The 241,490-nt window shown below is 48.2% G+C and overlaps 13 protein-coding genes across 16 annotated transcripts; 11 read left to right on the top strand and 2 right to left on the bottom strand.

Moving 5' to 3' along the window:
* Nucleotides 1-6,236: 6,236 nt before the first annotated feature.
* On the bottom strand, nt 6,237-20,774 carry LOC104693512 (histidine--tRNA ligase, cytoplasmic). The gene is made up of 13 exons (XM_039559453.1): nt 20,666-20,774; nt 19,879-19,968; nt 18,109-18,228; nt 17,832-17,927; nt 16,966-17,091; nt 14,858-14,965; nt 13,063-13,161; nt 10,790-10,883; nt 10,525-10,652; nt 10,198-10,440; nt 8,946-9,062; nt 7,439-7,585; nt 6,237-6,741 (listed from the first exon to the last, which is right to left on the bottom strand). The coding sequence occupies exons 1-13, from the start codon at nt 20,762-20,764 to the stop codon at nt 6,682-6,684; spliced, it is 1,527 nt and encodes a 508-aa protein (XP_039415387.1). The 5' UTR covers nt 20,765-20,774; the 3' UTR covers nt 6,237-6,681.
* A 93-nt stretch (nt 20,775-20,867) lies between these two features.
* Nucleotides 20,868-26,595, bottom strand: LOC104693553 (histidine--tRNA ligase, cytoplasmic-like). Of its 2 annotated transcripts, XM_039559454.1 has the most exons (12): nt 26,383-26,595; nt 26,174-26,293; nt 25,755-25,850; nt 24,842-24,967; nt 24,580-24,687; nt 24,041-24,139; nt 23,635-23,728; nt 23,370-23,497; nt 23,043-23,285; nt 22,236-22,352; nt 21,779-21,925; nt 20,868-21,558 (listed from the first exon to the last, which is right to left on the bottom strand). In XM_039559454.1, the coding sequence occupies exons 1-12, from the start codon at nt 26,578-26,580 to the stop codon at nt 21,502-21,504; spliced, it is 1,533 nt and encodes a 510-aa protein (XP_039415388.1). In that variant the 5' UTR covers nt 26,581-26,595; the 3' UTR covers nt 20,868-21,501. The 2 variants fall into 2 exon arrangements, with proteins under 2 accessions (XP_039415388.1, XP_039415389.1); XM_039559455.1 differs by lacking the exon at nt 22,236-22,352.
* A 19-nt stretch (nt 26,596-26,614) lies between these two features.
* On the top strand, nt 26,615-37,351 carry ZMAT2 (zinc finger matrin-type 2). The gene is made up of 6 exons (XM_039559456.1): nt 26,615-26,717; nt 30,495-30,588; nt 31,049-31,172; nt 32,206-32,279; nt 34,268-34,413; nt 35,899-37,351. The coding sequence occupies exons 1-6, from the start codon at nt 26,700-26,702 to the stop codon at nt 36,040-36,042; spliced, it is 600 nt and encodes a 199-aa protein (XP_039415390.1). The 5' UTR covers nt 26,615-26,699; the 3' UTR covers nt 36,043-37,351.
* Nucleotides 37,352-46,002: 8,651 nt separating this feature from the next.
* On the top strand, nt 46,003-52,137 carry LOC104693551 (protocadherin-10-like). Its single transcript, XM_019289949.3, has 4 exons — nt 46,003-49,086; nt 50,237-50,295; nt 50,400-50,488; nt 50,707-52,137. The coding sequence occupies exons 1-4, from the start codon at nt 46,600-46,602 to the stop codon at nt 50,952-50,954; spliced, it is 2,883 nt and encodes a 960-aa protein (XP_019145494.3). The 5' UTR covers nt 46,003-46,599; the 3' UTR covers nt 50,955-52,137.
* A 16,630-nt stretch (nt 52,138-68,767) lies between these two features.
* Nucleotides 68,768-75,967, top strand: LOC120410763 (protocadherin alpha-6-like). The gene is given in 2 exon segments (XM_039559912.1): nt 68,768-71,246; nt 71,248-75,967. Coding segments are annotated over 2 exon segments (2,574 nt in total). The 5' UTR covers nt 68,768-69,450; the 3' UTR covers nt 72,026-75,967.
* Nucleotides 75,968-76,435: 468 nt separating this feature from the next.
* LOC120410761 (protocadherin alpha-13-like) lies at nt 76,436-81,076 on the top strand. Its single transcript, XM_039559910.1, has one exon. The coding sequence runs from the start codon at nt 76,537-76,539 to the stop codon at nt 79,393-79,395; it is 2,859 nt and encodes a 952-aa protein (XP_039415844.1). The 5' UTR covers nt 76,436-76,536; the 3' UTR covers nt 79,396-81,076.
* A 5,133-nt stretch (nt 81,077-86,209) lies between these two features.
* LOC120410762 (protocadherin alpha-6-like) lies at nt 86,210-89,497 on the top strand. The gene is given in 2 exon segments (XM_039559911.1): nt 86,210-87,798; nt 87,800-89,497. Coding segments are annotated over 2 exon segments (2,595 nt in total). The 5' UTR covers nt 86,210-86,265; the 3' UTR covers nt 88,862-89,497.
* Nucleotides 89,498-93,005: 3,508 nt separating this feature from the next.
* Nucleotides 93,006-95,945, top strand: LOC120410755 (protocadherin alpha-2-like). The gene is given in 5 exon segments (XM_039559858.1): nt 93,006-95,067; nt 95,070-95,368; nt 95,370-95,484; nt 95,487-95,700; nt 95,702-95,945. Coding segments are annotated over 5 exon segments (2,598 nt in total). The 5' UTR covers nt 93,006-93,341.
* Nucleotides 95,946-100,359: 4,414 nt separating this feature from the next.
* LOC104693510 (protocadherin alpha-C2) lies at nt 100,360-192,656 on the top strand. Of its 3 annotated transcripts, none has more exons than XM_039559909.1 (4): nt 100,360-102,880; nt 152,942-153,000; nt 155,151-155,239; nt 188,922-192,656. In XM_039559909.1, the coding sequence occupies exons 1-4, from the start codon at nt 100,427-100,429 to the stop codon at nt 189,230-189,232; spliced, it is 2,913 nt and encodes a 970-aa protein (XP_039415843.1). In that variant the 5' UTR covers nt 100,360-100,426; the 3' UTR covers nt 189,233-192,656. The 3 variants fall into 3 exon arrangements, with proteins under 3 accessions (XP_039415843.1, XP_019145506.2, XP_039415842.1); XM_019289961.3 differs by lacking the exon at nt 100,360-102,880 and adding an exon at nt 115,948-118,540; XM_039559908.1 differs by lacking the exon at nt 100,360-102,880 and adding an exon at nt 142,158-144,674.
* Nucleotides 102,887-111,343, top strand: LOC120410720 (protocadherin alpha-6-like). The gene is given in 3 exon segments (XM_039559517.1): nt 102,887-106,459; nt 106,461-108,752; nt 111,092-111,343. Coding segments are annotated over 3 exon segments (2,721 nt in total). The 5' UTR covers nt 102,887-106,282.
* Nucleotides 192,657-230,169: 37,513 nt separating the features above from the next.
* Nucleotides 230,170-235,345, top strand: LOC120410758 (protocadherin beta-16-like). Its single transcript, XM_039559894.1, is given in 4 exon segments — nt 230,170-232,581; nt 232,584-232,743; nt 232,745-232,976; nt 234,392-235,345. Coding segments are annotated over 4 exon segments (2,553 nt in total). The 5' UTR covers nt 230,170-230,540; the 3' UTR covers nt 234,512-235,345.
* A 766-nt stretch (nt 235,346-236,111) lies between these two features.
* LOC120410759 (protocadherin beta-16-like) lies at nt 236,112-238,867 on the top strand. Its single transcript, XM_039559895.1, has one exon. The coding sequence runs from the start codon at nt 236,113-236,115 to the stop codon at nt 238,582-238,584; it is 2,472 nt and encodes an 823-aa protein (XP_039415829.1). The 5' UTR covers nt 236,112; the 3' UTR covers nt 238,585-238,867.
* Nucleotides 238,868-239,284: 417 nt separating this feature from the next.
* LOC120410754 (protocadherin beta-15-like) lies at nt 239,285-241,488 on the top strand (the record flags this gene model as incomplete). Its single annotated transcript, XM_039559857.1, is given in 2 exon segments — nt 239,285-239,603; nt 239,606-241,488. Coding segments are annotated over 2 exon segments (1,932 nt in total), but the record flags the coding sequence as incomplete, so codon positions are not given.
* Between the last annotated feature and the right edge of the window lie 2 nt (nt 241,489-241,490).

Raw genomic sequence — 241,490 nt, 5'->3', positions numbered from 1 at the left:
CTGTGTTCAGATGTGTCTGAGGGGTCACAGGTCTCACCTTGACTTCTGCTTTCCCCAGACTTCCACCTTTTCCAGTTTGCAGGAGTGAGCTCACCCCTGCCAGGAACAAGCCTATTATGGTGACTAGCAGTGCTCTGGTATCCTCTGCTGCACGTCTCTCCTTGTCCTTAACACACATTTCACTTTCAAAAACCACACTCAGCTGATCAGATGGGAGGCAACAACCCCAACACAAACTCTTCCCACTCCTCTTCTGGCTCATCCAAGCCCACCAAGGTGAAGGTAACTCTCTCCTGGCAATGTCTTGAAGCTTGAGGGTGATGATGGCCCATGTGATGCAAGACTTACAGCAAGGGAGGAGAATCTGGGGATGGCGCAGAGCAGAACTTATGAACTGTATGAAATGTCATATGGGATGTTTCAGGGAACAGGCATGAGAAGGGGAAAGGGAGGGACTAGGGGAGGAAGAAAAGAGAGAAAATATTTTGGTGATGTGTAGGCAGTGGTAGATATGCCTGCCTGCCTCAGCAGCATGTTTCAGCACTGCAGTCTGTCCTAGACCCTCACTAAATCATATTTCTTCTGTGCAGTGGTGCTGTTCAGAGCTTCCTGGGAAAGAGTGGTGAAGTTTTGGGTGGTTCATGAGAGGAAAAGGATAAGAAAAGTATAACGATAAGGATAAGGAAAGCCTATACCCATTATACTTCTCAGGGAAAGGTATGAGACATCTTGTAATTCTACAGCTTCCATAATTTTCTGGTGTTGGGCCTGAAGAGTGAGAGATCTGGGTTTGGTTTGGTTTGATTTGTGCTTGAAGCAGAAGTACGGTGGCAAGTGTCATTTTTGGTGCTGGGTTAGAAACCAAAACTCTCTTCTTCTGGCCTGAATAATGAAATCCTGGAGAAGTGGAAAAGGATTTCTCCTTGTAGAGATTGAATTTTATCTTCCTAGTACAATCACCAGCTAGATCTCTTCACAATATAAGGGGGATCTCTCAGCCCCTCTGATACTTCCCTCAAAAAGAGAAAAAACAACTCACAGGGCTTCCTTGGAGCAGTCTGGGTTCTCAGATCTGTCAACTGCAGATCAAAAGACACCTAAAGAGGCTCATTACATGTCATGAAAGCACTCCATAGCTGAAATCAGATTCAGATCTCAGCAGGTCCAGCTCAGTTTTACCTAAGACAACAAAATAGATAACTTGACTCCTAACCAGATCTTTTGTATAGGCCATATTTCCAGGGAATAAACATACAAGGTTTCTCTCTGCACTGCTCCTGAGACAAAAGACAGAATCTCCTTCAAAGAAAATATCCATGTTCCATCAGGCAATTTTTTCTGGTGTGTGTCTTCATTCACTCTGGAGAAAGAGGTTTCTGGTTGTGACAGATCAATAATTTTCAGGTTATGAAAACCCTTCATAAAAGAAATCAAGTGAAATCTTAGGCAGCAATTCTGCTTTTCCACCACCTTCCTCCCAGCTACTGGAAAACCAAGATCATGCTATGCAGCCCAGATTCAGTTATCTGTAGTTATCAAATATCCCTGTCCCAACACCCCACCTGGCAGAAAAAAAACACAGCTTAAGCTGTTTCTGTGCTTCCACCATCACTTATTTCCACCTCAGTTGTGCAAGTCAAGCAGAGAGGAAAGGAAGAGGCCACAAGATGAACTCAGACAGGTCCAAATCAACCCCCTAAACCTATGGAATCAAGACTTTGAAATGCAGAAGAAATCCCAGAGCATCACATTTGATGCAGTAACTCATTTGAAACTGTAATTCCAATGAGCCTTTTTTTTCCCTCTCTTTAACTGCCTGGTTTCTGTAAACAGCACTGATTTGCAGAGCTGCTGTGAGCTATTGGCACTATGGATTGAATTGGTACATACAGTTCCATCCCATATCCCAGAGAGTTCTCTGGAGCACTGCCTCTTGCATAAGATTTTTTAAGAAATGCTGTTAATATCCTCTGATCATTTCACACCTCTCTTATAATACTGAGTGCAGAAGTATCCATCGTTTCAGTTTCTCAAGCTGCTTCACACACACTCAGATAACACATTTAAATTTTGCTGTCACCCACTACTAATTCATCTCAGAAAGCCTGGAATCCTGGGGGTGGGGATTGACAGTGAGGAAATCAATTCCCTGCCAGTCTGAAGCACACACACCCTGGAACACAAATAATTAGTATGAGGAACCAGTACTTCTCACAGGAACTTAAAATCAGCAGCTAAAATGTTGAGTGTTAGTAAGAGTAAATGCTGCTCTTGGCTTCATCTAATTTCCTGGAGACAGTTCTGATTCTTCCCAGAACCAGCACCTCAGGCCACCAAACAGCTTCAGCTACTTTGTTAGTGGAGGAATTAATCAGAACTTTGCAACTCTTTAACCACTGGATCACCAGTGCAAAGTGGCTGTTTTCCTCTGCTAATTCACAGGATTCCTACTAGTGACATGAAATTATATCCAGAGGTTCTAAGCATATTTTTACTGCTTTAAACTAAAATCTAAATGACCTCCATTGCAGCAGTACTGGTCCCTTTTTAATTAGTTCCACTGCCTAATAGTGATGACGAGTAAAGACTTGAGGTACATGCTAAAAAGTATAACAAGGAAACATATAAACCTTAAGCTATATAAATATATGGGGGGAAACATTGCACCAGCATCGAATTTCAACTACAGAAATACAGTCTGTCTTCATTTAAACCAGGTAAGAATTAGTGTCTGGTGTTATTACTTAACCTTTTATTAAAGGCATTATTTAATTTTATTTTTCTAGGTTAAAGGCTATGCAATACACTTATATTCAGCAGTTTATGAAGAGGAAGCTCCACTGGCCTTATTGTGAAGGTAGAACATGAATTATCACCTACGCTTTCTCATGTTTAAGTATTTGCAAACAGTTAATCAGCCCACTGAGACAATGTCTGAAATTACTGTGTGGTTTCACATTTGTGTTGCACTAGGTTTGTTCTTTTTTTCTTTGGTTACTACACGAGCCATCAAACAACAACGAAAAATCTGGGTTTGTTTTCATTTTAATGATGAAAGTAGATTCTCCATTTACTAAAAAGGCTTAATTCACATTTACTATCTGTGCTCCCAGTTTTAACCCTGTTGGAAGCTTTCATTTCAACAGCCTAAGGCTGACATGCACAACCTTTAGGAAAAGCATAACTGCAAACAGGAATGAATGTCTACAAATATAATTAAACATTCTAAATGAAAAAGATCAGCAAAGGTGGTTTTCAATGCTCTTCTTCGCCCTTTTCATGATGCAATCATTAAGGTTGAAAAAGACCTCTGAAATCACCGAGTCCAACCTGTGACCAATCACCACCTCGCCAGCCAAACTAGAGCACTGAGTGCTAGGTCCCGTTGTTTTGTGCACAGTTCCAGAGATGGTGATTTCACCCCTGCCCTGGGCAGCCTGTTCCAGTGCTTTTTCACCCTTTCCGTGAAAACAAAACTTCCTGATGTCCAACCTGAACCTTCACTGGTGCAGCTTGAGACCATTTCCTCTTATCCTGTTCCCTGGGAGAAGAGCCTGATTTCCACTCTCCTGTCAGGGAGTTGAAGACAGCGAGAAGGTCCCCCCCTGAGTCTCCTTTTCTCCAATTGGAGCCCCCCCAGCTCCCTCAGCTGCTCCTCATAGGACTGACACACAGACCCTTCCCCAGCTCCGGTGCCTTCTCTGGACATGCAACAGCCCCTCAATGTCTTTCTTGCCGTCAGGGGCTCAGAACTGGATGCAGCACTCGAGGTGTGGCCTCACCAGTACCCAGGACAGAGGGAAGTCACTGGCCTGGTCCTGCTGGCCACACTCTTGCAGGTACAGGCCAGGAGGCCAAGGGCACACGCTGGCTCATGTTCAGACACTGTGAACCAGCATTCCCAGGGCCTTTTCCAACAGGGCAGCTTTCCAGCCGCTCTGCCCCAAGCTTGTGGCGCTCCCTTGCACTGCCTTGCCTTGCCTTTCAACCACTCCCTTGCATTACCTTGATTATGCCTCCCTTGCCTTCCCCTCCCTACCCCTCCCTTGTCTTACCAAGCTTGTGCCTTGTCCACCATTCCCTTGCCTACCCCGTCCTTGCCTTCTCCTCCCATGCCTCGATTTGCCTTCCTTTGCCTTGCTGTACCATTCCCGCCCTTGCCTACCTGTTCCATGCCTTGTTTTTCCGACCCCTTCCAGGCCTTGCCCGGAGGTACCCGAACCCACGGGAGCGCTCCTGGACTCGCCCCTCGCTCGCCCGCCCTCCCGAGCACCTGCGGCCCCCACGGCCGCTGCCCCACGGACTCCGGGCCCCGCCAATCGCGGCCCGAGGCAGCGCCCGGCCCCGCCAATCGCGGCCCGCCTTTCTTCGCCTCGCCCAATCACAGCCGCCCTTTCAATCAGGCCGCAGTCCCGCCAATCGCGGCCCGCCTTTCTTCGCCTCGTCCAATCACAGCCGCCCTTTCAATCAGGCCGCGGTCCCGCCAAGCTCGGCCCGCCCGGCCTCGGCCCGGCCCCTCAGCCCGGCTCCGCCCCCCGCTCGCCTGAGGCGCCGCTCCAGGAGACGGCGGAGCCGCAGCCTCGCTGTGGCAGCCCCCGGCAGGTGCTTTTGGGGCCCGGGAAGGGCCGGTGGGGTCTCCCCGTTCGGGTCCCGGCCCGGAGTTGTCCCGGGGGAAGGAGGGAACGGCGGGGAGAGGGCGCGATCGGCCCCCGGCGTGGCGGCGGCGGCGGGAGCGGGACCTGAAGGGACAGCGGGGCGGGGGGAAATGAGCGGGGAGGGAACAGGCGGGCTGGGATTGGCTGGGCCGGGCATGCCCTCGGCCTGTGATTGGCTGGGCCGGGCCGCGCTGCACGGACAGGAGGCTATAAATAGGGTGCGCAGGGGGCGGCGGTGCCAATGCGGCGGCAGGGATGGGAGTGGCGGCGGCAGCGGCGGTGGCAGCGCCGTGCGGAGAGCGCCGGTGAGCCCAGGCGGGACCCCCGCGCCTGCCTGGGCCGGGCCCTGCCCCTTGGCAGCCGTGCCGGCCTGGCCCTGTCGGTGCCTGTCGGGGAAGCGGCTCCGTCCCGCCCGCTGCGCCCCGCGGAAGTCGGTCAGCGGCGGTGCCCGAGGCTGCTGCGCGGCTCGAGTGCGCGGCGGGGGCACGGGCCGCTGCCCCGGGGGATGGGGGTCCCGCGAGTAGGGCCGGAGGGATGCGGCCTCGCAGGGATCTAAAGTAATTTTAAAAATAAAGGCAATAAAGCTGTTTTAGTCTATTACTATTATTTTATTCTACTTTTATTTTCTCTTATTAGTTTATTCTTTATTCTATTATGCTATTTTGGTATTCCAATCATTTTTTCATTACATTAATGGGTTATTGTGCTATTGAACTACTGCATTTTTATTCTATTCTTATTCTGTTATTAGATACATAGTTTATTAAATAAAGGTTGTAGAGTTGGGGCTGAACCACCGATTGTGGGGCCAGAGGGGACATAAAAGCCCTAGGGCTGGAGTAGGTGCCCTGGGACTGGAGGCGAACCCAAACCACTGTGGAGCTGAAATGGAACACTGGGGCTCTGGAGCTGAAATGAATCCCGTGGGCAAAGGGATGGAGCTGCAGCTTGGGGACTGCAGGAGCTGCCTGGGGGGCTCCATCCCCCCGCAGTGGGACCAAGCACACTGGGGGATGGCAGGGCAAGGGAGGAGCTGGCAAGGTAGGAGAAGGGAGGCCTTGCCTACCCCTTCCTTGCCTTACTTTTCTTTCCCTTGCCTTGTTCTGCTTCTGCCTCCTTGTTCTACCCTTGCCGAGCTCTTTCTTACCTTGTTCTCCCTACCATGCCCTTGTCTTGTCTTCCCTTTTTATGCACAGAAAAGATGCATTGTTTCTTTATTCTTTATCCCTGTCTAACTCTTGTTTAGAGAGCCACAGGTTTAAAAACTGACCTGGTTTGGGCACATCAGGCAAAATGTGTGGCTCAGCAGGGAAGAGACCTGGGGGGCACCCCAAGCCACCCACAGGAGATTGGGGGACCTGTAATACCTGTGATTGGGACGCCGCTCATGGAGCTCCACCGGGCTGTGGGGGCTCAGCTCCACACCTGTCACAGGGGCTGGCAGTGCCAGGAGTAGCCAGAGGGAGCAGGAAACATCAGAGCTGCAGAAACATCTACAATGACCTTTAAAAAACAGCTCTGGCTTAATGAGGCAGGTGAGCAAATCCCTGCCCTGAGCAGCAAGCAGAGACAGGAGGCACAGCAGGGGACAGACAGATTTATTATGTTTCTGGGAGCAGCGCCATTACATTTTGCTGGGGATAAGGTCACTCCCCTGCAGCCAGAGCAGAGAGATGGGCTAGGACGGTTATTCAAAGTGATGGGAACAAGAAGCTGCAGCCAAACCCCCAGGATCTGCTGCCAGCATGGGGCTCCATGGGTCGCTGCGGCAGACATGCGGCCGGCATCTGCCAGAGCCACTTCCACAACATCTTCCCAGCAGCCTTCTCAAGGGCCAGGGCACGGCGCAGGAGTCAGTGCAGCCTCTTGGCTCCCACCAGGGAAGGAAGGGCATAAGACAAGAATAAATACAGCTTTCAAAGTCACCCCGACACCCCACCCACTGCTGCACAGCCTGGTGAAGGTGTTTACGGAAGGAAATCCATCAGCCAGAATCCAGCAAAGGAGTAGCTGCGTCCGAAGGCGTTTAACACTGACTCGTTCGTATCCTGATCTCCTCCACCAGGCTCTCCCTGCGAACATTGATCTACACAGGGGGAGCAAAAAGTTGCTTCAGTACAACTCCAACAGCTTGACATGCCCCCACAGCCGTGGCCCTGTGTCTCAGGAGGTCACACCAAGGTGGCACCAGTCCCTCTACAGGGATCAAGTGGGCTGCAGCAGCCACAGAGCTGAACCTGAAAGAGCAGGTACCCACCAGCAACCCCAGTAAGCCCTCTCCTGCACAATGGTTGTGAGAATGATTCTCTTCCCACTCTTTCCTATTGGTTCCAAAGCCACTGATCTAGGTGATCTACGCAGTGATCTAGCCAGTGACCTCTGCACTGATTCCAGTGCTGCCTGTTTTGGGAATGTGTCCTGAGATAATAGGCACAAAGCAGCCCTGCAGTTCAGGGCTAACCAAGTTCTGTTCAGTCTCACTCATTGCAAGAGCACACCTCCAGGACCTTCACCGACGGTCCCATATCATGGACTGAAAGCATGAGCAGCCATGCAGGCCACTGAATCACCCCTCCATGCTGCAGGCTCCTGAACTGAGGAGTGCAAGGAGGCTACATAATAGGAAACTCTCCAGAGCTTGAGACAACAGCATTTCATTACTCCAGGAAGCTGCATGGAGCAAGGAACTGCAATATTGTGTGTTACAGGAGTTGCTGGAAAGACCACTGGGTCTGGAGGGTCACATAGCCACCCACACCATGGCAAGCTGCCACAGGCCATACCTCCTCCCTGGTTGCCACGATGCGCAGCTTGACAACTCCATCTTTGAGCTCCTGTTCACCCACGATGGCAACAAGAGGGATGCCTGTGTCCTCACAGTACTGCAGCTGATTCAGCAGCTTGGGGTTCTTCTTGTACAGCATCTCTGCCTGGGAGAAAGCCAAAGCACAACACCATCATCAAACTGGGATGTTTCACTGGACCCCTTCAACCAGGCATTGCTGGGCCAGTCTGGTGAGCGTGAGGTTGTGTGGTGGGGAGAGGATGGACTCATGGAGAAGGCTGGGCACCAGGTCCAACAAGGCCAAGTGCTGGGTCCAGCACATGGGCCACAAAGCCCCATGAAACACTCCATGCTGGGGGCAGACAGCCTGAAAAGTGCCTCATGGAACAGGACCTGGGGGTGGTGGTTGACAGTGGCTGAACACAAGATCAGGTGTATGCAGGTGGACAAGAAGGCACCTGGCTTGTACCAGCATCAGTGTGTCCATCAGGACCAGGGCAGTGACAGTCCCTCTGTGCTGGGCACTGGTGAGGCCACACCTCAAATCCCATGTTCAGTTCTGGGCCCCTGAGGGCAAGAAAGACACTGAGGTGCTGGAGCATGTCCAGAGAAGGGAACAGAGCTGGGGAAAGGTCTGGAGCACAAGTCTGATGAGGAGCGGCTGAGTGAATTGGGAGGACTCAGCCTGGAGAAAAGGAGGCTCAGAGAGAACCTTCTCACTCTCCCTAACTCCTTGACAGGAGGGTGGAGCCAGGTGGGGGTCAGGCTCTTCACCCAAGTAACAAGTGACAGGAGAAGAGGAAATGGCCTCAAGTTGAGCCAGGGAAGATTCAGGTTGGATATTAGGGAAAACTTCTTCCTCAAAATGCCAGTCAGGCATTGGCACAGGCTGCCCAAGGTGGCAGCAGAGTCACCATCCCCAGAGGCATGTAACAGACACATGGATGTGGCACTTGGGGACATGGCTTAGTGGTGGCCTTGGCAGCGCTGGGTGAATGGTTGGACTCAATGGCGTCAAGGGCTCTTTCCAACCTAAATGGGAAGGATCATGCCAATGAGTAATAACACAACACAGCTCAAAGGTGCTGACAAGACACTGCTTATCCTGGGAATCACCAGGCCATTAACCCTAGTCCATGTCACCTGGGGTGTCCCTACATGGCCAGGAGCCTAGCAGAGCACCCAGGCACTCCCCTCCCCTCACTGAGGCAGTCTGTCCGCAGCAGGCAGGGACCAGGGCCCTGCTGCCTGCTTTGGGAATCTGTCCTGAGGTAAGGCACAGAGCAGCCCTTGCAGTTATAGGGCTAACCAAGTCCTGCTGCCCAGCCCTTCGTGGAGAGCCCGTAATTTGGGACACTGGGAAGAGGAATGCTCCATTCAGGAAGGCAGTCTGCTCCCCCCCACCTGCTCCCTGTAACTCCTTCCCAAAGCAAAGCCAGATGTGGTCCATTCCCAGACAGAGAGTGAACCAGGCAGCTCTCAACTTTGCCATCACCCAGTCATACCTTGATTCCACCATCCCACAGTTCAGAGATGAGCTTCAGTCGCTCTTCAAGGAGCTTCTTTTGGGCAGAGGCCACCAGCACCTGTGTCTCTGTTGTCCTGATCTTTTCCTCAGAGGCCTAGAGAGGGGACAAGACTCAAAAGATGCCACAGACGTACTGATACACCTGAGATTCTATGGGCAGGATGGGTGACCACCCAACTCCATCAATCTAGCAGTGAAGAGGACTGGGCTCAGAAGGATCAACAGCATAAATTCAGAGTCAGGGAGGTCCCACAGATCCCATCCTAGAGCAGAATCTCATTTTCTGCTGTTGTTCCATGATGTGTGCTTAACACAACCTCCCCTCTGTTTCTGCACACCCAAGGGCCTCCTAAATACCTGCTCCAAGCAGCTCAGGAGCAACACACCCAGGAGAAGGCAGACACGGGCAGCTGTCTGCTCTACAGCTGAGCTCCTAACTATGGGTTAAACAGCAGCAAGCTGAATGCTCCACCAGCCCCTGTGGCAGATGCTGGATACTCCATGTGGCATTTTCCTGCTGCCTTGCTGAAGGGAGAAGTCTTTAAAAGGTCACCTGCAAAGGAATGAACCTGGCCAGGACTGGAGGTGGTGAGGGAGGAATTCAGTTTCTATTTAGAAATCCCAGCTGTGTCTGGCTGCCAAGAGAGAACCAACACCAGACTTCTGGGGGAGGAGAACATGTGGCCACATTTTGGGAGCTTACAAAGACCTATTTAACACCCATTGATTGGGATGGAGAACAGTACAACTCTGAGGAGGGGGAAGAGGAAAAAGCTATCTGGGAAACACCCCTAGAAGGCACTGCACTTCCTGCCCTGGAACATATGATCCCTGTCTGGTCTCTGTAGTGCCATAGGTGGGACAAATAGATGTGTGAGGCTGCTGCCTCCCTTGCAGAACAATGCTGCCTTGCCAACGAGGACATGGGCTCACATGGATGCCTAACGCAGTGGGGAACACTAAGGTACCTGCCCCAGGTACCTGCTACTGCTGAGGATTAAAGTGCCCCCTCCAGCTGCAGCTGCAGAAGCCGTGTCTGAGGGCTGTGGAAAGAAGGGTCTTGTCTTCAGTGGGAGCCCCAGATATCTTCTGCCAGGCCAGAGAGAACTGGAGCTTATATCCTGGCTGGCTTCTCCAAATGCTGGGGCAAGGACCACTCGCTTCAGCAGCTGCTGGAGTGGGGGATTAACCATTAATTTGGTGCTTAGCTGAGCACCAAAGGCACCTACCTCGAGTCTCTGTTCCAGGATGGAGAAGATCCGCTCGATCCCAATGCTGACCCCCACACAGGGCACCTTCCGGCCCTTGGGATCAAACATCCCCACCAGCCCGTCATAGCGGCCGCCTCCGGCCACGCTCCCAACGCTGACCGCCTCCTCCACGTGCTCGTTCTCCTGATGCAGCAGCACAGCCTCAAAGATCACCCCCGTGTAATAGTCCAGGCCCCGTGCCAGGCTCAGGTCGAAGGAGATCTGCAGGGCACAAGGGAGGCCCCGTCACTGGGTGCTCGAGGACCCACGAGGGCAGCACCCCCTCCTGCCCCCACACCTCCTCACCTTCTCTGTGATGCCAAACAAGGTCAGGTACTCAAAGAGCAGCTTCATGTCCCCCAGCCCCTCCTTGGCCAGCTTGTTCTGGGACAGCTTTGGGTCCTGGAGAAGACGCTCAACCAGGTCCAGCCCACCTGGGGGGCCCAGCCATGCCTCAGGAGCGTCAGGGCAGCAGCACCCGCCGGGGCAGCCCCGGCCAGCCGGGCGTGTGCCCTGCACCTTCCATCCCCAGCCCAGAACAAGGCCAAGGGCACGAGCCCGTGGTGCTCACCATGGAGCTGGACATACTCCCCAATGCGATCCGCAGCCTCGGGAGAGAGCCCCTTCTCTCCCACCATCTCGCTCCTCACTTCTTCCCATGGCACCTGAGAGGGGAGAGAAGGGCATCAGCCACTGCACAAGGGACACGGGCTCTCCTCTGCACGGCAGAATCCCGTCATCATGGTTAGAAGGTGCATGGAGAAGTAGCAGCTCTCAGAGCACAGTCACGTGTGCATAACTCCATTTCTGGTACAGTCTGTTTGTAACCCAACCCTATAAAAATACTTTTTGTTTGATTTGTGGCCAGAATCGAGTATCAGCACTGTATAACCACCAAATCTGAGCCATCTTGCTGCTGGGGTTTCCCTGGTTAGGTACTTAATCATAAACACCATTCAGGAAAGTGTTGCTGGTCATGGAATCACCTGGAAAGGTGTGAGGTGTTGCTTGGGTAATGGAAAAAACCCAGTGTAAGCAAAATATGCTGCCATGTTCCCAATGACCAAGGGGTCAAAGAGAACCTGAGTCTTGATTACATCCAGCTCCACTGAGATAAATCACAAGGAAATGATCCTATCAGAAAGAAGCCCAGTGCTGCCTTCCCATTGCTTTTCCATGCATACTCAGCCCCAAACCCCAAACTTCAGTCATGCCTCTGCAATGGATCTCTGCTAGCAGGGCTGTGAGTGAGACTTCCTCCAGTTGACTTCATTTGACAATCTGATGAGGCCCCCACAGGAAAACAGAGCTCACCTTTCAACAAAGAACCATGACCACATGAGACACAAGCTGCTGTGTTTAGCAGGGTTTAACATGAAGGTTAGGAGCACTCTTTGAAGCACAAAGCACATCGTGTCCTCCACATGAATCTGAACACACAGAAATTGAGCTCCAAATTCTACTTCAGATCCCAAACCAAGAAATCTGAAGCTTTAGAATGCACTTCATGTTAAGGTTCCTTTTCCTTAGCTACTAAAGGAGGGCTGTACACACACTGAAGAGTCTGATCTCCAGCATCTTTATCTGACTAGGGCCTATAGCCAAGATAATCAGCTGCAAATAAAAAGTTGTCCCTGGACAACTGGCACCTTTCCCTCCTCCCTAAAGGCTACAAAATGGCCTGAATCCCTTGGAGACCTTCACAACAGCCAGTGCTCTTCCAAAGCAGGCAGCCTGTTGAGCCCAAAACCTGAGATTTCCTGCCTCATGTCTTAAAGGGGCAGCTGCACACTGAAGGGACTGTTCTGTGTCACAGCAAACCTGGCTACGCCACACAAACGGCAATGGCTACACACAGCATGACTGATACAAGCACCTGTGCTACCAGCACAAGTCAGCAGAGCGTGGATGAAGTGAGCAGGGATCTCTTACTCATCACTTCCAATCCTCTTCTCTATTTTCAGGGAAAATATAGACACCTCCTCCAATCCACCTCACTTCTTATTGCTGTGTCCATCTCCTGAGGGTCCCACACACAGCCAGAGGCATGTGCTGTCCAGTCGTACCTGGATCATGCTGGAACTGCCTGGCCAGCAACATGCACAGGCTGCAGGCTCTGCGTCCTCAGCAGGGATGCTGAACATCACATCAACCAAAAGAGAACAGCAGCACCCTGCAGGACAGCATTTATCAACAGGGTCCTGGACAACACGACTGTGTCAGCCTGCTCACTTGTGGATTTCCATTTTGCTCTGCCCTGTCCCCTGCAAACTGCCTTACAGACTAGTACACACTGTCACTTGTGACTGCACTGCTCTACTCCTCTGCTCTCACAGAGACTTCATGCTTATGTCACACTTGCCTGGTACCTGAAGTCTGAAATTTTAATAAAGGTTTGACTGGATGATCTCTCAAGATCCCTTCCAATCTGGGCTGTTCTATAATTCCAGGACACAACTGTAATTCCTCACACCACCTGACTAAACCTGATGCATTCAAAAAGGCTTGTCAATGCCCTAGCCTAGTTTGGTGCACGTTTTCATGAGCCTGGTTCATAAGCAGCAGCACCTTGAGCAGGTGAAGGTTTGGGATGTTCAACCTCCCATGTGAAGAGCAGTTTTCCCCTCCCACCTTTCCTTTCATCAGGACCTTATGGGATACTGGAGAAAAAAAACAGAGGATCCACTTTTCCTCCATGAATGCTGTGCCCTGCATGAATCCCCTCCAGGGAAAGGTGGGAACAACTCGATGCTTATCAGCGTTTTCCAGCCAATTCTCACAGACCATGGTTCATTCACTGAGACTCCAGCAGCAGCAGTTGCAGCCTGGGGCTCCAGCCCATACCTTATCCAGTTTGTCCACGCTGGAGCAGATGGTTCGGAATTTGCTGTCCGGGACCCCACAAACTGCAAACATCCCATCAAGGATGCGCCGGTCGTTGACCTGGGGGAAAGAGAGCAGCACATCAGGAATTATGAACTCAACCAGATGCTTCAGCAGTGTCCTGCTTTGTCCCCCTGTAGTTTTAAGCAGGGAAGAGAATATAGGAGGTGTCTGCCAAGGGGTTTTTTTGCTATTTGCAATTTCTCTTTCCCGTTCTTGGGGAGCTGAGCTTCCCAGAGCAGATCAAACAGCACAGCTGACATCTACCAAGCCTGGGCAGAGCCATCACATTTCCTTCTAGAGCCACAGACACCTCCACTCAACAGAGAAAAAAAACCATCAGGGCCTATGAGTCCTTTCATGTGGACATGTGAAAACAGCTCAGGAACAGACCACAGCCAAGGACATGAATTCAGAGTACTACCCTACACTCTCAGCATAAGAGCAAAGGGACATCTGATCATGTTAAATCCTCGGTGAGGATTTTTTTTGTTATGATAGTATAGTGAATTCTGTAGCTTAATTATGCTCTGTAAGAGCACATAATTGAGGCCAAAGGCTCAGCTGGATTCGACATTTCCACGGGTAGTGAGGACATCTACAATTAGTCAGAAACAAAGAAACTGCACAGGAATTTGGAATCCTCCAGCATCCACGTGAACCAGAATGTGCTTTGTAGGAGACAAGAATAACCACAGGCAGGTTACTCTGTTGCTCCCCACTGCAGGAGTGTGTTCATCCTCAAAGGCACCACTTTCACCACTGCCCAAACACCCAGTTCCTCCATCTCACCCCAGACAGGTTCAAGGGGAAGTACCTGGCTGCTGCCCCATGGGGCTGCAACAGGAACACAACATCCAGCCTGCAGTGCTCACCTCCCTGCAGTGCCCAGCAATGGCCCAGCTCCGGGTCCCTCATAGATCCCAGCGCCCTCCCATGCATCCAGCACTCCTACCCACTGCTCTCCTGCTCCTGTGCACCCTTCCCATCCTGCCTCACCTACACATCGAGCACCATTTGCTGCTGCTCCAAGGGAACAGAGGTGTCTGGAAGCAAACAGCAAGCTCAGCCTACAGTAGGGCATAGCTCTTGCTCTAGAAAATGCTTCAGCTCCAAAAAGGACTGGGTGGAAAGGCAGGACTCTGCAGGCAACACCACATACACTGAGCAGATGCCCCTGCTAAGGAGACATCAGGAGCTGGGATAAGGCCAGGAATCCTGGACCAAAGCCTGTTTTACTGCAGGCAGTGAATATGACAATCACCTGCTTACACAGGCATTAGGAAGAAATTCTTTATTATAGGGGTGCTGAGGCCCTGGCACAGGTTGTCCAGAGAAGCTGTGACTGCCCCACTCCTGCAAGTGTTCAAGGCCAGGCTGGACAGGGCTTGGCACAACCTGGGAGAGTGGAAGGTGTCCCTGCCCATGGCAGGGTAATGGAACCGGATTATACTTAAGGTCCCTTCCAACCCAGACCATTCTATTATTCTAGCTGGCTGCTGGAATTTTGCAAGGGACTGTGTCTAGTTCTGGAGAGAACACTGTTAGCTGCAGCCTCAGGAAAACTCCTGTCATTCCCAACTCAAAGCAAGTCCAGGTGGAGGTCCAATCTTTAGCACAAGAGGAAGCACATTTGCAGAGAGGAGGGATGAACTTCTGGGTCAGGCCTCAGAGTGGGCACAGGTACTCCTGTGTAGAACCACAGGACAATGACCACTGCTTCCCACCCTGGCACAGAGACCCCCCCCAATCTCACCTTGATGATGAAGTCCCCGAGCTGCAGGTCACTCAGGATCTCGTGCACGATCTTCAGGCACTCAGCATCGGGAATCATCGGGTCAAACTGCCCGGCAATGTCAAAGTCCTGGGAGCAGAGGAAAAGGCAGTGAGCAATTCAGCACCACAGCATGGCTGCAGCAAAATAGCTTCAACTGCTGGTAACAGCAGTTTGTATACAAAAACCAACAGAACTGGGATGTGAGGGAGCACTGTCCCTTACAGACTGGATGCAGAAGGGACAGGATGTGGATTAGGACCTCTACCACGGAAGGCAGCAGTGCTCTCACGTCCACTGCATTTCAAAGAGTTTGTACACTGTGAGCTGCTCCCCTGACCCAGCACTTGCTGTGTGACACTCTGAAACAGAGATCCTCGATAAACAACAAAAAGGAGGAGCAGCAGTAAATAAACAGAACAAAGGAACCAGAAAGGGGAGGAAAAAACTACTTCCCATCTGCTATGACCTAAATGCCAAATGTTTCACCTTGATTCTTAGGATGCTTTTTTTAATACACATGCCGATCAAGTTAATGATTAGGGAAGGCAGGAGAAGCAAAACCAAAGTTTCAACTGCTAAGACAGAAAAAGGAATCAGGAAGCCTAAGTAGTCCCCACCAGAGATTACCAGATGAACTAGCACAGAGAAGAACCAAAGCCCAACATCAAGATGCTTTATTAGGCTGGTAGCCCATGACTGGAAACAACATCACTGTTCAGAGAGAAATAAAACACAGAAGCAACAAGAGAGCCCTTCCTCAACTCCTGTTTAGGAATCCCCAGATGCAAAGTCTTCTGTGAGATTTTGGGACAAGAATAATTTTCGTTATGTGGATATATTCGAACAAGGCTTCACCAAGCTCTCAAAAGAAACTGGGGCATTGGAGGAAGGAAGAGGTGGGATCACATAGGTAATTCCTGATCAGCTGAGTGCAAAAAGGGCTGATGCAATCCCTGGGAAAGTTGGGTGAGGAAGTACAGGAAGTGTACAGGAAATCAGTAAAGTGCTGATATCGCTGTAAATGGCACAGATGAAATCTCACTGAAAAAAAAACAAGGGCTGGTGAATAATATTGAAGAAAAGCTGAAGGAAAAGGTGCAAGGCTGAGAAAAGAATGAAAACATCCCCAAGGAAAGAAGATAAACAAAGGTAACAGAGCTTGATTTACATGGTCTAAGGAGGGGAAGATTTCTCTAAACATTTCCCAAATGTTTACCTGGGAAAGGAGAAGAATACATATCAAGAGATGACAGCTACTGTTTAAAGAGCTGAACTCTTTAAATGAGAGGAAGGAAACCATCAGGTACAAGTAAGTTTAGCCTGGATATTAGAAGACCATTTCCAGCTATCCTAGGAGTGCTATCTTGGAGTAGCAGATCAGACAGGAGGCAATGACCCCAAGTCATCTGAAAATGGGAATCACCAAGCCAAATCTGGAAGGTGTTCCCAGGGGTTGTATAATGAAGTAGGAATATTCTCAAACAAAAGAAATTGTTTGCAATATGAGTCCCTGGGGACTGTGTCAGTAGAGCAGAGCAAAGCTGTTCCTTGGGGCTACCATGAGAGAGCCACAAAGGAAATTACTTTGTTACTTGTTCTGTAACTTGGCCTCTGGGTTTTCCCTTCCATTGAAGTTAAAATTGACTAAACAGGAAACAGAAGTAGTATCCTACTGCCTTGCCTGGTTTGTATGTCTTGCTAACACACCTAGAGCTGAACTGTAGCCAGATTTGGGATCAGAAGGAAATTCTTCCCAGCCACCCATCTGGCAAGCACTGTGGGGACGGAGCAAGGAGCTGCCCTCCCAGACAGTGCAAAGGAGGTGATACCTGGGGGCTCAATGACAAAGTTCCACACCACGCCAGCACCGTGTCACAGCTGTCATGCCCACCCTCCCACTCTCCAGTTGTTTTTCACACTCATAAGGACACACTAAGGAGAAGATTAGTGGATCCTTCAGAGCTTTCTGAAGCCACAGGGAAGCGTAACCCAGCGTTCCATCCTGTATTCTGACAGTGCTATGACTCCACAGGTGCTGCCCAGCCCACAGCCTGTCCCAGCAGTTCCTTGCCCACAGCCAAACTCACACACTGGTAGAACTCGCGGTAGCGGCCCCTGGTCATGGCTGGGTTGTCCCTCCTGTACACCTTGGCAATGTGATAGCGCTTGATGTTGGTGATCTTGTTCATCGCCAGATAGCGAGCAAAGGGCACCTGAGACAGAGAGTTAAGGATGGGAACAAGAAGGGATCACCCCCCCCCCCATTATCAGTCACAGGCAGTGCTGGATCCTCACTGTCTCCCCACCCAGCACCCATGGGGCAAAGGACTGCTAAGAGACAGCTGGACTTATCACAGCTCCCCAAGGTCTCCACACGTGCTGCCTTTAAGTGTCCTCTCAGGCTTCTTCCAGCAGCAGCTCAGGCTGGATCTCAGTCTCACATGGGCTGTGTACTGCAGCAGCCTGGCCTGGGAACCCTGCTTGGGAGAAACCCCATTCAGTACAAATCTTCTTTACTTCCACACATGGGGCATGAAGCTGTGTCCAGGGAGGGTCAGGCTGGATATCAGGAAAAGGTTCTTCCCCCAGAGGGTTTTTGGGCACTGGCACAGGCTCCCCAAGGAAGTAGTCATGGCACCAAGCCTGACAGAGCTCAAGGAGCATTTGGAAAATGCTCTCAGGCACATGGCTGGAGTGTCCTGTGCAGGGTCAGGAGTTGGACTCGATGATCCTTGGGGGCACTTCCAACTCAGGATATTCCATGATTCTAAGCATTCCTTCACCAAACAGAAGCAATGCACAGTAAATAACTGAGCAAGGGTTCTGCACCCACTGAACCACACTGCCTGCTCATGCTCTCCCTCTCAGTTTGGGGTCCTCCCTCCCCCTGAGGATGGCACTGCCCCAAAAGGAGGACAGACAAGGCCCCTCAGCACCAGCTGTGGCAGGATACTGTCAGGTCATAGCGCAGGGACAGCAGCTCTCCTCCCTGATCTTTTAGATCATAGATGAGCTTCGAGTCTTCACCGTATTTCCCTGTCAGGGTCTCCTACAACAAAACAACACACGAACAAACAGCATCTTCAGTGACAGGGGATCAGCCCTAGAGCACACAGAAAACAAGGAGAGAAAGGGAGAATGCCTAGGAATGGAAGAAGGAAACTCAACCCTCAACACTTTCAACTGCAGGATCCTCAGCAGCTCAGCCAACCTGCTGTGTCCTCACCCACCTTCAGCTCGAACACGGGCGTGTCGATGACTTCGGCTCCGTGGCGCTTGAAGCACGAGATGATGGCGTTGAAGGCCCTCTCACGGATGGCCATTTGCTTGGGGCCGTAGTCCCGCGTGCCCTGGAGGGAGGGAAGGAAAGGAGCAAAGGACACTTTGGGTTAGAGGCATGCCGTGAGAAAGATGCCAGAAGCAATATGAAGAAGCTGCCATACTGCTAACAAAGGCAGAGAGACCAGGTCCAGACACCAGATATTGGTAAAAAGCAGCACTAAAAACATTGGGAAACATCAGGACACAGCTGAGACAGAGTCTGCCATGGCCTGCAGAGCAAAACCTAAATCAGGAGTTTCACAGTACAGGAAACAAAGGAGCTAAAACAGATCCAGCAGTCAGAGTTCAGTGCTTTCGAGCCTGACAGTGCAGCCAGGACCTGTCCACGGCTCTGATTCAGACCTACTGGCCAGACCCCTGCCCAATGAGCCACCCCAAAGGTGGAAACAGAGAACAGATGCTCTGAAACTGTAGAACAGCCAGCAGCTCTGCAATTTCCAAACATAGAGAAAAATCATCTTTCAAAATGCAACACCAGTGAAACATCTGTCTACGATTCACAGGGGCATGCTCCCTTCCCATTTCTTTGGTGTTAAGGATCACTGAATTATTCCAATGACCACCTTAATGCTCTCAGTAAGATATAAATCATTGTCAATTAGCTAGACCTCCAACTTCCGCTTTCTAAGGCCTGGCAGTTCGGCAGGAGGAGGCACCCTCACCCACAGGTCACTCAGGTGGCCTTCAGCTGCCACTGACAAGCCTGAGATGGGCTGGAAACTCAATTGTGTTTCTCTGGCACTCAACAGGGCTGCAAAATCCCCTTCTCCACACTTTTAAGCAGTGAAATACCCTTCCACTTTCCAGCTGTCACACCACAATTACATTTAACAAAACAAATCATAAAGGAAATGGACAAAGCTGACAGTTTGGAGACATTTAAATATTGGGAATAAATTCTTCCCTGTGAGGTTGCCCAGAGAAGCTTTGGCTGCCCCATCCCTGGAAGTGTCCAAGGCCAGGCTGCACAGGGCTTGGAGCAACCTGGGATAGTGGAAGGTGTCCCTGCCCATGGCAGAGGTGGAACGAGATGAGCTTTAAGGTCATTCCAACCCAAACCATTCCATGTTTCTACGATTTCCAATGTCAGCGGCATTGGAAATCAGCCTGGTTTGTTTGTGAGCATATTTGTAACTGTCTCCACAGCACAGAAGCAGCTGTTCTCTGATTAGCTGAAACATTCAGGTTACAAAGTATTTCAGCAGAAACTGCATTATGGACACTATTCTTAGGGGCCTGGAGACTGAAAAACTACTTGTGAAGGAAGGGTCCTTCCACAAGAGGACACAGAAATTCCAGCAGCTGGCCAGACCTGCTCAGTAAATGGGATTACTCTGCCCCTCAGACTAAGGGCAGATATGAGACCTCTCACACTGGGCAGCTACAGTAAAGCTTGATTAAAAGGGAATTTCCTGACCACGCCAGCAGTAGCTGGAAAATCACAGAAGCACCCAGAAGTCTCTAAGGTAGTGGGTATCAGGCTTGAATGCTGTCAGGGGATGTTTTCACCCTTCTCCCCCTTGCTGCTAAAAGCGAAAGGGAAACAGAAATGTGAACAAAGACAGGTGTGGCCATGCTGGACTTCTGCCCACAGATGTGGGGGGTTGCTGGGTGCACATGCATGCAGAGGGGCACGGGACTGTGCTGTGGGGAGTTACCTTCGGGGTCTTGAGCACAAACTTGTGTTTCCCCTCATCTTCCCCCAGCTGTGCCTTCATCTCCAGCAGCTTCGCCACTTCCTTTGCAATCTGGGGATGGAACAAGGAGGGAGCTGGGAATAAGACCACCCACAGCCTTCCACAGTACCTTCAGCCTCAGCATTCCCAGTGCACCCGGACTCCACAACCTCAATTCACCCACTATTCCCAGTTTCTCAGCAACCAGAGGGACATTCCCTGCTCCTCTCCAGTACTTCCCACTTCTGATACCAGCACCCCTATCTCGGCAACGCAAACACTCCCACCATTTCCTGACTCCCACGACCCCATCACCATCCACAGATAGCTCCCCATTCCTATACCCAGCACCACCAGCTCCTGCTACATGCACCTCAGCACTAGCGGCTTCCAGCATCCTCCTCCCAATCCTAACACTCCCAAGCATCCTTCCCTTCAATCTAACACCAGTATCGCCAGTTCCCACTACGAGTCCCCGCTGCACCCTCAGCCCCCCCACTTCCCAGCTCTGCACTCCCATCCTTCCCGACACCCCTCTTCCCAGTGCCGCCAGCCCTAGCCCAGTAACCTCTACACCAGTACTCCCAGATCTCCACAGCACGCAACCCCACCGCCCAGCAGCCCTCTCCCAGCCCAGCACCGGTGTCCCCAGTACCCCCAAGCCCCTCTTCCCCCATCCCAACACCGCCGGCGCCCCAGTTCTCATTCCCCGCCCCTCCCAGTCACACTGCTGCCCCCCCAGCACCCCATTCCCAGGAATACTCCACACCTCGTCAGGATCGGCCTTGTCCTGCTTGAGCCGCCGCACGGTGTCCGCCTGGGCCCGCACCGCCGCCTCCTCCGCCATGGCGGGTCCGCGCCCGCGCATGCGCAGCTCCCGCGCCGCCGCCGCGCCCACACGCCGCCGCGGGACGAGGGCCGCGCATGCGCAGCGCCGCCACCGCGGGGAAATAGAAGTCGGAGGGTGCGGGTTGGGTTTATTGTTGTTTTGTTGTATTTTTTTTTTTTTTAATATAAAAATACAATTTCTCCACGCGCGCCCCTGCCTGCGCAGCTGCTCCAGCCGCTCGCTGTGCCCTCGGTGATGGGACAGGTGCTTCCTCCAGGGCAGTCCCGCAGCTCCGCGCCCGCCCGGCTGCGGATTGGGACCAGTCCCCGCAACCCAAATAGGGGCGGGGGTGGCCTTCCACTGCCCCTCTGGCCACATGTCCTGAGCTTGCAGGTGCCCAACACACCACGGATTCGCCCTCCCAAATCTGGAGTTCTGCCTGATGCTGCTTGAGCTGCACCACATCCATCTGTGCCTGTGCCACCACCACCTGCAGGGATGGAAGTGGCTGTACAGGTACAGGGACTGCAGTACTAGGAACACACAAACTTGACCCGTCCTTCAGAGAAGCTAACCAGAAGGTTAACCTGGTGACTGCACCGTCCATAGCTTTTAAAACCCTCTTACTCCTCTGTTCTCACTGCCTTAGCTGAGGCAATGGGCCTTAGGCTACTGGATGTTACCCAGACCACAGCGGGCAGCGAATGGCTAAGGGTGCTGGAGGAGGGTTCCAGTTGTACAGCAGTTCAGCCAAGCAGCTCCGGCCAGAGAAGTCCTCAGGGCTCCAGCCTTCTCCGGATCTCATCAATAAGCTTTTCTCTGGGGATATCAACCTACAAAGCAAACAGAGAGGGGGAGGTAGCAGCATTAGAGAAGAGCACAGTTTAAGGACTAAGTGAAGATACTAATGCAGTTTGTGACTGGTTTTCTGGAGTCACCCAACAGATCTGTACTATGGCCTCCCAAAGGAATGCTGAGGGAAAGCCCAGAGCACTTCAGTGATCTCCAGAGTTTGGAAGTACTTTAAAACCTGATGTAAAAAGGCATTCTCACCTGCTCTCTTGTTGCAACATCTCGCAGCTTGACGACTCCGTCTGCCAGCTCCTGCTCTCCCACAATGGCAGCAAGGGGGATCCCTGTGTCCTCACAATATTGCAGCTGCTTCAGCAATTTAGGATCCTTCTTGTACAGCATCTCTGCCTAGGAGGGAGTGGGAAGGGTGAATCACTACCCCAACTTCATTCTGACAAATACTGCAGTAAAGCACCAATGCCAAACCCTGCAGCAATCAGTTGCCTTTACTGCTCTGGGCTGTTCTTCTCTGCCTGCCTAGATCTGAAGGTTGGACTTGATCTTGGAGGTCTTTTTCAACCCAAATGACTCTGTGGTCTCAGACAGGCCGAGATCTTGGAGACATACAACTAATGGAGTTGGTCTTGCTGTACTACAGCTCCCTTCAGGCTCTCCCTCCCTCACCTGTGACACTGCCACGCCCAAGTCCTTCCTTTACCTTGATCCCTGCATCCCACAGCTCTGAGATGAGCTTCAGTCTGGCAGGAAGCAAGTGTTTCTGTGGTGTAGCCACCAGCACTTGTGTCTCAGTTGTTCGAAGTTTCTCCCCAGAAGCCTGGAGGGACAGACATGGGGTGCTCATGGGAGTGACTCTGTGATAAACTGCAGCTTGCAACACCTCACCTCATCTATCTCCAGACCCTAACTCAGTCAGTGACAACCTGGGCACCACTAATGAGCCCCCCAGAGATTCTGCATTGTGTCACACTACTTAATTGTGTGCTGCTGTTCCTAGGGGACCCTAGCCACCCTCCTGGATGGGACCAGGACAGCTTTCCAATGTCTCCTTTGATTCTTCGGGTATAAACACATAACCTCAGTTTCACTTGCTAGGAATCACAAGCTTGGAACCAAACACAGAATGATGAATCTCCACAGAAGCTTTCCTGGGGTTTATTAGAGTGAGTTCACAGCTGTTACCAAATTCATTGCCTCAGAATCCCCAGGACAGAAAACTTCAGAGGCAAGACACAAGAACAAAGTGACTGGGGAACAAGCTCAGAGCCAGGACTGCCTCTAACATTTCCTTGACATCTCCTAGGAATGCTGCCCTCAGCTCCCCACACCTGCATCCTGATGGGCTGCAGAAAAGGATTCTGTCTTATGTGCATGGACATTTAGGCACGGGAGGAGCCACCCTCTCCCCCAAAATTATTTCCCCTTCAGCACTGTGGAGCTGGAGACTTCTAATAAACAGTATTTTGCTTCCTAGAGCCTTCCCCAATGCACTGCCTGCATCACCTACCTCAAGTCTCTGTTCCAGGATAGAGAAGATCCGCTCGATCCCAATGCTGACCCCCACACAGGGCACCTTCCGGCCCTTGGGATCAAACATCCCCACCAGCCCGTCATAGCGGCCGCCTCCGGCCACGCTCCCAACGCTGACCGCCTCCTCCACGTGCTCGTTCTCCTGATGCAGCAGCACAGCCTCAAAGATCACCCCCGTGTAATAGTCCAGGCCCCGTGCCAGGCTCAGGTCGAAGGAGATCTGCAGGGCACAAGGGAGGCCCCGTCACTGGGTGCTCGAGGACCCACGAGGGCAGCACCCCCTCCTGCCCCCACACCTCCTCACCTTCTCTGTGATGCCAAACAAGGTCAGGTACTCAAAGAGCAGCTTCATGTCCCCCAGCCCCTCCTTGGCCAGCTTGTTCTGGGACAGCTTTGGGTCCTGGAGAAGATGCTCAACCAGGTCCAGCCCACCTGTGGGGACCAGCCATGCCTCAGGAGCGTCAGGGCAGCAGCACCCGCCGGGGCAGCCCCGGCCAGCCGGGCGTGTGCCCTGCACCTTCCATCCCCAGCCCAGAACAAGGCCAAGGGCACGAGCCCGTGGTGCTCACCATGGAGCTGGACATACTCCCCAATGCGATCCGCAGCCTCGGGAGAGAGCCCCTTCTCTCCCACCATCTCGCTCCTCACTTCTTCCCATGGCACCTGGGAGGGGAGAGAAGGGCATCCATCGCTGCAGGACGTTCTCCCCACCCACTGCCTCCATCACCCCACATGTGCACAACTTGTGTGGAACAACAGTCAGCAATCTCACTAATCATGCCTCTGTCTCTCACAGGAATTTTTAACAGATCACCAGGCTTTATTCTTAACCAGGCCCAAGAACTCCTCAAATCCTTTACACAACACCATCTTAGCTCCTGTGAAACTCTTTGCAACAGGAACAGCCACAACACTGCCCAGCCTAAGACACCCACCCCAAGACAAGAAGTGTCTTCCCACGAGCCCAGTGCTGACCTTGTCCAGCTTGTCCACGGTGGAGCAGGCAGGTATGAACTTGCTCTCTGGAACACCACAGACAGCAAACACACCATTCAAAATCCGACGGTCGTTGACCTGGGGGAGGGAGAGGCACGCTTACCTTGCAGGCACCCCCTGATGTCATTCCTTTTGTCCCAGTGTGAGGGAAGCTGCAGCTGTTGGCATTTCCTCGTGCCTTTTCCCCAGCACCCAAATTCCATGGGAAGAGAAGGTGTGCAGATATGAAAACCATCCTGTGACTCTATGGATCTAGTCAGCTGCTGGAATTTTGCAGGGGACTCTCATTAGTCCTGGAGAGAACTCTGCTGACTGCAGCCTCAGGAAAACTCCTGGTATTCCCAGCTCAAGACATGTCCAAGCTGAGGCCCAGCCTTTGCATATACACCATGAGGAGGCAGAGAGGTAGGATGAACTTCTGGGTCAGGCCTTAGAGTGGGCACAGGTACTCCTGTGTAGAACCACAGGACAATGACCACTGCTTCCCACCCTGGCACAGAGACCCCCCCCAATCTCACCTTGATGATGAAGTCCCCGAGCTGCAGGTCACTCAGGATCTCGTGCACGATCTTCAGGCACTCAGCATCGGGAATCATCGGGTCAAACTGCCCGGCAATGTCAAAGTCCTGGGAACAGAAGAAGTGATGGGAGCTCCTGGCAGAGCTGAGGGGCTTTGGCCAGGCACACCCTGCTGCTCTGCAGCAGCTGGAGGCACTCCAGCCGGGAAAACCCTGCAGGCTTTGTGGCCTTGGTGGCAGCACTGGCCACCACAACACTCACGCACTGGTAGAACTCGCGGTAGCGGCCCCGGGTTGTGGCTGGGTTGTCCCTCCTGTACACCTTGGCGACGTGGTAGCGCTTCATGTTGGTGACCTTGTTCATCGCCAGATAGCGAGCAAAGGGCACCTGCGCCCGAGGAGTTAAGGATGGGAACGTGGGACTGTAGAACCTGAGCCTCAAAGCCTCCCATCTCCCCTTCCCTTTGCCAGCCGCTTCCCAATTTTTTTTCACAATCATGGTGACATTCTTGGGGTGTCCTGTGCAGGGTCATGAGTTAGACTTTGGTGATTCTTGTGGAACCCTTCCAACTCGTAATATTCTCTAACTCTACGGCCTCTGGGGAGATCCTTCCCCTGGCTGAGGATGAGTACAGTGAACCACCGGAGCTCCTTCAACACTGGGACAGCTCCATTTCCTCCTTCAGACCCACAGTATGACAACATCACACGCACAAGGACCCTCTCTCATAGTTCCACCCTCTCACAGTGTGATCAGGGGGACTTCAACGTGTGGCACAGCCATATGGACATTGAAGGAAAGAGATGTGCAGGTTGAGAAGGCCTGGGATAGACACCTGCAGCAAATACCTTTCCAGGTGGCTCTGGCAAGGTGGGACGGCCACAGCAGCGGTGGGGACTGTAACTGGGAGGAGATAAAACCAGTACAGTGGAGCATACTGGTGCATGTCCACAGCATGAAGGGACTTTGCTGTGGGTCCTGGCCTGGCTGGGGGATGGTGTGGTCAGGACAATGGCAGCCAGACCAGATGGGATGGCCAAGGGGGCTGCCATCGCTCCAATGGACCCTGCAGGCAGGCCAGGGCAAGAGGGATCCCTCAAGGCAGACGTGACCACTCCTTTGGTCTGCTACCATCCCCTCAGGGTGCCACCATCCCCTTGGGAGCACAGGATACGGTGAGGTCATAGCGCAGGGCCAGCAGCTCCCCTCCCTGGTCCTGCAGCTCGTAGATGAGCTTCGTGTCCTCCCCATACTTCCCCATCAGCGTCTCCTGGGGAGGGGCAAAGGGGCTGGTGACCCCGGGGGGCTCTGGGGTGAAGGGTCCCCTGAGACCCACGAACCGGGCATTACACACATCCCCCCTCCAGCCCCCTCGGACCTGAGTCCACCTCCCCGTGCCCCCTAAAAGGAGAACCAAGAGTGAATGTCCACCTGGCCATGCCCCACACAGGGAGAGCCCCCAAACCTGCCCTGAGGGCCCGGGGGAAGGGGATGCCCCCCAGTCCCATAGGAGGGAGCAGAGAGGGACCCACAGCCCCTGGGGCGGGTCCCCATCCCACACCAAGGGGGAAGAGAGTTCCCGCCGCGCCTCACCCGCAGCTCGAGCACGGGGGTGTCGATGGCGGCCGCCCCGTGCCGCTTGAAGCACGACACCACGGCGCTCAGGAGCCGGTCACGGAGCGCCGTCTGCGCCGGTGGGTGGTCGCGGGTGCCCTGCCCGGGACAGAGAGCGGCCGTCAGCGGCGAGGGAGCGGGGGAACACGCGGTACAGCACCGGCGCCGCCCCCGCTTCCCGCCCTTACCTTGGGCGTCTTCAGCACCCGCACCCGCTCGCCGCCCGCCGCCGCCGCCCGCACCTGCCGGAATAGGGGTCCGCGGTCACCGGCCGGCGGCCAGGACCGGGCGAAGCTGCCCCGGCTCCCAGCGAGGCACAGCGGCCCGGGGCGGGGCCCCGCCGGTAGCCGGCGGGCGGCGGCGGCGATGGGCCCGAGCCGCAGCATGGCCGGCACCGGGACACCGGGAGCGCGCGCACGTGACGGCGGCGGGGCACGTGACCGGGCGGGCGTCCGCGCTTTACGGCGCCGCGCGACAGTTCCCGGTGCTGTGCCCTGAGCTCGCCATGGCGTCGGGCAGCGGGGTAGGTGCTGCTGCCGGGGCTGTCCTCCGGGTCGGGGCTGCCCACGGAGTGTGGGCTGCCGGCCGCTCGGCCGCCCCCGCTGCTCCTCCCGGGCTTGGCAGGGCCGGGGGCAGGGCCGCGCCGCGCTCGGAGCCGCTGCCAGGCCGCGGGATGAGGGATGTGGCGGGGCCGGGGGTGCCGCGGTGGGCAAGTGTGTGTGGGGTGGGAGGGGGCTCATCCCTGCTCTTTACACCTCTGTGAGTGGGCGGTGGGAGGTTTGGGTTCCCCTGAGAGGCCCCGATACCTTCAGGGCTGGAAGTGGGGTGGTCCCACGGCGATCCCGCCCACCAGCGAAGTCGTGGAGTCGCCATCCCTGGAGGTGTTCGAGACACGGCGGAACGTGGCACTCAGCGCCCTGGTCTAGTTGGCACGGTGGTGTTGGGTCATAGGTTGGACTCGATGATCTCAGAGGACTTTTTCAAATCGCAGCGGTTCTCTGATCCTCCCATCCTAGGGCCAGACCTCCGCCTGTCCCAGCCAGGGGGCATGAGGAGACTGAGCTGCCTCAGCCCCCGGGGTGGAGATGCCCACCCACCTCCAGCCCCCTGGGAGAGACCCCACCAATCCCCAGGGGCTGGGCGATGGCTCATGGAGGTGGCTCCTTCCCTTCCCTCCCCAGGGAAAGGGTTGTCTTTTTCCTGTCCTGGTGGAGAAACCTCTCTCTGCAACTCCCTGACAGGAAGGTGCAGCTAGGTGGGGGTCGGGCTCTGCTCCCAGGCAACCAGTGACAGGATGAGAGGAAACAGCCTCAAAAGTTGCACTAGGGGAGGTTTAGGTTGGAAATCAGGAGGAGTTTTTTCCCAGAAAGCGTTGTCCAGCATTGGAAGGGGCTGTCCAGGGAGGTGCTGGAGTCACTATCCCTGGAGGTGTTTAAGGAATGACTGGGTGTGCCACTCAGTGCTCTGGGCTGAGTCACAAGGTGGGGATCTGTCGCAGCTTGGACTTGATGTTCTTGGAGGTCTTTTTCAACCTCAGTGATTCTGTGAATGCTAAAATGGGATGGGTAAGGTAGACGCTGCCTGACTGGAGAGCCAGGCTGTTTGAACACCTCCAGTGACATCCCAAAGCTGTCAGCAGCACGGGGACTGTGTTTTTGAGGGGTTTTGGCCCATCTTTCCTTCCTTGAGCCCATTTACTGAGAAGTGAGGCACTGGCACTGCCCAGAGAAGCTGTGGCTGCCCCATCCCTGGAAACGTTCAAGGCCAGGTTGAATGGGGCTTGGAGCAAACTGGGATAGTGAAAGGTGTCCCTACCCTTGACAGGGGGGTGGGACTGGATGATCTTCAAGGTTCCTTCTAATCCAAACCATTCCAGGATTCATTCCATGAAGTGAGCAGTGCTGGGGGAGGTCAGGAGCAGGATGTCTGCCCGTGAAGGAGGTGGAGCCTGTGGTTTATTGCCAGCTGAGAATTCCTGTTGGATTGAGCCCAGCTGGAGACTCCTGTATCATTTAATAGGCTTTGCTGCTGATACTGGGCAGATCATTGGTGTCCCTCTCCAGAGAGAACAGGAGGCTTGTCACCCAAAACCAGCTCTGAAATAAAGATTTTGGGGCTTGCAGCCCCACTGCTTCCACCAGAGCAATTCAGAAACATCCCTTCAAATATTGTCCAACCAAGATTTTGTCACGCAGTTTAGTTTAATTTCTTTCCCCACGCCTGGATGAGGCAGATTGGTAAAAGAGCTGCAAAAGACTCTTTTCCTTTTATTACAACAGGAGAGAGAAGCAGCTAATAAACCTCCCCCTCTGCAGGCTCCCACCAGCTACGATTTGTGATAATGCCTGGCATGCAGGAGAGTCTGGAAAATACCCCCAAACGTTAATTTACACTCAGTGATATTTTCTTTTCTTTTGCTCAGGGTGGTTAATAAAACCTGTTACGACATCCTTAAAGTGCTTAAGAAGCTCTGGGAATAAATGAGAATTTTTCTACGCCTCCCCAAGGCATTTTCATCCCTATCAGTAGTTGTTCGTTCCATTTGAAGGATTGCCAGAGGAGAGAACTTTAAATGGCTGTGCTGCTGCTGTAGCTCCAAATGGGATTTGTGTCCTTTGGATTGTGATTGGATTCTCGATTTGGCTGAACGGAGAAGGCGGTGGGGTGTGGGGGGGGTCCTTCTCTCCCGGAGGTGTTTTTAAATACATCTTGTCCTTTCTTTAATGTGAAACTGAGAGGCTCTCCCTGCCGTGCTGAGGGAAATGCAGCTCTATCCAAAGGGGAGTTATCTGCTCAGGAAATTCAGGAAGTGGCTGAGTGGAACCGTGACTGATCCCGAGTGCAGGGGCCTGAGCTGCAGATGGGGCAAACGCTGGGAAGAGCTTGAACTGGTTTGGTCAGAGTGGATGTGAGTGGAATAGGACTTCTTGCCCAATCACTTCTGCCCTCTGCATTGGGGACTGGGTGAAAAGCCACCCAAAAAAGTAGTCTTTGTATTCTTCAATGCCAGCTTCACCTGAATTCAGCCTATCTTCATGCACATGCTGTGTCCAGCTCCAGGGCCCCAGCACAGGAAAGACATGGACCTATTGGAGTGAGCCCAGAGGAGGCCATGGATATGCTCCAAGGGCTGCTATGGAGACTGGGGGTGTTCAGCCTGGGGAAGACTGAACACCAGTCTCTGTCCAGGGAGACCTTGGAGCCCCTTCTAGTGCCTAAAGGGGCTCCAAGCGAGCTGGAAAAGGACTTTGAACAAGGGCATGGAATGACAGGACAAGGGGGAATGGCTTCCCAGTGCCAGAGGGCAGGGCTGGATGGGATATTGGGAAGGAATTGTTCCCTGGGAGGGTGGGCAGGCCCTGGCACAGGGTGCCCAGAGCAGCTGGGGCTGCCCCATCCCTGGAAGTGTTCAAGGCCAGGTTGGATGGGGCTTGGAGCAGCCTGGGATAGTGGAAGGTGTCCCTGCCCATGGCAGGGGGTGTGGAACAAGATGATCTTTAAGGTCCCTTCAACCCAAATCATTCCAGGATTCTATTAAAGTTCCTGTCCCTGCCAGATAGTTCTGTGGAGCTCCCAAAGGGCCAGCATGCCTTGGAGGTGTTTCTGCCCTTCCCTGTGTGAAGCTGCAGGAGCAGGACAGCAAAACCTGTGGATTTTGTACAGGTGCTTCCCTGGTACCTCCAAGCCCTGCCTTGACAGACAGGGTTTCAGAGCTTGTTCTGGTTTGCTTGTACATGTGCTCGCTTGGAAATCCCACACTGGTGCCTGTGATTTCATGGCAAACTCGGCACTTTGATGCCTGTAACACACTGCTGAGAGCAGACAGGCACAGCCTTCCCTGCTCCTGCAGTGTAATCAAACTCTATAGCTCAGGCTGTGTTTTACAGCTTCTTTGTCTGACATTGCAACTTGGGTTCTTTTGACTTCTGGAAGGAGGTGTAATCCTACTGCTGTGTTTGTCGGGGGATGCTTCCCAGGCCTTAGATCAAGCTGTTTCAATCCCATTCGAGTCTGCTTTTCAAGGCAAAAGCCTGGATGATCATCTCAGGAGTTGTTAAGATTAACTCATTTCTTCTTTCAGTGCTCTGAAATTATTCTAGTAGTAGCTAGAGGCATGCTGAGAGTGATTATCTTAAACCACATCCATAATTCCTAGATGGAAGACAGAGAACGTGGGGATATAATATAATTCTCCTAATTTACTGCACTGACCTCACAGGCCAAGTGATTCCACCTCTTTACCCCTTCAGAGGTGATCAGACTGTATAACAAATGTTAATGAACTTTGTTTCTCTCCCAGACCAAGAACCTGGACTTCCGCCGGAAGTGGGACAAGGATGAGTATGAGAAACTTGCAGAGAAGCGGCTCACGGAGGAGAGAGAAAAGAAAGATGGTGAGTAGTGTGCTGGCTGTGCTGAATTGGCAGTGAGGCTCCCAAACCCCTGGAGTTTGGGAGGGAGAGAGCCATGAGAAGTCAAGTCCCGAAGGGAAAGAGCTGGCTTGCTCCTATCCTTACTCCTGTGTTTGCCACTGAGTATAATTTTTTGACAAAAGAAATTAGTGAGAATTTTTCCAGGGGCTGACTCTTCTTTGGGGAAGGAGGGGAACAATCAGCTGCTGGAAACAAGATCTCAGAATATGACTCAGGTCAGAGCTGGAGATACCTCAGAGATGTACCTGGTTCTAATAGGAACCAGGAAACAGTGAGCAGGAAATTATATCCTTTACTGATTTAAAAACAAAGGTGCATTTTCTGCATGAATTAGGCAGTCCCAATTACCCAGCAGGCCCCTCTTCACCAAGGGGAACATGAAATCCAGCATGTCAAGCTTGACCTTTTGTTTGTGTTTTAGGCAAACCCGCTCAGCCCGTCAAAAGGGAACTTCTGCGGCACCGAGACTACAAAGTGGACCTGGAATCCAAGCTGGGGAAAACCATTGTCATCACCAAAACTACCCCTCAGTCAGAGATGGGAGGGTAGGCTGTGGTCTTGTTGAAGTCTCAGAGTCATGCTGGTTAGACTGGGAAGCTATGACACAGCAGGGACCCCTCAAAGGGCACCAGGAGCTGGTGTCCTTTTCTATTTGGAGCCTGGGATGGTGGGGCTGCATTTTTCTACACCTAAATTGTGTCTCCTGGGGTAACATATGGAAGACACCCAGCAGGCTGAGCCCCTTTGGACATTATTCCTTGGTGTCAGTGTCGCCCACCTGTAGGACCAACAGAGGCAGATCTCTGCTGCCTGCTTGGGTTTCTTTAGCCAGGCCTGCTTGCACTGAGACCAGGACTGCTGCTAATTTGGATTTCTGTGCACCAGGAATGGGAAAAACATCCAGACAACTGTTCTTAGGAATGGTGTTGGGCCACTGTTTGTGTGGATCGTGTTCCACCACAGTCTGAAAGGGTTCTGAGCTCACCCTAAGCCATCAAGAGCGTGAAAAGAATGTGTTGAGTTTGTGTTACCTCAGGAATGAGTCTGTTAGTGTCTCCCTGGGCAGTAGTGCCAGGGAGATGTGCAGCCGTGGACAGCATCCAAGGATGGCAGTTCAGGCCCTGGCTGGACTTTTGCAGCAGCTCTTAAGATGGGCAGAAAGCACTACTGTGCTCATCAGGGACTTGCTCTGTGAGGTGATAGGGATGGTAGCGCTTACCTTGCAGCCAGGTGAGAGGCTGTGGCATGGAAACCTGGGCTAGTGGCCAACCCTGCCTTGGGGGAGGGCAGGCTGTGTCACAAAGTCCATCCCACCCAGTGGGGTGTGACTGGAAGGGGAAGATGCTGTGGCTGGTGTCTTGCAGAGCAGCTCAGAATTTGATTTCTATCATATCAGAGGGGCATCAGCTTAAGGGTTGGTACCTCCATGGCAGCCCTGTCCATCGGGGTGTGTCCTCACTGGGGCCCTCTTGTCTTGGAGAAGTGTCCAGGTGACATTCAGATTGTCTCAGGCAGCTGTTCTGTGGGTTGAGCTTTGTCTCATACTTTGGGGTTCATTTTTCCTGTCTCTCCTGACAGGTATTACTGTAATGTATGTGACTGCGTGGTGAAAGATTCCATTAACTTCTTGGATCACATCAATGGCAAAAAACGTAAGGACCATTTCTTTGCCTCATTGGAGGGTTGGTTGAGTTGGAGGGACTGTTCCTTTTGTCACCCATGTCTGAGGGCGGAACACTTATCCATGGATCAGGGAGCTTAGGGGATCAGGATGCAGAAGCTCGTTATGAGAGCTGTGGAGGTGCTGCCCTGATCTCCTGACACCTTCCAGAGTGCTGGACCACTTTTGTGGAATAAGCCCAGCAGAAACACTGGTTGGTGTACTCTGGTTGGTGGACATATTTTCCCCACCCATCATGTGATGTTTTCTCATGCTGTGAGAAACCCAGGGTCAGCAAATCCTGGAATAGTTTGGGTTGGAAGGAACCCTCAGAGGTCATCTAGTCCACCCCACAAATCATGATGTCTCCTCTGTAAATCTGGAGAGAGGCTTTTTACAGCACTGAAACTGTAAAGAAGTACTTAGATAAGTAAAAGGTCTGGGACTGGCCCATTTTTGCGTCAGAAACTTCTCTTTCTAGATATTGAGTATAAAGCTCAGAACTGGCTGGTGCCTGAGCTCCAGAGTATGGATCAGGCCTTGTGAGGATGGAGGCAGAGGATGAGTGAAGGCAGGAGTGGGGCAGTTTGACCCTGGAGCTGTGTCCAGCAGTGTGGTGGTGGTGGTGTCCTGTACCTCACTCTTCTTCTTGTCTCCACTTTGTGATGATGCAGTTAAGTCAAGATAAGGACAAGGGGAAAGAACTCCCAGTTTATCAGTCCATTCCCGTAATGTGTTTAACCTGGAAAAGAGGGCTATACCCTCGTTGACCTGACTGTGGGTATTGCTTCTTGACATGTTCAGAGAGTGGGGAATGTACAGAAAGTAAAGGAGCAGCAGGACAAACTGACACACTTTGCTCCTGCTCATGAAGGTGTTTTTGGCTCCTTGTAGAAGTCAGAAAATGACCCCTTTACAAGTAGGCAGGGATGAGTGTGCTCCAGACTTGCACATGGGGCTGTTTGAGAATAGGAGGTTCAGAAGAAACCTGAGGACTGGTTTTCTGTAGCTCAGAAAAGAAAACACGGTGTTGTAATAATGTGTGCTTTTATGTGAACGGGGGGAAGGTGCTTACGTGCCTTGTTTGACATGCCTTGTTGGGAGATTAGCAAGAAGTTCATTTGAGAGAATCTGGAATCAAAAATCCTGGCATGGCTGTGTGGATGGGCATGAGATGCAGGGTTGAGCTGGGGTTGGAAAGTGGCTGATTGCACAGTACCTTAGTATGAGTGTGTCTGGGAACTTTTAAACCAGCCCATAAATCTGGCTCAAACCTGCTTGTTCTTGGCAGCCCTTTTACTAATTTCTGGTGTGTAGTTTAATCTTCCAAGTGTTGCTGCATCCCTCGGACAAACCTGTGCACGGCTGCTGGAGTGAACAGGCTGTTTGGATCCACTCAGGAATGTGGGTTGGAGACATTTCTGGGGGTGGCTCCATCAGCACAGGCTTACCCACAAGTGAAAAACTGTGAATCTGCTCTAAAGAGCTACTGAATCAGAGGCCTGACTTTGTATTCTCTGCTTTAGCTAGGAATGTCCTGTGTAATCAGGATCTCTGAGTGCCACTCATGTCTTGTTTAGCATCACCCACAGCTGAGAGATGCCAGCCTGTCAGTTTTATTCTGGCTCCTTTTTCAACACTCCAACCCTTTTTTATTCCACTGGTCCAAGATTTCCTGAAACATCAGAGCACCAACATGACAGGGAGCATCCAAATAAGGAACCTTTAAAGAATAGTCTGTGTTCTTGTTACAAGCAGTCTTTGGATTGTTGTGGCCCTCTTGTATGGGTTATCGTATGCCCCTAAAGCCCACCTCTCCCACCTAAGAAATCCTTAGTCTGGCCCTGGAAGCTGCTTTGAGGGGATGGATGACAGGCAGGAAGATGGTGCTGTGGTGTTTAAATCGGGATCAGGGATGGAGGCTTTGTGCAGAACACTGAAGTGTTGCTGAGCACTGCTGATTCCACTGCTGTTCTCCAGACCAGAGGAATCTGGGCATGTCCATGCGGGTGGAGCGTTCCACGCTGGACCAGGTGAAGAAACGCTTTGAGGTGAACAAGAAGAAGATGGAGGAGAAGCAGAAGGACTATGACTTTGAGGAGAGGATGAAGGAACTCCGTGAGGAGGTGAGTCTGGGCAACAACTGAGGAAGCAAAGCTCCCCAGAAACATGTTTTGGGGCCAAATCAACCCTGCTTCCTAGTCTTGTTCCTCAGAAGTGTTGTTCTTGGTAGCGTGGGCTTCTCATCTGCTCCTATGAGTGGGGTTTGTTTCTTTGCTTTTGAAAAGTTTGTATTGCTGTCCCTGGAAACGCTTTTCCCCTCTTTCTGTGCGAGGATAACTTTTGATGGTTCAGATTTCCACTGAGAACAGCATAAGCCCATTTTTTGTCTCCCACTGGTTGTGTTGGAACTTGTGTGGTCTGGTAGCAGGTCTGCATCTTCATCCATTATCTTCCACAGTTCTTAGGATTGCTGGAATCCCCCTCCACATGGCACTTGCTTCTGTGTGGCCTCCCCAAGTGTAGAAGGGCTTTGTGAGTGGTATGGTGTGGTGGGAGATGTGTGAGGAGATAATAAAAGCAGATTTCTCTCAAAACTGGGGCTTAGGTGTTAATAAACACAAAAATCAAGTTTAATTGAAGACCCAACAAAGGTCTGGCAGCTGAGAAGCTTCTATGGCTGCTTCTCCTCTATCAGCAGCGACATAACCCAAGGTTATAAATCACTGCCTGTTGGAGTCTCCCTGCCCAAGCCCTGAGCTTTGCTTCACCACAGGGGAGCTCTTCAGGGTACTCACAGAGCAGCCCCATGCTCTGCTCTCAGGCAGGATGTGGTGCTGCTGAGCCCCATCCATTTAAGGGATAGGAGGGAGGTGCCCCAGTAGCAAAGGGAGTGCTGTGGGTTGAAAAGCTGCTGCCAGTCAATGGATGGCAAGAAGGAAATCAGCAGCAACTCCTGGTGTAGCTTTCTCCAGGGCACAGCTGTGTGTCAGGGGCTGTGGTACAGCAGATGGTGATGAGAAGGGTGGGAGCAGTTGCTAAGTTGGGAGCTGAAGCCATCCTTCGGTGTCACCCGGTACAAACCTGGCTCCATTCCAGGGCTCATGATCCTCATAGAGCAAAACACTTTGATTAGAGCAGCGCAAACTCTTTGATGCCAAAACCCCCCTCAAAGCTGCTCAGAGCTTCGGCTTCTGTTCCAGTGAGCAGCTGTCACTCAGCCAGGCTGGGAGCCAACAGGCATCACAGTCACTGGCATGAAGCGTTGGACAAGGGAATGGCCTCCTGCTTTTAAACCAGCTCCTTCTTGCCTCAGCCTTAATTCCAGGCAAAACTTGTGATGTTTGCTCAGAAAAGAGTTTCATAATGCTTCCTTTTGTCAATTTGTATATGTGGCTCTGCTCTTGGCCTGGGACATGGGGTGGTCTGGATTCACTGGTAAACTTCCTCCTTGAAGACTGCAGGCCAGGATTTCTGCTGTTCGTTTATTTCCTCAGGCACAACTTGGCAGCTGTGGGCAGGATTTGTGTTAACTGTGCAGTACCTGGTGTCTCAAAACTCCTTCAGCTCAGGAGGTGCAAATTGTTTTGCTGTTGTGTCCCTTGCTGCAGGAGGAGAAGGCCAAAGCCTACAAGAAGGAGAAGCAGAGAGAGAAGAAGAGGCGGGCGGAGGAAGATCTGACCTTTGAAGAGGATGATGAAATGGCAGCTGTGATGGGTTTCTCTGGTTTTGGCTCAACCAAAAAGAACCACTGAGCAGCTCCGGACTCTCCTCTTTCCTAAACAGCTTGTTTTTACCCAGGGAACTCTGGATAACACTTCAAAGACTTGATTGAGGACTTGTATGTAAATCTCCCAGTAGAAGTTGGCTGGAAGAGTTGAAAAGCAATTCCATGCTCTACCTGTGCTGCAGATCAAGCTCTGCCTCTCATTAGCTTCCCTTCTCCTTCTGTGTCCTAGATCTGGCTGCTCAGCTGCTCTGTGGCCGTGTGTGTGCAGGGAAGTGCTCTGTTGGGTACATTTTTTTTGTCAATAAAGTGCAGCCATTCTGCACAGTTGGCCTGGTTCAGGACTAATCTAGTTGTCAACCAGGCCCTACTTGTCACCCAGGCTGTGTTTGAGATGCTGGAGGGAGTCAGTTGCTTTTAGGCTCATAATGGAAGGAAATGCGCCACAGTAAGCAGTGTGAGAGGTGCATCTTTATGGCTTGTGCTGAGCAGAGCTGGTGGCTGCATGGAGTCTGGATTGCTGAAACTTTCCTGTGTGTTTTATCTGCAAGGGAGACTTCCCTCATTTTCTTTGTGTTTGATCCCATAATTTCAGTATGTTTAAGGTAGGGGAGAAATTCCTCCCCATGACTGGTCTAGGATACAGCCAATGAAAGAAAGTTGTGTACAATTTGCCAGAAATAAATGGAACGTTTTAATTGGCCCTTTGGTGGGAATTTGATGCCTTCTTTATTTTGAGAACTTCTATTTCCCACTGAGAAGAGCTGCTGGTGTCTCCCAGCAACACAAAGCTGGGATAGCCTTCTGGGGACCCCAATGGTGGCAGAGGCAAGCTGTGTGCCCTCCTCTCCTGGCTCAGCTCCCAGCTGCCCTAGGCAGGCCACTGCCATCATTCTTAGCTTTTTAAAGTAATTCTGGAGATGGGTGTAAGAATATGGATGGGGAAGGGAGTTCAGGGCTGGGACCTTGCTTCCCATCAGGCAGTCCAAGACAGGCTGGGCTGTGTTCCAGATTTTACCAGTCTTAGTATATTAAGGGCCATTTTTTTCCTGTCTACTGGCTGTCAGTGTCTTTTCACCTCTGCCTCCCCCTAAATCCACTTCATTTCTGCTTTTATTTACCTCAGTCAAACCTTGTGTGACTCATTTCCATCTGCAGTTAGGATTTATATTTTGCATGGCTGGGTTTTCGTAGCTCTGTCTCGCTCTCCTCTCTCTTTTTATGTATATTGATGAAATCCTTGTGCTTGCCCTTCTCCGTGCTCGTATGAAATTTCCAGCCTGGGGAAGGCTGCAGTATTTAGCCTGCTCTTTCTAATACATCTAGAACAAATCCTGTAATGTTGTGCTGCTGTTTTAATTCCTTAATCTTAGCCTGCTGACAGCTTCATTGCCTCAGGTCTTTCCGCTTCAATTCAGATTATAATCCCCGTTGAAGATGCTATTGAAATGATATATAGCCAGTCAGATACAGCTGTCCTTGGAGGTTTGACCCTTTTAACTTGGCAATCCTTTGACTTCGGCTCTCTGAACACACGGGCTGGGAGGGCAACTTTCATTCCAGCCACGTTCCTAGCGCTGTTCAGGCTGCAGCACGTGGCTCTGGCTGAATGGGAGAGCGGAGACGCTCGCGCCTTTGTGCCCTCCGGGGTGCGAAAGGGATGCTGCCGTGGTTTCATACACATTAAAAGTTTAGGATGTTTCAGAGAAGATTTAACAGCAGCCATTTTATTCCAGCCACCAGCTTTGCAGACACCCAGCCCCTCAACGCAGCCATTCAGTTGGCACTGCTGAGAAGGGGGCAGAGGCTGCCCCACAGCCCCCATCTTTTCCAGCTTGTGACCTTGGAGCCAGTGACTGCTGTCTTGGTTTTCCCACGGTGTATCCTGATGTTCTTGTCCATCCTGGCACACCCAAGCGGTGAGGTGTGAAATGGGCAGCCTCACAAAAACCTTCCTGGGGTGGTGGTGAGGTTTGCACGGCCTCCTGCCACTTGGCCCTGCCCATCCCTGCCTGCTGTTCCTGGTCCCTGCAAGAAAGGGAGGAAATCCCTCCACAGTGCAGTGCTTTCATTAATGAGATTCCTCTTTGGTGTAAAGCCTGTCCCCAAGCCCATCCCGAGGCCACCTGCACCCTGGGGGCCAAAGCCCCAGCTCCAGCTCCCTGTGCTGGGGCTGCTCGCGCCAGGGGAGCGCAGCTCTTTGTCTCGGCAGCTTGCTGGGAGCAGTGGTGTGTGCGGCAGCAGATACAAGCTCCTGCTGGATTCCCAGCAGCGGGAGCTGCCTCTAGCCAAGGATGAAAAGCTGGTTTCATGGGAGGAAATAATATTTAGAGAAGAGACAGATAACATTCCCTGTACCAGCCATGTTAACTCTTTGCTCCCACGGCTGCTTAGCGAGGTGTTAACCCCTGGCTCTCAGCCCTCAGTGCTGGAGCAGTGGTTCTCCATGACTCTTTGTTAGCACTCACCATCTCCATGTTGAATTTAAGGTGCTGGATGTGCCCGTATGGGTCAGGACTTGGGGTTTTACTTGGAGGTGGAGAACACCCAGTTCTGCAGCTTTCCTCCTCACCAGTGAACAGGGCCAGGGTGCTCTGCCCCTACTGGTTCTCATTAGCTCTTCCACAAATTAGAACTGGGATCTGGTGGAGTAAGGAGAGACATTTTGCATGGTTTGCTCATCCAGGCTGGGATGTCCTGCCTGCTCTCAACCTGAAAGTGCTTTGAGGTGCCTGGAGCCACCTTGGTGCTTGTTCGCAGTGCCTGGGCAGAGGTGCAAGTTGCTCGTGACCTGTGGCTTGGAGGACCTGGAGGAAGGCTGGGGACTGTGCTCAGCTTGAACTGGCCTCCCTTGCCTCCATCCCACTAAATATTGATGGCAGTGTTTGGGTGTCACAGCAGACCCCAGAAAAAACACAAATCTCTCTTGCCACCTCCACTTCCTCTTTCCCAGACCTCTTCCCTGGCCTCATCCTGGGATGAAGGGCTGAGGCCTCATGGAGGGGCTGAGCACGAATACCCCGCTGCTCTTCTTTCTTCCCTTCCTGGGCACCCTGGGAGGCTTCTGGGCACTTCCTCAACCCTGCCCTCTCTTGCTGATCCACCTTGCCCTCACTCTCCTCGCATCCTGCGTGGGACTAGATGAGCAGCAGCAGCAGCATTCCCACCATCCCAGTAAAATGACTGGGACCAGGGACCTGAAGTGATTCTGGAGAAGGCGTCCCAGCCTGGCTCTGTGTGTTACCCTGTCTGGGCTAGCTGAATCATTCCCTGTGACTTTATTAGCAGAAAGACCTGTCTTTCCAGTGATTTACACCAGTTTTACATCCTGAAAGATTTAAACGCTTGGCAGGAGCTCCAGTCCTCCCACTGCTCAGGCCACAAGCTACTGCTGCCCCAGTTAGGCAGGCATTCCTGCCATTTCCCAACGTTAAAGCTAAACAACATCCATAGGCAATATCCCTGGAAACCCTCCCTCCTGCCTGGATTTGATCTGGTGCAGTGGCGCTGGGAGTCTGTGCCACCAACCCCTGCTCTGTTGAAGCTCCTGGGTCTCCCACACTCCCATCAGTCAACCTGCTGTGGCACCATCCCACACAACTCCAGAGCCAGTATTCCTGCACCCTCCCAGCTCTATGGACACTGAGAGCCACCTGGATCAGTCAATGCTTGGCCCAATCTGTATCCTGTCCTGCTTTCCTCATGTGGGGGGAACAAGGGCCCGCAGGGGAGAATCTGATCTGTGCAAGGGCAAAGGTTCAGCCCCTGGTGTTGCTGCAAAAGGGAATAGGAATCATAGGATCCTGGAATAGTTTGGGTTGGAAGGGACCTTGGAGATCAGCCAGTTCCACCCCCTGCCATGGGCAGGGACCCCTTCCACTAGACCAGATTGCTCCAAGCCCCATCCAACCTGGCCTTGAACCCTTCCAGGGATGGAGCAGCCACAGCTCCTCTGGGCATTGGTTCAGGAAGGGGTGGGAGGCAGAGATAGGGTGAGGTGAAGATTTGTAGAGGGGAAAATCCCTGGGCTGAGAGGTATTTGCTTCCCATCTGGAGCTTGGATGGGAAACTTGGATGCCTGTTTCAGCAAAAAGGATCGAGCTAGGAGCCACAGACACACACAGTGAAGTGGTGCTTGGCCTGGAGACCTCAGCAGGTTGGGCCATACTCCACACACTCAATTTCTGGGGCTGAGCCAGCTCAGGCCACAGATGGGACCAAGAGGGAACAAACAGGGCTCTTGAGTGTTCCAAACTGGGAGGAAGGAGACAACCCCAGTGCCTCCCCCATCCCTGTCAGGTCTGTTGCTGCATCCAGGTTGGAGGGTTGCTGGATGGATGGTTTCTGCTGGGCTCGGTGTGGAGCTCCTGAGCACAAGGGAGGCTTTACTTTGTTGTAAGTGAAGTACAAAACCATCACCAGCCAGAGAACAAACAGCTCCAGGCTGGAGAGGGAGCAGGGAGAGGGAGATGGGGAGGAGCAGGAGGAGCATGGGGACGGGGCATCCACAGGAGGTTTTTCAGGGACTTGTGATCTCAGAGCAAATTTCTGCTGTTGGCTGCGCACCAGTGGCACCATTTCACCAACTCATGCGTGCCTCCCCATCGCCAGCTCCGCAGTGCTGAGCGCCTCGGGGGGGTCAGGGCCGCTCTGCGGAGGGCTGCGGGAATATGGTCCCTGCTCGGAGAGCGTGTGATCTGCCAGGCAGCCCGGGAGCCCCGGGGACACTGCCATGCCTTTGTTCCTCCTTCTCTTTCTTTTCCACCTTCAGATTTTTTTCCCCTCTGCTTCCAGCTGCATATGCAGCACTCCCCCCCCCCTTTCCACCCACAGTTCCTGTCTTGATTTTCCTTCCCCTGTGCAAATATGTGTTCCTTAGGCTCCTTCTCCTCCCTGCCCAGCTCCCCCCATCAGTGTTGCCTTCCCAAAGTTCTTTTTTTTCCCTTCTCCCTCTTTTCCCACAGGCCTGCTTCATTCCTTCTCCTTCCTGCTTCTCTCCCCTTCCCTCCAGCCTCTCGGGCTCCCGTTCACTCACTCTGTCTCCCCTTCTCTGACAGTTTGGGGGAAATCTGTCTGTGTCAACACACAAATTCCATTATTTATTGGCTGAGTGGAGCAGGGTCCTACACTCGTCTGTAATTGTCTCCAGATCAAAGCGGCTGCTGATGGCAGCTTTGCCTTCTCGCAGCAGAACACCACCCCCAGCTTCCAGCTCCCCATCCTCCCGGGGGAGTCGGGTGCGTGTGCGTTGACACCCTCGATGACTGATCTCTCAGACAGAGAGGAAAGAAGTAGGGCTGGTGGGGGAGAAAAGGGAGACCTGGAGGATCTGCAAAGCTCCCAGGAGAAGATGGGGATGGTGGGGTGTGTCTCAGGGGGACAGAGTCCCTGGCATGGACCAGGGGAGAGTGGGAAGGTAGAGGTGGTCCCTATCCTGGGAATAGAGACAGAGAAATGAAGTGAAAGAAGGGACAGGGAAGCAGGAAACATCCCCATATCTGCCCAGGACTGGAAGAATTAGGATTTTAGAAATGGGGATAAAGGAGGACATGCCTTTTCCTGCAATTCCCTTCTGAAACCACCAACCTATCCCAGGGATGTGGGACTTCAATGTGAACTGCAGGCACACAGTTTTTGTTTGAGTGTTGCAAGATGCCTGAGGGGAGAGGAATCATCCACTCCAACTTCTGCCCCTTGGCCTCCTCACTGGGGTCCCAGCTTCAACATGAGTAGAAGAGCTGCAGTGGTTTCTTTGCTGAGGGAGGTGAGATCAATCAGAACCCCTCTTCCCAGGCCCAGTCTTCCCATTTTATCATGATACACTGGGGAGCTTGGGAGTCTTTTGTTCCACGTGGATCTGCAGACACCAAAAGACACAGACCCCATTGAAAATCCTGACAGCTTGATCCCCTCTCACTGCCCAATACACGAAGCTGTCAGGCTCAGGCCATGGCTCTGCATTCCTTCTAACTGTCCAAAGCATTTCCTCCTGGTAACACCTCCCTGGCCCTACCATCATTTCTCCTCTGGTTTCTTTCTGCACAGAGTTCAGGCAGTTTCACTTACACTTCTCCCTGTGAGGTATTGCTCCAAGCCTTAAATCAGTTTTTTAACCTTTCAGAACTTCAAGCACAGGTGTTGTGCGTAATATTCCAACACCAGTCACACTGATGCCTGACAGAGGAGAGGTGTCACCTCCTCTCTCACAAAGCTTCTGCTCTTCCCCCATGCAGTCATCACACTGTTGCCCACCTTTCTTTCCTGCTCACTGATCCCCATTCCTTAGTCCTTCCCAGCAGAAAGGAAACATTCCCTCAGGACATTTTAGGTAAACCTTCTAAGAGGATGCCCACAACAAAATGAGTAGTCCCAGCTCTCAGGATAATGGGGACACATCCCTTCGCTTTTGCTTTGGGTCCCGAGTGTCTTACTTCAAGTTGAACAAGACACCAGCCATGAGAACAGCTCCTTTGGCAGCTTGGGTTTGCAAGAAATTCCCCCCCTCCAGAGCAGGAGGGGTGACCTGGCTTCCTGAGCTGCCATTGAAGTCTGTGTCCTACAAGGAGTCAGAACTGCCTCCCCCAGAGGCTGAGCAGGACTGGGCCCCATGTCCTGAAAATGCTCAAAAGGAGGTGACAGCTACAGAGGTCTGCTCAGAGCTGAGCCTGTGTTCAGCTTCCACCTATCCCAGAAGGGACTGGGGGAGTTGTCCCCATGTGTGGCTGGCCAAGAAAGTCAAGGGCCTTCCACCAGTAGTGAGCCTTGAATTGGTCACCTCAGCTACATCTTCTCACCTACAAACCCCCTGGAACACATACCTGGTACAAAATTTCTTCCTGCACCGCTGCAGAGGAAGAGGAGGGTGCTAAGCAACTCCAGCACCTTGCAGAGCAAAGCCCATGGACAAGGACTTCCAGTAGGAATAGAGTCCCGGCATCCTTCGTTGCTCCATCCACCCCTGGGCATGGTGCCTGTGAAGAGAAGTGGCTCCTGACAAATCTGGGACCTGTGCTCTGGAAGGCTGGGCTCTCTGGGCAGCTCTTTCCCTTGCCTTGGTGACCTGCTCACCTCTGCTCAGTGACTGGGACTTTCCGGGTTCACAAGGGTTTCGTTCTCTTGGGACATCTGGAGGATCCTGGGGTATCCCTACTCAGAACTAGATTGTGCAGCTCAGAAGGATCTGCAGGATGACAATCCCCTCCCCAGTCTGGTCCCTGTGACAGTGTTTTACCACCCTCATGGTAAAGATTTTTCCTTAATAAGAATTTCCTTTCTACAGCTCATGCCCTTACTTTCTCATCCTGTCCCTGAAAGGAGATGGGCATGTGTCATATCTTGCATCCCAGCACACAAGGGCAGGCAGAGTGCCCACCAGCCCTGATAAACATGCCAAAATGGCCACCATCCCCTTCAGGGCATGGGTTTTCCTCCCAAGGGAAGGCAGGGAACCAAAGCTTTGGAGCGGAAGAAGCACTGGTGAGGGCATCCTGCTGCAGAGAGCGTTGTGGCTTCACAGACCAAAGCCCCAGCACCTGACCCTACAGAAGCAACCCCAGAGTGACTTCCCAGCTGCAGGGCCAGGGCTGCTCTCATTCCCACCAGGAGACCCCCCGCCTTCCACTGCGGTTGCCCTCTTGGGCACCACAAACTATAACTGCTCCCGCTTGGAGCGAGAAGGGAGCAGCGAAGCCACATGCACGGCTGGGCAGACGGGCGCCCTGGGGAGCTGGGGGAAGGGCTGTGTGTGGTCTGGCAGGGACAGCGTTTCTTGCAGCCCCTTCTGCTGCCCCAGCACGCAGCAGGCAGGAAAATGGAGTGACAGTGGTGGCTGGGCAAGGTTTAGTGCCCACAGGCAGCTGAGTGATGGTCCCCCCCCAGTCCTTTGCTCTCTGCATGACTTTTCCAAGGCAGTTCAACCTGCGGCATCTCCTCCTACATCCCACCCTGATCTCTCCGTCTGGCCTTGCCAAGGCACATCAGTGCTGACCTGCGGCAACTGGCCACCCGCCCGCCTGTGCCAAGACATCTCAGACAGACATACCCCCTTCTAGCTTCCAGCATTTTCCAAAAACAAGCTCCCAGCCGCATCCTGATTCCCTACCCAGAGAGAACAGGGCTGGCAGCTGAACACTCCTCTGCACCACAAGAGGGGCCTTAAAATCTACAGGATACAAAGCAGGGTGTTAGCGGTGCACTGTGCCCACTCCATCCCCCCCATCCTGCTGCTCACCCTCCTCTGCTCTGTTCCCCCAAAAAAGGCTCTTCTTTGGATTCCTCATCCCTCTGCAGCACCCCCAGCCTGTGCCATTTCCTTCAGGAAAGGGATCCTTGGAACAAGTCTGTGCTCCCTCTCAAGGCCAACCCCTCCTCCCCGCTGCGTTTGACCTTGGTCCCCTGGAATCATGGGGTCTGGGAGGGAAGCAGGAAGAGACTGCAAGGTCTGGGGAGATGAGGAAAAGGAACAGAATGGGGCTATCCTATGACCTCCGTTAGGGGAGGGAAGCAAGAGGGGACATGACAGGGTTCCCCCGGCCCCCCCCAAGGAAGCAGCGAGGAAGATGTTTGGGGGTGGGGGGTGCATTACCAAGCAGAGCTGAAGAAGGGCGGGAAGGACCGGGCAGGGAGTCGGGGAGTCTCGGATCTTGCCGGTGCACCTGGGGGAGAAGGAGGTGATGGTGAATATTTTACTCTAAATCAAACAATAGGACCAGAGCCGCTCCAATGATTTTGCAAGAATGCATTTGGTCGGAGACGGGGGAAGGACTGGAGGGAATGAAATAAGACCCCCGAAAATTTCTGTGTCCCGTTTCACCCCCACCCTCAATCCCCCTCTGGCCTGAGCAGCACTCGAGGCGGCTCCCGGAGGAGCGCTATCCACTCCATCCCACCTCCGGGGTCTCAGCCCCGGGAGGGCTGGGCGGCGATGGAAAGAGGGGCGGGGGGCGTGCGGGGGGGCGCAAATCGGGGATTGGGGGGGGATTAGAAAGAAACAGATCGGGGCGGGGGTGACAACGACGCCGCCAGGGGTGGTCTTGGCGTGGGAGATGGCGCGGGGGACAGGCTGGCAGTGACCGGCGCTGCCGATGCAGGCTGGGCTTCACTTACCGGGAGCCGTCCCGATTTCACCCGTGAGCAGCACGAGCCCACGCGTGCCCCAGGCGCTCCGATCCTTCCACCTGCCCGCCCCTGCCAGCCCTCCTTCCCGAACCGAGACCCCACGAGCGCGGCACGTCCCGCGTGGGTCTCGCTGCGCTCCCAGGGACAAAATCCTTTTCCCAGCCCGACAAACCCCTCCAGCTCCGCCGCCTCCTGCCTCCTCCGGTCTCCCGGTCGCCCCTGGATCCTGCTTCCCACTCGGCTCCCCGTAGGGAGCAAGGTGGGGGGAGCGGTTGGGGCCGGCGGTTCCCTTCCCAACGGGGACCGGCAAGCAGAGACAAAGGCGGTGAAATATCAGTGCCCGGCTAAAGCCGCTCCGAGCCCCTTCGAGCCTTTAACTAGATCGTTAGGGGATTATCCGCACCCTGAGCAGCCGCGGGGCGGGGGCAGCGGCCGCCCCGTCCCGTTACCGAGCGCCCCGGGGACGGCGACGGTGGGAGACGACGCACGGAGCTGGCCGGGCGCGGCGGCGGCTGGAGACGGGTCTGCGGGGAGAACGGATCGGCCAGCGGAGGGACCGTGAGCGGTACCGGGGTGGGGAGGGGACGGGGGGGCGCAGGGGACGCCGTCTGTCGCGCTTTGGGGCCCGGCGGGGGACCCGCGGCTCGCTCTGCTCCCGCCTCCCCCTCGCCTTCCGCGGGGGGCGGAAAGTTTGTGCCCGCGGTGGGGGCACCGCTGGGGGTGTGGGGAGGCAGATCCTGGGGTATCTGGGCAGGATCGTGCCCCGAGAGCCCGAGGGGGCTGACACTGGGGTGCACGGTGGGGGAGCGGGATTTGGGACGCGGGGGTGTGGGCAAGCGGGGTGTCGGGGGTGGAAGCAGGCAGGGAAAGGGAAAGAGGGGGGGGTCTCTGTGCCTCCGCGCTGATGGGCTCAGCTTTATCCAGGGCTGTAATCCCCCTGCTCCTGTAATTAAAAACTCCGCATTACAAGGAAAACGGTGTGCAGGGAAATGTAATCAAGTCTGGAGGGGCTTAACCATCTGGTAAAGGTTAGGACCGGCACGGCGGGGGACGCGGCCGGGGGATTTGGCAGCAGCCGCGATCTGGGCTCCTCTTAATCTACCGCGGGGACGAACGCAGCATCTGCGGGGTAATACCGGTGCCCCGGGCAGCGATCGGTCTCGCTGGAGCTCCCACCGCCGTTAACGGGATCTCCCCGAAGGTGGTCCCCTCCCCAGGTGCGTCCGGCTCCGGTAAACAAATTCTGCTGCGGCCCCGGGACCCGGATTGCAGCCCCTTGCGGAGGCCAGCAAAGAAAGGGTTAAGTGACTGCCGGTGACCGCGGTTCGGCCCCCCAGCTCTGGGCAAGGCCCTCCTCCGCCGCCCCCCGGGAGCCCGAAACTCTTTGAAAGTGCAAGAGGCAAGCGAAGGCGAGGGAGGAGGCGGCGGCGCGGGTGCGACTCCTCGTCCCCGGGATTGCTGCGGGGCCATGGGGGCCGGAGCAGGCTCCGGGCGGGGGCAGCTCTTCCTCCGCTCCCTCCTCTTCCTCCTGTTGGCCGGGCCCCCGGCACGCCACCCGGCACGGGGGCAGCTGCGCTACGCCGTGCCAGAGGAGCTGGAGCACGGAGCCTTCGTGGCCAACCTGGGTGAGGACCTGGGACTGGATGTGTCCACCCTGTCAGCGCGGAGGTTCCGGATCGTGTCACGGGCCGGGGCCAGGCAGCACCTGGAGGTGAACCTGGAGAACGGGATCCTCTTTGTGAACGAGCGGATTGACCGGGAGGAGGTGTGCGAGGCCGGGGGGACCTGCCTGCTTCACCTGCAGCTCCTCGTCGAGAGCCCACTGGAGCTCTACCGCGTCGAGGTGGAGGTGCTGGACATCAACGACCATGCACCCACCTTCCCTTGGCAAGAATATGTGCTGGAGGTGGCTGAGTCTGCCGTGCTTGGTGCCCGCTTCCCGCTGGAGAGTGCCCAGGATCCTGACGTGGGTACCAACTCTGTGCACACCTACCGCCTCAGCCCCAATGGTTTCTTTTCACTTGAGGTGCAGACGCGCAGTGATGCCAGCAAGTTTGCAGAGCTGGTGCTGGAGCGTGCCCTCGACCGTGAGCAGCAACGTGTGCACCGGGTGCTGCTCACTGCTCTTGACGGCGGTGTCCCCGAACGCTCAGGCACAGCGCACATCCTCGTCACGGTGCTGGACGCGAACGACAACGTGCCTGCCTTTGACCAGCCCTCCTACGGTGTGAGCCTTCCTGAGGATGCTCCTGCTGGCACTCTGGTCATCCAGCTCAATGCCACTGACCTGGATGAGGGCCCCAATGGGGAGATTGAATACTCCTTCAGTGGGCACGCACCACCACGTGTCCGGGAGCTCTTCCACATAGAGCCCCGGAGTGGGCAGGTGCTGCTGAAGGGCCGCCTGGACTATGAGCGGGCCAGCCTCCACGAGCTCTATGTGCAAGCCAAGGACCGTGGACCCTCAGCTGTGGCTGTGCACTGCAGGGTGCTTGTGCACCTCCTCGATGTCAATGACAATGCGCCAGAGGTGACCCTCACCTCTGTGTCCACACCTGTGCTGGAGGATGCACCCCCAGGCACCGTCATTGCTGTCATCAGTGTTCTGGACCGGGACTCTGGGGACAACGGGCGTGTGAGCTGTGAGGTTGGCCCCAATGTACCATTTGAGCTCCGCTCCTCCTTCCGGAACTACTACACACTGGTCACCACGCAAGCGCTGGACCGGGAGGTTGTGCCTGAGTACAACGTAAGCATCACAGCACGAGACATGGGCTCGCCTGCCCTGCTGACCCGCAGCACCCTCACCGTCCCAGTATCTGATGTGAACGACAACGCTCCGCGCTTCCTCCAGCCCTCCTACAGTGTCTATGTGATGGAGAACAACGCACCAGGTGCCTCCATCTGCTCTGTCAGTGCATTGGACCCTGACTGCCAACAAAATGCCTACCTGTCCTACTCCATTGCAGATGGGCACATCCATGGCATGCCTGTGGGCACCTACGTGTCCATCAACTCAGACAGCGGGCACATGTATGCCCTGCGCTCCCTTGACTATGAGCAGATCCGCAGCTTCCAGATCCAGGTGCAAGCACAGGATGCGGGGTTTCCCCCTCTCAGTGCCAACGTCACCGTCCACATCTTTGTGTTGGACCAGAATGACAACGCTCCGGTTATCGTTTCTCCCATGCCACGCAATGGCTCTGTTGCCACTGAACTCGTGCCACGCTCAGCCAGGCCTGGCTACCTCGTGGGCACGGTGTCGGCAGTGGATGCAGATGCAGGGCTGAACTCTCGCCTCTCCTACCAGCTCCTCCAGGCTACTGACTTCACCCTCTTCAGCGTGGCGCCTGACACGGGTGAGCTGCGCACCCTCCGCTCCTTTCTGGAGCAGGATGCCAGCCAGCAGCAGCTGGTGGTGCAGGTGCGGGATGGTGGACAGCCAGCCCTCTCTGCCACCGTGTCCCTCCTGCTTTCGGTGGTGGAGACCATGCCCCAGACTCTCTCCGACTTCAGCGAGTTCAGCCTCCCTCCAGAGGCGTCCTCATCTTCCCCACTCACCCTCTATCTCCTTGTCTCCCTGGGCTCCATCTCCTTCACTTTCCTTCTTGCCATCCTCATTCTCACAGCCATTCGCTGCCGTGGAGAGCGGCGTTCCCGCCAAGGGGACAGCTGCTCACCACCTCGCTGCCACTGCTGTCCTGGGTCCAGACCCTCCTCTGACGGCCTGAAGACTTCCAACCTGACGGCACAGCCCCCTGCAGGGACCACGGCTGCCACCTGCCTTGATGTGCCTGCGGGCGGCCCCCCAGGCTACTGCTACAAGGTCTGCCTTGGTCCTGAGTCTGCTCAGAGTGACTTCATGTTCCTCAAACCCTGCAGCCCCCCCCGGAACAACGAGAAGGATCCCGGGAAGCGGTCCTGGCCAGACCAGCATCTCCAGGTCTCCAAAGAGGTAACATAATGCCCAGCAGTGCTTACCAGTGCTCCGCGAGTGCCCCCAGCCCCCTCCCTCAGCCTCTGCCACGAGGGAAAGCAGGCACGGCTTCTCCCAGAGAATAACCGGAGCCTTTGATCAGTGCGGGAATTAGGAGCAGTCAGGCAGAGGGATCTCCACTGAGCTTCCCGACGGGTCTAATTACCGGGGGAGCGTCAGGCTCGGCTGAGGCGAGAGGAAATCCCTTCTCACCGTCTTTTGTACCCATTAGAGGCAACAGAGATGCTCCAGTGCCCTAGGGGAGGTGGGATAGTGGGGGTGGCTTCTCCTTAGCCTGGGTAGGCAATTCACACTGGGGCAGTCTGAGCATTACTGCTGCTTTGCTTCCCCTGTGCGGGCGGGGGCCGCGGTGTCCTGGGCCTGGCTGCTGCTCTGCACAGGCTGTGCCAGCAGGCAGGGAGTGGGGTCTTCAGGGCGGGATTTTGATGTCAACATTTGTTAGGTATTGAAATGAGGAATGTCTAATTTTCCCGAAGAAAGACTCTCCAAAACACGATTACAAGGATGGAGAGTGATGAGGCGTCTAATCCACTTACGTTTGACTTTTAATAAACCAGCCCTTCCGAGGAGATCCCAAGACTCTCTGCCAAGAGAGTCTCTCCACGTGTCTCCTTGCACCCCTGGACTCTCTTCCCTAATGCTTAATTAGATTTTCCTGTAGTTTTTGCAGCCCTCCTGGGACACTGAGCATGCAGCCAATTTCTGCATCTCTCACCATTTGGTACCTCAGACCTGGGCTAAGTAAACATCACATATGCAAAAAAGGCTTTCGAAAATTAACAGGAATAGGAAAACCACCTGTCTCTCCCCAGAATGCCAGACTTAAAACTCCCAGAGGCAGAGGACAAGCCCCAAACCACCCCAGTATCTCAGGAGGGTGAGGAAGGTCCAGAAGGGAGCAAGCTGACTCAATGTTGTCTCAGGCTCCCCAAGAGGGGAATGTGCTGCTTGCTTCTCCACAAAGGGCACAGGGAAAGTGGAGATGTGGTCCTGCATCCCTGCCTGCTGAAGCCTAGTGCTGGCAGGGGTGGGCTGTTTGGCAAAGGGTCCCAGGGCTGATTGACAGAGAGTCCCAATAACCAGCCTTGCTCTTCTCTGTGTTTTCCAGGCCAAGCAACCCAACACAGACTGGCTGCCTCCAAGCACACAGCGACCTGCCCTGAAAAGGTACCAAATCCAGCACTGGGGAAACAGAGGAAGCAGGTGGAAGGGGGATATGGGAATGGGGAGGTTATCTCCAACACAGCTTTGAACCGGTCTCTTCTCTTTAGCTCCCAGAGCCTGGAAGATGTGGGGGAAATCCGTAAAGCCCTTCAGAAGGAGCACGAGAGGCTGTGCACGCTGGTGACCCCTGTCTCTGGTTAGTATTGGGACACTGGGGCTGGGAAGACCAGACCCTCTGGTCACTTGTTGGAGGTGCAGTGGGGGGGGGGGTCACATCCCTGTTCCTAGCAGTGGTGAAGTTCTGTGGGTGGAAGGGGTGTCCAGGCACCAGAACGGAGGTTGGTGACACAGGACTTGCATCCTGGGGTGTGGATATGACCTGAGCCAATCTTACTGAGCTCATTTTTCCTCCAGAGTTTCAGAAAGCTTCATCAGGCCCCAACAGCATCTGGACACCCCAGTACAGCCCCTTGTACCCAGCCCTGGATTATCAGCACAACGTTTACATCCCCGGCACCCCCGCTCTGCTTTCCAGCAAGGATGGGCCCCTCTTCCCAGGCCGGGAGAACAAAAACAGCTTCTCCACCTTTGGCAAGAGGAAGAAGATGACAACTTACTGTGACATGCATGACAGTGTGGTTATCAACAACGACCTGAAATAGCCTGGATGGCTCTATCCTTGGAATCTCCTGCATTATTTCAGCTGCCAGGTCCACCCGCAGCACATGCCTCCATGTATGGACTGCTCAAGACTTTATGGGATGCTGGGAGAGTGGCTCAACAGAGCAAGGGGGAAGGATTTAAGGAGCAAGAGACTGAAAATTACAGGGATAGGGGGGTGGTGGCAGGGGGAATTTCTCCCATCTCATCTTGCAGAGCTGTGTTGGCAGCAGGTGCTGTTTGAGGTCCATATGACCAGATTTAAGCAAATCTGCCTTGAGTTTACCCATTCCCATGTCCCCTTAGGGACCATTCCTCTCTGTAAACATTGTCACTTCTTTGTCTTGTCTGGCTGTGTGAATGTACTGAGCTGCATGCCTGTATCTCTGTCCCAGTAGGCACGGAAAGTGTATGCAGACCCAGCCTGGTTCAGCCAAGCTTGACCTTACACACTGGGACAGTGACCATTGCTCTGTCCCTGAGATCCAGTGGGATGTGTTGCATGTCTAGAGCAGCAATTGGCATCTGTTTTCTCTGGGAAGTGAGTGCAAAACCCAGCCTTCATGAGTGCTTCTCTTCAGACCCTGACCCAACACTTGCAAGGCTGGACATAGCCAGGGTGCAGGACAGAGACAGCCTTTGTTCCAGGAGCAGCGTGTGCACACATGGATCGGATGGCCAGAAGAGCTGCTAGCTTAAGTACCTGAGAGATGCACAAGGTGAGGCCCTGCTGGGTAGCTCTCTAGCCCAAGGCAACATCATGTGAATGAAAAACAGTTTCCCAACCATTGGAGTGACCCCAGCACAGGTGACAGTCTCTTCCCTCCTGCCCCTGCCCTCCCTCGGATCTCTGTTTTCCCCAAGTCCTGAATGCCTGGAGGACCCCCTGCACTGGGCACCCCACCTGCATAGGACAAACATCTCCAAGTCTGCCCTGTTTCTCTTTGAGAACTTTTAGCTGGCAGTCAGGAGCTCTCAAGGGCAGGACTCCAGCCCCAGAACAGTCTCTCCCCTGCCTTGCACACCCTGCACCTGTCCACCAGTCTGTCTGCCACCATTGCCAATTGCTCCGGTCACGGGACAGTTCATTTTGAATCCATCTGTGCAGAACATGACAGCTCTTTCTAAACTGAGTTTGTTTCACTATGTCTGATTTGTACCAATAAATTGTATTTTAATAGCTCACCCTGGCTCCTGGCTGTCCCTGAGTTGCACACGACAGCAGGGATTGCTGCACAGCTCTCCCAACTCCAGGAAATACATCTGTCCTTCTGGCCTTCGGAGTTCTGGAGCAGAGAGCTCCTTTTATGCCGAGAGCTCATTTTATTCACTTCACCTGGATTCCGGGGGCTCAAGGTCCCCTTCCCTCCTCCCCTGGACTCAGGAGCACTTTGGGCTCATGGCCAGAAGGAGCTGGAGATGTCACACAGCTCCTTTCTCCGTGCTCCAGCTCGGGCAGGGGGGAATTTGCACCATGGTGTGAGCATGCACAAGCTGCTGGGGAGAGGGGCTGGATGTGGCACAAACGGCATAACAGCTTGTGGCTGTTATGGTACTTTCTCTGGTTAATTTACCCTTTCCCCTGGATACTAGGGACCAGCAGCTTGCCTCAGGAGCCACAGAAACAGCCTGGGTGTGAGCCACATGTAGGGACCAGCTCCCTGGGAATAGTCAAGCCTGTATCTGTTGGTGGGATATCTCTTGGCTTGATGAGGGAAGTGTTTCCCCTTCAGATGAAGTCCTGAAGTGGCCAGGCCGTGGTTGTCCTTCTCATACCGTGTACTCACTTGGTGACTGGCTTGGGGAGGCTGCAATGCGGCTTTTGGGATTAACCCAGAAAAGTCCTTGTCTACAAGTGGGCAGTGTGCTCTTCAGTGGAAGCAGGGGGTAGGGAGCACTCAAAGGGGCCTCGTGGGAGTCAGGGGCCCGGGAGGACGGTGCTTTGGACATGAAAGGGACCTGGCTGCTTCTGGTGACTTCAGTCCCAGCTCATATCTGCGTGACTGCGGGTAGATGAAATATTCCCTGTCCCAATTAGATGGTAGGATGAAGGATTTTATGCTGCCAAGTGCATTTTTCAAGGGTCTCTAGAGAGCGTTAAGGGTAAGAAAGAACCCCAAACAGCTACTGCCTGAGACCTCTGTACAGCATTAGCCCGTTCCAGTGCTTCAAAAGAACAAGGGAATTATGTAAAGTGATACAATAAGATTAATAACAGCCTCAAGAAGTAATAAAAGCATCAAATGGACCTGACTCCCTGTAGGGTACAAGCATCTCCCCCTCCTGGATTAACTCTGGCAGTATCTTCCCTGCATTTTTAGGTGCTGGTCAGGCACTGGGAGAGGACTGGAGCCCCTCTGCAGGAGGGCCGAGCTGCTCACTGTGTTCCAGCTCACACAGCAAAAGCACCCAGCACATCCTGTGCTTCATGGCATCCAAGATCTAAATAAACACATGTAAGTGGTGTTTTGTATCAGATTTTCCCCAAAGGGAAATTGATCTCAAAGTTGACCCCTAAAACCACAGGCTTTTGAAAGTGACATTTTGCACCTCTGCCTTTGGAAAACCATGGGGTCGAGCAATCAAGGGGACAGATTTGCCATCTCCCTGTCACTCTCCAGTGTATTTTCTTGGCATTTTTAAGTTCCTGCTACCAAGGCTCACTGGTGCCCACTGAATTGCCTTCATCTCCTCTCCATTACTCCTGACCATCAGCCCATGGGATGATAGATATGCACACACCTCTGTACTCCTTGCTGACCCCCACGTTTATATGGGTCAGGCGTCTTCCAAAAGGGATTTGAGCAACACAGCACCCAGCCCAGGCCCCAACACCCCACATTCCCTGAGTATCCACTTCTGCTTAGTTGAAGGAAAAGCTACACTGACAAGAGCTCAGTTTCAATCTTTCATTTCAATCACCATATTGATAAAAAGGACAATAAAAAGGGACTTGCTTTAGGGGAGAGAGGACTTGCATAAATGTAATTCAAGCACACTACTATCCCTCTTCAAAGGGCATGTCTGGTCAGAATCGTCCATCTAATAGATGAGATCTCCTTTGAAGATCTCCCACAGGGACAGGGTCTCATTAAAAATGCAAGGTCTTTGCCCTACAACTAGTTATTTTTACAACTCTCCCTGTGCTTACACTCCTGCACAGCTGATGAGCATTAGCTGGTTTCTGTAGCCTGGTAATGCACTGGGCATGAGAGCTCCTTTGGAGATCTGCTCAGCAGAACACTCTCTAGATGCCCCTCTCACATGTTCCAGCTCTCTCAGAGATCCAGAGGCAAATTTGGCTTTCAGGGACATGCCAGCCAGCTTGAGATTTGCTTCTAGGACAGTGGGAAAGCTGCCATGTGGTGCAGTTGGCTGCAAAAATGCTTCAGGCCATGCGAGGCAGGCACACAGCGCTTCTGGGCACCAGCACAAACAGGGGGTTTGTGCTCTTGCTGAATAGACTGTTCGGATGGAAACATTACTTGTATCTCTGTAATGACTTGAAAATGTATCCCAGAGAGACAAAATGAATCCAGAGGTAGAGAGAAAAGAGGCCAGAGGGAAAGACCCAGAAGGGCTGATGCTCAGTTCTACTCCCACCTGCCACGCACAGAACAAAAAGCAGCCAGCAAATTCCCCAGAAAGCCTCAGCATGGACACAGCACTCTGCATGCAGCTGGGTCAGGCTGGGTAGAGCCATGGATACAGGTGGGTCTCAGCTCCCAGAGGGCGTGGTATTGGCAGGACAGAGCTAAAATCCATGGACCAGTGGGAGCCTCTGCATGGACCTTGGATCCAGCCCAGTCTGTGGCACTCAGTGGTTAATTAGATCCTCCAAAGATGCTAGAAATTTCTCTTTTCTCTTTTCTCTTCTCTTCTCTTCTCTTCTCTTCTCTTCTCTTCTCTTCTCTTCTCTTCATAATGCTGGAACACACCTTAATTTATTTAAGACTGGGTCAAGATCCATTCAGATTTCTTTTCGAATTGCATCAGTGTCTTAAATGTCTCCCTGAACCCCACCACACAGAACAGCCTGCTGTTCCTAGCTGGATCACTTCCTCCAGTTTCCTTTTTGATCTCAGCAGATGTTTTGTAGAAATAAATATCCTTTAGCTTCTGTCATAATAACTTAACCTCTGCCACACTCAAAAACGTCTGCATGATTGTCACGTGCTGATTTCTCTGCTCCTTTGCACCTTTTCCTTTTTCACTGCTCTGAAAACATCAGTTGCCAACTCCTCCACAGAGATCAGATGCAGGAACAGGCCAGGACTGAGGGAAGCTTTTGCTTCCCAGTTAGCCTATAATGTGTTTTCAGTTTAAGCAGTGGAAATGTCACTGGCTCTGTTTTGCAGCATTCACTCAAGTGGAATTAATGCTTCTTGTTAGTGATAATATGACTTAATCAGCTTAATTACTTTGAGACATAAGTAGACACCTTTGTGTATTGAATAACTTATGACACACTGGACCAAAAAGCACGAATGAAGGCTTTGAAAATAAATTAAATATGACCCCTAGTGCAGTCTGCACTTTGACTAATGATTCGTCTCCCATGAAATTCAATGACTTACAAATCTTACATTTGAATAAATGATACATTTTTGCATGTTTTAAACAATAGCAGTGATTTTTATTTCAGCATTCAGAATTCAGAGTGCTTCTCCAGCGCCAGGAAGCAAGGCAAACAAGTTCATGTTAAACGGATTGAAAAATAAAACATTTGTGCAGTCAACTATCAGGAATACATTCAGAGGATCTGCAGGCATTTCTGATGAGATATTTATTTTAATTCATTGCTAAGAATATCTGCAACAACAGGTGAAAAAAATGCATCAGAAGAAATTAAGAGAGAGCGAAGATTCCCAGAAGGATCACTAAAGTCTTCACATCCAATCCATCCATTTCAATAATGTCTACAAGAGAAAATATCATTAAATAGCTCCGGAATTGTCTTATCATACATTTTGCCCGCATAGAAAATAAATCATACAAAGGAAATAGAAGCAGGAAAAGCGATCATCAATCAAGAAAATGATTATGAGCATTGGTAGGATTTCTGATAGGCCAGGATGCAGAGACTCTGTGATAGCAGGCTACATGGGAAATAGAAAAATTGGGGTTAAACTGTTGCATGAACCCAGAGAAAAGATGAGCTGTCTGAATTTGTTCTGTTCTGCTGCAGTGAGTCACCCAATTTCTGTACCCAAATCTTCCTCTAAAAAGCACTGGAGTTCAGCACGGTGCAGACAATAACGCAGATCCCTACACAGGGACTTTTTCAGCCCAAGTATATCTGAAATTCAGAGGTTAGCTTCAGCTGTAGCATCACAGGGGAGCCTGACTGGTTTGATGAATCTACTTTTAAGTCCATGTCCATATTTCTTGGTATTTTAGCTAACAGGAATTTTTTTTCACACTGCCAAGGGTGATGGCTGAGGGCTCTAGGATTAATTTATCACTGCTCTTGCTCTGCAGTTGTTCAGTCTCTATTGACTAAATCTCCAAAACTCCCCCAGAGTACAGATGGAACATGTCCACACAGGGATCTAAATATAAGGAGTTTAATCTAGGGTTGAATTCCACCTGTAGGATTCCATCTTGTCCCCACTTCCCTTCTTGATCTTCTTTTAATATCATTTAGAGGAGACATGCCCAGCACCTCTGTGACACTGGCATTTTACCAGAGATCAGAAGAAAAGATTTGCCATTTGCTTTGAGTATCCCCTAACAGACCAAACTTCAGGAATGTGATCCTGAAATTATTTCCCCAAACCAAAATTTATTTTTTCCTCTTTCCAGGAAATGCAATGTTATAATCCATTTGCTTACCCAAACCACCTCTTCCTCTTAATCTCTCCCTGCAAAATAGTCTGACAGCTGCCCCAGAATGTAAGGAGATCATCGAAAGGATGATCGTCTGGGGCTGAATCCTCTTCCTATGTTCCCCAAGAGTCCTCTTGGCTCGTTGTGCCACATGGCATGGGCCATTTAACTCCCTCAATGCCCGTCAGATGTCATACACCTTGTTGGTCATGTTCCTTTGATATCTGAACAGACTCCTGCAGGCTCCTCCTGTCACTGCAGGGTCCACCCTCCGGCCTTTTTCTGCCTCTCTTTGGGTCCAAATGTTATATTTTCTGTAGTTTCGAGTGCGTTTCAATCAAATCTGACCCTGCTTTCAGCAGAAGCCTGACCCAGTCACGTCCGGGCATCCCTATTTTGCTCCGCTTTTTCTGTGTATCCATAAAGATCCATGAAGATTCGGCTGCAAACTGCCAGATCCCTGGTGAAATGGTGCCCCCTCCATGTTCCCCACATGATGCACAGCTGGGACGGGACCATCCTGTCTGCTGTGCTTGTGCCTCCTGTGCCCTGCTGTGCCCAGCGTCGTGGTGTACAAAAACCAGGGTGGAACTACACAGCAAATCACAGCTGACAAGCAAGACACTCCAATCTGGCAAGGGAGAAGCTAGCAGTTTGCTCCTGCTCCTTCTCCCTTAGAGATGGGCAGGGACAAATTGCAGACTTTTTTTTTTAATGCTATCTCTTCTTTAAAATGGGAAAAAATGAATTAAAAACTTGGATGTGAGCTGCAGGGATGAATCACAGCACAGAGCCTGGCAACACAGTGGGGACCCTCGTGTCACCCCCAAGCCTTCCCGCCTTTTGCTGAAGGTATTAGGAAGGAAGCCACTGGGAGCCACTTCTGAAGGGCTTGATTCTGTTGGCAGGGAGAATTCTTTTCATAAAGGGGCCTCTATATGCAAATGGGAAATGGAGATGGAGTGGGAAATAAGCCCAGCAAAAAACCATGGAAGTTTTTCCTGCCTGCAAGTGGAATTCAATCGAAAAAGGGGGGAGGGAGAAGAAAGGAAATTGAAACAGCCTCCTCTCTGCACAGATTGCATTGCTGGAGAAGCTCTGGGTGTTGCAAGGCATAATAGTTGCCTGCTCAGAGGTTCCTTCCCGGGGGACTTTCCCTGGGATAGTTTCATACATTTATCCCTGACTCCTGGCATCTGCATAACATGCTCACAGAGAGAGTTATTAGTTTAATTTTCTTGTGAATTACAAGGGGACAGAGAGAATTAGAAAAGACTTTTTTTTTTTTTTATTATTATCATTACTTTTTGTTTTCCAGTTGAGAGATTGTAAATGAGGCTATTCATCCTGCTAACATCAGTAGGGACCCAAACCCAAGTCTTTCTGGGGTAATTGGTTTCTGATGAGCAATCACTTGTAAAACCAATAGCAAAGGCAAGAACTGAAATATAAATTCTCTCTTTACATGCTGAGCTTTTCATTAGGATTGTGTGTCTGGTTTCTTTCTTTCTTTCAGTAGAAAAGCCATGAAGTGGTAAACAAGGCAGTGGACTAAGGCTGACAAGAAGTTTGTATTAGCAAAAAATTGGGAAAACAGCATTGTCTGATATTCTCCAGAACAAATAAAGCAGCTCCAGATTCCCTCAAGCTGCAGCTTTCTGTGAGCCCTCCGGGACTGAAGCCCTGCACAGAGAGAAGAGACAGCAGATCTTCCTGTGGGGCGGACCTGAGTGTGCTTTTGACCAAAAGAGACCAAAATGTTGAAGAAAGAAAAAAAAAATTAGAGGCCAGGGACAATTTTCCATGCTGCAAAGTCTGACCAGGGTGGCTGATGGAAATTTGCAGCCCTTGATATCCTGCAGTTTGCAAAATATAGGGGACTGTGATGCCTGGATTTGTTGCAAGGGCTGATACTGTGAGTTGGGCTCCAGGGGTTTTTTTTCCTCCCAGTTACTAGTGAGGAATCTGCTAGTCTGCACTAGCTTTTGTTTCCCTGATGAACCTCAGGGTGCTTAAGGCTTGATTTATTTACTTATTTTGGTGGCAAATTAAGCATCAGTCTGGATGCAGGTCTCAGTGCTTTCTAGGCTGGGGCTGTGGTGCTGTCATTCATTGGCTTAACTGGATTGCTTGCTGCTTTATGGGTTTTTTTCCAGTAAAACCTTTTGGCACACATACAGCTGGTTGTTGCCTTGAAGATGAGCAGAGAGCAGCAGGCTTGACAAAGGCAGGGAACGTTATTAAGTTCGGGTACACAGAAAGGCCCCTGAAACAAGAATGATATGGACACATCTCTCTCAAAACAAACCAAGCAAAACCTTTCAAATAAATCCACTTTTTTCAGCTTTCAAATGCTGAAAGCTGATCCCAAGGAAGCAAACAATAAAATCACTGATTGGATTCAGTCCTGAGGAACCTGCTCTGAGCAGAGGAAGGGGACACATGACACACTAAGTATTATCCAGAAATCTCTTCCAAACACAGCTATTCTGGGATTCAATGATGACAGTTTTTTGCTTTCATTAACCCAAAAGAGCCAAACACACTGCTGTGGCCACAGCAAGAAATAAGGCAATTTGGACACTTCCATATTTGCATCACATTTGCATACAACACAGAGCCCAGGGCAATATTCCACATAGCTATCAAGCAAACTTTTTTGTTGTTTCTCTCAGTTAGAGCCAGGCTTCCCAGGAATCTCCCAAAGCCTGGATGTGCCCTGCACTAATCATGCCTCCCATTAGTTGCACACCCATCAGGCTCTGCTGGCTGACCCAACTTTTTGGCCTCCCACCTCAAATATAGGGCAACCTTGTAATTTTGGTACCGCTGGAGCAGAAGCAATTGTCTCAGTGACAATGTCAGGATCCTTCACCTGAGCTTAAACACTGGAAGTTTTGGAAATAGAAAGGGAGGAGAGGAGAGGAAGAGGAGAGGAGAGGAGAGGAGAGGAGAGGAGAGGAGAGGAGAGGAGAGGAGAGGAGAGGAGAGGAGAGGAGAGGAGAGGAGAGGAGAGGAGAGGAGAGGAGAGGAGGAGGAGAGGAGAGGAGAGGAGAGGAGAGGAGAGGAGAGGAGAGGAGAGGAGAGGAGAGGAGAGGAGAGGAGAGGAGAGGAGAGGAGAGGAGAGGAGAGGAGAGGAGAGGAGAGGAGAGGAGAGGAGAGGAGAGGAGAGGAGAGGAGAGGAGAGGAGAGGAGAGGAGAGGAGAGGAGAGGAGAGGAGAGGAGAGGAGAGGAGAGGAGAGGAGAGGAGAGGAGAGGAGAGGAGAGGAGAGGAGAGGAGAGGAGAGGAGAGGAGAGGAGAGGAGAGGAGAGGAGGAGGAGAGGAGAGGAGAGGAGAGGAGAGGAGAGGAGAGGAGAGGAGAGGAGAGGAGAGGAGAGGAGAGGAGAGGAGAGGAGAGTTTTACCTAAGACTGTAGTGTAACTTAAGACATGTGGAAGAGGGCCCACTGGTCATAGCAATTTTCCAAACTGCACAAGCCTCTGCAATCACTTATAATTCATCTGTTTCTGTCTACAATATAGACAGAGGTTTGTACCACATTTGTACCTTAGAGAAAACTTCAATGTCTTTCTGTCAAACTGTACAAGGACAACCCTCAGAGCCTGGCCTGCATCACTACCAGTGCCAGTTTAGAAATCTGTACAGGCAGAAACACTCTGCAGATAATGAACATTTTTTCCTGCTTGGAATAACTGCTGCATGAGCCCTAGTTCCCCACCTCTTTCTCTCTTCCCCTAACATTTCCACGTGCCCTTTCTCTGGTGACAGCTGAAGTTCCCAGCTGAGTTCTCTCCTGCAAGTTCATCCAGCTGATCTTTCAGAGGATGGTTCCATTTGGTCTTTATGGATGTTTCTTCCCTCCAAGTGATGAATAGTACAGCTGAGCCTTTCATTCACAAGGCAATTGTGATGGGAACAAAGGAAAAAATTGTAGGAAGTGAATCCTTCCAATTTTTGTTTGGTTTGTTACAAGGTTCTACTTTGCACCACTGTTATTTTGGTGGTGCTTGTATTTCCCTTTTCTCGAGTTCATTAATGAGGAGGTCAGGACTAGAAATAAGCAAAACAACATCACATCACTTCATTACATCATTCCCTTAAAATGCTTGTGTGACTTAAGAAGATTTACTTCCTGTGGTGACAATTTGCCAGTGGCACAAAGTGGTGAGTGACTGAAGAACGTTAAGCAATCCAGAAAACGATTTGTTGCTGTTGCAGGTTTTGCTCATTCTCTGCTTTTATTTTGTGACCTAGGAAAACTCATTGAAGATTTAAGTATTTGGAAGGCCTGTGAAAGTAAAAGGAGATGGCTTTCAGGACCTGCACAGCTGGTGTTCAGCAGAGTGAAAGAAAAGGACTATGGGTAGGTATTTGTCTGATTTAACCAACCCTAAGAATTTCTGCCATTGGATAATATTTGTAGTTGTTATTATAGAAACAAGGAAGAAGGATGGACAAAACATTAAAAACTGGATTTAAAAGCTTCCATCTGACAAGGAAATCTGTACCAGTGTTGGAATTTCCCTGCACTTCCTTTCTGGTGGACATTTCAGGGAACCTGAGGTATTAGGGGAACCTACAGATAAGAAATGAAATTGCTATGGGTTCAGGGTGCATGGTATTATATGGATTCTGCCTGAAACTGCAAAGAGCTCAGTCTCTGACAGCCCACAACCCCCCTTTGCATCATCTTCTCTGGCCATCTTAACACAACCTCCTCAGCTTTTATACCCTGATTTCCCTTTCCACAGCATCATTTCATGCCACTCTTCCCTCTTGCTGTTGAGCAAAGAGGAAGGAACTATTTTTCCTGCAACCGCATCATTCTCTGACTTTATTTACAGAGGCTGAAATGAAGAAAACACCCCCCTGCACTAAATCTGTTTGGCGTGGTGAAGGCAAGGAAGTGGAATTATATTGCAAATGTCAAGGGCTATGAAAAATGTAACAGACTTTAATATTCTTCTGCTGTTATTGCTGAGAGCGTCTCTCACCTGCATTCACAGAAAGTGAAGTGCCTTTTACCACTGAGCAGAAATGATTGCCTATTTTTATTTTAAAGCTACACTGTGGCATGCATCCTAATAATAAATGCATTTTCCCTCCAAACACTCTCTTTAGCAATTAACCTTCAGCTTCAAGGCTTAATTTTAGTCTTGAGCCCTTAGGGTTAACCCCTACCTCAGCCTCCAATAAACTCCAGCCCCAAATATCCTGTTACCTATGTCTTAAAAGCGGTTCCTACATTCCTAATTATAACCATAGTCCCCATCTTCTGTGATACCTGATGGTAACTGGTGCTGAGCCAGGCATTTGGATGCTGCTTTGAAGATGTAAAACATTAACAATGCCTCTCTCCATAGCTCACTTTCCCGTGGGGTTGTGTTTCAAGGTAAGTGGTTTGCATAAGATCCCTCAGAGACCTGCATTTAGTTTATTCAGTAGGATAAACAACCTGCTGCTTTTGTGCTTCTCCCTACAGAGCAAAGAAAAGCCCATTTTATACATTAAAATTGAACATAACATTGCTGAAAGGTCTGTGATGGCTTTTTCTGGAGCTCAGAGCATTTTATCTTGTTCCGGACGGGGTCTCACAGGGCTTATGCCCTGTACGTCTTCTCATACATCCCCCTCCTCTCTTAAGAACCTGTGTTCGTGAGGGAGAAGAGGTTACTGGCCCTCGGCTCTGCCTGTCTCACTGACCCCAAAGGCTGGGGGAGTTCGTGTCGAGGGTTTTTTCATGATATTGTTTTAATTTCACCTGGATACAGCAATCTCCACAGCTCCGGGAGGGGGAAGCTGCCTCTTCGCGGCCCAATTAGCATAACCCTTGGAAGTAAAGGGCATAAGTCCCTGATGTTTTACCAGGAATCACGACATGTCGCTCCCTGCCAGACACTGGCGAATCGGGCTGCTAACAGGAGCCTCTGCAGCAGCACCGGGGGGCCCCGTCCGTGCAGTGCCGGGGGAAAGTGGGGCGGCCCCGGCAGCACACAAGGGCGGCTCTCCGGGGCACGGGGCTGGGAGGCCCGAACCAAGGCTGGCATCAGGCCACGTTTCGTTATCAGACGTTTATACGCTGAATTAGGATGGGGGCACACACACAAGAATTTCACCCTTTCCCTCCTTGTCGGGTCGGTGCTGGTAAGGCACAAAGAGGAACGGTGGAAGATAAATGAACAGTTTCCCCCCGCCGGGATTTGAGCAATCAGGAAATATAATCTGAGCTGGAAAGTGCCCCAGCATCTGTTGGGTTATTAATAAATTGTATGCAATCTGTCCGGGATGAAGCTCGGGACGGAGGGGAACCATCTGCTCCCGAGCGGCAGCTCTAATGGTGTCTGGAGAATGAACTTAGCAAATGAAAAGCAATGGGATCGGCCAGCCAGGCTCCCGGCTTTTCCATAGTGGGACAACGTGGAGGTTCCCCCACCCCCGGGGCAGGACCCGCATGGATCCGCAAAGAACAGGGATTCAGGCCAGCGTGGGCATCATCTCTCCAAGCCTCGTAGGCTCGGCCAGCTCCCTGGGAACTCCCGCTCTTTATCGAGATCCTTTCCAAAGGGTCCTGCTCCACAGAAACCCCCGCTCCCAGGGGCTGCCTTGTGTCCCCACCCCTGGGCGAGGACGCCGATCTCGCCCGCTTTTCCTCTGGGTCAGTGCTAATTGCCGCACATAAATACCGTTCTCCACGTTTTATCCTCCACCTGTAACGGTGCCCCATGTGCTTTCTCGGAGGATTTTCAGCTCAGCTCCTCCCCGGGCTGAGCAGCGAAGGAGCGGGCACAGCAGACCACCTTCAGCCCACGGCCGGGGCTCGGTGCCGCCTGTCCCCCGGGAAAACGGGGACTCCCTGGGCTACCGCGAATGTCTGGATGTCACTTATGTTAACTGAGCAAGGCTGGGAGCGTGGAGTGGTTATCGCATGAGCTCTCATCGCGGAATAAGCAGCCAAAATGTTTCTAGCTGAAGGGCATCTCCGCCTGCCCGCAGTCTGTGTGGGCAGACATGCCTTCCCTAAGAGGGAGAATCCAGCAGCGGCCAGACGGCGGGCACCACGTCCCTAAAACTCTTAACACGTGAGAAAATCCTGGCTCCCACAAACCCCACATAGAGAAATTCCAGCCGAAATAAAGGGCACATGAGGACGACACCTCGACCGACAGGAGAGAGAGACAGCGAGGGAAGAGCCGCTGCCAGCGGGATCAGCCCGCGGGGGACGAGCGAGAGCCCGGACCCGCTCGGGGTGACAGCACCATCTCCTGCCGGTGAACGAGCACCGGAGCTGCCGCCGCCGCGATTCGAGCGAAGGCTGCCGGGAGCTTCCGGAGCAGGGAGGCGGAGGGAAGCGGAGGGAAGCGGAGGGAAGCGGAGGGAAGCGGGCTCCGCCCGCGCCTCGGAGCGCCCCGGGACCGAGAGGCTCCGTGCGCGCCCGGGACGGACGCGCTGCCTGGGGAGTGGCTTGGCAGTGGCTGCTATTGTTTTATTATTATTAAATCTTATTTTCTTTTGTTTTATATATTTTATTTACGCGCTTTGCGACTGGTGCCGCTCTTATCTTCCTGCGGATTGCGGCATGGATACCCGGCCGAGCCGGGAGCCGGGCCGCTGCGGGGAGAATGAAGGAGCTGACAAGGCGCTGGGTCCCCCGGGAGAGCGGGACAGCTCAGGGCCGATCGCGGGTCCGGCCACCGGCCGAGCAGCAGCAGCGCCTGGGGGCGCGGCGACGAGCATCGCCGGCAGCTTCCTGAAGAAGATCGGGACTTCAGCTGTGCCAGCGATCCGAAGACAGAGGTGGAAGGGGACGGATTTGTTGTGCGTCCCCCGCTCTCTGAGCCTGCCGCCTTCTATTCGGTGGTTGCTGGGGGTGATGCGCAGAAGCGAAGACTAAACGCCGCGGCGGTGTGTGCTCCAGCCGCTGTGCCACCAGGTCATCTCCTTCCTCGCCCCCCACCCGCATTGTCCAGGGAGGAGTGCCTCGCTGAAAGACCGATCGGACCCGTGTGAGCAGTTCTTCTCCCGGTGCTTAGGGTACTCTTGAACGATATAGGAGGCTGTTTTTAAAGCTTTCGGCCTCAGAAGGCTTTGAAACCAGACCCGGCTTTTCTGTGCCGTGCTCTAGCCGCTGAACTGCGCTGAAGAGGTGGGAAGGACACAAAGACAAATGCGACGATGCGAGTTCGGAACTCGTTTGCCCTTCTGGAGGGGACGAGCTTTTCTTTCCGGATCCTCGTCGGCGGAGACAGTGTCCCTGAGCCGGCTGATGTGGAGCTGCTGTGCGGTACTTTCCATTTTGGGATGGTAGCGCTGCCAAGTGTCCTGTATGACGGGAGCGATTCTGTCGGAGCTGCTGTTTTTCTTTCCCCTGCCAATTCTCAGTTTCTTGTCTCCAAGTGTAAATGAAGTCATGATCTAACTTCAGCGGGGGTCTAAACAGAGCATTCCGAACACCCCTCGAAAAGTCTGTGTGTCTCTCTGCTGTCTGAAGAAGAACAGCAGATGAACCTTTTGACTTGTGTTTGCCCCTGGGCTGCACTTGCTTTTCTAAGAGTCCAGCGATCAGTCCGTGAGCTCTGATGGATGAACTGAACTTGCGATGTCGAAACACGCGGTTATCATTTTTCAGGACTTTAACCAGCCTTTCATCTATTCCTGCCTAATGAAGGAGGCTCAAAGTAACGCTCAGGCACTTGATGGGCTTTCACAACCTTAAGATGAGTAGTTTATACTGATTTTTTCTACAGATCCTCGCTGTGGATCACCACTCCTCACGTCTCGCTGCTTGGTCAGAAGCACTGGGAATGCTCTGAGACTGACCAAAGTTGAAATAGCTAAACCAAGCCTTCCACCAACTCGTGAGCTTTTTGCAGGATCATTTCAGCTTTTTTTAATGACCTTTGTGGGTTCTCGTTATAGGTGCAGGTGATATAAAAGGCACTTAGTTGTGCATCTGTGGTAGTAACGCTACACTACAATGCCTAAGGATTTGCCAATGTCACCCACTACCCCACTGCTACTCAGGTAGTAGCTGGATTTCATCAGTGTGAGAATCTCGCATGGGCTGGATTCGAGTAAGCAAGAAACAGCTCTTCCTGTAGGTGATCTTGGAGTCTTTGACTCTGTCTTTGCATATAGGAGCATTTTTATTTCTAGTTAAGCTCAGATGTCCGGCATTGTGGGACCATTTACTGAAGCTGCTACTTGCTGGATATGAAAACAATATAGACAGGTGTTCAGACCACAATAAAAAGGACACCGTGTCCTATGTCCTCGACGTCAGTGCTTGTCATCTCATTAACAGCTGTTTTACTGATTTAAAACATCCTACTACATTTTGATACAGCAATCTTAACTCAGTACGGCTCTTAAGATACTTGTAGATCGAATTTGTTGACATCGGCATTACATTTTCATCTCCATGAATACGGCATGAAATATTCCTCCAGAGAAGACCTACTTATTCCAAGTAAGTGAATTAATTTAGCAAGCAGGTAAGTAGGGGGGAAAACCCCAATCAACCAAAACAAACTCACCATGAAAATAAAAACAAAACCAGCTGAACAAACAACAAAACCAAACCAAAACATAACCAAACAAACAAACAAAAAAAACCCCCAAACAAACACCAAACCAACAAACCAAAAAAACCCAAGCCAAAGGCTAAAATCTGTCTGGCTTAAATCTCTCGTCTGGGACTCACATGGAGGAAATGTGACTGATTTGTTGATAGAGGATCATCCCCAGCATCTCTTCCTGTCCACAAGTCAAGACAGTTATTTCCTTCTGCTACAGAAATTTTTAAAAAGTGCCAGAAGACTCCAGGAAACTCAAGAGGTCGTGAACATGTCTCCAGATCAACCTGACAAAAATCGAGCTGTTCAGGATCTTTCTCGCCAGTCCTCTGTTATCAAAAAGATCAATTCTGTTGTCTGCACCTGGAAAAAGTTAACAAATGCTGTTCTACTTGGTAGGATGGATTTGCCTGTGTCTGTTTACCTGTGGTCTATGGTAATGAGTGTGAATCTGCAAACCTAATCCCTGGAAGAGATAGACAAAACCCGTGTGGATGGTAGGAATGAGAAAAGGATGTGCTAATGGGTTTAATAAACCCGAGTCCTCGGCAGCAGCAGTGCCTGCCAGAGGCTCCTTTTGCTGTTTACCGTGGGCTGCTCCACTCGAGAGAAGCACTGGAGGGGAAGACCACTCTTTATCTTCAAAGCCTAGTTCCACCAGGATTTGGAATGTGAAACATAAAACTCTCTGAATGTCTTCCTCTGGGAGAAAACCCTGTCACTGGTTGCGATATGAAAATGCAGGTAAGTTACAGAGATGCAGTAGGAAGAGTTCATCTTTGCATTGATGGCATAGGCCAGACAAAAATGGCATCAGGGATGGATCTGGAATCAAGACATCATTAATGTCCACAGAAAGCCTGATTGCCTTCAGTGGCAGGTTTCCATATGAACCGGAGGCACCACGGAGATCAGTAAAGCAGGAACACAAAAAGGTCAGTAGCACAATCGTATTTAATGATGTTTTGACCGTGGTTTGTGTACAGAAGCTACAGATGTAACGGCAGAAGTCATCCTTAGGCCTCCTGAGGGAAGAAGTGCTGTGGCTGCAGTGCCGCTGCCTGCGGGGCCCGGGGACAGGTGGTGAATGTGAACGAAGGCAGACGAGAGCTCTGCGGGCATGTGGAGGATTTTGCCCTGAAGCTTCAAATAGTGGTAGAAAATCCTCCCACAGCCACGCAACCGGCTTTGCCCGGGGTGGAGATGGGGAGATTGTGACATCTTTTTTTTTTTTTTTTTCCCATTAATGAGGCATCTTGTTGTGGTGGGGGAGTACCTGCATAGTGTGGCAGTGATCCTTCTCTCTGAGTGGCACGGAGTAGGGGTTGGGGATTTGTCACAGGGAGGCTGAATTTGAGTGGGGAAGAGTCTTCCCTGAGGAAAGGAGATGCTGTGTAGCACATGGGCTGTGTCACTGGTGACGAGCTGTAGAATGTTTGCCTAGTTGGAGACCTCTGCCCCTGCATACAGAGGTTCTTGCTGTATCCTGGCAGAGCTTGTCTGCCAGAAAGGAGAACCAAGAGCTTGTCATTCATCATGCGGGTGGAAAAGGAGGCTGGAAGAACTATATCGAGCTTTATAAATAGCATACAGGAGCTGTGGTGGTCCCGTGCTTTTTTCAGCATTCTTGGAGGATTGGTGTGCTGGGCTGGGATGAGTTTGAATCTCCGAAGGAAAGATTCAAACAATCCCCTGGTTTGTCTGGTGTAATTGAAGCCTTTTTGGTCAGATGTCAAAATAGCCAGGGCTTGGGCTACTTTTATCAGAGTGAGGTGTATTCTTTTCATTGAGATAACGGATTCAAGAATGTGTCCGTCTTCCAAATGGGGAGGGAAGTGATGGAGAAGGGACAGGCTGTCTGTCTTGCATAAACTGCAGAAAAGCAGGAAGTTTGTTCCTCACCTGGAGAGATGAAAGTCGGCAGGAAAGGAGGGGAGCTCTTGCCAAAAGAGTCCTCACTCCATGTCGAGAGTGATGTGATCATATGTAAAATTAGTTGGTTAAAAAGATAAAGGAGAGCCAAAAAGAGAAGAAGAGAAGGAATCGAGGGAAAGGAAGACTATGAGAAGGAAGGAAGGAATAATGCAGGAAAAAAAAAAAAAGGAGAAGAGAAGAAGAATGAAGCAATAAATGGGAAGAGAGAGAGAAAGGAAGAAACCATGAACTACTTTAGTGACATGTCATTGTCGGTATCACTGTACACAGAAAGAAAGGAATGTGAGAAAGGAAGAAATAAAGGAAGCAAAAAAGATTACAAAGACAAGAAAATAGGAAGAAACATAGATTAGATGACAAGAGTGCACAAAATATACAGCAGAAGAATACAGGAATAAAGGAGAAAGCCAAGAAGGAAGATATATCCGTAAATTAGCAAAGAAGAAAGGACGGGGAGAAGAAGACGAGATTTCCAAAACGCACCGAAATTACCTCTAGATGCGGAACGGAGTTGGTCTCTGAAAACGTCCTCCTTGTTGATAGCACCGCATGCGGCGCTGATGTCACGTAATTAGCGCTGATCGCTCCTGTTTTGATGATCTCCACCGCGGCGCCGGAGGCAACTAACGATAAACCAGCGGGGTAAGGAAGAGAGAAGGATCGAAAGAGAAGGGAAGGGAGAGTAAACGAGAGGGCATGGCACGGCGAGGACGGAAACGAGAACAAAGAGAAGAAAGAAGAAAGGGAAGTAGAACAGAAAGAAAAAAAAGAAGAAAAGATAACTGATAAAATAGAGAAGGCTAAAGCAGGAAGAGAAAGGAAGAAAGAAGAAGAAGAAGGAAAGACAAAAGAGACAAAGGGAGAAAGAAATTGGACTACGGTAGGAAAACACGGCAGAGGAGATGGCCATGAGGGAGCGGAGGCGCGGGCGCTGTGGCGGAGCGTGTGAGGCGGCGGAGCAGCGCACGGTGTCGCTGCAGGCTCAGGAACGGCGTCTCGGCGGCTCCGCCCCGGTGCGGCGGAGAGCCCGGCTGTGAGCGCGGGGGGGCGGCGCGGGCCGGGCAGCAGAGCCGGTGCGTCCGGGCGGCGGCGGGGAGCCGTGCGGGGCCCGTGCCGGGGCCGGCAGCCAGAGCGGCACAGGCGGCGGCGGCGGCGGCGGCGATGGGGGAGCGTTGTTGTGCGGTGGTGCGGGTGCTGGTGCTGCAGGCGGCCTGGGCGCTGTCGGGCGGGCAGGTGCGGTACTCGGTGCCGGAGGAAGCCAAGGCCGGCACGGTGGTGGGCCGTCTGGCGCAGGACCTGGGCCTGGAGGCGGGCGAGGCGGAGGCGCGGCGGCTGCGGCTGGTGGCGCAGGGCCGGCGGGCGAGCGTGGAGGTGAGCGGGGCGAGCGGCGCGCTGCTGGTGAGCTCGCGGCTCGACCGGGAGGAGCTGTGCGGCAAGAGCGCGCCGTGCGCGCTGCGGCTGGAGGTGCTGGTGGAGCGGCCGCTGCGCGTCTTCCGTGTGCAGCTGGAGGTCACCGACATCAACGACAATGCCCCCATCTTCCCCGCCGCCCGGAGAAACCTCAGCATCGCGGAATGGACCACTCTGCCGGGGTCTCGTTTCCCGCTGGAGGGCGCGTCGGATGCGGATATCGGAGCGAACGCGCAGCTCTCCTATACACTCAGCCCCAGCGAGCACTTCTCTCTGGATTTACAAAAATCGAGTGAGCGAAATATTGAACCCGAACTTGTTTTAACGAAATCTCTGGACCGCGAGACGATTCCCGTTCACCGGTTGGTGCTGACGGCGAGTGACGGGGGCCGACCGTCTCTGACAGGAACAATGGAGCTGGTGATCTCGGTGCTGGATGTGAACGACAACGCGCCCCAGTTCAACCAGTCGGTGTATAAAGTGCAGCTACCGGAGAGCGCTGAGGTGGGGACGCTGGTGACGCGTGTGAACGCAACGGATGCGGACGAGGGTATTAACAGTGAGGTGACCTATACCGTGACGAACTTCATTCCCCCGAGTGGAAGAGATGTGATTTCCGTCAATCCGAATACAGGGGAAATTCACCTCACAGCAGCCCTGGACTTTGAAGAAGTCAGTATATTTAATTTCCGTATTGAAGCGAGGGATAAAGGGACACCCCCGCTGTCGGGCCACTGCAAGTTAGTACTGGAGGTTCTGGACGTGAACGACAACGCGCCGGAGGTGTGGGTGACGTCGCTGTCGGTGCCGGTGCCGGAGGACGCGTCGGTGGGGACGGTGGTGGCCCTGCTGAGCGTGTCGGACCGGGACTCGGGGGCGAACGGTCGCGTGCGGTGCTGGGTGTGGCCGGCGTCGCCGTTCGGTCTGGAGGCGACGTTCGCGGGCTCGTACTCGCTGGTGCTGCGCGAGGCGCTGGACCGGGAGCGGGTGTCGGAGTACGAGGTGGAGGTGCGTGCGGAGGACGGCGGGGCGCCGGCGCTGCGCGGCAGGCGCGGGCTGCGGGTGGCGGTGTCGGACGTGAACGACAACGCGCCGGCGTTCGCGCAGGCCGTGTACACGGTGCTGGCGCGGGAGAACAACGCGGCGGGCGCGGAGCTGGCGCGGCTGTGGGCGCGGGACCCGGACGAGGCGGGCAACGGGCGCGTGAGCTACTCGGTGTGGGAGGGCGGCGTGGGCGGCGGGTGGCGTCCGGCGTCGAGCTACGTGTCGGTGGACGCGGAGAGCGGGCGTCTGTGGGCGCTGCAGCCCTTGGACTACGAGGAGCTGCAGGTGCTGCAGTTCGAGGTGCGTGCGGTGGACGCGGGCGAGCCGCCGCTGTGCGGCAACGCCACGGTGCAGCTGTTCGTGCTGGACGAGAACGACAACGCGCCGGCGCTGCTGCCGCCTGCGGGCTCGGCGCCGGAGGCGGGCGGCGTGGCGGGCGAGGCGGCGGCGGCGGCGGCGGCGGGCTCGGTGTCGGTGTCGGGCACGCTGTGGGCGTGGGCGGCGTGGGGGGGCGCCGGCGGGGCAGGTGGTGGCGAAGATCCGCGCCGTGGACGCCGACTCGGGCTACAACGCGTGGCTGCGCTACGAGCTGTGGGAGCCGCGGGGCAAGGGCCCGTTCCGCGTGGGGCTCTACAGCGGCGAGGTGAGCACGGCGCGGGCGCTGGAGGAGGCGGACGGCCCTCGCCAGCGGCTGCTGATCGTGGTGCGCGACCACGGCGAGCCGGCGCGCTCGGCCACGGCCACGCTCAGCGTGTCGCTGGTGGAGGCCGCCGAGGCGGCGCTGGCCGCGGCCGCGGGATCGTCGTCGTCGTCGTCGCGGTCGGCGGCGGGCGCGGAGATGGGCGCTGGTGCGGCGAGTGCGGCGACGAACGTGTGGCTGGTGGTGGCCATCTGCGCGGTGTCGAGCCTGTTCCTGCTGGCCGTGGTGCTGTACGGGGCGTCGCGCTGGGCGCCGCGGGCGGCCGTGCTGTCGGGGCCCGGGCCCACGACGCTCGTGTGCGCCAGCGAAGTGGGCAGCTGGTCGTACTCGCAGGCCCACAGCCGGAGCCTGTGCGTGGCGGACGGCGCGGGCAAAAGCGACCTCATGGTTTTCAGCCCCAACTTCCCTCCGCCGCCGCCCGGCCCCGCGGCCAAGGACACGCAGCCGGAGCCCTCCGCTCTCCTGGACACGGTCAGTGCCCCTCCCTTGCTCGTTTCTCACCCGTATCCAACCCTTCTGTTCCGTCAGGTGTGCAGGCTCTGCGGGAATCGAGGCTCAGCTCCCACGGCCCGAGAGCGATGAGTGCTTGACGGGTGCTTAAGGATATCAGTGGCACCTTTTGCATCTGCCCTTAGGGGGAATATAGAATTATTGCGGCACCCCGGAGCCGTTATGGTCCGCAGCTGCAGTTTGCTGCTCTAGATTTGAATTGTTCTGTCCTAGAGTGGAATCACTGCCGATTGCGATGAGAGGTGCCCCAAGGGGTCAGCTTTCGAAACAGTCTTGCCTTCTGGTGTGTAGCATTTCCACCCAAGCTTGCTCAAGGATCGAAAAAATGTAGGTTGTGATGTTTGCAGTCCCCCAGGCACTGTGTATTGCCTTATTGCCTTATTGACTGCTGACCGTGCTGGTTTTAGTCTGCTTTCTTATGAAAAATTCTTATCCTTCTCTAATTCTGCTCACGAGAAGATCTGATACAAGGTGACAACTGTATTTCATGGACAAAAGTTTACTATATTCTTTCTACCAGACTCATTAAGAAAGTGGAGAAGGTGTGGCTAACATTTACATATTTCCGTGATCTTTTTCCACATTATCATGTTGCTTTAACTGGTAGCATAAAATGTAGGGCCAGAGGAGTATGGCCCAAGGAAGGTGTGACAAGCAAGACTTTTTTTTCCTTTTCCTGCTGCCCCTATGCCTGAGATTGTGGATTTGTGTTCCTGGCCTTAGAAATAGCATGAAATACACGGGCCCGTTTTGATGTTTTTTCAAAATTTACATCAATGGCAACATCGTTTCAAAAGCTCTGGAAATCTCTTCTGTAATGAAGAAACAAAGTAGCAACGCCAAAAATGAAAGAACCACCATTCCCAGCCAAGTCTCAAATAACACTCTCCTACATGGTCCCTGTCATGTGTTACACTGGTGCTCTCACCAACAATTCGGTCTTTTTCTCAGAACATGACATCAATGGCATCACCATGTAGAGTTGTCCCAATATCACCTTTAGAAAGAGTTTTGCTCCCAGGTCTGCCACACTTCCATCTGACATAGCTGAAGCATTACAAGACATGAAATGTCAGCAGCAGAGGTTCTGCTGTAAACTGCGTTGATGATGCCGTCTCTGAGTGTTTTATGGTGCTGTCGTTGCTGAGAAGGATAAGCAAAAGCCGTGTTGAGCCTTGGGATAGGAAAGGAAGCTGTGGTCTGTGACACTGAGTAGGGCCTGGCCATTTCCTCATCTGGAGGGTGATCTTGAGAAGTGGGAAAACATGTTTTTGGGGAAACCGCAAATCCATGGGAAGGCCATGGGTCATGACATAAGAAAAGAACATGAGATCATATATTTACCTTGAGGACACATCTCAGAGTGGTGAGTGGAGGATGCCTAGAGGACAGTGTGAGGCAGGATGGGAACAGAATGCTCTTGCCAAGGATCATTTCCTAGGCCCTAAGGGTTTGGAGTGGATGCCTTCCTGATCATGAGACAGCGTGTGATACTGAAATGCTCACAGATGTTCCTTTGAGGTTCTCAGCATCTTTCATCAGAGACGGGCCCTTGTGGTGGTTCCTGCCTGACAGAGACCATGCCTTGGTAAGAGCTGGTGAGATGGAGAGTGCTGAATGTTGTTTTATGAATTGCTTGTTTCAGAAATGGTGTTGTGGAAGGGGAACACTTCAAGCTGCTGTCCTTGTGTAGTGGTGGGCATTTATAGTCGTTTTCACAGCCACTGGTGTCACCATGATGGTTCCTTGCCCCTCCTCAGGTGGGATTTATAAGGACACGTGATGAGGTGGCTGTAATCTTTATGTGCTCAACCTCCCCTATTTGTGCACTGGACAGGTGGCCGCACTGGAGGTGGTGTGTCCTGATGTCGCACATGGCTCATTCTGATATTTGCAGGCACAAACCTGCACTTCAGCCCAGCTCTGCTTTCATGTGGTACAAATTCTCCCACTGAACTGACCATGTGAGTGCTTTTGTGCTTTGTTTTTTGCTGTGGTTCTCTTGATGATACAAAGATGTGTGGACTGGGATCACATCTGCCACAATTCTAACCACAGAATCTTCATGAAGTCTAAATGCAGCTTTGTGGTGTTCCCGCCTGAGATTGCTGAAAAGGAGCAAAGCATTGGTGGTGAACAGGCAGCTGGGAAGAGCCTGCCAGATGCTGTGTGGCTTTTCAGCCCTCAGTATGTTCTCTACACCAATCACGAGGGAAGGTGAGGATGTACAAAGAATTGAATCACATGCAGAGCAGAGTTTACAGCTGGGTCATGTTGCTGGGTTCTAGCAGTGTTTGATATTTTGTCAGTGATCCTGCATGTGGCACTAAATAGGGCCTGGAGTCATGTGGTGGGGAGGGGGAGTTTAAGTGGGGGAGTGTGTTGCCTAAGGAAAACGTGGATACTGGGTAGAACACAATCTATGTCATTGGGGAGGAGTTATGGAGATCTCGTTTCACACGGAATGGGATAAAGGGTATCAGTAGAAAACCTTGAGAAAAGGCCCATGTGCAAAAGGCTGCTCTCCTGGGATCCTGTCAGGACCTCCAGTAGTTCTGCATATTCTTGTGCTCTGTTGTTCCCTATGACATTGCTGCTTGTGGCATTACCTGCCTTTTATTGCTTGTATTTTGTGGGGGATGTTGTCGGTCAAACGGAAGGTTTTTCAAATTTGTATCATTCTGCCTGCCTTCTTGAAACATTTCCTCGGTTATTTCTCGGGTCTTGGTCTTGCTAGGGACAGGAAGTTGCTGGTAACATCAAGGGACACCGTCCCTTAAAACCAATACTTCTGGTGCTGGAGTTTCTTTTTCTGAAAAAGCAACCAGTGATGCTACAGGTAAGTCACTTGTACATGAAGAGGCTGTGTGTGAGAGACAGGTGTACTTTGGTTCCTGTTCAGCCGTGGTATCTTCATGTTGGATCAACTGAATGTTGCCTGGATTGAAATGCCCGTGGGTTTGGAGCACCACTGCCTGCTCTCATTCCTTTCCTGTTGCTTCCTGGCACAGGGTGAGCACGTGGAAGCAAGGACAGATGGAGAAGTGACATTAATGCCTTTCTTGGCGTAGGTGTTGTAGGGCATGCAGTAGATGTTCTCAGTGGCAAGGCCGTGGTGTTACACTTGTGGCTTTGGGCTGGATTTGCAGGTGGAACAAGAGTCAGGAAGAAGAACTCTGCATAGAAGTGTATGACAGCTGCTCGGTAGCTGTGGTCTCACAGTGCTTTTTCAGCAGTATTGGAGGATCGTCGTGCTGGGCTGTGTTGGGTTTGAGTTCCCGAATGAGAGGCTTATCAGTGTTGTTTGGAGTATTTGGAGCCTTTTTTATTAGATGCATCAGCAGCTGTTTCTCTGGCTTTTGTGTCAGAGAGTGGTGGAACCTGTGCTGATGTAGCAGAGATGTTCTTTGCCATCTGACTGCCTTGCTGTGCTATTGCAGGTGCTTGGGAGGACTGGAGGCTGAAGAGTGTGGCCTTTATTCAAAGGGAAGGGAATTTGCAGGTGCATGGGTGGGAGGTAAGAAAGGTTGTTTCCTATCAACAGGGATAGGAGGTGGTAGGGAAAAGAAATGCAAAATCTTTCCAAAGGGTATGTCCATGCTTCATGGTGGGGTGCTATAGGTATTTTTAAAATGATTGTTCAAGGAAAAAATGAACAGAGGTTACAAGCATGGAAGCAGAAGAGAGGGGAGGCAATGACAAGGCACAGAGTACAAGGAAGGAAAACAAAGAGAAAGGAAGAGAGAGAGGAAGAAGAGAAAGGAAGAAGGAAGTAGGAAGGAGATTTAAAAAATTTAATATGGACTTGAAGGAACCAGTGTCAAAAAGAAGAATGAGAGCTTTTCCCAAAGGACATTTACATTGTTCATCATGAGCACGTGGGAAATATTTTAGTCAAGGAAAAAAAGGAGAATAGAGAGGGTGGAATCAGAAGAGGAGGTGGTAAAATAGGACAGGGATAAATAGGAAAGGAAAGACAGGAAAACAGAACAAGGAAGGAGAAGGGAAAGGAGACAACAGAAGGGGAAAAAAGGAATAGCAAAAGGAAATAAGAAGAAATTAAAAAGCAAGCAAGGAGCTTATGCAAGTAAAAATAAAGCCAGAAGGAAAGTAAGAGAGAAAAGAACAGGATAGAAAAATAGAAGCGATGATACAGGAGATGGCCAGAACACACCTACCTTGTCTGCAGACCCTGAGCGGAGTTGGTACCTAACAAGGCTCCATCGTGGCTATAGCACCAGGTTCCGGCGCTAATGACTCCGACTTTGATGATCGGTGCCGCAGCGCCGGTGGCAACGGACGAGCTTTCAGAGGGGCTAAAGAATAATGGAGGATAGGAAGAAAAGAAACAGGAAATAAAGAATAGGGAACGGGAGGGCAATGACGAAATAGAAGGAGAAGGAAAAGGAGAAGAAGTAAAGAGAAGAGTAGAAAGCGGGGGGGGGGGAAGGAGGCAAGAGAAAAGAAACGAAACGAGACTACAAAGAAAGAATTGAAAGAAGAAAGCAAAATAAAATGAGAAAAACGAAGTAAAACCAAGATGTAAACGAGTGTTTGCAAGGAAACAGCAAGAGCTATGAAAAATGAAAGAGAAAAAGGAAGAGGAGCATGGCAGGAGCAGGCGGCAGAGGAGACGCCCATTGCCGGTTGGAGGCGCGGGCGCTGTGGCGGAGCGTGTGAGGCGGCGGAGCAGCGCACGGTGTCGCTGCAGGCTCAGGAACGGCGTCTCGGCGGCTCCGCCCCGGTGCGGCGGAGAGCCCGGCTGTGAGCGCGGGGGGGCGGCGCGGGCCGGGCAGCAGAGCCGGTGCGTCCGGGCGGCGGCGGGGAGCCGTGCGGGGCCCGTGCCGGGGCCGGCAGCCAGAGCGGCACAGGCGGCGGCGGCGGCGGCGGCGATGGGGGAGCGTTGTTGTGCGGTGGTGCGGGTGCTGGTGCTGCAGGCGGCCTGGGCGCTGTCGGGCGGGCAGGTGCGGTACTCGGTGCCGGAGGAAGCCAAGGCCGGCACGGTGGTGGGCCGTCTGGCGCAGGACCTGGGCCTGGAGGCGGGCGAGGCGGAGGCGCGGCGGCTGCGGCTGGTGGCGCAGGGCCGGCGGGCGAGCGTGGAGGTGAGCGGGGCGAGCGGCGCGCTGCTGGTGAGCTCGCGGCTCGACCGGGAGGAGCTGTGCGGCAAGAGCGCGCCGTGCGCGCTGCGGCTGGAGGTGCTGGTGGAGCGGCCGCTGCGCGTCTTCCATGTGCAGCTGGAGGTCACCGACATCAACGACAATGCCCCCATCTTCCCCGCCGCCCGGAAAAACCTCAGCATCGCGGAATTCACCACTCCGCCGGGGTCTCGTTTCCCGCTGGAGGGCGCGTCGGATGCGGATATCGGAGCGAACGCGCAGCTCTCCTATACACTCAGTCCCAGCGAGCATTTTAGAATAGAGGAAGAAAACAGTAACTCTCGCAGTAAATCCTTATTTCTAGTACTCACGAAATCTCTGGACCGCGAGACGATTCCTGTTCACCGGTTGTTGCTGACGGCGAGTGACGGGGGCCGGCCGTCTCTGACGGGCACCATGGAGCTGGTGATCTCGGTGCTGGATGCGAACGATAACGCGCCCCAGTTCAACCAGTCGGTGTTCAATGTATATTTGCCCGAGGACGCTACACAAGGCACGCTTGTGGCGCGGATGAATGCCACGGATGCGGACGAAGGAACTAACAGGGAAGTGAGATATGAAATCGATACTATTGTTCCTCCCTCTGCCTCAGATGTATTCACCATCGATGCAAATACTGGGGAGATCAGACTGACGGGCGCCCTGGACTTTGAGGCAGTTAATTTATATGACCTAAATGTTAAGGCGACAGATAAGGGGACACCCCCGCTGTCGGGTCACTGCAAGGTGCTGGTGGAGGTGCTGGACGTGAACGACAACGCGCCGGAGGTGTGGGTGACGTCGCTGTCGGTGCCGGTGCCGGAGGACGCGTCGGTGGGGACGGTGGTGGCCCTGCTGAGCGTGTCGGACCGGGACTCGGGGGCGAACGGTCGCGTGCGGTGCTGGGTGTGGCCGGCGTCGCCGTTCGGTCTGGAGGCGACGTTCGCGGGCTCGTACTCGCTGGTGCTGCGCGAGGCGCTGGACCGGGAGCGGGTGTCGGAGTACGAGGTGGAGGTGCGTGCGGAGGACGGCGGGGCGCCGGCGCTGCGCGGCAGGCGCGGGCTGCGGGTGGCGGTGTCGGACGTGAACGACAACGCGCCGGCGTTCGCGCAGGCCGTGTACACGGTGCTGGCGCGGGAGAACAACGCGGCGGGCGCGGAGCTGGCGCGGCTGTGGGCGCGGGACCCGGACGAGGCGGGCAACGGGCGCGTGAGCTACTCGGTGTGGGAGGGCGGCGTGGGCGGCGGGTGGCGTCCGGCGTCGAGCTATGTGTCGGTGGACGCGGAGAGCGGGCGTCTGTGGGCGCTGCAGCCCTTGGACTACGAGGAGCTGCAGGTGCTGCAGTTCGAGGTGCGTGCGGTGGACGCGGGCGAGCCGCCGCTGTGCGGCAACGCCACGGTGCAGCTGTTCGTGCTGGACGAGAACGACAACGCGCCGGCGCTGCTGCCGCCTGCGGGCTCGGCGCCGGAGGCGGGCGGCGTGGCGGGCGAGGCGGCGGCGGCGGCGGGCTCGGGCGCGGTGTCGGTGTCGGGCACGCTGTGGGCGTGGGCGGCGTGGGGGGCGCCGGCGGGGCAGGTGGTGGCGAAGATCCGCGCCGTGGACGCCGACTCGGGCTACAACGCGTGGCTGCGCTACGAGCTGTGGGAGCCGCGGGGCAAGGGCCCGTTCCGCGTGGGGCTCTACAGCGGCGAGGTGAGCACGGCGCGGGCGCTGGAGGAGGCGGACGGCCCTCGCCAGCGGCTGCTGATCGTGGTGCGCGACCACGGCGAGCCGGCGCGCTCGGCCACGGCCACGCTCAGCGTGTCGCTGGTGGAGGCCGCCGAGGCGGCGCTGGCCGCGGCCGCGGGATCGTCGTCGTCGTCGTCGCGGTCGGCGGCGGGCGCGGAGATGGGCGCTGGTGCGGCGAGTGCGGCGACGAACGTGTGGCTGGTGGTGGCCATCTGCGCGGTGTCGAGCCTGTTCCTGCTGGCCGTGGTGCTGTACGGGGCGTCGCGCTGGGCGCCGCGGGCGGCCGTGCTGTCGGGGCCCGGGCCCACGACGCTCGTGTGCGCCAGCGAAGTGGGCAGCTGGTCGTACTCGCAGCGCCACAGCCGGAGCCTGTGCGTGGCGGACGGCGCGGGCAAGAGCGACCTCATGGTTTTCAGCCCCAACTTCCCTCCGCCGCCGCCCGGCCCCGCGGCCAAGGACACGCAGCCGGAGCCCTCCGCTCTCCTGGACACGGTCAGTGGCAGCGCCTTGCTCGCCTCTATTCTTTCTCTTCCCCCTCTGCCAAGTCTCTCCCGCCCCCTGGGTTGTAGCTGGGTTTAGCTGGTTGTAGCTGGGCTCCGCCCCCACGGCCTGAGGGCCGTGTAATCTTGGCTGAGTCTTAAAAATCTGAACGGCACATTTGTATCTGCCGCCGCGTCCTTGACGGAGCCCCTCAGTTTTTACTGAGTTGGGGAAATGTCTTCATCCCGCTGCTGTTATCGGACCGTAGCTTAGGTTTGCTGCCCCGAATGCGACTTGTTCTCTACTATGTTTGCTCTCCCGTAGAAAGAAATCACTATTTATGGTGATAATAGGTTTTCCGAGATGTCAGCTCTGCAGACCACGCTTTTGCTTGCTGTTGTGTAGCATATTAACCTGAGCTTGCTGAAGGAGGTGAAGACACGCAGGCTGTAGTGGAGACAGTCCCCCAGGCACTATGCAGCACTTAACTGCCTTTGCTGATTGCTGACCGTGCTGGTATCAGCATTGTCGAAAAGTGGGTGCTCTTCCTCTCCTCTGAAAGTGACATGATGAAAGGTGACAATTGAGGCTTCAAGGTTTTCTCTCTCCATGGTGTAGTTTTTTTCCCTGTTGATTCTTCCAGCAGACTGAATATGATACTTGGGAAGGCTTTATTGGACTTTTCCCAATGTTCTTTTCCTAGCATGTTGCTTCTCTAGATAGTAGTATAAACCGTTCATGCAGAGGCTGTTGATTCAAAGTTAGTGTAAGAAAGGAATTTTTTCCCCACATCCCCGTGCCCCACAAATTACTCTGTTTTCTTCCATTCATGGCTGGAAATTGACACTGGCGTGTTATGATGTTCTTTCAATATTTGTATCAGCATTGACATAGTCATGAATTACCCAGAAACAATCTCTTAAATACCACATAAATACATCTGTATAGATGTTTTCCCTTACTGTGCTGTGATCGCCAGTATTTGGATTATTGTCTCAGAGCATGAAATCATTGCCTATTGTCATTAGAGATATCCTGACACCACATCTACAAATAGATGTCTAATATTTCAGGTGAGTAACAGAACTGCCAGGTGTGTAAGATTTCCATCCAGTGTAGCTGAAGCATTAGAAAACATGAAAGGTCAATGTCAGGGAGTCTGCTGAATACAGTGTATGGGTTTTTTGGTGTTCTCATTGATGAAAACAGTTGTAGACTTGCATTCGTGGCCAGAGAATTGCCGTGACGTACACTGGCTTGTTATGAGATTTTTGGCATATTTGTATGAGGAGCCATACACTGGCTTGTTATGAGATTTTTGGCATATTTGTATGAGGAGCCATACACTGGCTTGTTATGAGATTTTTGGCATATTTGTATGAGGAGCCATACACTGGCTTGTTATGAGATTTTTGGCATATTTGTATGAGGAGCCATACACTGGCTTGTTATGATATTTTTGGCATATTTGTATGAGGAGCCATACACTGGCTTGTTATGATATTTTTGGCATATTTGTATGAGGAGCCATGTCTTTCAAAAGCCCTGGAAAGTTACCAATAAAGAATAAACTCAACCAAGCAAGCAAGCATCAAAATCCCTGATAACAAAACCTGAAACATGGATTCTCCTACAGAAACAATATAATCCTTTACACTGGGGTGCTTTTCAATGATTGAGTTCTTCTATCATGACGTGAAATCAATGCCATTGCCATTTGGAGTTATTCTGACATCACCTTTAGAAAGAGTAGAGTGCTGGACATGGTCTGTATGATACCATCTGTATTTTTTTTATGGTGCTCTCATTGCTGGCAATGGTCTGCAAAAGCTGCAGTGAGCCCTGTGGAGGTAAAGGAGACAGTGACATGTTGCAGAGGTGAATGTGGCTGTGGCACTGCAGGCCCTGGCCATTTCTGATACTAAGGCTGACCTTGAGAAGTGAGATTTGTCTGATGGAATTGGAGGTCCTTGGGAATACCACGGACCATGTCATGAGACAGTCCTCTAGGTACTATTTACTGTGCTGTTACTGTTGCTGCCTGCTGATCATGCTGTTAATGTTTCTTATGAAGAACTCTGTCCTCCTCTTTAACTCTCCTCCATGAGAGATGTCACGCAAGATGACAGTTGTGACTTCACTGTTCTCTCTCCTCGTGGTGTAATTGGTTGGCTCACCACAGTCATTATGAAATCAGGGAAGTCCTTGAACACTTTTCCTATGTTCTTTCTCCAAGTATGTTTTTACTCACCAGTAGCAAGTATGTAGGCAGAGGACCATGACCTGAAGTATATGTTTTGTTTATCTTGTCTTGCCTTTCTGAAGTGGATTGCAGGTGGATTGTCCAGTGAGATGGCATGACCATACACTGTCCTGTTTTCATGTTATGTTAATATTTGCATCAACAGCCACAACCTTAAAGAACCCCTGGAAATCCTCTTTTCCAAAGAAAAAACCCTACAACCCCCAAAATTCAACCCATACCCAACACCACATTTTCCTGTGCTGTAGGTATCATTGTTGGCACTGATGAATTTTTCAGCATTTGGGTTGGTATTTCACAGCATGCAGTCAGTGGCCATTGCCTTTAGAGTTGTCCTGACATCACCTCTATAAATAGTATTCTCCAAAGTGGGTAATGTTTCCATCTGAGATCGGGGAACCCAGAGAAGATTGTGAGGTGAACATGGCAGTGGCACTGAGTAGGCCCTGATCATGTCACAATATGAAGTGGGACCTTCCAGTCTGTGGGAACTGGAAATCCTTGGGAAGACCATGGGCCATGTCATAAGAAGACAAGAATATGAGATGACGTTCCTGTCTTGAGAACACGTCCCAGAGTGGGAATGGAGGATGCCTAAAGAAAATTACGAGGCAGGATGGGCACAGTTTTCCTTCCTAAGATCCATTCCTGGGATCCTAAGGGTATGGAGTTGAAGGCCTTCTGGGTATTGAGTTAATTCCATGGTAGTTTAATGCCCATCATGTCCTTTGAGGTTATGAATATTTTCCACCAAAGACAGTCCCTGGTGCTGCTGCCTGCCTGAGGTAGACAAGGCATCAGTAAAACGGGTGTGGTGTGCAGGCTGCTGACTATTTCCCAAAGAACTTTTTGATTCCTATTTTGGACAACATTTTCTAGGAAGATAGCACTTCAACGTCCTATCCCTGTATAGTGGTGGGCATCTATAGTATCTTCCACAGCCATTGATCTTTCCATGATGGTTCCTTGGTCCTCCTCAGGCTAATTATTTAAGGGCACATGATACTGTGGATGTCATTTTTGTGCATTCAACTTCCCATACCTGTGCACTTGAAAATCTACCCTTGGTAGAAGTTACATGTCCTGTTGTCACAGGTGGCTCGTTCTGATGTCTGTGATGTACACACAAAACCCTGCAGAGCACCCCAGCTCTGGTTCTCTGTGGCACAAGTTCTCCCATCCAGTTGATAATATGAGGTGCGCTTGTGCTTTGGCATTTGCTCTCATTCTCTCGAACTTCAAAATCCATGTGGACTGGGGTGAGAACTGTCATGCCTTTATGTCACAAAGCTCTTAAGAACTCAGTTTTTATGTCCAGTGGTGTTTCCACCAGAGATTGCTGAAAAGGCATAAACCATGAAGTGTATGGAGACAAGAAGAATCTGCCAGGCAGTGAGGGGCTTCATATCCTTCCATATGTTCTTTGTGCCAATTGTAAGGGAAGGTGAGGATGTGCAAAGACCTAGGACACTCTTATAGAAGGTTTTGTGGTATTGTGGAAGAGATTCTGCAAGTGGCACAAGGTATGGCCTGGGCATGTGTAATGATGAGGGTGACCTTGAGCAGGGAAGGGCCTTGCCTGAGGGAGATGATTTGTAGAACACAAGGCTGTGTCTTTGGTGAAGGACTGGGGAGTGTGTGCTTAGGTGGAGTTGCCATTTCTCAGGGTGTGAGACAGAGGATTCTAATAGAAAATGCCAAGAAGAGGCTCCACAGACATTGCAAATACCTGGGATTTCTCCAGCTCTCCAAAAGTTCTGCATATCCTTCTGCCCCGTTGTTTCCTTCATGTGTTTCAATACAGTGGAATTGGATTATTTGGCTTTCTTCTCTCTTCTTACCAAACCCTCGCAGTCTTTTCTGTCTCTCATGTTAGCAATGTGTTGGTAACATCAGATAATATGAGATACTGAGTTTTAGCACCTGTCTGGTTGCCAACATTCCAGTAATTTTCCATCAGCGTGTAGGATGACTTTTCCATGCCCCTGAGCTGAGGTTGATGTTGAGACAATGTCCTTCCTTAGCTTTATGGTGTCCCCCCTGCTTCCCCCATGACAGAAGTGCATATGGGAGCACTGTGCTTTGTCCAGTGATTTCAAGGCTTTTCTAGAATGTGCATGATTGTTTTCTGTCCATTGTTCCCAGTAGTCTCTGTTAGTGTTAGAAACAGTTTCCCTTCTCTGAAAATATTTCTTTCCTGAAGAAGCAAGCAGTGGTGCTGCTTGCTAAAGTAAGTAAAGTAAAGTTGCTTCTTGCTAAAGAAGAGGAGTCTGAGAGACAGCTGTACCTTTATTCCTATTTAGTTGTGGTATCTTCATCTTGGACCGACCGAATGTGTCTGGATTGGGAGCTGGAACTCGACACTCCTTGTGGCTTCCTTCCAGCTTGAAGTATGCTGTAATTCCTAGATTGGACCAACAAAGCATCACAGTCTGCTCACATTTCTTTCTTGCTTATTCCAGCACGGTTTGAGCAGTTGGCAGCAAGCACAGATGGAGGTTGGCCTCTGATGTCTTTCTCAAAATAGATGTTTTGGGAGTGGAGAGCATGTTCTCAGGGGAAATGCCATGGGTTTAAGTTCGCATGTATTTCTGGGTGGATCATGCTATTGAGTGAGAGGTATTCCTTGTGGACCAATGCCCCTGAGCATGGAAGTTCTTGCTGTGTTGTTCTGGCAGAAGTTATCTGCCTGAAAGGAGAAGCAAGAGCTTGTCGTTTATCAAGCAGGTGGAATACGAGGCAGGAAGAACAGCACTGCATTGAAATACATGAAGAATTCATAGGAACGGTGGTTGCACTGTGCTTTTTCAGTGTTCATGGCAGATTGATGTGCTGGGCTGTGACGCATCTGAGTTCCCAAGTGAGAGACTTTGATGGATTGTTTGGGCTTATTGGAGCATGTTTGCACTGATGTCAAAGTTCTTAGGGATTGGTCTTCCTATTCCAAGGGAGGTGTATTCTTTTCTGGTGTAGTACAGCTGTTCTTTGCCATATTATTGCCTTCCTGTGTTATTTGCTGGTCCAGGAGGGGACTGGAGTCTGAGGAGTGTGGCTTTCTTCCTGATGGGGAGGGAAGGGGAGAGGAGGTGCAGGGACAGTCTATTTACTTCACTTTTTCTGGAGGAAATCAGGACAGTTGTTCCTTATCAGGAGGCATGTAAGGCCCCCAGGAGCACTCTTATCAAAGGGCAGGTCTCTGATAAACGAAGAGGGTGATGTAGACATTTAGAAATCATTTTGTTTAGAAAACATTTTGGTAAAGGGGAAAAAAAGTATGGACGCTGAAGAGAAGAGGAATCAAGGAGGGTGGTGTGAGGCATGAAAGAAAAAGGAAGAGAAAGAAAAGAAAGGTAAGTAAAGGAGGAGAGAAAGGAAGAGAAAGGAGAAGAAGGAATCCCTGCAAGTGAAAAATCAAGCAAGGAAGAATGAGGGAAAAAAGGAAAGAAGGAATGACGGAGGAGATTATAAGCATGCACCAACCTTTTCTCTACATGCTCTCTGGAGTCAAAGACCTCTGTATCCTTGGTATTGAGGAACCCTGTGCAAGCCTCAATGACAAGGGATGAGGAATAGGAATAAGAGGTTTTGTGTAAGGGTGTGTCTGCACTTCATGGTAAGAATGATGTAGTCTTGTAGAAAATACGGTATTAAGAGAGATAGAGAATAGGCAAGGAGGGAAGAAGAGGCAGTGAGGGAAAGACAAGGAAAAGAGAAGAAAAAGGGGAAAGAAAATAAAACAATGAAAGAATGAAAAAGCAATGGAGAGAAAAAGAAAAAAGGAAAGATGGAACATTAAGGGAGTTTGTTAGCATACAGCAATCTCTGTACACAGAAACGTGGGAGGGGGTAGGAAAGAGAGAGAGGAAGAAAAAAAAAGAAGAAATCCATAAAGGAAGGAAGGTGACAAAGGGGAGAAATGAAGAGGGGGTATGTCAAGGAGATTACCAGGATACACTGACGTTGTCTCCTAATGCTGAGTGAAGTTGGTCTCTGGTGGCCTCTCCACTGTCCACTGTCCCATGCGAAGGAGATGATGCCCGGTAATTACAGCTCATGGCTCCAACATTGATTGCCTCGATCACGGCATCGGAGGTCACCGGCAACTTGGCAGCAGAGTTATAAAAGAGACGGATGGAAATAAAACGGAAAGGACAGTAAAAATTGACAGGGCAGGAAGAAAATAGAGAAAGAAGAGAAGAAGGAAGTAAAACAAGAAAGAACAAAGATATGGAGAGGACAAAAACAGTGTAAAAAGAAAGAAAAAGGTAAAAAAGAGAAATTAAAAGAAACGATTAAAATTACAGAACTGAAAGACAAAAGAAAGATAAAAGAAGACATGAAAAAAGTGGAATAAAGAAGAAAATGAATGTGAGGAAGCACGTTGCAATAATAAGGAGAGAGATACACAGAGAGAGAGAGGAAGAGAGAGGAGCAAGAGACGGCAGAGGAGATGGCCATGAGGGAGCGGAGGCGCGGGCGCTGTGGCGGAGCGTGTGAGGCGGCGGAGCAGCGCACGGTGTCGCTGCAGGCTCAGGAACGGCGTCTCGGCGGCTCCGCCCCGGTGCGGCGGAGAGCCCGGCTGTGAGCGCGGGGGGGCGGCGCGGGCTGGGCAGCAGAGCCGGTGCGTCCGGGCGGCGGCGGGGAGCCGTGCGGGGCCCGTGCCGGGGCCGGCAGCCAGAGCGGCACAGGCGGCGGCGGCGGCGGCGATGGGGGAGCGTTGTTGTGCGGTGGTGCGGGTGCTGGTGCTGCAGGCGGCCTGGGCGCTGTCGGGCGGGCAGGTGCGGTACTCGGTGCCGGAGGAAGCCAAGGCCGGCACGGTGGTGGGCCGTCTGGCGCAGGACCTGGGCCTGGAGGCGGGCGAGGCGGAGGCGCGGCGGCTGCGGCTGGTGGCGCAGGGCCGGCGGGCGAGCGTGGAGGTGAGCGGGGCGAGCGGCGCGCTGCTGGTGAGCTCGCGGCTCGACCGGGAGGAGCTGTGCGGCAAGAGCGCGCCGTGCGCGCTGCGGCTGGAGGTGCTGGTGGAGCGGCCGCTGCGCGTCTTCCATGTGCAGCTGGAGGTCACCGACATCAACGACAATGCCCCCATCTTCCCCGCCGCCCGCAAAAACCTCAGCATCGCGGAATGGACCACTCTGCCGGGGTCTCGTTTTCCGCTGGAGGGCGCGTCGGATGCGGATATCGGAGCGAACGCGCAGCTCTCCTATACACTCAGTCCCAGCGAGCACTTCTCTCTGGATTTACAGAAAACCGAGGAGGACGGTGAGTCCTTATTCCTGGTGCTCAGGAAATCTCTGGACCGCGAGACGATTCCCGTTCACCGGTTGTTGCTGACGGCGAGTGACGGGGGCCGACCGTCTCTGACGGGCACCATGGAGCTGGTGATCTCGGTGCTGGACACTAACGACAATGCTCCTCAGTTCAACCAGTCAGTGTATAAAGTGCAGCTGCCGGAAAATGCAGAACTCGGCACTTTGGTGATCAGACTAAATGCCACAGATTTGGATGAAGGATCGAACAGTAATATCTCCTATTCGCTCCAGATCCTGTCCCCGCAGGACGGAAGAGACGTTTTCAGAATTGACAGAAAAAGCGGAGAGATCCGGCTTAGGGATGACTTAGACTTTGAGGATGTTGGTCTCTACCGCATGCAAGTGGACGCGGTAGATAAGGGGACACCCCCGCTCTCAGGCCACTGCAAGGTGGTGCTGGAGGTGCTGGACGTGAACGACAACGCGCCGGAGGTGTGGGTGACGTCGCTGTCGGTGCCGGTGCCGGAGGACGCGTCGGTGGGGACGGTGGTGGCCCTGCTGAGCGTGTCGGACCGGGACTCGGGGGCGAACGGTCGCGTGCGGTGCTGGGTGTGGCCGGCGTCGCCGTTCGGTCTGGAGGCGACGTTCGCGGGCTCGTACTCGCTGGTGCTGCGCGAGGCGCTGGACCGGGAGCGGGTGTCGGAGTACGAGGTGGAGGTGCGTGCGGAGGACGGCGGGGCGCCGGCGCTGCGCGGCAGGCGCGGGCTGCGGGTGGCGGTGTCGGACGTGAACGACAACGCGCCGGCGTTCGCGCAGGCCGTGTACACGGTGCTGGCGCGGGAGAACAACGCGGCGGGCGCGGAGCTGGCGCGGCTGTGGGCGCGGGACCCGGACGAGGCGGGCAACGGGCGCGTGAGCTACTCGGTGTGGGAGGGCGGCGTGGGCGGCGGGTGGCGTCCGGCGTCGAGCTACGTGTCGGTGGACGCGGAGAGCGGGGCGTCTGTGGGCGCTGCAGCCCTTGGACTACGAGGAGCTGCAGGTGCTGCAGTTCGAGGTGCGTGCGGTGGACGCGGGCGAGCCGCCGCTGTGCGGCAACGCCACGGTGCAGCTGTTCGTGCTGGACGAGAACGACAACGCGCCGGCGCTGCTGCCGCCTGCGGGCTCGGCGCCGGAGGCGGGCGGCGTGGCGGGCGAGGCGGCGGCGGCGGCGGGCTCGGTGTCGGTGTCGGGCACGCTGTGGGCGTGGGCGGCGTGGGGGGCGCCGGCGGGGCAGGTGGTGGCAAAGATCCGCGCCGTGGACGCCGACTCGGGCTACAACGCGTGGCTGCGCTACGAGCTGTGGGAGCCGCGGGGCAAGGGCCCGTTCCGCGTGGGGCTCTACAGCGGCGAGGTGAGCACGGCGCGGGCGCTGGAGGAGGCGGACGGCCCTCGCCAGCGGCTGCTGATCGTGGTGCGCGACCACGGCGAGCCGGCGCGCTCGGCCACGGCCACGCTCAGCGTGTCGCTGGTGGAGGCCGCCGAGGCGGCGCTGGCCGCGGCCGCGGGATCGTCGTCGTCGTCGTCGCGGTCGGCGGCGGGCGCGGAGATGGGCGCTGGTGCGGCGAGTGCGGCGACGAACGTGTGGCTGGTGGTGGCCATCTGCGCGGTGTCGAGCCTGTTCCTGCTGGCCGTGGTGCTGTACGGGGCGTCGCGCTGGGCGCCGCGGGCGGCCGTGCTGTCGGGGCCCGGGCCCACGACGCTCGTGTGCGCCAGCGAAGTGGGCAGCTGGTCGTACTCGCAGCGCCACAGCCGGAGCCTGTGCGTGGCGGACGGCGCGGGCAAGAGCGACCTCATGGTTTTCAGCCCCAACTTCCCTCCGCCGCCGCCCGGCCCCGCGGCCAAGGACACGCAGCCGGAGCCCTCCGCTCTCCTGGACACGGTCAGTGGCCCTCCCTTGCTCTCCTTTGCCCGTTCACTGACGCCTCTTCCCCTCTCTGCCCCTTCTCTCCCGCCCCCCTTACAGCTGCTGTTTGGAGCCGGGCTCCGTCCCCGCGGCCACGGGTCGATCGATGCATGACGAGTTCTTAAGGATGTGAATCGTACCTCTGCCTCTGCCGCCGGAGCCACTCGGCTCTTGCTCATGTACTGAGGTGGTGAAGGTGGTAGAATGGAAATAAATCAATTAGGGCACTCCGCGGCAGCTATTATCCGTAGGTGTGGTTTTCTGTTGTAGGTGTGGTTTTCTGTTGTAGGTGTGAATTTTCCCTTAGAGTGAAATCATTGTGCATTGCGATTAGAGGTGCCCTGAGGTGTCAGCTTTGCAGAACATGCACATGCTCTCTGATGGGTAGCATTTTCACTGGACCTTATTTCATGAGTGCAAAGACATGCCGGCTGTGGTGTTCACAGTTGCCAGGCCTTTTCTGGACAGTCTTGTGTTTAGATTTTTCCCAACAAAAATTGACTTCCTCCTCTTTGATTCTGCTCTCTAACAATGTTACACAAGGTTGGGACTTCAGCGTTTTGCAGTCCATGGAAGGATAAGCTGCCACATTTGGTTCTAACGCTAGAGACATTATGAAACGGGAAGATGTGATGTGCCTTTCCTATGATCTATTCCCAAGAATCTCTGCTTAGAATTATTATGTGTTCCAAGTGAGGAGTTTTCTCCAAGGGTAAGTGTTAGAAAGTGGAATTTTCTTTTCCTTGCTCCGCTGTTCCCTGGTTGTGAATGCGCTTTCCTGGCCGGAAAAGTAGTATGAAACAGGGTGTAGTCTTTTGATGTTGTATCAAAATTTATATCGGCAGCAGTATCACTTCAAAACACCGGTAGAAATAATCTTTTATAAAAAGAAAGTAAACAAACAATCCAGCAAATAACCCCTACCAACAAAACCCTAACCAATTTCTCCTACACACTCAATATAATCCATTATGGTGGTGTGCTTGTCAGCGTTTTGGTTCTTATCTCAGTGCTTGTAATGAGGTGGTGAGTGCAATGTTTGTCCACTCGACTTCCTCTGCTTGTGCAGTTGAAGCTGGTAGAGATGGTGTGTCCTGTTGTCACGCATGGCTTGTACTGATATGTGCAGGTACAGGGCGAGCCCTGCAGAGCGTCCCAGCTCAAGATTTCTGCAGTACAAACTCTCTGTGTTGAACTTGTTTGAGCGCTTGTGCTATGATATTTGGTGTGGTTATCTTGAAGAACAAAATCCATGTATGCTGATTCCAATCCTGTTCTGATCACAGAATCTCTAAGAGCTCTAATATGCAGCTCTGTGCTATTTCCATGTGAGATTGCTAAGATGAAGCAAAGTGTTCATGGTGAGGTTCATGCAGGTGGGAAGAGCCTGCTGAAGGCTGTGTAGTTTGAAGAATTTTGTATGTCCTTTGTGGTGATCATGAGGGAAGGTGAAGAGGTGCCAAGGCCTAGATCCTGTGCAAAGTGGGATTTACAGATGGGACATATTGCTGGAGTTGAGAAATGTTTGATATTTTGGCAGTGATTCTTCGAATGGAACAAGTAGGGCCTGGACCTGTATGATGGGGAGGGGGAATTTGAGTGGGGAAGAGCGTTGCCTCAGGGGAATGGAGGCGCAGGGTAGAACATAGTCTGTGTCATTGTGGACGAAATGGAGAATGTTTGCTTAGCTTGTAAAAGTCTCGTTACCCATGGCACAGGATAGAGGATGCCAGTGGAAAACATTGAGGAAAAGCCCAGCACACAGGGCTGCTCTTCTGGGGATCTTCTCAGGACTCCAGCAGTTCTGCATATCCTCGTGCTCTGTTCTCTGTGGTGTTTACTGCCTGTAAAGTTACCTGCAATACATGCCTTTAATTGCTTGTCTTTGTTGTGGAATGTCGTTGTGATGCCATGAAGATTTTTGCCTTTTCTTTTATACCCCTGTTATACCTTTTTACAACTTCTGTATTCCTAGTGCTTTTCTCCTACATTCTTGGACTTGTTTGTCAAGCTAAGAGACTCAACATTTTAGAAGCTTCGTAGCTGGGGATCAGTGTGCCTCAGAGCCCAAGGTCCTCTCCAGAACATATTCTGTAAACCAAGATAGAGCCATCCAGGGGAAGGTTCCTTGGGGAGGGGGGCTCACTTGAGCCTCTCATTGGGGAATCTTTGATAGATCTGCTAATTAGTAACACCTATAATGTTATACCCAATGTTGGGGGAGGGACAGAGATAGACTCGGCGGGGTGCATCTCGATGCATATGACCTGGACGTGTACACCTAAGGATCCTTAAAATAAATACCAAGGTAAAATCCCTTTTCCCCTTCTAACCGTGTATGACTCTTGATTTTAAGACCAGGAAAAGGCATCAGTTGGACAAACAAAAGCTTTTTGAAATTTGTGTAATTGTGTCAGCTTTCTCAGAACGTTGCCCGAATAATTTCTCTGATCTTGGTGTTGCTAGGGAGGGGAAGAAACTGTGTCCATATTCAAGATATTATCAGACCTGGCATTTCAGTACAGTGGGATGGGTTCCTCTGTTTTCTTCTCTTGTCTGAGAGAGAACACTCACCCTTTTTTCTTCTCTCACATTGGTATAGTGTTGGCAACAGTGGATGAGATGCAGATGGTGAAATATTGGCAGCTGCCAGGTGGCAGGTGTTTAGACAGTAATCCATTGGACTTGGGAAAATTTTTCCACTCTCTCGAGCTGAGGCTGCTGTTGAGAGACTATCACTAACTTTCAGGTGTCCTTCCTGCTTCACCTGTGACAGAAGTGCAAAAGGAAGTACTACTCACTTTCCCTGTTTTTCAAAGCTCTTGATGAATGTGAGTATTTTTTTTCTGTCCAGCATGCGACAAAAACTGCTCATACCATTAGGGGACCATGTCCCTTAAAACCCATTCTCCTGTTCTGCAAATGTTTCTTTTTCTGAAGATGACACCAGTGATGCTACAGGTAAGTTGCCTGTACCTGAAGAGGCTGTGTGTGAGAGACAGGTGTACTTTGGTGCCTGTTCAGCCGTGGTTATCTTCATGTTGGATCGACTGAATGTTGCCTGGATTGAAATGTCTGTAGGTTTGGAGCACCACTGCCTGCTCTCATTCCTTTCCTGTTGCTTCCTGGCACAGGGTGAGCACGTGGAAGCAAGGACAGATGGAGAAATTACCTTAATGGCTTTCTTGGATTAGATGTGTTTGGCATGCAGCAGATGTTCTCAGTGGCAAGGCCGTGATGTTCCCCTGGTGGCTTTTTGATGGCTGGGGAGACAGAACATGAGTCATGAAAAATAACCCTTGGTTATACTGGAAGAATATACCATCAAGGTATATGAGAAATGCTCGGGTGCTGTGGTTGCCTAGAGTTTTTGCAGCATTCTTGGAGGATTGGTGTGTGCTGGGCTGTGATGGCTTTGAATTCCCGAATGAGAAACTCACTTGGGTTGTTTGCAATCTTCGGTGTACTTTTTAATTAGATATCTCGGTAGCTGGGGTTTGAGATTCTGTTCCAGATGGTAGAACCATGACAGAGAAAAAGAAAAAAAAATGGAGGAATCAAGGCAAACAAGAGGAATAGAGCCTTTCGAAAAGGCATTTACATCCTTCATTGCAAGCATGCTGTAGACATTTGGAAAGTATTTTGATACAGGTAGAAAATACGAATAGAGAGACCAGGATGGGAATGGAAAGGACATGAAGAAAATAGGGCAGGAAAGAGAAGATAAAGTGAAGGAGAACAAGGAAAGATAAAAGGAAGAAAAAAAAGAAAAGGGAAGAGGTAAAGTGTATAAAGAGTATAGCATAAGGAAACGTAGAACAAATTAGGAAGAAAAGAAGGATTCCACACAAGTCCGAAGAAAGAAATAAAGAACAGTAGAGATTATAAAAGACCTGACCAGCATGCACCGAGTTTGTCTCTAGACACTGAACGGAGCTGGTCCCCAAAAGCCTCCTCCTTTGGTGAGAGCAGCGCGTTCCTGAGCGGAAGCCCCGTAATTATCGCTGATGACTCCGAATTTTATGGTCTCAGAAGGAGCACAGGAGACGACTGGAGAGCTGCCAGCAGGGGTAAAGAAGAGAGAAGGATGGAAGAAGAAGGCAAAGGTAAGAATGAAAACGGAAGGGGAGGAAAGAAGACAGAGAAGAAAGAAGGAAAGAGGCAGAAAAGAGGAGGGGAAATAAAAATTATTCAATAGAGAAAATTGAAGGGAAAAAATATGGAAAGAAATGCAGACGAGAAAGAGGAAGGAAGAAAGAAATGTTTACAAGGAAACAGTAGGCGACAAAGAAAAAGAAGTAAAAGAAAAAGGAAGTACCGTAAGACGAAAAAGCCGAGGAGATGGCCATGAGGGAGCGGAGGCGCGGGCGCTGTGGCGGAGCGTGTGAGGCGGCGGAGCAGCGCACGGTGTCGCTGCAGGCTCAGGAACGGCGTCTCGGCGGCTCCGCCCCGGTGCGGCGGAGAGCCCGGCTGTGAGCGCGGGGGGGCGGCGCGGGCCGGGCAGCAGAGCCGGTGCGTCCGGGCGGCGGCGGGGAGCCGTGCGGGGCCCGTGCCGGGGCCGGCAGCCAGAGCGGCACAGGCGGCGGCGGCGGCGATGGGGGAGCGTTGTTGTGCGGTGGTGCGGGTGCTGGTGCTGCAGGCGGCCTGGGCGCTGTCGGGCGGGCAGGTGCGGTACTCGGTGCCGGAGGAAGCCAAGGCCGGCACGGTGGTGGGCCGTCTGGCGCAGGACCTGGGCCTGGAGGCGGGCGAGGCGGAGGCGCGGCGGCTGCGGCTGGTGGCGCAGGGCCGGCGGGCGAGCGTGGAGGTGAGCGGGGCGAGCGGCGCGCTGCTGGTGAGCTCGCGGCTCGACCGGGAGGAGCTGTGCGGCAAGAGCGCGCCGTGCGCGCTGCGGCTGGAGGTGCTGGTGGAGCGGCCGCTGCGCGTCTTCCATGTGCAGCTGGAGGTCACCGACATCAACGACAATGCCCCCATCTTCCCCGCCGCCCGGAAAAACCTCAGCATCGCGGAGTCATCTCTGCCGGGGTCTCGTTTCCCGCTGGAGGGCGCGTCGGATGCGGATATCGGAGCGAACGCGCAGCTCTCCTATACACTCAGCCCCAGCGAGCACTTCTCTCTGGATTTGCAGCGGAGTGAGGAATACCGAGAATCCCTGTTTCTGGTACTCACCAAACCTCTAGATCGCGAGACGATTCCCGTTCACCGGTTGGTGCTGACGGCGAGTGACGGGGGCCGACCGTCTCTGACGGGCACCATGGAGCTGGTGATCTCGGTGCTGGATGCAAACGACAACGCGCCCCAGTTCAACCAGTCAGTGTATAAAGTGCAGCTGCCAGAGAACACGGACGAAGGGACGCTTGTGGCGCGGGTGAACGCCACGGATCCAGATTTGGGAAGCAATGGTGAATTGATGTTTAGTGCAAGCAATATTTTTCCTGAACAGGGATTAAAAGCTTTTCTTTTAAATGCGAAGACGGGCGAGATCCGTCTCACGGGACCCCTGGACTATGAAGACATCCGTTCATATGAGATACAAATAGAAGCGATAGATAAGGGTACGCCCCCGCTGTCGGGTCACTGCAAGGTGCTGGTGGAGGTGCTGGATGTGAACGACAACGCGCCGGAGGTGTGGGTGACGTCGCTGTCGGTGCCGGTGCCGGAGGACGCGTCGGTGGGGACGGTGGTGGCCCTGCTGAGCGTGTCGGACCGGGTCTCGGGGGCGAACGGTCGCGTGCGGTGCTGGGTGTGGCCGGCGTCGCCGTTCGGTCTGGAGGCGACGTTCGCGGGCTCGTACTCGCTGGTGCTGCGCGAGGCGCTGGACCGGGAGCGGGTGTCGGAGTACGAGGTGGAGGTGCGTGCGGAGGACGGCGGGGCGCCGGCGCTGCGCGGCAGGCGCGGGCTGCGGGTGGCGGTGTCGGACGTGAACGACAACGCGCCGGCGTTCGCGCAGGCCGTGTACACGGTGCTGGCGCGGGAGAACAACGCGGCGGGCGCGGAGCTGGCGCGGCTGTGGGCGCGGGACCCGGACGAGGCGGGCAACGGGCGCGTGAGCTACTCGGTGTGGGAGGGCGGCGTGGGCGGCGGGTGGCGTCCGGCGTCGAGCTACGTGTCGGTGGACGCGGAGAGCGGGCGTCTGTGGGCGCTGCAGCCCTTGGACTACGAGGAGCTGCAGGTGCTGCAGTTCGAGGTGCGTGCGGTGGACGCGGGCGAGCCGCCGCTGTGCGGCAACGCCACGGTGCAGCTGTTCGTGCTGGACGAGAACGACAACGCGCCGGCGCTGCTGCCGCCTGCGGGCTCGGCGCCGGAGGCGGGCGGCGTGGCGGCGAGGCGGCGGCGGCGGCGGCGGCGGCGGGCTCGGTGTCGGTGTCGGGCACGCTGTGGGCGTGGGCGGCGTGGGGGGCGCCGGCGGGGCAGGTGGTGGCGAAGATCCGCGCCGTGGACGCCGACTCGGGCTACAACGCGTGGCTGCGCTACGAGCTGTGGGAGCCGCGGGGCAAGGGCCCGTTCCGCGTGGGGCTCTACAGCGGCGAGGTGAGCACGGCGCGGGCGCTGGAGGAGGCGGACGGCCCTCGCCAGCGGCTGCTGATCGTGGTGCGCGACCACGGCGAGCCGGCGCGCTCGGCCCACGGCCACGCTCAGCGTGTCGCTGGTGGAGGCCGCCGAGGCGGCGCTGGCCGCGGCCGCGGGATCGTCGTCGTCGTCGCGGTCGGCGGCGGGCGCGGAGATGGGCGCTGGTGGCGGCGAGTGGCGGCGACGAACGTGTGGCTGGTGGTGGCCATCTGCGCGGTGTCGAGCCTGTTCCTGCTGGCCGTGGTGCTGTACGGGGCGTCGCGCTGGGCGCCGCGGGCGGCCGTGCTGTCGGGGCCCGGGCCCACGACGCTCGTGTGCGCCAGCGAAGTGGGCAGCTGGTCGTACTCGCAGCGCCACAGCCGGAGCCTGTGCGTGGCGGACGGCGGCGGGCAAGAGCGACCTCATGGTTTTCAGCCCCAACTTCCCTCCGCCGCCGCCCGGCCCCGCGGCCAAGGACACGCAGCCGGAGCCCTCCGCTCTCCTGGACACGGTCCAGTGGCGTTCCCTTGCTCTCCTTTGCCCGTTCACTGACGCCTCTTCCCCTCTCTGCCCCTTCTCTCCCGCCCCCCTTACAGCTGCCTGTTTGGAGCCGGGCTCCGCCCCCGCGGCCACGGGTCGATCCGATGCATGACGAGTTCTTAAGGATGTGAATCGTACCTCTGCCTCTGCCGCCGGAGCCACTCGGCTCTTGCTCGTGTACTGAGGTGGTGAAGGTGGTAGAATGGAAATAAATCAATTAGGGCACTCCGCGGCAGCTTATTATCCGTAGGTGTGGTTTTCTGTTGTAGGTGTGGTTTCTGTTGTAGTGTGAATTTTCCCTTAGAGTGAAATCAATTGTGCATTGCGATTAGAGGTGCCCTGAGGTGTCAGCTTTGCAGAACATGCACATGCTCTCTGATGGGTAGCATTTTCCACTGGACCTTATTTCATGAGTGCAAAGACATGCCGGCTGTGGTGTTCCACAGTTGCCAGGCCTTTTCTGGACAGTCTTGTGTTTAGATTTTCCCAACAAAAATTGACTTCCTCCTCTTTGATTCTGCTCTCTAACAATGTTACACAAGGTTGGGACTTCAGCGTTTTGCAGTCCATGGAAGGATAAGCTGCCACATTTGGTTCTAACGCTAGAGACATTATGAAACGGGAAGATGTGATGTGCCTTTCCCATGATCTATTCCCAAGAATCTCTGCTTAGAATTATTATGTGTTCCAAGTGAGGAGTTTTCTCCAAGGGTAAGTGTTAGAAAGTGGAATTTTCTTTTCCTTGCTCCGCTGTTCCCTGGGTTGTGAATGCGCTTTCCTGGCCGGAAAAGTAGTATGAAACAGGGTGTAGTCTTTTGATGTTGTATCAAAATTTATATCGGCAGCAGTATCACTTCAAACACCGTGGAAATAATCTTTTATAAAAAGAAAGTAAACAAACAATCCAGCAAATAACCCCTACCAACAAAACCCTAACCAATTTCTCCTACACACTCAATATAATCCATTATGGTGTTGTGCTTGTCAGCGTTTTGGTTCTTATCTCAGTGCTTGTAATGAGGTGGTGAGTGCAACGTTTGTCCACTCGACTTCCTCTGCTTGTGCAGTTGAAGCTGGTAGAGATGGTGTGTCCTGTTGTCACACATGGCTTGTACTGATATGTGCAGGTACAGGGCGAGCCCTGCAGAGCGTCCCAGCTCAAGATTTCTGCAGTACAAACTCTCTGTGTTGAACTTGTTTGAGCGCTTGTGCTATGATATTTGGTGTGGTTATCTTGAAGAACAAAATCCATGTATGCTGATTCCAATCCTGTTCTGATCACAGAATCTCTAAGAGCTCTAATATGCAGCTCTGTGCTATTTCCATGTGAGATTGCTAAAATGAAGCAAAGTGTTCATGGTGAGGTTCATGCAGGTGGGAAGAGCCTGCTGAAGGCTGTGTAGTTTGAAGAATTTTGTATGTCCTTTGTGGTGATCATGAGGGAAGGTGAAGAGGTGCCAAGGCCTAGATCCTGTGCAAAGTGGGATTTACAGATGGGACATATTGCTGGAGTTGAGAAATGTTTGATATTTTGGCAGTGATTCTTCGAATGGCAACAAGTAGGGCCTGGACCTGTATGATGGGGAGGGGGAATTTGAGTGGGGAAGAGCGTTGCCTCAGGGGAATGGAGGCGCAGGGTAGAACATAGTCTGTGTCATTGTGGATGAAATGGAGAATGTTTGCTTAGCTGTAAAAGTCTCGTTTACCCATGGCACAGGATAGAGGATGCCAGTGGAAAACATTGAGGAAAAGCCCAGCACACAGGGCTGCTCTTCTGGGATCTTCTCAGGACTCCAGCAGTTTTGCATATCCTCGTGCTCTGTTCTCTGTGGTGTTACTGCCTGTAAAGTTACCTGCAATACATGCCTTTAATTGCTTGTCTTTGTTGTGGAATGTCGTTGTGATGCCATGAAGATTTTTGCCTTTTCTTTTATACCCCTGTTATACCTTTTTACAGCTTCTGTATTCCTAGTGCTTTTCTCCTACATTCTTGGACTTGTTTGTCAAGCTAAGAGACTCAACATTTTAGAAGCTTCGTAGCCGGGGATCAGTGTGTCCCAGAGCCCAAGGTCCTCTCCAGAACATATTCTGTAAACCAAGATAGAGCCATCCAGGGGAAGGTTCCTTGGGGAGGGGGGCTCACTTGAGCCTCTCATTGGGGAATCTTTGATAGATCTGCTAATTAGTAACACCTATAATGTTATACCCAATGTTGGGGGGGGGACAGAGATAGACTCGGCGGGGTGCATCTCAATGCATATGACCTGGACGTGTACACCTAAGGATCCTTAAAATAAATACCAAGGTAAAATCCCTTTTCCCCTTCTAACCGTGTATGACTCTTGATTTTAAGACCAGGAAAAGGCATCAGTTGGACAAACAAAAGCTTTTTGAAATTTGTGTAATTGTGTCAGCTTTCTCAGAACGCTGCCCGAATAATTTCTCTGATCTTGGTGTTGCTAGGGAGGGGAAGAAACTGTGTCCATATTCGAGATATTATCAGACCTGGCATTTCAGTACAGTGGGATGGGTTCCTCTGTTTTCTTCTCTTGTCTGAGAGAGAACACTCACCCTTTTTTCTTCTCTCACATTGGTATAGTGTTGGCAACAGTGGATGAGATGCAGATGGTGAAATATTGGCAGCTGCCAGGTGGCAGGTGTTTAGACAGTAATCCATTGGACTTGGGAAAATTTTTCCACTCTCTCGAGCTGAGGCTGCTGTTGAGAGACTATCACTAACTTTCAGGTGTCCTTCCTGCTTCACCTGTGACAGAAGTGCAAAAGGAAGTACTACTCACTTTCCCTGTTTTTCAAAGCTCTTGATGAATGTGAGTATTTTTTTTCTGTCCAGCATGCGACAAAACTGCTCATACCATTAGGGGACCATGTCCCTTAAAACCCATTCTCCTGTTCTGCAAATGTTTCTTTTTCTGAAGATGACACCAGTGATGCTACAGGTAAGTTGCCTGTACCTGAAGAGGCTGTGTGTGAGAGACAGGTGTACTTTGGTGCCTGTTCAGCCGTGGTATCTTCATGTTGGATCGACTGAATGTTGCCTGGATTGAAATGTCTGTAGGTTTGGAGCACCACTGCCTGCTCTCATTCCTTTCTTGTTGCTTCCTGGCACAGGGTGAGCACATGGAAGCAAGGACAGATGGAGAAATTACCTTAATGGCTTTCTTGGATTAGATGTGTTTGGCATGCAGCAGATGTTCTCAGTGGCAAGGCCGTGATGTTCCCCTGGTGGCTTTTTGATGGCTGGGGAGACAGAACATGAGTCATGAAAAATAACCCTTGGTTATACTGGAAGAATATACCATCAAGGTATATGAGAAATGCTCGGGTGCTGTGGTTGCCTAGAGTTTTTGCAGCATTCTTGGAGGATTGGTGTGCTGGGCTGTGATGGCTTTGAATTCCCGAATGAGAAACTCACTTGGGTTGTTTGCAATCTTCGGTGTACTTTTTAATTAGATATCTCGGTAGCTGGGGTTTGAGATTCTGTTCCAGATGGTAGAACCATGACAGAGAAAAAGAAAAAAAAAATGGAGGAATCAAGGCAAACAAGAGGAATAGAGCCTTTCGAAAAGGCATTTACATCCTTCATTGCAAGCATGCTGTAGACATTTGGAAAGTATTTTGATACAGGTAGAAAATACGAATAGAGAGACCAGGATGGGAATGGAAAAGGACATGAAGAAAATAGGGCAGGAAAGAGAAGATAAAGTGAAGGAGAACAAGGAAAGATAAAAGGAAGAAAAAAAAGAAAAGGGAAGAGGTAAAGTGTATAAAGAGTATAGCATAAGGAAACGTAGAACAAATTAGGAAGAAAAGAAGGATTCCACGCAAGTCCAAAGAAAGAAATAAAGAACAGTAGAGATTATAAAAGACCTGACCAGCATGCACCGAGTTTGTCTCTAGACACTGAACGGAGCTGGTCCCCAAAAGCCTCCCCCTTTGGTGAGAGCAGCGCGTTCCTGAGCGGAAGCCCCGTAATTATCGCTGATGACTCCGAATTTTATGGTCTCAGAAGGAGCACCGGAGGCGACTGGAGAGCTGCCAGCAGGGGTAAAGAAGAGAGAAGGATGGAAGAAGAAGGCAAAGGTAAGAATGAAAACGGAAGGGGAGGAAAGAAGACAGAGAAGAAAGAAGGAAAGAGGCAGAAAAGAGGAGGGGAAATAAAAATTATTCAATAGAGAAAATTGAAGGGAAAAATATGGAAAGAAATGCAGACGAGAAAGAGGAAGGAAGAAAGAAATGTTTACAAGGAAACAGTAGGCGACAAAGAAAAAGAAGTAAAAGAAAAAGGAAGTACCGTAAGACGAAAAAGCCGAGGAGATGGCCATGAGGGAGCGGAGGCGCGGGCGCTGTGGCGGAGCGTGTGAGGCGGCGGAGCAGCGCACGGTGTCGCTGCAGGCTCAGGAACGGCGTCTCGGCGGCTCCGCCCCGTGCGGCGGAGAGCCCGGCTGTGAGCGCGGGGGGGCGGCGCGGGCCGGGCAGCAGAGCCGGTGCGTCCGGGCGGCGGCGGGGAGCCGTGCGGGGCCCGTGCCGGGGCCGGCAGCCAGAGCGGCACAGGCGGCGGCGGCGGCGGCGGCGATGGGGGAGCGTTGTTGTGCGGTGGTGCGGGTGCTGGTGCTGCAGGCGGCCTGGGCGCTGTCGGGCGGGCAGGTGCGGTACTCGGTGCCGGAGGAAGCCAAGGCCGGCACGGTGGTGGGCCGTCTGGCGCAGGACCTGGGCCTGGAGGCGGGCGAGGCGGAGGCGCGGCGGCTGCGGCTGGTGGCGCAGGGCCGGCGGGCGAGCGTGGAGGTGAGCGGGGCGAGCGGCGCGCTGCTGGTGAGCTCGCGGCTCGACCGGGAGGAGCTGTGCGGCAAGAGCGCGCCGTGCGCGCTGCGGCTGGAGGTGCTGGTGGAGCGGCCGCTGCGCGTCTTCCATGTGCAGCTGGAGGTCACCGACATCAACGACAATGCCCCCATCTTCCCCGCCGCCCGGAAAAACCTCAGCATCGCGGAGTCATCTCTGCCGGGGTCTCGTTTCCCGCTGGAGGGCGCGTCGGATGCGGATATCGGAGCGAACGCGCAGCTCTCCTATACACTCAGCCCCAGCGAGCACTTCTCCCTGGATTTACAAAAATCGAATGAGCAAAATGTTGAACCTGAACTCGTTTTAACGAAATCTTTGGACCGCGAGACGATTCCCGTTCACCGGTTGGTGCTGACGGCGAGTGACGGGGGCCGGCCGTCTCTGACGGGCACCATGGAGCTGGTGATCTCAGTTTTTGACGCCAACGACAATGCGCCCCAGTTCAACCAGTCAGTGTATAAAGTGAAGCTACCGGAGAGTGCTGAGGTGGGGACGCTGGTGACGCGGGTGAACGCCACAGACTGGGACGAAGGAAGTAATAGCGAAGTGACCTATACTGTGACTAACTTCCTTCCCCCAAGTGGACGGGATGTGATTTCCGTCAATCCGAATACAGGGGAGATTCACCTCACAGCAGCCCTGGACTTCGAAGAAGTCAGTATATTTGATTTTCGTATTGAAGCAAGAGATAAAGGGACACCTCCACTATCCGGTCACTGCAGCGTGGAACTGGAGGTGCTGGACGTGAACGACAACGCGCCGGAGGTGTGGGTGACGTCGCTGTCGGTGCCGGTGCCGGAGGACGCGTCGGTGGGGACGGTGGTGGCCCTGCTGAGCGTGTCGGACCGGGACTCGGGGGCGAACGGTCGCGTGCGGTGCTGGGTGTGGCCGGCGTCGCCGTTCGGTCTGGAGGCGACGTTCGCGGGCTCGTACTCGCTGGTGCTGCGCGAGGCGCTGGACCGGGAGCGGGTGTCGGAGTACGAGGTGGAGGTGCGTGCGGAGGACGGCGGGGCGCCGGCGCTGCGCGGCAGGCGCGGGCTGCGGGTGGCGGTGTCGGACGTGAACGACAACGCGCCGGCGTTCGCGCAGGCCGTGTACACGGTGCTGGCGCGGGAGAACAACGCGGCGGGCGCGGAGCTGGCGCGGCTGTGGGCGCGGGACCCGGACGAGGCGGGCAACGGGCGCGTGAGCTACTCGGTGTGGGAGGGCGGCGTGGGCGGCGGGTGGCGTCCGGCGTCGAGCTACGTGTCGGTGGACGCGGAGAGCGGGCGTCTGTGGGCGCTGCAGCCCTTGGACTACGAGGAGCTGCAGGTGCTGCAGTTCGAGGTGCGTGCGGTGGACGCGGGCGAGCCGCCGCTGTGCGGCAACGCCACGGTGCAGCTGTTCGTGCTGGACGAGAACGACAACGCGCCGGCGCTGCTGCCGCCTGCGGGCTCGGCGCCGGAGGCGGGCGGCGTGGCGGGCGAGGCGGCGGCGGCGGCGGCGGCGGGCTCGGTGTCGGTGTCGGGCACGCTGTGGGCGTGGGCGGCGTGGGGGGCGCCGGCGGGGCAGGTGGTGGCGAAGATCCGCGCCGTGGACGCCGACTCGGGCTACAACGCGTGGCTGCGCTACGAGCTGTGGGAGCCGCGGGGCAAGGGCCCGTTCCGCGTGGGGCTCTACAGCGGCGAGGTGAGCACGGCGCGGGCGCTGGAGGAGGCGGACGGCCCTCGCCAGCGGCTGCTGATCGTGGTGCGCGACCACGGCGAGCCGGCGCGCTCGGCCACGGCCACGCTCAGCGTGTCGCTGGTGGAGGCCGCCGAGGCGGCGCTGGCCGCGGCCGCGGGATCGTCGTCGTCGCGGTCGGCGGCGGGCGCGGAGATGGGCGCTGGTGCGGCGAGTGCGGCGACGAACGTGTGGCTGGTGGTGGCCATCTGCGCGGTGTCGAGCCTGTTCCTGCTGGCCGTGGTGCTGTACGGGGCGTCGCGCTGGGCGCCGCGGGCGGCCGTGCTGTCGGGGCCCGGGCCCACGACGCTCGTGTGCGCCAGCGAAGTGGGCAGCTGGTCGTACTCGCAGCGCCACAGCCGGAGCCTGTGCGTGGCGGACGGCGCGGGCAAGAGCGACCTCATGGTTTTCAGCCCCAACTTCCCTCCGCCGCCGCCCGGCCCCGCGGCCAAGGACACGCAGCCGGAGCCCTCCGCTCTCCTGGACACGGTCAGTGGCTCTTCCTTTCTCGCTCTGCCCCTTCTCATCCTTCCCTGGGCAGTTGCTGTTTAAAACCGGGCTCCGCCCTCGCGGTGCGGGGGCGGTCCGTGTTTCGTGCTCCTTTACCCTTTGACTGCTGGTTGCATTATTCCTCGTTTTCATGGTCTTTAATGGTCACCGCTGACGATTTTTTATGTCAGTGTTATCTTCTCTCCTTACTGTATTAAGGACGGGAGCTCTACAAAATACTTGAATCTTGGTGCACTCTGTATTTCTGGAAAGTTGAATGGAATATTTTTGTCTTGCAGCATATCGCGAGTCATTCCTTTTTGCTTGCCACTGAGAATGGAGTTTATATATATGTCACTTTGTTCTCTATTACGTAATTTTAGAACCTTCAGTGGCTGTTTCAGACTCCGTCACATTCTGTCTTAAAGCCTCATCTCTTTTCTTGTCTACTCAGCCTTGTAGTCCCCTGCATTGAAAATATTTTGCCATTTTCCTGACTAGGTCTTCAGAGTCATCAATTCTTTCTGCAGTTCTTTTCAGCAGACCTGTATTTTATAACTCTACTCCATAGGGTGATATCTCCTGTAATCTTTGGTACATCACTGTCCATGACTTTCTGGATCCCCTCATGAGTTATTAAATGGAACAATTCCTGATAAAGGTCTCTGCCTGTCTGCAGTGTTTACCTTACCTTGCTGGTGTCATTAGGTCTGGTTTTCCTGTCATCTGTGTAGTTAATCACAACTCTGAGTGCCTCTTCCAGTCTACTTTCATTTTGAAGGGAGTATCTTCACTTGCCTACATTTCCCTGTCGTACAGGTGGGGCAGTTCTAATGAATTTCTTGCTTTTGACTGCTGTAAGTTGCTGTTTTCCTGTCTTTTCTTACTCAGAAGTCTGACCTCCTTTTTGATTCACCTCTGAAACAGAAATCATGTAACGTTCTTGCCTCTTCACCTTGCATGGCATATATTAGTTTGTGAGGTACTACAGAATTACTAAAGACATGAAAAAGACAGATGCATTTCATGTTTCCCCCTTCTAAGTATGATTTAAATGCACTTTCTAATGTAAGGTACTTAATTGCAGAAGAACACGAACCAAAGTAGATGTCAAAATGTGCAGCCATAGTGCTAGACCAAGAAAGACATATTGGTAGAGGACTTGGTTTTCATGGATTAATGTATTTGTAGAAGCACCTCAGTTTGGTTTCTGACTTGGGTAGTTCCATGTACCCAGCAGTTGTAGGCGTTGTATTTCTAGGATGTTGTGGGGTTTTAACATTAATTTATTTGTGTTTACTTAATTTAATTTTATTATTCCCTTCCCTGAGAATACTTTAAAAAATAAACTGATTTTTTTTTGTTTCAATTTGTGCTTTCCTTATGATGATCATGTGAATATGAACATGGATGACGCTTGAAAGTCCCGATTTCCACACAGAGTGATTTAGCTTGTCTTTGTCAGGAGATGTGTTGGCAATCGTGAGTGAAAGCTATGCTCCCAAATAATGCAAATAATTCAGGATCTGTGCCTCTTGCCATCACTGTGGTTCACTGCCTTGTAGTCTCTTAAGGTCAATTTTACTTCGAGAGAATGCTGTGAAGCTTCAGGCTTCATTTGTTTCTGCCTTCGTAGAAATGGACACAGAAATACTGGCAATACAGCTGGGATTTGAGAGGATGGAAAAAACCCTGTTTGCTTTCTCAGTCCTGCTTCCCTGAAATTTTGAAGAATGATCCTTGAACATGGGCCTGACAACGGATACCTAGAAATAAATCAAGATAGCTGTTAGAATAGCAACAGGTGTAGTTAAAAATTATCTACTGAGGCACCTACATGGACTTTTTTAGCATTTGGTATGTTCCATTATTTTACCTCGGGGTGCATAATTAATTCTTCCTATGGTAGAGCCAGCAACTCACTACTGTGTGAAATCATCCGATTTGTGCTACTGCCTGGCCTACATGGCAGGGTAGCAGAAAATGCTGTAGCTGTGCAGAGAAGAGGCTCTGATGTATTTATGTCAGTAGATGAGGTGGGAGCCTGGGAACATGTTACAAAATGAACTGTGGCTTGCCAGAACAGTGGTGCAAACCTCTTGTCTTGTCTTCAGTTGTGTCATGGCTGGATGACTGTGCTGTGTCCTGCAGCAGCTCATCTCCATCGGTAATGGACACATTGTTTTGCCATACTGTGAGTGCCTACCTGCCTAAAAATGATAACCAAGACCTCGATCTTCATTGTGCAGCTACACGTGGGGGATAAAACTTATGAGAAATACTTTACTGATACGTAAAGATGAGAGAGTTCAGGTTCCCTGAGCTATTTCACCCTTGTGAGTTGATTTCTGCTCTGTTAATTTCTGGTTATGTTTAGAATATCGAGTTAGGGAGTCGCTGATGGAGTTAAAACTCTTTGGAATTGGTATGTGCTGATGCTTTACTCGGTTGGAACTATACTTCAGAAGGCAAAACAGTCCTGCTATGGACAGACACAGGTACTCTTTGTAATGTGATGGGTTTACTGTATTATTTACTCTACAAAATCCAAGGAGAGTGTGTGGGATTGCTCAGCTACATCCCTGTCACGAAGCCATGAAAAGGTAAGCAATTTCTGTTAGTTTCTAGCATTCCTGGACTAGACCCAAATATATTACATGTGAATCTGTGTCTTCCGAAGACCTGAGTACTTTCTGCAGATGGAAGATCGAGGATATAGTCTTCTTCTGTAGAGGAAAGAGCTGAAATATCTTCAAGAAGAAAACATAAATGAGGGAATTGAGTTATGGCTCCTCAGGAATACGGGAAGATAAAGTCCGGAGATGAGAAGTGGGGTAGGCTTTATGCAGTGAAGATACTCCTAGGTATGATTCCTGGATTAATACAGGCGTTCAATTATTATGTACATTTTGGCAAGTGTACTTCTCAATTAAAGTACCTTAAGGAAGGAGAAAATGAAGAGGAGAGGAGAAGGAGAAGAGGAGGAGAAGGGGAGGAGACAAAAGAACCAACTATTACCGCTGCGGAGGAAGGCAATGTTCGGAAGGGAAATCGCGGAGCGCGTTGGCCGAGCGGGCGGAGCCACGGCAAGTCCATCCCCGCACGGAGCCGCTGCGGCGGCGGGAGGAGGGCTGCGAGCGGCCGCTCACGGAAGGACCGCGGCCGGACACCAGATGCCGCTGTTGGCCCGCGAAGGCGCCGTGAGACACGGGAGTGCGGCAGCTCCTCCCCGACTCGCGGTCACGGTGCCGTCAGCGGGAGGAAGGATGCGGTGGACCGGCCCGGGCGGGGCGCCGAGAAAGCGGAGCGGCGTCCCGCTCCTGCCACGGAACCCTTAAGGCGACAGTCCGGGCGGCGGCGGGGAGCCGGGCAGGGACCTGTGCGGGGCCAGAGGCGATAGCGATGGGGGAGCGTTGTTGTGCGGTGGTGCGGGTGCTGGTGCTGCAGGCGGCCTGGGCGCTGTCGGGCGGGCAGGTGCGGTACTCGGTGCCGGAGGAAGCCAAGGCCGGCACGGTGGTGGGCCGTCTGGCGCAGGACCTGGGCCTGGAGGCGGGCGAGGCGGAGGCGCGGCGGCTGCGGCTTGGTGGCGCAGGGCCGGCGGGCGAGCGTGGAGGTGAGCGGGGCGAGCGGCGCGCTGCTGGTGAGCTCGCGGCTCGACCGGGAGGAGCTGTGCGGCAAGAGCGCGCCGTGCGCGCTGCGGCTGGAGGTGCTGGTGGAGCGGCCGCTGCGCGTCTTCCATGTGCAGCTGGAGGTCACCGACATCAACGACAATGCCCCCGTCTTCCGTGTGAACGAGGAAGCCCTTAACATCGCGGAGTCATCTCTGCCGGGGTCTCGTTTCCCGCTGGAGGGCGCGTCGGATGCGGATATCGGAGCGAACGCGCAGCTCTCCTATACACTCAGCCCCAGCGAGTATTTCAGTCTCGACCATCAGGGGAATAATGACAAGAGCGCATCTTTAGGTCTTATTTTAACGAAAGCTTTGGACCGCGAGACGATTCCCGTTCACCGGTTGGTGCTGACGGCGAGTGACGGGGGCCGGCCATCTCTGACGGGCACGATGGAGCTGGTGATCTCGGTGCTGGATGCAAACGACAATGCGCCCCAGTTCAACCAGTCAGTGTATAAAGTTAAAATCTTAGAGGGTTCAGAGCTCGGGACTCTGTTAGTCACGCTTAGTGCCACAGATCCTGACGAAGGGATCAATAGCGATATTATATATTTATTTAGTAGACATGTCAGTACAAAAGTTAAAGAAATGTTCACTATCGATGAAAACAAAGGAGAAATCAGTCTTCAAGGCAAGTTAGACTATGAAGAAATAGATAGTTACGAGATCCCTGTAGAAGCAAGAGACAAAGGCTCCCCCCCGCTGTCGGGTCACTGCAAGGTGCTGGTGGAGGTGCTGGACGTGAACGACAACGCGCCGGAGGTGTGGGTGACGTCGCTGTCGGTGCCGGTGCCGGAGGACGCGTCGGTGGGGACGGTGGTGGCCCTGCTGAGCGTGTCGGACCGGGACTCGGGGGCGAACGGTCGCGTGCGGTGCTGGGTGTGGCCGGCGTCGCCGTTCGGTCTGGAGGCGACGTTCGCGGGCTCGTACTCGCTGGTGCTGCGCGAGGCGCTGGACCGGGAGCGGGTGTCGGAGTACGAGGTGGAGGTGCGTGCGGAGGACGGCGGGGCGCCGGCGCTGCGCGGCAGGCGCGGGCTGCGGGTGGCGGTGTCGGACGTGAACGACAACGCGCCGGCGTTCGCGCAGGCCGTGTACACGGTGCTGGCGCGGGAGAACAACGCGGCGGGCGCGGAGCTGGCGCGGCTGTGGGCGCGGGACCCGGACGAGGCGGGCAACGGGCGCGTGAGCTACTCGGTGTGGGAGGGCGGCGTGGGCGGCGGGTGGCGTCCGGCGTCGAGCTACGTGTCGGTGGACGCGGAGAGCGGGCGTCTGTGGGCGCTGCAGCCCTTGGACTACGAGGAGCTGCAGGTGCTGGCAGTTCGAGGTGCGTGCGGTGGACGCGGGCGAGCCGCCGCTGTGCGGCAACGCCACGGTGCAGCTGTTCGTGCTGGACGAGAACGACAACGCGCCGGCGCTGCTGCCGCCTGCGGGCTCGGCGCCGGAGGCGGGCGGCGTGGCGGGCGAGGCGGCGGCGGCGGCGGCGGCGGGCTCGGTGTCGGTGTCGGGCACGCTGTGGGCGTGGGCGGCGTGGGGGCGCCGGCGGGGCAGGTGGTGGCGAAGATCCGCGCCGTGGACGCCGACTCGGGCTACAACGCGTGGCTGCGCTACGAGCTGTGGGAGCCGCGGGGCAAGGGCCCGTTCCGCGTGGGGCTCTACAGCGGCGAGGTGAGCACGGCGCGGGCGCTGGAGGAGGCGGACGGCCCTCGCCAGCGGCTGCTGATCGTGGTGCGCGACCACGGCGAGCCGGCGCGCTCGGCCACGGCCACGCTCAGCGTGTCGCTGGTGGAGGCCGCCGAGGCGGCGCTGGCCGCGGCCGCGGGATCGTCGTCGTCGCGGTCGGCGGCGGGCGCGGAGATGGGCGCTGGTGCGGCGAGTGCGGCGACGAACGTGTGGCTGGTGGTGGCCATCTGCGCGGTGTCGAGCCTGTTCCTGCTGGCCGTGGTGCTGTACGGGGCGTCGCGCTGGGCGCCGCGGGCGGCCGTGCTGTCGGGGCCCGGGCCCACGACGCTCGTGTGCGCCAGCGAAGTGGGCAGCTGGTCGTACTCGCAGCGCCACAGCCGGAGCCTGTGCGTGGCGGACGGCGCGGGCAAGAGCGACCTCATGGTTTTCAGCCCCAACTTCCCTCCGCCGCCGCCCGGCCCCGCTGCAGAAAACGGTTCTGCTGGAAAGGGGCCATCTCTCTCCCCTCTTGCTTCAAGCCTGGTAAGAGTCTTCGAAAACTTTTGTTTTAATTTCTGTCTCTTCCGTCGTACTATTTATGTAATACATGGATCTTCGATGGGTTAAAACACCTTTACTGTGGCAAGAGTTTTAGGATGAATTCCTAGCTTTGTAGTGTGGTGGATGTAGACGTAATGATCTGCTTTAGACATGCGTGTTCATATTTTGAAATTTCATTGTCTCAGTACGTGGATGCCTCTCAAAATTTCCAGGTCTTTATTTTTCTTTTTTCCTCGTTATTATTATTATTTTTTTTTAATGCCGACTAGTCGTCAAATTACAATCCTAGGTGTTAGGGGATATTTTATTTTCCTGTTTTAGGCGCCTTTCAACCTGTGCGTTATTCAGTAGTTTAATACCTCCCTCAAGATGAATGTAATTCTATCTTTGAACCAGGTGTGTTTACGCCTGATTTGATGTGTTCATTTGCGCCGAGACACTCGTTGGTTTTTTGATTTAGCAGCTTTCTGATTGGTGGGACTTGCCACTCTTGAGAAGGTGAAATGCATGAGTTGATAATTATGGGGTGGACTGAGCGGATGAAATTTTGGTGGAGGTTGTGAGTGCTGTTCTGTCTCTGGAAGTCCATCTGGAAAATGTGTGCCTGTGTGGGGGTGGAATTAAGTAAAATCCAGGATGCTTTGTGAACAAATTTAGAACTGTTTCAGGGAGGGGGTGCTCATCGGCCATTCCCACGACCTGATCTCATTCTTTGCAGTGATGTGGCGTCTCTTTTATCCCATCTGTACAGAAGTGCGCTGTGGAAAGAAGAGTCCAAACTTGGTAGGAGTGGAGAGAGGCAGGAAATTGGTTAAGGGAAAATTATAACGGAATATTTCTATGTGTGGTGTTCAATAGTTCAGGGATGGTAGGTTGAAAGCTTTTGGTTCTCCCAGCAGTAGAGCAGAAAAAACCAATAAAACACAGTTTCCACAGTAGTTTCTTCATCGATTTCCCGGCGCGGGGAGCGATGGTTTAATTACCAGGTTGTTTTCAAAATTATTTTTAAGCTGATCTTGTCCATGCGCTGATGGCACTGAATTGACTCGGTTCTCATCTCGGCCGGCTTCAAAGCACTCTTTGAGATAAGACATTAGGGTCATGTTCAGTGTTTCTTGTTCAGTGTCAGAAAATTAAAGCAATTTTTAAAGGAAAAAGAGAAGATCTTTTCTATCTCATTTAATTTACTCTATAGTTTAAAAGCGAAGTGTGTAAAGCTGCCGCGGTAATAAGAACAAACAGTACTCATATAATTTCGTGTTATGCATTCAATTCAACTGGTTAACCCCCATATTTTTAAGACACAGTGATGTCTGTAAACGCGGTGTTTTTATTTTGACAGCGTACACTTGGTTGGGTTTTGAGCTGATAGAGCTCTCTAGAGGAAGGACACGGACTGAAGAACTTAAATGACAAGTCGTTATTTCCAAAACTACGAGGATGGTTCTTATAGGTGTACCGAAAACAGCAACGAAATTTGAAAACTTCATGTCCTTTTCGGAAAGTATCGTAGGAAGGGGTTATCTCTCGTGGAGCCATAGAAAAGCATGTGAATGAAAATTTGAATTGAAAATCCCATTATTTTCTCTTTTCTTCTCTTAGATCCCTTGGTACCGGCTTTACGTTTGAGTTCTTTGTGTATTTGCTGGGGATTGTTTATTTAGTCTCCTTTGATCGGGAACGGGAGTCGTGTGCTGAAGGGGAGTGGGTCATCATCACTTAACTATGTGTGAACCACCTTCACTTGAGAGTAGCAAGGTTTACCCCAGCGCTGTAGAACTGTCACTTCTTTCCTTTATTCACATGGATGTGATGGAACCACGATTTTCTAAAGGCAAAACTTCTATTTTAAGCTTATAAACAGATTTAACGATCTCTGTAGAAGACGGAGAAACAGCATTTGCTGGTTGTCCAGGTGTGGGAAGGGACTCGTTTCTTTGGGTTATGATTAAGGGCGATGTGGGGTCTCTTAGTGCCGATCGTTTGGGGCAGGAGAGGATTTGGCTTCTGTTCGGTTCCCCTTGGGTTCTCTGACTGTAGTAAAGAATTGAAGATCTTTTCGGGGTTTGTTATAGACGTACACAGTCAAGAAAGTATTTTAATATTTCTGTTAGAAACATAAAGCACTCTTAACTTTAAAAACACCTCGTGGATGCTTTTACTTCGTGGTATAGTCTGGGCAGGAGCCGTTAACAGAAGGCTCTAGAATAAACGATGCCAATTTCGTACAGAGCTGGCAGTCGCTGCAAGCGCAGGCTCTGCTTGCCGCCGCACATCGTTCTGGAGAGTGATGCTGATTAACGCGATGTTATCAGACACAGTGCAATCCTGGCAGCAGAGGCGGGGCTGGCAGCCGGGAGCGCTGCCGAGCGCTTCTGCGGTGGTTCCGGGAGCGGGAGAGGCGGAGGGGAAGCGGCTGCAGCGCCTGCTCCGCCGTGGTGGCCGGAGGCTGTTTTGCAGCATCCGAACGGGATTTTATAGACAGGGAAATGCCCGGCACGGCTGCCTCGGAGGAGTTGTCAGAGACTCCGAGTGCTCGGCTCGGAGCCGCTCTGCCGCACGAGCGGGACTGAGCCCCCGCACCCGCTGTCGCTGGTGTCCTCCCCGGCAGCTTCCGTCAAGTCCGGTGGTCTCTGACTGGGGGTCAAGAGACCGATCTGCGTCCTCGTGTTAAAGAGACGAGTTCTTGCCTGCGATATACTGAGCAGCATGTAGTGGGGTCCCTGTTTCTGTGGCTTGATGCCGGCAATGAGGATTTTAGTGAGAATCTAGAAATCGTCTGCATGTGAGGGAGGTTGTTATTCCGAGCTCCTGATAGCTAAAAGTCGTCTCTGCTCCCGCGTCCCCAAGGAGCAGCTGCGAGCTTTTTGAAGGGCATCCTGACACCACTGCTCGCTCTGCCAGCAGGCACAGCCTGCCTGGGCAAAGAAGAGGGGCTCAGAGCTGCCGGGAAAAAAGCAGATCAGCCCGGCGGTGCTGCCAAAAGTTCTGTCCGTCCCGTCCGTCGGGAGAAGCGCGGGGCTGAGAGCGAGCGTGGGGTGGGGGGCGCCCGCAGGGTACAGCCGGGATGCCTGCCGCAGCTCCCGAGCAGGAGGAGCCCGGTGTTTCGGGTCGCCGGGGCACCACCGTCCTTCCTCTCGTGTGAAAGGTGATAACGGGGTCCTTGCACCTCCGTCGGCGGCTCCGCGCTGGTGATTTGGCTCGGTCCGAAGTCCGGTCGTCCTTCGTTCGCAGGCAGACCCTCTTTATTGTCGGGTTCTCATTACTGTGCGAGCTTTTCATGTGGTCCTTCCAGGCGGCGGTGAGGGCTGGAGCTGCCCTCCGGGGACAGCTGCCGCCGCACGGAGCTTATCGATTTCCTTGGGAGGAGAAGCAGCAGAGCTGTTGTTCTGTCCGTTCTCCTTCACGGATTCCCCTGCTGTCTCCCGCTGAAGTGCTGTGCCCTAATTTAGCACCAATGGGCGCCCCTCAGTTCTGGTGAGCGCCCCTGGGATTTTCCCAAGCCCCAGTATCGAGCAGGACGTGTCCTGCAAACCTCCGTCGAAGTCACCGCCTTAGATGCATTGCCCGCGGAAACAGCGCCTTTAAATCATCGCTGACGAAATGATGATGTTCAAACACGAGTGTCCCTTCGTGTGGTGCAGCTGCGTGCTCCGCAGCCACGACGCAAACCGGTTCTGCTCTTCGCCTTTAGTTTTTGCCTTTGCTGGTTTAACAGTTTCTTCTGGCAGCCACCATTGTTCTGAGCACAGCGTGCATGGCTGGAGTAGCGAGGTCTAATTGCAGGAAAAGGGGAGGGCTGGCTGAAAATGTAAGACAGGGAGGGAGAATGAGTACGCTCCCAGGCGGTGTAAGTGCAAGTGCCTGGCGGGCAGAGGAACGTGGAGGAAGAGCTCTCTGAACACGTTAGGGAGTGAGACACGATGAGGGGTCGTGTAGAAGTGGATGATACCTCAGAAGGATCACAAACGTGAATTCCTCCATGAGTCGGGTCAAATTTGCTCTAAGAATGGGTCCAGCAGAGGGAAGGGAATAGGGAATGGTTTGGATATGGGAAACTGAAGGCAAATGTAAGATGAGGGGGCTTAAACAGAGGTCTGATTGTCTGCTGTGATACCAAGGGAAATGTCTATGTTAAAAGTGTTTAATACAACGCAATACTTTAATACAGGATAATAATGTAATTAGGGTAAGTGACTTGAAATGGAGAGGAGACTTTTGAGATTGGAGACCCTGGAAAGAAGGATTAGGTGGAAGGGTGGCCCCAAAAGAGTGTGAGTAGGGACACTGTGTATAAAGGCACACTTGAGACTGCTGTGAGCTGGATGTGGAAGGGAAAGCACAAACAGGCAGGGAGAAACATGCCTGGGACTCAGCCAAGCAGAGCAGTGGCTTCACACAATGGGCAAGGCTAGATTCTGCCCCTGTGACACAACTGTGTTACTCCCTTCATGGCAGCAGTGTCTGTGTTGTAACTGGCCCTCGATATCTAATATTTTTAAGCGCTGGATCTTGGCTGTGACCCAGAGCTGTCTACCTGAGTGGTGTGTGGATCAGACACTCATGCATTGGATTGGGAAGGCAGCATGGTAGGATCTGGGTGTCGAGAGGGTGCTGGCAACATGCACATTCTGGTGAGCAAAGCTGCCTGACACATCACTGTCCACAGTGGAAAATGACAAGAGGACAAGCTATGCCAAAATACTAAAGCAGGGTGGTAAGGTTTAAAATTGTTAGAAACAAAGCAAAGTGAAGGCAGGTTCACTTAGAGTCCTGTAAACAAGCACGGGGCAATGCTGCAAAATCAAAGAGATGTAGCAGAAAGATGAAGAACTTATTTCATGGTTAATGAGTAGTAAATGAATGGAATAAAGACTAATACCATTGTAGGCTGCTGGATATTTCTCCAAAGGTGAGTACATCTTACAGGCAAATGTGCAATTGCTTTGGTTTTGGCCATTCATTGATCAGTTTCTGCTAGCGCTGCAAGTATGTCGAGCAATCAAAATGAATAACTACAGCTTGTCATTCCAATATTATATTTGAGGAAAATCTGCCTTTGAGGGGGCTTGTCTGCTCAACAGAAGGATGTTGAGTCCAAAATTCTTGGGTTTCTTCATTGTAAACTGAGTCACAGATGGGTGGATAGAGGCTGTGTGTTTTACTTGTGTGTGCACCTGAGGCATCAACATGTGGCTTTCCAGCTCTTCCCGGACAGATGGATTTATCCAGGTCAGTGTTAAGAAAATATATAATTCTTTCCTGTGACTTTAATAGGTGTTATTGCACTGGTTCAGGGTGTTTATAATGACTGTGCATCACTACAGAGCAGTAAACCCAGCAACTTCTCAGGTATTGTAGATGACATCGTCGCAGAATAGGAATCTAGGACAGATTGGGAGCGGGGGGAGTCTGGATGACAATTCTGTGGTGATTGGGTAGGAATTGGGTATTTCTGCACTTAGCAATCAAGAAAAGAAAAAGGGGTAAGCAGCATACCATGAGTAATTGTATTGTATACTGCGTGCAGTGGGTTACTGAACAGATTTATGTCCTGTGTGAATTAAGGTGGGTGCCCAGCAGCAGCTCTGTAGCTTTCTCTCAGCCTTCTGCCACCACCCCTGCTTCCCCCCAAGCTGTAAGAGATTCTGTAGCATCAGTGCAGCAGACATAAAATGCAACATTCAGGTACTGCCAGGACCTCCTGGAGTTAAAAAATCATATCTGCAGTTGTGCTGGAGCAGACCAAGATCTGTTCCAGTGTGCCAGGATGAGAACCTCACTGTGAGGCTTTGCTGAGTTGTGAAGATGCAAACAGATGTATTGACTTTTTTTTTTTTTTAATTTAATGTACAATTTTTGGCTGTGCTCCATATTTTCTCCCTTTTTGAAAGGCCCTATATATACTATGTATAATTGAAACATTCTGTTTCACTTGCCTGGAAATTCTCAGCTGTAGAAAGAAATGCAATGAGTATGAGAAGGGTTAAGATCTGTCCTTGTCCCACATTTATAGCCTCTTGCTTTTGATTGATCAGGATCTCACCATAACAAGCTCTCACAGAAAGAAGCTGGAAGCAGAGGAGATGGAGGTGCTGCCAGGGCCCATCTGTATAAACTGCTACTGAAGATCATTCCAGGAAGGTTTTCCAGGAGGGTATTTTGAAATGATTTTCTCCCCTCTCGTACCCGCTTTGGGGTGCAGTTGGTAGCAGTTCCCTCCGTGTGGAAAGCTGGGGGAGCAGAGAGCTTTGATGTTATCTTTTTCCACTCATGATCTGCAGTCTCTGTGTGGTACCAGTTCGTCTCTCCCCACAATTCCTGGGCATGTCCTAAATGCAAAACCTCTTTGGTGCTGATATTTATTTCTCTACGAGTAATTGAACTGCTGCAGCCTCCCATATTCTCCTGCCACCCGAGCCATCCCGATCCTGCTTTGGCAGGCTGGATGGGAGCTTATCTGTGGCTGGGGGTGATCTGACTGTCAGTGCAGAGACCCTTCTCTCCAATAATCTCTGTTAATTTACCTTGTTCAAAAGGTGAAGCAGCAAAGAGCCTTTTTCTTTTTCCTTTTGCATATTCTCTTTTTCTGATGGCCTTTTTTTTTTTTTCCCCCTGTAAAGTTTCACAGGGGTAGAGTCGACTGCCTCCTTTAATTGTGCTCTTAAAACCCCTCTGGGAAATGTTGTGCTCAGCCGGAGCGTGCCTGGGCTGTGCTGACCCATGTTTAGCCGATGCCTGTCACTTCTCATCCACCTTTCCCTTCCACCGCGGTACTCTGACAGCGTGCGGCAGCACATCCTCTCGCTGACTCTCCCGCAAGGCGCGGAGGGGGGTCTGCTCCGCATCTCTTTTTCACGGAAACACATCCATGACGCGGACTCGGCTGCGCGCAGCCCCCCGCTCCATCTCCGTCGGGGCGTTAAAGAAGAGGGGGGAAGAAAGAGGAGCGGGAGGAGAAGCAGCCGCCGGCCGGCGGGACAGCGGCGGCGGGGGGAGCGCAGCCCCCTCCCCCGGTGGCGCCGGTGTCGCCGCGGCCTCTGGGCGGCGCCGCCGCCGCTGCCCGCCTAAGAACCGCGCGGGGTCGGCGCGCCGGTCACAGCGAGCGGCGGCGGCGGGCGCAGCGCTGCGGAGCTGCCGCCTCGCCCCGCACGGCAGCCGGCGGCACGGCGAGGGGAGGGGGGGGGAGCGGAGCCGCCGCGGAGCCTCCCGCGCCTGCACCGAACTTCTCGCCTTGCCGCCGGTGCGCCCCGGTGCCCGTTCGCTTCGCGCCGGGAACTTGGGGTGTTTTGCTGAAATTCTGGATTATGTTCCTGCTGAGCCGGTCTGCGGGGAGCTGAGCCAGGGGAGGAAGCATGCGGGGCTACTTAATGGTCTTCTGCCTTATTTGCTGCACCGCGGACGGGCAAATAGTGTATTCCATCGCCGAGGAAACAGAGCGTGGAGCGTCTGTTGGGAACATAGCAAAGGATTTAGGAATAGATGCAGCTACACTTTCAGCTCGGAAATTTCGCATGATCACCGGTTCAAGTAAGCAATATTTTAATATAAATGCCAGCACGGGGGCTTTGTCTGTTAATGAGCCCATAGACAGAGAACAGCTTTGTGAATTAAAGTCTGTCTGTGTTCTGAATTATGAACTCGTGTTAGAAAACCCTCTAGAGCTTTATAGGATGGAATTCAAAGTCTTGGACATAAATGACAACTCCCCCAGCTTTCCCTTAAGTGAATATCATATAAACATGCCTGAGTTCCTGTCACCTGGGGCACGGTTTACACTCCCCAACGCCCAAGATCTTGATGAAAGTGCTAACAGTGTCCAGAATTATACTCTGAGCCCCGATGAACATTTCTATTTGGAAATGCAGATACGCGGGGATGGGAGTAAATATCCCGAACTGGTGCTGAAGAAAGCCTTAGACAGGGAGCAGCAAGCCACTCACAGACTTGTGCTTACAGCCAAAGATGGTGGGAATCCTCCAAAGTCTGGTGATGTCCCGGTAATTGTGACTGTGCTGGATACCAATGACAATGCACCAGAATTTGAGCACTCGGTCTACAGGGCGAGTATCTTGGAAAACTCCCCCAGTGGCACTTTGGTAGTGCAAGTGCACGCCACGGACTTGGATGAAGGTCCAAATGGAGAGGTCAGGTATTCCTTTAGCAATACAACTTCTGCTGACTTACAGCGAATGTTCTCAATTCACCCGCACACTGGGGAGGTGACAGTCAGTGGCGTTTTAGCTGTTCAGAGACCCCTTCTCGAGATGCTTATTGAGGCAAGGGATAATGGGGCATTTGGCATGTCCAGCACAGCTAAGCTGCTGGTGGAAATCACTGACGTGAACAATCATGGCCCAGAGATTACAATTACATCCCTTTCCAGTCCCATTCCTGAGGATGCTGTTCCTGGCACGGTGATAGCTCTGCTGAGTATTTTGGATAAAGACCCTGGGGAGAATGGGAAAGTAACCTGCCAGATCTCTGAAAACCTTCCCTTCCAGTTAAAGCCTTCCCTTCAAAACTACTACAGCCTTGTCACCAGTGAGCTTCTGGACCGAGAGCTGATCAGTGAGTACAACATCACCATTACTGCCACAGACTTGGGTTCTCCTCCTATCACCACTCAGAAGACTGTTTGGGTGCAGATTTCTGACGTGAATGATAACCCCCCTGTCTTCAGTGCTGACACATTCGATGTGTTTGTGGAAGAGAACAATCCACTTGGTGCTTTTCTCTACCAGGTCTCGGCATCTGACCCTGATATAGGGGAGAACGGACGGGTCTCTTACACACTCAGGAATTCCACAGTTGCGGGCAGTGCCCTGACCAGCTTTTTGTCTATGAACTTGGCCAATGGGAGCATCTATGCAAAACGTGCCTTTGATTTTGAGCAGCTTAGGAGCTTCTATTTCCAAGTGGAAGCCAAGGACAACGGGTCACCAGCCTTGAGTGCTTCCATAACAGTGAATGTTTACATCTCAGACCAGAATGACAATGCCCCAGCCATCCTGTACCCCACCAGCCAGAATGGCTCTGTAGCTGTGGAAGTTGTGCCCCGCCTGGCTGATGAGGACTACCTGGTGACCAAAGTGGTGGCAGATGATGAGGACAATGCACAGAATGCCTGGCTTTCCTATCACCTTGCCCATTCCTCCGACTCTACCCTGTTCCAGTTGTCACCGCACACCGGTGAGCTGCGCACCACGCGCTCCATGCGCTCCACTGACTTCCTCAAGCACAAGGTGGTTGTGGTGGTGCGGGACCACGGGGATCCACCGCTCTCCTCCACCGTGACTGTGGGCATCCTGCTGGCTGACACCCTGCCCCAGGCGCTGCCAGACTTTGATGACAGCGGGGAACCACCACCCCTACTCAACGCTACAAACATCTACTTGATCGTTTCCCTTTCCTGTGTCTCATTCATCTTTGCAGCATTCATCTTCTTCCTTGCCATTATCCGGCTGTGCCGCTGCCGGACTTGCTGCTGCAATGGCTGCTGCTGCCCAGCTGATGACTATAAAAAGTATTGCTACAGTGTGCACATGCTGCCCAGCTCCCACCTCCCACCGGACATGCTGGAGGTCACTGGTGTGGGTAAACTGACTCACACCTACTTGTACAGGGCATCTGTAGGTCTTGGGCCTAGTAGCAGCAGCATCCCAAATGGTGATGCTGGGAATGTTCCTAGCGGCTCAAGGTTACAGGTGCCAGGGCCCTGCATCCAAGTGCAGCAGGTCCAAAGTGACCGTTTGAGTGCTGTCCTCGTGGTAAGTACTTCTTCCTTTCACTTTTTTCTCCCAGACACATGGCCTTGTGTCTGCTCTAGGTTGTTCAGTGCAGAACATACTGTGGGCATTTGCAGGAAAACAGGTTTCGATTCATGGCACCTGGAGGAAATTTCAGTTTCTTTTATATGTTTCCTAAAGCCAAGAATCTCTTTGGCTGAAATATTGTCATGGGGTGGCAGAAGAGATTTTTTTTTTTTCTGCTGCAAACATTAAGGGCTTTCAGACACAACTGATGGTAAGGGTGTAAGTGAAAACTAAATTTCTTGCAAGCCAAGCCATTGTCTTCAGAGAGCTAAGCAGGGGCATGATAAGAGTCCATGCGAGTTTCTAATCAATGGTAGTTCTAAGATACACTGTGTAGAGTCTGTGATTTTATTTTTTTAAATATTTTTCTTTATCCCCACCCTGACATTCCTGAGCTTTTTTTCATTGAGGGGGAATAGTTTGTGGAGCCAAGGTGCTGGTTTGCAATGCCCAAGGTAAGTCTGCGGTGGAATAGCAATAATTCAATATCCAGCACCTCTTTAAGAAATGTGATTTGTAGTGTTCCTCTCACTTTCCAAGCAATCCATAGGTTTTGTGAACCTTAAATAATTCTCTTCTGAGCCTCTCACCAAGCTGGGTTCTTCTCAGTAGTGTGATGAGTGATTTTGCAGGAAAAAAATCTTTTTGTGATCACAATGTAGGGCTACAAGGTGGGCTGCAGGCCTGATCTCCTGGGTGTTGCTGCATTACTTGTCTAAGATTCTATATGTATTTTTAATAGGTCCTGGGAGTCATCTTTATATTTTTATGATGTTTTGAGATGTTTTGCCTGCAGACTGTCAAATTCCTTGGTGTGCATAACAGTAACTAACCACTGTTGGTTCTGTCCAGGCCAGTGCTCTGTGTCTGGTAAGAGCTGCTCCAGATGTTTCCAAGGGAAATGTAAGAACTCAGGTTAGACAGACATGGTGTAATCTGCTTCCTGCTGTTGTTTTTTATTCTAGTTTACAATTATTAGAGGCTGTCTTAAATCTGGAGCCATTATGTTTATTTTCACCTTTGAAATCTTTATTGTATCTTTAAATATATGCAAAAGCCCAGCTCCTTTTTGAACCTTGATGTAAGGGTAGCTTCAATAACTTCTTTGGATAATCAAATATACATTCAACTACGTAACACTTTGGTTTATAACTCTTGAATTTCCAAGTAGTGAGTTTTTGTAAATATTCCCTTCTAAAAAGGTCCCAATTTGCTCTTCACTATGCAATTAGTTCATCACACCTTCCCTTATTTATGTGTTGACCAGGTTTGATTTACACATGATGGTTTTCCTAGTATTTAATCAAAGTCACAATCAGTTTTAAATTCTGTAGCAGCAGAGGGTTGCAGGTGTTGTGGGTTTCTCACTGTTCAGAGAGGGGTATGTGGAATACCTAGACCTTGCAAAAGGAAAAGGGTTGGTGTCCTTCCATAAGAAAGTGTAGAGTCTAGGAAAAAGGCAGTTGGCAGTATGTAAAGAAGAATCTGTACCTAATGCACTGGATACTTTGGGAATGTCGTTGATTATTTGAGGATCTGAAAAACAAAAAAGTTGAGCTAGAACTTTTGTAATGGGAAGTTAAAAAACTTTTTGGCAATATCTTAACTCAGAAGGTGTCTGCAAGAACTCTGACAGTGTCTGGGGAGTGTAACTTTGGCTGGAGAGTAGTTCATAATTGCAAAACTAATAATAATGATGACATATATATATAACAACAAAACCAAATAAAAAACCTCAAAAAACTGTCACAACTCATTTCTTTGTTTCAGTTGAGCAAGATCTGGAAACTCAGGTTACCAACACATTAAAGAACCAAGTAATAAGAAAAATGAAGAAGTATCCCTTATCTCCATAATCAGAACAACTAAAATGTGTCTCATTACATCTCACTGTATTTCAGTCATTCAGGTGAATTTTTAAACTTGTAACATAAGACACCTTTTTAGGAGCTTTTGATAGTGGGGAAAAAGAAATCCCAGATGTCATCTTTGGCAATTTTATTTCCTTGGCTTCTAATACTCAGAGGTGTAACCATAGATATGGCTTATGTGGAAAGTCCAAAGGCTTTAATTTAATTGACCTGAGTAGGGGAGCAGAGGCAGGGACTGTAAAAATCCATCTACCCTTGAAACCAAAATCATGCTGGTTATTATTAATTTGGTGCTGATCATTCCAGTGGCATTCGAGCTGGAGAATTAACTACACATATATATATATTTACCATTAGAAATTTTGGGTTGAAAATTTACAGTTTAATTTTGGATGTTGACTAAATGTAGTCCAAAAGTGCTTTCGCACTGATTCATTTGGACTTAGAAACAAACCTACATGACCCTTTGAGCTTTTGAGGAGGGGTGATGTTATTGCTTCCTAAGAATACGAATGTACCAAAAAGAAAGTAACAAATATTTAAAAGGCAGTAGGAGCAACTTCATAGTTATCCTTCAAAGCACTGAAAAGTATTTAAAAATTACAATTTTAGCAGGACTTAAATAACCTGATTTTTATTTTGTTGGGTTTTTTTAAATTGAGGAGGTGATTCTAATTTTCAATACATGTGGGATAGAAAAAGGCTGGCAAATATGAAAAGTTAATTGAATTCCCAGAAATTTAGATGTATTTCAAAATTTAGGTTGATTTCTTTATCCTTGTTCTGCTTTTGCTACTGAATGAAACGATAGGCTTGGATGTGTTTACATATGCAGACGCATGAACCCCATTTGTGCTTCTATATTTTCTGTTTGGGTTGGAGCTATAAATAGCTCTATGTATGGCCATAAGAGCAGTAGAGTAAACTGTAATTGTATCTTTTTCAGTATTTTGTTGTGTCTTTCTGCAGCATGGCATAAATGGCAGCTGAGTGAAAAGCATGGTAGGCTGCTGTGCTGTGAGAGAGACAAAGGCACGAGTGGTTACTAAAGTAAGCAGTGGTTCACTGACTGATTTCTGGGATTGTGATGTAGCCATGGATTGCTACAGTTCTTTTGTTTGCTTGTGTTGGCCATTGTGCTACACAAAAGGCCTGTGAGATATTTCTACATTCAGAGCATACTGACCTCTCTGTGACTTGGCATTCAGTATTTAGGTTACACCCAAAAAAATAGATGCAAACCTTGCAATGGAGAATATTTCTCTCTAAACTGTAATGGGAGTGGAATAATTTTGCACAACATGGCATGCATTTCCAGTGACAAAAATGGATCCACTTACATTGAGACAGGCTGCCAATTGAGGCTGAACTGCTGCGGGCTAAGCATCAGTGGCTTCCTCACACAAGTGAAGACCAGATGTGTGTGCAAACCCTCCCTGTGTCTCATTCTGATGGGAATAACAGTCAAATGTAAGAGTGAAGCACCTTCCCAATTCTTTCTGTCAGTGCTAATAACAACCTGTCTCGAACCAGCAGTCTTATGTCCACGTTACAAGAATTAAGTTCTTAGGAAGATTTCTTGGCTGCAAAGGTTACTCTTGAGGTCCAGCCAAGAAAATCCTGGAAGGAGTGATGACCAAAGAAAATTCAGCAAGGGGAAGTGCATCCTTCTGACCACTCCAATTCCCTTTCACAAAGAAGGATGTGTTCAGCAAAAGAGCTCTGAGCCCTGTAAAGGCTACAAATACCTGGGCTGAAACTTTGCTTGTCTGATGCCTGTCCTGGAGAGTTATTTTTAGAAGTAGGGGAAGGGAGAGTGACAGGAGGAGTTGGTTGACACAAAGGGCTTGAGGGGATGTGGAGAGTAATAGGATTGTATTTGGAGATGGATAAGGTGAAGGGGAGGATGAGGTTGAATGGTGACGTGGGCTGAGGAAGGGTAATCCTTGTATGAAATCATAAAACAAGAAAACATAATTTAGATCAAGACTAGTCCTTTCCTGTACCAGTCACCATTTAATCTTAAATATTGAAATTCAAAGATTTAAATTCTAATTGTAAAAATAATCATTTTAATTACAAAATTCACTAGGCTGTGCCCATTATTCCTATTGGAAAGTTATTCCTGTAAGGCTTTGAAATGCTGTTCTGACATCCTGCCAGCTGTTCTTTGCAATGAATTTGTAGACTTTTGATTTTGTGCCAGCAATTCCCTTTTAGTGTGAGTAGTTCTTTCCCTCTTTGCATCTTGCTTTACCCACAGCTTAGAAAGCAACCACATCCTTTCTCAGCCTTTGTTTTACCAAGCTAAACAAGTTGATCCTTTTCAGTCTTTTTTTCCTATGCTCACCTCTGCACTTATCTGATTATGCTGATAACCCTTCTCAGCATCAGTTTTTAATTTTTGGATATATATTTTTTGCATTTCTTGCAAATGTGTGACCAGACCAGACATATATATTTCAGAGAAAGGACTTCCTATGTAGCTAGGAATACTTCCTTGCCCAGGTCATAGGGAATACATCACCTGATTCTTCTTGGGAAGCCAATTACCTTCTCCATAGTTTTAATAAGTTGATTAATCAGTCACAGAAGTATTGTTGCAGAACTTCTTTGGGGGTAGAGGTGGATGGGTAAAGGTTAATTCCCAAGATGGTTCTTCCACCCAAATTCATCCCTCTAAATGCTCTATGTCTGAGTCTTAGATGTTAAAAAGTCTTAGTCACCTGCTCAGAGCAAATCATGCTGTTCATCTTTGTTATATGAGTTTAGACAAAGTCTACAGAGAGCACTGAGAGTAAATGAATGACTTTTATCTTGACAGATAGCAAGATTTTGAAGTGAATGATTCCATATGATCATCTTCTGCAATTGTTGTTAGAATAGCCCAACTTCTTGTGTCTTAAACTTTTCAATGCTGCACTGTATTCAATGTTTTACTAAAATCAGAATAGATGAGATGAATTTCCGTTTGTTTCTATTGAGGAGAATTGAAAACCAGTCTAGCAAATTGTTATCTTTGATAAATCTATGACTATTTTCCTTTCTTTTCAGTGTACCTTCATTTCTCTTTTAGTCTTTCATCCAAATTTGTATCCAAACTGACAGGGTAATGGGCCTGTGGTCACACAGGCTGAATTTCACCATTTTGAGTCACTGTCTGCAGTTGTTTTTCTCCAAAGAGATTATTCTACTTCAGACTTGACAGGTTCATATTAAAAAACCAAAAAAACTAAGCCAAAACAAATTCTCTTCAGTCCTATGCTTTTATTTATCAGTTCTTTTAGAAATCTGTGATGAAAATCAGGTAGTGGGGAATTGAGGATGTTTAATTCTCAGCATTTTGGTTCTTCCTTGGTGACAGCAATTTCCGTTCCCCTGAGTAATTTGTCACATATTCAATGTCACACTCAAGATACTGAAAACAGAGGAAAATACAGATTAATTGTCATAAAATGGGATGGTGGCTCTAGGGGATCATTGGTCCATGTGTGCTGTGTGTTTGTACCAATGGCCTGTGCATCCTCTGCTTTCCACTGCAGAGAAGCTGCTGGATTTTAGTGTGGCTCAGTATAACTGTGTTAATGCTGTGGATTTCTGGGATTACAGCTAGCTTGTTTCAAAATAAGGAGTTGTGACTTGCTGAGGACTGTTTAAAATTGCAATTAATCAAAAGAACGGTAACAAAATCCAGCATCTGAACTGAAAAGGGGGGCAAGCAGGCACATGGGAATGAAGGCATTTAGTTGAGGATTTGTAAGGCAAAGAAACAGGGAGGGCAATAGCTCAAGGATTTGGTGCTATCAGAGGCATTTGGAGAATAAAAGCAAATTTGACCAATAAGGCAAGTGGAAGTTAAATATCAGAGAAGGACGGTACATTAAAAAAAAGAGGTTTGTAGCCTCTAGTCTTTAAGCAGTTTCTCTAAGGAAAATGAACACATTTTTGTACTTTGGATTCTTTCTTCTCCAAAGGAATGATTTTTATGTTTTGATCTGTTAGTTCTTCCATCTCCCCCACGGCTGGGCCCAGTCTGATGGGTCTTGGCACTGTGGCTTTTTATTTCTTTCTTACTCTGCAAAAGTCAAGCATCTTTGCACCACCAGTCTGCAAAATCAAAGTGTAACATGTTCTCTCACAAAACCTGAGGGTATTGATTCCAAAAGGTTCTGTGGTGTTACTTCTCAACCTTTTCCAATTCCTTTGTTGGGGTCAGAAGCAAGGGAGCAGGGAAGTCTTACAGCTGAGTGGGCCCTTCATCTTTTGAACTACACAGCTCTTTGCTCTGTGTCTTGGGAATGTATTTTAGACAGCTTTTAGGTTCTGCTTTGTAGCCAATAGTTATATGGAGATCAGTGCAATATCCTTATGGTTAAAGCAGCTTTCCTTACATGATTTTAAATCCTCAGGATTGTATTCATACCTGTAGTATGAAGACATTTCAATGTAAGCCTGAATTCAGTCTTCCAACTTTGTGATTTCAATAAAAGACAGATGTGGAGCTACTGGAGACAGGCCAATCATGGGCCCTTAAGATAACCAAGGGATTGAAGCATCTCTCATATGTGGAAAGACAGAGAGCCAGGACTTTTTAGCCCATAAAAGAGAAGGCTGTGGGGTTGGGGGGTTCTTATTAATGTAGGAAAACAGAGCCAGGCCCTTTTCAGGGGTGTCCAGTGAGAGGAAAAGAGGAGGAGGCTCTGTCAAAGCTTAAGTAATTTATTTGTTTTGTTGCTTGGGGTTTTTTCCACTATGAGGATGCTGAACCCTGGCACAGGTTGCCCAGGGAGATTGTGAAGTCTCCATCCTTGCAGAGGTTCAAAAGCCATCTGGCCATGGTCTCAGACAACCTGCTTTACTTGACCTTGCTGAGGTAGTAGGGTTGGACAGGACAGTCTCCAGAGATCCCTTCCAACCTCAACCACTCTGTGACTCTGTGTTGTCCTTAATGGAGAAGTTGACTCAGTCTTCTTCTTTGTAGAATACTAATCTTGTGGAATATGGCCTATGTCAATTCTATTGTCTATATATATTCCTCCAAGTGAATCCTTCACTTGTTTGGTTTTGCTTTACTCTGTGTGTGTGTTTGGTTTTGTTTTTTATTGAACAGTCATGAGTACCTTAAAGATAATCAAACTCTAAAGCTATTTGTTTTTAATATCATATTGGTAGGAAGGAGATTTAGTGGAAAAAGGAAGTGATTTCTTCCCTCCAGTCAGAGGAGATAGAACTGCTGCCTTATTTCACCTTTTTGGGGCTGATGAAGTAAAATCACCCTAGCAAATAACTTGTGTGGTCAAAGTTGCCAGCTGGAATAGCTTCAAAGGATCTGGGGTTGTTGGTTTAGGACTGCTATTTGCACTTTCATTTGTTTTAATCTTATTATATATTTGTCGAGGGATTAGAATAAGCAAGTTCCTGTCTTCACTTTTACAGCACTGTGCTGCTCTACAAGGCATTCCACCTCTTTAATGCCTGTCACCTTATTAAAAAACTACAGGAAAAATTAACCTGAGCTAATATAGAACATGGAAAGATGCCAGTTTGATCGTGGTCAGAACAGAGCTGCAGAATACAAATGTGCACTCAAAAATATGATCAGTTTGGAGCTCTTAGTGTGGTGGGGCCCTTTACCACTGTCATGCTGTGTTTTATGAAAAAAGGTTTTCTTCACTCAGCCTGCTCAAAGAGCATCCAGATGTTTTTGAATAAAATCCCAAACCATCAAGCTGCCACCATTCTATGAATTAATAGTTCATCACCAAGTGTTTCTCTTCTGTTTTGTTTGTATTCTCATCTAGGATATGGGGCAAATGTGGGTAATGTAGGTAATTGAGGCTCCTGGAAAACTTGTAAAAATGACAGTATTGGATTAAACTGGATTGGGTGGGAAAAAAAAAGAAACATAGTGGCTGCCCAAAACATTTAAAAAGCCAAAGATGACTTTAAATGTTCCTACTCCCTCCTAACTGTGTCTGCAGAACAGAGATCATGTTAGAACAGAAGTAGCAGAAGGATGGAGTTACAATAGCTATGATTTTGTTGTAGGTTTTTCCCCCCTGAAAACACCGACACATTTTTTCTCCTTTGTAAAAAAATATATTGGCTCTAAATTAATCATAGTCTTGGCATAAGTGTTTTATTCTATGCAAAAGTGTGCAGTCTGGAAAATCTCCGTAATTTGTGGCCATTTCAAACACATTAACAATCTCAAACAAATGTAGGTTGCATTATCTCATAACTTATTACATCTCTGTACCCAGGGTTTCCAGTCACCTCAAAGGTAGCAGAATTATTCTCTTTATCAGCCATAATGCTGTATATTTAGAATGTTCCTGGTCTATATTTGGCTATTGCTAATGCTCAAGCCTGGTTTGCTTCCAATAAAGCTGCTAGAATTTTATATATAAAAGTGTTCTGCCTGAAAAACACTTTTTAGTTACTATTATAAATTGTGTTGAGTCACTTAATATCATGCATTTTTAATGTAGCAATAATTCTTCCAAAAGAATTGGTTTTCAAAATACTTTAACAGAGGAGAAATGGACCAGCAGCAGTTACTGTCAACAGTAGCATCTCGTATCCAAAGATCCAATCTAAATTTGCTTCCTATATTGCAACTCTATATTGTTTATAGGGGGCTATTTTGCTTAAACCAAAGGATAGGTTAATGTGTCATCTGAAGAGAACTCACACCTCAGTAACAGATGAAAGGAAATTCAACAGTATGAGCAACTTTAAAATTGTTCTATTTTATTGAATGAAAGCAATTGCAATTGGTGGCCTTGGAGCCATAGACTTCTGTATTTTCAGCTTTGTCCACTACTGAATGAACAAAACCTTTCCAGCATCTTAGGCTGTGTTCATACTGTTACCTGCTACAAAAATGGTCTGATGCATAGAAACCCTGTCATCACAGAAACCCTCAAGTCCCTCAGGGTGATGATAGGTGTGAATTACCTGTGATAGGTGGGGATTACCTCCTAGACAAGTTTGACCGAACATTTTGGTCATTTCTCAGACTGAGGGTAGTGGAAAACAGTCTTTTTGTCTATAATGAAAGTATCACAGAATTGTATTGTAGAATGGCCTGGATTGGGAGGGACCTTAAAAGATCATCCAGTTTGAGCCCTTCTGCCCTTGGCAGGGGCACCTTCCACTACCCCAGGTTGCTCCAACCTGGCCTTGGACACTCCCAGGGATGGGGCAGCCACAGCTTCTCTGGGCAACCTGTGTCAGGGCCACATCACCCTCACAGGGAAGAATTTCTTCCTAATATTCCATCTAGCCCTGCCCTCTGGCATTGGGAAGCCATTCCCCCTTGTTCTATAACTCCATACTCTTGCAAATAGGCTCTTCATCTTCCTTTTAGACTCCCTTCAGGTACTGGAAGGCCACAATTAGGTCACCGTGAAGCTTCTCTTCTCCAGGTTGAACAATTCCAATTCTCTCAGACTTTCCTCATAGGAGAGGTGCTCCATCCCTCTGAGCAACTTGGTGGCCTCCTCTGGACTCACTCCAACAAGTCCTTGACCTTTCTCTGCTGGAGACCCAAGGGCTGGAGGCAGCTCTGCAGGTGGGGTCTCACCAGAGCTGAGAAGAGAGGCAGAATCCCCTCCTCTGACCTGCTGCCCACGCTACTTTTGATGTGGAATGTGTCTGATCTTTCCTTTAAGTATCTTGCTGAAGTTTTGGAAAAAGGGCTTGGTATTTGTTGCAGAGTGGTCTTTATATCATGCTTGATAGCCATTAAGAGCTGCTAAGGTTGGCTGAGTTACAAGCTTTTGAGAAATTATTGTTCACTCTACTTGGTAGATAATCACAAGAGCTGGAGAGCTCAGTTCCCTCTGAGTCCTGCCAGCAGAGAGCCCTGATCCAGCCAAGAGCTGGCAGGACCTTCTGGTAATTGCAGTTGTATGATTGGGGCCCAGACCAAAATTGAGGCTGGGGCTGGAACTGAGGACAGAGGATAGGGAGGAAAAAAAAGCAACAAATGAACGCAGTGCCCAGTCCTGGACCAGGGTGTAAGGAAGAGGAGGGTCCCTAATTTCAGCACAGATGGTTTAGAAATGTGAGTCCTGTACGTGGGTGACATTGAAGGCAGCACCTTGTCTGTGGCAGCTTGTTTCACAGTGCCACTAAAAACATATTCAAGGAGTGTAAGGAACTAAGAGAAGTGAACAAATAAGTATCAAAGATGAGCATAAATAGACAGCTTAACTAATTGCATGATGCAACAATACAGCAATTAAACAGAAGTAACACAATGGAAGATAATAGATAAAACATCTGATACCTCAGCAATCTAATAGCTTCTTTCTTCTCCTACTTTTACCTGGAGTAAAGATGCTTTGTTTCAGAGAGACTCTAGCAACGCTGAAGATTGTACAGGCTTTTGTATTGCAGCAGTATTAAAAAAGCCCAGGAAATAACTCATCAGTGTTAAAATTTGGCAGTGTTCCCATTGTGGGTAAATTTAAGTGCCAGGATTCTTGAATGAAGGACTAAAGGAGAACTGAAAGTCTTTGGTGAAAATACTATGTCAAGATTGCTCCCAGTGTTTGTACAGCAGAAAGACAACTATGGTGTTCATGGTTGAAGGATCAGGTGCCCAAATGAAAGCAATATGGATTGATTTGCACCTCCCTGTCTTTCAAAACCTCTTTTTCCCTCTGTTTTTATTTTGTCCTCACCAATGCTTGTCCCTTTTTCCTTACCTTCTCTTGAGGTCCAGTTCCCATTCTCAGAAATGTTTTCAGATTTCACTCTGATTTAAAATACATAAACCCCTGAGAGAGGGACCAGACCCAGTCTCTTGTTTTTACTGAACCAGCATGCAGAAACTCACTGCTTTTTGTGCTCTTATAAACCTTGACTTTGCTGGCTGAAGACTGGCTCTGTTTCCATAGAAATGCCTCCCCTGACCACTGTGGTAGTGGCTTGGGGGGATATGTCCTTCTCAGTGAACTGGATTTGAAGGCCTCTAAACTTTGTCTTTAACCACTGTTCAGTGTGATAAAGAAGCCCAGGAGGTACACTGGTGTTGCTGGACATTACTTTAGGTTTTTTTTCCTTACCATGTGGCCAGTAATAGTTTGTACTCCAAATGTGCAATCCTAAAATCTGTCCCCAAAGAGCTCACTTTGCTAGGAATTTCAAATGCAAAGAATCATGCTGAGACACTGCAGGTTTATCTGGTTGTGGAGGACAATGTTTTGATTAGTACAAGGAGAGGGGATTGATTTCAGTGGGTGCATTTGATATCATCCTCCCTGCTTATCACTCAGAGTCTCCCATGTCCTGCTGTGGTTTCTCTGTTCAACGACGGAAGAAATAGGCTGAGCTCAGCTGAGTTGTTAAAAGCTGGAAGCCTGGTGTCATTTGAGGTGTACCAGGGCTAGCAGATACATTCTCTAAGGCTGGGAGATCTGTGCCTTTCTGGAAGGAGCAGCTGAGGACCAGGCAGGATACCCTGTCCTCTGCATCCCACAGCCACTGCCTGCTGTTGCAGGAAGAGGTACAAACAGTGTGGGTTTCCCTCAGCACACAAAAATGTTTGGTTTTGCCACGTGTATGATCCATGCAAAATGCATAAGGTAGTTCTGCATTAATACTACAGCACTAACTCATGCTAAACACCGGGTATAGTCCAGCTTTTAAAGGAATATCTTATTAGGTCCATCATGATGATCTATTCAGTAAGAACTCCCATGCTCAAGGAAACAAATATTGAACTCTTACTAAATTCAAACCATAAATATTTTGTGTCACTGAGGTTTTAAGAATTCCAAAGGGAAGTTTGAAAACAGATTTGCTTAATATTTACTTAAAAATCCCCAAACACTTCTCTCCCTTCAGCACCTAGTGCAAGTAATAAATTATACACGAGCATATGTACCTTATTGCTTGAGACTACCCAAGTATCCTTTCCAGTAGTGCTTTAAACCCTGCTGTGGCCATTTGAGCCCAGATATTGCTGACATTGTATGAACCAATTAAGATACTTGCCAAAAATCATGAAGTCCCTGATGTAACAGTGAACAGAACCCAGCTCCACTGACTTCCTGCTTTTATGGCATGAGATCAACTGCTTCTGCCTCCGTCTCGCTTTTGTCTTGTCCTGATTTCTAAAGCCCCAGTTTAGCTCCAGGGTACTTTTTTCCCCTTCTTGATACTGCATGAGTGCCACTGCTTCTCAGGCCTTCCTCTGGGCTTCTGATCATAATCTGCCCCACCTCATACATTGCATTTCCCTTTTTCTTTGCTTCCCCTTCCAAGTACTCTCAGATGCCGTAAATCAGAGGTGAACTTGTTGCACTGGTGAATCTGACAGAGCTACTACAGCAGTGTTGAAGCTGGGCATACAGGTCCTGAACTGGACAGCTGTGATCAGTGGCTTTCCATCATCATCTTAATACCTTGGCCACTGTTTCACCCCGAGGTGTGCCTGTCAGCCTGTACAACACAGGACATTTTTCATGCCATGCTGCCAAATCCTTTTTAATACTGTGTGTGACATGACAGTTCTTGTATTTCCTAAAGTCTGTTCAGCACTGCCTCATTCTCTGCTGCTGTACCCATCCAGGGAATGAGTTGAGAGATGTTGCTGACTGCTCCCATCTCATCTCCCTCCTGCTCTGCTCCTTGCAACCCCTCCAGCTGCCTGGAGCTAGTCCTGTTCTCCAGCAGCAATAACAGCAGTGAGTGCTAGAGCCTGAGGAGCCATGAAGAAGGATGCAGGAGCTGCTGCTGGTGTCTGTATGTAGATAGGGAGGTGGACTTGGAGCAGAGACCTCATACAGCCATGCCTCATCCCTTTCTTAAAGTCTCTCTGGGTTGTAAAAACCATTATTGCTTTTCCTTCTCTGGACCCCTCCACGCAGTGTTGTCTGTGTTTTTGTTTTAACTTGGTTGCTCACAGCATCTTATGGCTATTGCAATCTCAACCTTTCAGACTGAACTCTTATTCCTCTCAGGGTCTGACCCTGTGTGCAAATTCAGTTTTGCGAAGAAGGATCTGGAATTACTATGTAGGAAATCAGGATTACAGAAGAGTGTGCAAGATCTTGTGGCAGGGAAAATGATTTTCTTCTGCAAAATCTCTGAAGTTTCCCACTCTCACTTATTTTCTTTCTAGATTTTGTACACTCACATGCACAAACTCCCAAGCATCAGTGCCTGATGGTCACTGGTGACCAGGATCACTTGTGTGCAGTGCTTTGGGACAAGGGACATTGGCTGTCATGGCTCACAGGCCCATTCTGTTGTGACAAGAGACTGGTCTGGGACTTTGATCCCCATTAGCCATGGGTGCTGTTTGGGATCTTTTGTATCATTGTTTTGTTTCACCTTTTATAGTCTTCAGTAAAATTCTTTAATTTCACGGTTCCCTTGTATTCCCCACTGTGCATCTTAAGGCTCCAGTTTTCTTCTCCGTCTTCTTGACACTTTATTTTAGGTCATTTCCCTTCTCTTCATTCATATGGATTAAAACCTCATATAGGGTCCTCTGTAGCAATTAATGCATTATTTTCCTGTTATTCCTTATTTGTACTTTCTTTGTGTGTTTGCACATATGCACACACTTAGAGTCATACTGCCTTTATACTAATCCTAAATATATATTTTTTTGCAAATCTCTGCATGCAAAAGGAAAGAAAGTAAATGGGTGCAAGTCAAATACCATGGATTACAGACAGGAAAAAATCAGGTTAGTTACATGTAATGAACTCAAACTATTGATAAAGTGTTCACAAGAAATGAGGAAGATAAATTGTTGCTGGGGCTTCTTTTGCATAGAATTATTATCAGATTATTTTGGTACATTATCAGGTACTACTTGGAAGCATACAGTTGGAATCCAATTCTCTGTGCTGTTCTGATAACCTTGTTAAATATGACTGAGATTGTAAAGTACAGTAAAGGGCATAAAGTGGCTGGAATGTAGATTCTAAGTCAACAGAGAGAAAACCCCAAAGTTTTGTGTGTCTGTTAGGGTTGGGAGCAAGGAGGGTGTGGAATCCCACTGTGTGCCAGCACCCTGCAGAGAAACACAAATATAAACCAAAATCATTTAGCAGAGAGTGTAAGTCAGGGTCAAATGCTGCTCCTGGTTCTGCTGAGTAAGGAAATCAATGGGACGTGTCCTGAGGTCAGATAATATCAGCAGAATCTGCAGTATTAACATTTTGCCCGTCATATACGTGACTATAGGTTATAAATAGTCCAAGAACAGCACAGTTTGGGCAGAAGGATTTTTGTAATAGGATTTGAAGTAAAGATCTTCTAAGCTCAGAAATGCCTGCTGAGAATTAACAAACAAAATGAAATATTTTCCTGCCCTACTTTCCTTGCTTAGCCATTCCTGTGCAGACACATGAAATACAGAGAGCTGTGGAGCAGAATACTGGTCTTATTAAAAAATCCTCACATATTCAGTATGTTTTATGGGGTCTGTGCTCCAATCCCCTCCTGCCTCCTTTATGGCTCTCAGCTGCTCTTTAAAATAGTTGAAGTAGTTTAATTTTCTGTGTGGCTGCATGAGATTTGGCACGTGTATCAGAACTGTAGGCAAAGACCTGCAACTGGAAGTGGAACTGCAAGGGGGGTAAGAGTAGAAGGTTCTTGGGTATTTGCCCATGTTGCTCAGCAAAGCCTTTCCCATTTGTGCTAAAATCTGCCTGGATTCTGTGATGGAGATTTTCCTCAAGAGGAGAAAACAGGGGAAGAGGAGACTGAGGGCAAACCTCATGGCAGCCTACAATTTCCTCATGGGGGACAGGCACTGCTCTCTGCTCTCTGGTGACCAGTGACAGGAGGGGAGGTTTAGGAAAAGGTTCTTCACAGAGGGAGTGGTTGGGCACTGAACAGGCTCCCCAGGGAATGGTCATGGCACCAAACCTGCCAGAATTCAAGAAGTGTTTGGACAGGGCTCTTAGGCACAGGGTGGGATTATTGGGGTGTCCTGTTCAGGGCCAGGAGTTAGACTTCAGTGATCCTTATGGGTCCCTTCTAGCTCAGGATATTCCATGATTCTATTTGTCCTTGGGGTCAAGTTTCTTCCTTCCCCCCATATAGAGAATTGCAAATCTAAACGGTGACTGATGCTGAGCCTCCCGTAAAGGGCTGGAACCAGACGTGCAGAGGTTCACTCCACACCGTATCTGGCTTGTCTGTCATGGCAGCTGTGGTGGGTACACCCTATACCCAACCTGTGTTTCTGCTGGTGAACTCCAGAAGTCCAGAGCACCACCTTCATTGTTCTTTTGGTTGCTCATCCATTCTACAGCAAGGAATTTCCATGATACATAGGCAGATCTTCCTTTTCTGGCTTGGTGGTGGCTGAGCCTCTGGCTGCAGAAAGCTTGGGACTTTTGTCTGACTGCACCAGCCAGGGGTAGAGGTCGTGATTTGCTTCACTTCTATGTTTTAAAAAGCATAGCTGTAATGATTTAATTTCCTGGCAAAGTTGACATTGACTTTGTCCAACATCAAGAAAAGAGCAATCAAGCAGTTAATTCTAAAATATAACCTTGAAAGGGAAAGTCATCACTACACTTTTAAGTCTGATTAAGTAGAACTTGTTCTATTAATTTGAGAAATTTAGGGCAGCTCTGTACTATTCAGTATAAGAGCATTTTGGGTCTGATTTTAGATTGAGAAAATCTGTCCATCACTTCTGTGCTGCTTTACATATTTAACTTCAGGAGCAAGTTGTAGCTTGGTGCCGTGTAAGAATATCTTGGTGGTTTGAAACAGAGCCTTGCAGTTCAGAGCTAACCTCCCATACAGCTTTGGAGTAGAGATGTGGAAAGAGTAGGAAGAAATTCTTCCCTGTGAGGGTGGTGAGGCTCTGGCACAGGTTGCCCAGAGAAGCTGTGACTGCCTCATCCCTGGAAGTGTCCAAGGCCAGGTTGGACAGGGCTTGGAGCAACCTGGGCTAGTGGAAGGTGTCCCTGCCTATGGCAGGGGCTGGCATGAGATGCGCTTTAAAGCCACTTCCAACCCAAACCATTCTAAGAGTCACAGAGAAAGAAAGGACAGAACTGTGACTCAGCTGCTGGAAAAAATTTTGAGCAACAAGAACATAGCTTAGGTGTATCCACTGCATGATCCAGCCATCTTCCAGTTGTGCATCTTAGATTTCTACCTGTGTCTTGGGCTGCCTGGAGTGGCTGCAGTGAATGTATGTTGGAAGGCATTCCTGCCTAGGCAATATGCACAAAACTCTTAAGTGACATTTAAATTGTCACACGGGACTGAAGTTGCAGGTAGGTCTGCTTTGGTGAGAGAATGCACCTGATATTACAACCCAGTTATCGGTTAATAGGTTAATGCCTGCTTCAGCTGGTGTTTTGAAAATACCAGGAAGCAGAGTGGTAGCAGGTGTAAGTCTAGTGAGTCTGGGCTGGGTGCTCCCTCCCTCTCTCAGTGAAAGGTCTGCAACATTTTAGAAGTGTTGAGGATGGATTAGGCAGGCTTGTAAAAGGAAGTTGCAGTGAAAGTATCTGTGAATAACAAAAGCGTGAGTTAACCATTAGGTACAAGGGGTAATCCTGTTAGTACCTTAGCAGGGCAGCTGCTGAGGAAAGGGGGTTTTCACATTGTTGTTTTGTGTCTCTGAACCGAATATGATTGCCCAAATACAGGGCTCAATAAATTAAGCACTGAAATCAAAACATAAAATATGCTTCTATGACTTAAGTTTATCATTCTGTAGCTTGATGTACTTTCATGGATTAGGAGAATTCATGGAGATGCTTTCAGGAAATGCAACAAACCTGGAAAAGTCATTAGTGAGCAGAAGAGCGAGAAAGAAAAGTGCAAATGAAGGAGGAGAGAACACCAACCTCCCAAAAAGCAAAATCTGATCCAGCACAAGGCGTGCAGGTTACAGTTAGGGCTTTGACAGTCAATACTTCTAACGGCCTCAAAGACAAACTCAGGTCATCAGTAAAATTGTGATTTCAAACCTACAGGATTGCCAGTTCCTTGTTAGATCCAAACCAGGCAGATTGAGGTTGAGGTTGTTAACTTCTAAGAGACACTTAGGAGTAAGCAGGGAGGATAAACAAAGCTAAGAGGTGTAACTCAGCATGTGTTTTCAAGAGAGGGAATCCACAGTACTTGGGTACTTGTATACTTTAATAATACAAACCTGATCTCTTTTCTCTATTAAAGAGAGGCATGAGCAGGCTCTAAAGAAAATGCCTTTGGTCTTTCTCAGCAGTGAAGAAGGTGACTGTTCCTCATATTACTCCTTGCCTGTACTTTTGATTCTTGCCCTCTATTTTTATACCTAGGTCTCCATTTCCATTGGTTCTGTGCCACTGCTTGGTGCTTAGCTTCCTACTTTATCTGAATTGTGTAGACAAAAATGAAGGGAAAAGGAGATATCAGCATACCTTATCAGCATCATTTTGGAACGCAGTGTATTTCTTGTACAGCCACAAGGACAAATGCAAAGCTCCTAGGAGGCTGAGGGGAGAAAAATGTGGAAAAGCAACAGAAAGGGAGAAGGTGAGTGGACATCCTGTGGCTTATGATGAAGGCACATCTTAGGGAATTGAGCACAGCAGTTAGAACTCCTTAAAGCAGAAAACTAAATTGAGTCTTCAGTTTCCAGGCAGTTGTCTACTCGTTTATGATTTCATATGTACATATTCAGTTAAACATTCAGATAATTTCAGGAGGGTCAGAGTTACCTTGTAACCTTATCCCAGTTCTCAAACTCTAAAGAGGGGTGTGAAACACATGTGAATATAAGTATGGAGTAAGGCAGTAGCCAGAGCTGAGAAACAAATTAGATTATAATCACCTGGAAGAGACTTGTTTGCCTCCAGTGTGTCTCATGACCAGTTCACTGAGCTGAAATTTAGTGGTGATTGCTTGAGCTGGAGAATCACAGCCTGCATGGAAGAGTGGTAAAGACTGTGTCTCTGAAGAGAGACAATGGTGATGAAGGAAAACACACCAACAAAAACCTTCAAGAAAGTACTTGGCAGTAAAATAACAGTTACAGGCTTGGTGGTGACTTTAGAAAGGTGAAAGTTATTTTGTTGGTGTCCAAGTTGTTAATGTCCTTCCATTCAGAATGTGACATTATGTGCAATAAATTACAAAAGCATTTTTAAGTCATCAGAAAAATATAGCAGAAGACAGAATGAGTCAGACATATCCATCCTTAAAATTTAGACTAGAAGTGAGAAATAATTGAATGTACTCTGGCGATCAGGAGAAGAAAATAATTTTTTTCCTGTGTATCTTTGTGGTTTATCTCAATTGAAATTTATAACACCAATCTCTCTCCATACCCATCTCCAATTTCTTTACATGCCATTTTCTAGAACAAGCAAGTACATTACTGCAAAGAAATTGTGACCTAAATACAAACAGGATTTTTCCTGGCTGTTTAGCAGCCTTGGTTCCCATAACAGCAACGTTTTAAATAGCCTGGCTTCAGATGCTTGTGATACGAAAAGAAGTTCTCACTAAATTCCTACCAATGGGAAAATGGATTTAAGGAAAGACACGAAAGAACAGAGCCAATCCAACTGAGCAATTTGGCACAGAACCTGTCTATTTCAAACATGGGAGAGGCAGGTTCCAAATGAAAAGATGACTGTTCAAGAAGTAATTCAAGTGTGGAAGATGACTGGGACATAGGAGCAAAGAAGTTGGGCATAGAAATACGTAGTTCACATTCCCTCAGGGAGGCGTTTTGCAGCATTTTTAGGAAAAGTGGGAATCCCAAATCCCCAAGAAATTCCATACAGAAGGCAGACCATAACCTGCCTTTATGTTGCCATATCTCTAGTCAGTATCTTCCTGCTCAGATAGTCCTTGAGGCATGGGAATTCACCAGGAAACACCCTGTACAGTCTCCTTCAGAGAATGGTGGAGGGGGGACCTCACTGAAGTAAGTAGGGTTGCAGAAGATTGCAGGAATCCTGAGAACATGAAGTGAAAGATGGGATTAAACTGAAGAAGTAGTGTGAGGCCCCCCCTTAAAATACCAAAATATTATTTTTCCATAGACCTCATAAATACCCATGGCCTAGAAGATGGTGCTAGTCGCCCACATCACAGGAAAAAACTGTGTATAAGAAACTGCACGAACTCATCATTCCCTTACAATTTATTGGTATTGTTTTCCACTTTGGTTGATGTAATCTGGCCTAGGACTGATGGATGTTCCTTTCTCTGGACTTGATTTAATTCTAAGTAAGGCAGACAAATTGCAGGCACCAAATACAAGCAGGCACATAGAGGAAATCTAGTTTTTTCTAGAGAATGACAGCACTTACCTGTTTGTTAATGGCTAAACTATGGATTTTGTGGACTTGTCTCCATATTTTTTGCACACAGTTTTATCAGTAGGCTGAAACAATGTCTTTTTTTTTATACAGGATTCAAGCAAACTCATTGCTACTAAAATCCTGTGCAGAAATTTGAAGTCCAGTGCTTGGAGCTGGTGTCTTCCCACCAGTTTAGAAAGGAGTTACATCATGACACTGAGTCATTGACTCTAATGTTTGAGGGATATGAGTTACTGAACGTGAAATTATTTACAAAGAAGTGAAATGTCTTTTCAGATGTCAAAACACCTTGGAGTTCTTCAGTTTACATGTTGTACTTTCACATCTTTCTTGTTTCTGGTACGTCTTTCTCTCCCTTTTGCTGTATGAGACTCAGAAATAGCCAGAGGAGGGACTTTGCGTAGTGTTCTGCAATGAAGCAAATTGAACATAAATTTATTGCTGCCCAAGCAAGTTTATGAGATCCCTGTCACAACTTTATAGAAAAAAATTGCTTGTATAAGTGTGATTTGAAGTGGATGAACTTTTCAAGGGCCTAAATACGTACAGAACTGTATCTGTATATAATTGTATCATTACCAAGAGAAAAATCTGCACAGACATGTTTCTGTGGCACTGCATCAGGCTGCTGCTAATTCAGACATATCTATATGTAGAACTGTTTCAAGGAAGACTTGCAGAGAAATGTGAGGATTTTCCATACTAAAATAGTTCTATTACTATGGTTGTTGGGGTAGATACATATCAATGTATGACTATCTTGAAACATACTTGCTTTTCTTGTGCAGGACTTGATAAAATCAGTATTCTTTGCTCCACCTGTATGTTTGTACTTGTACCATTTAATTTAGCCAAGCTAATTAAAGCAGTGCAGTTTTTGTATGTCAGCAAATACCAGAGGCCTGTGTATATAGACACTGCATACAGGCAGTATCCAATCACTCCAGGGGTTATCAGGTTTATCAGCTGTTCTTGCTGCAGGGATGAATTCTGATTCTCTTGCTTGTGTGCATTGTTCTGAACTCAATGGGCACATTTTTCTTTGGTGAGATTTGAAGGTGTTTCAAAATTTTAATGCTTAGGTGAAATTTCAAGAAATTACTGAGAAGGAAAACTCTGGAAAAAAGAAAACTAGGAAGCCCCTAAGCCTTGATTCAATTGCAACTGAAATTACATTTTTCTGTGTTTCAACTTTTGTCTATTACTAGAAAAATCAATATTACTACAGACCAGATCCTGAAGTGTTTTCTCAATTGAAGATTTTCCTGAATTAAAAATCATGGTCTGCAGGACTGACTCAGCATTAACACTGAAGCTGATAGAAATAACTAAAATTATTATGACCATTGATGAATTTTATATAGATTTTAAAGGACTTGAGGAACATTTAATCAGAACAGAACACATTTTGGTATATCACTTATCCACTCTGTAGTCAGCATTAACTTCATAAAGCAAGCATTTTTGAGGAAGACTGTGACATTTGTACAATGTTACTGTAAATAAGCCAAGTTATAGTATCAATTTATACAGTGATTATCAGAGTAATAATTATTCAAGTTTATAAAACTTACAAAAAAGGCAAGAAACCAGAAAATCCTAGATCTTAAAATTCTGGAAACAGGAGAAAAATTTTCTTAAGAACCTGAGGTTTAGTGACATCTTTGATGGGAATGAAAATATTATGGAACATGTGTGTATCGTCTCTATTGGGGTTTATGTTCTGTGGTGTTTTACAAAACTTTGGCTGTGCAGAGTCTTAGCTGACCACTGAGACACGGGGTGTGAGGAAAGATGAACTGAGGTAATGTGTAAATAGTGGGGTGGGTGAGGGTTTGAAGGTTCGTCAGCCCTTCCTTGTTGAAATACACTAGAGCAGAGCCTGAATGTCCATCACTAGTAACTCGCTGAGGTCCAGAAACTGTGAAATCTTCCTTGCTTGTATTAAACCCCCTGGATGTGTGATCAGTGTGTTTCATTCAAACACTGGGTAAAGTCAACTTGTGGCTAGAAAGCTCTTGCCTACAGAGACGTGTTTTATCTTCCCACCACCTCCTACCCATGGGCATTGTCCATTCCTGGAGAGTCTTCATTAACATCTTTAAGGCAGGGCCTTAGGTGTTGCCAGTGTTGCTGGGGCTTTTGGCCTTTTACTGTTGTTTTGTAGGTTTGTTAGAGAACTTTGTGGGTGTACACGTGAAGTTGTGGGGCAGAGGTGATCTGTGGACTGTCTGGATGAAATCACTGTGTGATTATTTGGAAAACTGAGGGTGTCTCTCTTCAGGTTTCTGTCTTACATGTTGGCTGCAAGTTGCTTTGACACATGGCTGTACAGTCCACGTATGTTAGTGCTGCTGTAACTTTTATTTTTATTGCATTCAGCAGGGTATTGGGTTCTTTGATGGGTGGGGTTTTCATTCTTTGTTTTGTTGGTTAGGTTTTCATGGGGTTTTTTGATGTTGGACTTTCTTTGTTTGGTTGGGGTTTTTTTGTTTGTTTGTGAGACTGTCAAAAACTATTTTGTTCTGTGACTATTGTGATCTTGAAGGTGGGTACCTAGCCAAAAAATTGAAGTTAATTTTTTTCTAAGTGTTTGGCTCCTGGCAACTGGTTGAAATAGGCAATTTTCCAGGTGTTCTAGGCACTTGGCATCTCTATCTTCCCGTGTTGGTCTGCACAGACCTACATTTATCCTACTTAAAAATACTAAACAGGGTTGGGTGATTGGACAGCAGTAATTGCAGACACTGGGATATTGGGCATATTAGAATAAATATGAGAATAAATATTTGGGCCACAAAAATGGGTGGAGAATAAAGGAACCATCAGCCACAATGGGATGATACTGTCTCTTTTGGTAGAGGTGGCCACAGATAAAAGCTGATAGATGGTAGTAATTCTTAGTGGTGCTGAGTCAGAATGAGGGCAGTTGTGCTCCAGGGTTTTTGCATCAGATACATTAGAGCAAAAACTTCAGATATTTATAGTGTTCTCAAAAATCAACCAACATGGTGAGGGGTGCAATGAAAGAGGTTTTAGCTGAATGTTGGGGTCACCCCCTCCCCTTGATAGACCAGCCCGATCCAGAGAGGATTTTTTTGGATGTTCAAAAAGACTTTGTGAGGAATGAAAGGGAAAAAACCAACAGGGAAAGAAACACTTGTAGAGAAATAGTTTCTGCATTGGGTAGTAGGTACAACATAGTTGCACAGCTGGAGGACTACAGCCTATGGTTTGTCTCAGCTTTGTGACTTAGGTGGTGTACAAATGAGAGCCTAAGTTTATTATCTTTGCTGGGACTTGTGACATTGGGGTAAAACTCATTGCAGGTGCAGCATCCTCAACCCCACTGCTGAGTTTGTTCAATTTCACGACTGTTTTTTTGTCAGTTCTCTGTCACAAGGGTAGAGGAGGAAAAAACTGTAACTGGAAAACAGATCATGTTCCATCTTCTCTGCAGCTGCACCTGATCACCTTGAGCCTGTGTGTTGCATTGGATGAGAAACTGAGGCTCACCTTAAATGCTCATAACTCATGGGTGTGACTTGCAGAATTGTCTCAGCCGAGCGGAGGTGGGTGGAAGCAGCGCAGAGGTGCCCACAGAGGTTGGGCAGGGGGATAGTGCTGCAGCAAGAATGAATCTCCGAAGGAGCACAGGGGCAGGTCTCCAAGAAAGAGGTCGTCAAACCCACTGCAGCAACACACAAACGGCACCAGACCTGGCTGGAAGCCCATTTTGTTCGGAGCTCTGCGCTGATTTAACCCTCTCAAGCGAACGTACTTTAGCGCTGCAGCAGCAGGTCCACAAGTGAATGCAGTTGTCAGCTCCCCCGAGCCGCCTCTCCGCGCCCCTAAAGCTTCAGCAGCGAAGCCAGGGCGGAGACAAGGAGCGGCGAGGACGGCACAGGAGCCGCGCCCCTCCAGCCTCCGCGGCCAGAGCCCGCGGCCACGGGCGCCGAGGGTCGCGGAGCTCCGCGGGGCCGCAACACGTGGGCGCGGGCGGGGCGCGGGGGCGGCGCCCGCCGTGCCGCTGTTCCCGGCCCAGGTGCTGAACCGGCGCCAGCCGCGGCTTAGCGTCCACCCCCGCCTCCTCCCGCGCAGCAGCTGGAGCAGGAGAAAGCGGATCCGGCAAGTCCCGGTCCCTCCTCCTTCCTCCTCCTCCTCATCCTCCCGAGAGCCGCCGGAGGGAGAGAGGTCGGAGCCGCCGCTTCGCGCAGCCGGCGAGCATGGACCGGGCGGCGGCGGGGCCGGAGGCGGCCGGCGGCTGCTGCTCGCCGCTTGCATGAGGCGGCCGGGCGGCGGCGGGGAGTGAGGCCGGGCCGGGGCCGGGCTCGGCGGCTCCGGGCTCCGGCTGCTCCCCGCACCCACCCCCCCGCCCCGGCCATGGCGGCGGCTGCTCGGCGGAGCCGCGGCGGGGCGGCGGTGCTGGGCCCGCTGCTGCTGCTGGGGCTGTGCGCCGGGCGGGCGGCGGGCGGGCCGCTCCGCTACTCGGTGCGGGAGGAGCTGCCGCACGGCGCCTTCGTGGGCAGCGTGGCGAGCGACCTGGGCGTGGATCCGCGGCGGCTGGCGGCGAGGGGAGCGCGGATCACCTCGGGCAGCGGCCGGCAGTACCTGGAGTTGGAGCTGGGCCGCGGGGCGCTGCTGGTGCGGGAGCGTATGGACCGCGAGGCGCTCTGCGAGCTGAGCCCCTCCTGCTTCCTCAGCCTGGAGTTGGTCATCGAGCAGCCCATTGAGGTGCACAACGTGGAGGTGGAGGTGCTGGACATCAATGACAACGCGCCGCGGTTCCCCCGCCAGGATTACCGGCTGGAGATCAGTGAGTCTGCCGTGCCCGGGGCCCGTTTCCACATTGAAAGTGCCCAGGACCCTGATGTGGGCACCAACTCCGTGCAGAACTATCTGCTCAGCCCCAGTCGCCACTTTGCCCTGGACCTTAAAGGCTTCCAGAGTGGCAGCAAACTCCTGGAGCTGGTGCTGCAGCAGCCACTGGACCGGGAGCAGACTGCCCTGCAGCAGCTGGTGCTGACTGCTGTGGATGGTGGGGATCCCCCCAAGTCTGGTACGGCCCAGATCTCTGTGCGAGTTGTGGATACCAATGACAACCCACCTGCCTTTGACCGCTCCACCTACACCGTGAGCCTTCTGGAGAACTCCCTGCCTGGCACGCTAGTGGTCAAACTCAATGCCTCAGACCCTGATGAGGGCTCTAATGGGGATGTGATCTATTCCTTCAGCAGCTACACCCCCCAGAAGGTGAGACAGCTCTTTAGCGTGGACCCACATTCAGGGGAGGTGCGGGTTAATGGCACTTTGGACTATGAGGAGGCATCCTCCTATGAGATCTATGTACAAGCCACTGATCAGGGCCCTGTCTCTATGGCTGGGCACTGCAAGGTGCTGGTCAACATTGTGGATGCCAATGATAATGTTCCTGAAGTGGAGCTGACCTCCCTGTACAGCCCAGTGCCAGAGGATGCGAGGTCAGGAACTGTGGTGGCCCTGATGAGTGTCACTGACCAGGACTCAGGGCTGAACAAGCAGGTGAGCCTGCGCATTCCACCCGGCCTCCCCTTCACTCTCAACTCCTTCAAGAACTCCTACACCTTGGTCACCCAGGGCAAACTGGACCACGAGAAAGCAGCAGCCTACAACATCACAGTTACTGCTACTGATTCTGGGAGCCCCCCTCTGTCCTCCCAGAAGGTGATCCATGTGGAGATCTCCGACATCAATGACAATCCTCCACGCTTCGAGGAACCTGTGTACTCAGTTTACATCCCTGAGAACAACCCCCTTGGAGCCTTCCTGTGCACTATTAAAGCCACTGACCCAGATGTTGCCAAAAATGCCTATGTGTCCTATTCTCTAGTAGATGGAGAGATTGAAGGGCTACCGGTTGCTTCCTATGTCTCCATTAAATCCGATAGTGGCAACATGTATGCTGTCAGGTCCTTTGACTATGAGACACTAAGGGAGTTCCAGGTGATTGTCCAGGCTCAGGATGCTGGGATCCCACCACTGAGCAGCACTGTCACTGTCTACATCTACGTGGTAGATGAGAATGACCATGCTCCACAGATTCTGTATCCTACCTCAACCAACACTTCAGCAGCCCTGGAGATGATCCCACGCTCGGCATATGCTGGATATTTGGTAACCAAAATTATAGCCATTGATGGGGACTCAGGACAAAATGCCTGGTTGTTCTTCTACCTGGTGCAAACCTCAGATCCGGGTTTGTTCAGGATAGAGCTCCACACTGGGGAGATTAGGACTACTCGCAAACTGGGGGAGGACAGCACACCTACTTTCAACCTGACGGTGGAGGTGAGAGACAATGGAGAGCCATCGATGTCCTCATCAGTAGCCATCACTGTTGCTGTGGTGGACAGAGTTTCCAAAATCATCCCTGATAGAAGAAGACACTTTAAAAGTCCAAGCAATTACTCAGAGGTCACTCTTTATCTCATTATCGCTTTGAGCGCCATCTCCTTCGTTTTCCTTTTCACAATCATTGGGCTGACTATTATCAAGTGCTACAGATACAGTCTGTATGGGAGCTCCTGCTGTGCAGGGTGCTGTACGGTCAGAGAACGGAGCCCTGCTGATCTGTACAAGCAGGCCAACAACAACATTGATGCTAGACTGCCCCAAGGTTTAAAAGTACAGCCCCATTTCATTGAAGTGAGGGGCAATGGGTCTCTCACTAAGACCTACTGCTATAAGGCATGCCTGACTGCAGGATCAGGAAGTGACACTTTCATGTTTTACAATACCTGTGGCCCAACAGGAACTACTGGTCCCTCTGCAGTGGTGACTGAGAGGCATCTGACAGGACAAAGTGGGCAGAGTGCACAAAACCTGATCATACTTAGAAATGACTCCATTACTCCTAATGAGGTGAGGCTCCCTTGGTAAATGGTCTGCACAGAGCTCTGAGCAAATCTTTACTCAAGCAGAGGGTCCAACTGGAAAACTCAGATGAAGCATATTCCCTTAGGGGCTTGCTGACACTCAGCTATGAAACTTGGTTATAATGAATCTAATCTATGCCATGCATTTTGTTTCTAGGTAAATACTGAGACTTTCAGGGTCCAGTTGGTAAGTTCAGTATATGCATCTGTTGCTCGAGATTCACCTCATTTTTGCAGCATATGCTGTATTGAGTACTGCATCCTTCCCTTTTCTCTTACAGGTCTAAAATTGCCTGCTGCTACAGACTGCTAGGGAATGACACATCTAGTCTTACAGTTTTGATGGTAAAACTCATATTGCAGGAGAAAAAATAATCAGTGATTAGCCTTGAAATCAAAAGGTTACTTTATGGCAGTTATGGATGTTTGCTGCTTTGCTGTCTTCATACCTAAGTAAATCTGTTGAATTTAGCAAAGCATATTATTGCAGTGATCTTACTAATGTGAGCATGTTTTAAGTTGTCTGAAAACTGCAATCCCTCCTTTGCTAATGTTTGTTCTACCCAGTGCTGCATTTTTTGCTTTCTGGCCTGTGACAACCCAGTGACATCTTTGCAGAGCATTAGAGCAAGTCACCATCATTAAGTTCCAGAGTGGCAACTTCTAACCTGCTGGGTTGCTATTGAAAATTGTTTAATACCTATGGTTCCACCAGCCATGTATTAACCTTTGCAATATTTTCCCACAGAGAAGAATTAATGGTTGCTTTATGCTGGCTTGCAGGAAGCCTGCAGTTGGTGTGTAGTTTGCATGATCTGTGCAGTTTGCTTTTTACTCATGTTGGGACTGAACTCAGAAGCGCTCACAGGAGAGACTAATTCTGGTGCACAAACGAAAATATTGCAATTACTGTGTGTTGTTTGTATCCCATAATTGTGGCAGGCATAAGATCAGTTTGTGCATTAATATGTGCTGTGCCCCAGATGTGGGAAAGTCGGGGGAGTAACTGGTGGGATAGAAAGGAGCCTTATTTGTGTATTGTTGCCACAGAAATAGAACTAGTTTATTTCTTTCTTTATACTTTTTCACATATGAAGATGTTAGCATCTTTTGCAACTGTTTTTTTGTTGAACAGAGATGCCCATATCTTAAGAGCCAGCAAGTCTTCCATAAAAATGCTTTTAGAGAGTAATGATCATCCATTCAACATTAATCCATTTAAAATGAATGCACTGTTTTTCTGTAAATCACAGTGGCAGGGTACAGGGGAGGTGCTTTTTTCTCTTTCTGTGCAGTTTTTGTACCTTCAAATTAAATAAAATGCCTGGAATGTGTTTGATATAGGAGGGACTATGAGACATGCTCTATGAGCATGTATGCTGAAGAATCAAAGAGTGAAATACACACTTTAGAGCTGATCTTTGGGGTGGGGGGATGTGCAAGAAGAAAAGCAATAACTGGAAATTACTTCACTTTGGATGTAAGACCAGTAGGAAATCAGTTTAACAGATTCCTATCACATTTTGAGACTTGCTCCATTGAATGCAATGAATTAGCAAGTTTTGATTACCAGTGCAGATCAGGCAGTGGCAGCAAAGCCAGCCCAAACTTGGAGTACAAAAGCAGAGAGTTGTGTAGAACAAACTAAGGAATGCTGCCTGTGTGGAGTTGTCATCCTAAAGGGGAATCAGTTATTCAACTAGCTCTGTATGATTTAAACAGAGGTGAAGTTCTGACAAGTTTTTCTCGTCACAAGTTCTTTTCTTAGGCCTCTGCTTCTCAACCTGTCCTGTGGTAGGGCATTCTATGAAGATGTATCAATGCCATGTGCACATGAGGAAATGGCTGAATGTAATGGCATTCACTAATTACTAGTTCCGGGCTAATTACATACTAAAAATCTTGTCTTTCTACTGTTTCAAGCTCAGCATTTGCACTGAAGATGCCATCAATTGCTTAGCAACACTGAATTCTACTTTTTAAGGATAATGATCTTTGTATTATTAGATTTTCAGGGAACTGTGTTTCTCTTTTTAGTTAAAGTGAACTTTGAATCAGCCTTTAAGAGCCTGGGCCTTCACTTGTGAGGCACAGCAACAGGCAGTATTGTCCATGCACCAATTTACAAAGTCAGTCTCTGATCTGTGTTTTACTTTTGGATGGTGTGAACAGGTCCTTTCTTTTTTTTCTTCCACACAGTTTTTGGAAATGGATTTTCTACTGGTTGTTCATTGATGAGGATGGGACGAGGTGACTGGGTTTTCTAAGCACAGATACACCTAGTTTCACTGGATACACTGGTTTGACAGTGGCTATTATTTTGAAAATATTGTTTATCCAGTGAGAGGAAAAATATTTCCAAGTTATTTGGGATTAATCTCAGTAACATTTGGGGCAATAAGGTCTTGGTTCTTTTCATATTTACTGGTAAGGTCAAAGATGTTAATGCTTACACTAAGTTGTGACTGACTTTATTGGGTCATTAGAAGGATACAGTAGGAGTGAAAACAAGTGCAATAAGGTTAGGCAGGGAATTTTTAGTACCTGGTGAAGCTCTGACTCCTGTGTGGCTATTCCTTTTTTACTGGCAGTGTTGTGATGGTGGAATGGAAGCTTTTTTCTGCAAGATAACCGCTGCTTCTGTGTTCGCCCTGCTTACCTGCACAGTCCTTTGTAGGTTTATAAGGATGACTCAGACCAAAGGTGTTTTGTCAAAGAAGAAATGTACTAATGCAGCTGCACAGGAAATCTTGGACAGGGTTATTGCTGTCAGGAGGCTGGTGGTGATAAGGGTAGCGATGCGGGGTTAATGGATATTGCTCTCTCATCAGATAACTACTGCAGGGGGACCAGGCAGGCAGTGTAGGCAAAATATAAGGGGGAAAAAAAATACTGTGGCTTCATTTCTGGCACTGTGTGAGGTTATGGGCAGCCTGGATTCCTGTCTTTTGAAACAGGGGTGCACACACTATTTTGTGAAGAGATTTTATGTGAAGTTGTGATTTTGTTACTGGGCAGTGCTGCAGTGATGATCAGTCATTTTCAGGAAGGGTTTCAGTGCTTTAGTCTGGAGTCTGTTCCCTCATATTCCTGTGAAGATCCTGAATGATGTCTGGGTAGTGTCTGGTCCTTGGTTTTTCTTTTCTTCTTTCCTGTCTTGTTCTTACATCCTGTGCAGTTAAGCTCATTTCTTATGTCTTGCGTCTCTTGACAGCCTTTTCCCTTCAACGCAGGAAATAACAATCAAACCAAAATGTTTTAACAGGAGTTTTCTGTCCCAGAAGGCAGCCTGGCACATTCCTAATGAGGAGTGGACAGTCTGGATACTTGCTAGAACTAGATATAAACTCTTTATATTATACATTTCCTTGTACCCTTTCTTTTGTGTGGTGACACATGTGGCTGACAAAACATGATGTTTCATGTGATGTTCAGAAATAGAGCGTGTTGCTCTATGGACACTTGTAAAGAAAGTGAAAAAACTGCACATTGGTGGTAGTAAGGCCCACAAGATCCATTGGAGGTTTACAGCTGTTTGCTTTTATTCTGGCTCTTTTTCTGTATTTTTCACTTCAAAACCAGCTTGCTAAACACATGGTAAAAAGAAAGCAACACTTGAGTTGAACACATTTTGATACTACTTTAAATGCAAGCATGTTTTGAAGTGTCTAAATAGTAACGTCACAGCACTGCTTGTAGCAGTCTGTCCAAGAGATTTCTCTCAGAGGATTTAAAGGTATTAGTGGTGGAATATCTTACAATCTCAGTGCAAGAACTTAAGCCTTTAAGAAATTCGCCAGCCCTACTGACATTGAAAAGGTTAACTATAAATGTTTGTTCTTTTGTTTAATGGCAGTGTCTGAACCTGCTGGGCTGAGCAGGGACAGTGCTCTGTGCTTCAGGGCACTCAGGCTTGAGGCTTCTGCTGTGCCAGCAGAAATTTGCATCCAAGATTAAGCAGAGGTGTTTTCCTTCTCTTGGAACTCGTTAAATGTACTTTACAGAAACACTTGTCTGTTCCCTTCACCTCAGTTTTCTCAGAGTTAGGAATGCAAATGAACGTTCCCAGAATTTGGGCTTTTGAATTACAACTTTTTCCAGTTTCCTTTTTGATTTATTGAATGATAAAAACATATTTAAATAGTTTGTTCTCCACATCAACTTAATTCTAAACATTCACAGAAGGAAAGCAGGAATAGAAGTCTGTTTCCTCACAGCTGTCAGCATTGTCTCACTTGAAAATAAGCAGAGCCTTATGCGGTCAGAGGTTCTAAAAGCCTTTTATTATTGCTTCAAAGCAGATACATTTGATAAACATACCTTATGTCATTCTGTTGTGCATTTGTGTGGAAATCAGAATGAAGCAGGATGTTTTTAGGAGTCTCAGCATCTGGTAACTGTTTGTAAATATTAGATTCACACTTCTCTACTTCAAGCAGGTTTTGTTCTAGCAAGCACTGAAGTGAAAGTTAGTGTGTGCATTGATCCATTGATGATGGGATCAGGACAATATTTTAAAAATTAGAAATTTCTCCTTTCCCGGGGACAAGTTCTTACTGTGTCGAGGTATTAGGTAAAAAAGAGAGCTGAGGGAAATGTTTGTAATGATACATTTTCAACTAAATTTATTCTTCCTGAACCAATGAAATGATTCTTCAGTTAACCCACTTGAAAACGACTGTGTGGCATTTTGCATGAGCTTTCTTGCTCCTAAGATGGCTCTGCTTTAACTCTACATTCACATTATTCATGACTAGTGACATTAATGGTTGTGGTTATGTGGTTGGCAGAATAAACCCTGGTGCCTGGAAGAATCAGCAGGAGCAAGCTGGTGGCATGAGGTGTTCACCTGGTGCAGTGACAACCACTTCTGTAGGCACCTGGATAGATTTTGACTCATCTCACACTATGGTGATGTGTGCTGTAACTGAATCAGAAAAAGCAGCTAACTGGTGAAACAGGGAATGGTTGATTACTTTTGTGCTGGATTGTGGGATTTCTTTCACCTCCTGACAGGACTGCTGGACTTGCTACAGGACCTCCAAAAATCTCTGAGGGAAGTGGCAAGTTGAAATTACCTTAAACCTAATAGAATGTGCTGGATTGTGAGAAACAGGGTCTTGTGATGAATTGGGAGCTGGGGAGGTAAAAGGAACAATATTGTCTTCATCAGCATTGTGTGACACAGTGAGAGTGTGGGGATGTACAACTGGGAAGCATCGGGACCAGTTCAGAGCCTGTATTCCTCTTTGTGCTTCCTCTCCGTACTCACACTTCCTGGTCAGCTGCACCTTGTCCTGGTGGTGTTGGTTTAGGACACAGCTGCACATCTCACAGCCAAGCAGGTGATGGGGCTTTCACAGCCCATGGAGAGCTGCTGTGCAGCCCCCTGTCCACTGGGACTGCCTGAGGGCTCAGCTCTACTTTGAGATGGGCCACATGGTGTACTGGCACAGTGCTGTGGGACACACTTGGCTGCGTGGCAGATTTCAGGGAGTGGTCTGGTGAAGGTGGACTGTTCATAGCCAGAAATATAAACCAACCCAAGTGTGTGGACTGTGGATTCCTGGTGGATTTCTAAGAAGCAACACTAGTGCATCTGAGCTGGGGAGAGATATTGCTGAATAGGTTTGCTTCTACTGTGCTCCAGTTCTATTACTGGTCATGCTTTATTGCTTTTCTAGTCCAGTCTCATTTAGAGATGTATTGGAACAACTTTCCTCTTATGGCCAGAGAAACTGAAAGAACCACAGTCTGTAGCAGAACAAAAGGAGAAGCCAATTATGCTGACAAAATAGAAATTTCGCTGATTTTGTCAGTTGCAGAACACCAACCTGTGGTAACACAAGTGTGGGACAAATGTGCCTCTTGCTGAGCTCTGAAACTACCCAGTCAAGCAGCAAGCACATGGTAAAACTGGGTGAAAATAGGTCTGCACAAAGATAGAATGCTGCCCAACTGCCTTGTGCTCTTGTTCTTCCTGTAAGGACTTCAAAAGGAAGTCACAGATATTGATTTTTTTCACAGTTAAAAAAACCCCCAGCCCTTGACAGTCAACTGTGGCAACAGATCTTTCCACCTCCAGAGTACATTTTTCTCATCCTTTTCCCTGCTTGCTTCTTCTGCTCCCCTGGGAACAGCACTACAGCCCTACCTGAAGAGTCATAGCAAAGAGAGAATAGCCACAAGATGCCAGAGATTCTAGATAGTAACCCTTGAAAATACCAGTCTCCTAATTTCTCTTATATTGACATGGGGAGTCTTGGTCCCTGCATATGAAGTGAATAAATAATGAATTTCTAATTAATTAGTTTCTCCTGACATCATCACCCATTTAAGATCTGATGCCCCATTGCAAACAGAACATAAGTTTTTGTCTTCTATCCAAGAGTTGGAAAGCTCTCATCTGAAAACCAAAAATCTACGTACTGTGAGTGAGTGGTCGTTTTCCTCTTTTCTCACTCCTACCCAATTGGTGTCAGACTTTGTCAGTGCTTTGATGTAATCTCACTTTATCTGTGTTTTGCCTGGGACTGTGGTAAGATTCCTCCTCCTCATGTTGCCTACAAGCCTGTGCAAGTTAGTTACCTGCACCTCTCAAATTGCAAAATAGAACAAAGGGGCTTTCCTCCAGTCCAGCAGCTCCCCTGCAATAAAAAAAATCCCCAGCAGAAGAAAAGCCAAATCTTCTGCTGTCAGCACCCTTCATACTCGAGAAAGGCAAGCTCAGGAGAGGATCTGATCGGTGTGTGTTCTCTACCCTCTTTCATTGACTGTTACTACGTGGTTGACTTTAGAGTTGCTTTGACATCCCTGGGACTGGGGCCAAAATGGAATTAATCAGAAAAGACTAGAACCATGCATAATGGGCTTCTTGTCAAACCACTTTCTGCTAAACTCAGCAGAACCTGAGCATGACAGAGAATAGGGGGCTAAATGGGAAGGAAATTGCTAGCACAGATGTTTAATGTGTGGTTGCAAATAGCAGCCTCCTCCCTTTTGTGTAACTCAGACTAAAGAATACTCGTGTGTGCATCATCCAGGAGCATCTCAGTCTTGAGTGATGCTGGACCTGAGAAGTATGGTGATAGAGCAATACTGTAAGTTGTAATTGCTCCATTTTTGTTTGAATAATACCTATTGATCCAAGGAAAAGCATACGCCAAACCTCAAGAGGAACAACAGAGTTGGCTTTAAATAATTCAGAACATTCAACACTTTCTTTTTCTCTTTCAAGTAATGGGGTCAAATTCATTTCTGATTTGCCTCCAATAATTTGAAGAGAATTAAACCATTACTGTCATTTATTATTTGTGTGTTTGGCACAGTGCAAGACACATCAGGAATGAATGTAGTCCATTATGTTTTTGGACATAAGTTCTGTCTGTGAATTCCAGTGCCTGAACTTAAGCACTCACTACACTATCACCTCCAGAATAATGTTTCTAGTACCTTGAGAAATAACCTTGGTATGTCCTTAGGGCTTAATTTTAAGGGACCTGAGCTTGGCTGTAGTTGAAAATTATAGTGACGATCCCCTGACAATGCAAAAACTATTTTCTGGAGCAATTTTTGATCAACAGAGGATTTCTTAATTATCTCCTTATTTCGCAAGTCATGCTGCAGCACATCAGCATATGCTGAGGTTTGTTGGTCAGAGGGTATTGCTGGCTGTTTTCCCCTTCTACCTCTTATGCCCTCTCATGAATATGGAAAATCTAATAGGTTTTGGTATTATGAACATGTCTGTCCTTAATAAAAGACTTGCTGCAGTCTGCAAATCTGATACCATCCATTGCAGTCCTCTGCAGTACACTGAATTCCAGCAGAAACCTCGCTGCCCCACATGTCCCCCTCACAGGGAGCTACATTTTTACTATTCAGTGCAGAAGTTCCCGTTTTCTCACCTTATCAGGTAAACAAACAATGTACTTCTGGATTTATGATGTTGGTTTTTCATCCTATGCCCAAAATGTTGATAAATGTGTGAGATAACTTTCCACCAGTTTGCAGCATTAAATGTTCCACAGAGATCATCTCTAGCCAAAGGCCTTGGCATGCAGACAAGTTTATTACAGAGACACTCCCTGTGTGCCCATTTGAAAGTTTCTTTAGATTTGTAGAAAGATTTGGCAATTCACAAAAATTGGGTATATCCATATAGGCTTTTCTGACAAAATTAGCCAGATGCATATGATTTTTAGCGTGTTTTACTGACACTAACAGCATTGTCCTGGGCTTATGTTTCTACAGCCAAAACACCCCAATCCGGACTGGCGCTACTCTGCATCCCTGAGGGCAGGAATGCAAAGGTATGTGTGGTGTTTCTCCAGAGAAGGGGAATTCTGTGGTTTTTTCCTCTGTGAAAAGGACAGAGTTTCTTCTGATGCCCTAGATTGATGATATCTATGCTTAGATGGAAAGCACCTGAGTTCTGCTGCTGTCACTTCCAATCTCCACATGCTACAGATTCAGTCTGACTTGCATCTTAGGCTGTTATTGTGCTCCTGTAGAGCTGTGCTGTTCTTTCTTTTTACCTTCTGCTTTTGTATCTGTTGACTGTCAAGGCACAATTGTTCTAATTATTGAATCATTTAATTGTCATTATATACTTTTTGTTCATTTTAAAGCTCCCTGTAATCATCAGTGCTGATGTTTCAATAGTCAGTCTGCATTTCCATCTTCTTGTTTCTCATTACCATAAAAGTAGCTGCTCCTGCAGCAGGTTTATTAACCACATGGTGCAATCAAGAAGATTAATACAGTTGAAAGGACTTTTTGAAGATATGAGATGGATTTTCAAAGAAGGAAAAGTGGGGGTTTTGTCCAAATCTCTTTAGACATCTTTGAAAATCTGCTGCCTAATATCGCAAACAGTCTGCTATCATTTTCTACTCAGTACACTTGGAAAAAGAGAATTATACTAAAATTGTTTCTGTAGAGCCTAAATCAAACAGTATTTTTGCTCTCCCTAAGCAGACTAGAAAACTGGTTCTAAATTCAGTTGCAATCTGATGTGATTAGTAAGATTCCCATACAGGTTTGGATGCAGTCATAAGGCTGCAGTCATTCCTAGTGGCATCACAAAGTGAGGGTGGTATGAGTTCCTCAGAATTGTTGGTGCAGTGGTACTGTGCCTTTGTCCATTACCCACAGGGCAGAAGGGTTTTTATAAGAATCAAGTCCTAAATTCAGAGTCACACTGTGCTTCATGTGGGTGAGGACACAGAGTGACTCCCAACTGACTTTGAGATGCTGTGTGAAAAGGAATCTAAACCTCAAGGACCAAAAGCAAAGGAAGACAGAGCAAGCTTGACTTTGTGGCCTACTGGGCAAGCTGTTTTCTTTCTTTTATATTCCTGCTGTGACTTTCAATTTTTTCTGTAATCCATAACTGCAAAATCAATGAACAGTCTGGGGAGCAGGATCCTGAAGAAGGAATTCTGCCTACCTGAGCACCTTATCTGCTGGTCCTGAGTCAGGCATGCTCTTGGGGATCCACATTCCTTTCTATACGAAGTTCAAGATCTTGTCTGAAGCTGCTTGAACAATTAATGAAAAGTAAGAGCTTATTTAAAACCATTCATCCCACAAGACTAATGGGGCCTTTCTGGGAGATTGTAGATGTTCCTCTGCTCTCTCGCATCAGCAGCCCCTGTCCTTACCTGAAACCTCAGGTTCTGAGCCTGTGTGCCCTGCCCAGCTGATGGTTTTCATAAAATGCTGATTTTTCATAAAACTTGTAGAAATTTGGTACCCTTGATGTCTGCCACATTTGGATGAAACGGCCCCTTGAGTTCAGCTGGAAGTGTGAAAGGGAGTGCAAAGCCAATAAGCAGAGACAGGGACACAGTCACAGAATCCTGTTTCTCTTAAGGAACTGCATATAAATATAATGCTTAGTTTTGCATTAAAAATAGCAGATTTTTTCTTTTCCTTCCATGTAAGGTGCAAATTGGTGCTTTCAACGCCCAGTGCTCGTGATGTGACACTGTAAAATTTGCTGTGTTAGATTTTGCATTTGAGAAAATGTATTTCTCTTCCTGAATTGCTCACGAGAAATGTGCAGTAACCCAGGAAGGTGGGATCTGCTAAAATGGCACAATGACAGAAGATCAGAACTAACTCCACCAGCTTTTTAATCATTTGCCTAATGTTGCTACATCCTAATAGCAAAGATGTGTCACTTCCTTGTTAGTGACTCCCAGTCAATGAGAGCAAAGTGTCCTGCAGGTGTTTGTTTTATAAGTTACTCCACAACTGTGTTTTAGTAAATAATCAAAGGTATTTTTTGCAAGTCAAAACAGCTGGTTCTCGTGCTGCTAACATCATGTAACACTGTAGGAGTAGCTGCACAGTGATAAATAGTTGTGAACTTTGAAGAGTGGCAGGAAAGGGAAATGCTGTGAAGTCCAGGGCAGAAGGGAACTGTATAATCCAACTGTGATATTTGCTTATCCAGTGCTGTGCATATGGAGGAGGCAGGAGTCCTGCGTGGAGGACCAGCAGGGCCTGATCAGCAGTGGCCAACAGTCTCCAGTGCTACAGCAGGTAAGGATGTGAAAATCCAGAATATTTGTGAAGAACTAATGTTAACTGCAGTAGACCTCCTAATGCTTCTAGTTAATTTTTCCTCTGTTTGATATCTCTGAGTGAAGACCCTCAGGTGAGCTCAGCTGGTCAGAGCATGGTGCTAATAACCCCAAGGCTGTGGGCTCAATCCCTGTATGAGATAGGAGCCATTCACTTAGGATTTGGACTTGATGATCCTTGTGGATCCCTTCCAACTCCGAATATTCTGTGATCTGGATATAAAGTTCTTGTAAATTAATCTGTGGAATCTAAATAGAGTGGAACAACAAAGCATAAAATCCATCTTTTTCTTTACTCAGTCTCAGATGAGCACTGGAGATAAGAGTCCCTGATCCCAGCTTTCACCCTGCTTTTGGAGGTTACTGGTTTGTGTAATGGAATGGTGGAATAATGGTTCAGTTCTGATGTGTGTATTCCAGAGCTGATTTGCCCTCCATTTCAAAAGAGCAGTAAAACTGGGCTAGGAGCTTATCAGTTTTCCTTTTGTTATTTTTACAAAGCCAGTAAATCTCTTTGAATGTCTCTTCTCATTTTACTTTCCTGTGGTGAAATCAGACCTAATTTTTTCGCTAGCTGTTTTCATTCACTAATACACAATGATGGAAACTAAAACGTTATTTATTTGTCAAAATAAATTACTAAAAGCATGGTTTAGAATGCAGCTTTATTTACTCTGTCACTGACTGATGACTTCACAGCAGTCAATAAGAATTGACAGAGGGTTCTCATGGAGTTTAGAAAAAAAATCACCTGGATGTTTTGCAGTACAGACAAAAAAAATATTCTCACTTTTGATTTTGGAGCAGGAACAGTGTAGAGACATAGAGGAGCAGTCAGTTACTGTTTTCAGCTGTGTCCAAACTAAACTGTAAACTCAGTGGATGCCCTATGTAGGGTGAAGAGCCCTGGATGGCAGCTCTGTGAGCACTGCCAGTCAGGAATTCAAATGAGGAGTGATGCTCATATCACAGAGGCAGCTCAAATGCTGGGAAGTGGGGTCTCCAGGAGAAAAATATGATAGTTGCTTTGTTTAATCTTTTTGGTGCATACTTTTCTTTTTACTTAAAGGGGAATTTCACCTGAATAAGGGGCTAAGGAACAACTCGAGGATTTGCAATCACAGTTACAACATCCACAAATTAATGGTGCCCAGAAAAACCTGCACTTGTGTTGGAGAAGGGCTGTTTGCAGAAACAGATTTGAAAATTAATTTAGTATATAATGGGCCCCTGGGCTATCACCTGGGGCTTGTGTGCCCTTCCTTCTCTTGCAGGCTTTGCAGGAAGACACAGCCTTTGCAGAATATGAGGGGTGTGTGACTATTGAGCTTGCATTTGAAAATGTCACCACAAGTACACTCTAACCTTTGCAAGGGGTTCCCTCAGGCTTTCAGCTGCACTAATCATCCTTGACTGAGCACTCAGTGTATTGCCTTACACCAGTTCAATATGGATACAAACATTCCCCAGATGTTTGCTTGCTGGTACTGCCAATTTCCAGGCACCTGAATGTAAGGGCAAAGGTAGAATGGTTCTGTCATCCGAGAAGGTCCATTGACATTTGGGTTCCAGAGCCCTGTTCCATTATCTGGAGTCCTTCTTGCTCTTCTTTTTTGGGTCTTATCATTTTAGACTTGCTTGGGGAACCTGAACATCTCTTTGTTTGAGCAGAAGTAACCCTTGGCTCTAATGCTGCTTCCCTCCGTGACTTGTGAGGCACTTGTGCAATGAATGCGTCCCTGCACAAAGATTATTTTGTCTTTGTCCACTCCCAAGGGATTAGTGACCCTGATATTACATTAATTAGACTTTTTTTTTTTGGTAGTGGGTTTCAGATAATATTCTTCTCCTCTCTTCGTACCCAAAAGCTGTAGATATCCCTGATCCTTAATAGCAAACAGGTGTTTAATGGAGAAACGTCAGGATTAATTAGCTTTGGTAGCCTCAGCACATCACATACTTAGCAAATTACTACCACTGATTTAGAATCTTGCCTATAGTTTCCCACAGATCTCTTTTCAAGTGGTTCTTTCTTTTTTTGTTATTAGGTTCAAGACCTGTAATAACAAGTCAAGTGTTAAATCTGTAAATCCTTAGTTCCTAATATATAGCTGAACTTGAACATCATCACCTGTTTTTCAGCACATATGGGTTGCCCAAGCAAAACCTAGTCCTTATTTGACTGACAGCATTCCTGTTGACTTTATTAATATTTCATCCATGCAAAGGACAGTGAATTTGGATCTGGCAGTTTTTAATTGTGTTTGCACCTTCTTAGGCACCAGTCCAACAGATTTTAGGTTTGCAGTTGGGAAACTTCCAGGTGAGGTGGGACAGGAAGGTTCAAACTCCCTCTGGCTTTGAGTTTAGCTCTCTGGGGCATGCTATTAGTCCCCCACATGCTGTATAGTGAGTTCAGGGAATGAAGACAGATTTCTGGTTCCTGCTCTATGTCCTTTGACAGTTTTGACAATTCTATCAGACTTTGGATGACCACTAATCTGAATGAACTCTGTTTTTTTGATCACTGACTCAGAATAAAAGGAGCTTGATTGGCAAAAATGGTGAGAGCTCATAACAGAAACTAGGATGAACAGAAATTTTGCTCTAGACATAAAACACTGAAGATTTCTGAATAAATCAGACTTATGAATAATTCAGAGCTTAGAGTTAGTAGGCATTAGACAAATCTGCGTGTATTTCTCTGTGCTGCTGGTTCCAATCTACAAAACAGAACTGGTGTAATGCAAATGCTTCACAAAAACAGTCTAAAGATGGTTTCATAGCACAAGTAAGACCCAGGAGAACAATAAGGATTTGTGATGAAAAACAGTCATGAGAAATTTCAAATCCTGTATTCAACGTAGACTTTATGTGTGTGCAGTAAATAAGACACTGGGCCACACACCATTTGTAGAGAGGGGAAAATAAAATACTTCCATTCAGACAGTTCTGTAAAAGATGAAAGGATCTCATGCTAAAATCAGCATCTGAAATTTGTCAGTGTGTAGGCGAAGCTACGGGTGAAATACTAGCATCTCTGAAGTCCATGTCAGGTAGCCCACAGACTTTCAGGAAATTAGGATTTCAGTGTCTACCCTTACAAATATGCACAAGGGACTGAATTAAGATTGCCTAGGCAAATGCCATCCTAAAATACAGTAATTTTGTACTTATGCTTTTGCAGTGGTAACATTCTTCTAAATATATCTGCTATTTTTTTTCCTTTTCTCAGGGAATTAGCTGGGGAGGAGAGGTGATAACCCTGTTTTTTAAAGCTCCAACAGATCATTGTCCTTCCTGTGCTGGGGCCCCAGAGTTGGATGCAGTGCAATTATTTTAACAGAGCCTGCCTGCACTGACTGGGCTCTCCCAAGGGTGCGAGGACACCAGACAGCCCATCATGGACTGGTTGGGAGCACTGCAGAAAGAAATTTTTCCCTGTGAGGGTGGTGAGGCCCTGGCACAGGGTGCCCAGAGAATCTGTGGCTGTCTCATCTCTGGGAGTGTTCAAGGCCAGTTTGTATGAGGCTTGGAGCAACCTGGGCTAGTGGAAGGTGTCCCATGGCAAGGGTGTGAAACAAGATGATTTATAAGGTCCCTTTATACAAAGCTCTTTGCATCCCATCACCCCAAATCGGACTAATTCAGTGTTTTTCCTCAGAAATTTGTGTGTCTCACAGCTTTTCCTGGTTTTATTCAGTTTTTCCTGCTGTTCCTTACTTCCTGCCTAACTGTGACCTTCTCACATGTGCCATGCTAGCTAGGGGTATTCCTTGCCCACTTACCCCTAGACTTGGGTTTATGCTGGGAACTACAGTTTCTCTGGAATATTTGTATTGTTCTCAGAGGATGGTTCCTGCTGCAATCACCTGGAATGCAGGCAAGCTCCATTGATGGGGCATGAGATGCAGAATAAGTGATGAATTCTGAAAATTAAATGTGAGGCAACTGTAAATATGTCAAATAAGCAAAATGGCCTGAAAGGTAAAGTCAGTCTTCCTCGTGAGTTTTGTACTGCTGGTTTGGGGTAGGGTGTTGTAAACAGAATGACTGTGGGAAAACTGTGAAGAAAGGAGAGGGGTTCTTGTGTGGATTTTAAGAAAAATGTCCAAGAATGCCTTGATAGGGAAAGAAATCATTATAATTGTCCACTGTTAGTTGTGGCAATCCCAATTCTCTGTTTCACAGACTACTTTGGATGTCAAGCAAGTAAATCCAACCTGAATAAGAATATTGTATCTGAAAGAGATACTTTGTCCCAATGAAACTGTGATAAGGGCCCAGATGAGATACAGGATGATAGTGTAAGGAGAGATCCGAGCAGATCTCTAAGGGCATGAGAGGGGACACCAGTAAAAACCTTGCATAGAAAGGTGAGCACAGAGGATCTGGTAGAGAGAAACAATTGGAAGAGATGCCAGAAGGTCTGCAGGAGGCAGATAGCATTGGGAATGGCACAGTGTCGATTTTTAAGTGACTACTGAGCACAGGTCACTGGAAGAAAGATTGGCACACTGGGGCTGGGTAATAGATAGTGATGAGCGGGACAGAAAGCTGCACCGCAGTTGTTCTTTTCATGGATTGCCCATTTGACATTGTCTGCATCTTTGAGTTCATGTAACAGCAGCACAGAAGGAATGAAAAGTATTGGGGGAGTGTTGACTCTCACTGTTGGAGCAGACACTGGTCTTCAAATCAGGCAGGCATTATGGTAGAAGCTCACAGGGTCCCACAGCACTGTCACAAAGCTCTTGGCCCCTGAATTAGTCTTCTGAAAATCAGGTTTAAAGAGCCTAAGAAAATAACTCAGAGGATGATGAGACCTAAGTTGTGACATATTTCATATGATAAAGCTTTACACTGTGGCTGTAAGTGGAGGACAATTTCTTCCTAAATGTCAGTGAGTTTCTATTCTCCTTCTTCAAATGACCTTCCTCATCTACAGAAAAAGGGTGCGATTAAGACTCATCAAGCAGTCACTGCAAAGAATGTTCAGGGGCTGAAAGTGCTGTTTCTTTGAGACTGTTAAAGGTTAATTTACAAATAACAGCAGAGTACACTGCTCTGGCTTAGCTTTAGCAGTTCATTGATTAAAGCTATAAAAGATAATAACTAATTAGCAACCCAGAATACAAAACTGGGTTCTTGGTTTGTTGCAGGATGCTGCAGCTGTTTAAAATGGAAGGAGCTAGAAAATGCAGCTGTGCATATCTAAAGCCTCTTCCTATTTTTTAAATTAATAACCAGTTTTCTGTGGAATTTCATAATTCCAGCCTTCAAAACCAGAAATATATAGAAAGCAAAATATCAGCCCTAAAATCCATACCTCGAGTGGTCTAAGAAACACTGTGATAGTATGAGTAGTATTTTAAAGAACAGAATAGGGGGAATACAGAACAGCCTAGTTATTTCTGTTTCTCATGATAATTAGTCTTCAAATCAGTGATTTAATAAATTCCCAAAATGAACGTCCTAAGCAGCTCCTAAGACTACATAGGAAAGTACCACAGAGCTTTTGTTCACAGCCTCTTGTATCATGGAAAAAATCATCCCCACTAAGCACACTGAAGTAATTATTTGAAGCTGCAGTATCTATCAGCTCAGTGGAGTCTGGGGAAGGAAATCATGCCAGCTTACTTGGGTAGATGCAGTGCAACGACATAAACTGAAATAGAAATGATCTGCAAGGGTTATATAGGGCTACATCCCTTTCTTTTATCTTATGTTTAGATTTTGGTCATTGAATTCTCAAGTCAATTCCAGCCAGTTGCTGAGACCTTCGACATGATGTACAGTCCTCAGTTTTGCCCCTATTCCCAAAACACTTCATTCCCAGAACATTCCCTGCATACTCCCTGCTTTTTGGCTTTCCACTTCTGTTTGCTCCATTTTCACTCCTTTCTTGTTACCTATCTGGTTTGCCAAGTATGTACCTCTCTCTCTTTCTAAATTTTCTTGTTTATTCCTTCCATCTAATGACTTTGGTTTCTTCCTGCTCATCTGTCCACTGTCTCCCCTCTGTACTGTTATTTCAGGAAGGTTGAAATGTAGATCACCAGCTTGGCCCCACATCACCTTTTCAATATTTCATACTGAACTAAGAATTTTCAGGGGTAAATGCTGCTCATTTTGACAGCCTGATGGAAGCTGGAGAGGACTGAGAATTTCAAATGCTACTTGGACTGAAGAAAAGCATTTTGAAATCAAAAGGATTTTTTCAAAAGAGCATGTCAAAAGTACATATTTTTATGACAGATGCAACTTGACATACTGATCAAAGCTGATGACTGTTATGACCAGAAACTCATCTGCTTCACCCCATCCAAACTGTGGTTGAGCCAGCACTTTGGTCTTTCAATATTTGGAGTTGGGACTGGGTAAATTAATAGGTTAGTTTAGATTTCTGTTCAGCTGAGTGAGCAAAGAAAGGAGGGGGTGATAGATGATATTATACAGAAAGTGCAGTCATGACTTGGCTAAAGTTAAATTTACTTTCTGTTAATTTATCTTCCTCTTAGCTGCAAAACCCTCATGACTGACCTGAAATAGTGCTTGTGATCTTTATCAAGGGGTCCATTACTTTTCAGCAGCGTGTACCAAGTAAATGAGATGACATGGATGAGAGATTTAATAGCGTGTAATACCTTAGTCCTTGAAGGCTCAGTGTGAGGAAAAAAAGATAGGACTCATCAGAATTTGGAAAAGGCTAATGCTGGAAACTTCTAGATTGTGTGGTCTCTTTGACTTAATGTATTTGAATAAGACTTTGTGTTAATTTTGACTGTCAAAGCAATGGTCTTGGAAGAGTTTATGTCTTCGTGTACAATGGCCAGTTCTTGATTTCACCTGCTGCAAATATTTGTGAGAAGAATTTACCTTTCTCATTAGGCCCAGGCAATGCAGAATGCATTTGTGCATCTCATCATTTAGTCCAGACCCTGTCTACATGCATCTTTCCATTTGGATTGGGGCCACATTTGTCCCTGACTGGAGCCAGTTGTTGAATTTTCCCAGCTGGAGATGAAGTCCAACTTCTGATCCCCCCATGGGGTGATTGTTTCAGTGAAGGTTTCTTAAAGGTAGGACTGATAGCTGCAGCTGAGATGTTAATAACACTGGGGACCTGCAAATTTTCTAAAACCAGGAATGAAGTAAGAGTAAAGGAGGCAGAAGGCTAGAGGTTTTCTGTGACTGAACAACATGAAGAAAGTCTTCTGAAACTGTGGACAAAAGCTGCTGCAGCTCCAGACTTTGTCATTTTAAGAACTGATAAAGAGATTTTACATAAGCAGTTTATCTGGCTATAATTTCTATGTTTAGGCACTAAGAGAAAGTTTAATAGCAATAACTGCTTGTCTACTTAATTCCTCCTTTCCTGTAATAATCTTTTTGCTTCCTCAAAATGGAGGTTAAATTCACAATTAAAAAATAAAAATACTTCTCATAACTGAGAAAAACATAAAAGGGGGGGGGGGGCAAATATAACATTTGCCAGATGATGTGATTACTTCTTTGACATCTGGTAGGAAATTATTTTATAAGTACAAGAAAGTCAGATTTTCAAATCTAAGCAACTTTTTCACTGTCTTTTGCATTAGACGTGTTTCTTTGTGATCTTGGTAACAATACCAGTGAGTTTGCCTTGTCTGCCTACTGGTAATATTTTGCAGCTACACAGAAGACATAGATTTTTATTCCTGTCTTTATTATTTTCTCAGCAGTTTCAATAAATAAATAGAAAAATCACTCCCTTGCCACTGTACTACCTGGGGTTGTGATCTTGTCAGAACTTATAAACTAAACAAGTGTTTATCTGGTCAGTACTTCAGGGAATTGATGGTAATCAAATTGTTTCCACTTGAGGTTACAGCTGCTTTATTTTTTCCCTGTTGTGCCTCGCTTTTGTGTGCGTGGTTTGGGGGTTGTTTTTTATCTCTTCCTCTACTGCTGTGGGCTTAATTTTATTCTATTTTGATTTTTTTTTTTAAAGAAAATATACTCAAGTAAATGTTAAAACAACCTATGGTATTTATGATCCCAGATGAATTTTAACCCTGTTGTCTCTTGCAATATACATTTTACTATCTGATGGAGAACAGATGGATAAAATAAGGACATTTCTAAGTAATCCTAAGAAATTCTGATCTGGAATGTATTTATATTGCAAGTGATGGAAGCAGAAAAGAGGTTGAGGTAGTCCAGACCACTCTCTGATATTGAATCTTCTCTTAATGGATGTCTGCCTGTGTGCAGCACTTCGCTGTACACAAGGGTCATAAATGTATTTTTCATGTGTTTATTTTTGTAACCAGGCATTGCTTCAGCGTCTGTTGTTAATGTTGTAGTGTGGCAGTGCCTCTCAGGTCAGATGGTGCTACACAAAGCCCATACAAATAGCAAAAGACAAGCCTTGCCTTAAGGAACTTGCCACTGACATGAGCAGGGCAGACGAAGTCTGGGAACACAAGGGAAAGGACACGTTCATTATCCTGGTTTAAAAAGAGGAAAAACAAAGTACAGCAAAACTGAAATTACTCTTATCACAGAGTGCTCTATGGGGCTGTTGATCAGCATCTACCTGGCCCAAAATGTTCTCACTGAGCAAAAAATAACAGCATTGTCAGACTGTTTTGGGGCTCTCCCTCCCAGCTCCGTTCCAGCCTGCTGAGCCATGGAGAGTCCATTAGGTCAGGACTTCCTGAACACGGTGCAGTTATTGTTCCAGCCCTCCTGTTTCACTGCAGTGCTTACAGCCCTGTGCTTGTGCAGTCAGACCTTTAGCAGCTCCCAAGCCCTGCTTTTTAAAGAGGCAAGCAGAGGCTGCTTCATGTTCCTCTGGGTCATGGGAGAGAGACTTTTTACAGGAGCACGGACTGACAGGACAAGGGGGAATTGCTTCACGATGACAGAGTAGGTTTAGATTAGGTATTAGGAAGAAATTCTTTCCTTTGAGGGTGGGGAGGCCCTGGCACAGGGTGCCCAGAGAAGCTGTGGCTGCCCCTGGATCCCTGGCAGTGTCCAAGGCCAGGCTGGATGGGACTTGGAGCAACCTGGTCTAGTGGAAGGTGTCCCTGCTGATGGCAGGGAGGTTAAAATGACATGGTCTTCAAGGCCCCTTCCAACCCAAGCCATTCTATGATTCTTATAATGATGTTTCTCTCTTTTGAACCTCTCTGATCTCTTGGCCGTCCCCTTGTTTTGTTGAGACTCCAGAACAGGGCTGCATGAGGCAGAGAAAGCAATACGTGGATGTTTTTCCAGCACACATTCTGGCTATTTATGTAACATTGACCTAGAGATGCTGATTTTACTTCAAGAGCTAAACCCTGAACTCATTTGGTCATTACTTGTGTGCACTTGGAGGGTGTAATGAGAGATGTAGAACAGCAATAGCAGCACGCAAAGGCTTCCCCTTCATTATGGGGATTTAATACTCAGAAAATCAAGGCTCTGGCTGTGGAGGAAATGAATCTGAATGCAGCTTCTCTGCTCTTGTCTTATATAATTACAGTCAGCCATCCCTAAAAGCATCCCCTCTTAGCATGCACACGCAACTAGCAAAATAAATGGGTTGATTAGGAAGCAAAAAAAACCACACCAGAAACCCTTTGTGGTCTTGTGGAAACTGTTCCTATGTGCTTATGCTGAGAAAAAGAGTGTGCTGCTTCTGTTTGCACAGGTGGATAGAACAGGTTCAGAGAACACAAGGGAGACCTGGTGCAGCCTGAATGTCCCCACTCAGCATGCAGTGCTGGGGTCAGATACAAAGAGGTGACCAGAGCAAACCAGTTAACAGCAGCAGGTCATCCCACAACAAAGCTGTGGAGACTGGAGCTAGAACAGAACTGACTGAGAGGGGTGTGAATATGACAAAATTAACTTGCTTGTATTTTTATTGAGTTGGTTACTAGGAACAGGATAAGCGCTTCAAAAGAATAAGGGTGTGGAGTGACAGGACAAGGGGGGTTGGCTTCAAACGTAGAGTAGGTTTAGGTTGGATGTTAAGAAGTTCTTTCTTCTTAATAAGAAGGGTGGTGAGGTACTGACACAGGTTGCCCAGAGAAAATGCAGCTGCTCCATCCCTGGAAGTGTTAAAGGCCAGGGGCTTGGAGGAACCTGGGATAGTGGAAAGTGTCCCTGCCCGTGGCAGGGGTTGGGAGTAACTGAGCTTTAAGGTCCCTTCCACCCCAAGCCCTTCTATGATTTGCTGTTTGTGTCCCAGTTCTGTCTCATGTGACTTCTTTTTGGGCTGTTCTGAAAAGGAGTCTTTGAAAAAGCAAGATTTGTTTCCTGACAAACAAATTCTGTGCCAATGGATTCAGAGACTCTTTTGTGGTGGTGTGTGTGCTATCCTGCAGCATAGAGTGAGGTGGGATTTGAGGGGCTGCAAAGGGAGTTCAAACTCCATTTATAGGTCAGACCTCAGGTGTATAATACTGAAGCACACGGAAAACAGGCTGCTGTCCTGGCTGGGAGTGGCACTAATTAGATACCTAATTGTGCAGCTAATCTCCTTAGGCTCACTTAGACAATTAAGGGCAAGAGAGGTCCTCTGCCCTTCTGTCTCTGCATTTGTCCCTGTGGTTACTAGAGCTGGCCAAGGGATTTTGCCTTAGGTAGGTTATGCCTTCTTATCCTGTAACCCCACCTCCTTGGCTTAGTGCCTGGTCCTTTGGAGGGCTTATTCTAGCTAAATTATTCAAACCTTGAAAAAAGAAACAGCTAGTTATTTCCAAGATGCAAACTCTGATCTTCAAGTAATTTCGTATTTCAGCAGTTTTTTCATATGCAGAAAAATCAGCAGTTTTTTCATATGCAGATTTTTAATGCATTGAGAGGCACTTGAAAATCCAGAACCCAGACTACACTTAAAAACAATCAGGAAAGCCATGAGCCTTCTTTAGTTCCCTTGATTAAATTGTCTGATGTTTTTGTTCCATATAATCACTTGAATATGGTAGCTGAGTTTAAAGGAAGAATGTTCTAAGACACAGTAAAATGAAAGAAGTTTTGACCAAAGGCAGTGAGTGAAAAATGGCAAAATGAATATTGAAAATATTTTCATAAGGCTGAAAAATGCAGAATAAACAATTCCTCCCCCAATTTTCCTTCAAACCCTGCCTGTAGACCTTACAACTTTGCTTTTAAGAACCGAAATCCAAACTGGAATTTTCTTTACCAAGGAACATTACACATTAAACACATCTCGGGATTTGCGGTCGCAGAGTACATTCTTCTCCCTCCTGCTCTCTGCTTTTCACCATCTCATGCTGCATTTGTGATCCAGTATGCTCTCAGGAGCAAGAGACTGACATTTTAGTGGTAAATCAATTTGCACACCCATAGTGGTGGTTAAGTGGTCATAATTAATAACTACAGCAGCTGAATTGTCCACACCATTCCATTTCAAACTGCTCCTGTTGTCCTCTCTGACAATATAAGCAGACAGGCTCCAATGGTTACAGTGTCCTTTCCAAATGCCCAGAGTCAAATGTCTTCAGTCACATGTAGAGGATAAATTCTCTCAAAAAAACCTGTGACTGCATCATGCATAGACTATCAGCAAGAGGAGTGGGCCAGCACCAGCCTGCTGATTCGGTTTCCAGGTGATTTGTTCTCTCTAGTTACCATGCATAATGTCATCTCTTCACGGTGAAAATTACCTGTTCTCAGTAGATTATTATCTTGCTGCAAATTTATGCTAAGTAGGTAGCAGGGTCTCCCACATGCGTAGCTGGAAACCAAAGAATTAAAATAAATTAATAACATTAGTGTCAGATTATCTGCTTCATTTATGCCCAGACTTCAGTTAGGGGAAATAAAGCACCGTGAGGAACATCGCCTTTTGCTTTTAATTGAACTGATTTTCTGTGGGGCAAGAAAGGTGGCAGTTTCACAAGGACCACACGTGCTGGTGACTGCTCTAGGTCCCTGCCTTTTCCCCTCTGAAGAGTGCAGGTGCAGTTAGACAGTAAAACTATTTTCAGCAGTGAAGTCTGGAGACAGAACAAAGCATATTTCTGTTGTTCCACACTGTAAATCAGTACATCCATCCTGGTGTACAGGCTTTCAAACTGCACCTGGACCTAGCCAGGAGACCTGTAAATGGCAAAGAGAGCTGCTTACTTCTGGGCTGACAGGCAAGGTAATTTGGTGATCTTAATCCAGTTCCCCACTGGCAATTTGCCACGTCGGAGAAAACACTGTCACAGCTGAAACTAATTGGCAGCCCTAGCAGGGAGGCCAGTGGGTTGTGCAGACTAAATCCATGCAGGTCAACTTCTGATCTTCTCTGAGGCGTGTTGGCTAGACAGTGTGATGGAAAGCTCGGAGCATTTCTGCCAGCTTTGTAGCTGGTCTCAGTGGAAAAGATACTCCCAGCCATAAATACTGATGCTCCGAGTGTTTACTTCTTGGTGCATTTTTATGAATCTTGAAATTATATGTCAAATATAATTTTAAAAGCTTAGTGCTCATCAAGGTCTACAGTTAACCTCGTTATTCTTGCCTGGGTTTTCTCCTTTTACCATTCACAGATGGCAAGAATTTGTAACAGACATTGCAGAAACTGTGTCTGGCTCCTTCATAGCTACGATGTGAGGTCAGCTCTGGCTTTGATCTCCTTTGATGATAGCTCCATTGTAATCTGCAGATCCTCCTTTCCATTTGTTCATTTCCCCTGACTAATTTGATTAAGTACTAGTTTAAGAGCTCTTCATCATTTTTCCATGTGGAATAAAAAATCATCAGAGGATGGAATGTAGGTAAAATAAAACGTAGGTGTTACTAATTTACCAGTCAGCCTAAGATTGCACTTGTGCATTAAAGAAGAGGAGGAGGCAGTTAAAGGTTCTGAAGTCTCGCTCTGAGAGGAGCTGAAGCAACCCTGTAACTGGTGCTCAGTATAAAATCACTGCTGAATTGGCCTTCAGAGTTGCTAGGAAACCAAAATAAAAATCCCTAGTCTGTAACGCACAGATGTCATGAGCATGACAGAATTTTGCTGCTCTTCCTCTTTTTTTTTTTTCCTTCCTTGGTGGAGGATGGAGAGAAGCTGCACAAACCAGTTTGAAGAAAACATTAGGAAGCTGATTTCTGTCCTGATGTCTGTAGTCCTACCTGCAAGTAATTTTACTTTTTAGAAAGAGCTGTGTTTCAACTTTAGGAAGAGCTTGGATGCATTTCAGGGGGGTTATGTATACTAAAAGAATGGCTTTATGTAGTTCCCTATCAGTTTCTACCTGTCTAGGTCTCTTCCTGGAAGTGTTCAAGGCCAGGTTGGACGAGGCTTGGAGCAACCTGGGGTAGTGGAAGGTGTCCCTGCCCATGGCATGGATTTGGAATGAGATGAGGTTTAAGGTCCCTTCTAATCCAGGCTATTGTATGAAATCTTGGGATTTTTTGTTCTGCTTTTCTTTTAGTTCTTGCCATATATTCCAGTCCTCTATCAAATCAGCGTTGCTTTTCCCCTGACTATAGAATTAGCTGGTTCAGGGAACTGCTCTGCCTGAAGAGGCTTGTGTAGGCTCAATTTTCAACTCAATTAGCTGCTGCTGAGAACTCATACTGGCACAAAAGGGGTTAGGGATACCACAGACAATGCGTGGAACTGCATGCTCAGAACAAAGGTCTGTTGTGCTTGTAGAGAATCAGACTTGTGAAAACAAGGCAGAAAGGGGAAACAAGAACTGATCTTGTTGTAGCGTTGATCAGAACAGATAATGAAAAGCAAAGAAAGATAAGGACCTGCATTATTTGAGTAAGAAAAATGCCAACAATGAAAGAGATACTATGTCTAAGAATAGTAAAGCATTTGATAAGGGGTTTGAGAAGTATAGTAACCCCCTGAAAAAATTATTTCTTCTAAAATATGTTGTGTCTGAAGTGTATTTATGGACTAGAATGTTGAATAGAAATATGCTTGAGGAATATAGAACTCCAGCACTTGATACATCGAATTTAGAAATTACAGATGAGATGCAGATGAGTTACAGCTATGCTATAACAAGTTAGACAAGCGAGAAACTAAAAATCAGAAAAAACCCCAGAAGATGAGGTTTTGGTTGAACTTCAATCTCCTGTGGTTTCAATGATAGCATCCCAGTGATAGTTGGTCACACAAACTTGTGAGCTCAAGCAAATTCTGGTGGAGAGAAGTGATGTGTTACACTCAATTTGTCATTTCCTTGAGCAGGTAGTTAAGGATCAGCTGAACTATGTTCACTAAGTCCCTTTTTCACTATTATTCAAGTAGTCTTATCATCCCTCCTGGAGATGCTGTTTTGCAGCTGGAAGTGAAAATACCCAGACCCATGACTTCTCACTTAAGACTATAACCTTTGTCCTTTGCTGGGAAAGACCAGCAGTGATACTGAGTATGGAAGAAGATTTACTCCAAGTCTGGATACAGCAGCCATCCAGTCTTAAACAAACCAGGTAGAAGAATCCACCTGGTAATGTGGAAACGTAGGATGAAGATCACACCTATGGCATGATTTTGCAGACCCAGACAGCCTCAGTAGGTATCCTCACCACAAAGAGCTGCCAGGCATTCAGCTGCTGTCTGGGCAGTCTGATCAATGACCAATTCCATTTCAGATGGATTGTGCTGCCAGCTGCAATATAATCAGCAGTGCTGATAAGCAGCAATACTAGATTGGAGAACGTGACCGAACATTGTATTAACGTTTAGTGGCTGGTGGGCAGTTGCAGGCTGCTGGCAAGAAACCCACTAACCATGAGAATTACTTGGAATTCATCATAGTAGGCAGAGTCACTCTTGCATGTGGCTGCAGTGTTGCCTGAACATATTCACAAGAGAGAAGGGAGAACTCATTTGTGTTCTTCCTCCCCTTCCATTCCCTCTAATGATACGTTTCTTAAACCAAGCTGAAGTCAGAACAGAGTCCAACATTCATGAAACTACTAAAATGCAGTGGCCATCAGATGCAGTGGCACCACTGTAGAAAGAACAGAGTGTGAAGAAAGGAAATTGGTATCTTTGTTACAATTAGAAAAGCAAATCCACAACTAAATAATTATTTAAAAACTTGTGGGTAAGCTGAGAATCATTATTGGCACCCCATTGATGACAATGTCAGCTATTTCCACCGTCTGAGGACCAAGTGTCCAGCCCAAGGCAGTATTTCCTGACTGAGGTGCCAGAACTCTGTTCTGTCAGACAGAACGAGCTGTCTGGTTTTGCCTCAGCTTTTGGGAGGCATTTCTGGGAGTAAGTGCTCAAGGGCATTAGGGCTTGAAAAAAAATTTATTGGTATACGCAGACAATAGAGGAACTCCAAGACATCTGAATGGCAGCCAGTGGCACTGAATTACCATTTACTGGGAAAGGTAGCAAGCCTAGAGAAAAATCCTCATATCATACCCTAGAAAGGGGGTATGTAGGCAACCAGAGGCCTGGAAATGAGGGAGAATCTTCCATGAATGTTTATCTAGTACTTTCCATGGAAAGTGAGGCTGCTCAAGTGATTGTTCTCTCCTTACGTGGGCTGACCAGTCATCCTCCCACCAGCACCTGCTCGTGTTAAAAAACTAAAATTCTGAGGAGACTCTTAATTGGAGACCCCAATTATCTGTGTCTTTTAAAATCTTATTTTTAGCTCAATCACCCAACCTAGTTGATATCTTTCCCAAGTGATACACAGTGCCCAGAAAGCCACAGAATTTATTTTTTTTCCAAACCTTTAATCAGTCTTTGATGCTACTGCTTGGGATTTAGGAAAGATGCTGATGGATTCTGCCAAAAGTGGACGAGATTGTATTGGACTCTGCTGTTAAGATACAGCCTGGGAATTGGAGAAAACAGTAATTAAATATTTGCTCTACCATTTTGAGTTCATGGCAATAACCTTTCATTTGAGCTGTGCAGAGCATTATACTTGAGCAGATCCTTGAAAAGCAATTATTACCAACCACACGTGCAGAGCCCAGTAGTTAAAGATCATCAAATTTTAAAAAAATTAAACTTCTTGTTTATTTTTTCTACATCATTAGAGTTGTGATTATTTTTTTCTTCCTTCCCTCCCTTGCCCAGCTTTTTCTAAAGCCATAGGGATTATAGACTTGATTTTGTTCAATTCTGTGATTATGTAATGCTGGAGCAGCCTTTGAGCCTTCAAAACTCTAGCAGCCATCATGTAGCATGCACAAAATGAGAGAACTGGGCATTTTGCACTTCAGAGTAATTAGCGGTAAAAAGTGGAGCTGTGTTAATTCTGCCATATTCATTTTTGTGGACATTTTGTGACTTTTGGAAGCACAACTATTCACATCCTGTGTTAGATTAATAGTTAAGGTCACCTCAGATACTCAGTGTATTACTCTTGAACTGGCAAATAAATGTTCTTGTGCAGCAGAGCTTGCTTTCTGCTCTGCCATATGCTGAGTTTTAGGCTTTCTGGTCTGGATACAAAGTCCTACTTTCCCAGGGGAACTGAGGAGACAAGAAATGATTTTGGTTTGAGTGCCCTTTATTTGATCTGCAAAGTGGCAGCTGTTGCGGGGTTTTTTCCATACAGAAGATGTGATCTGAGACCGTGCAATTCTCATGGCAAATATGACAAATATACACCATGAATTAAGGCAAGTGCAATATTTGGATGCTGAGGTCAATTTAGTATTTGTGAATGGGAACAAATTGTTGCACCTGGCAGTGAGGTCTCCTGTTTGCTGCAGAGAAGAGGTGCTGGGCAGAAATTCTACCTCCTTTGCAGACCTGCTTTATCTGTGACCTGGAAGAATCCAGGCTAGCAGCCACTGGCTAATTCTTATTTAGGTGTTAATAAGTCTTTGTTTCTCTGCTGAGTTTGGCATCACCACTTGACAGAGACTCATCACTTCATAACACGTGTGCTGGGAGGAATAAGGTGCAGCAGATTCTGGGATCTGGGAGTGAAAGCTTCCAAATCATGCTAATAACTAAAGTTCTTGAAATACAGACAGTGTCACACATTTGGGTTTTCAGAATAACTGCAGTACACCTTTATGCTGAGACAACAATTTGAACATACAAACAGAGTTTCCAGATGAGAATGTCACTGCCTAATCGGGAGAAACATATTCAGGTCAAGTGCCAGATACAGTTATGCAGGATACCAGTGTTGGTCCACACAGCCTTTAGGGAAGCTGCACAATCCTGGAATACTGAAAAAGAATCCAGAATCCAGTGCATAGCTTTGAAGGAAGCCATCAGAAGATATTTTTCTATCTTGCAGACCATGATTATTGATTGCGCAGTTCTGTGATTCTCAGAAGTGAACTCTTCATTGACTGGAATTAGATTTATGAAGGCAGTTGCTTTCTCTGCAGCATGTTCTGTTTGTCACAGATGCCTGGGTAAGGGAAAGCACCTGTTATGAAATGCATGATGGTGTAGAGAACAGGATGGATAAACAGACCATGAAATTGTATTGGGTCAGTCCTATGCCGCCACTTCCAAACACTCAAAACTTAAGTCTCAAGTGACTTCCTTTTGTTTGTTTTCCAGTGCATTAACAGCCAAAATTCTTTTTTTTAAGGTTTGGGGTTTCTTTATTCTCACATGAAACCTGAGATTCTCACAAAACTACTGATACTTTAATGAAGTGACCTGTCAAGGTTGAATGGGTATGACATGATTCCACATTGCAAAGACTGGAGACACAAAAATCCCACGTGGAGTTCGCTACCCCACATGGGTAGAAAAAACTAAGTGAGAAAATCCAGGCTGCAATTTATGCTCTTTCATTATTTAATTGTGTTTAAAATACAGCAGCCACGAGGGAACAAGCTTGATTCCTTTCTCTTCTGTTAGTCTATGGTAGTGCCACCTGCTCAGCATTTTTCTATCTTAATGCAGCTTTTCTTATTGAACCCAAAGCAGAATTACCTGGAAGAGCAGCAGAAAACCTGCAGAGAGGCTTGTGATAGAGTGAGGATTAGGAGGCAGGAAATGGGTGATTCACTCTGGCTTCTGAAGACAAGCATGAAATCAAAGCTGTGGGCAGGAGTGGGAAGGATATTTGGGAGGAGTATGAACTGATTCCTGAGTTATTTATAGAGGGGGAAGAGTGGGTTTTGCCTTAAGAAAGCTCTGCAGGTCTGGGTGCAGTTGCAGACATATTTGTGCAAACAGGAGACTTTGGGTGGAAGGAGAAACAGAAGATTCCTACTGTGTCTGTGGATTTATGAGTTTATCTGAACTTCTTCAGTAATGGTGAAGCCACCCCACTTGGTATATTTTGGTGAAAGTCTGAGGCCCTGAAGAGAGCAGCTGAGCAATTAACACAATATTTTCAGTCATTGCAAACAGTTGTTTTGTTGTCATATTGTTGGCTTTCCCTCTCACTTCTTTTTTAAGTTTTGTTTGTATCTCTAAAAAATATGTGCCGAGGGAAAGCTCTGACCACTGCAAGAAAAGAGAGTAAAGCCATCATAATTAATTTTTGTGTAATTGATTCCCTCAGGTACTAAAAGCTGCATGGCTCATTTCAGTAGAATCATAGAGTCACAGAATGGTTTGGGTTGGAAGGGACCTTAAAGATCATCTTGTTTCACCCCCCCTGCCATGGGCAGGGACACCTTCCACTAGCCCAGATTGCTCCAGGCCCCATCCAACCTGGCCTTGGACATTTCCAGGGATCCAGGGGCAGCCACAGCTTCTCTGGGCACCCTGTGCCAGGGCCTGCCCACCCTCACAGGAAAGAATTTCTCCTGTAACCTAAATTTCCCCTATTTCAGTTTGAATCCATTCCCCCTTGTCCTGTGACTACAGTTCCTGATGAAGAGTCTCTCTCTGGTATTTGATATTGAGCCTAAATATTTGTCCTGTCTCCAGGTATTGTCCCTGCCTGAAGATTGACACTTTAAGCTTTAAGCAACTGGCAGATCTGCTCAAGCACAGAGATAAAAATCTGTTTGCCTCTTCACTGAGTTGTTTCACTAGAGATGCAAATTGGATGATTGCTGAGGCAAAAATGGTCCATAGCTGCTTGTGGAAGATCTGCAGGCATGATTATCCTGTTTTTTGCAAGAAGAGCTATTAAATATTCGTGCTAGTTTCAGGAGATATGCACACATGTTTTTGAATATCAAATTGAGTGCCTCCCTGGTGAGTAGAATGAACTAGATCAACCAGAGCATTTCAAAGCATCCTTTTGCTGTCTTTCCTCCTCGGTGCAGAGTATATCTGCTTTGACTGCGCTTCCTCGAGCCTTGAAGCTGCTGCAGAAATTCCAGCCACTGAGCAGCTGCGTGCATGCTTGAATGAAGTGTGTGCTATTCCATGTGTCAGCAGGAAGCGATATAAATAGAGCTTTTTTCTCCTTGTTGTCATGGTCTGTGTTTCCACTGGCGACCCCAAGCTATTTCTTCTTCAAGTCTGGTGTAAAGGGAACGCATTTAAGTGATGTTTGGTGCTGCAGTTGTGGATCATAGAGAGCATATGAAGCAATTTAAGGAATGCAGCCATTTACACCTAGTGCTTAGTTGGGCAAGGTGTTATCAAGATTAATGAATGGCAGCTCTTGCTGCTGTCCAGGCAACTGGCATTTTGCTGCAGAAGTTGGTTCTCCCCCCCACCCCCCCCTTCCCTTTATGGTGAGGGAAAAATATTAAAATAGCTGAAAAAATGCCCTTTTATGGAACTGTCAGGTAGCACAGTCTGAGGATGAAGCATTTTTGACTTTGTGCTCCTTCTGACACATTCTGGTCTCACACCTTTGCAGTGAAAAGTTGCCAACTCATTCACCAAAGCTGAGACATGACTCCACAGTCACAGAAAGACAAGGAGCCACTGGAGAGGATCCAGTGGGGGCCACAAAGATGATGAGGGGTCTGGAGCATTGCTCTTATAAGGAGAGACTGTAGAAGCTGGGCTTGTTTAGTCTGGAGAAAGGAAGACTGAGAGGGGATCTCATTAATGCATATAACTACCTCCAAGGGGTGTCAGAGGATGGTTCCAGACTCTTTTCAGTGGTGCCCAGCGACAGGACAAGGAGTAATGGCCATAAGCTAAACCATGAAAACTTCCATCTCAACACAAGGAAGAACTTCATTACGTTAAGGTGGCAGAGCACTGGAACAGCTGCTCCTGGAGGTTGTGGAGTCCCCCTCTCTGGAGACATTCCAAACCCACCTGGACACTTCCCATGTAACCTGCCCCAGGTGCCCCTGCCTTGGCAGGGGGGTTGGACTGGATGATCTCCAGAGGTCCCTTCCAATCCTAACAACTCTGTGACAGCACCCACTCAGCTACTTCCAGATGAGTTGATAATGTAAGAAGCCCTTTCCTCCATGATCTGACCTGGTAGTGGTGGGACTGAAAAAGATGCTGGGAAAGTAGAGTCTGATGTGTAAAATTCAGAAGTCAGTCACCACCTCAAAAACTGCAGAAACTCAAAACAAATGACCCAGTTTTATATTAACATGGACACGTATAATACACACAATTACAATAGGAAAATGGAAGTGTGAAGTTTAATTCCGTGTTAAAATAATTTAAAAATATTCTACATGTAGATTCCACCAGATGGTAAATTAAAATTCCGTTTGAAGTGAAGGATTCAGGAAGCAATAACATCACCTTTTAGCCTTTATGAACACTGAGATCTTTTAAATGTTTCTATTCTTTGACAGCTTGTCCTAGTTACCTGAGCATATGACACATTTCCTGAAAGGAAAATAACTATGCTATCAATCCAGATACAGTCTGTCCTTGATTTTTTCCCTGCCTATTCATTTAAAGGAATCACAAGTAAAAGAAATTTTCTCCAATTTAATCAGGGTAGGATTTTTTCCTAAGTCAGCCTCCATTAAGCAATAATGCGGAAAAAAAGTTAATTTCCCCTTCTTTGCTCTCAGATACCCATTTTACATCCATTACAATCTATGTGTAATAATTAATTTCCCAGATTTGATCTTCCTGTTCATTTCGAGCCAGGTCTTCCACTTTTAATATTTCCTTTGGAGAAGTGAAATGGCAGGAATATTAAATAAATAAGTTTTGGATATGTTACTACAACTATCTGAGCCTTTCTAGAAAGAGAGTTCATTAGCAAATGAGCAGTTCCTGAGTATAATATAAAGCATCATTTTATGTGGAAGGACAAATCTGAGCCACTTCTCCAATTGTTCCATTGAGGGAACAATTCTTGGCTTAAAGCATGACTGGGGCCATAAAACTAAAATCAAAATATTGAAATACAAAGCATATAATTTACTAACTCTTACACTGGGATGATGAGTGGTCTATTCTGAAGTGGTTATGGTGATCGAGTGAAATAGCTCTACCCACTTTCTCTGTGTTAGGCTCCAGAGAGCCTCCCAGACTTAATACTTGCCATCTGATGAATATTTAAGAAAGTGTAGTCTGAGACAAGTCACAAAGGCAGCTGCAACTCTTAAAGTGCCTTTTGCAATGTGCTGCCATCCATTTCAATCAAACAAATTTGATCTTAGCTTTACTTAGATAACCATACTTTAATATTCCCTAATTGTGCATTATCCCCCCTCAAGTGATCTTTTTGTTAAGTTTATTTTGTTTCAGTATTATGTGCCCTTTACAGCATATCACCTAGCAGTGATTTCAATCTGTGTGACCAAGTCGAATAAAGCACTGAACAAGTTAGGAGGTTCATAAACACGTTTAAATGTAATTTTAACAACCATCCAGAGCTGGGTTTTGATATTTGATAGATCTGCATGGAGAATTACAGCTATAAAAGTCCGCTGAAAATCTAATTTGTCATATGGCTCCATTTTGAGAAGACACCTTTAGCTGCAGCAGAGGACAGAGAGAAGGTTTGGCTCTGTGATCCAGTAGGTCCAGACTTCCAGAGCAGTCAGGCAGGTTCATTTCATCAGCACCAAAAAATCTGCTTTAAAGGGTTAAAGGCCCAGATGATTCTCAGTGATCATAGCACCTGGATTTACCTACAACCTGAGAAAAAATCCTCCAGAGGTGGGCCTTGCAAGCACTTGAAAGAGCAAAACTATTTCTGCACTAGGAGAAGGGATGTGGGGCGTCTTTGCAAGGTCACCTCCATTTTCTTCTCGAAGAATGTTTAAAGGTTTCTGAAAAAGAGAGAAATTATGTAGCATGCTTATCCAGGGGGCTTATCATATTGTATTAGCACTTACTCATCACATTTAATTAAGATTCCTTTTTAACTGATGTGGAATATTCTTAGCTCCATTCATCCCCTATCAGTAAAAAGGAATAATAATGGGATGTGATCCTAACAGGAGATGATAGGAAGCTGCTAATGTGACATATATATTGTGGAAGGGAAAGAATGCTGTGACTGCCAGAGTCTGTTTTGCAGCCTTTGATGTCTTCAGTTTTACAGCCCCATTTTGTGGAAGGTATTACAGTGACAGACATCTCTGGGGCAGGTTGCTGGCTAACAGCCACATTGGAGAGAATCAAAATAGACATTGGTTAGTACTTAGTTAATTGGCTTTCAGAGGAGAAGTTTGCAGAGGTTCAGTGGTAAACTAGTCAAAGTAGGTCAGCTAAAGGATTTTGTAGGTCTAAATTAATTTTATGTACCTGTATGGTACAGTTTACTTTTAATATTGTGCAATCAGTTGGGGATAACAAAACCAAACTAAATTAAACATTAGTAGTACCCTTTCTTCCTCTTCATAGATAGGGAAAAGGCCAGTTTCAGGTTTCATCTATAAAATACTGGTAAAATTATCCCTTTATTTGAGATCATAGCCAGAGGGAGCCAGGGAACAGGTGTCAGCTCTGATGTTCAGAGCCACCTTCAGCCTCTTAGAGACAAGGAACTGCATTTCCCACTCTCTGAAGCTTTGTGTGTTTGTGGTTTTTTAAGGAATATCTAAGCAGAAAGCTTTACCCTGTAATGATCTGGCCTGGAGATTGCAATGGTTTGGGCTATTGGGGTGAGAGCCATATACAAGAGGAATGGTTGAAGTCTGTAAGCTAAACATAGATGATGGAGAAAGAAAGAAAAAATTACCTCTAATACCATTTCTCATGTGTCCCTGTTCCATTACTGTCCCATCCTCTCTAAATGGTGAAGCTCACACATTCATTCATGTTTAAAATAGATGCCTCTAAGAGCACTGACAAAAACGTGTCCCTTTTTCTTTCACTACCACTTCAAGCACCCAATTAGTTGGTTAAAATTAGATTCTGCCTTGAAAGGCTAAAATTGATGCTTCAAGTTTCCATAGTTACTGTCTTTCTATTAATTGTGCTCAGTTAAATAGTGGGGATTCTCTCTTGCCTACCAGCACTCGGATTTGGGAGCTGTGCTGGACTCTCTGCTGTTTGTGCACCAGCAGTAATGTGGACTGTGCTCAGGTAAGGGTACCTGTGGAAAGTTTTCAGAGCTGTAGAGACTGGTACTTGATAAAGTTTTGTTGAGGGTAAGCAGGAGGGAGGGACTGAATTGAAGTCAATTCTCTTAGTAGTGTTCACTCTCCAAGATGGACACAAATGAAACCAATCTAAGCCTGTCCAGGAAAACATAGAGTCACAGAATCACGGAATGGCCTGGGTTGGAAAGGACCTTAAAGATCTTCCTTCCACCCCCCTGCCATGGGCAGGGACACCTTCTACTAGACCAGGTGGCTCCAAGTCCCATCTAACCTGGCTTTAAACACTTCCAGGGATGGGGCAGCCACAGCTTCTCTGGGCAACCTGTGCCAGGGCCTCACCACCTTCATAGTAAAGGATTTTTTTTCTAATATCTAATCTAAACCTATTCTCTGTCAGTTTGAAGCCATTCCCCTTGTCCTGCCACTCCAGGCCCTTGTAAATAGAAATTCAATACTAGAACATTTAATCCTGCCTCCCCGTTAAGTAACCTGAAATTTTCCTTCTTTGGGGAATCAATCACAGCCAGCCTTCGAGATGGGGGCTGAGGCAGAAGGTGGCTGCAGTGGCTGTAGACAGGAGTCCAAGCAGATCCTGTATCACCCCATAGAAGCAGAGTGACCCCCAGTGGCAGGAGATGCCTGGAAAGAATGCACGTCTGTGCTCTTGGCGTCCGTTCAACAGCTCATCTAGCAGAGAGCAAGGGGAGGAGGGGGCTGGCTGGCTGCAGGGCACTGGTACAGCTCCAGCAGCAGCCAGGAAATGCTTCTTCCTTTTCACCTTCACAGCAGGATTTATGATGCTCGGTGAGCCTGTTGTCTCTCACATAAAAGGGCTCGTATGTTAGAATAAAAGTATTTTTTATTTAAATTAGACAGAAGACAGTAACCAGAATTGGCTTTCCATAATATAGATTAAGCAGTGCACAGACATGTTCTGTCCTCCCGACATTCAGAGCTTTGTCTTCTGCAGTGACTTTTGCTCTCTTTACAGTATTTCCTTATATAACGGAGGCAAACCCCACCCACAGCAGCAGCCTCCTGAAAATGGTTAGAGTGCCATCCCTGCTCCTGGTCACATACAAAAGATGTGACCCACAAAGCTCAAAAATTTTTTAAGATCAGACTCAAAGTCCACCTTTTTGGGATGTGTTACCAAGCACTCCTGAAATCAGCCTTCAGCAGAGGTCTGGATAGCTGCTTGTTGCTCTAGTCATTCAGTTTAGGGCATTTAAGGACGTTTAATTAGGGCATTTTGGCTGCATAGCACCTGGTTTGACATGAAAGGAAAGAAAAGCCTTTCCTTTGTGGTAGCAAGACCAACCCACCACAGGTCTTCAGGGAAACACTGTCCTCAGCCACTGCCCACACCCTTCCCAGGTACTGAGGGGCAGAGCAGTCCCCCCAGCTCCAGCTTCAGTTTTCCTGCACTACTCACTGCTCTTTATCTTACTGTTTGCATTAAAGCAAGAGCAGAATGGCTGGTGCTGTAACTGCCCACACTGCATTGAGAACATATTTACCAGATGAAAATAATTCGGGGTTTTTTGTTTGGTTGATTTGGTTTTGGGTTTGGGGGGATTTTTTTGGGCGGGGTGAGGGGGGGACTGTTCAGTTTTCAGCTATGAACTCTTAAATTAAAACAAACACTGTGAGCCTGCAGACAAGGGAAAATATCCCCCCCAAAGATATTTTCTCTTGTATTGCAGGAGTAATGTCTCTCTAATCACCTCTGCCTGCGACACAAACATTCAATGCTGCATCCCCCCAGTCCAACATTCGATTAGAGCTAAAAGGGCGATAAGGAGCATCCTGGATGTGGGCACATGCTGTCTCAGGGATGCAGCAGATTAACCTCAGTTTGGGGAGGAAAGGGTTAAAATTCTACCTGTGGGAGCAGGACTGGGCACAAGTACAGCAGTAGAAGGATATTACCTGAGAAAGTTGATATTTTTATGGGAGGAAAAGCCTCTTTTAGTCAAAGAAGAGTGAGAGGAGCTGCAGACACCATCTCTGTTTGCTCCTTCAACAGCTGCGAGAAGCCATTTACCCTGGGCTGTGCTCTGGTCACAGCAGGCTGTGGTAGCAAGCAAATCAAATTATGCTTTCATCTATCTCAGAATATGCTGGCAGAGCTATTTGATAGCTGAGACAATTACTTTAATACAGCCATGTAAGATTGGTTTTTCATAATGAGGTAAATAATCTCTATTTAAATTAATTGTCAGTGTCATCGTGGACAGTAACCTGAGAGTGAGCTGGAAGTGACCTCCGTGCCCACCCCCTGCTTTGTGCCTGGATGTTGGAGCAGTGGGGGGTTACAAATCTCCCACAACATGTGTGCTGTAATTGCCCTGTTTAATGATACTGACTTTAAACCCAAGCACTGGATTAAAGCTACAGGCTCCTTGGTGGGGGAGAAGTTTCCATTTTGTTCATTCCTCCTGATTCATTAATGTGGAACAGGTCAAACAGATGGGAGGACAGAGAGTGAGAATTATTTGGGGTTTTGTTTGATACTCCAATTTGACAAAGTCATTAGAGATGGTTGGGATTGTTTGGCAAAGTGATAGTTAAAATGGTTCTGTTTTATCCTGACTGAATAATTTTTCTGTCTTTCAGTTCTATATCTGTCATTTTATCATGCTGATGATGGATTTTATTCAGTTTCTTTTTTTCTGGGTTTGAGTTTTTGTTTTGTTTTTCAGAAAAAAAAAAAAAGAAAGATTAAATGGGCTTTTTAATCCCAAAAAGGCTTAGGGATGATCAGTGAAGCCAGAATGTCCACAGAGCTCCTCCGAATGACACAGAGAGGGTTTTTCAGTGCATGCTGTTTGCACTGGATGTGCTGTTTCAGACTCTTTATCATGGTGAATATTCATTAAGCCTGCCAGAGGCAGAAGCTGCAGTCAGTACAGCATCAACGGAGGAGGCAGGGAAGAGAGAAATCAGGTTAATGACTAGCTTTCCCTGCAGTTTGCTTCCTGCTTATTGCCTGATCTCAGTTTTAAATAAATTCATTTAATTAATGTGTTTTGCTACTTTGACCTGCAGACAGAAGGGGCTGTGATTAATGATGGGGTATTCTGAGTCTTACAGTGGCTTTAGCCTGCATGTTCTGCTGTCTGGAAAAAGAACATTGAAAAATGTTTCCTTTAAATTTAATATTAATGGAAGTTTTGATTGAAAGCTTTTATCTAATTTATTTTCTGATTCCATGAGCTACCAAATTTTTAGAGACGAGAACAAAGTGGTGAGTGTGGAGGGGTGGAACAGAGTGAAAACAAGCTGCTGTCTTGGCTGAGCATGTCACACAGTCAAACATGTCTCTGCAGGGAGACAGAGACTGCACAGAAACGCTTTCCTCTTCTCCCCCTTGAGCAGGGGCACATCTGTTCTAACATGAGTTAGCCCTCTTCTGACAAAGGTTCTTTAAGAAAGCAGCAGAGGCATAGGAGGTGGAGACGATGTGCATGACACTCAGAATATATGGGCAGCTCGCATTATGGGAAGTGAGCACCACCTGTTCTTAGTAAACACCAGATTGGAGCTGTGGGGCTACACAGGGTCAGGAAAAAAAACACGTGGCCTCCCCAAAAGCGAGAAAAATGTCACTGAGATAGAAACTGCAGGACTGATGGGATAGCCCAGAGCTGATGGGGTATTGATTCCTGGGCTGAGTGATGATATGTTCTGTGAACCAACATTTTGCCCCAAATTTATAAGACATCTCAATTTCAGACTGTTTGTACCCATCGCTCAGCATTACCTTTCAGCTTGGATGGTTTTACAAGCTGATGAAAGCCAGCCCTTCAATTGAGTGAATTTGCAAGTTCCACATGTGAAAAGACAGCACCTTAAATCTCAGTGACAGACCTGTACTTTGCAGTTCTGCACCAGAGGTTCTGAGCTGTACTGGTGTCACTGCTGTCATAACTAAAATGTGGCCTTTTAAGGGGTGGAAATGGTGCAACCTTAAGAATATCGTGGTCTCTCAGGCATTTCTGGACAGAAGATGCCAATGCCTACCCAAGTGAAAATCCCGTGAAAGGATTAAGGCTGAGGAAGTTGCAAACAGTTGCACAGGATTTTTTGTGGCTGTCACCATTAAAGAGATTCGTTTCAAACTTCTTCTTTTTTCTGAAATACTCCGGCATGGTCATTAGTACAACACCTGCCGAGCCATGGTGCTGCTTACCTGGCTCCTGAGGGTAGAATTCAGCTCCTTTTCCACTAGCTACCCAAAACTTAGCTGTCTAGTGTAAATTGTCTGGTTGGGCTTTATCTATAAAGAACCAAAGATAATACAGCTCCAGCAGAGAGAGGAGAAGAACAAAGAAAATTCAGATTTTTTTTACAGAATCATTTAGATTGGAAAAGACCTCCAAGATCATCGAGTCCAACCTTTGACTGATCACCACCTTGTCAACCAGACCAGAGCACTGAGTGCCATGTCCAGTCATTCCTTGAACACCTCCAGGAATGGTGACTCCACCACCTCTCTGAGCAGCCCCTCCCAACTCTTTACAACCCTTTCTGTGAAGAAATTCTTCCTGATGTCCAACCTGAATCTCTCCTGGTGCAGCTTGAGGTCATGTCCTCTTGTCCTGTCCCTGGTTGCCAGGGAGAAGAGGCCAATCCCCACCTGACTACAGCCTCCTGTCAGGGAGTTGTAGAAAGCCAGAAGGTCTCCAAAGAGAGCGATATGGTCTCCAATGCCTCTAAAACCAAGCATTTAAACCAGGTGGCTTGAACTGCCTTCTGAGGGTGCCTGTGTTTTTACAGACCGTAGCATGAATTTAATTAGACGTGGTAGATTGGATGCCTACATTTCTGGTGGCTGAATTTAGAAAAGGGGTGCCTAACTCTCTAAGAAAAACAGAGGTAGGTACCTGCAGTTACTACAGGTTAAATTCTAGGGACCTGGTTCCTTGTAGGTGTCTGGGCTTCCTGCACAGAGCATGGGAACCTCTGGAGAACCTGTGTGCTGAGAGCAGGACTGCCTGGAGCACGCAAGTGAGGATCAGTGAGGTGACACAACTCAGCTGCAGCCTGCTCCCTTTCTGGAATCTCAGAGGCTGTGACATCCACATAGAATCATGGAATGGTTTGGGGTGGAAGGGACCTTAAAGCTCATCCAGTGCCACCCCCTGCCATGGGCAGGGACACCTTCCACTGTCCCAGGTTGCTGCAAGCCACATCCAACCTGGCCTTGGACACTTCCAGGGATGGCGCAGCCACAGCTTCTCCAGGCAGACATGACCCTCTATATCTGACATTGTGTAGGAAATCAGGTGTTTCAGAGCAATTAGGGCTTGTTGAACAAGTTCCTATTGACCAGGATTTTTACGTTTTTCAAGTCCTATGAGAGGCAGAGGGCTACAATACATGACCAGTAAATGCCTCTGGAAGAGAAACAAAAAATTAGCTATGCACCACACCCTATTCCTTCCAGCTTTCAAGATAGGTGCTTTGAGGATATGGAGGTGTTTTCTGTGTAAGTCTGCCTGTGCATTTCAGCCAGTAGTCATGGGATGGAAAAAGAAGTATTTGGAAAGACAGCCTAGAAGTCCTTTCACGCCAGCTAAATATGTGACCTACTCCACTGCAGAGTCTCTGCTGCTCTGGGTTCCATTTAAAGTCTACTGAGACGTTTGTATTTCGGTGAGAGTAGGAAAGGGATGGGGTGAAAAGTTCATCTCCTGTTTTAGCTTGCAGACACACAGGCAAAGAAGCATCAGCACCTGCAGGTGCAGCCTAGATTTTGGGTTCTGCTGCATGCAAGCATTTAAAAATTTAATTATTTGGTCATTGAACATGAAGTCTGATGTATTTCTTGAGAATAAAAGAAAAGGTCCAAAGTAATCCTCTAAGTTGCCCCAGGAAACCACTAGACTCTGAGCTTTTATGTATGAACTCTGGCAAACCCCTCTCTGTAGCTGTAGGAAGAAAAGAAATATAATGGTTTACAGTAAGTGTTCTAAATATAACCAGAGGGTTTGTTTTATTTAGATTTTCCTCTCAGTTGAATAAAAAAATTTGAAGCATTCGATTAAAGATGCAGAAAATATGCAAGAGAAGTACAACTAATCCCATTAAATGTAAAATAACACATATATAGAAAGCTTTTGTTGTTGAATTCCTGCTGATAAGAAACAGAAGTGATGTTTAAGGAAGCATTGGAAACTAGGTAATAAATTACATTTATCCTTGATCTGAAATGCCTAAACATACAACATTGTTAGTACAGCTGAACTGTGACCTTCCAGCCTGCCAATACAGATAAACACACATGTTATCAGGTAAATCACGCAGAAGAGAAATTTCCTGAGGACTGGTGAAGCCCCACTCATAGGAAATGATGGCTATCAACTCATTAGATTCTGTATGTCTCTGTCTTTTTGTATGCAAGCTCTCCCCACAGCAGTAAGGATAATTAGTTTCCTTTGGCTGAGCGAGTATTAAGGAGTATTAAAATGCTTAGATGTATGGACAACAAACATACTCAGGGTCTGGGACAAAACCCCACATAAGTGCAAGCAAACCTCCGTAGTCTGACAGAATCCTGATTCTAGGGGAGGTGTGATGAGTTTGTTGTGTTTAGATGCATGAAGTCAGATGTTTTTGTGACAAATGTTAGAGACTTCATCTGGTGAGTTGATTTGCCTAGGCAGAACTGGATTAAAGGGTTGGGTTCCTGCTCTGAATTAGTTTCAGTAGCGCAGATGTGTTTGTGCACCCCATTAGTCTGGCGAGAGATTTCATGCGGGAGACTCTGTACCTCAGGGATACTCTGGGTTCTTGCACATTGCTGTATTTGTATGGTAAAATGGATAACATTAAGTCATTGTCATTGTCCCATGTCCAGCCTAATAAGTTGATCAGAGGGCTGGAACACCTCTCCAGGAAAGGCTGAGAGAATTGGGATTGCCCAGCCTGGAAAAGAGAAGCTTCTGGGTGACCTAATTGCCTCTTCCAGTACCTGAAGGGAGTGCACAAGAAAGATTTAGACTATTTACAAGGGTGTGGGGTGACAGGACAAGGGGAATCTAAACCTACAGAGAGTAGGTTTAGATTAGATATTAGGAAGAATATAAGTTAAGTGTGGTGAGGCCTTGGCACAGGTTGCCCAGAGAAGCTGTGGCTGTCCCATCCCTGGAAGTGTTTAAAGCCAGGTTGGATGGGACTTGGAGCCACCTGGTCTACTGGAAGGTGTCCCTGCCCATGGCAGGGGGCTGGAACTGGATGGGCTTTGGGGTCCCTTCCACCGCAGGCTGTTCTATCATTTTATGTTTCTATGCTCACATCAAATGGCACAGCCATACACTGCTGTTTCAGCTGTGCTGGCCCTGCAGCCCACAGAGTGTTGTCACCCTGTACTCTTCAAAGTGGTTTTTCTACTATTTGCTGCTACAGGGTTCTCCCCAGCCAGAGCAAGGGTGGGTCAATCATGATTTGAGGTCACCTTCAGCTGTCCTTCTCCTGCCAGGAACAGAAAAAGAGCATTGGGTCTGAGCCAGTGTTTGGAATGCATATCGTGCAGGCTTGTTGGGAAAAAGAGAGGATTTATTTGTCAAATAGGGCTTAATTTATTATGTGCAATATGAAAGCTCACATTTTTGTATTGCAGTAGAATGACAATTGATTAATAATTTGGAAAAAGGCCAAGACACACAGTTTCCACCTGTGTAATTTATCATCTCAGAGAAACAAAAGTAATATAAAAGGTACCCAAACAAAACAATTTATTAAGCAGAAATGAAAGCTGGTTCATATTAATGCATTTATTATGAAAGGGTTTTCTAGGACATTGTTGTTACTTACAGGAAACATGTAAAGAATCTGAAGTTGATAGTTAAAACCATAGGAAATTTACAGAAAAGCTACAACTGATAAAATAGAGGAACTTTTACATTAATAATAACTTTAAAAAAGCTATTTGAGACTAGAGAGGCTAAGGTCACTAAAACAACGTCAGCAGTTCCTGGAAAGAACATAAAGTCAAAGCTTCTTCATCATTAAATACAATCTTAGGGGCAAAAGAAGTGCAGAGTCTCTTCTGGTTCTTGATTAAACATTGCATTGTAAAAGGAGTCACATCATGTCCACTTGCCATGGAGGTTCGAAGATGCCAAAGGTTCCATGTGCCAAACCTCTTTCAAAGAGAGTCTCAGAGATGTGTTGTGTATACACATTTCTTTGGCTCTGTAACATGGACGTGTTGCATCAATACAGAGAAGCTTAGAGAAGGAATCATGCTTCCCAGCCTTGTTTGTTTTGCTGCCAGGCAGGAGAAAGGTTGTCAAGCAGCAAAACATGTTTTTTCAGCTTTTGAACTTAAAAGGAAAGCCTTATGTCTGCATGCACCACACACCATTTATTTAGTAAAATAGAAAATCCTGCAAACGTAACAGAAGATGAAGAATCATTAAAGAATAGGAAATACAGGAGCTGCTGAAGTTCATATGGCATTCTCCATTACAGCTGCAGGAGTACAGGGCAGTCAGTACCAGATGTTTGCTGGCAAAACATAGGAGATCTCCCTCCAGATTGTCTGCTTTGTTTTCTCCTCCTGCCCTCTTTAACCAGCAGGAGACCTGGGACTTCTCAATTTCTTCTCCCCTGTCCAGTGCCCTTGCCTCCTCTTCCAAGGGACATGGAGTCCCTCTGAAATTGTTTTCCAACACAGTTCCCACCTCCTTCTTTACCCCAAATATCTTTACCTCTTCAGCTGGACAGCTCTGATACATGATGCTGAGACTTAATCAGTGGTACTGAAATTGTTTGTGTGGTATTGTGAGGATCTGTGTGTGGCTAGGCATGTTACAAGGGTGAGAGCCCCATGTTTTCTTACTGCACTTTTAGGGTGTATATAAGAAGGTTTTCATTTGATTTGAGGGCTTTAGCATCAGTTCATAAACATTGAGCTTTCCCCTGATCACAGTTCAAATACTTGACATGATACATTAAAATAGATATGCTGTTCCTATTCAAAATTGGGAGTTATGTAAATTACAACAGATGTTCAAAGTTTAAAAGGGAAGAAAACAACCAAGTCTTAAGGCTTTCTCTCATAGGAAAACCTAATTTTGTTGCATTTTATTATGTTAGAAAATTGTCCTTGTCAGAGCAACATACGCAAACATTTCAATCTGATTAACTCAATCTAATCAAAATAATGGAAATAAAATTAAAACTTGCTTCATACTGCAAGCCTAAAACTGGGGATAGAACTTCATTTTATATTTGCCTGTATAAAATACTGTGATCTAGAGAGATAATCAGGGTATTCTATGATTCTCTGAAGACCATGAATATTTCTGAGACCAGATTGTGCACCCTGATGGAAGCAGTCCTGCAGTATCTCTGCCCAGGCAATTCAGTTCACTCCTGGTTTTGCTCTAGGGCCCTGTCTGCTGCTCAGCCACATTGCATCCATACCTACATACAAACACACGTGCTGGTTGGCCTCAGGTTCCTCTCTGGGGTGCACCAACTCAGAATCACACAATGGGTCAGGTTGGAGGGACCACAGCAGCTTATCTGGTCCAACCTCCCTGTTCAAGCAGGGTCATCCCAGAGCACATGGCACAGGATTGCATCCAGGTGGTTCTGGAATATCTCCAGTGAGGGGAACCCCACAACCTCTCTGGGCAATCTGTTCAGTGCTCAGTCACTGCACAGTAAAGAAGTTCTTCCTCATATTCAGGTGGAACTTCCTGGGCATCTGTTCCTGTTACCTCTTGTCCTATTGCTCGGCGCCACCAAGCAGAGCCTGGCTCCATCCCACCCTCTTGACAGCCTCCATTCAGATACTCTTTCCCTACATGAGGATTCCTGGACACATCCAGCATAGGATGGTTTGCTAAAATACCCATCTGGATGTGCATAATGCCAAGACTGTCACACCCTGCCCTGGCCACTCTTCTAACCCTGTCCCAAAAGACTCAACACCCTCAAGCATACCCCTTGGTAATGCATATGCTTGTGTTTGCTGCTATAGAACACTGCAGTGGGCTGCATCACAGTGATCTCTTACTCCAAACACTTCAAATCCAAAAGAACAAAATGGGATCCAGAGCCTGTTGGGCCCAGCAGGACGTGGAGTGAGTCAGTGTGTGCTAACACTGAGCAGACTGGACAAGAACCAGTGGATAACCCCCAGATGAGCAGCCAGGCAACCGGGAGTCATTGTAGGCTGAAGCCAGAGCTTTCAAAGAGAAAGCTGCTGCTCACTGAGTGCTTGTGTTTAAAGATGCTTTAAGCTTTTCTTGCTGTTTTGACTTTTTCAGAACCTGAGGCGGGAGAGGTGTCCCCCCCAGTGGGAGCTGGTGTGAACAGCAACAGCTGGACCTTTAAATTTGGACCCGGCAATTCCAAACAAGGTGGTCCTGGTGAGTTGCCAGACAAATTCATTATCCCGGGATCTCCTGCAATCATCTCCATCCGGCAGGAGCCACCAAACAGCCAAATTGACAAAAGTGACTTCATAACCTTTGGCAAGAAAGAAGAGACCAAGAAAAAGAAGAAAAAGAAGAAGGGAAACAAGACTCAGGAGAAAAAAGAAAAGGGCAACAGCACCACTGAGAACAGTGACCAGTGAGGGAGTTATACTGAAAAAACCCTCTTAGCCAGTTTTTGTAATAATGGCAGATTTCTCCCATGTAGCAAATCCCAACTTCTTCCTACTGTTAACAAATTTCCTGTATGTACAGACTTGAGAAAATCAGCAGGAAATTCAGTGTCTGTCTAAATTGCTTAACAGGTTTTGTCTTAAAAGCTTTATTAAGTCTGGTGTTAACTCTTTTTCTCCACTCTGGCTTGTTTTCAGAATCTAAAAAGCAGACACAAGTTTCCTTTCTCCTACGCCGAAAAGGAGAATCTTCACAGTACAGCCAGTGAGAGGTTGGACTCTGCACTGTGGTTCCTGTGCTCCTGTCTTGATGACACTTACAGGACAGGTTTAAAAGTTTTAATGTTGTGCACCCTCTATCTGATTGGAAATATTTGTGTGCAGATGTCAGCTAGGTGATATGAGATCAGTTTATAAAATGCAAGAAGAGCTGGTAAATATGCAACAGAGGAAACACCTATTGAACACAAATGTTCAGAGATGTTCAGGCTGGGGAGAAAATGTCTGAAAGGAGATGAGCAGACTTGTCAAACCTTGAGAAGTCACTGTGTGGAAATACTGACTCCTATACATGACGTATTGTACACACTGCTTCAAATGAAACCTCACATTTACAGCTCTTTAAGAGAACATGAATTATATCTCTTTACCAAGCAAGCCATTGGAAAAATTGTCCCTTAAAGCCCTGCATTGCCCTGGTAAAGCTAGCCCTCAGAGTGTAAGAAGGGCTGGGCTGACATCCCAGGAATGTAACTGTGATGCTCTGTGTCCCTATTTCCACATTATTTTGCACATTATGTCTCTGAAAAGGTCAGAGTTTTTCCACGACACTTATGCAAAAGAGAGAAAAAAGTAACATTAGCTATGCTATTTGTTATTTGAGATATTTATTTATAAAGAAATATAGCTGTAAATGTTAAAGAAATATGATGCCCTTTAACCCAAACAGAAGTCAATCTAGAGCCATTATAAATTACAATTGCTGCTATTAAAGTGCTTTAGAAAAATTGCCTGAAACATCTGTATTATATCGGCCACTTGCCAATAACAGCTTTATTCTGTCGGGTGACTTGGGGGCTGCCTCTTGCATGTATTAATAAATACAAGATTATCTTCCTTTTTTTTTTTTTGCATTATTCTGCACTTTGAATACACCTTTGCAAACAAACTGTCCTAATATGAAGAAGCAGAAGCAAACTCCTCACACAAATGGATTTATTAACCTGCTAGCTCTGTGCAGTACCTTGGTGTTACCTCCCACACAACCTTTTCTGATTTTAGTTTTACTTTTCTATGAGATTATGAATTTCTGATCCTACTAACACTCCTTGTGTAAAATTCAAGTACTGTATGTATGCTGTATGCTCTTATAAGAATCCTGAAATATTTATTCTGTGCTTGTGTATGTGAATGTCAATGCAACTATTATTAGAGTGGACTTTTAAGCTTTACTGTTGAATGTAAATTCATTATTTCTTTTTTGTACACTTGTGAAAAAGTGGAGTAGTGTTAATTTTTTAAGCCACTGTTGATTATCAGTTTTTTTGTGTATGAAACACAAGTAAAATATCTTTCTTAAACCAAGCCATGCATGCATTTTGGGATTTATTGGTAAGAATCTGTGAAGCTGAAGTTCTGTGAATTACTAAACCTAAGGGTATAAATGGAGTATTGAATGTGGTTGAGGATGTTGATATAAAACCAATACATGTATTTTTAAATAGAATATAGCTGATGAGGGAATTCCAAGGAGTTTTTTACGTTATTGTACATTCACAGAATAAAGCTCAAGTGTCGTGTTAATTGGAACTGTGTAAGAAACTACATAGCTCTGAAATTTCTAACAGGCCCTTTAATCTAGGATCAAAGAGAACAACTGGATTTCTTGAGACATGTCCTGGATGTTTTAAGTTTCCAAACTGCTGACAGTTCAGAATAGAACAATTCCTATTCATTTTTGAGAACCTGCAGCAAGTCTTAAAACATCACAGAAAAGCTCTAATAAAAGAATTCATATCTCAAAGCATGAACCACCAATGGCCTCATGTGGTCTATTTAGAGTTTTCTTTTGTTACCAGTCTTGTTTTACTAGCAATAAAAAGGTGCTACTCAAGAAAGAGAATCCTTGATTCACTTTTAAAGACTAGACAAGAGGAAAAAACTTAAGCTTTGGGGACGAACTGTTCTTTTATGCAAATGTGCTATGCAAGTACATTTAGATGTGTTTTTTTTTAATTTGGTGACTAATCCAACAGCTCCCAAAACGTTCATCAACTGTAGTTACAGTGGTAGCTTAAACACACAGAAGAATACTGTTGTTTTGTATTCAACATGAAGTAGTTCTCTCAATGCCTCTGGCAAAAATTCAGTACAGAGATTAAATTCTTGCAGGAATCTTCTACATTTGATTATTTTTAGATTTTAATTGAATATTTGTTTTTCTTTTGAGTGCTTGCATTTTCCCCCATGCAAGCCAGTCTGATTCATTCATTTTTCATCAGTGGCCATACACAGCTGGTTTTCCAAGGCTTGCATCTAGTAGAATGAACCAAGAGCTGCAGTATGTCTCCAATTTGCTGGTTTTAACACAAAATTACATTTACCAATGCTGCCTGTGTTGCAGGTGCTTACTGCAGGGGGACTGTATGCTTGTGTGCCTTGGGTGACAAAACATAATCTGAAGGTAATCATTCCAGTATGATTATCAATGATGAGAATCATTCCAGTATGGAGAGCTGATAGAAAAAAAACTCTCAGAGGAGAGGAGGAGCTCTTGCTGGAATTGTTTGGAAAGAGGCTGGATTGCACTAGGAGGATATACATTCCACACATTCCGTGTGTTTTCAGAAGACTGAGTCAGGCACCTCACCTGTTTTTATCAAGATTTTTCTGTATTTGAACCCTCTAGGACAACTGGAATGCTGGGATATCTACAGCGAAATTTGGCTATTTCATATTACACCATTGACATCCTTGATTTTGGGCATCCAGGAGGAGAAGAAACCCTTTTCAGGAAATATATTTGGAGGACCAGGGGTAGGTGGGGGCAGAATCTGCACGTTCCACCACAGTTTAGGCATTACTGTTAACACCACACAACAATGGAAATTGAGAACAAGAGTTGGCCAGTAACAGCACAAATTAAGAAACAAAAATTTCTTTAATCCTCCTGCTGACAATGGAATGAGCACGACAAAATACACTGCAGAGTTTGCTAACAAGGAAATTACAGTTTTGGGGCTTTTTACCACTCAATCAATTTATGTCTTTCAGGATCCAAATATACTTTCTGTGAGCATATTGTCTTTGGAAGTCTGGTTTCTATGCATACAAGATCAGTGATCAAAACTACTGGGCTTTTATAAGAATAAACCTGAGTTATGTTGTGTATTAATTACATCCTGTCATTAAAAAAAGATCTCGTTTTACATTAGGTTTCTAAGACTTAGTCTTGTGCAGTTTCTTTCTGCTCAGTACTCGGGTCATTGCACATCATATGAGGGGATCTGATTAAAAGTTTTCCAATCATCTCACATAAGGGGAAGAACATAGAACCCAAAATGCATTTCCCGAATTTCATATATGAAGCTCAGTCATGGAATTAACTGCAGGTAGTTTTGATACCTTTTAGGATCTTCTTTCATTTCCACTTCTTCTGCACTCATTTGATGTGTTTCAAGACTTGCTTGTGTCAACAACTGGGTAAAATAAACCAGGTACAATTTTCCTTCCTTACCCAGTTCTCCTCTAGCAGCAGTTTTGTGGATCTCGTGTAAGACAAGGAAGGAGCTGAGCCATTATCCTCATTTGAGTCCTAAAGAGTGAGCAGATTCCTCAGTTTTGCTGTTATTTAATTGCTTGGAAATGACACAGGCACCTTTTTAAGACAGTGCCAAGAGTCCTGTTAAGGCTCCTGTAAATATGCAGAAATATCACATTAATCAAAAGTTTGGCTTTGGTAAGTGAGTGTACCCTGAAGTCCTTTGGTTTCTTCCTTTACAAGGAGAAAAGAGTGAACAGCTGAGCAGTGTTGTGATATCACACAGCTGAATCTGCATGAAGCAAATAGATACTCTGGAAAGTAGAGCTGAGGGCTCCAAGCACAGCAGTAGTAAATCCTGGATATGAAGGGCTGCATGTGGTGGCTGGAATCATATCAGAAGCTGTGTTGGACTCACACATGCCTGAGTGGCTGGCTTGGCTGCACCAAAACTGAACAGACAGAGAATGCATAGCACAGCTCTAACAGAATAAATGCATTATCACATTGTACTGACCTTGTGCAGGTTAAGCCAGCATGCTATGGAATCAATATTGATAGCATATACATTAATTTTCCATTAGCTCTGGATATGGGCATGCTGTACTCTCTACTTTCCTGGATTCATTCTCCTCCCTGTGGATCCCTAGAGGGATCCCTGGAGGATCCAGTGACACTGCTCTGCCTTTGCAGGGTGGGGGGTGTGTGTATCCAAGCATTGGCAGAGAAAGACAACCATATCCTGGACTCATCCCACAGTGTGGCCATCAAGGGAGGAGATTCTGCCCCTCTGCCCCACTCAGGTGAGATCCCACCTGCAGAGCTGCCTCCTGTCCTGGGATCCCAGCACAGAAAGGACCTGGAGCTGCTGGAGAGAGTCCAGAGGAGGCACCAGGATGATCCGAGGGATGGAGCAGCTCTTCTGGGAGGAAAGGCTGAGAGAGTTGGGATTGTTCAACATGAAGAAGAGAAGCTTTGGGGTGACCTCATTGTGGCCTTGCAGTGCCTGAAGGAGCCAACAGGAAACATGGAGAGACAATTTACAAGGGCCTGGAGTGACAGGACAAGAAGAATGGCTTCAAACCAAGAGATTGTCAATTTAGATATATGTTAGAAAAAAATCTTTCCCTGTGAGGGTGGTGAGGCCCTGGCACAGGGTGCCCAGAGCAGCTGTGGCTGCCCCATCCCTGGAAGTGTCCAAGGCCAGGCTGGACAGGGCTTAGAGCAATCTGGGCTAGTGGAAGGTGTCCCGCCCATAACAAAGGATTGGAGCTAGATCATATTTAACCTTCCAACCCAAAGCATTCTATGATTCTATATATAAAAATCTGGGGCGTGGTTATGTTGTTGTACAGAACACTTCAATACCCACTGTCAGTGACAATACTGCTTAGGTATCATGAAAATCTGATTTTTCAAAGTGGTTCTACTATGCTGGCATTAGGCACCTACTTCTAGAATGTTTGTACATCAGGTGCCTTAGGCTGGCTTAGAGAACTAATGAATGAAATCCTTCAGCATGAAGTACCAGAGAATCATCTCTGCCACACGGTGAGAAGAGCCTATCTTACACTGCACCGTGGATTCTCTTTCATATCCCAGGACTGCCTCCATGAAATCACTCTGACACAGGTATTAACATCAAAAGGCGACAGAGATGTGGTGAAGTAAACATCTCTCAAAATGCCACACAGCTTGAAAATATTAAAAATGTTTGCCTTCCAGTGGTGCCGAGCTATGTCACTGTTGTCTGCAAAAAGACAGCAAGTGGCTCATCCATGTTTAAGAACTGATGTCTGAAGCATATTACAAAACAGACATGCTAGGCTTCAAAGCTCAGTTTTAAAACCAGGGCCCTGACAGAGAGTCAGAGGTACTAACCTGGCCCTCATACCAAACAGAGCAGCCCTAGGTCTGTTGTCACTCCCACTCCTCAGCTCCCTTGTTCCTTCATTGTGGTGGAGGGACATGTGGGAAGCAGGACATGGCCTGAAGAGAGAACCCCATTTATGCTGCCAGGTGGGAAATGCTATCTATCCTCCAGGCACACCATGGCAGTAGGTACATAAATGGGGAGTTGGGCACACCTATGGGCCACAGGGTTAGGTGAAGGGTGGCCATGTCACTGATGTGCCGTCCCAGCAGGAGCCGTACGTGAACCTCCTACCAAATGTGAGACCCTGAGGAGCTCCCTGGGAGCTCAGTAGTGGGTAGAGCATCAGTGCTGGGGCATCACCCGTGATTTCAGGCTTCAGGACTGAGATGGGATAACTTTAGAGCAGGCCCTGGAAGCCCCATTCCAGCTCCTTTGGCAATATTTTATGGCCACTTCAAGTGTCTTGGCACCACTTGAGCTGCGCTGAGGAGAATTAGGAAGTCCTTGCCCATTAATTACAGGAATGGTGCTGCACAACAAGCCTGACGTAGTAATTGTTAAAACACATCAATCACAGCCACCCTAGACTTTTAACCCTGCAATAGTTTTCTTGTTAGATAAATCCTTCAGCTTTTCTGGGGCTCAAATTCTACTCAGCACAGCTTCAGTGGGAACAATGTGCATGGTTCTGGGGGAAGCTAGACTGAAAATATCCTAACTAAGCCCCTAGTGTATCTTAGCCCCCCTCGAGGGAGGCATGAATCACTCCCTACCCTGAAGAACTTCCTTCTGTATGTGTTTAAAGAACCCCACCTGAAGTGTCTCAGGTGTGGAGTGGTGTGCTAAGCAATTACAAATCAAATCAGCTCTGTGCACTAGGACTTAAGGCCTTCCATACATTCCCACTCCTACCCCCAAATTATCTACACTCTTAAAGCCTTTGCTGACTGATGTCCAACTTCCTCATCATCAGCTATGGTGCAAACAGCCTTAGGCTCAATGAGGACCCAGGAGCTTGTTCTTGTGGGCTGACACAAGAGGCTCAGGACCTGCCTAGAGCAGCTTTTTCAACCTGGCTCTTCCCAGATGCTGTGAACCCCGACTGTGAGCAGTTTCATCCAGCACCAGGGCCACGTGGTGACAGGATAAGGAGCTTAACTTTGCTGAACTTGCTCTCATCTTTCACCTTCAGTGTGGAAGTGCCCTGAGGTGCCTGCTAGATAAGGGACAAGCCTAAAATAATGAAAAATCTAGCCTAGAATCTGCTTGTGTTCTTATATGCTTAAAAGGCGATTATGCAACCCTTAGGTACTGACATTTGAGAAAATGATCCACAAAGCTCCTGATGGGTGTTTACACAATAAAGAGGATCTGCCTAACCCCAAGGGTGTGTAAATTGAGTTAGTCCAGCTAATTGTAGACTCAGAAAGTTCTTTGTAGAAATATAAGCAGCCATCAAGCATCACAAAAGCTACCTTAATCTTTCCAAAGGCACGTGTAACAATCTCGTTAATCTACTTCAATGCAGTCACAATGTAAATGTAATCCTGAAGATGAGCTGCATCTCACCCTAAAGGGTGACTGCACTGAAAACAGCAGGCACAAGTATCTCCTTCTGTTCTCATGGGAAAAAATGACACAAAAAGGTGAAACCAGTTTTATTTTATGCTCAGGCTCCCTTCATACACACAAGGATATGTCTCCCTTACACTGAATCAGATTCTGACCAGCAGCACAAGCAAAGAGATGTTTATTAGCTAGAAAGGGCTAAGAGTGTTATGTGACTGAATTCTTTTACAACATTAGAAGGTACCAGAGATTCAAAGTGTGACAGGTCAGCCCAGGTCACTAAATGCACTTACTTTCAGTCATAGGGTGTGGCTAGTCAGCTTACAGAGCTTGCTAATGGCCCCCTGGGTCAAGCAGGCTTTCACAAATGCACAGCCCATATCATCTTTAAAGCTGTCAAATACGCTGTTGGGCTCATGGCAGGAACCGCTGACCTGTGAGTTTTATCGCTCCATTTTTTTAGTATCTAAGAAAAAATTAAAATTCCTGTGAAGCATCTTCGCTTCGGCCCTTATTGTGCCCTGCTGGGCACCCCCTCTGAACCTGTCAAGCCATGTAGGTTCATTCCTTAATATGCACACAGGCTCCTGCAAGGCAGCCTGGAAGTAACAGGATATTGCAGTGCTGTAATGCCAAAGCCTTCACAGCCTGATCAATATTGATGGTGCAGTTAGCTCTGCATTGATCAACTTCCAGAGCAGAACCCCTAGAGCAAGTGAGTTTTGTGGTGAAGCACTGCTGCTGCTGTGTCTGCCAGAACCGTGCAGCCATGAGGGATAATAAATAGGTCACAGGCAAACTGCAGGTGTGTGTGCAGCCCAGATGTTACACTGTGCAGTGAGCACTTACAGGAGGGCTGCACGCCCCACAGGGTAATTTATGTTATGCAAAGTCTTGTCCTTCCCCTACACAGAGGTTTGTACTAAAACCTCTTTAACCCCAGGGGCTCTTGTCCATGCTCGCTGACCTCAGTGTGTGTGAGGACGTGTGTACACTCCACCATATGTGTCTATATTGTTGGCCGTAGGTGCCAGTGGGTACCTGCTCTATGTAAAGGCACAGGGCTGGCTTCAAAATCCATATATGCAGCTAAACAATGGTGGCATTACGGTGGCAAATGGGATAGATGACCTGATGCTCACCACAGGGCAAATAATGATTTGGCTCATCCCATCCTGAAAGATCCCAAGTTTCTTCATGCCTGTGAAGTTGAGTGAGGTCATTTCCTCTGCTCTGGTAAGTTAGCTCAACCACAAGTCCTGTGGCCTTTTTCAAATGCATTGAGGAAACTACATCTTCCTGTATTTTCTATGTACTTCCTTCTCCTCCCCTGCTCCAGCTCCCCTACAGGGCAGAACTCGGCATATTCAGCAAGACTGGATTTCTGCCCATGTCTAGACACACACTTAAAATGACAAAACTGTCCAAACACTTCCTGTCTAAGCCCATCATGTCAGCTTCTCTTCTGTTCTCCTACCCACCCACCTACCCCAAGCTCTGTTCCAGAAAACTCATTTAAATGCTTTGAAATGCTATGTCCCTCCTTCCTGGCTACAGATGGCTCACAGTTTTTTAACCATTTGTAAATTTGAGTGGCCAATGGCTGACACAAATCAACAAGTCAAACATCCCCAAACTCCACCAACCCAATCCTTCCCTAGCAACACTTACACATCCAGGACAATCCCAGCTGACATGCTCGGCATAAGCTCCCATGGACTCATTCACTGACTAGTCCAAAGCCCTTTTCAGTACGTGGTTGTTATGGATATGATTCCTCCAGTCAGACACATGACCTACATTCTTGATCATATAAGATAATGCCTTTGGATGTTGTAAAGTAGATGTGTCTCAGTTGCTCTCCACCTTCCAAACCAGTTGAGCTTAGTCTGTGTGATTGACCTAAGTGTCCCATTTCTGGTAGTATGTGCCATCTGCTTGTTTTCCCTTAAATAATTTTGTATCTTCTTATACATTATTCATTCAGCAGCATTTGGTGAAGAAGGAATCCCCTGGGGATGTACAGAAGATCCCAAAGATTCACACTGGTCACATTCTATCTGTTGTAAGATATTTTGTAGCCAGACTCTTTCAATGACCCTTGTGGGTGCCATCCAACTCAGGATATTCAATGATTCTTTGATTACAGCTTTATTATGTATCATGACTGTTGCAGAAAACTAAGGCACAGAAATTGATTGGGTTTTTTGTTAACACACTTTTCTATATAAATCAGGCCAATGAGTATTTAAGAATTGTATTGCACTTATTTGACAAGACCCATTTTTTGTAAAACCATGGTTTTGATTTTTACTGTTTACTTACTATGCCAGTCTTTCCTTATTTTTTTTTTCCTGACACAAATTTCAGGCCCTTTGCCCACTAATTTAGCAAAGTGGCTCAGCCTCTTTCACAGGTCTCTCTCCAGAGTTCCAAGAGGTGTTAAAAATACTCCGTCACTGAAGGGACCTGAGCAAATTCTTGTGTTGTTCTTGAATGAAGATAAAGAATCATAGAACAGAATCATGGAATGGTTTGGGTTAGAAGGGACATTAAAGACCATCCAGTTACAAACTCCTGCCATGGGCAGGGACACCTTCCACTAGCCCAGGTTGCCCCAAGGCCCATCGAGCCTGGCCTTCAATGCCTCCAGGGGTGGGGCAGCCACAGCTTCTCTGGGCAGCTGTGCCAGGGCCTCCCCACCCTCACAGGGAGGAATTTCTTCCATATATGTAACCTAAATTTCCCCATTTTCAGTTTGAACCCACTATTTCTTGCCAGGTCCTGATGAAGAGTCCCTCTCTGGCTTCTTGGTAGGCCCCTTCTGATACTGGATGGCTGCTGTAAGATTTCCATACATCCTTCTCTCCTCCAGGCTGAACAGCCCCAACTTTTCTCACCTATCTCACATATTTATCTCACCTGCCATCAGCTCCAGGGTCTCTTAGGCAAAAATATAAGTGCATGTAAAGAGATGATCACTTGTTGTATTTTGTAGTATTTTATCTGTTTTAATTGTCATCGCAGCAAAGGTCTACTTAATACTTAACAAAGAAGAACAACAATTTTAGGTGAAGCCTTTGGGCCAATACTTTGATAAAATAGCAATCACTGCTGAAAATCCATGCACAGCACATAAGAAACCTGTCTAGAAAAGTTCTCATTTCTTACAGTCTTTTTTGGCAGATACTGATCTAGCAATTTCTCATTCCCTTCAATGTTCTCACAGCTTCTCAGGGCCTGTTTCTTATCTCATAAGCAGTCACCCTTATATTAACAGTGGGGTGTACTGAAGCTTGGACTCTAATGAAATCTTTTACTCAGGCCACAGTGAAGTGTAATAATCAAAACAATGCCACTGCCAACTGCAGTTTAGTGTAGGATAGGGAAATGTCACAAATCTAATTGTCAAGGCCATGTACATGCTCCTGCAAACAGAGTCCTAAATCCTACTTTCAAGTATCTCATTCCACAGTTCCCTGGTGCAAAAGACTAGAAATTTTGCAGTGGTTTCATTTTCAATTGCTCACATAATCAGTACAGTTCTTCTGAACTGTTTCCTTTAATATGAAATTGCATATGTGACACACTTTCTCTTTTTTTCTCCAGAGCCCTGATGGTCCTATTCTCAGAAAACAGTCTCAGAGAAAGTGTCAAAAATTATTAAGAAAGAATTTGAGCTTTCGGCCCATGAAAAAATGTGGGAGATAGTTGTAGATAAGGGAGCTTTTCTGTGAAAATGAAAGAGTTAAAGGTATTGATTTTTGAACTATGAATGCTTCATTTCACGATTTTCAGCCCTTTGAGATGTGGCAGTTCACATTTCTCTGGCTGACTGGCAACTTAGGACAACCCCTTCAAAATGGAGACACGCTGTCAAGTTCGTCTTCTGTGTGACAAGGACAAGCACGAAATAACAGAAACAAAATAGGAATTTGGTCATGCAGTGGGAAAATGGCACAAGGTCTTTCATCAACCTCTAGGTTTTAACAGTAATGAAATGTAACATGCCACGATAAAAGCTGGGGGCAAGTTTGTCTTTGCTGGCATGTTTTGGAAAAAGTGCATTGTTACATACACTTCTTTTCTCTGTCAGTACAAGACATTTTCTGCTGCAGCCACATAGCTGGGCTTCTTTCTCAAATACATCCAGCAAGGTCACTGTGACCACTCTTTTCCCCTGCTAATATAAGATTATCGTGGCTTACTGTGAATATGGGTAAGAAAAGGCTCATGTAGACTCAAGGCATCAGCAGGCACTATTCCTTTTCCACCCGAGCAACATTAGTAACAAAGCATCTGTTCTTCGTGTGTGCCTGCTGTGGGCAATGACCACACCAGATCCTGCAAGAAATGGTGTTACTGCTGTTAGAGAAATGGTCTAGAACTGTCAATTTTTGGTATTTGTCTGCTTAAGAAGTCCAGAAGACTGAGTGGAGCCTGATGAAACCATACCCTTAACAGCTGGAAAAGTATTTAGACTTTCCTTGTTGCATTGGAGGAGGTGCTCTCTCACTTGTTAGGAGACCCAGACTTTTCTGCTCTTTTTGCCTTTTTATTCTAATTCACTTTTTCCCAATGATGACTCAGGGAATTGTTACCAATAAAGCACCAACTCTCTAATGCAGAAAAAATCAAGTAGTATCTGGTGTTAGTTATGGTCCTTACTTATTATGCAGAAGTTACTTCTTTCAAGAAATCAGTTGTTTTCTTTTGCTGTGAAAGTTTTTAGGAGGACATTTCTAAGATGGGACCTCCCATAGCTGGATGTTGGTCTAAATGCTGGCTTTTAAGCTCTTTTTTTTCTGAACAGTACCAGATAAGAAAATCTTGGTTGTTTTTGTATACTCAGTCTAAAAGAAAATCTCTTGTTTTCAAATATGTGAAATGTTATCCATGTTTTCTTAGTCCCCAGTGTTGTAAACTGTCGTAAATAGTTTTACTCCAAATCATAAATATGAAATTATGCTGTTGAAGACTTAGCAGACTTTCCAGATGAGGCTCTTTATTCTTTTCTGTAACAGCCTTTTTTAACCACCCCTGAACTTTTTATGCTCATTTTTAAAGCAAACTTAGAAGTCTCACTGAAAAACAAGTGGAGTAAGCCACTGATTCAAACAGAGCAGCTTGAAGAATGATGTTCTTTAATTGTAAATAAGGCTACAGTTTCTTCATTAGTATAATGAGTGCTTGTGGTTTTGGACAAGGCACTTGAGACTGATAGCTCTTTCTGGAGAAGATGAGGCTTTCAAAAAATTCTGTAGCCAAATTGGAAACCTATTGCACCCCTGGAAGTAGGAACCCTGTAGGCAGGGTATAATTAATACCACTTTGTTTTGAATTCAAACATGAGGACATTCATATTGTACAGCTATCAAACAGTTTCTAAGCATTTCTGTACCTGGTGTCCCAGTAAAAGTAATAATGGTGTTGCTAGGAACAGGTCACAGGCTTTACATGAACTGTGCCAGACTCCAATCCCTGCCTGTTAGATGTGTCAGCAGCTTCCTACAAGAACCTTGTGTGAACTTGAACTGGGGTCTCCAGCTATAAACACAATTTAAACACAGGATAGCAGTGAAGGCCTTGAAAATATGGGCACAGGTTGGAGCAGAGCCCCCAGCAATAAACTGATCATCGCTGATCAGACACTGCTGATTAAACACACCCTGAAAAACTGGGAAAGGACTGCTTTTGCTGTGAGCTGGTGGTGGGGGCAGCAAGTGCAGCAGATTATCAAGAGATTAAAAAGGAAAAAAACCCACATAAATGCTGACACCAACCGAGAAAGAAACAAGTCACAGGCCAAGACATATTTAGTAGCCTGGGGAAGTAACACCCTCAGCATGCTGCAGCAAACAAGTGGATGGCTTAGAACTGTCTAGAAAATGAAACACTTATAAAAGGAGAAAACATTGGATTTGCCAGTTGTGAAGAAGGGGGAAATTATTTCTCAAAACTGAACACCTTCACCTCATGGACCAGGATCATCAAGGATTGCAGCTCTTGGCCCTGCCTATATGACACCCTTTCCATGGCGTTGACCACTTACAGGTAAATTAGTTAAGTTTAACATTGTTAAAATGACTTATGTGACTATGTGGTGATGGTAATTAATAGTAAGTATCAACAAACATTAATTGTGTGTGTTGTTCATATCTAACAAGTCAAGTGGGGTTGATTTTTGGAGTTTAAAGCTGCCTTTGTTTATCTGGCTTCTAAATGTTCCTATGACAGCAGTGTCCTTTTCCCTAATTAGTACAGCTCGAGTCAGTTGCAGCATGGGAAGGGATCTACTAAGGAATTTTATTTCAGAAGAAATATTATTTCTTCAGAATGAAGAAATAAAATATCTAATATTTAAATATTATATCTAGTGTTTATATATTTCATGTTACATGGGAAAAATGTGAAGTGGGTGGGCAAGGTTTACAAAGTCTAGTGAGACTCTTCTCACCTAATATGAGAAGTCTGCATCACAGATAACTGCATCTGATCTAATCTTTACGTCTTCTTCCATATCCAGTGGAGGAAAATAAACTCTTTTGAAATTCTAGTCATTTGTCCTATCTGAGGGAGATGAGGTGACCCTTGAAAGGCCTATTTCTGTCTCTTTGTCAAGAGAGCCCAGACAATGAGCTCCAAGGTGACAGTCTGCACGATTAACATCTCCATTTTGACAGGGGAATCTCACCCTTTGGCTATTAGGGATGTCTGCTCCTGGAAGCTTGTCTAGCCAGAGGTTCCTCTTCTGTCTCTTCACAGGGGAAAGCTACTAAAATATTGATTTAGACAGAGCAAGAAAGCCCAGCAAAATTTTTGTTATTTCTAATCTTCTTCAAGCAGTTCAGTGTTTGGAGTCAAGTAGATATTGATTAGTCATTAATAAGTCTTGAGTGAATCAGTTAAATGAGTTACACTTTTTTTCCCCCCCTGGTTAAATTGTTCCCAGTCTCCCTTCTCCCTAAGCCTTGCCATGCCCTGCTCTGCTCCCCAGTTCAAATCCCATCAGAGTATTGTTTGAATGTGGGAGGAATGCAGGTTTCTAGGCTGATGATAGGATTAATGGGTTATTGAAAATATCAGACAAATCAAGTGGGGTTGCTTCTTGGAGTTTAAAGCTTCCCTTGTTTCTTTGGCCTCCTAATTCTAAAACTGGAATTATTCTGGGGAGCACGGGATGATGACAACACACTTTATACTGGGTAAAGGGAGAGGATGACTAAAGGAGTGAAATCCAGGCTCTTCCAGAGGTCACTATCTCATAATATAGGACAAATAGGCACAGAAAGAGGCAGAGCTGGAGAGTTGGTTGAAGGGATTCAGGGAACAATGAAAAAGCCAGAAATGAGGCAGTGTGACTCCTGAATCCAAGATTTCCTTTTCTCATAATTGAAAAACAATTACTGACTGAACAGGCTGGACCTCAAGAGATGCAGACACAAAAAATTGCAGTGGAGAAAACCTGTAATAGGTCTGATCCCTAGAACAGGTCCTTGTGCCACTCCTTCCCCAGGATCTTTTGGCTGCTGTGAGCCCAATACCACCCTAAACTCTACAAAGCTGCTGTACCCAAGGCTTTATGCCATAGAAGATGGTTTGGGAAGCAGTGAGGAAAAGGACCACTACAACTGGCCAAAAAATACACAAAAGACAAAAAATACACTAAAAAGAAAAATATTTGCCATCAGGTTCAAGCCTGTTGAAAGAAGATAACACAGATATGTAGGAGTGTACCTGTCATGGTGGCTGCTCTTGGGAGCTTTGCTCAGAGCACGTGTGCTTGCATTTGCACTAAAATAGCTCCCAGACAGAGGAAGAAATAAATTTAAAGTGACAGCTGCTCAAATTCAAGGTCTAGGAAAGACTCTAGGGTTGTATTCTTCTACAGACTGCAGACAGATTAAAGGCATGGAACAAACACGAGTGGTTTACACCAGCTGCATGTTGCTGACTCAATGGAAAAAAAAAAGTTATGTTCCTTTTGTGTGCATTCCAGCACCATCACCATCTCCCTAACCTGCTGGACAAATCTGGAACATGGTTCAAGGTGCCTCTGTTGGCTTTAAATCTAAATTATGGTAAGCATGACGTGAAGGTACAGGTAGTGAAAGACAAAACATACTGCAGAACATTTTCTGTCCCCTTTTCTTTTCTCCTTTGTCACCAGGCTATTAGAGTGCCTTTGGATTCTCAGAGCAATTCCAGCTCCTGGAGCAGAGTGTCCCAGTCTGCCTTTCCCAGGACTCCTGAGGTCTGTGCAGATCTTGGTGTGTACTTCTGCTCTTAACATGCAAATACACTGGAACTTGGCTCTGTTATTGCGTGAGAGTAAAAAGAGCACATCTCAACCCATCCCACTCTTACTCCTGAGACACTGCTGGTTTTATCTGAATTAATAGTTTTAAATACTAGGTGAAAGTGGAAAACTTTTGGATTGGAACAAAGTGGTGGTTCCTTGATGTAGTAAAGAGACTGGCAGTTGAGTACCTGGCTAGTCCAGCATTTAAAAGGATCCTTTCCTACCTAGGCCCAGAGGAAAGTACAAAACTGTTTAAGGGAGTTTCTTGGTTTTTCTTGTTGTTATTTTTGTTATTGGGTTTGAGTTTGTTGGGGTTTTTTTGTTGTTGTTTGTTTGTTTGTGGGGTTTTCTGCTGTTGTTGTTTTATTTTAGTGTTTTTACAGTAGAAGGGGATAAGCATTTTTATTTACTTTGCTCCTACTGAGGTCTTTGAGAGCCCCTGAAGGGATAGACTTCTCGCAATCTTAAAACAATGGAGATGGATAAAATTCTGAGCTCCTCAATCATTAACTGCTGCAGCAATTTAACTGGCTTCTGCTTGGGCCAGCCCCTTGTTCTAGAATGTTTTATGCACGTTTGGTTCAGACTGCTTCACTTTGTAGTCCTTGGGATTTGGGATTTGTTGGGGTTTTGGTTTTTTTCCTGATAGATCTGTTTTATGATAAGTAGCTGTCTTAAGTCTGCATTAACAATATTTTCTTGCATTTCTGTCCTGGTGTAATAATAATTGATGGGTGTTATTTCTTGCCTATTATCTCCCAGCTCTTGTCTTTTGGTTGCTGGATCATGCATTCATTGGAAGTACAGGTCTCTCACCTTGCAGTGTGCTTCACTGCTTGCCTGTTAAATAATGCACAAAAGTGAGAGCTGGGGTTTTGAAAGGAGTTGTTCAAGCATTTATTGATCCTTCAGAAAGAAAACATGTAATATATTTTGAAATTCTTACAACTCTAGTTCTTACTGGCATGAAACAATTCAAGTCCCAGAAATAGACAAGTGAAGGATTATGAAAATTTAAAAATGCAAAGTCATGATCACAGCTCAGTATAAGCAGATTATTTATCTGTTTATCTAAATTGAATTTACTCAAAGCACTTACCTTGGGCCACTAGACAGTTTTATAAATTTGTTAAATGTAAAATTCCAGCAATCTTCTGTCCTTAAAAATACTTTATTCCTCTGCAAATCTAAAGCTGCTAGGCTCAGTGTAATAAAACCCACTAACCACATTATATGTTGAGAGAATAACATTGTGTCTTGTCATATCTAGGGAGAAGGTGAATTCTAGGGAGAAGGTGAATTCAACATGCAGGTCACCAAAAGAAAATATCAGGCTAATGGGTTTCTGCCATTTGAAAAGGTTGTTGTGTGTCAAAACAGCTCAGGAACTAGGAACTCACTCAGTGTCACATGGGGAGAGAGAGGATTTCCAAGGAAAAGACACAAACAACTAAGCTTTATAGATAAAAAGCAATATGTTGAAATTTTCAAATGTGAAAACATCTCACTTCAAAATATGGGTATGAAGTGCTCTGTGGGTATTACTTAACAAAAGAATTTTGGAAATTAGTGATGTCCAGTGTCAAAAATCCTGTAGCAACCTGCTGACAGTCACAGGCTGTTCTAGCAGGATCTGTCCTGTAATAATTTACTCTCGACTTCTGTTCTCGTTCATAATGAAACGCTGTCATCAAATAGTGCTCCTAATGAACCTTGTCAGCATCCGTGTAAATAACAAATTATATTAAAGATGGTTGGAATACATCTTGGTATAATTTAGTGAACATTTCAGCAAGCCTCTCACAGGAATTCCTGCTTAGTCTGCAATGAAAATGCTGCTCAGTGTGAGGTCAGAGGCACAGCCTGGTCCAGTAGCATAACACACAGAGCGTGTGTAGATGCAGTGTAGAATGACAGTGAAGATGAGAGAGATGACCAAATGGTTTTCTACCTCACTCAAAACTTTAAATGAGTGCAGGTCCGACCCCTGATACACCAATCCAAATTGTTCTTAAGGGATGCTACTGACTCTCCAGTTAGCCTCTTCCAGAGCTTAACTATCCTTAGAGTGGCAAGTGTTTCTGGTGTGTAATGTAAATCCTCTTTGCTGCAAATTAAGCAGATTACTTCTTGCCCTCCATCAGAGGACACAGAGAACAATTGATCACTGGTTTTTTTGTAATAACCTTTGATAAACTGGAAGACTCTTCTCACCTTTCCCCAGCCTCCTTATTTATCATCTAAACAAATCTTCAGGACTGTGATTTTGGAAAAAACCTTATCTTTCTTGCTCTCTGTTGAATATTCTTTATGTTCTTGCTTCTTTAAATGTGGTACTCACAGCAGGAACCAAGCTCTCACTAGTAACAAGTAGAGCAGAATAATTACCTCCCTTGTCTTACACACAGCACTTCTGATAATATACTCCAGAATGAGATTTTCTGGTTTTTTGAAAGTGTCATCTTATGGCCTGTGAATCACTATAACCCCAGATATTTTCTGCAGTACTGCTCACTCATTTAATTCCTCATTTTGCTCTATTTGCTCTGCCCTCCCTGACTGTACCTTTTTGAATGTGTCATTATGAAATTTTGTTGTATTTCAAACTCTCCCTCCCAAATTGACAAGGTTCTTTTTGAATTCTGGACAGCTTCCCTACTTTCATGTCCTAGTTTGGCATCAGCCAAGATTTTGTGTGCATGGCAGCAGCATATAAGGTGCTAGTAAAATAATTTTGTAGTGTTGCATGCATGACAGATCCTTATAGGAGTATGCATGAAAAGTCATTCCAGATTGACAGAAAACATAGTTTAAACGTTGGGTTTGGTTTTTTGGGGTTTTCTTCAGAACCAATTGTTTATCAGCATTGTGGCAATTTAATCCACACCATTTCTAGGGTATAACCAGGTTGCTTCTTGAAATCTATCTGCAAATTCAAGTACATAAAAGTTACGTTTCAGTTTGAAGAGAGGACAAGGAAAAAAGTCAGATTTGGAGGAAAAGGTCATTAAAAGGACTGTTAACCTAAGTGGTCAACAAAAGAGAAGAAAAGAAAGTGTACTGGAGAAAAAGAAGATGAGGCCAGGGACAAGGATTCACAAAGGTTTTCTGGAAGAAGAGGAGCAGAGGAATATTAGCAGACAGTTACCAGACACTGCAGGCTGAGAAGTAAGTGTGAAAAGAAACACAGCTTTCTTTAGTAAGGAGTGGACCAGATTTGAAGAACAGCATTAATTTGGAAAGCAGACAGATCATGTTACCAAAAGACAAATTCTTGCAGAATTGCTAAACATCACGAGCTAAAGCAAAAGTGTGTTTGGGGTGTAGACCCCAACTCTTGCTTATGGAAACAAATCCCTTTTGGATGGAAGAGGGACAGAGGAAACAGGGCAGTAACCTCAATAATATGGCAGGAGGGGGTTCTAAGAGGAGATTGAAAATGTGGATGAAAGAGCCGTAAGAGAGAATAGATACTTGTTTATCTTCTCCAAAAATAGTTGTTGCTCACTATAGCAAGCATGGGGAATTGAGATGCATTATACACAGTGCAAGCTTAACTCACACAGGCTTTTTCAAAGCTGTCTTGCTAAACCCTAGAGATTTTAAGGAGTTTAACTCTTGAAGAAGCTGTATTTGGTTTACCACTTTGTCAAGAGCCCAGTCAGCATCGTTGCCAGCAGAAGTATTTGAAGTTGTATGTCTGTGTAAAGAACCAAAAACTTACTGGGTAACCACTCCTCATGGTGCAAGCCCCTCCTTTGTGTGCCATCTTTCTGTGTCAGAGCAGTCTGGGATTTCCCTGTACACTTCCTGTCACGTAAATTCTGTGTAATCCAGGGTGACAGCACAGTGGGGTAAGCCAAGCCCACGGTGCCCATGTAATGGGATGCTCCTGTGCACAACAAGCACCTTTTGCTGTGCAGTTCCCAGTGTTTCTCATGTGTGAATCATTCTGTTCTGCTCATGCTTCCTTCACTCTGCATCGTTTTGTTGCTCAAGGGCATTTTGTTCTTACTTAAAGAAGTATACATCCTCCTTCTTTTTGATGCTTCACTCTAGTTCAGTTATGTTTAAGAGCTGAAGGAGTTGAATCTTAATTTCCACTCACTGAAGCCTACCTTTAGGTTGTCCTTGTCTGTTTTCTGGGGCACCAGTCAGCACAAACTCAGTCTCTGTGCATAAGTAAGTAGCTGTTAGAAAGGTGCTCTTCAGACACATACACAAGGGCACACAAGGTTCTTTAAGTAGAGGGAAATAAGGGAGTGGTTATAGAAATGTTACAAGGGGCCAACTGAGACATCAAGACATTTTGGACAACTGGAAATTTTCCCTGATATTATTCTGGGCGCTGGCTGTGGTAGAGACCACTATGGGAGGTATCAAGTAAATGAGATTTGAGGAAAAAGAGAGGCTAATCAAGGAGAGATGGTGTGGCCAGAGTCCAAAATGCAGTTTTTTGCAGCCTTTTGACTCCACGGTGTATGTCCCAATGCAGATGCCGTGAAGAACAGTAATGGGGAGGATGCAGAAATTGCAAGGTTTTAAGGAGTTGCTTACTTCTGTGTAGAGAATGAGTGGTACAGCTTTGGCATGAGGCAGTTCTGACTCTTGGCATTCCTAATAACAAGCCTGAGATAAGTCCCTAGGGGAGACTTGGCCTGGCTTGACAAAATTATTCCAGAGTCCATGCTCCAGGAAGTTATGAGAACAACAAATGCTACAGTGAGATACTGTGTGGAGCAGATTTCTATATTTTTCACAGTGCTCACAGATGCTGATGTACCAGCAGAACTGAGAGGTACTAAAATATCCACTTACAAGATGAAGTTTTGCTTAGGGATTAGGCCTGCAGAAAAATAAGAATGATAATTTTAAAATCTAGTTGCCTTATACTCACAGCCTATGCACAATATATCCCCTTCCCAATTCCCAGGTCCTTTCAGAACTCGGGATTCATGTTTTGTGAGCCATTAGAACTGTGACTGACTGGTTTGCCCCAGGATGGCCTGGTTAATATGGTCTATGGTAACCACAGAGTAAAACATGTACAGTTTGGTATCTTCAGCACCAATCAGTTGTGGGATTTGCTTTTTGACCTTCATGCAGTACTTCAAAATCCCCTCTTCAGGCCTGTTGGGCAATAGCTGTACTGCCATATGCATAAATACTGAAGAGGTAATCACCAGCTGCAGGCATTTGTGGTATAGAAGTGCTCCACAACACGGTGGCATGGAAGCATTCCTCTGCTGGCTTTCTCCCTCCGTTCACAAATCGCTCCAGAAAGAGAATTTATGCATGTCCTTCCCTGAGGAGGAATACTGACACAGGGCTGCAGGACTTGCACTTCTTGCAGGTTATACCTCGAGTCCTGGGGGCAGTTTTGGGTGCCACAGTAGAGGAGAGATCTAAAGTTATCAGAGACCTATAAAACTATTAGGTGGGGTACAAAGATGGTGAAGGGCCTAAAGGGGAAGCCATAGGAGCTGCAGCTCAGGGCACTTGGCTTCTTCAGCTGGAGAAGACTGAGGTCAGACCTCACATGGGTCTGCACTTTCTCACGAGAGGCAGCTTCAGTCTCTGCTCTCTGTGACCTGGGACAGGACCCAAGGCAATGGCTGGAGCTGTGTCGGGGGGGTCTAGTTTGGATATCAGGAAAAGGTTTTTGCCCTACAGAGTGGTCAGGCACTGGCCAAGCTCTCCAGGGAATGGTCCCGGCCTCAAGGCTGCCAGAGCTCCAGGAGCATTTGAACAATGCTCTCAGGCACAGGGTGGGATTGTTGGGGTGTCACAAGGCCAGAAGTTGGACTGGATGATCCTTGTGGGTCCCTTCCAACTCAGGGCGCAGCTTTCACACATGTGCCCTGCAAAGGGTGTAACTATATGCCACATGAGAGTGTGGGTTATAAAATGTATTCCAATGTATATGAAGGATTCAACTTTCCAGACATCACTTAACTTAGATATGCTATTACATTTTATTGGTAAGAAGCTTATTATCTTCTATTTTTTTGTCTATGAAATAACCACAATATCAGCCTGACAGTGATAAATGTGTTGCTTTCTTGCTGCCAAACTGAGAGTTCTGAGAGTCTGCAAACTGAACTCAGAATGTTATTACAGAGAATCAATATGTGTGGCCCCAGCTCTGATCTTCCAAACAGATAACTGTCAAAGCCTGCATTTAATTTCCTTCCAAATATTAGGCTATTTTAGAGTGATCTTTGTAACAGATTACATTGCTGTAAACATTACTGGGTAAAATAGATGAGTCATTCTTTAACTTTACCATTCTTTGTTATTTTTGTGATATTATCTTGAGTGACTGCCTTCAACCCTAAACTTTTATCCAGAAACATTGTGGACTTGCACAAACAACTTCAGCATTAGCTAAGTACAATTTCAGGGCCAAAACCACCAAACTTTTCATTCTTAGCCAAGTAGGGAGCTTAGAAGCATTCTCTAAATTTTTTCAACAAGCAATGACTTGGAGTTCCTCTAAAATTACTTCCTGGGTAGTACAGCAGCCTCAGCTAATATAATGCACCAGGAGATTGTATAAGAAAATTAGCAGCCTTGTAGGTTATAATTAGGACCCTGCATTCAGCTGAACATAGGGTGTGCTCCCACCTGTTAAGCCCTGACACAGTAACCATTTGAAAAAATAAAGGGCAGCTGCTGACTGATTTCCTCTCTGGGCCATACAGCAGCACTATGAGGGTAAAGAAAGACTTTTTGCTGACTGAAGGAGGGCTAGCTTTAGATCAGCTATTAGAAGGAAATTCTTTGCTATGAGGAGGGTGAGGTACTGCATAGGTTTCCCAGAGATGCTGTGGACTCCTCATCCCTGGAAGTGTTCAAGACCAGACTGAATGGGTCCCTGAGTAACCTGGTCTAGTGGAAGGTATCCCACAGTCCCTTCCAAACCAAACCATTCTGGGATATTTGCTGAAAGCAGCAGAGCAGGAAAGCAAGCCAGGAAGTTTCTGGAGTGCACTAATGGTAACTCCCTGGTACAGGTGATTGAGGAATCAAGGAGAGGAAGTTCTTTGCTGGACCTGATGCTTATAAACAAGAAGAACTGGTCTGGAGTGTGAAGGTTGGGTCAGCCTTGGATTTAGGGATCATGCAATGGAGGTAAGGATTCTGGGAGGAGGAAACTGGGCAGAAAGCAGCCTCTGAACCCCAGAGTAAGTTCCCTGGTTTTAGCAGAGTGGGCTTTGCCCCGTTCAGGACCTGCTGAAATAAGAGCCATGTAGAAGGTGGTTCTGGAGAGGAGTTCAGGAGACTTCAAAGTTTTACCTTCTCCAAGCTCCAGACTGTACAGAAAATCAGATGAGAGTGGCAAAAGCCTGCACAGATGATCAAGAAGCTCCTGGCTCAACTCTAATATAAAAAATAAGTATACAGAAGGTGAAAGAAGGAACAAGTGACCCCACAGGATTATAAAGAAGCTGTTCAACATGCAGGCAAGTATAGCATAAGAAAGCCAAAGCTCAGCTGGAGCTGAATGTAATGAAGGGTGGGAAAGGCAACATACGCTGATAGCAAGAGGAAGGTAAGTAAACTGAGGGCCCACTGCTGAATGATGTGAGGGAGATGGTGACAAAGAGCGAGGTGGTAAGAAGGAGGATTTCGAGAACCAGAGCTCATTAGAGTCACCTCAGTCCCTGTGAGGATGAGGAGCAAATAACCCTGTAAACCATTTTGAACCATATGAAGAAAAAAAAAGTAATTGTGAGTAGTAAGCATGGTTTTGTGAAGGGGAAATCATGTTTAATCAACCTGATGTCTTTCTACAATTGCATGACTAGGTCACTGGATGAGGGAAGAATGGTGGATTTTGTTTACCCTGGCTTGAGTAAGACTTTCAGTGCTTAATCCTGTAATACTCCTACAGACAAATGGATGGATTATGGCCTAGATAAGTGGATACTGATGGGAACTGAGAACCAGGTAAACTTCCAGACTTAAAGGACTGTGACTAGAGGTAGGAAGTTCTACTGGAGACCAGTTAGCATTAAAAGGAGATGCTCAGAGTGCTGGTAGAGAAGAATCAGGGTGGAATTAAAAATCAATCAAATAGCTGGGAGGGTAGTCAAGAGGAAGAAAAGCAAACAGACAGACTGTCCAACAGGACAATAGACAGGAATGGAAATATAGTAAATTCAGGTCTAAACATAAGGAAAAATCTTTCATGGTCTAATGAAAGACCACTGGTCACCCAGTGACATTGCAGGGTCTCCATTCCTGGATGTGTTCAAAACTCAGTTGGCTGAGAACCTGAGCAATTTGCTCTAACTTACCCAGGATTTGGGGGGTGGAGGGAGTGGGTGTGATGTGGTGATGATCTCCAGAGGGTCCATTCTAACCTCAGTAATTCTTTGGCTCTGTGAATTATAGGAAAACTGGTTCTGGATAAAGGTGCTCGACAGTGAGCTCCAAGGACAAAAAGGCAAGCCTGGAATCAAAGAAAGAATTGGCCACATTTAGATAACATACAATTTATGCATTTTTAGGTAGAAGATGGGAGTTCATGTTTTGCTGGAAGTGGTGTATTATGCCTCTATGGTTAGTTGACCAAAAGATATTAGGAGTAGGCTGATACATGTTATTTGATGAAGCTGAATGAATTAAAATGTGTTCTACCCTGTATCTTTTTAGTTCATGTATTAGATTTCAAAGTCAGCTCTTTCCTTTTGCAAGCTTTTCATGCTGTATATACCCTAATCATTAACTTTCTAATTTAACAGTGTGCAGTACAGTGTCAAATTGGTTTTATGTCCACAGCTTCCCTCTGTGATATGTTACCACTGTGAAAAATTCTGTCAGATTTGATAGGAATAACCTCCCATGTGTGAATCCCACTGAGGCAAGCTCTCCTTAATTAAATCATAACAGTCCAGCTGGCCTGCTCCATGTCGGCTTAATGGTGTCCTCTGTTACCCTTTCTGCATTTTTTTCAGTCTTGTATTTTCCTTAGTACAAAAGACAGGTAGTACACATGAATCTTTCTAAACACGTCCTTGCTTCCAGAAGCGTGCTGAATACATATGCTAATATTGGCCCATTTTTTGGTACTTGCCTCAGGATGCTGCAAAGGAGGTTTTCTCATTTTGCACAGTTGCCTAATCTTCAAATGCTCTAATTTTTTCTTTTATTATCTTCTTTTTTCCTTTCTTTTTAAGTACCAGATCTGGCAAGATTCCAGTTTCCTTCAGCAAGTGTTGTTTTCTAAAATAATAGCAGCTGTTCCTGGGAAAAGTGACTTTCTTTAATGATTCAGTTTTTTTAGTAATTCCCATGGGTGTTGTTGTTTCTCACGTGGCTGAAATGCTGTTGCCAGTTATGCTGATATCATGATTATTTCTCAGTAGTCACAGGCCATGTTCTCTTTGTCAAACTCTTATCCAACCTGGTCAAAAAAAACTTGTTCAAAACTATTATAGACTTGCTGGTGATAAAAACAAGGTGGTCAGGTAAAATTCCTTTGCATTATGATGATCATTTCACAAGAGACACATATAATACAAGGTACAACTACAAGGCAGAAATAAAATTTCGTGATTTTTCCTTCTATTTTTACAGCTGCATAAATTTAAACCAGAATTTTAATATTAAGTATGCTTATTTATTTCAGTAATCACAGCAATTCCTCTTCAATTTTAGGTGCTTCCCTGCAAATTTTAAATTTTTCTAATATAACATGTAGCTGGAGAAAAGGTATTAGAAGGCAAATGATCAAGTAGGTCAAGAAGACTGATTGTTTTCTTTTATGGTCTCTATTTCGCTCCAGAATATTCACCAAAAAAACTGCTATAATCAATTTTAGAGCGTGCTTTTATATGGAGATTATGTTTGGACTTGCAGGGATCTATATGTAAATAAACCCCAACAGTTCCTTGGCATTCTGTTTACATCTTCCCCTAAGCCACTCTGTGCACATGCTTAGCTCTGTACCCCTGTGCCTCTGCTGCTTCTTGCTTCAGTGGTGGCACACTTTTGATTTTTGTAGACTTATATCTCATCTTTCTCATCTCTTTCTCCCTAAGCTATACATTTTAAACTCTCTTGCCTCACATTTAATTTCCTTCAAGACCTTCATCGGTTGATAATATTTCTTTGGTCTGGCTTAGTTTATGAACATGTTGTATTTGAGCTCTCCTGTGTGCTGTGGCCATCCGGATATTATAGAAACAGAGAGAATACAAATCAGCTGGAATTACACACGGACCTAGGAACTGGAGTTAATTAAAAGTATAACAAAAGCTTCATAGCTTCTATTTAGCAAATAGGAAGCTTTCTGGAAAATCATTGTACCAAACAGAGTACAGAGATGCAGGAGTGTATTTGAACTTCTTGTATTTTTAATTTAGAGTAGATGGCTTAAAGAAATACACGAACAAAGCAGCAAGCAGTGATGTAAAGAAGTTGCTAAAGTACACAAGTGACTCGAAAAGTACATTGCCTTTTACCTTAGATTACACCAGCTAAAACCATGGTGACAGCCCAGATGAGATGCTGCTTTTCAGGATATTTCAGAGATAAGCAGATAATATAATTATATTATTATATTATGTAATGTTAATATATTATTTCAGAGATAATAAAAAATGCTTCCCAAAATAAATATTTACAGAGCTGGCACAACAAATAACTGTGTTGCCTTAACTAGAAATAACAATTATATGAATTTTATATTACACTGAAAAATGGCTTAGTAATTTGCATTTCCTTTGGACCGGAAAAAGCAGTAACTATTTGCAGAAGTAGTTATGTTATGGCAGAAGAATTTACCCAAAAATCCTACTCTGGAGTTAATGCCTTGTAGACCTAGGTAAGTACAAACACAGAATATGGCCATTTGGACCAAGAGCTGAAATGCCAAGTAGTACCTAACAACATTTGAAGTGTGTCTATCTTTAGTGATATATTTCCCCCATTCTGAGTTATCACATCTCAGAGTGCCTTTTAGCTCAATAAATGTGACTTTAAAAGCTTTATGCAAGGAAGTATTTCCCAAGGGATGCTGGTTTTGCCTCACATTCTCCTTGTGAACCACTCTGGGGATTTCTCAAGCAGGGTTTCTGCCTGAGACATTCTCTTTTCCAGCTTCATATCCAAAGGCCTGTTACATTCATTGTCTGCTCTTTCACACCTTCTGGAACATTTCATCTGCAAATATAATTAATTTATGTTATTAGAGTCTATCGGAAGCTGTCGCTGTGTTGTCCTCTTGCCTTTTCAGAAACAGAGGAACTTTTAGAGTATAGGGTTTGCAAGGTGGATTCTTACAGGCTGTAAAGGCAGGACTTAAAAATACCTTTGTTTGTTTACTGTTTGAACACATATCAAGTATGTTGCTAATATAAGCAAGAGGTATGTTTTCTCTCACCAGGAAACACCATTTCTGGTTAAAGCCAGACTGTTTGCACTGCCTGGTAGACAGGTGCCAGAGGAAGATAATATATAACACATCCCATCGATTTTTAGCTTCTTAAAGATCATCATTTCAGAATATACAGTGGCAGAGAGGCAAGGAGCTGGGTACAGCTGTTGCTGAGGCCAACATCTGGCCCTGCAGATGCATCTTCATTAACACTTCAGTTCATATTTGTGATACTGAAAAGGCAGAGCAGAGCTGGCTCTACAGATCTCAAAGGAGAAAATAAATAGCAGAACCAATAGCCAGAGGATCAGCTATGTTTGTATCTGTTTTTCAGAAGACAATTGGAATTGATAAGTGGTATTTCCAAACTGACAGAATAAAAAGGAAACCACACCAGTTATTCTACTTTCATACACGTGTGTGCAGTCCCTGAGGGGTAGCACAGAGATCAGTTCTTTCATTTGAGAGAATCCTGTGGGAAATGGACTCACAGGAAGCAGCATCTGATGCTCACATATGTCTTGAGCAGAAGGACAGGGACTTCTGTGTGGTTCCAAAGGTATGAAATCTGAACTTCTTTTTTTAACTTTGCTGTTCCAGTAACTTGTGAGAAAATCTCCAGTTCTCTATCTCTACTAGGGGCACAAAGCAGAGTAAAAGCTGAATTTGATTTGTTCTATTGCTTAAAAATGTATTTTCTGGGGACTCGGAGCATTAATTAATAGATTAGATGATTTTTGAAAGCTAACAGTTACGTGCAATTTGGAAATCAAAGGTGGAGAGGCTAAATACAGAAGCCATATTTGACCTGGAGCTGGAGTTAGATCCAATGTTTGTATTCCACAGATACAGGATGTATTTTGTCATCATCTAATCTACTCTGTGCATATTCACATGCACTTCTCCCTGCAACAAGACCACGGACTCATGAAACAATGTGAGCCACCTTCAGAAAGACCCCACCTATTGATTTAAAGGTATCAGATGAGGGGTAACACAGCATATGCCTTGGCCATGTCCTTTTGGTGTTATAAACTGTGTTTTATTTCTGTTTTCATTTCTTTAAACTGCTGGATAATAACAGGGGTGTGTCAGATGTTCTTGGTGGGTTAAAGAGCCATGTAATAGATTTCATCAGACTCTGACCAAACCACCTGCAAGTTCCCAATGGTAAGTTGGAGACTGTAGTTCCTTAGGTCTCTGCCCTGTTCTCCAGACCAGTTATGGCTCTCACTGTTTCTCTGTGAACCAGTGAGAGTTTTGAAGGGCACACGTGGAGGCTGGGTCACAATAGCTACAAAGAATGCTGGTTTTCTCTTCAGTGCTCTTCTGGTATCATGTATTCTGTCATCCTTCCTAGTGGTGTTCAAGAGGTTGCCTACAGAAATTTCCAGTCTGTCCAGAGCCACTGGTCTCTGCATATGATTCTTTGTCCCTCTAGGAATGGGAATAAAGTTGGGCTTTATTGTATTAAAAATGCCTTGGTGTGCCATGCCAAGCATTTCACAGCTCTGTGATCTGGTCATGGGCTTTCTTGTTTGTCACATCTCAATGTTTACATAATCTGAACACTTTCCAGGAACAAATGTATGTTTACACTACCATTATGTCTCTGTATCATTGTAAAATAAGATTATATGTATATAATAGAACAGTATTTATAGGACATTACAAGTCTCATTGCAATTATTTGATGCATCCACATTAATCACAGTGAGACTATCAACTTGACAAATTCAATTTGATTTAGTATGTGCCATTCTGATTTTTCATGGCGCTCTTGTTCTTAGTTTTTTTATCTGAATGTTAGAGGCACAAAGCCAGAAGTCTAAAAAAGTCTGATTATATTATATCAGCAATACAGTCTGCGTTATGATTCCTGTTTGTAATCTTGTCAGAGGACGATATCAAATCTCTTTGACATAATCTGCTTTCCATTAAGCTGCACTCTCCTCATTAGGCTTGTGATGAGTTTAAGCTGTTGCCACACAGAGAGCAATATCTAAAACAAAGTAATAAATAAGATACAATACAGTAGGAATTGGGGGATTGGCCTGTTTGCTTCTGCTTCCTGATAGCTGGAAGCACTTCTTTCCCCTTGCTTGTGACATTTGCCTTTGTGTACAAGTCCAGTGGCTGTGTTTTGGAAATCACAGAATGGCCTGGGTTTGAAGGGACCTTAAAGATCTCCTTGTTCCAACCCCCCTGCCATGGACAGGGACACCTTCCACCAGAGCAGGCTGCTCAGAGTTCCAGCCAACCTGGCCTTAAACACTTTCAGGGATGGGGCATCCAGATAATAACCAGATAAACAGATAAATAATAAATGAACAGATAAATTAATCTGATCTGTTTAATTATTATTATTATTTATCTACTGGTTGACAGTAACTGGAAAATCCACAGAGGACTGGAAGATGTAACAGATCCTCTGTTGGAGACCTGGGTCCTTCTGGCACTGAAGACAAGGCCAGGCATCCTACATGCTGTGTGTATGTACACGAGGTACCTCATGCTGGATTTCACCTTGAATGGCACCAGGGACCTCTCTTTAAGCACTGAGTGTCACTCAATGTGCTCACTCTGTCTGTAAATACGCCCCAGCAGTGCCTTGAAGATCCAGGTCACCTTGGCATGCCTAAGGTGACATGGTGAAATTGCCATTCCACTGGCAACTGAATCTCACAGCTTCCACCAAGCTGTCCCTGCCCTTCTGGTGACCTGGCAGCATCCACAGGGAATAAGCACCGATCTGGGACCCTCTAGGAAGCAGGGTACAGACCACACCAGCTGAGCCTCCTGGTATCTTTTCTATGCAGAACCTCCTTCAGAAATCTGATTGTGGTGATGCAATTCCGTAATACTTGGAACAGAGGGACCTCCCAGCACGGGTGGAAAGGCAGAAGCAGAGCAATGGTAAATTTGTTGTTGGATCTCTGAGTAGGGATTATGGGGATCTGTGACAAGAGCCAGGAAATCTCTAAGGCACTGGCAGGACGAGCAGTAGAGGCAAGGTCAGGGTGATCTCAGCATTGACTCAGTCACCTCCTGAATAATTCAAATTTATAGATAAACATTTCACAGAGCCAAAAGGGAAAGAACCCACAAAATGGTGTGCTTTTCCTGGGAAATATGCAATCTTTGCCAGCTTGGCTTTCTTATCACTTTCATGCATCTTTTTCCAAAGAATGATGATCATTTTGGGCCCAGCCACCAAAATATCATGTTTAAACTGACATGTTTCTGTAACTTTTTTAAAAATAATTCATCACCGCCTTAACTTTTCTACTCATTCAGATAACACAAGTAACAAGAACGTTTATCTACTTTTTGTTTCTTTCTAAGTCCTAAGAAGCTAAAGGACTCTAAGAGTTTAGGAAATTTACACCTCATTAAAAAAAACCCCAGCCATTTCCAGTTTCTCTGAAGAAGTATGTAAGAAAAATCTTATGCATATATATTTGTATATTTTCTGCTATGATTAGAGAATATTAGAGTAATTAGAGTATATATGTACGTATAGGGAAATTTGCAATGTTAATTTAAAAAGCTTCAGAATAGACTTGGGAATTTGTTCCCATGGGCCAAGAAACCAGCAGCCCTCTGAAATGTCCTCAGTGTCTCTCTCCATTTCACTAACTGACAGGAGAATTCCTTTCCAAGCTTGGTTTTACTATGTGTAATCTCACACATTTTTATTTCAGAGGCAAGTGCAAATGTCTGTCCAATAGGAAGGATTTCTTCTCATCTCTCCCTCCCTCTAATTTGATGTGAAACCTCAAATGATGCATGAAGACCTTTTGTTAGAACAGTGCTTTGGCTTTTGAACAAAATATATTTGAGCATTCTTATTGAGTCTTTTTCATTTGGGTATTCAGGTGGGTTGGTTGTTACACCAGCTTGGGGGTTGCTTTTGTTAGGTGCTATTTTTGGGAAGTCAGGGGAAGGTTTTCTGATTTTACCATTTGCTGTGAGCTCAGAACAGTTTATTCCCAGGGGAAGCTTTAGGGGTTTGATTGATTCACCTACCTTTGAAAAAACAGTTCTGATGACAACTTGCATTCCCTTCTTATTTGTCTTGAGGACCCATCGCTTGTTGTCTGCCTGGCATTGATAATGTGTTCTCTCTGCTGGACACCACTTCATTATACACCTTAGTCATTACCTTAGTACAAAACAAAGCTCTCTGCAAAGCTTTAGAAGCTTTGTAAATATCCTGAAACACATGCAGGAGACTGCATTACGGGATGCATCTTCCATTCAGGAATTCTTTAAGTAGATTGTGCTTACTGCTATTGACCTCTGTGGTGAGGTCATGGATCTCTGACAAAAATTTATGTCCAGCATCGTGACAGCTGCTCCTGTGTGCCATACACAGCATATGCATTGTGGTAATGTTACAACTAGATTTCAAATTACTGAGTTGACAACAGATGGATGGCTTCTATGCAAGAGCAGAAAGCAGTAGTGTGTTCCAGAAGATGGGATCTCTTTCCTAAAATATTTATCTGCTCTTAAAGGCAGTATAAATCCAAAGCTGTTGAACAGAGGCTATCAGTACTACTAGATTTGTGTGATTATCTCTCAGAATTTCTTCTCCCATCAAACAAGCTTATTTTTTGTTGTTGGTGGTTTGAAATTTAATAAATTTGTCAGTCTCATCACATAGCTCTAATCCACCTCTTATTGTTGGTACCAGGCCTCACTGGTTTTCTCCTTTGCAACACCCTGGACCAGTTTGGATATTTCCTTGTGGAAGCTGTGTTTTCAGCCAGCTGTGTCTCACTGTTCCAAAGCTGGTGAGCGTCTGAGCCATCATTCTGAATTCTACCTAAATTAAAACAGTATTATCATATTTGCTTTTGTTGTTGTTGCTGCTGCTGCTGCTGCTGCAGTTGTAGTTCACCTTCAGGCAAGACTGCCTCTAAGAAAATTTTTGCTGTGTCTGGTGATGCTGGACCTCAATTATCTGTGCAGTTCAACATCTGTCTTGATGTTTCCAATGTTTTGCTTGTAATAAATAAGTGTAATAATAATGTGCATAAATAAGTAAAGATTATGTAGAAGGCAGGAACACAGGTTTATTCTGTTCATCTTAAAGGTTTTGCCAAATAGATCCTTTGATGCCTTTTTATGTGCATTTAGTAGGAAGTGGAAGTCACTTGGTTTAGCATTTTAATGTAAATAGCTCATACTCCATCTACTGAACAACCATGTAGTGAACATTTATCTGTTCCTGGCGCTGGATTCATTACCCCAGTTTCACCCTCAGAATGGCAGGTGTTTGTGTATTGGGCACAGAGGTTTTTTCCCCCTTATGTTCCAAGGAATACTCACTTGAGTTGGGGATTACAAAATTCAGTTTAAGGGACTTATTCATCCAGGCAGCCCATAGTAATTCCTAACCTCTCTCAGAATCACCTATGACTTTGTACTGGGTTTGGGGGTGCTTTTTTTTTTTTATTTCTTTCTTTAGATACCTTCATTAATACATCAAGAAATAGAATGAGGTAAATGAAAGAAAACAACAAGGAAGAAAAGAGACACTTGTTAACTGCCACTTGTTATTGAGTATAATGCATGTTTTCAGTGGAAGGCTAAGAATCATTCCAGTCCTGTGCTGAAGTTCTTATCATCAGATATCCAGAGGTGATACCTTCTTCAGGTATCATTTTTAGAAGAAAAAAGGAGACAAGCTATTTTGCTTATACCTTAGGGATTTAAATGGGAGATTTACAGTAGCACAGGATATACTTGCTTCTTGAAAGGTTTTTTAAATCACTAAATCAGTCATGGACAAACCCGGGAATTTTACTTAAAACTAAGGCATGTGATGAGAAATATTTTATATATGTAATCCTGACAACTGCCTCTCTTAAGAGGTGCTTCTAAGTCCCTTTCTTAGTCTTCTGTAAAGACTAAAACAGAGGACAAGCATGTAGTAATGAAAGAGGACACAATTCTTTAAGCTTGTTTTAAATGGTACAAGTACTTTCTGCATTAGAGACTCTGGCTTGACAGGGAAGCAAGTTAGGAGATTATTTAGCTGCTGGTATCTCCTACAACAATCCCAGATTCCCAGGGTTTAAGCTGGCTGCTGTCCTCACTTGCCCTGTAGTCTCAGTGCTGGGAGAAACCAGCACACTGCTCGATACTGCTGCAATTTTGTTTTTGTTCAGTGGCAAGGGCAGAAAGCCAGCGTTAGGGACCCCAAGGGATAAACCGATCCCAGTGGCTGTGCCATGACCTATATCTCCTCCCAAACCCCTCTCAGTCCAGGATTCTGGATCCCCCCCTCACGATGTCACCGCTTCACTAATGACCTCCTATCTCCCCCTTCTCCCCAGCCTCTTGCTTTGAGTGTGATTCCCTCGATCTGAAATGGTTTCCCTGGATCTGAGTGTGTGCTCCTTTCCCCCGTGCAGAGAGCAGCACAGCAGAACCCAGATCCTGTGGACAAGGATGCTGCTGGATGGATGGATAACAGCTGAATGGATGGGTAGGTAGGTAACTAAATGTATGGATCGATAGGTAGATGTATAAATGAACAGAGATAGATAGATAGATAGATAGATAGATAGATAGATAGATAGATAGATAGATAATAAAGAGACCTGCCTCTCTCTCCGGGGGATTGTCCCTTCCCTAGCCGGCCTCAGCACGCTGCGGAGCCCGGGTGTTCCCGGTCCAGCCCCGCCGCTCCTTCCCGTGACTTGCATATTCGCCGCTCGGTTTTTCCTTTGTGGCGGCTGCTCTCTGGTGGAAAAATGTGGGAAATACAGCAGCCGGATTCGACCCCGCCGCCTCTGCTGCTCCCAGGGCAAGGACCGACTTGCTGCTGGTCAATAACCTGCATTTATGTGATCCCAAGGTGCGTTTAAGTCTCATCTGGTCAAGCCTGACCAAAAAAAGTAATAATAGTTTTCTAAATGACAGATATACAGGGACTACAGGCTGTTTTCTGTTAGCCCTCCCCATCATTGATGCAATCCAGGAGTTTTAATACAAAAACACTTTTTTTCCCCCCTCCCAAATTTATGAACCTGGCAGTGGAAGTATCATGACATCAGGGTTGTGCTGCACCTACTCAGATATAAACTCTTTGGAAAGTAAATTAGCTGTCATGCATTTTCATGGTACCTACTAAATGTGTTGGGTTTGTACCTGTTTACCTTATAACTTTTCACAAGGAACAGTGGTTGTACATCTGTCTTGAAATTGGTTTTCATTTTGTCTTTGCCAGTGTGTCCCCTCCTTTAGAAAATGTGATATGGATGTGAGTACCTGTCTGTTGCCTAAACAGTGAATAAACTCTGCCTGGATTTCTGCCTACAGAATGGATATTTTCCTTTCTGTAAGTCTCTTTTTTCTGTAAGTCCCTTTTCTCTCAGAGTATCTACATGCTGTTGGTCAAAAGCACTGACCATGTCCAATGGCTTTTCACTGCTCAGTTTTGTCGAGGTACAAAAGTATTTTAAAACAAAATAAAAGACAGGATACAAGGGTATGTAGGATAACAAGAGTCCAAACTTCACTGCTTTGTGTAAACAATGTCCCAGGAAGTTCACTGGTCACCCTGTATTCTAGAGGATGGTTTAGTTGTGTCAGAGATCCAAGGCCATCCTGTGATCCCAAGGGGTGCCTGGTCTGCAGTTGCTATTGGAATCATGTGGGAGAAAGTGACCTGCAGCTGAGGACAAAGCAAATTAAACAGAGGGCCCAGAACCCCTTTGTTTTCCCAAGTACTCTCCCAAAAAAAGGACATCTCTGCTGTTTCACTAAAACATAAGCCAGATTTCTCTTATGCCAGGGTTACACAGCTCTTACCGTTTAGCTGGAGTTTGTTTAGAAATAGTGTTGGTTACTTATTTAACTGCTGGACTGGTTGCTGTGTCTTTAGAAGCACTAGACATGAACTGAGGGGTGATGCCCTCATGTTGGAGCATCTCTGTTCGCCTGTGCCGTGAGTAAACTAGTAACTCCCTTGATCACTGTCTCCTCTGAAAACCTCAGCTCAGAACATCTGCTTTCCTTCTGGGCAGTGACCACTCTGTCCATGAAGTTGTGCTTAAATCCCTTCTCCACTGACCTTCCTTTTAGGCAGCACTGGGCCAAGTGTTTCCAGAGCTGATCTCAATATGTTCATGCCATCCAAGGGTTACAGGATTCAGAGCTTGGCTTGCAGATGGGCATCAGGAAACAGAAAGTTGGGTACTGGGCACTTCATCCTGTTACACTGGCTGAGATAGAAGGGTTCCTTTTGGTTTGCTGCTACCTTCTGATAATTTTTTTTGCTCCCCAATTGGAAAGAAAGGCATTCTGAGGAAGAAAGGTGGAAGTGAGGAAATCTAGGTCATAAGCCAGACACTGAGAATTGGACAAAGATGGGTGCAAACCTAAAGGATCATAAATACACTTCCTTCCTCCTGCCTAACTGATCTGTTTCTTCCTTCTTTGTGTCTACTTTGGCTCCCTTCTATCCATGCACCTGTTTTGACTTCAAACTGCATCCACTGCCCTTCCTGCTTCTCCACAGAATTCCCTATACCCTTTTCACTCTGGTTGATTGGACCCCACCTTCTCTTTACCGATGACCATTGTGATTCTCTTTTTACAGGTGCCACATCAACGAGCCCTTCCTAAGTTGTTCTCAGGATGGATCCTACTTGTGATGCTTTGTCCTTACCCTGCTTGGTCAGCCTTGCCAACCAAACAGCGTCATGCTTGTCCTCTCTGGGTCCTTCTTGCACAGCATCTTTCCCTCGTCTAACCATTGCTGTCCCTTATTCTGCTCTCCCATTCTCTCCTTAATTTTCAAATCTGCTTCTCAGCTGAATCCCTGTTTTCTTTCTCAGATGACCAGACAGATTTCCGAAACTGGCCTGTTCAAGGCCAACCTCTTCCCATATCCATTCCTTCCTGACCTGTCCTTTTAAAACAAAATGTGCTATTTTTCTGCTCAGGACAGCATATAGTCTGCCTAGTTCTTACTTTCTTATTATAATGCTCAATTGTTTAACTTCAAACACTTCTAATTCCTACCTTTGGGTAGCCAATCATAGAAATATTTCTTCACAAGCCTGAAAATTCTTGCCCTTGTTCACGAATGTCTGTGTGGTACTACTATCCCTGAAATATCTTTTTCAAGGCTTTCCAAATGTCACTCAGAAAATAATCTTATTCTCTGTTGCTTTGTGAAAAGCACAGAGAAAACCAAGACTATTTACCCAGTGAACTTGAATTACCTGACAACCCTGTGCTACTTGACTGTTGAACATGGGACTTTCCATTTGAATCTGTCTCCTCTGAGTGAACTGCAACAGCCACTGCAGGAAAGTGTGGGAGGATTCACAAAGAAATTGAACAGAAGAACATGGGAAAAAAACCTCAGCAGATGATACTTCCCCCACAACTTACAGAAATTGAAATCTTATTTTTTGGCCATTTGAGATCTCAGGACACAAAAAACCACATGGGTTTAAGGATTTCTGAAGGACATTTCTGCATATTTGACCTAGGAGTGAGGTTGAAGATGGAAAAGTTGGGTCGCACTAAGCACAAAGTTTACAAAGATGAAAATATTTACTTGCCTTCAAAAGGCATTTGTGGTAGCAGAGTGTGGCAGCTGAGAGGATTTATTTCCAAACAAGAAGTACTGAGATTGTCATGGTTAGAGAGGAGAGAGAGAGAATTTGTTGCCTTCAAAAGATTCAGGATGGAAAAGATCTAAGCAAACATAGAGAATCACAGACTGGTTTGAATTGTAAAGGACCTTCAAGATCATCTTCTTCCAAGCTCTTGCAAGGGCAGGGACACCTTCCACGTTCAGGTTGCTCCAAGCCCTGTCCAACCTGGACTTGGACAGTTCCAGGGCAGCCACAGCTTTTCTGGGCAACCTGGGCCAGGGCCTCACCACCCTCACAATAAGGAATTTCTTGTTAATATGTAATCTAAACCTGCTCTCTGTCGGTCTGGCAGGTATCTTCTGTCCAGAATTATCTTTGGAGACTGGAGAAGGCAGAATGTCTCTGAGGAAATACATGAGCTTAGGCTTTTGAAGCAGGGAATTTTCCTTTATTCTTTGAAGCTGGAAGGGATACAGGGAGGCTTTAGAGCAGATGGACTCATGAACTGATGTCATTAGAAAGGAAGTACTGCTGCCTAGGAAGAAATGTGTTCTCCGTTGTGTCCGAGGAGGAGCAGCAGCATTTCTACCTCAATCAAAACACTGAAGTCCTGACTGTAAAGGAGTCACTGGTCCAAGGGGAGATCTGTCCACACAGCAATACCTGCACGCTCATCTTTAAGGTATTCTTTGGACATCTATTGCAGCTGACCCAAGGAGCAGCAGAGATTCATGCTGCTATTAATACTGAATTGGTTCTTAACTGTGGGATACTTTAGCAGAGGACATACAACAGTTGGAGATCTCCTTCTAAAATAGAAAGTATTCAAAACTCGGCCTCCCACAAACAGCCTGTGCTTGAAAACGCCTTCATTGTCTGACTTCTGGAAAAATGTAGTGCACAGCACATGAGCAACTCTTGCTGCGTTTGCCCACGTCTTTGGTGAGCACACTTGACGGAAGGTTTGTGTAGGGCGTTTCACGTTTGCCTGGATTATTAACGTCCAGCCAAACGTCTCAATAAGTACTGAGGAAGCGCGTTTACGTGCCGAAGACTCCAGGTGGGAAATACATTTCAGAATTTGTCCTTGCGATAGCAGGAAGGGGAGAGAGGAGATTCCTGTCGAGGCTCGGGGCAGACGCCCCTGTGCGGTTCCTGCGCTGGACGCCCAGTGGCGCTGTTGGCCAGCGCTGGGCGAGCGCTGCTGCTGCTGGGAGGGAGGGGGGAGACCAGTGAGCACCAGTCAGGGGCTGCGCGGCTGGCACCGGCTGAGAGCCCCGCAGAAACGCCCCGGTTGCATTGGAATACGCCCTGGTTTAAAGCCTTTCCAAAGGATGTGCTGGGAATCGCCGCATCGAGACGTGCCTGGAAAAGCCAACAGCACAAGGCAAAACAGGGAGTGTGAAGTACGGAGGCGGTCTCCCCAGGCCCATCCCTGCGGGATTTGGGAGGATTTCACCGTAGGTCTGGGGTGACTCAGAGTCGGTTGGTTGGTAAGCACCGAGTTACTACCGGGAGAAAGAAAAGTTTGCTTTTAACAGAGTGATGGGGAAAGCAGTAACTGTACTGAACGCAGACAGAGGGAGGAGGCTGGTTTATCTCCCGGAAAATGAGCCTCAGAACAGGTACTTGTGGTATTTGCAATGTACCCGAGAGCCAGAAGGTTAGGAATTATTCTCCCAGCTTTCCTCACATTTGCATCCAGCTGAGAGCTCCGGGCACTGATTTCGAGGGACAACTGGGAATTCAAGGCTCTGCGTGATTGGTACGGAGACAAAGAAGAAATCCATCCTGGGAGCTGTCTGGGAATGAGAGGTCGGGAGTGTTGGTCCATCTTTGCGCTCAGGCATGGAAAACGCTGGGACTCTGGGAAGTATCTGTAATTCTGATCTGCAGGCTCCTCCTAAGCCATTCTGTCCTCAGGGTGTGCTGAAGGGGAGTGGGCAGTCGCTCCAGGGATAAAGAAGAAGCCTTTATCTGGGTGGACCACAAAACCGGGCATGGGACCTCTGAGATTTCATTCGGCAGATCTGAATTCCCAGCTGAAAGACCAAGAAGGATTTTGGAAATTGAAATTGCTCAGGCTTCAGAAATGCGGGCAGAATTTTCTTTTAGCAAGGCTGTGTTCTGAAATACGGGGTCATACCAGGAAATGAGCAGGATATGCTGCTGTCGTGCTTTTCTAGCATGAAGTTGTAAATGACAGTGTGAAGAGAACTGGTTTTTTGGTTCTTCTTAGGATAAAGATGTCATCACTAAAGCAAAAGACGAGGAAGCCTGCAATATCACTGTATGCTCAAGGAGACAAATGAATTCTCTGACACATTTTTGCAAATCTTTCTTATTATGGATATAGTTCCTTAGTTTGTCCTAAAATACAGTGTGCTTCCATCTGGTAGTATTCAAACTTTTTTTTTTTTTTTTTTTTTTAATTAATACACATCCATTTTACTGTTGTGACCCAACAGAAAACACCAGCATTTCTCTCCAGTGCTGCACGGTAAGTGACCCTCTTCGTTTACCATTTCTCTAAAATCTGAAGGAACATAAACGTCGGTCGAAGAGCAGCATCTTCTGGGAGCAAAGATACTGTTACAGCCAAGAGCTCCGTTAAGGATCACTGTTCTTCTTCCACCCTTCTCCACCTGAAGCTGAAGGACACCATTTCCTTTCTGAATTTTGGGAGCAACAATAATTGGGTTACTGCACTCAGAGTAGGAAGTGTCTGTGGAAGCCCTTCTCAGCCTGTCTTTCCCCCTGCTGTGCAGCGGTGACAAAGATTAGGATAAGTAGAAGCAAATACACATTCCCCTCTCGGAGGTGCCGAGAGCTGAACAAAAGGGCACAAAGCGAGTGGATTACAGGTGTCAGAGTTATTTTTGCAAAGAAAAAAAGAAGAGAGAAGCCACTTTCCCAGCACATCCACTGCTGTGCTTGGCCTGTGGTTTGGCTTCTCTGTTGGTGATAAGGATCGCAACTCGAGAGATGGACCTGTCCCTGGACGGGAAGAAAGGAGAAGCTGCCCTTTGATGTAAGTTACTGGTTTAGATCTTATCACGCTTCCAAGTCAGAGGGCGGTAAGAGAAAGTCGCCGAAATTACTTCGTTCATGCAAGATCTTTCAGTAGCTAAAGTTTTGGGGAATCCTAAAGTCAACCCTAGTTGTTACTTTCTCCTACTGATACGGTCACGAAGTTTTTATTTTAAAACAAATGAAGACATCAGAGAATTTCTAGGATTTGACCTCCTGAGTATTGTTTGACAGCGTCACTCCTTTTAGCAAACTAAAATAAGGGGAAAACATCCAGGATATTAAAGAAAAGGTGCCCAAACCAAGGGGATTGTGATACTTTATAATAATAATTTTTAAAAGCGTAAGATTTTCTAGTAAAATCTGAATTAAAAATGCTCGAACCACAGGTAAATAGTGCAAGCACTACTTTGTTTTCTCCTTCATTTTTTAACTCTCTAAGAGGAAGGTTGGGCTGGGCTCGCAGGCAGCTGTGCACATCCTCAGCACAGTGTGTGCGCTCATCTTAGAAGCAGTCGAGGTGTAAGTCTGTCTTCGGGGCCAGCCATGCCTACCTGACCCTGAGGTTTTGATCCGGTTTCCGGCACAGATCCGGCATCACATTGCCAGACTGTGCTCAGAACCTCTGGGTATCCCTTTCCACCTCCGTTGTCCCACGGTTGTTCCTAACAGGTCTGTTCTTAACCTCTCCCTCTTAGCGAGTTTGATTCTGCCTCTAATCATCTCATAATAAGCCTTGCAAATTCCTGGAGCCCCCCTTAAGCACCTCGTAATGAGGTGATTTTTCTGATAATCCGTGAGAATCTTTAGAACTTTTTTTCCTTTCTCGTTTACAGAGTTTCTTGTTGAACCTCTGCACTTCACGCTTCAATTATTCCTTTAATCGCCCATCAATTAGTGTGGTAAGAGCCTTATCTTTGCTATTGTCCCCGTTAGCTTCTAGTTAGCTTTTGTCTATCGAGGAGTTTAACTTACGAGGTCCCTGTTTGTTTCCTTGCCCTTTGTATTGACTGGCTGTTGGCCACAGATCCTTGGGCAGATACAGGACTTCAAGTTTAACCTCTTTGTCACATAGAAAAGCGTAAAAGTCGGGCGAGGTGAGATACCCAGTAAGGAAAAAAAACCAGCTGATGTGTCCTAGAACAGCATTATCATCTACTGTGGTGGCGAAGCGTTTACTTGGGATCGTTTCCTTGTCCGCTCTCTGGCATCCGCTCTCATTTTCAATAGCTTCTCTGACTCGCCACACTTGCTAATCGTCCTGTGCTTATTAACAAGTGCAGAAGAGAAGGAAAATCTCTTCTGTGGCAGTGGATCTTGCCATGCCTACACAAAAGCTGCGTATGAAGAGTTCGTGGTTGAGAGCAGGGATGTGATACCCAGAGCAGCGCTTTATAGGCGGGCAGGGATCCCACCTCCGAGAGAGGAGAGCGTTTACACCGCACCTTTTCTCTTCTCTTTGGTATAAAGAGTGCGGATTCAAGCAGCAAGCCCCGAACTAGCTGCGCTGCCCCGAATGAGAGGAAATATTCCCCCTTCCGACGCTGGGTGGGGATGTTGGCCGCGGACCGGCGCGTTCCTCGGTCCGCCCTGGGTCTGCAGACACAGGAAGACAAAAAACCGAGTGAGCTGAGCTGCTCGGAAAGGAGTCGGAGCATTCGGGGGCTTCCAGATTCCCTCACCCCACGGTTGCTGGCCCACACCGCTCTGCTTCGGACGCCACTGAAAAATGCTGGGAGTTGCGGAGGACGGTGGATGGCTTTTTTGGAGAGTGATGGCGTGTGGGAGACAGAGCAGAGACAGCAAGAGGCAAGTGATCCTGTTTATTCTGTGCGTTTGCGTGTGTCAGAGCAGGGCTGAAACCCTCCGCTACTCTCTGCCGGAGGAAATGGGGAGGGACTCCTTTGTCGCCGATATTGCCAAGGACCTGGGGGTCCCTCTGAGCCAGCTTGCAGCTCGCAAGGCCCGCGTTGTATCCGAGGGGAACGAGCAGCTTTTCCTACTCAGTCAAAACACCGGAGTCCTGACGGCAAAGGAATCGCTGGACCGAGAGGAGATCTGTCCGCAGAGCGATACCTGCACACTTGTCTTTAAGATATTCTTTGAAAATCCATTGCAGCTTATCCGAGGGGAGGTGGAAATTCGTGACGTAAACGACAATTCGCCCGTGTTCCCGGAGAAGGAGATGGTTTTAAAAATTCTAGAAACAGCATCTCCTGGGTCCCGTTTCCCCCTGGAGAGCGCCCAAGACAAGGACGTGGGCACTAACGGTTTGCAGAACTACAGCCTCGGGCCCAATCCTCATTTCTCCCTCGCTATTGGAACAGGGAAAGACGGAGTAAAATACGTGGAACTTGTCCTACAGCGACAGCTGGATCGTGAAGAACAGGGAGAGCTGAATTTATTCCTCACCGCCATCGACGGGGGGTCCCCACCCAGGTCGGGCACGGCTCAGGTCCGGATCGTGGTGGTGGATGCCAATGACAACGTCCCTGTCTTCGAACGGGAGGTCTACGAGGTGAGCCTGGCTGAGAACAGCCCCCTGGAACAGCTGGTGGTCAGAGTCGCTGCCGCAGATCCCGATGAAGGGTCCAACGGGAAAGTGCGGTATGCGTTTACCCAGACATCGGAGCGATCCCGGCAACTCTTCCAGCTGAACCCGGCCACCGGTGAAATACGAGTCGCGGGCAACCTGGATTTTGAGGAAATGAAAACCCACAAGATGGTGGTGAAAGCCACGGACGGCGGAGAATTGTCAGCGCATTGCAAAGTGCAGGTGGAGGTCCTGGACGTGAATGACAACGCCCCGGAGATAGCGCTCACCTCCCTCACCGCCTCCATTCCCGAGGACGCCCCGCCACGCACCGTGGTGGCTCTGTTCAGTGTGCGGGACCAGGACTCCGGGGACAACGGCAGAACGGAGTGTTCCATCGACGGCGACTTACCATTCAGTGTCACCCCCACTTTTGATAATTACTACGAACTGAGAACAAACGCGGCTCTGGACAGGGAGAGGACAGCGGAGTATAACATCACCATCACAGCCACGGACTGGGGCAAGACGCGGCTGAGCTCTCGGGAAAGCATCTTCGTGCAGATATCGGATGTGAACGACAATCCCCCAGAGTTCACCCAGGAGGTTTACACCATGTCGGTCACGGAGAACAACAGCCCCATGCTCCGGATCGGCAGCATGAAGGCCACGGACGCCGACGCAGGAAAAAATGCGCGTGTGAACTACGCACTGGTGCGGCAGGAGGGCAAAGAGCAGCCCGAAGTGTCAGTCAACCCTGAAAATGGGGATGTTTATATCCTCCGCCCGCTGGACTACGAGAAGGTGCGCACCTTCGAGGTGACAGTGCGCGCAGCCGACGGCGGCTCGCCGCCGCTCAGCGCCCAGGCCGTGCTACGCGTAGTCGTGCGGGACGAGAACGATAACGCGCCCGTGCTGCTGCACCCGGCCCCCGACAGCAGCGCGGCCGGAGAGCTGGTGCCGCGCTGGGCGCCCTCCGGCTACCTGGTGGCCAAGGTGGTGGCGGTGGACGCGGACGCGGGGCAGAACGCGTGGCTGTCCTACGAGCTGGCCAAGGCGACGGAGCCGGGGCTGTTCCGCGTGGGGCTGCACAGCGGCGAGGTGCGCACGGCGCGGGCCGTGACAGAGAGGGACGCGGCCCGGCAGAGGCTCATTGTGCTGGTGCGGGACCGCGGGCAGCCGCCGCGCTCCGCCACTGCCACCCTCGCCGTCGCACTGGTGGACGGCTTCTCCGAGCCCATTTACGAGTGAGCGAGGAGGCACCGGCCGCCGACCCCGACGAGCCGCTTACTCTTTACCTTATCGCCTCCCTCACCTGCGTGTCGGCGCTGTTCCTCGCCACCGCGGTGGCCGCCGTGGTAGTGAAGGTGCGGCGGGGCCAGGCGGAGCGAGACGGAAACCTTGCCCACGTTCCCGACGACGGCCACGGAGAGCAACGCGGGCTCCCTGCCCCGCAGCTACGTGTACGACGTCTGCTTCGCCGCCGGGACTGTCAACAGCGAGTTCCGTTTCCTCAGGCCGCTCTTCCCCTGCTTCCCCGCCGGGCTGCCCCCCGGCCCGGGCGAACAGCGGAGCTCGGTGTGCTCGCAGGATGTGGCCAGCCTCGGGGGTGAAGGCGACTGGAATGCACAGGTGAGGACTGACAGGGCTGAGGTGATCGGGCAGGCAGGGGGGAGGTGTGTCACATCCTGGCAGCAAGGACTATTGAAGTTGCAGAATTGCTAGTCCCTGGGGTGGGAGGAGATGAGAGGATAGAGGGGTTCTCAGAGCCGCTGGAGAGCCGTCCCAGGAGGATCTAGCAGGGCTCAGCTGCTCCCCAAATGCTGACTAACCGCGCCTCTCTGCATCATAGAAGGATAGAACATTTTGGGTTGGAATGGACCTTTAGAAGCCATTAAGTCCAAACCCTCATGCAATGAGCAGGGATACCCTTCAACTAGATCCGTTTGCTCAGAGCCCCATACAACCCGACTTGGATATTTCCGGGGATGGGGCACCTACCACCTCTCTGGGCAGCTGCACCCGTATCTCTGCTGAGTATTCGTGTTAGATCAACTCTTTGTGTCATTTCAAAGGAGGGGAGGAGTTGGACCATGAGAAGGTGGAAAGTACAGGTAGAGATGTGTCCCCATAGTGGCTCCTGCCCACACACTGTGTAGAGCCCGTAGGGACCTGGAGCAGGAATGACACCATTCCTAGGGGTACATCCTCCCGGAGGTGGCAGTAACGGGAATGTAGTGGCCTGTAACAGCATCAGATGGGACTGCGGGAACAACTGTGCAAAGGGGTGTCACCGACGATGTCCCCTGTCACCGACGATGTCCCCTGCACTGCTGTTAGGAGCTGGTGCTCGGTGCTGCCACGTGCCATTCACCAGGATGCACTGCTGAGCTCAATCTGTCCTTCAAGCTGGAGGCTACGGAGGTGGGGGACCTCTGCCATTAAATTCCCTTATATTTTCGTGACTTGAGTGAATAGTACTGGCCAGAAAAGTGTGGTTATCAGAGTCGGTTACTCTTAGTATGGGATTTCTGTGGGAAACTCCACGGAGAGTTTCCAAGGATCAATCTAACACTTCATAGTAGGCTGGATTATGAACAATATGAAGGCTGAAGAAACACAAACATCATCAGGGTCGGTTAAATATATTCGTATTTCATAACCACTGATGACTTGGACTCACTTTATTGCAGGTTGTCAGAACCACAGTTAGCCTCAGGGAAGACAAGGACCTTTCTTGATACACCCAACATTAAACCACATTTACAGTTTGTGAGAAAGTGGTTTCTGTTTGGGGCTCTTACTATTTTGATTAGTCCTTCAGGCTCATAAAAGTTTTTTCTATAGTACCTTTGTGGAGATGGTTTCTCTCTTTAGGTGTTCTCCACTCAGGTCAGAGACCCACCAAGTTCTTACCTTTCTCCTTGGCTCTCGGTAGAGAGGAGCGATGTGACACAGGCTGTGCTGTAAGACACGCCCTCCAAGCTTCCCGGTGACGTCTGCTTTCCTTCAACACTCCAATGACAACCGCTCTCTGTTCTTTGCAGGGCAGTGCTCCCCTCTCTGAAGATATGGGGCCCAGAGCTGCAGATGCAGTTTGCCCTGCAAACAGAGAGCTGGAGCTAAATGTCAGTTCCCATCAAAACCCTTGGCTCGCCCATCAATAAGTGAAGAGAAAGACAAGTTTGTCTGTCCTCACAGGGAAAAGGGAACAAAGAGACCAAACGCCTACCTAAAAGGTACCAGGGAGAAGAAGGCTTCTCTGTGAGAGTATTTTCCGTTTGAGCAGTACTTTATTCATGTAGGTATTTTGTAATTGTGCTGTGGATGGAGGAGGACAACCGTGTTGCATGTTGATTACATAATAATGTATGATTGTGAGAGTGCTACTGCTTCTACATACTACAGGAAATACTGAAGACTGGCAGAAGATCTTTAACTGTTTGTTACGCTGCCTTCTCTGTGGGGTTTCTTTTCGTGGTTTGTTTCTTTCTTTTTATGGAGAGAGCTTTGTAATAATATCTGAATTTTCTGCCATGTGTTTAACATCAGGTGAAACAGATATTAAGCAAAATTAAGTGGTGCTTACAAAGGAATTTCTTACATAATAAGCAGAAGCTGTTTACATTTGTAACTGCTGACATTGGCACACTTGGCATATTTGACCAGGAGTTTATAGGTTCTCCTTATTGTAAAGAGTGGGCTTTGAGCAATGTGTTCTTTCTTCCTTTTTTTCCCCCCATAAAGTTGAAATTACCATTTCGCAATTGTTAAAAGTTAAGATAATTAAAAGTATTGTTTGTGGTTTTACAGGAAAATAGATACAACCGTTTGCAATTAACTGTAGAATATAGGGTGTCAAGAAGCTTTCTGTTTTCTCTTTCTTTCATCAATCGATATTAATCTATAAAGTAATGTGATATTTCCTGTCGTTGAAACATTTTAAAGAGCAGAATGCGTGATGACAGAAAACAATAAAACCTACTTGGAACTCCCTCGGGTGAGTGTGTTGTCTCGAGGTCATTTGCCACAGTCATCGCCGAGGAAATAACCAACCCAAGAGCAGGATTTCGGCAATAATCCGTGCATCTGGAGTGGATTTTAAGCAGGGGAAATAGGAACGACCTGGGAAATAGGACGGTCTCAGATGTCGGAGCAAGGCGGAGGGGCGTTTTCTGAGTCGAGCTGAGGTCTAAAAGATGCTGCCTCCAGCCCATTCCTGAAGGCTCCCAGCAGGAGAGGTCGTGAACTGGGGGAAAACAGCTGCCGTGGTTCGAGACCAGCTCACCTGGGTCCTGGATAACAATATGCTGCTGTTTTAGCTAAACAGCCAGAAAGTAATTTATTCAAAGCGTTCGCACTGGGGGGGAAGGGAGAGGGAACCAAAACAAAAGGAACAACCCAGCTTTAAATAAATCCCGTTTTGAAGTAGAAGGCAAACAGAGGCACTGCTCATTCAGCCGGTGGCCACACTTTGAATACGGCTGTATGGACAGTTAAATCTCTATGGTTTGACCTCGGAAGAGAGAAATCGAGCCGGTAATCTCTGCTTTCCAGGCTTTGCGGTGGGAAAGCTTCGAATCCTTCTACAGATCGGCCGCCTGGTGCCGCTGCTGACCGCGGAAGCTCCGCGCAGCTCCCAGCTCCGCCGCCCCCGCGATTCGGGCGGGCGGGGCTGCACCATCTCGGGCTGCTCCGTTCGGGGGTCTGCAGGCTGTATCGGCGGCTCCCTCCAGCTCACAGGAGAGGAGATCGGGTCTGGAAGGGAATGAAGCTGATGAAGAGCGAGGAGCCGCTCCCGGGGCGAGCGGTGGCTCTGATCCTTCTCCTCTGCGTCCCGGGGATGAGAGCAGAACCCGCTCGGTACTCTGTGCCCGAAGAGGCGGAGAAAGGCTCTTTTGTGGCGAATATCGCTAAAGATTTGGGACTGACCGGTGAGGAATTATTGGCTCGTCAGGCTCGACTCGTTCCTGAAGGAGAAAAGCAGTATCTTCAGCTTAACCAGCACACCGGGGATTTGGTGGTGAGAGAGCAAATGGACCGGGAGGAGCTGTGTGGACAGAGCGAGCCCTGCTTGGTGCGTTTCGAGGTGCTGCTGGAGAGCCCACTGCAGTCCTTCCGAGCTGAGGTAAGACTCACCGACATAAATGATCATGCTCCTGTGTTCCTAAATAAAGAGATAGTTTTAAAGATCCCGGAATCGACAATGCCTGGGACTCGGTTTTTGTTGGAAAGCGCTCACGATCCAGATGTGGGGAACAATAGTCTTCAGCATTATAGTATCAGCTCGAACGAGTATTTCCTTGTGTATACCCGGCGGCGGAGTGACGGCAGGAGGTATGCCGAGCTGGTGTTGGATCGAGCCCTGGACCGGGAGCAGCAGGCAGAACTTGCTTTCAGCATCACGGCTGTGGATGGTGGGACTCCACCACGGTCTGGAAGAGCCTTAATCCGCGTGGTAGTCCTGGATATAAATGACAACATCCCGGTATTTACCCAGAGTCTGTATAAAGTCTCCATAATGGAAAATAGCTTACAGGATGCCATAGTGGTGGTAGTGTCTGCTAGTGATTTAGACTCAGGCACAAACGGGGAAATAGTCTATTCCATAGTTCAAAATTCAGAGGAAAATTTCGAAACGTTTAAAATAAACCCAGAGACAGGTCAGATTCGACTCAAAAAGCCTTTGGATTATGAAGAAACAAAGCTGTACGAGGTAGATGTCCAGGCCACAGATGGAGGGGGCCTGTCCACGCATTGCAAGGTGGAGGTGCAAGTGAAGGACGTGAACGATAATGCCCCCGAGGTGATCATCACCTCGTTCACCAGCACCCTCTCCGAAGCCGCCCCTCTGAACACCGTGGTGGCCCTCTTCAATGTGCGGGACCGAGATTCGGGGGACAATGGCAGGACGACCTGCGAGCTGACAGGGGAGCAACCCTTCAGGATCACGCTGCTGGCAGCCGACGCGTACGCGCTGGTGACATCAGAGACACTGGACCGGGAGCAGGTGGAGGAATACAATGTGACAGTGCGAGCCCGCGACGAGGGCTCCCCCGCCCTCTCGGTGTCCAAGACCCTGTTCGTTCGGCTCTTGGATGTGAACGACAATGCACCCACCTTCACCCAGTCCATTTACACCATGGGGATGAGCGAAAACGAGCCCGCGGGGAGGAGCCTGGGCCGCCTCAGTGCCACGGACCTTGACGCGGGAGAAAACGCCCGCGTGAGATACGCGCTAGTGCTGCCACCAACAGGCACCCTCGCCTCGGCATCATTTGTGTCAGTGGACGCGGAGAGTGGAACCGTCCGGAGTTTGCGCCCGCTGGACTACGAGAAGGTGCGCGCCTTCGAGGTGACAGTGCGCGCAGCCGACGGCGGCTCGCCGCCGCTCAGCGCCCAGGCCGTGCTACGCGTAGTCGTGCGGGACGAGAACGATAACGCGCCCGTGCTGCTGCACCCGGCCCCCGACAGCAGCGCGGCCGGAGAGCTGGTGCCGCGCTGGGCGCCCTCCGGCTACCTGGTGGCCAAGGTGGTGGCGGTGGACGCGGACGCGGGTCAGAACGCGTGGCTGTCCTACGAGCTGGCCAAGGCGACGGAGCCGGGGCTGTTCCGCGTGGGGCTGCACAGCGGCGAGGTGCGCACGGCGCGGGCCGTGACAGAGAGGGACGCGGCCCGGCAGAGGCTCATTGTGCTGGTGCGGGACCGCGGGCAGCCGCCGCGCTCCGCCACTGCCACCCTCGCCGTCGCACTGGTGGACGATTTCTACGATGCCTTCCACCAGCTTGGCCACGATCCTGCAAGCGGAGAGCAGCCGCAGGTGGCCGAGGAGGAAATGCTCACCACTTACCTCATTGCCTCCCTGTGCTGCATCTCGTCCCTTTTTCTCTTGTCCATCCTCGTCTTGACGGCGAACACGCTCTGCAAAGCTCGTGTCCGGGCAGAACTTTCTCCTCCCTCCCCCAGTTGCTACGCTGACGGAGACTTCGCCAGCGACGGCGTGGGCGTGGGCGGCACGGACACTCTGTCGCCGGCTTACCGCTACGAAATGTGTCTGACCAGCGGCTCGGGAAGTAGCGAAATCCGGTTCCTGAAGCCCGTCCTGCCCAGCCCGCATAGCAATGCTGAGGCGGGGCTGGACAAGGACGAGGAGCCGCTATACCACTCGCAGACCGCCTGCGACAGGGAAGCCCAACCGGGGAGCGCAGCCACTCCTTTCAGCTGCCAGACTGGCCAGTAGGCGTGCGCGTCCACGCCTGAGTCGTGCTGGGATCCACCTCCCTTCCCCGTCTTCAACCTGAGATTTCCCAGTAGCTGTAGTGCCGTTCCCTGCTGTTTTTAGGTGTACTGTCGCTGCGGGGGCTCCAGGCCGCTTTCTCCTGCCGGGGAAGGCGGCTCAGTCCCTCCGAGTTCAGCCTCCGTTTCATGCTGCCCTGGAAAACTCATGGTTCCGCTCTTGCCGCCGAGCTACTCGAAGGGCTCATACTCGCCTCTCTCTAGACGAGAACGGCTCCTGACGCGGGTTAGTGCCAGAGAGCGGCGAGGACGGACGCGGAGCAGCTGCCGGGGATGCTCTGATGCGAGAACTCCACGCAGGGCTACTGCCGATCCTGCCCAGCACTTCTCTCTCGGGAGGATGGGAGCGCCTTCTACCGCAAGAGCCCCGCGTGTGCGCGCGGATCCGCGGGCCGGGGCGAGCGGCAGCGCGGGCTGCGGCGGCGGGCGCAGTCCCAGCGCGCACCGCTGGGTGGTGCTCTCGGCCAAGGCGGCGCCGAGCGGCTGCGGCAGCGGAGGCGGCCGAGCCCGGACCAGCCCAGCCCAGCCCAGCCCAGCGCGCCCAGCTCAGCCCAGCCCAGCTCAGCCCAGCCAGCCCAGCTCAGCCCAGGCAGCGCAGCCCAGCCGAGCTCAGCTCAGAACAGCCCAGCCCAGCCCAGCGCAGCCCGGCTCAGAACAGCTCAGCGCAGCCCAGCCCAGCTCAGAACAGCTCAGAACAGCACAGCTCAGCCCAGCGGAGCCGGGAGAAGGTGAGAGCGGCTGCGGCGGCCAGCGCTGCCCCGTATCACCCGCTGCCGGGACACCCCGGCTGCGTTCCGAGCCGCCGGCGGAATCGGAGCCAGCGACGGAAGGCGCCCGCCCCCACTTCGCCGCTTTCCGCCGGGAATCGCCCGGGAGATCCCCGAGACCGAGGCCGCCGCCGCCGCCGCCGCGCCATGGCGATCGCAAGGCAAGTGCTTTGTCTGTGTGCTTTCCTGTCCGTGCCGCCGCTCGCGCCGAGCCCATCCGCTACTCCGTAGCCGAGGAGGCGGAAAGCGGCTCCCTGGTTGGCAAGCTGGCGGAGGACGCGGGGCTCACGCCGGAGCAGCTCTCGGCTCGCCGCGCCCGCCTGGTCTCGGAGGACGGGCGGCAGCATTTTCGCTTAGACCGCGCCTCCGGCCGCCTCGTCGTGGCGGGGAGGCTGGACCGGGAGGAGCTGTGCGGCCACTCCGGCACCTGCATGCTCCCCTTCGAGCTGCTGCTCGCCAACCCCCTGCAGTTCTTTCGGGTGGAGGTGGCTCTGGAAGACATCAATGACCATTCACCCGTTTTCCCAGACGAACGAGTTAATTTTAAGATCCCCGAAACAAGTGACCCGGGTTCGCGTTTCCCTCTGGAGGGTGCTCGGGATCTCGATATTGGCAGCAATAATATCCAGACATACAGCATCTCTCCCGAGAACGGGTACTTTAGTGTCTCCTTTGGCAGTCGGAGTGAAGATGACAAATATATTGAACTGGTCTTGGAAAAGCCACTAGACAGAGAGGAACAGGCAGAGATGGGTTTCAGTCTCATTGCTGTAGATGGGGGCTCTCCTCCCAGGAGTGGGACAACCCAAGTGAAAATTGTCATTCTAGATGTAAATGACAATGCTCCCATCTTCACACAGGAGGAGTACATAGGGCAGGTATTAGAGAACATGCCAGAAGGCTCTGTGGTTCTGAGTGTGCTGGCAACAGATCAGGATGCTGGAGTTAATGGGGACATTTCCTATCAACTCAGACAGGCAGTGGGCCAGAGCAACTCAGCGTTTGTGATTGATCCCATAACCGGTGAAATTAAACTCACAAAACCTCTGGACTTCGAGGATTCAGAGCATCATGAATTCCGTGTGAGGGCCACAGATGGTGGGGGGCTCTCAGCAATCTGCAAAGTGTTGGTGGAGGTGGTGGATGTGAATGACAATGCCCCAGAGCTGGTGGTCAGTTCCTTCAGCAGTCCCCTCCCCGAGAACACAGCGCCCGGCACGGTGGTTGCCCTCTTTACGGTCAGGGACCGGGATTCTGGTGCCAACGGGAAGATCTCCTGTGCCCTCGAGGATCAGCTCTTCTTCTCCCTGCGGCCAGCCTATAAGAATTACTATGAGGTGGTGACAGTGAGCGCGCTGGACCGCGAGGAGACGGCTCAGTACATCCTGACTGTCACAGCAGCAGATGCGGGGTCCCCTCCCCTCACTACCACGCAGACCTTCACTGTGGACATCTCGGATGTGAATGACAATGCCCCTGTGTTCAACCAGACGTCATACACCATGTATGTGCGTGAGAACAACGTCCCCACGGTGTTTGTTGGAGCCGTCAGTGCTGCAGATGCTGACGTGGGGCTCAATGCCAAGGTGACCTATTCCCTGGCCCCAGTCGAACCGGCAGAGCGGCCTTCCTGCTCCTGCATCTCTGTGAACTCCGAGAACGGACACGTCTTTGTGCTGCGGCCCCTGGACTACGAGCAGTTGAGGCAGAGCGAGGTCACAGTCAGTGCCTCTGACGCGGGGTCTCCTCCCCTCAGAGCCAACGTCACCCTCCGCCTTGTCGTGCTGGACGAGAATGACAATGCCCCGCTCGTGCTCTACCCAGCCCAGGACAGCAGCCCACCGTCCAGTGAGCTGGTGCCCGTGTCGGCTGAGGCGGGCTACCTCGTCACCAAAGTGGTGGCCGTGGATGCCGACTCGGGACAGAACTCGTGGCTCTCGTACCACCTGCTGAGGGCCAGCGACCCCGGGCTGTTTACGGTGAGTGCCCAAAGCGGGGAGGTGCGTCTGAGGAGGCCGGTGACAGAGAGAGACACCGTGAAGCAGAAGCTCGTTGTCCTGGTGAGAGACAACGGGAAGCCCCC

The sequence above is a fragment of the Corvus cornix genome, chromosome 13 (assembly GCF_000738735.6).
Source record: "Corvus cornix cornix isolate S_Up_H32 chromosome 13, ASM73873v5, whole genome shotgun sequence".
Taxonomy (NCBI): Eukaryota; Metazoa; Chordata; class Aves; order Passeriformes; family Corvidae; genus Corvus; species Corvus cornix.
Note: the sequence above shows the minus strand (reverse complement) of the source record. Positions and strands in the feature narration are given on the sequence as shown.

Excerpts from the sequence above, each read along its gene's own strand:
- ZMAT2 (XM_039559456.1), top strand. Across the intron at positions 32,280-34,267 it reads TCACATCAATGGCAAAAAAC|ACCAGAGGAATCTGGGCATG; the intron begins GTAAGGACCATT and ends GCTGTTCTCCAG. Across the intron at positions 34,414-35,898 it reads TGAAGGAACTCCGTGAGGAG|GAGGAGAAGGCCAAAGCCTA; the intron begins GTGAGTCTGGGC and ends CCCTTGCTGCAG.
- LOC104693512 (XM_039559453.1), bottom strand. The coding sequence starts at position 20,764 with ATGCGCGGGCGCGGACCCGCCATGGCGGAGGAGGCGGCGGTGCGGGCC. Across the intron at positions 17,928-18,108 it reads CGCCCGTGTTCGAGCTGAAG|GAGACCCTGACAGGGAAATA; the intron begins GTGGGTGAGGAC and ends GTTTTGTTGTAG. Across the intron at positions 6,742-7,438 it reads TCGTGGCAACCAGGGAGGAG|ATCAATGTTCGCAGGGAGAG; the intron begins GTATGGCCTGTG and ends CCCCCTGTGTAG.
- LOC104693553 (XM_039559454.1), bottom strand. The coding sequence starts at position 26,580 with ATGCTGCGGCTCGGGCCCATCGCCGCCGCCGCCCGCCGGCTACCGGCG. Across the intron at positions 23,729-24,040 it reads CCGTGGACAAGCTGGACAAG|GTGCCATGGGAAGAAGTGAG; the intron begins GTCAGCACTGGG and ends CTCCCCTCCCAG. Across the intron at positions 21,926-22,235 it reads TGTGGGATGCAGGGATCAAG|GCAGAGATGCTGTACAAGAA; the intron begins GTAAAGGAAGGA and ends ACTCCCTCCTAG.
- LOC104693551 (XM_019289949.3), top strand. The coding sequence starts at position 46,600 with ATGGGGGCCGGAGCAGGCTCCGGGCGGGGGCAGCTCTTCCTCCGCTCC. Across the intron at positions 50,296-50,399 it reads CAGCGACCTGCCCTGAAAAG|CTCCCAGAGCCTGGAAGATG; the intron begins GTACCAAATCCA and ends TCTTCTCTTTAG. Across the intron at positions 50,489-50,706 it reads GCTGGTGACCCCTGTCTCTG|AGTTTCAGAAAGCTTCATCA; the intron begins GTTAGTATTGGG and ends TTTTTCCTCCAG.
- LOC120410759 (XM_039559895.1), top strand. The coding sequence starts at position 236,113 with ATGAAGCTGATGAAGAGCGAGGAGCCGCTCCCGGGGCGAGCGGTGGCT.
- LOC120410761 (XM_039559910.1), top strand. The coding sequence starts at position 76,537 with ATGAAAGAGAAAAAGGAAGAGGAGCATGGCAGGAGCAGGCGGCAGAGG.
- LOC104693510 (XM_039559908.1), top strand. The coding sequence starts at position 142,158 with ATGGCGGCGGCTGCTCGGCGGAGCCGCGGCGGGGCGGCGGTGCTGGGC. Across the intron at positions 144,675-152,941 it reads ACTCCATTACTCCTAATGAG|CCAAAACACCCCAATCCGGA; the intron begins GTGAGGCTCCCT and ends ATGTTTCTACAG. Across the intron at positions 155,240-188,921 it reads AGTCTCCAGTGCTACAGCAG|AACCTGAGGCGGGAGAGGTG; the intron begins GTAAGGATGTGA and ends TGACTTTTTCAG.